The sequence below is a fragment of the Pseudopodoces humilis genome, chromosome 9 (assembly GCF_049639895.1).
Source record: "Pseudopodoces humilis isolate 2021_Gansu_Grassland_sample_001 chromosome 9, ASM4963989v1, whole genome shotgun sequence".
Taxonomy (NCBI): Eukaryota; Metazoa; Chordata; class Aves; order Passeriformes; family Paridae; genus Pseudopodoces; species Pseudopodoces humilis.
The window spans coordinates 4,839,259-5,127,616 of record NC_142208.1 but is presented as its reverse complement, the minus strand read 5'-3'; the positions used below and the strand labels follow the sequence as shown (position 1 = coordinate 5,127,616).

The window sequence follows — 288,358 nt, the reverse complement described above, 5'->3', positions numbered from 1 at the left end:
TAGATGACTCTTACCAGAAGTTTCTAGGGAAAAAAATGACAAAGACAAGACCCTTAAGTGTTTTTTTTTTCTGTTTTCCGTAGTATACGAACGATTTCTGATACAAGGCACTTCTACTGAGTTTATCTGTAATTGGACTGCTTCCTGTAGCAGCAATAATAGTGTATTCAAAATATATTTAATTCTTGATTTATAAAAATAGTGTATGTAATGTACTCTCCTCACCACCTAAGCCACTTGTGTCCCAATCCTTCTGTGCCTGCTGTTCAGTGAAGTTCAGGCCTTTAAAACATAAACTAGCATGTTTTTCTCCATAGCTGAAATTATTCCTTTAAGACAATACTCCTCTAAAGGCAGGTATTTCCTGAGGCAGCCAGAGCAGGGGCCTGGCTGTTGCCAGAGGAAGAGAGGTGCCCTGCCAGCAGCCCCACTTCTGCCTTCTCTGGGCATTTGCATAGGTTGTTATAAGCCAGCTCTTCCCAAAGGCTTTAGTCTAAGTTTTATAGCTTTTGGAGTTTTTCAAATGGTAGGGTATAAAAATGTTGTTTGGATTTGATAAAACATCACTCTTCCCCATATGAAGAGTCTGTGGGCTTCCTCTTGTACTTTGGGCCCCTGTTCATGACAGTTTTTTCTGGTACCTTTCATCCAAAACCTCTTTGGGGCCACCCCAGGTTTATGTCAGGGACTTCCTCAAGCTGCATAGGCTGTTTTGCAGTCCCTGAAGAGCTTTTAAAATAGTTTGTTGTGTCCATTTAAGCCAGAGGTGGGGGTGGAAGAAGTAGTCCTTCCTTAGCAGCTAATACCAAAAGATTATGCATTTTCTAATCAAGACTGTACATGGTTTTGTATAGTAATAATAAATTTTTATGGTTGTAAATACACTGCATTTTATAAAAAAATATAAATTGGGGCTTTTTTGCTTCTTTGCTTTTTTGTTGTTTTTTTTGTCAGCAGTGCTGCTCCTCATCACATTCTCATTATTTTTGTGCCTCCCTTTAATGCTTCTAAGTGGCTCAGTAACTCTGTAGAGGATGAAATTATGACACAATAATTTCTTTTTTATTGTTCCATTATCTTGTCTTTCCAAGTTGAGCATAGAGCTCTCTGTCCTCTCCCTTTTAGCTGCAAATTCCAGAAGTCGACAGTAGGTTTTTGCAGGTTTGATGTAAAGCACATTACTCTTACTGTGAATCTGACATGTACACATGGCTGTAGTGTGTAAGACTTATTTTTGTAGCCCTGCTGTTACTGAAAGCAAGTTTGTATACTATTACTGAAACTAAGCAGCTAAATTGTGTTTAATTTCTACTTCTGTGTCTTTACAGTAATTGCTGCTACAAGAGTTAAGCATTTTGGAATTGCAGGTAATGGCCAATACTTCAGCTCCAATGCCATCTGATTTCCCAAGCACGCTGTTGTTTCTCATCAAGATTGCCTGCTGCTTTCTGGGTTCTGCAGGTAAACTCTGGGCTCAGCAGAAGGCCTGCAGTGACCACATGTGCATGTTTCATCAGGAAATGATAGCACATAGCACACGTTGTAGGATTTTGAAAGAGTACAGGGTCACAGGTTCACTTTATGATGTCAGAATTTCCTCTAAGACTTTTCAACCACAGGGCTGGAAAGCTGCATGTACCTGGGACTGTGCCAGGTCCCTAGGCAACTGTGGGATGCTGTTCTCCAGGTGCTGTGTTTACATATCCCTGCAGGGAACTTCTCTCCTCCATGCCATCCTTTTCACATGTGTGTCACAGGCCCTGAGGTGCGAGGGTGTCTAGAAGCACCTCTGGATTAGGTATTGTATATATCTTCAGTAGTGTTGGAAACTGAAGAATAAAACCTTCTACATATGCAGAAAGGTTCAATTTGCAGCCTTGGAAAGAGCTTGGATTGATGTAGTGATGAAAGTACACAGACATTGGGTAGAGAAATTATAAGCTTATGTTCCTATAGTTACAAGTAAGAATATGCCTAAAGTAAAAAAGAAATTATATTAGGTAAAATGGTTTGAGGTTTAAGCTGTAATGGTGTAAGATGCATAGAGTAAGTTAGAGATCTAGAAACTGTAGAAAGAAAGTGTGTGAGTACATGACCTGTCAGCTTATTGGTTAAAAGACAGACACAGTATGTCAAAATTAAGCAAAGGTGACAGGTTAATAAGTGAAAACAAGCTTCATGTCAACTGCCTATTGGACTAAAATGTTATATATTGCCGTGCAGACAAGAAACTCATGACTTCCTTGAGCTATGGCTGACTTGTTGCTCCTCTAAAATCTCACACCTTGAGACTGATATCTTATCTGGCTACTTGAGCAATAAGTCATTTTGAAGCAAGGTGCTCCCATCCCTTTTATTTCATCTCGACAGAGGAGGAGTGAGGCTGGGTCTTGTCTCTGTACACTAAGACTTTAGCAAAATTTTTATGGAATTCTACTTTTGCCAGCTGTTGACTTACGATTAAGGGCATCTGGGTACACACCCAGTGTTTGTTTGTTGCCACTACATATTGACAAAAAAATGGGATTTATTGAGACATTTTGTCTGTAATTGCTGTGATATAAACAAAGGAATAAATATATTAAATATTTTAATTTAGAAAGGTAGGGAATGATGCCATAGTGCAGAAACAGCTGTGGGTTCTAATGAGGGAAGATGTATGCTGTATATAAAATCAATCTATATGTGTTGTTTATACAGTGACAGCAACAAAATGCATAGCAGCTGCCAGAGAAAATGCTGACAACATGCAAAACAATAAAATTATAAAGCCAGAGCTTCTGATGTTTAGTGATGAAATAAATGTTTGTCATCCCTTTTAGTTTAATGCAACTCTACAAAGAGGAGAAAAAGGTTGTGCATTATGAACATCCATCCGTCTCCATCCATCCATCCATCCATCCATCCATCCATCCATCCATCCATCCATCCCTGCTACTTTGTAGCAGTCCGTGTATTTCTCCTCTTTGATAGAATTCCAGGCAGAAAACTGTCCCCTCCAGCTATGCATTATGTCATTATCTTGTAAGTAAATTAATTCTTTGAGGCCAAGTATTCATACAGTTTAAAAATCAAGCATCAAAGGGATGTAGTTCCAGCCCCCTTTTATTTAGAGGACTGAAGATCAAGACAGTTTCTGCTTCCATCTACACTAGTGAAGTCTTCAGGAAATTTCTTATTTTTATTGTTCCTGACCTTTATGTTGCTAAAGAGTGTTCCTGCTGTATCAAATATTGTAACTCATCTGTAAGCTTTCCTGTTCTTCCTCATTATTTTGTTTCTTAGCTCTTTTCTACTAGCTGTCTGTAATATTTTTGTGTTTGTCACAGTAACAGACGAAGTAATTTCTAAATGTTCTATACCCACGTGAATACCCCGCTGCATCCAAACTATTCCTGCCATCTTGGTGTGCAGTACAGTTCCTGGAGTTCACTTCTCTCTTTTGTTTGTGTCTGAGAAATTCACTGCAGCCTGAAGGCAGTACAGGGTAGCACTTTGTCTAGGATCTGAAAGATGAATAATGGAACCACTGAGCTAAATAATATCTTTACAGAGAGCAAAATTAAGAAGCAAAGCAGGAAATGAGTTTAGCTTTAACGGGATAGATTGATAAAGCAAATCAGCTTTAGACAGACAGATTTCCATTTGGGTCTGGCTGGATCAGCATGAACTGTAGTTATAACAACTGAAATCTTTTAGAAATCTGACCAGGTGGTTGCAGCATTAGGTGAACTATAATACAGCTAGAAAGCTAACCTTACTAGATTACTACTCTTACAAGGCTGTTCCTCCAGCTTTGTTTTCACTAGTGTTTATCCCAAAGATACAGGATTTTAATTTTGCATTTGGCATATTTGGAAAGCATTACAATTGGAATTTCTCTTCCTTTTTTTTCCTAAGACGTAGCAGGATTGTTGTTCCTTGGCTATTGCTGTGTTCCACTTCAGTTTTTGTTCAGTGTGGGGTGCAAGAAGATCTTAGAAACAGGGATTTAGTACCATTCTAAGTGTGGTGCTCTCTGGAATATTAGTGTGTTTACCTGATACTTTGTTTTTATCATGCTTTTATTGCAACAATATGATTCTCAACAAGGTACCATGAAAAGAAGAGAATTTTAAAGCTTCTGAACTAAAACTATCTATCTATGGTAAATGAGATCTAATGCTTAGGGAACTGTCCCACCTGGTAAACTGGTAGTAGCAACTGAAAGCTGAGCCCTTCTCCTTGATCATCCTGCACAAAACTGGACAGTTTCCTGGAAAAATAGTGAAAGTTATTTCAAAGAAGAATGAGTGATATTCATGTGACTAGGGATGCATAAACATTGTAACATGCCAGGCCGGGATGGTATGACTGGCTGTTACCTTAGGACTATCAGCAAAAGGTCCTGAGGTAGTAAATAAATAGAGAGACAGGCATGATTCAGTGAACTGAAAATGAAAGAGACTTTAATAGGCTGCCCTGGGGTGACTTTATGATGCTTGTATCTCCAATTGCCTTGTTTATGTTACATTATTAAGTTCTGCACCTTCAAGACTGGCTCTAAGAATGAAGCGGAGGGGAAGAAGTGCGGTTTGTGTTAAAAAAAGCACTCACTCCTCCACATGCTTCTCCTGGACTGTGTTGTCTGCAGCATGGACAGACAGCGGGACAGAGCTCTCCTTTGCTTTTAGTTAGTTTTTAGCTAGCTGAAGAAAAAAAGTTCCCTGGACTGTTTTTTCCCTTTTTCTTGGATCTGTTCAAACCTGCTCTGGGCTGAAAACCCAGAAAAACCCCAAGAACTCAAGCCTGTGGCCCACTGGAGCCTGGGCCTCGGTACTTTCCAGTGCCAGAGGGACTGATAAGAACCTGAGTGAGCCGAGCTGCACCACATGAAAAAGACTTTTCTGGATTTGCCATCTCATCGAACAGCGAGAAGTTTTATTGTTTAATATTATTAAATTTCTGTTAAATAAACAGGTTTTTCCACCCTTCTCCAAGGAAATTTTTTTTTCCTGAACCAGTTGAGGGAAGAGCTGCTTGAATTTGCTTTCTGGAAAGATCTCATTCGGAGGTTCTCTCCCAGATTTGCCCTAAACCAGGACAAATACAATTATTGGTGCCAAATGTGGGGCACGAGAACGTGGAAAAAATCTGTACTGATTGCATTTTGGTTGTATTTAGTCTGTTTTGGGATAAAGCAGTCAGTAGCCATGTTGTTTGAATTCATAATGTCTCTTGGGGTGGAGGCCTTCATGTGGTTCTGGTCCCTAGACTTTTTTAACACCTTTCTGGTCCCTAGGTTTATTTTCTTTTCTGAAGATAGCTCCAGTATTGTCCCTAACACGTAGCTTTTTCAGTAGAGGGGCACAGATAAGAATAGCTATTGTGCTGGGCTCGGTGATAATGATTTATAGGAAGCTTATCTTTATAAGATAACTCACAAATGGAGTTTGTGACAAGTATGTTTGGCTTATGGTTTCTTCATGCTACCCTGCCTCCCAGTCCCTGTAGCATGTTTTGGGGGTTTATTAGTAATAGCACCCAGTTTGTTAGAGGAGGAGCAGGGGATGAGGCTTTTCAGCCTTTCCTTTCATCTCCTTTGAATCTGTTAATGTCACAGTGACACTTGTGGCTGGGTTCTTTTCCCGGGACTGAGATTGACGAGAGAGAGACTGTTCTCTCATGTTCAGACCTGGTTGTTTATTCTTTCTTTATCTATATTATGTACACAGAGAGTACAAGGAGCTACATACAGTAAGATAGAAAGGTGCAAAATGGCTAATGAAGAATCTCTTCAAGGTCCTTTATATGTCTATTTGTCCAATTAACAAATGCCAAGTAAGTTATTTTTCTTAGTGACCCAATGACCTGACATCTGTATGCTGCACTGTGGATTTCTTTGTCCAATCACTCATTATTACTCAAAAACCTTGAGAAGAAGATGAAGAAGGAAGAAGAAGGAGAAAGGGATAATGCCTTAAGTCCTCCATCTTGTCTCTTATCTCTAGTATAGCTTAAACCCTAGACTCTAACTTTCTCACCCAATGACTTAGGAAAACTCTGTCTAACCTACACACTCACATTCCCAGTTTCTCAACTTTAAAAGCTGTCTCCATGGTGTTATGCTAAACTCAGTGCTCCCTTAGGTGTCAGAGCCAGGCACCACAGATAAGGGCCTATTTTCTGTGCTTCTGACCCCAACATGTTACTTTTTGAGAATGTTCAGTTTCCCCTGAATGTTAAAGAGACCACTTTCCTGGTAGTTAATCTGGTAGGTTTCCTCTATATGATTTGCAGCTCGTGTAGAGTGAGGGCTGAAATGTCCAGAGGAGATGATGAGACCCCTGACCCAAGAGTAGACCCAGGTGTGGAAAATCCTGAGTGGTATGGGGAATAGGAGAGAATGGGCCAGACCCTGAAGGAATTTTCTGATCCCCCAGCCTGGGAATTTTCACTTGAACAAATTCAGAACCCAGACAAAGTGGGGAAATATCTGGAAGAAAATTGCCATGATGATTCTAAAGAGAAAAAGATTATTGCAATAAGCTGGGCCCTGGCATATCCTTATTGCACACTGCTAGATACTGTCAGGCAGCAGATAGAGGCAGAGGGCAGGGAGATAAATCAGCAGCTACCCCAGTCACTTAGGTTGTAGCTATGCCAGCAGCTAAACCAGACAGTGAGCCCAAGCCAGCCCCTAAACCAGACAATGGGCCCAAGCCAGCAGCTAAACCAGGCAGTGAGCCTAAGCCACTGGCAGTCACCACTGGAAAGAAGAGCACAAGCAAGACCAATCAGTCAGTGGCTGACGATGATGATCCAGAGGAAGGACCTTCGCAACCAGTTCATGACACAAAATCAGACGTCAGAGCAATTGACATGAAATCAGAAGTCAAAGCAACTGACACACAATCAGAAGTTACTATTGATTCCTTTTCCTTGAAGGACCTTTGTGGCCTAAGAAAGGATTACACTCGAAGACCTGATGAATCTATAATTAGTTGATTAGTCCATCTTTGGGATGCCACAGGTGGGGCTACAATTCTGGATGATACTAAAGTGAGACATTTGGGATCCCGGTCACATGATCCAGTTATCAACCAAGGAATGATAAGGGGGATAACCCTCACATTCTCTGGGCACGGGTCCTGGGAAGTATGGCATAAAGTTATCTGTGTGCAGCTGATCTCTATATACAGCAAACCCAGTGGAAGACCATAGAACAAGGGATTCAATGCTTGAGAGAAATGGCAGTGGCAGAGATTTTCTTCTCGGATGACCTAAACACTAGGAATCCAGACTTGGTACCATTGATAGTAAAAGATTTTAAAATGATAGAAAATTCAGGGACTTAGAAAGAAAGTTAGGCTTGGCAGGCCCTGGGAAATGTTAGGCCTTGTGCTTGCTAGATCATGTGAAACTGCACTTGTGTAGTCAGTATATGATAAATGATATAATTGTTAGATGTGATTAGATATAATTATTGTTTAAAGAACCATGAGAAACTATGTTAGGGGTTTGAGGGGGATTACAAGAAATTCATGCTTGGATGAAATCAATGTATACAATAGAAAAATGTAAATTTAATAATTGATATGTAAGTTATATAATGCTATAGTATAAAACATGTTCAGGCTGAAGCCAGGTCGGGTCAGATTTGTGTCTGTGTACCCCTGACGCCCAGAACACATTAATAAAAGCACTTACATATAATCATTCCTTAATTATGTGTTCCTGAATGCTAACACCATGCTAACATCTGTGATGTGGCAAAAACCTATTCAGATTGGGCCACAAGAATATGCTTCTGCTTTAGCAATAATGAAGCGGGATGACAGAGATGAGACCATACTAGATATGGCAGAGTAGCTCTGAGTATATGCAGATGCCGTGCATGGTCCCACACATGTAAGAATTGCAACTATGGAAACATTTTTGCATAAATTAAAAGACAAAATAGAGGAGACTCACAAGAAACTCAGGGAAGAGATTAAAGATGGCTTTCTCCAAATCTCCACAATACAGATCAGAAGCTCTGGTGCCAAAGAAGTCCCCCAGATAGGGAGAGAAAGTACACCCCATGAGGTGAGCTGTGGTTCTTCCTGCGTGACTGTGGAGAAGACATGAAGAGATGGGATGCAAAATCTACTGCTGCTCTGGCAAAATGGGTGCTTGAATTAGAAGACAGCAAGATTCAGAGAGGAAGTTCCGCCAAAAAGAAAGCAGCTCCAGTAGCCTGTAGCCGAACTGCCAGGTATGATGATGACAACATGTCCAATCCCCTTGAAGGAACCTCCAAGACATACGCCCAGGGAAAGAAGGATAACCAGGCTTAGAGGGCCCTGCCTCTAGCCAGGCAGAGGCTAGGGAAAACCATGTCTTTTGGACTCTGTGGATTTGTTGGCCTGGCACATCAGAACCACAAAAATATGAGGCCTTTGTTGACACTGGTGCGCAGTGCACGTTAATCCCATCAAGACATCTGGGGTGAGAATCTGTTTCTATTGCTGGCGTGACAGGGGGATCACAGGACTTGACTTTAGTTGAAGCTGATGTGAGTCTGACTGGAAACGTGTGGAAGAAACATCCTGTTGTGACTGGCACAGAGACCCCATGCATTTTGGGCTTAGACTTCCTCTGAAGTGGATATTTCAAACACCCAAAGGGACTCAGGTGGCTGTTTGAGAGAGCAGCTGTAGAGATGGAGGGCATCAAGCAATTGAACACTTTGCCTGGACTATCAGAGAACCCATCCACAGTACAACTTCTGAAGGGGGAAGGGCAGGAAGTACCAATTGCCATGTCAACTTTGCACCACTGACTGTACAGAGCCACTCGAGATGCTGTGATGTAGACAATGTTTCAGAGCCTGAGAGAAGTTTCAGCCTGTCAGGGGCTCATCTGTTCCCAGGGAAAGGTTCCTGGGAACAGCTTTGTCTCCAAGATTTTGTAATTGTAAATAGATACTATTTCTCAAAACAATACTGCACAGATGTCCTTGGTGTGTTTTCACTGGTCCCACCAATGGGACCAAAGAGGGTGTTGTTCTTTCTACCAATCAGGGTAACATGGTTGGAAAAACTATATAAGGTTTTAGAAAACCTTGCAATAAAGGCTTTTTAGCCACATAGAAAACTAGTTGTCGTAGTGTTCTGACCTGGACTCTCGCCCAATACCTCTTGTCCTCTAGTGACACTGGGATTCCCATCCACAAGATGATCCATGAGCTGGAGAGCCAAGGGGTGGTCAGCAAAACTCATTCACTCTTCAACAGTCCCATTTGGCCTGTGCACAAATCTGAAGATTGTGCACATCGGAGAATGGAGATTGATTGTGGACTATCGTTCCTTGAATGAAGTGACTCCACCGCTGAGCGCTGCTGTGCCAAACATGCTGGAGCTCCAGTTTGAGCTGCAGTCCAAGGCAGCAAAGTGGTATGCCACTATTGATATTGCCAATGCATTTTTCTCCATTTATTTGGCAGCAGAATGCAGGCCTCAGTTTGCCTTCACCTGGAGGGGTGTGCAGTACACCTGGAACTGACTGCCCCAGGAGTGGGTGGAACAGTCAACTAGTGTAGATATATTCTCTTAGCCCTTCCTTCTCCCATATTCTCTGAATAACCACAGGACTCCAAGAAATGACCCCTAAAACTCAGGTGCTTGGGTTGTATTAAAACAAAGGGAAGGTTGGTGTCATATTGAGATGTTCTTCTAACTGAAATACTGAAACATTGTTTTAAATCACATGCAGAAAACTGTGCAGATACTAATTTTATGAAATTTCGGTGCAGGATCATTCTTTGAGGGAGGGGAATGGATTGCATGTTTTTCATTTTTAAAAGATGGAGTCTCTTTTTAAATATACAAAGCTTCCTGCAGTATGTTACTAGGGTAGAAAACATGAATGTATATGTACAGCTTTGTGGGAATTCCAAGCACAGCACAGAAATGTCTCAAAATCTTGTGTATACAAGCTCAAATATAGACATGAACACAAGGTTTGACCTGAAACCTTGTAAAAGAGTTCCAGATTTAAAACCATAAGCAAGAACGTGGGTTTGTAGTTTAGATAGAAAAGACATTAAGCTAGGTTGTAGTAAAGTTTTAAGGTTTTAAAGTTAAGATATAGAAGTAGTTATAAAAGTAATAAGAAGCTTAAGGTATAACAAGTGGTCTTGTGTGTCATTATATGATTGGTTAAGAATGTCTGCACTGCAGCAAAGACATATAAAACAAAATAATTATTGGTGTAGAAGTAGAAACGTGGCAGAAATTTATTGGCTAATTAGCCTTTAAAAACCCTTTTAACCTGTGGTCTGGTGACCACTGAGCAAGAACATCTGGTGAATATGCTGAAGATGCTCTCAAGCCTTCATGAGACTGTAGAAGAAGAATTATACACTAGGTCTATAGATGTCTCCCTGTGGTCCTATCATTTGCAAAATCCTGATACAGTTTGACTGAATAATTAATTCTGACAAATGCTAAATGAAGCTATAATCTCAGTCACTTGGAATTAAAGAAATGCTTTTCCTGACATTTTGAAAACTTCAAGAAGCAAATTTTTTTTGTATATTTTAATGAAATTTTCTGAAGGTTTGGATCAATTCCTGTGTGGCAGAGCTGCAGCTGAAGTTTCCACTCCTGTGTTTCCCACTCCTCTGGAAAGAAACATCGTAAGGATGTCACCACAGACACTCTGAAGATAAAGGGTATTTGCCACAGGCTTCAGTTACAGCTGTGCAATTTAGTTTCTGAATCCATGCTTCTCTGGTCCATAACTGCAGAAGGGCTGCAGCTGTGTGAATCATGGCTTCTTACTAAGCTCTAAACTCATGCTGATGTAGTGACTAGAACCATGATGAAAAGGGAATAATTTGCATTTGTTAGAGTTTTGTGAGCATCAGTTTGTGATTCATCTAAATTCCCTTAACTAGATTTTGTAGCCCTTCTGAGACACCAAAGAATCTGTTGCATGTTAGAGTCTTAAAAATCCTGCAAAATTATCCTGTCTGCAAAAGGTTAATACAATGAAGTGGTTGATGTCTCTATTCTCTGAAGGCTTTGAGCTTTTTTGAATGGTTTTCAGTTTGCTTAAGCTTTAGTTACTGGACCTTTTCAATGTTTTACTGAACTGAACCTATGGTGTGAAGAAATTGTCAGCATCTTGCATATGATGTGAGGCAAGTAGCTCTGTGTTTTGGGAACTGGTGGTACATTACAGGATTTCAAAGCTAAAGATACAGTCACAGGATAAACCAAATTCTTCTGTGGTAATTGACCCCCAGGAACAGCTAGCTGTTGCGCACAATCATGTTCACAAACCATCTCTTGAAGAGCATTTATTTAAAAAGCACTGAGATGAAAAACTATCTAAATTTCAGACCATAAAATCTGAGCTTTTTTACTGAAAATATTTGAAAAAAGCTAACAGATGTTCTGTGGCAGGGTTTCTTCTGTTTCCACTCAAGTCTCAGCTCTGTTATGCAGGTTTTTCTTTGTTGTGTGCTGAGTTCCTCCTTTCATTAAAGGAGCTTCAGAAGCCCATATGAATTACAAACTACCCAAGGTAAGTGGAATGCAAACAAGATCAATGTTGCTTTACCACACCACATCTTAGTGCAGTTGGATATAAAGAAAGATCTTACCTTGTCATGTCAGATGATTAAGGAAGCCCTTGACCCTACTAGGGGAATTTCTGGGCAGATGCCCTGGAAGAATCTGCCACGGGCTTCAAGAAAGCCTGACTGCTTAGGATGAGACAAAATGCTTCTCCCATGGTGCTATGCAACACTAAGTAAATTTACCTCATCCCCTATAGGCCAGTGACCTTTGCCTTGCCCCTGTGCCACCCCTGTGCCCTTAGATATTGGCTCCTGACCCTATAATACTTAACCTGAGACACTTCAGGAAGTCTTGATCTTTCTGTCACTGGATGCCTTTGGTGGGGTTGCAGTAAACCTCCGGAATACTATACAGGAGACCCTTTCTGTGTCTTTCTTTACTATCCTACCTGTGGTGTGTGTGTGAGTTTTGGATACAGTGACTGCCAACCTGAGCAGCTTTCTCAAGAGACACTTTGGAGTGGCAGCACTAACAATATCCATTTGCCATGTTGCAAATCATCTGTAGGTGATCTGCCAGTCACGTGAGTGTTATGTTATATACAAATGGACACTTTGTAAATTCTATGTAAACATGAAGAACAGCCTTCCTGACATACAAGAACAAGAGCCAGTAGAACTGTCTCTGTGTGAGAGGAAGGGTGTGCTGAGTTTTTGGTGGTTTTTTTCTCTTGTTGGTTTGTTGTTTGGTTTTTTTTAAATGCGTAAGTATGAAAATTAAAACGGCACAACAAGCATTCAGCTTGGAGAGTTTTTCCAGTGAAACAATAGTAGGAAATGGATGGTATTTTTAGAGTTCCATTGCTTCAGTGACATGTTCTGTTCTTTCCTCCAGGAGCTGTGGTTTTCTAATCAAGCTACACACTCATTGTTGCACAGAAGCTTCTGAACAATATTGCAGCACAATGGGAATGTAATTAACTCATTAAAGCTTTTAAAGAAGGTCAGTAAGTTCTAAGTGACTTACTGTGTATGGCTGTCCAGCGCAACTTACTTACGTCAAGAGTAAAAAAAACTTGGCTTTTTATTTTGCAATTTACTATCCTCTTTTCCACGGTTTATTGTTTTGATTGTGAAGTTACATTGCAAAAAATGAATACTTAACTCCTTCTCAATTATTTTTTTTCTGTAAAGAAGCTTGTACAGAGCTGCTCCTTCCTGAAGTTCTCCCCTTTGCTCTGTCTGAGGGAAATGGCACCTGCCAGTTGCTGTATGACCCGCTGTCCTGGTTTAGAGCAAATTTGGGAAGAAACCTCCAAAGGGGTTCCTCTAGAAAGCAGATTCAAGTGGCCCCTCCCCCAACTGGCTTGGGAAAAGATTTCCTTGGAGAAAAGTGGTAAAAACTATTTATTTAACAAGCAGACTATTCACAAGCATAAAGAATTTAATAATATCAAGCAATAAAACCTCTTGCAGTTCTGAAGAGATGGCAAATTCAGAAAGTCCTTGTCATGGGGTGTAGCTCGGCTCACTCAGTCTCTTATCAGTCCCTCCTGTGCTGGAATGCAGCGAGCTGGGCCCAGGTGTGAGCTCCTGGTGTTTTTCTGGGTTTTCAGTCCAGAGTATGTTTGAACAGTTCCAAGAAAAAGAAAATCCACAGTCCAGAGAACTTCTCTGCTTCAGCTGGCTAAAAACTAACTGAGAAGCAGAGGAGAGCTTTCTCTCACTGTCTGTCCATACTGCAGACACCAGAGTCCAGGAGCAGAATGTGGAGGAGTGAGTGCACTTTCTGAAAACAAACTGCACGCTTCTTTTTCCCCCTCTTCACTCTCAGAATGAGTCTTAAAGGCGGAAAACTTAATATCCAGCATAAACAGAACAGATAATTTGGGATACAAGCATCATAAAGTCACCCCAGGACACCCACCAAGGGCCAGCCTGTTTGAAAGTAGCCCATAAAATATGTTCTCTTTTCTATAGCTCTTGTTTTGGAGCAACAAGAGCTGCAGCCCAAGCCTGCTGTTCTTTCAAAGTGGTTTCGTTCATGCTAGTTCCAGCCTTTCTGGTTCCTGAAGATGACCTTTCATGCCCAGTATTTTTCCTTTTTTTCTCCTCAGCCCCTCTCCCAATACTTTGTGAGGGTAGAATTCTCTTTCAGCATGGAAAGATGAGAACCCCTCCTATCAAAATATACTGCATAAAAAAAGTGCAGAGAAATGAAGGCTGGCAGAGATATGTTTGATTAATTGATTGAGGGAAGACTATGAGGAGGATTTACAGGTGCTTCCTAAGAGGTCTATGTTGGTTTCTTGCCCATTTACTTTCCTTGCAGGTTTTACCTTCTGATTTCAAATTTGAGGATGTTTTCTCTCCATCTAAAACTGCCAATTCCTAAAGCTGCAGTTAACCTTTGTGCTCATTAAGCCAACAGAGAAAAGTAAAACAAGATGGTCTGAGTTAATAGAAAATAGCAGGAGAGGTCTTTTTTTTCTGCTTTATTTCTGCTTTTATATATAAAAATTATATCCATTTAATCTAGAACTTGTTCTCAAGCTTTTTCTCAGAGATGACAGAGAATTTTTTTCCACATTTACCCATCTTGTTGAAGCATCCTTGATTTATCACCTTGGCACTGAAAGGCAGTAGGTTGAAATGCTGCTGCTGTTCTTTGGCAATTGAGGATGTTTGCATTCTGGGGGTATTGATAAAGCTCTGCCTTGGGACTATGTAGAAGATATGATGACTCTTCCTCCCTGACAAGCCCAGTGCTTCTTTTTGCCACAGACTTCCATGATGGTGATAACAATGCTGCATTCAAACAAGACAAAAATTTGGTTTTTTAAGGCATAAATATTTTGTGGATTTAGATGACATTGTGTGACTTGTAATGGAATTTTTTTCTGTAGGAAATGGTCAGCAAAGTTGATGTGAATTAATATGTGTAGGAAAGATGCTCCAAGATTAAAGTGACTGACACCCCCTTCTTCATTTAAGAGATTACAGTGGGATGCATTTCTGTCATGTTCACATCTTTATTTAATTCCTCTTTAGTATGCTGAATGAAGAAAAACCTTACTTTGTTCCTTATTCCGGTTATCACATTTTAAAAAAATATGCAGCAAAATCTGACAGGGCTACAGAACAACCTCAATTAAGAAATACAGCCTGTATATACCTTAAACTATGAATTGTTCTTTAGCTTTTTGCTTTCTAAATATTCTCTTTCAAATGACTGCAAAAATGGAAAAAATAGTCAATAGTCCAAGAATTTCTCACTGAGCTAGATAAAAGATTTAAAAAAATAGGTTAACTTGAAACTGAAGTGGCCTAATTAAAAATGGAGAAAATATGTAAACTGAAATTCATTAATTTGTCTAGCAGTTACATTGAGTTGCTACAGATTTTGTGGTAGTGGAAGCAGGTAAGTGAAGACTCTTTTTAAAGGACCTAAAACTTCAGTTTAAGTTGTATTTGGCTTCTTGCAAAAAAACCCCAAAACAGACCCAAAACCAGATGCCGGCTATGACCATAACTACACCAAAGGGGAAAGTGCCTGCAGGCGAGAGAAAGGGTATAACTGGGTTTCTGTTCTGTTTGCTGTTGCTGCCTTTTGCTGTGGTTTGCCTTGTTATACATATACATACTAGTAAAGTACTATTTATACCTGCAAACTTCACCTTGGTGTGACTGTAAGCCATTGGGACCGTAGTAAAATATGAGGGAGTAAGAGGCCTTATTGTGGTCTGCTTCAGAACATTAGTTGATGCAGAGGAATTCAGACTAGAGAGATTCTGTAGCAACTCATGTTGATTTATTGAGAGTCTGAATGAACCCAGTTTCCAGGCTTTAATTTGGCTTTCCATCTTTATCTTACTTCTAGGAGCTTTATAAACACCAGCAGCAGCAACAGGGATTCAGTCACAAGAGCTTGTACAAATTCCTGCTCTTCCTGTTTGGAGGGGATGTTGTCACTTATTCTCCCCTCTACCCCAGGGTCTGGCCAATACATCTGAGACCTAACTTTGTGTTCATCTTACCTTTGAATGCAGTATTTATACTACACAGTGATTTATTGTATGCTTTGTTTTGGAAAACACTAAATAACTCTGAATTCCAAATGTCAGTATTTCCTCAGTTGTCCATTTTGTAGAAGTTATTCTTTAGCACTATATTTTCATCTCTTGACTCCACTGACATCAGCACTATGTGTTTCCTTGCTTCTCTGTGGAAGTGTTAATATTCATTTTGGCAATTGCCCATGGTTTATTCTGTTGTAGGAAAGTTATTATGAGTGCTACTGACAAGAAAATCTTGCTTTAGCACTGCTTCTGGAAAAAATAAACAGTTGTGAAGAAGCTCACTTCAGTTCTTTTTACAGAAGGGGGAAATGTTACATTTTTTCTAAGTGAATTAGAGTGATGATGGACATAATCACCTAATACTGATTTGTTAATTGCCACTTAACATTGTTCTAAAACTTGAAAGTGTGTGGTTCTCCTTTTGCATACCCACAATCAAGTCAGTGACAGGAAGATGATTTCAGCATTACCAAATTTCCTCCTTCCATCATGGTGAAAATGCTTTTTCTTCAGAATTCCAGAAAGAAGTCATCAGGTATTGAAAAGCATGGCAAGTCTGAGAAATGGAGGTATATTGTAAATCAGTCAGTTATCAGATCTTGTAATAATCTCATGTCCAATAAAAATAGTGCTTTAATTTAGCTTACTGCTTTATAGATTAAAGAATTTAAAGTGCATAGGAGATGGTGTTCGGACAGAACATTCCTGCTCTGGAAAAGAGACGACATAGCAATCCAAATCATAGGAAACTAAATCAAGGGCTCTCTGAGTCCTCTGTGGAAAAGTAATGGGACTGTCATAAAGTTTTGACTGTCTTGATGATGAAATATTCCCAGCACTGCTTCAGGACATAGGTTTGTACAGGTCTTTGCTGTGTATTTGTTCATATATTTTATATATTTGTAAAGGCCTGTCTACACAAACCAGTCTTTGAAATAAGTCGTGATATTAAAGGCTAAAGTCCTTGAAACCTTCCTGCAGAAGAGAGAGTAAAGCAAAACATATCCTTGTGTGTAGGAGAGAAAATGTAAACCTGTGTGTATTAGCCAATAGTAGCTTGCTTTGCCCGTGGACCCTGTAGAATCCTATAAAAGGTGTGTTAATAATAGAAATAAACAGCGTTCACTTTTACTTCTGTGAAGGGTCATGAATAAGCTGGCGGTCTCTCAATATTTGGCACTTCGACCAGGGACCTCCTGCAGGCAGGGGGGCTTTGGAGCCAGTGGAGTGGATCTGGGCGCGGGAAGCCGCGGGGGTGGATCGATACCGGATAAGCAGCCTGAGCGTGGTGAGACACGGTGTGGTTATACGTGGAAATTCAGGTTGCTGGGGGAGACCGAGGTCCGGGGGCGTAGTAGAGGGGTCGCGACCTTCCCCCTCGTTGTTTGCCGCTAGCATGGAAGTGGAATTTGCGGTGGTGAAAAAACTGCTTCTTAGCATTCTCGTTATACGAGGCGGAGCAGCCTGGGAAAAAGACCTGGATATGCTCATTATATGGGCTAATTGTCATGGGCATTTGGCAGTGCCCTCACTGCTCTTTGCAGTGAAGGAATGGACTGATATTCTTTGAAAGTTAAAAAAAGAAAATAAAAAATATATATATAACAAAAAAAGATATAAAAAAAAGGTGTTTAAAACTGCACTTTAGCATCACAGCGGCAGATGCCTTCACCTCCCACTGCTGGGCAAGCACTCCTATGTATACTGCCCTTGGAGAGAGGGAGGGGGAGTCAAAAAGGAGAAAATAATGAGAAAAAAGTTCCACAGCGAACGCTGAAACAACGAACAGAATCTGTTCAGTTACGGCAGGATGTGATACATCCAGAAACTATTTGCTTCACTTTTGGAGTCACTTTTAATACTACAATCTTATTTAAGTTCCATCTTTACTACCCTGGAAGAAAAGAAGCCAAATTTAGATCGGTTTCTACCCAAACCAGGGGGACATGGGGGAGCACTGAGGTGTGCACAGAGAACAAAGGCACCCTCGGGGCAGAGGCAGTGCAAGAAAAGTTCCAAGACCACGCTGATAAGCTGCAATGATCGCTGTTGTTAGCACCTGGCCCTGAGAGACTTTTCGTGTAACATCGACTGATTTTGTAAAATCGTGCCCTTTTTCCTCTATCTGCAAATAGTGAGAGAGAAACTGAGAGAAAAAATGGTATGTGTTAAAGTTAATTTTGTGAGGTTTTTTTTTCTTTCTCTCCGTTTTTCCTCTCTGTGAGAGTATGTAGAGAATGTGAAGAAAGATAACAGCAGCAGAGCTGCAGCAGCAAGGCAGGCAGTCCACCCCCCCGCTCCCTCTCTAAGAAAAAGCACCGGGATAATACCCAGTTTGTTACAAAGTTATGATTTATTGGGTTTTTTCAAAATGTTTTTATATACCCTTTTAGAGTTAATTTTGTGTTTTAAGTAATTATGAGTTTATGCAGTTGAAGATTTTTAGAGTTTTACTAAAGAAATTACTGTGATTCTTTGAAAGTTTAAAAAAAAAAAAAGTGTTTAAGGTCAATATTAACTATTAAGAAGTTGCCTTGCAATAATTAGTTTTAAAACCTAAGGTTAAAAAATGTGGTGTGATTTACAGCTTCTAAGAAAACCTTCTAATTAATGTTATCTACAAAAGAGATTTGTGGTTTAAAAAATAATTAGTTAAGAGAACTTTACTGTACAAGACAAAGTTAAGTTAGAGCATGTATTAGCTATTTGCTTGTTTTTCCAGAATTTTAATAAGGTAATTTCAATGTGAGTCCTTTTGTTACATGAAACACATATAACTGCATATATACCAATTTGGATTTTGGATTTTAGTTTAAGAATTGGACTTAACTTCTGAAAAGTGCTATAAAAGCTAAATGGCAACCTGCCAAATCCTGTGTTGTTGTGGTTTTTCTCTAGAAAAATTGCCCTTTAAAATCCTAACCAATTTAAGCATATACTAGGCAAATTTATGTTATGAATAAGTATTTTTAGTAACATTTGCAGTTATTGTGAGTTATTCTCAAAGCTAGATGACATAGAATTGTGATGTATTTGTTACATTTTTATAATCTTTATAGTGAATCCATGTTATTGTTATATTGTGTTTAAAAGGTATATATCAAATTTTTAGGTGCTTTTTGTAGTAACAGAATAAGATTAAGTTATGTTTTTATTTAATATAGATTAAGTGTTAATAGAATTAAGAATAGTCAAGTTTTATTATGTTTAGGCTTGAATGTTTTTAAGTTAAGTTTTCTAACTTAGATATTCTTTTAAGGTTAAGTTTTGTTATTTCCTGTTGTCATAAATAATTATTGTTAGGTTTAAATATTGTTTCATTTAAATTGTTTTATGTTTTATTGGAGACACTCGTTTAAACTGCAAAGTATAGTTATTTTCCTAGAGAGAGGAAGATAGCTACAACTGAAACAGCTGTGATAGAACACTGATGAACACCTGCTTGTGGATAGAAGTGAATGCAGTCTGTGTCACCCTTGACTTCATCAGGAGTTCTATTGGTTGTTGCAGTCTCTGCAGTTTTGTTTGTAATAGCTTTCTTATTTTTCAGTGTTTCCAGAATTTCAAGAAAATGTACCATTGCTGAGGATCAGCTGCCATGGGGGAGGCTTCAGATTAAACCAACTGCTGAATGGTTTAATTGGTCTGTTACCTAAGGCTTCTGATCATTTGCTTTGTACAAATGCATTTTCAAGAGTTTGCTGTGCTGTAAGCATCTCACAGCTGCTACTATTGAGAACCTTGTTCTAAAAATATGTTAAGAGGCATCTTTCCAGTTTAAAGCCTAGGCCCTGGACAAGTCTTGACTTTACATGGACAGAATGTTTGCCAACAAATCCAGATGTTTTCTGTACCAAAAGAGTATTTGAGTCACTTTTCGACTCAGCAATTTGACCCTATTAATATGACAGCTGGATCAATTTTGAAGTGGACTTGGAGAATCATTTCTGGAGGTGATTATCCAATCCTTCACTGATTTTTTTTGTTTCTGTTTGTTTGCTAACTATGGGATGCTGGTTTTAGTAATTAATAGTAGTTTTATATTACATATGTTATTAATAATGTTTATGATTGAATTGATTTTTAACTGTTATAGGTTCTTATTCATTGTGTATATGGTTTTGTGTTGATGTTGATGTGTATGACAGAAGTACATCTCATTTTTATTTTTAAAAAAAAAAAAACAAGGGAAATTGATGCCCTAAAAGCATTTAATTAGTGTAATTCATTAAATTCAAGGAGAGAAGTGTCTGTGTTTTGTTGGCAGGTTTAGAAAGGTCACCTGTCCATCTGATCAGACTGTGTGCCTCTGAACACATGAGATCCAGTGAACAGAGAAGTCACCACACAGCCTTGGTACTTCAGACATGGATCAGAATTGGACCTGTCAGGACACAGTTGTGTCTGAACACTACATAGACAGTTGCCAACAGAAATTTTATGTTGTTATTATGATGTTGTGTCTCTACCAATTTCTCAGTTATCTTCTGTTTTACGATTTAGAAGGATCTGAAGAACTACTTGAACATCAAAGCCCTCAGTCACTGATCAGCTGCCAGCTGACATCACAGGAGCACTGAACATTCCAAGACTGAATCGAGTTAGAGAAATTCTGTAGAAGATCTAAGAAGTGTAGAGACTCCATCTAACTGTATATAAAGCAACTTGTAGTTGTGTGTTTACCCTTTCAGCAAATTGCTTTCACACTTAGACTACATATATGCCAGAGCTCGTGTGTTAAAGGTAGTTAGATAATAGTTTAAGATAAAGTGTTTAGGTTGTGTAGTAATTGTTATGTTAGTATAAAGTATAAGTATTCCCCCTTCAAGAGGTAGTGTAAGCATCTTTGAAAGTTCATTTAATGATTGAAGTTTTAGCTGTGAGTTTGTAAGTATGGTGTCATTTACATGGAACAAACTGCTTATGGTAATTGTGTTGTGTATAGTCGTGACCAACTGTCTGCTAACTAACATCCAAAAGTGACAGAACATATGGGTCACTCTGGCACATTGAACTGGCCAAAGGTCAATGTGTTTGAGCCTAGCCACCCCTGGAGGTCCTTTCGCACCTGTCTCATGGGAGTCCCTGAGTGGGATCCTCAAGCATTTAAAGGTTTAATTGGTAATGAGACTCAACTGAATCAATTGGCAATGTTGCAAGAGTGCAGTCGCACTGTTGGCTTCACATTAAGGCAACTTGAAGCCTGTTGGCAAGCAAAAATTAGCGAAGTTCTCAGTGTTACCATACAGCCCTCAGAAGAATTAGATTTGTTAAGTTCCACCAATACCTCAGGTGGATGGATAATATTTGAACCCCCAATAAAAGTCATTCCAACAAAGTAATGCAGCACTAGGCTGCAGTCAGCCCTATAGCTGATCTCATTACTACCATTGAAAGTAAAGCCTTTATTCGTGGTGCAATCTCACAGGACAATTACCAAAGAGATTACTTAGTTCCATATTCCTAATCTGTGGAGATAGAGCATGGAATGAGATTCCTGCTAGTCCACATAGAAGACCCTGTTATCTTGGGAAACTTACTTTGTTCCATCAAAGCTTACACCAATTGCTGAATGTAGCTGACAAAATAAAAAACATCAGTCAAAGTGAAGCCTGAATGAATTAAGGCTTAGCAACTCCAAAAAGGCTCACTTGTTAGACTAAGAAAGAATTGAACTTAACATCCACAATGTTAAGTGAGCTTTCAGCCAATATGAGTAGTGTACGTCTTGCAGTACTACAAAATTGAGCTGCAATTGACTTTTTGCTCTTAGCACAAGGACATGGTTGTGAGGAGTTTGAAGGCATGTGCTGCTTGAATCTTACTGATCATTCAGTTTCCATCCATAAGCAACTGCAATAGCTACAGGATGGGTTACATGCCCTGAAAGAAGACAGTTGACCCCACTGGAAGTTGGTTCTCCGGCTGGGGCATCACTGGATGGTTGAGGTCTCTTGTTCTAGAAGGGGGATGGACTTGTATGTTATCTTGTCTTCATAAGAGTATAGAATGAGTCACATCCAAAGCCTGGTTTGTGCAAAAAGAGAAAGGGGGAATTGTTGCTATATTTTATATATTAGTAAAGGCCTGTCTGCACAAACCAGCCTTTGAAATAAGTCGTGATATTAAAGGCTAAAGTCCTTGAAACCTTCCTGCAGAAGAGAGAGTAAAGCAAAACAATATCCTTGTGTGTAGGAGAAAAAATGTAAACCTGTGTGTATTAGCCAACAGTAGCTTGCTTAGCCTGCGGACCCTGTAGAACCCTATAAAAGGTGTGCTAAAGATAGAAATAAACAGTGTTCACATTTACTTCTGTGAAGGCTGGTGAATAGCTGGCGGACTCTCAATATGTATTGACTTGATGGGTTCTGAAGCTTGTTGGGTCAGTGCAGCCTGGATTTGACAGAGCTTGTGACAAATGCATGGCTATCATTAAGTGATCAAACTGTTATTGCTTTAATATATTTAGTGGGTGTGTAGAGGGCAAAACTTTGTTTAAGGTGATAATGGCATGATCTCAAAATAAGAAATATAGAAGGACTGAGGGGCTGTAGAGCTCATGTAAAGTTCCAGGAGATGATGATTCTCAGGTTCACTGTTCTTTGCCTAGTCCTCATCCTCCTTTTAACTGCTAGAGGTGAGCGACAGGGCTACAGCTGCAGAGTGGAGCAGGGTGACCCTAAAATAAACAGCACTCAGGCACACCCATAGTGATTTGTAGTACTGGGAGGAGGAACATCTTACATAATTCCCTTTGATTTCTTTTATCTGAACCTCCAGGTGTGCCCTTCGCCTTGGAACTGCTTTGTGTAGTTCTCCTAGAGAAATCTACTGTGTCAGTGTATGAAATGCTCTGCTTGGGATTGAGTCTGTTTTGACTGTAGTTAAAACCAAAACTCTGATGCTTGTAAGTAATGTTTTATATTTAAGAAGAAAAATGAAAGGAGTAGTTGGTAGAATGTGATTTATTTTTCATGTTTTCTTTTATTTTTTAAGTTGGCAGCATTGCCTCTTCTCATGTTGTCCTGGTTTAGCATATACTCTACATATGAATGTTTCATTTGCCTCATTGGGTTTTTAATAAAAGACAGACCCAGAAGACAGTCTGATACTGTAAATATTCCATGACTGGTGGAACAAATTAGGTAAGAATACCTTATGACCAAACCACATGTGGAACCAAAGTTAAACTACAGGAATTACTTCCCTGGCCTGTGTCTGTGGAGGTGAGGAATTGCATGTCTTTATCCTTGAAGTAGTTTTTTAGACAGAAGAGTGAAATGCGATCTTGCAGGGAAGAGGCTCATGGAGAGGGACGAGTGGGCTTTGGATAAATAAAGCCAGATGAAATGTCATTTGGATGCCTTAAACAACATTCGAGCTGTGCTTATTTCTTTTCAGGGAGACATGCTGCTTTGGAGAAGCACAGTATGGGAATGATGACATTGTCATTCAAATAATTTTTTGTAATTTTTATTAATAAATTGCCTTCATTGTTACCTTTGTTGCTGTGGGGCATGCTGTACCCAATAACAACTATGAATTAGCATCGTCTGAGCTATTATCTAGTTGCATGTATGAAGACAGTGAATTAGAAAAGACTGAATGCGGAGTATGTCCATAAGCAGTGACAGGAAAACCTATTAGATACTTTAATTTGATTTTTAATCATGCTTTTCAGTGTTTAATTTGACTTGCATTGAGATAGAACACATTCCAATTATCTGTAATGGGAAACTAAAATACATTCTTCAGAAGAAATTCTGATAACACACTATCAGGAGAATATGAAATAATACAATGTTTTTCTGAATCCTTATGATGCAGTAGCCTGATCCCCATTGTTCTGATTTCTAATGGTGAGTCACAGATATGCCTAGGACTCTCTCAAATCACCCTTGAAAATCTGTGTGGTACATAGCAGCCTTAAGAATAATGTACTGCTGTGTCTCTTTTTATTTAGTATGTATTTTAATGTATGTAGTATTGTCAGCTAGACAGCTCTGGAGACCATACACATATCAAAGTTACAGATGTCAGGCTATTCAAGTCCTGCATCATACTCATAAGGAAAAGGATCTTTCTTTTCCACAGACTTTTTGAAGTCATTATCTTCTGAGGCTCTCTTGGAGAGCAACACATGTAATCTGATTTTCTTCCAGCATTCTTCATCTTCCTGTTTGGTTAGTGATTCTCACTGTAGAAACCCTCAAAACCAGCTGTGGTGTGTGGCCCTCAATGCTCACCTGCCCCTGGTATCTGGAAGGTGAAGGTACAGCAGGTGCAGAGCAGCTTCATTCCTTTAAAATGAAATCTGAGGTTTTTTAAATGGATGAGAATCAGAGTTCATAGGGGAGATTATGAAATGCAAGGAAGTGAAAACAAACTAAAATCAATACTACTGAGTTTGATGTAGTTAGTGGGGGGATTTGTTGTTGTGGTGGTTTTTTTTCATACCTTCTGCTTAGTACAGAAATTAATTGGATTTTGGCATTTAGAGGCTTGATTTTAAAGATAATTTTAAAATACTGTCTATTGGTACCTCATGTGACTAGACAGTTAACTTGAGGGATGTCTGGCAGCACTCAGAGCTTGCTAATGAAATTGGCTAGGAATATCTCATGTGCCCTGAGAGGCTGTTTAGGATAATCCCTTTCTGGCATGGAGGCCCTTGGAAGGACTTGTGGGACAGAAAGGAGGGAGAGAAATATTTTGTGTTGTGTTTTTGTGACAACTTGCTTCCCAGATTGCCTGACTGGTATAGAAACATCCACAGATTTGCTACCCATGCTGTACTCAAAGGAGTTTCGGGAGTTGCTTAGCAGAAAATAAGCTGTGGCTGTTTCCGAAGCCAGGGGTTTATCAGCTCCCAAGGCCATGGCAGATGGTCTGTAGAGAAAGGAAGGTCTGCAGAGGTAGGTATGGGACAATCCCAGGTGCTCACTTCCATGTGCCGGAAGCAAGTTTTGGAAGTGGCAGTAGCTTTTTGACCCTAAAACTGGCAGCTGTTTTGCTTGTATCTCAAAGAATAAATAATATGCAAGAAGAATGAGAGACTTGGAGAGATAAAAATATACAAGTCAGTCTTGTGACCTTTTAAATTTACAGTAGTGGTGGGAGCTTCTATGTTAAAGGAAAAAAATGGAACAGTCATTTTCTACCTGTATGAGAGAACTTTCAAGTCTGTGGTTAGTCAGCACAGAACAGTAATTTGTGTTTCAGTGAGAAAATGTTAAATATTGCTGAAACACACTACAACAATGTCAGAGTTCTCAATGTGAAAATTTTTAGCAGCTTTCTTGCTATTGCTAGAGACAAAGAGGGGAAGAGTGCCTGGTGCTTCCTTAGCTGAATCAAATTAATGAGTTTATGGATACTTCCTCTTAATCTTTCAGTGATGTGTGAAAGCACACACAAGCACAATCCAAGTTAGTGAACAAGAAAGACAGCTTTTGCAAGATTTTTCAAGTCAAATGACTTGAAGTGCAAAAACTTAAACTTTTAAAATATATTTCACATATGACACAAAAAAGTGTAGTAGAAATTTATTTGTTTTTTCACACATATTTTGAAGTCTCTCTTGCAAGAAAAATCATTGTCCTAATTTTAATGGAGTGAAATAATTTTGAATTTTTATTGCTATGCTGTTCTCAAGTTCAAAAGTATCTCTGCCTATTTATCTTTTTGTGAAAAAAGATATAATTTGAGGGAGAAGGACTGTCTTTCTGGAAGGCAATATTCTGATTCCTATATGTATAAAACGTATAAAATACGTTTTCTTTGGGTTATTTGTATAGGGTGCTATGAAACTACTGAATTATGCTTTTGCAGCCTCAGGATGAAATCACTGCTTTTTCTTGTAAGAAGGTGGCACCATCTCACCAGATGTCATAAGAATGACGCAGATTCTGGATATGATTCCTATCACCCCAAGAGGTCTGAAGTAGCATCCAGCAGTTCTAATTTTGTTTTATTCATCTGAGTCCTGAAAGCAGTGAAAAACAGGAGGGAAGGAGGGCTCCAGGCAGAAGATGTAGAAATAAACTGTGTAGCTTTCAATAACTTATTTTCTAAAAATTTGCAGAGATGTTTTGCTCTGATATTGAATAAAATTGGATTTTTCTGGAGATCTGCTTCATTCCCAATTCATTAATCAGAGAGCAAAACTCAGGACTGTTTACAAATGCTCTTTAAGTTGCAAAATTCAAAATAATGCACCTGGATATGTTCCTGTGTCACCTGCTCTAGGTGACTCTGCCCTGGCAGGGACGTGGGACTGGATGATCTCCTGAGGTCCCTTCCAAACCCAGCTATTCTGTGAGTCTGTGGAAATGCATAGCAGCCCTGTGATCTGCTCCTCTAACCCCTAACTACACTTGAGGCCACATAAGACATTTGTGTCTTTAAAAGTAACCCCAGCTAGGCCACTAATCTGTGTGGCGCTGTTGTGTGTGTCCCTGCTCAGTCACAGCTTTCTACTAACGGGAGGTTACAGCTGCTCCAATGGTAGCTGGAACATTGAGGTCCCAGCTTTTTTAGCCCTTAGCAATGAGCCCAAATTGCTCAGCTAAAACATGAAGAGATCTGCTTTTAACTGAGAGCAAACATGCTGTGTTTTGTTTGTAAAGGTACAAGAAGAATCCTGAAAAGATGAAATTATAAACTACTGAGGAGTCTCCCAGAGAGCTAATTTTGTGCTGAGTCAGAACAAAAATACAGTTGGGTCTTTTATATTATTTTTTTCTTATGGGGGATTTAATGGAGTAATTGGAGCTCAGAGAAAGCTATTTATCTTCTTATCAAGTCTTGTTAACTGGGATATAGTTACCTTTTAGTTTACTTCTGGGCAGGCCAGTAATACCCATGCTCTCATCCACAATAGTAACGTCCAGAGTTTTTTTTCCTTATTTTCTAAGTTAAAGAAGATAAAATGAAATTATACCTGTAGCAAAGTTAAAATAAAAGTTCAACTTGCCTCATTGGGATTTCTGTATTTCCTTGAAGTAAAATGCTGTAGGACCTTGCGTCCACATTTTAATCTCCTATTAGTATCATGATTAGTGAAGTTTTCTTGAATTACCATTTAATACTGAAATAGATTTTAGACCACAGTAACCCTCTGAATATTTTCTAGAAATAGATTAATTTTTGTTTTCTCTGCCAACTTTGTGAAAAACAGGAAAACAATAGGAAAGGTTGCTTATCTTTATTGTGAGGTCACAAAAAATGGTGCAGCTTCCTCTGAATGTACACTATAGAAATAGGTAAAACCCCTACTATTCTGACTCCTCCCTTCTCTGCAGTTGTGGTGCTGCTTGGAGAGTCCAGGGCAGGTCCCTCAGCAATGGTTTTTGTCACCAAACATGGAAGTACAATTGCTTTTCCTACACTTCCCACTGAATACCTTTACTGGGAGGCTACACTGCTATGTGATTGAAATGGCACCACAGTGTAAACGAGAAGGTCTAAACTTAATAAGACATAGGAATGTAGGTAGTCCATCATAAGAATTTTACAGAAAAGATATTTATAATACTGCATTCTTCTTTCATGTACTGTATTTGTAGCCCATTGAGGTGTCTCCTGTTAGAGGAGGAATAGATGAGGGCAGCTTGGCAGATGATCTGTGTATGCAACCACCAGTTTGCTCACAGGCTACCCCTGCTCTTTATGAGAGGCAAGTGACCATGACATCCCTTTGGAACAGGCAAGGTGCTATCTGAGAACACACATAAGAAGTACTTGGGCATTCTCAATAATCTTGTTGTCCTTTTGTGTTGACACTGCAGTTCTGGGAGCAGCCCTGCAGACCCTGACATGATAGGAATAGCTGACTGCATGAAATCCACTCTCTGCAGTTCCTCATTTTCTTGCAGGCACAATTTCTTTTGATTGAGTCCCTTGTTTAAGAGGAAAAATGTACCTTTATCATATAGGTTAGAGAGAAATGAAAAGTTTTGCATTTGGGCTTTGCCAGAAGACATTCAGTCCCAAGTCACAAACTATGCAGAACTGAAGTCTGGTTCCAAGTTTTTAAGGAACATCTAATTTCTGTAAGAAAGGAACTCACAGTCATGGCATTATCCTTTGCTGGTTCAAAATTTTAACCTTCTTTAGTTAACTAAACTAAACTTTAACCTTCTTTAGTTAAACTCTTTTTCACAAAGCTTTTCCTCATAAAGTTACAGCTATGCCTCAACTTTTTAATCTTTCCCGATGTGTAGATTCTTACTTGACCTTAATTATATTTACTTTTTATTTCTGTGTTTATTCCCAAATGCCTGGTCTTTAGTGAGCAAAATGCTCAAAGATTTTCTGCAGGCCACAAGTCTCAAGAGAGCTGCTAATTTTACTGCTATATGCTTGCATTTGCTGCAGACACAGGTGAAATTGGAAGAGGTGTTCCTTGGCCTTGACTAACAGGTAATTTTGACAGCACTGAGTGTATTTTAAGAGGAGCTTAGGATATGATGAGCTGCTAAGAGTCACTTGTACATACTGTCAATTGGCAGCTCACTGTTGTATTATTACAGCTTTGAGTGGCTTTCAGTCTGAAAAATATTGTGAAACATTCATATCCCTGAGCCTCTTCTTCCAGCACTGTATGGAGACAGGAGAACATGTGATTAAACCAAACCAATACATGAAAACCTCCAGTGAGTGGAGGTTTTCCTGCAGTGCCCTCATGGAAGGAAGATGACTAATTGACAATGCTGAGCTGCCACATTCTGAATTTCTAGCTCCTTTGATATTTCTCTTGCATTTGCTGGCATCCAAACCAGGCAGAACTAATTACAGGGCATCAGGGAAGAGTTAATTTACATGAGAACACTTATAAAGGACATCAGTGAACAACTGACAGCAGAGCTTGTAATTTCTGTCATCCCTGTTCATTCTGAATGCTCACTTTGCTTAACATGTTAATAATTCAGTAAGTTGTTAAACGTAGACTTTTAAAACTGGAAAAATGAAAGCCACAAGATCTAAAAGCTAAAGGAAAATAATGTGTTATCTATGGGGATCTAGAGGCAGACAAAAAAGAGCTTAAAGATTTGTTGTCTTTCCTCCATAGAGGTTACTCTCTAGTGCAGTTTGTACACCTGCAGCTGTGGGGCTGCTGCAGTTTTTGCCTCTCCCTCCACTTATGCTGTGGTGGCATTAGCTTTTCACAGTTCAATCTGCATCAGATGTAACAGTATGAAAAGAATTAATTTATTTTCTTGGGAAGAACTTAGGCATAAAAAAACTTTTGTATCGAAGTTTTTACATGCCCTGTGACTTGAAATGGACAATGTTTGGTTTTCTCCAGCATCAGTTTCTTGTTTATTATTTTTATATAAATCAAGGACTTAATCATCCTCAAGCAGAGGAGTGGTTTGTTTTTGCTGAAAAAAGAAAGGCATTCAATGCCACAAGGATTAGTTCCCGTAAGGAAGACTAGAGTCTTTAGGAACAAATTAAGTCAAGCATCCTACAGGCAAGTGAAAAAATAATTATTGAACTGGAAGACAAATTCTTGAACAAGACAGATGACAGAAACCTCAGAAAGTTGTCAGATATGGTTTGAAACTTGTATTTAATTTTGTGACGTGGTAAGAGAGTAGAAGAGTGAGACACTGAATGACAAAAGCCAGAGTAGAAATACCAGCAGTTTTCCACAGGCTCTTCCTTCAGGGGAATAATGTCTGTGTGTGTAATATACGTAAAATGGCTCATGTCCAACATCATGGACACTGAGCTCTTGGTGCTTCTGCAAGGTTGGAAGCATAATAAGGATTTGGATAGTCTGTAATTCAAAACCCAGACAGTTGAGACTGGTAAATCTAGAAAAGAATGACCCTGGCTTGCAATTTCAATAGCAGGCTAAGAGAACTGAGCTTTTTCAATAATCTCTGCTAAACTGGGGGAAAAAAAATCTACTGAATCAGAATTATTTCATCTACTGATGGGTGGCTGCCAAGTGCCTCAATAATTTTGTTCACTGCAAAGTAGCAACAACTTTCAGATATGGCCAACATTGTGGAGACATGAGCAATTTAATTTATTAGAATGTTTTTCCTTGGAGATAATGACATACTAAATTTCCTGACATTCTGGAAGACTTATTTTCAATTAGGATGGTGCTGCAGCAGTTCTGGGGCAGGTGTGTGGACTGGACATCTGTCACTGGGTAACAATGTCTGTGTCTTTTGTAAGGAAATTTTCCAAAGTTTTTTGTCCCCACCATTCTTATTTTTTTTGCCTTTTCTCTCTTAAATTACGTGTGAAAATATTAGAAATGTGAGTTCTTTCTGTGGTCAGTAGCACTGTGGCAGTGTCCACCTTGTGTAATTTTTCTCTCTGCCCCACTAGGTTTGTGCCTGTTGAAATGGTTAATGTGCTGTCTTTGGACACCTCTATTCACTTGAACAGCTGCACACAGCACAGAAGAAAACAGCTCAATCTTCTCCCCCCACTCTTCTTCAACGACCATTTTATCTCCAGCTGTATGAAGAACCTCTCCTTTGCTTTGTGGGTAATTATTTCAATCCCCATGTAATTAGGTTCCTATTCTTGGCCAGTTGATTGCTGGTCCTTATTGTAATGAACAGTAATATTGGCTTATTGCAAGAAAGTTTTGGGCATAGGACAACCCAGAGTTTTAAAATGAAGTGGTAAGATTTCTGCAGCTGGTTGATAAGAGGCTTGACTGGGAAACTTTCTGAGGTTCATAAACAATGAAACACTATGGCAAATCCTTTAGTCTACCAATATATGACTTCATTTGTGAGCAAAGGCAACACTGTACTTGGAAGTTTACAGAAAGCTGTGGGCACAACTTACATCTGAACAAGAAGTTTTCTGCTGACTAAATAGAAGATTTTTAAATCACTTTTGTACGCACTGAATATCTGTGGCCATGGTCACTATATTTTATGTACAAACAATAATCCATTCTTCAGCTGTCCTGGTGGATCATCAGGTCACTGCTGAGTGTTCAAGAGTGGAGGTGCGGGAATGGCAAAATCACTGATACGTGGCAATTTTATAGAAGCAGCCTATTACTCTGGGCAAATGGTTGCTTTTGATCTGTTTGGTGATTGAGCTGGTGCTTTTTCAGGACAGGAAAGTCTCTCTGCTTCAAGTGCATCATGCTTTTCATGCATAATAGCAGCATTTCTCTAGCCTTCAAATGTTTTGGTTTTTAGAAAGGACTTTTTTTTTTTTTCCTCTTCTGGCTATAGAATTAAGATGGTTAAACAGCTTTGTGCTACACATGAGCTGGGCTTTTATTCCAGCATGAAGAGTTAATTTAATAGAGTAGTTCTGAGTCACTTGCTCCCAGCACTGTTTTACTGAAAATGACAGGTTTTACAGAAACCTAAGGAAGCCAGGGATCTCAGAGACACTCAAGGAATCACAGTTATGCAGGAGATGTTTTTTCTTTTGTCAATGGGACACATATAAAAAAGAATTCTATGATTGATCCATTTTCAATTGCTGTTTTTCACCTGTGATATAAATGCCAGCAGAAGAGAACTGTTTATGGCTTGATCAGTACAATTTCAACAGAAATTCAAGAATTTTCTTTTAAGCCCTGTCAGGAGTGTTAGAGTAGATGATTACTATTGCAATGTCTGTCTCATTACATGATAAACTGAAGCTTCTACTACAGTAGACTACATCTGCTTAATTGTCTATTGATAATGAAGGATGCAGCCAAGCATACATGACAAATATGAGAAAAGAGAATATCAGCTGAAACTTTGTCTGACTAAGCATCTCTCCAAGTGCTTTTGGCCCCAGATTGTTTCAGTATTCTGGGAGGTGGGAGATGATGTTTGTCAGAGTGCCTATCCCACCTCTCCTGGGATTAAAGGGAGGTATTAGTGACAGCTTTCTTAATTGCTCTCTCTGTGCCAGGTAGATGGGCAAATGACAGCAGAATGAGCAGTTCGGGCAGCAGTGGGAACTTTGATGCCACACTTCTGTTCAACCTCATCATTAGTTATATTTTTTCCCTACTTAAATTATAGAAAAAGCAGCAGAACTGGCTTGATAAAATTTCCTTCCTTCTTCCACTATCCCTTTTTGTCAAATGATACCTCTGTATGAATAAAACTTTAACAGTGTAATGAAGTTTTAATAAGCACTGTGTACATTATTATCCTGTTGCATTGAGCACTTGCTTGGTAACATGCAGTGTGTCCCATGACCAAAGTGTTCCCAGCCACTGCTGTTAATTAGTGTGGCCAGTGTAGTGACATCTACAAGCATCCTGCTTGTCCATTACAAAGGCATTCCAACAGTATTAATTGGGAGTCACAAACTGTTACAGAGAAGATTCTGCACACAGTTGTTCTCTGATATTAGTACTGTAGTGACTCCATCCATCTGTCTGGTGAACAGCAGCAATTTCAGCAGTTTTATACAAAGAACATCTACATCAGTTTTGCAACCATGTAGTAGTTGAGTACATCCTAGGGATTAGCACCTTGAGCATCAAAGCGATAAATCTACAAGATTTTTTTTCTGAACCATACCTATTTATATAAATATTACAGTTGTTGTGAGTAATTAAATAAAGGTTAAATTTGGTTTTATGTCCCTAATGCACACAAAATAATATAACATAAAATTTATATTTTGCTGTGAGCATATCTGAGTCAGTCTTGTTAGATACTTCATAATATAAAAGAGAAGTCAAACTTCATTAACTGGATTCCATCTGTAGCTTTTTAGTAGTGAATATTTTTACCTATGTGGCTTACTGGAACAGAAGACTTTCTCTTGCTCTGGTATCCTTGCCCAAGTGTTAAGGTCTCCCAGTCTGTAGAGAATCATCCAAATGAAGGAAGGAAGCATGAGACTGTTTAAGGTCACAAAAGCTTGAATCACTACTTGCACATTACAAATTACTTCTCTGTTAATGTGAATTCAATCTGAACTCCTTTTCTCAGTCTCTCTTTCTGGAATGTGTTAGATTATGAAGGCCCTCTTATGAAAATTGCTGGTTATTGTGGGTATTTCACCTACTGACTTGGCACTTCCCAGAGATCTTCCTCAGCTCTTGCTGGACACCGAAAGACTACATCTCCTCTCAGGCAGACTAGTTCTGTGCCTGAGAAATTACCTGGTCCATAGTGCTGGGACCATGTGGCTCAGATTTGCTATTCCCAATGCTTTGGTGTACATCAGGGATCTGAAAAACCACCTGTATTCAAGCCCAGTTATGGTAAAAAGAAAAAAAGTTGATATACAAAATGCAGAACATACATGTTTATGAAGACAAAGACAAGAGTGTGAAAAGAAAAATAGATATTCAAAATTAGTTATATTGGAAAAGACAGAAATGTTCAGCTAATTGCTTGCTAGGTGCTTAGTTAATGCTTTCTCACCTGACCTTTGTTCCCTGTGCAGGACAGTATTTAGGACACTTCCCAGGAAGGGCTCTCTTCAGTTTCAGTGCGTTGCTCCCCTTCAGGTTATCTTTGTGCCCCTCAGTGTTGACAGAACTGGCCCTTGGTGTGTTCAGGGGGTAATTTCAGTGTTTGCTCCAGCACTACTCTCATGTTTATAGTAATGTCCATATTTAAAGGCAGAGCAGGTGCCAGTCTCCTGTGCTCAGTTGGGGTTCTGCATATTTAACTTTTTCTTTCAGCAGCCAGTGCTGTTTTATAGAACAATGAGAATGAGAAAAAGAATTTAATTTCTCAAATCCAGTGTAAGCTAACTTTTCCTACACATCCCTGTCATAATTTCATTGGCACTATATCTGTCTTCCATTCTAATTTAAATCTGCCTCTGAGAAGCCCTGTGTTTTCCTGGATAAACTACACATTTTGGTCTACCTGATCATGACTATTCACGTGCATAGTGGTGATGCCCTTTTTCACTATTTCATACAGAAAAGAACAGGATGTGAATTTCAAATGTCAAGATTATGTAGAGTAAGCAAGGATTTGGTTATGGGACTGTTCATGTGGAGGCTGTAGTGATTCATAGAGAAGAATATGGAATTACAGACTCTGCTCCTTTGAGCATTGGTGAACAGAGATTATGGTTTACACATGTGGAGTTTTGTTGGGTTTTATGTTTACTCAGGAGAAAGCTAGCAATGAAGTTTGGTGCTGTGTGACAAGAGATAGGATAGAATTGAGTCAATGGCTGTGGGATGCGCCTGCAGAACACCATGGTGAAATGAATAAGCCTTAACAGAATATTATTGGTTGATGTTAAACCCTTTGTAAAATGTTCACAAACCCTTTTGTTAAATGTTCATTTTTAGTGTAATAGTACTGTTATTCTCCCTGGTTATCACTCATCCCTTGTTCTCTCCCTTTTCCCATCGGACTGTCATCGAGTTCTGCTGCTTCCCCAACATGGCGACAAAAAGAAGAACATCATAGATATGCAAGTGAAGGAGACCCGGTATTGACTGGGAAAGAAAGTCGCTTCAAATAAAAAGACATTGTCATATCGAACTGCCCAAGAGTCACTCAAAAGACATGGATAGCTTGGGAAAAAAGAAAACTGCCTTCTTCTGAAGTTAGAATGGTTCCACTCCTCACCCTAACTCTCAAGGAACCTGCCAAAAGTGAGACCCGTAGACCTACGAGCCCAAGAGAGGCCTTCTGGTGCTCCCATGGAGATGGAAATCCTGGCTCTGCCTGTGTATAAAGCAGACAAAGCTGCCTGCCTCCTCCTCTGTGTCGCCTTTGGGAGCAGCGGCAGTGTGCGCGCGACCCGCGCCCAACCCCGTTGGTCCCCCCCACCCCAAGCTGACCCAATAAAGGCATTGAAAAGGAGCAAATCTCCTGCCCTGTGTTTTTGTTAATGGCAGCACAGAGAAGCACATGGCGGCACAGAGAAGCTTGTCTGCTTGACCTTGGGGCTGGAGTTGCCATGCAGCAGAGCCCTGCAGAGAGGAGCCTGCTGGAAGGTGACAGACAAGTAAACAGTGTTTGATTACCCCATAAAGGTACCTTAGGAAAGTGATGCTGATGTGCAATTGGGTTGCTTAGTGAGAACTGCTATATAGGGAAATACTGTGTTGTGAAGAAGTGTATAAAACCAGCTTGTTTCTTTGAATATATGATTCAGATTCCCTGGCGGTCTCAGTTTGTGTCTCAGGTGTTACAAATGGTGCCCTGCATCAGGGACTTGAAAGGGAACTAGTGTTGGCACCGGTAGTGACGCTTGGCTGAATTTTACAGGGGGTCTGAAATGAAGCTCAGGAGCTGAAAGGGAGCCCGGGAGCTGAAACAAAGCTTGGGAGCTGAAAGGAAGCTCGTGGCATCAACTGACCTTTCCGCAAGACGGAGAGTGGCAGCTGAGAACTATAAGTAGTAGTGATAGTAAAATATTTAAAAATCATAGAAAATTCAGGGAGTTAGAAAGAAAGTCAGGCTTGGCAAGCCCTGGGAAAAGTAGGCCCTGGGAAATGTTAGGCATCATGGTTGCTAAGATCATGTGAAACTTCACCTGTGTAGTCAATGTAAGATAAATTATATAATTGTTAGATGGGATTAGATATAATTATTGTTTAAAGAATCTTGAGAAACTATGTTAGAAGTTTGGGGGGATCACGAGAAATCCATGCTTGGGAAAAATCAATGCATACAATAGAAGAATGTAAGTTTAATAATTAATATGAAAGTTATATAACGATAGAGTATAAAAACATGTTCAACTCAAAACCAAGTCGGGTCAGATTTGGGTTTGTGTACCCCTGACACCCAGAGCTCTTTAATAAAGCACCTTCATATAATCATTCTGTGATTATGTGTTCCTGAACACTAACAGTAGTATATCCCAGGAACAAAAGAATGTTGCAGAGATGTTGGAACAGATTTTGAATAAGCATGGCAGGAAAGTTGAATCTACAGATTTGGACAGACTTTTGCTCTGGGCAAAAGACTGTGATCCAACTTTAGATTGTACAAATGTTTTTAACCCTTGGACATGGGACACTATAGGCGATGCTTTGTGGGACCATGTTAGGAGAGGTGGCAGAGCGCTGGTGGAGCTTTTGTGTTCATCACGGACTGTGTGCATCTTGTTCATAGTGCATGTGGCACCCGGACACCGGAAAAAGAAGGATGACACTGCATCAGCCATGCCGGCCCCTTCTGAGCTGCCATAGAGCAAAACAGAGAACTCTGTCAGGTCTGCCAGGGCTGTGGGAGAAGATGGCCCCTGGTCCTCCGATCACTTTGATCCTGGAGGGGAGCCAAACAGTATCAGAAGAGCTCGTGCCGCCCCATGCCATGTGGTATCAAGTGAAGCCATGCCGCAGTGAGTGGCTGGAGCTGGGGGAGCCCTTTCTGATAGCATGTTCCCTCTTCATTTGCCCTCCACAAGATTGTAGCAGTGGTGGCGGAGGCGGCAGCAGGGCAGTGTGCAGGGCTGCAGGGCTGTAGTGGTGGTGGCTAGTGCGAGGCTCCGAGCTGCTGGTGGTGAGCACAGGTCAGGGTCGCGCCGTGCTGGCGAGCACAGGGCACAGCCAGGGAATGGCGGCGAGTGGTGAGCCAGCTTCTCAGTGGGGCCGATGGGACACAAGTGGATCTCTGTATGTGGGCAGTGTGGAAGTGACCTGCAGGGGCAGTGCCACGTCCCTGCTCCCCACCTGCGGCAAGATGTGCCCAGGGGAGGCAACGCCGCCGTCTATTGCACTGGCAGAGCCCTGTGAGCCACCCCAGCGCAGCCACCTGACCTCTGCTGCTTCCACTGCTGCCAGGGCTCCATCTCCTGCTGACCCTCATCAGCTAACACTGTGCTGGAGAAAGGACCTGGCTGGACAGGTAACCTGGAGGGACTGCAGCATTTGCACCGTCTTGTGTGGGAGTGGCTGCAAGCTTGGCATGTTGTTCCTGCCGCTGGTCCATGGAACTCTCCTACTTTTGTTAATCAAAATGTTGCCATAATCGTGAATTCTCACTGTTAAGATTGCCTTTTTTAAGATACCACCTTGTGACCTCCTGCATTTATTGACTGCTTTTTGTTCAGAAATTACACAAAACAAGTAACTTTTTTTATATTGCATCTTTTCAGTTCCTGTCTGTAAGAAGAAACATTTTCTTGTAATTTTGTTTCCAAGATTCTGTCTGTTTAATCATTGTCTCTTTTAATGGGAAAGAGATGTGTGTTGTTACCAGTTATTGGGTGTTTTGATCCGTCTCCCTCTTCATGGAGAAGATCAGCTTTTATAAAGTCATGTACCTATCTTTTGAAACCACGTAGGGAGCTGATGTTAATGTAATTGTAATGTTCCAGGCCTGGATTTATAAACTTATATATACCTTCTGTGAAAGAAAATTGGAAAATCTAACTATTCTTGAGTCTCCTACAGGCGTATTTAGTTGTTACATGTGTCATTTAGCAAGTAAAGAGATAGGCTACAAAAAGTCAGTATGTTTGCATTCCATTTCATAATTAAAACTTAACTTTGTATTTTCACTAAGCTGTAGATTTTGACATGACTGTCCATTAGATTTAAGGTTAACTGTGTGATTATAGTATGTTTCTGGATCCAGATAGCATTAATGCGTAGAATTTTTATAAAGCAATTTAGCTGTAAAATAATGATTTTTTTGTCATTTATAAGCATTTCTTTGGTTATATTAATAAAGGTTTGCTTGTAGGTATTCTAGGGAAACCCTCCCAGTCAAGGCTTGGGCCCCGGCCCTGGCTGGTTAGAGAAGTATATCCTCAGACCCAAGTGTTTCTGCACTAAAATCAGGTCACTTTGACTTACTGATTTGGTCTTACAAAAGCTGGACCTGCTTTTGAGGTAAACTTGGAAACTTTGTTTGCAAAAGGTTTTCCAGGTCCTCACTGTGAAATGGAGCTCCCCAGCGATTGCAGACTCTGGGTGATGGTAAATCATTTAAGCAGTTGAAGACATTACCTTGCTTATTTTTGCTTGGTGTGTGTTTGTTGTTTTATTAGATTTATTATTTCATTGTTCATAGTAAGAGAAGTGCATGTTATGTTACACATCTTTCTGAATTTAGTAGGTTGAAATATGTTCATATTACAGTTATTAAAACAAAGAAGAGGGAGTGCAGGGATGGGGTATAACCCTCACAAAAGCTTTTTATGTTCTTAATTTTTTAAATCTCATTCAGAATGACCTAACCCAGTCCAACAACATTTTGGTGAATCACAGTCTCACTTAGAAAAAACATGAGAGCAAAGATATGCTTGTGTTTCCACAAAATCCATTCCACAATGGGTACCTGCATGAGTAGTCTGACCAAAATTTGAAGGGTAACAGTGGTGTTGGGAAATTTAGGGGAAAGGGAGAGGGACTGAAGAAGTAAGGTAAGTATAGGGAAGGTAAGTATAAAAGAAAACGGGAGTTTAGGGAATAACTGGGGTTTACAGTGAGCATGCTAGGATGTTCCTAGCTATTTGGCATTGCTGTCTTTTCTGGCATTCTGTTTGGCCTGGGACCTGGTAACAGGGTGTTGTATCCTCTGTAGGAGATGTGTTTTGTGGTGCTTTTGTCTCCAGATGGCTGCTGTCTCATCCTGTGGTTCTGTGGTAGGCTTGGAGGAAATCTTGTTGTTTTTGTCAGGGGCAGTGTTTGTTTGCCCTAAGTAAGGTTTAATGCATTTTCTTGGAAACCATCTCAGGCCAGAGGAAGCTGACACACAGGCATATCCCCTCCCCCAGGTTATCAATGAGAAAGGCCCTACTATTCGTTTAGTCTTGGGATCTTTGATCAGCACTGGTGACTTCTCATTGAGCTTAGCTCGGGCTGAATTTGAGAAGTGCCGGAGTACAGGTGGGGCTGTGTCGCCCTGAAAACTCAGCTTCTGAGCTTGCTAACATAGTTTTCTAAAGACTTTCCCAGGACAGTAACTGTAAACATAGATATGTGTACATTCTTTCTGTTACACGTCTTGTGATGGGCATCTCTCATGGCCAGTGCAGTGAGAAAGAGTTATCCTGACCATCCAATCCCTGGCCATGGTAAGAAGCCTATAAATCCTGGGAGGAAAAATAAACTCTGCTTCTTCTTGCACCACACCTCAACCTGTGTCCGCGTGATCTATTGATCTTCAGCGGTAACAGGGCTGGCTCTGAAAATGAGCAATTTAGAAAACTAATTACATAGAGAGCTTTACAGAGCCTCTCCACAGGAGACATGGTCTCTGTCCCTCCTCACTGCTGGGCAAGGACTCACTTGATGGTGCCATGAGTCCTTTCCACTACTGACTGGAGTGTGGGATTATGAGGAATGCCTGTGGTGTGTTTTACCCCCCAATGATTGTAAAAGGCATTTAATTTGCGGAGATGCAGGTCCATTGTCAGTTTTTACTTCTTTGGGGATTCCTAGAGTGGCAAATGAAAGGAGGAAGTGCCGGATGGTGTGCATGGCAGCCTCTCCTGTGTGGGCTGAGGCAAACACTGCTCCTGAAAAGATATCAACAGATACATGAATGTATTTTGACCTCCCAAATACTGCGAAGTGGGTTACATCCATTTGACGAATTTGGCAGCTGTTGAAGCCTCTGGGGTTGACCCCAGAGCCTAGGAACAGCAATTGGTAGAATTGGCAGTTTGGGCAGGTGGCCACAATAGCTTTGGCCTGTTCTCGTGAAAGATGGAACATGTGCATGAGGGCTGGGACATTCTGATGAAAAAATGCATGGGACATCTCGGCCTGTTCAAAGATGTCTGGCACATCTGCTGTCCCAGCTGTCATGTCAAGTACGTCTGCTCTCCTGTTTCCCTCTGCGATGGCACCAGAGAGTTTGGTGTGTGACCTCATGTGAATTATATGAAAGGGATGCTTCCTGTGGGAGATGAGATAAATCAGTTAAGAAAGTATCTTGTATAAATTTGGGTTGGACACTTCTTTCAAAAGTGAATGCTCTGCCCTCATAGCTACACATATGCCAAATCAGTAATTACATTTACAGGTTCCTGAAATCTCTCAAAGGCTCTGACAATAGCTGCCAACTCTGCCAGTTGCGGTGACCTTTTGAAGCAATAAAATCACGGAAAAGGACTCTCCAACTTTTTAAAGTCAGAAAGTGGTATGTTTTATTACAGCCAGGCGGCACACCAGAGTCCTCTCCCAAAGATGTGTTCACTCAACTACTGCCTCTCATTCTCTATTTATTTCCCAAAGTATTACATATGCATAGGATTACACAATATGCCTAATACATATTCATTGCTTGACTCCACCCACTCTTGCATCATATGGTAATGAGCTCCACACCCCTCTGATCATGCTCAGTCCTTTTTTGAAATGAGTCTGGGGTCTTTTTAATTGATCATAATGAAATCTTCCTTTTTCTTGGGCTTGAACAGTGTCCTAATGGGGGACAGGATGTGGGCCACGTCCCACTTGCCAAATCGTAGGAGAATTTCACACCCCTTGTGGAAGGATGAGCCAATGATAACACTTTAGAGGGGCTCATCTATTAGGGGAGGAGACAGAGAATGCAAACCTGGGCTCGTCTTGGGGATGAAGTGGGATATTAAAGAAACAGTCTTTAATATCAATGATGGCAAGTTTCCAGTCCTGGGGCAACATGGAGGGTGAGGGCAAGCTGGGCTGCAGGGGACCCATGCCTTCAATTACCTCATTGATCTTTCTGAGTTCATGGAGGAGCCTCCACCTGTCTTTGCCAGGCTTTTTTAAAACAAAGACAGGGGAGGTCCAAGGGCTGTTAGCTTCAACAAGGTGGTCCTTGAAAAGTTGCTCTTCTATGAGGGCTTCTAATTTCTGGGTGGACAGGGGCCACTAATCAACCCACACTGGATGGTCTTGTTTCCAGGTGAGCTGAGGGATGGTGGGTGTAGTGCGCTCCACAGCAGCCCCAACTAAAAATTCCTAATCAGGATTCTTAGGGAGGCTCCCCATTGGGACAATAGGTCCCTGCCCCAAAGGGTATTTCGTGCTGTCTTGGTTTTAGAAGACAGATGTCTGCTAGGGAGGGCAGGGGGTTCTTTTAGAATTAAAATGTAGAGCCCTTCCCTCTGAATTATTATAATTTTGAAATCAAGGGGCTTTCAGGCAGAGATCTGGGGATAGGAATAACAGTTCTTTACTGTATAACAAGGCAAACAAACAACAATAACTACAGTATTAGCAAGAAAACAGAACCAGGGGCCCCATGACAGCTTTCTCGGCTGAGACGGGAAGGGATGGAGGAGAGGCTTTGCTTCACAAACCCCCTTGGGCGGGCAGTCCCGGTGCTCCTGCAGGGCTCTGAGAAGCAGCCGGCTGGAACAGCAGGGATGAGCTGAGATCTCGGGCCGGTGGCTGAGGTGTATCAGCAGCTCTGCGATGGTGGCTGGCACTGCCACACGTCCTGGCAGGACAGGGGGTGTGAGGCCCAGCAACGAAGAGGGGAGAAGGAGAAAAAGCAGCAGCTCCATCTGGGTGATGGCGAAAAATTCCCTTCTTTCCACAGCAACAGCTCTCCGCTGAAGTGTCCTCTGCAGCTGAAGGAGCCAGCAAACGGTCCCTGCTTTCTCCTTTTTCTGTCCCCCCTTCCCCCCTGGGCCTAGCCAAACTCTTTGTGTTTCTCAGTACTCACCAAGCACACAGTCAGGTTTTCTCCGCAACTAATGGGTAAAAATTCCACAGGCGAGCCAGAACTAAAAGAAGGACACCCAACCCCCAATAGATGCCCTCACCTTGAATGGTCAAATGGTTGCCATTTTTCCTTCAGGACCTTCTACAACAATATTTCTCTTGGTTCTATAGGAAACTGCTACACCTTCAGTCCCTGAGATCATGCCTGCCACAGGCTGCGGTTCCCAGTTGTCTAGCCACTCAGAGCGAGTTATGGTGGTAACATCCGCTCCAGGGTCCAGCACGCCAGGTTGGCAGATAGTTTCCCCTCTGCAGAACAGGACACACTGTACAATGGGTTTATTTGAGCCAACAATTTCCACCCACATGGTGGTGGGGTTGAGGGGAAGCTGTTCTGAGTAGTCAGGAGGCAGTAAAAAGGCCTGTGCAATAGGTGTTCCTTGGGATAGTTAATATGGAGGCTCCATGCATGCCAGAGAAATGAAAATTTCATCCCCTGGGTGTACAGTCTGAACCTCAGGAATCACATAAATTTGTTCAGGTGAATTGAGGGGGTCACCAATAATTAAAATGTCCCAAGGACCATCCCCTGGTCCATATTTCCCTGCTGGTATATTTTGAATGCCCTCATCAGTCAAGTGAATGGTCAGTTTGCTTACCAACTGGTGCTGGGTTCCCACCTGAACCGCTCTGTATGCAGGGTCTGCTCCAGATGTGCTGGCAATGGAGGAGCACTCAGAGCTGGGGTCTGTCACCCTGAAAACTCAGCTTCTGAGCTTGCTGACATAGTTTTCTAAAGACTTTCCCAGGACAGTAACTGTAAACATAGATATGTGTACAGTCTTTCTGTTACATGTCTTGTGATGGACACGTCTCATAGCCAGTGCAGTGGGAAAGTGTTATCCTGACCATCCAATCCCTGGCTGTGGTCAGAAACCTATAAATCCTGGGAGGAAAAATAAACTTTCTCTTCCTTTCACCACACCTCGACCTGTGTCCGTGTGATCTATTCATCTTCAGCAGCAACAGGGGTCTGGTCTCTCATCCCCTCTGGGAGGGTAGGCAGAGCAGAGTGGCCTACCTCTGATCCTGTGTCATCATGCGGGGCCAGTCATGGCTCCGAAGGTAGTTTTTTGGGTGCCAGTGGTAAGGCAGGCATGGTTGTGGACATGGATGGTGTTTGCGAATCCATTGGTGCACCTTGCCAGGGACAGCCTTAAAAGAAATGTCCAATCTCCCCACAATTAAAATATTTTTTATTATCTTTTGCTACTGCTGCAAAAGCTCCAGTCACTCCTTCCACTATCCCTTTTGTTTTGCGCTACAGTGTTTTCTGATGACATGTATCTGGTGCATGCTTCCACCATTTAATAGAGGGTTCAGGGTCAAGGGGGAGACCTCTTAAAATTGCCTTACACTGGACATTTGCATTACCTGTAGTCATCATATTTAATATTTCTTTTCATCCTTCTGGGTTTTCAATGTTTTTCTAATGCAGTTTTCAGTCTAGCAACCAATTTGATGAAGCTCTCATCAAACCCCTGCTTTATAATAGTAAAGCTTTGAGCTGGAGTACAATCATTGGGAGTGAAATACAGTGCTGTTTTTTCAGCAGTAGCAACGTCATTCAAAACTGATTCAGGTGAGTTCTTTACTTGATCATTTGGTTTTAAAAGGTTACCTACTCCAGCTAACTGGTCAATAATAAAGGGAGGCTGTTTTGCATCTTTGGCATAATTATCAACTAATGTTTTCAAATATCTCTTCCAATGCCTTTCCCACAGCATATACTCTGCTGGAGAAATGAGGCAATTTACAGTATTTTTAATATCATGGGGAACCAGGGTGTGGGCAGAGAAGGTAGCCTCAACCAAGTTTCTGAAAAAATGTGAACCTCACCTGTGTTCCTTAGCTGCCTTACATAGCTCTTTTAACTTTCCATATGGGAGTGGCTCCCACATATTATGGGGTCCAGCCCTTCTTCCCCGTTTGAAAACAACTGTGAAGGCAGAGATTCTGTTTGCCATCTCCCGGTTCCCTTCTCTGGCGGCTTCCCTTTGGGTCTTAGCCCAGCCGTCCTGAGACTCAGAATTGGAGTCTGAGATGTCGCTGCTGTCCCCCTCCGAGGAGGACAGGGGGAGTGGCCTGGGGCTGCCATGCGGTGCACTGTGTCAGGGGACGTAAACGGCTCCTCTCGGGCCGCTGCCTCTACCTGAGGCCCCACTCAGACTGCCTTCCCCGGTGCCCCCGCCCCCAGCGGCACAGGGCTTAGGAGGAAGCCGGGCGGGACAGGGAGCGGGCTCTGCGGCAGCGAGGGGACGGTTTCCAATGCAGGGGGCTCCAGAAGTGGGGTGGAACTCCCGGCGCGGTTGCACCGACCGACGCAGAAGGGAGGGGAGGCTGTGTGCTGCACGGGGTGCAGGGGGCAGGGCGCAGGCACAGCCAGGAGGCGTGGGAACAGGCGGGGGAGGGACGGGGAAACTTGGACAAGAAGGCGTGGCTGGCCATGTGGGTGGTGCCATTTTGGGGGGGACGGGGGTGGGAGAAAAACCGGAGGAAGAGAAACCTGGGACGAGGGCAATAGGAAAGGGGATGTGGGAATGGTCCAGGACGGTGGACCTCTCGCCGTCCTGGCAGGAGAAAAGAGAATTGAAGGGCATCAGAGTGATGGAAGCAGCTCTGTGCCACATGGCAATGACCACCCTCAGACCGGCTCTCAGGCAGGTTTGATAAATGGAGATGATTTGTGCTAACTAAATTGTAACTATTTGGAAAGTTACTGTTATAAAGCAATGAAGGGAATTAGTGTTTTAAGGCAGATGGACCCCTTTGCAGATGTTACATGTTAAAAATAGGATACAGGATATAGCTTTAAGATTAGTAATAGCTCAAGACAAAATCGACCTTGAGATTCACAAAGTTGAAACGACTTTAAGCATAGGGCCTGAAATTATGCAATGTAAGACTAATTAGTGGAATATAATGCTTACTTACATAACACAACTCTTAGTAGGCATGCACAACCTGTAAGGTTATCCAGAAGACAACGAGGATGAGTGTAAGTCTTCATTGAAAGACCACCAACAGAAGACTGAAGACCCCCTAGCAACAAGTGAGGCATACGTCATGAAGAATAGTGATGTAAAATTTAATAATTGAAAGTAGAAGAAAATTTACAAGAAACATTAATGCATATGTATAAACATATAGTAAGTTTAGTTTGAATTGCTTTGTTTTGTACATGAGGTGGGGTGAGAAGCCCTCTCTGTACCCTGGTAAGTTTTTTGTTATTAAATCGCTGTTAACTCAATAGACCTAGTTGTCTAATTGTAATTTAATTTATAACATGGGGAAGGGGTTTGGGAGCACAGAGAGGGGAAGCAGGGGGGAGAGACTCAAACTAGGGACCCAAAACCTTTCCCAACACATTCCCAGAGCCATTTCCCAAGTGTTCTATTGATTTAACGATAAGGTGAACCAGAGGAAAGAACTTAGAAACAGAAAGGTCCCCTTATGGGGTGGGGGTGGGGGGGTGGGGGGGCAAAACCAAATACAGTTTTTTCCTGAAAGCATCCCAGAAAGAATTCAAACAAACAGAATCCTGTGTAGCATTTGGGAATTGCTTAAAAACCCAGTGAACAAAACATTTTAACACTCCCTTAGAAAACCTGAAATTCCCCTTAACCAAGGCATCTAGAATGTGGAAAATGTCTCTGAGGATGGGTGAATTTAGGATGGCTAAACTTGTTTCCTATTCTCTCTCTTCTCCCACTCCCAGCAGAAAAAAAAAAAAAAAAAAGCCCCAAATCAATACAAATTTACACTTTTTCTTAGGGCATGGGAAGCTTGCCAGACAAAAAAAGCTGCTGGCTGTGGTGGTCACCTCTTCAACCGGTCCTCAGGGGGTCTCCCTTGCTGGTCTTTGGAGGGTCCCTGTCACCTGTCAGAGATTCCTTGCTAAAATGCAAGGGGTTTCTCCTCAAGGAGCTGGCTGTCCCAAATGTGGCTTCTGCCTTGCAGCTGAAAGCTGCAGGGACGCTCTCCAGGGAACCTCCTAGCAGTTCACTGTTCCAGGCACCAGCTGATGCAGCTGGATGTAGCAGTCAGGTGCCGCAACTATCAAGGGATGTGTCCCGAGAAGAGGACATTCTGGAAGTCCAGGAACCCCTAAAGCTTCTCCTGTGATTCCAGCTCTGAGCCCTTAGAAGGGCTTTTGAGAGAGATTCCAGCTCTCCGAGGTGACACAGAAGAAGGAGATAGAGCTTTCACAATAGATCTCGCAGGAGATTTTAATCAGCCCTTTCCTCCAAGAAATCCCATAACTAATAGCTAGGGATACAGAGAAAACAGAAGTTTTTATCCCAGAGGGCCAGGGGCAGGGCAGGGGGGAAGAACTGGTGGGATACCTAGAATCTATGTGGGCTGCAAGCCTGCCAGGAGGTGACTTCTTTTGCTTACCACAACTGTGAGGGCTATTAACCAGGGTTTCTCCCCCAGGTGGAGGGTGGCAAGCTGAACCATAAGGGCTTCCCCTCCAGGGGAGCACAGCCACCCTGCTGGTCGGCTCACCGCCCCCCACAGGTTACCATATTTCTGTTCCTTTCTTAACCTCACCCAAACAAATACCACCTGAGCTTGAGAGCTTCTCTTTTACAAAACAGCTTTAAAGCTCTCTTAGGTAGTTTAATGGCAAGTTTCTTCACAAAATGTGGTCCTTCATGATCACACAAAATCATTTGATATGAACTCAGAACTAAACTATGTCAGACATTGTTGATATCCTTCGGCTTCATTGGCTTTTTTTGATCCTGTGGCCTAGCTACTGAGTTGTTTTATGGTGCTCAGCTTTTCTTAGTATTTCAAAACTGCACCAAGGTTTGCAAGAGCCAACTCATACCATTAAGTCTATTTCATAAAAAGCTTTTGTTGCTTTCTACCCATATTCATCAACCTGGCCTCTAAACCTGTCTGAAATCTTTATGAGCTTTATGGGTCTGGTGTGATTCACAGAGCCTGGTGTGATTCACAGAGCCAGTCTTTATGCAGCTTCCAAAAATACAGAGGCTAGAGCCACAGTAAGCCCCATGTTGTCAACAGCTGCTGGTGACTATCCTGCTGTGGGTTGGGCAGCAGTGCAGGACATGCATCCCTGCTCCTCAGCAGTTTCCACTCAGACAAGGCACAAACACAATTCTCCAGAGAGCTAAGCAGCAGAGCAGCTGAGGTCCAGGGAGAAGGGATTGCCTCACTAGGAAAGGGGAAGAAAACAGCTGTATTACATGAGGACTGTATGAAATGTGGTGTCAAAGCCTTGGGAAGGAGAGCTGAAATTTATTCTTTCAAGAGGAAAATACAACTTTTCTGAAAAGTTGTTATAAAACCTAGTATCTAATGAGAAAGTTTATTTTTAGAAGGTTTCTGCACTGTAATAGTTAGCTTAGGAGAATCTGCGACATGCAGTTTCAGGAATCCTCATCCTGAGATATGTATATCCTGCATAACACTGGTGCATCACAGGGCTGGGGATCTTTATAATCATGTCACAAACATCTACAGATCCAAATTTGGAATTTAAAGTTTAACATTCATAATATTGTGCACAAGATGTTAATAAAAAAATCAAATGAATTTACTTTAATCTGAGAATTATCTAAGCAGTCTTATAAAGAAAATCCTCTTGCTGGGTGTCCTGGTTTAGGGCAAATTTGGGAGAAAACCTCCAATGGGGGCCCCCCCTGGGAAGCAAACCCACGTGGCCCTTTTCTCCCACCCCACAACCGGTTCGGGAAGAGATTTCTCTGAGAGAAGTGGAAAAAACCTGTTTAGTTCACAGGCACAGCACTACCCAGCACAAAAATGAATGATATCAAATTACAAAACTTCTCGTTTTTCAGAAGAGATGACAAACTTCAGAGGGTCTCTTTCCCTGTGGGTGTTCGCTCTGTTATCAGTCCCTCTGGCGCTGGAAAATGCCGCTGCCCAGGTTGGGCTCCCGGTAGTTCACGGGTGCAAGCTCTCGGTGCTCTCCCGAGTCCCCAGTCCAGAGCAGGTTTGATTTGTTTCAGAAAAAGGGAAAGAAAACAGTCCAGGAAGACCTCTCTGCTCCGGCTAGTTGAAAGCCAAGGCGATCTGTGTTTTGTTGTCTGTTTGTGCTGTAGTCAAAACTCCCGATGCGGGGGGAGCAAGTACAGTTTCTGATAACAGACTCGGTGCTTCTTTTTCACTCACTTTTACTCTCAGATGGAATTTTAAAAATACAAAACTTGTGTCTGGGTTAGGTGGACGAATGGGGATACAATTTAACATCATCAACCTAGGACACTGGGGAAGAAGAAGCTATTGGACAATGGGAAATGCCAGGACTCACAACTGCCAGCCTGGACAGATTTTTCTTAGTTTTCTTAGTTTTAGTTTTCTGTGGGAAATCATCTCTAAAAATGGCCCTGAGAAGACATTTTTTTTTTTAAACCCACACCATGTTCTGCTGGGTTTAATACGAACCACTAGAACTGTGAAAAACACAATATGCCTCCTTACAGAAATAAAGAGACCTAGTTTGTGTCCTAGGCATCCTCTTTCGGTCAATGTCAGAACAGGATGGTGAGGCAGGTGAGCTTTTGCTCTGCCTCACTGATTTCTGATTTCCAGTTGAAGACAGTGATTCTGACTGTCACTCCTTTATGGCTTGAGCATATTGTAACTACAAATGAAGAGATGGAGATTAATGCTCAATAATTGTCTTCATCTGAGGAGTAGAAATCCTGAAGTGTATTATTGTTTTGAAGTCTGCAGTTAGGTATTGCACTTGATTTGAAACAAGCTAAATATGTGCAAAACTGCATCTTGCAAACCAGCTTGCAGATTTTTACATGTTTAATAATCTCTTGGGAAAGTTTTTACACACACTATCACACAGTGCTGTGGGTTTTTTTGCTTTGGAGACAGTTTTCTTACATTGCATCTCTCTGGTGAGTTTTTACTGTTGTGTCAATCAATTGTGCACTACTTATTTATTGTCATAATTACTTTCTTTGCTAATTTTCCATTACCCATTTTTTGTTGTTGCTTTCTTTCATAATGCAGTTCTTCAGGTCCCAAGTGAAAATATATGTTTTCTAATTCAAGGGGATTTTTTGAGTTTGATGTTTGTCTTCCTTTTCTGCCTCTCCTACATCTGCTTATCATTTTTTCTTAATTAGAAAATGAATGTGATGAAGAGGTCCTTTGCCAGCTCAGTCTGAAATGCAAACTACAGCTGCAGTTAAGTGTTTATAGCTCCCAGGAGAATTCAGATTACTATAGTGAAGTTTGATAACTGAGGAAGCAATGACCAAAAGCTTCTGAAAACACAGATCTTTTAAAAATAATTATTTTGTTACTACACCAGTGTGTTACTATAGACATACTGATTAGGTGTTTTTTTTGGGAAAGAGAGGCACATACACTAATATAACTATATATTTTTTTTATTTTTTTGTTTTCTTGCAAACTAGACTATGTGGAACTGTGTTTCTGCCACCTTCTCTGCTGTGTTTTCACAGCACCTGTGAAATTTACAGGATTTAACCTATTTAAAAGATGTCTTTGCAAATGAAGTGTGTGTATGGCTCCAGAATCAAAATACAGTCCGCAGAGCATTGAAAGCCAGTCTAGCCTTTTTCTTGAGGTCACATGTTTAATAACACTGGACCTGAGTTTCTGTTCATGGCACTGCCTCCTCTGCTTCTGTTCCAACATCTTTGAAGGTGCATCACACAATCCTTTTCTATTTTGACAATTAATAAAGTGTGGGTGGGAATTACTGTTCTATGAATGAAATGAAGATGCTGCTGCATCATGAAGAAATGGAAATTATATTGCTGTTGAGGGGGAAAGATTGGTGATGGTTGTGAAATATGTGGAGATCTCTTCCTTTCCTGCAGTGTACTGTGTTCAGAAGCTCATTCTGTTAAAGGATATATGAGCTACCCATAAGATCTTGTGAGATCACCAGCCAGTTGGGGGCTGGGATGGCTTCAGGATGGTGGCAGTGTTCTCACTGATAGTACTTAAAAAGTCATTAGAAAAGATAAAAACCTGTTTGTTAACAAAAATAAATGTTATTGAGAAAATTCCCACTGCTAGGCACACATTAATCTTGGCAATTAATTTTTTTTATTTTCTTCTGTGAAGCAGATGTTCTGTAATGTGAAAATGAAAAATCATTCAGAGCACTGAGGCAGCGGTGGTGGAGTGACCCTGGCTGAGTGCCAGGTGCCCACCAAAGCCTCTCTCAGCTGCTCTCCTGAGCTGGGCAAGAGAGAGAAAATAAAGCAAAATGTTTGTGGGTTGGAATAAAGCAGGGAGAGGTGTAGGTTTTCAAGCAAGGCGGGCACCCTGGCTAGAGCCAGCACGGCGGCTATCCTCAGCCGCACGGACCATAACCCACAGCATCAATGTGATGGATGGCGAATATGGCGTTTATTGCAGGGGAATTTGACATTTTATAGCCTAGGGTTACTCCCTTCTGCTTTCGTCACAGTTAGGTGCTATTGGCTAAATGCAGAAGGTTTTACTATCCTAAAGAGAGGGGTGGGTTACTAGCTTTCCGTTACATCCCGAATTCTTCCGCACCGCTATACCCTAAACTGCAACATATTCCCCTCTCTTTATGAATAACTAATTTGCTAAAATATAAGGTATATTAGTCTTAAAAATGGATAATATAAAATTGAGTAAAATATAGGATACATTATACTTAACTAAAAGGCTAAAAGCTTATAAAATAGATACTACAATTTTCATTGGTAAAGATAAAGCACATGCAATGACTAAGTATATTTTTAAAGCATCTGTTGCCTTTCTATAAACAAAATGTTAACTTTTTCTAGTCGGCTCTTAACAAAGGACACAAGCTTATTTAAAATACACGGTCCAAAGATTAGCATGAGTAAAATTATCACAACTGGTCCAGTCAGGGTAGACACCAGGGTGGTCAGCCACGGAGACTGATCAAACCAGGATTGGAACCAGCTTTGCTGGGCTTCTCTCTCTGCCTTCCTTTGAGACAGCCTGTCTCGTAGCTCTGCCATGGTGTCTCTCACTACTCCAGTGTGGTCTGTGTAGAAGCAGCACTCTTCTTTCAGGGCGATGCAGAGGCCTCCTTGCTGCATGAATAGAAGGTCGAGACCTCGCCTGTTCTGCAAAACAACTTCAGAGAGTGAGGAGACTGATTTTTCTAGAAAGGATATGGATTTCTCAGTTCTCTGTAGATCTTCATCTACAGTCATCTGTAGCTGAGAGAGACTCTGACTCTGGGTTACCAGAGCGGAGACACCCGTGGCTGCTCCGGTTGCTCCCAAGCCAAGCAGCATTGCTATTGACAGTCCTGTCAGCAGCTCCCTTTTCTGAAGGCGGCCTGCTCGCTCAAGGTACTGGTTCACTTCTTCTTTGGAGTGGTATAGGACCCTGGGGATGATAACAGCTAATACACAAAAGTCAACAGAGGAGTTAAAGCTTTGGGTATAAATGCAAGCGCTTAGCCCACTGCGGTTGCAAACCCACATGCCAGACAGGGGGGCGATTGCCCACCTCTTGGACCTGTCCACTTGCACGGTGGTCGCACAAACTTTTTTGTCAACAACAGTGGCTTTGCCCATGCAAAACCCTCGCCCAGTCATGTGGCTGATGGTGAGTCTGCGAGAGGGTGACTCACTGTGACACTAGACTGGGGCTTCTGCATTAACCCACAGCGGCCGGTTATTAAGGGCCACAGCCTCATAGTAAGGGGGCTGTGTGTCATAACACAGCCAGCAGGATTCTGTGGCATTAGGGTTGGATTGATTTAGAGGTAAAAAGGTGGCATCTAACATTCGATAGAGCGAATCAAAAGCAGCAGCTTCAGATCTTTGGGGAGAAGCTTCTTGCTTATGCAGCGGGTATAGACTATTAGATCGAGGGTTCTCAGCTTGTACTACAAGGTTGGGGCCAACTGCTTCAGATGTTATAACAGGGAGCCGGATAATTTGTACTACTTCACTGGGATTTTTTCCAGGTTTGTGCAAGAATACCGACCACATTCTTCCGGTGGTCCAGCCCACATCTGCTGGCTGCAGAACCTGCATGATCATTTGATGACAGACTTTAGATTGGTCATCATAAAAGCCCTATACACTTGCCCTATACACTTGCCTAAAAGCACTACACTTGCCCTATAGAGTTTAAACTGGGATGCATACAGCCTGCCGGACCCCAGGTTACTTGCAGAAACTTGTCTGCTTTTGGTGGTGCTGACCTCTTACTCAGGACTATTGTTTCACATCCCCAATAGCCACAAAACCAATACCCTGCTTGGTGGCAGTAATCTTTGCCTGGGTTGGTGGCTGGGCACCAGTATGACTGGTACAGCTCAAAGCGAGGGTGGATGTTATGAGTTACTATACCAGACTACCTCTTTGATCACTTTGTTCGAGGCACGGCGTAAGATCCACCTGAATGGTTGATGGGGGTTATATTCTGCACCAACCTGCTCACTGTTAACAAGTGCTAAAAACAAGATTACACACAAAAGTTGTTGTCGCTTGGGTTTCACAGGCTTAGGAGTTTTGAGCGTCTTCAGGTTGTCTGGTGGTTCATCGCCTCCTTCTGGCAGTGGAGCATATGCATCACGTGGGCGCCCAATGATCAGGTCCTGCAAACAAAACTTCAGAGTTCTTGTCAGTTTCATTTTTAAGGTCTGTTTTTTTTGACTTAAGTGGACACCACTTTACCATCTCTTTTCACTGCAGCATACCCTTGCCCTGAGAGTACTAATCTCCAACCTTGCTCCCACTCCCCTAACTCATTTCTGACTGTGACCTGCGGGTCCTCTTCTAGAGCTCGAGTGGCCCAGTGTTTTTGGGAGGGATTGTTTATTTCATCTCCCCTAGGGAATTGGTTCAGTGCTAACAGTACAGTTGCTAGCAAGTGCGCCTGGTCTGCTTGGGGAATGGAACTGGTAATGCTTTCTGACTTTGCTAACACTTCTAGCTTGGTTTTCAAGGTTTGGTTTGCTCGCTCAATGATGGCTTGTCCTGTGCTATTGTATGGGATGCCTTGCACTAGAGTGATTCCCCATTTGGAGGCAAATTCCTGGCTCGGCTTTGAGATAAAATTTGCACCATTGTCCGTTTTGATTTGCTTGGGGATGCCGAGCCAAGCCATGGCTGTTAGCCAATGCTGGATGGTTGCTTTGGAGTTGGTTTTCAGGTGCTGCATGGCTACAATCATTCCGCTGTATGTATCTACTGTTACTGCAAGCCATGCTCAGGGTTTTAACAGCTGGCACAATGTAAAGTCTGTTTGCCATATCTCTGAGGCTTTAAGGCCTCTGGGGTTGATTCCACAGGACCACAGTGGTGCTTTTTGGCAGTGGGGGCAGGAAGCTACTACATGTTTTGCATCAGCAACTGAGATTTCACATCTCTTTGCTAGTGCTTTGGCTCCGATGTGCAGAGTTTCATGTAGCTGACGAGCTTCTTGTAGGGTCCACAATCCTTTTGCGGCAGCATCTGCTTTGTCGTTGCTGACTTGGAAGAACCCTTTGATTGGATTGTGGCTGTTAACATGGATGACTGATATGGTACCTTTTCGAGAGGAAAGCACTTCTAGGATTAGAGCTGCTGTAGATGTTGATATGCCGGGTCCTGACATAGCCAGGCAAAGCTTGGCTACAAACATTGAATCAGTTACAATGTTAAGATGCTCTGTTTGGAACAGTCCGCATGCCAGTTCTACAGCTGCTACTTCCAGTTGCTGGACTGAGAGTGTACAATCAGTTGCTTTGACGCAGTGCCACTCGTCCTCTGATTGCCACACTGCAGCCGCAGTGGAGGTTGTCGAGGATGCATCTGTGAAGACTGTTGGTCCTGGCTGGGGCCGGTCCATGCCCTTTTGTGGTAGGTCTATGTCGACAACAGCCAGCATCTGAGTCCAAGGGGGCTTTGCAGAATACTGAATCTCTCTGCTGAATCTGACCAGGTTGTCGCCAGGTATTCTGACATCACTGTTGACTGTGTAGAGAGTTGCTTGCGGAAAGGCAAGAATATTCTGGCTGGTTCAATGCCAAGATGTTTCAGAGCAAGTTTTCTGCCTTTCATAATGAGGCTGCTGAGGTATTCAGCTCCTGGGGAAAATGCACTTGTATGTTTTCCCAGGACTATCCACTGTATTGGGTGAGCTTTTCCTGGGGGGCCTTGATCCAGTGCTCCTACCCCCCCTCCCTTTGTGAAGTGCACGTACAGATTGAGTGGTATCTGGGGCTTCCACCTGGCGAGAGAACTTAAAGATACCTGCTGTTCGATAAAGTCAAGAGAGTTCATTGCTTCTGCTGTCAGGGCTTTGTGTTCCCATGGATTCTTCCCTCTCAGGAGATCATACAGGGGGGTCATCTTCTCAGGTGGGATTAGGACGATGTTGCGGAGCCATTGCAGGGATCCCACCAGCTGCTGCACATCATGGAGCGTTTTGATGTCCCGACGGATCTTTATCTGGGGAGGGGATATGTAAGAGTCTGTGATCCCCACCCCCAAAAAGGTTACACATGGCCCCTTTTTTATTTTTGCACTCGCGATTTCAAAGCCATTTGCTTTTAGAGTCTCTGTGATTGTTGACACTAACTGGTCTACCTGACCTCCCGAGGGTGCGGCAATCAGTATGTCGTCCATGTACTGGATGATGGTCACAGTCGAGTTGCTATGACGGATCGGTGCCAGCGCTCAGTCGACTGTGATTTGGCAAATTGTAGGTGAGTTGACCATCCCCTGAGGCAGCACTTTCCACTGAAAGCGTAGGTTGGGGCGCTGGCTGTTTGGAAACACCACCGAGAAAGCAAACCGTTCCCTGTCTTCTTCATGTAGGGGTATAGAAAAGAAACAGTCTTTGATATCAAGAACAGCACAGGGTTGGCCTTCCGGCACCATAGAGTTCATAGGTAGCAATGTTTGAACAGGTCCCATGGGTTGAATTTTCTTATTGACTTCATGTAAATTGTGGAGGAGGCGAAACCCTTCTCTGGATCGCTTAGGGATTACGAAAACAGGAGTATTCCACGGGCTAGTAGATGGCTCTATATGACCTTGTTGTAATTCACGGTTAACTAACTAAAGAAGGGCATCTAATCGAGACTTGGACAGGGGCCACTGCTCAATCCACACTGGGTCAGATGATTTCCAAGAAAGCTTAATTGGTGGCAGCGGGTGCACAGCAGCGACCCTTAGGGTAAATTTGTCACTCTGGCTTTTAGTAAGGCTAGGGCGTCTCTCCCCAGCAATGCTGGGATTCCTGTCATGACATACGGGAAGAATGCAATAGTTTTTTCTGGCCCTTTTTCTGTGTGGAGTGTAATGGCTATTAGCTGTGCGCTTCTCCGAGCTCGTGACAGCCCTCCAACCCCGCCCACCATGGGGGCATCTTCTAGTTTCCAGAGAGGAGACCAATTTGTCTCCGGAATGACTGTGACATCTGCCCCAGTATCAATTAGAAAAGGAACACTGATGGACCCAGAGGGGATACTTTGATCACCTGAGGTGTCATAAAGAGTACAGATCCCCCATACGACTGGCGGGTTGTCACACCTTACTGCCAGGGCCACCCTGGGGTCCTGTCCCCCAAGTGTAATCCCTGCTGTCCCTGAGGCAGATAAGGCAGGGTTGGCTGAGCAACTGGCTGGGTTACAAAAGTGGTTGCCTCTTGGGGGGGTAATGGATTTGGGAGCAGCTCGGTTCTTACAGGATTGGCATAGCTGGGCCGCCTCGCATCCCAAGTGGGAGAGAACTGGATGCGGCCCTGCTGTTCTCTCCCCCTCCCGTTTGCCTGAGCCTTGGATCTGCATTCTCTGGCAAGGTGCCCCTTTTTTCCACAAACCCAGCATGGTCCTTTAAACTGGTTCTGCTGTGAGGTGGGCACTGCCAGGGCCCCCCCCTTTTTACAATTTGCAGCAACATGACCTGCCTGACCGCATTTGAAACACGCCATCACGTTAGCAAGTGCTGTGCAGATTGCAGTTTGAATCGGAACTGCCTGTTCCTCCCTCGCGACATGTTTAATCATCTCTGCGATATTTGCCCCTGCCGGTAGTGATCGGAGAATTTCCTTGGTTGTTGAATTGCATTGCTGTCATAAGCAGTCTGCCATGACTGCGCCTTTTGCCTCTGGGGGCAGGGAAGAGGAGTCAACAGCTGCCTGGAGGCGATCTACAAATTGTGTAAAGCTCTCACTTTCTTTTTGCTTTATGGTAGCCCATGGTGATGGCTTAGCAACAACTCTAGAGGCCGAGCGAATAGCTTCTCTGGCCGCATGAGTGGTTGTCATAACTTCATGGGCGCGCATACCCTGGGCTTGTGCCTGAGGTGTAGTCATGGCTGGGTCTGTGCCCATTAACTGCGGTAAACTGGAACCATGTAATGGGTGGTCTGCTCCATTTATTTGGGCTAGGTATCTGGCACAGTTGTCTTCCCATTCTTGTTTAAAAACAATCATCCCTGCTCCATCAAAAAACATTCTGCAAGTGTGTTTTATATCAAAAGGGAGCAGGTTGTCACCTCCAAAAAGACCATCAATAAGGGAGGTGACCATGGCTGAATTAAGCCCTTTTTCTGAAATTGCTTTAACAATTGTTTTAACTTCTTTAGGATTTATTGGTGAATAAACCCTTTGCCCCCCCTCAGACACCCTGACTGGGAATACTAACGCATCTGGGGCAACCCAGGTAGCATATTCTGCTCTTATCTGTCCCCAGTCTGTGAGAGGGGTGTCCTCTCTCAGTTCTTTTTTAATGTGGGGGGGGATGTTCTTGTTTATCTTTATTGTTTCTTCTTTTGAGGACTCGAGCTCTGACCCTTCATCACTCGTATCTCGATCAGAGTCAGAACTTGACTGGCTGGCTACTTCCTGTTTCCCGTGCCTTTTTGTTGGGCTCTGGCCCCGCCTACCACCCCTGTGGGCGGGCTGTTCCCTCCCTCCTGGTTCTCCACGCCTTTCGTTCCACCCTCCACTCCGCCTTTCATCCCGCCTCTCACTCCACCTTTCCCTCCGCCCCTCACTACAGGCTTTGCTCTGCCCTCTGCCCCCCTCTCCTTCCACTGCCTTTGCATTCCGATCACTCTGTACCCATCCCCCGCTTTCTTTTTCACATTTCTTATCTCTCCCAACCCCCCCAACCGTGCTCATCCTCCAAGGCCAGCTTTTGTTCTTTGCTAAAGACATATTTTTCCCGCTCTATAACTTTTTTCTCAGCGCCATCTTTAAGTCTTTGGGGGGATGTTTCTCTTACTGTCTTTGCTACATTTCTGGCTTCTTCTGTTAAATTTTTCCAAAAATCTCTTGCTTTCTGTTGCCCTTCTGAGGGCAGCTCAGGGTTTGGGGTTTTAGGGGGCATATCGTCCTCCTGTGTCCCCTTCTGCTCAGCTGAGCTGCTCTCATCTGGAGGCTCTAAAGTTTGTGTTGTAGCACTGACTCCTAGTTTTGGGGTGACTAAGAGACAGTCTTTTGCTGCCATCCAGGTTTCTTGCTTTTGTCTAGCTTTTTTCAAGGCCTTAACGACCTTACCCCATGACTTAAAATGTTTCATTGTCGTTCTAATTAGGAACGGCCGGAAAGAACGACATGGACTCTCAAAGGAGTCACAACAGGAGAAATCTTCTAGTTTATTGCTCTAGGCTTGTTATATAGATTAGTTCGTGGAAAGTACAGAAAGGAAACTCTTATTGGTTAGTAAATCACTACATCACCATCATTGGTCAGTGGGGTTCACCACCCCCTGACTTTCTCCTGCAAGGAAAACAAGAGGACAGATGAACAGCACCTGGCAGTTGTTTTCTGTTTCTGAGGATTGTTTTGAAATCCTCCTGTGAATTTCCCAGGCCAGCTTCTCAGGCAGGACTGAGAGGCCATGGGGCCTGCAGCCTGCTCCAAAGCTAGCATCCATAACTCACCCTTTCTGCTTAGGAAAAATTTAAAAATTGTACAGTGTTTGTTATATCCTGCCGAGCTCTTGCAGGATAGAGAACAAACACAGCACAAGAGGTTTCTTTTACTAGAAATTGAAATGGATGTTGATTTAGAATTTTTGCTTATGTTTTGGTACTTAAGAATTGTTTTCTTTGCAAGGACTTGTTGGTTGAGTCTAATATTTCTAATTCAGTGAACTAGTACACACACTATACAAAACATTGTTAGTCTGCTCAACTGATAGTCTAACTTGTCAATAGAAAAGCTCAAAAGAACACTAAAGTGATAAATATACTTTAAGAATACTCATATCTAGATTTAGTGAAACTACTTAATTCTACCATGCAAAATCTATACATTTTCTACAGACCAACAATGCAAGTTACAATGCTTTGATTTTGTTTATCGGATTTTCTGACTCTTTGTAATCGTAAATTTAGGTTGCTGTTGTTAACTGGATTGAAGTTTGTATGTTTGGTAGCAAGTTGGTTTGTTGTTGGCTGCTGTAGGATGTACACTCATCTAGGATGACCTCTGGTTGTCAGAACAGTAGTTCATGAATTCAGGGAGGTCCAGGGAACTCGAAGTTACCATTTTCTCGTGGCTGTTTGTCAGCTCCTGCGAACACAAGACTCAAAAGGTACAAGGTGAGCAAATTTGGGTCCCGCAGGGATTGCAGGACTTTGGTTTGCTCGGGCCACCGGAGGCAACAGACACGGCACCGACTCTGAGGCATCTCCTCGGGCCGGCGTGGAAGGTCCCGGCGGGGGGCTTGTTGCTTTCTTTCCCTCCCCCACTGCTTTTTTGCTGGCGCTTTGGATGTGTGCGAGGGGGCGCGGGTCCGCATGACGCGGCGCCGGCCGGCAAGTGCGGGGGGAGCGAGGCTCGCCCCCCCTCTCCCCCCCGCCGCTTTTCGGCTGGAGCGCAGGTTCGCGCGAAGTGAGCACGGCTGAGCGTGGAGGGAGTGAGATGGGCGCGGGGCTAGCGTGTCCCGCGCATGCGCGGGGCGAGCGAGGCCGCCGGCCCCCCCCGCCGCTTTCTCGCTGGCACTTCGGACACGGCGGGGGGGGGCGATGCCCACCCCGGGCCTGGCCCCAGCCCCAGATCTGGGCTTGGGCTCGGCTTTTTTGGGGTTCCCGCGGCCGGCCGGCGGCCGCCCGGGCCATGGCCGGTGGCGGCGGGCAGGCGCAGGGGGAGCGAGGTTGCTGCTCCCCCTCCCCCCGCCGCTTCTCTGCTGGGGGGAGTTGCGTGCCCCGCCGCGTTGGTACACGGGGGGTTTGTTCGCCCGGGCTTCCCGGTGGCGGCGGTGGCCCGTGGTGTTCCAGACCCGTGCTCAGACCCTTCGGCAGCGCCCCGCGCGCCGGGCGCGGGGGGGCTGAAGAGAGGGCTTCTCGCGGCTGCGCTGGCGGGTCTCGCTGACGGGTGCAGAGCGGTCTCTCCCCCCGCCGCCTCAACGGGTTGCGCCGCGAAGGGTGTGGGCGGAGGCAGCTCTCGTGGTGCCGGTGGCGGTGGTGCCTACGGGGCTGGTGAAGACAGAGCCGTGCGACTTCTACTCTTTTGCTGCTTCTTCGCTGGCAAAGCCCACGCGTCCAGCTTCGCGGGGGGCGCGGCTGAGCTGGAGAAAAGGTTCTCTGCGGCCGCGCTGGCAGGTACTTGTGGTATTGGTGGAGGTTCTGCGGCGTTCGCTGGTGGCTTTTTCTTCCCGGCTTCACTGTTTTTAGGCTGGCACTGTTCCAGTGCCCTAAAGATCACTCCCCAAGTTGCTGCCAAGTCGCACGCACTGGTATTTCCCGCAACTAGCCCAGTCCACAGGTGGTCCCCTACTAACCACCAAATCTCAAGGTCAAACACATCATTCACAGTCATAGCAAACTCCTGCGCTTTCACCCAGTGGAACAAAGTGCGTATATCTCCTTCAGGAACACAGAGTCTCATGCTCAGCAAGGCATTTTGCCATGCAAGGCAGACCAGCTGCTCGTTAACTAAATTACAGTTCTCCATTATGAAAACTTTATCTTGGCGGCTCCGCGAATGCAGTAATGCAGACGCTATCGGCTCTGACCCGGGACTTCGAGCTCTGCTTCACCAAGATGAGCCATTCCAAGCCCGCTCACTGGCAGGCTCCACTATCCTGTTGGTTTTCAAAACCAGCTTCCTCTAGGAAAGCCCGGGAGAATTCCACTTACCCCTCCAGGGGGAAGGGCTGGCTTTTTTCCTGCTCGCTGCTTACCCTCAGGGGATTAGCAGATGTCGTCACGTCGGTTGCTTTCTGACCTCGGGGGTCGGCTGCACATCACGTCGGTTACCAGACCTCGGGGGGGGTCGGTTCCACGTCACGTCAGGGTCACCAGATGTCGTTCTAATTAGGAACGGCCGGAAAGAACGACATGGACTCTCAAAGGAGCCACAACAGGAGAAATCTTCTAGTTTATTGCTCTAGGCTTGTTATATAGATTAGTTCATGGAAAGTACAGAAAGGAAACTCTTATTGGTTAGTAAATCACTACATCACCATCATTGGTCAGTGGGGTTCACCACCCCCTGACTTTCTCCTGCAAGGAAAACAAGAGGACAGACGAACAGCACCTGGCAGTTGTTTTCTGTTTCTGAGGATTGTTTTGAAATCCTCCTGTGAATTTCCCAGGCCAGCTTCTCAGGCAGGACTGAGAGGCCATGGGGCCTGCAGCCTGCTCCAAAGCTAGCATCCATATTTCATATTATCAGAATCTACAGTTTCATTAGCCAGAGCTCTGGTACATTTCTCCCACACCTCAGGGTGAAGAATGTCCACTGGCTGCTCTATAACACCCATTTGTAAAAGCTGTGTAACAGCAAGCATAAAATCCTTAGATTTACAATCTATCCCCCACTGCTTATATAATTCAGATACGACCTTTATCAATGATTCCATCTTCCTTCTGGGCCCAGGATTTCCCTCGCCAAGACTTAGTCCAGCTATCTTGGCCGCTGCTTGCTGGTCCAGGGTATCCTTGCTTTTTGAATTTCTTCACACGTTTCTTCCCACTTTTCCTCCCGGGTTTCTGGCACCATTTGTGGGTTTTCAAGCAAGGCGGGCACCCTGGCTAGAGTCAGCACGGGCGACTATCCTCAGCCGCGCAGTCCACAACCCACAACATCAATGTGATGGATGGCGAATATGGCAATTTATTGCAGAATAATTTAACATTTATAGCCTAGGGTCACTGTGTTACTCCCATCTACATACGTCACATCTAGGTGCTATTGGCTAATTACAGAAGGTTTTACTATCCTAGAGAGAGGGGTGGGTTACTAGCTTTCCGTTACATCCCGAGTTCTTCCGCACTGCAAGACCTTAAACTACAACATATGTAGTCTCCAATAACAAAATACCTACTATCCAGTCCAGCCAGGTCTTGTGAATTATCCTGCAAGTCCACTCCAACGACAGTCCAACAATTAGATCTGAAACAAAAAGCTTTAGAAGTTACAAGTCTGAATCGCTTTTGCGGTTGCCAGATCTTATTAAGCAAACATTTCTCACAATTATATTTCTGCAGTCTCCCACCCCGCTCCCTTTCCTCCCCTTTTCCCATTAAAATAGAGTCTTTCTCCTATTTCAGGTCTGTCATTTTTATGTCTTCACGCCTGGCAGCAGGGCGCTTTAATTTTGGTTTTTTTGTTGAGTTGTTACAGTTTCTAGTGTTTCCCTTGTTGGTGGGTTTGAGGACAATTCCTTGCAAAATGTCCTGGCCTCTTGGACTGGAAACAGATGATGTGCTGCAGCTGTTCTGGTGACATCTGTGGCTTGTTCATTCCTGGTGTCACTGCTGCCACTGTCCTTGGTTGCCTGGTTTCTTGTCGTGTACACTGTACAAGTCTGCTTTCTGGGCACACGCTTCAATCATATCTGCTATGGTGGGTGGAGGATTAATAGGTAGACTCAGAATTACTCTACGACAAGCCTCGTTGGCATTCCTTTGGGCCATTTCTTTAAGCAGTTCCATCTGGGCCACTGGTTCTTTGACTTGTCTTTGTATCTGTAGCCTAAGATGATCTACAAACTGTAAGAAACTCTCAGATGGGAGCTCGTTAATATTAACATAACTGACTTGAATATCAACTGTTGGTAATTGGTTAAAAATGTTTTCAGCTACATCACAAACTTTATCTGCAACAAACTTCGTTAATACTCTCACTTGATCAGCAGGATGAATCCAGTTTCCCTCCACACGTAAATGTTCTAAAGCGATTTCATTGTTCTCTGTATCATGTGCATTTTGATTACTTTAAGTTCAGCTAGGAGTTTTGTTAAAGATTTCTTCCATAAGCTTTCCCAAAGATCATATTCAGAGGGAGTTAGCAGACACCGAAATAGATCTTTAATATCTGCAGGAATTAAATCCTGTGATTTCAATGTAGTTCTTATTATTCCCCTCAAGACTTTTCTATCACGACCAAAATAATTTTTAATTTTACAGATATCATTGATTACTTGGTAATTGAAAGGTAGATGTTGTAATTGCATTGCTCCTCTGTTGCTATTGTATATTACAGGAGCTGCTGTTAGCGTAACTTCATCTTCCCCAGGGCTGGTATTCCCTGGGTTTCTCAGCCAGCTTCCCCCCTCCCCCACACTGGGCTCTGGGGGCCCTATTCTCTCTCTGGGCCCGTGGAGAAACCCAGCTCCTCCCCAGCAGGAGCTGGGCAGGGGCCCTCACCATCCCTCCACGCCGAGCCCCAGGGGCTCCATTCCCTCCTCTGGCCTGTGGAGAGACACAGCCCCACCCCTGCAGGGGCTGGGAGAGGGCCCGCATCCCCCCCAAGCCAGGCCCCGGGGGTCCACCCCCCCCCACGCCAGGCTCTGGGGGTCTGCACCCCCCCTCACCAGGCTCCAGGGGCTCCATTCCCTCACCGGGCCTGTGGAGAGACCCAGCCCCACCCCCACAGGAGCCAGGAGAGGGCCCGCACCCCTCCACACCAGGCCCTGAAGGCTCGCACCATCCCCCCCAGGGGGCAGGGCTGGGACACCCCTCCCCCTGCCCCTCTGCAGGAGCAAGGGGTATAACTCTCTCTCTCCCTGCCCCTCCTCCCTGGGGGACAGGGGGCGGAGGGATAGGGGATAGGGTTACAGCCTCGGGGGGCAGGATCATAGGGTGGGGCCAAGCAGGGCTGGGGGGTGGGGCAGGGTGGAGGAATATCAGGGGGAACAAAGGGATTTTGATAAGGGTTATGGGTGGGAACCGGTGGGTGGAAGGGATTATGGGTAGGAGAAAGGGGGTACACAGGGGAATTCACCATGTGGCCGGGAAACACGCGGCCAGTGCCATCTTGGCTCTCAGCCACGTGGGGATAGGAAGGTACATTTTCTTTAACACTGGGAAAAGAAGGGTGTAGAGAGGGAGTCCTGATGGCTTGTGAAGCAGAACTGGGTGGCTGAGAGAGATACACAGGACTAGAACTTGTATTGTTCGTCCCGGGTATCTCTTCCAGTGTAGGAGCAGAGGTTTAGGGAGAAAAGCTAGGGGAATTAGGTGGCTACTGCAGTGCCCGTCTGTCTTTCATTTTTCTTTCTCTGTTAACCAATTCTTTTCGAATTAAAAGAAAAACCGAGAGGAATTTCAGGGCCAATTTGTCTCCTCCTTCTATTTTTAAGGTTATTAAATTTCCAATTTCATCCCAGGCAGTTACTGAGTCTAATTGCAACAATTCGATCTGTTCACTTTGCTGAGTCAAATATGATACAAACTGTTTTAACTTATTTTTTGAAATTTCTACATTTGTGGTTTTTAAGAAATCCTGTATTTTTTGTGTATGACTCCTTTCTTGTGTGGAGAGCTGTGAACCCATTCTGGAGGTCAAGGCAGCTCTGCACACAATCTGTCTATTTTCCTTACCGCAGAAAGCAAACTGGCACCCCAAGGGTTACAATTAAACTCACACTGGTACAGGCATGTGGGAGAATTCTCTCTCCCTCCTTCTCTACCAGTGGCTGGGGGAACCCCACCACTTTGCACGTGGCCGAGCCCATGAGAATTCCCTCTCTTCCCATCTCTGCCCACGGCTGGGGGAACCCAGCTGCTTTGCACGTGGCTGAGCCTGCACGGCTGCTGCTTGGAAGGGGTTACACAGGAACACAGTCCCCCGGGTTCTGTTTCGCTCGCCCCACCCCCGGCCCGGTGTCGGAGTTAAACCTTACTTTGTTCTGTCATTTCTGGCGGTGGAAGAAATGCCTGTTTCTTCCTGTTGCCCTGGAGTCGATCCCCTGGTGCTGGAGGATTTTCACCTCCCTTTTGGAAACTTTTTTTTGCTGTGTTTCAAACGGCGTCCAAAAGTCTCCAAAGAACGGCTGGCCCTGGCTCAAATAAGTCTCTGAACATGGGCTCGTTCAGCCCGATGGCCGGGCGCCACCCTGTTGCAATCCTCTCCTGGGGGACCCCTCTGTCCTACCCCCTGTGGTGAGAGCCCCGCTTTTCATGGAACACGGGCGGGGGAGAGGTCCTGGAGTGGATACAACATGGACTCAAAGTATTTAGACACAGGAGGCCCAAACTTGTTTGGAATAATCCTAGGTTTATTGTCTGTACTCCATCCGGGGCAATAAAGAGACTGAAATGCCTTGGGTCTTATCTCTTATACTAGGGGGCGGGAGTGATCGGGGGATACAGGGAGATCACAGCCAATGGGAAGGCGGAAGGGAAAGAAGGTTCTCAGGTAGGAACTAACGTTACACAAACCGAAGGTGAGTTTTACCCTTGGGACATACCCAGATTTTTAGATGCAACACAACAATGGTATTAATAGAGATAGTTATATTAAGCTGTATGTTATCTTGTATCTGTAGAAGTATAAAATGAATCCCGTCTAAAGCCTGGCTTGAGCAAAAAGAGAAACGGGGAATTGTAGTAAAACATTTTAACAGAGTAAAAGTATGATATTTTAGTAAAAGCCTGTCTGCACAGGCCAGCCTTTGTTATAAGTGATGATATTAAAGGTAGTGTCTTGAAAGTTTCTTGGAGCAGTGAGAATGAAAAAAAAATGATAGCCTTGTGTATTGGGGAAAGAATGTAAATCATATGTATTAACCAATAGTAGCGTGCTAAGCCCACAGACCCTGTCGGACCCTATAAAAGTGTGCTAAAGATAGAAATAAATGACGTTCACCATACTTTTGTGAAGACTCAGTGAACAGTCTGGGCAGTTTCTGAATAGCCCCCTGTTCGCATGGGGTGAGGGGCGGGTCCCCTCCCTCTTCCCATGGTGGGGAGGGTGGGTCCACCCCCTGTTCACACAGTGGAGGGGGGGCCACACCCTGCTCCCCCAGGGGGAGCGTGTGAATCCCCTCCCAGCTCCCACAGGGGTAGGGCTGGGCCCCTCCCCAGGCCCAGCCCCCAAGGGCATCAGGGTGGGCAGGGGGACCTAGGGGGTGGGGACCCTGGGGATGATGATGAAGAAGATATACTCTCAGCTGCTCCTGTCATATATATTGGTAAAAGGATAAATAGACACTATCAATCCTTCTCTTACCAAAATATAAAAGAAATCTGTAAAGCCCAAAGAGAGTTTGGTAGAAAAAGTTAAATCCTTAAGGGAATGGTGAGAGCTACTTTAACATCTAATGAGTTAGTTCCAGCCAATCTCAGAGACCTCTTCTGGTGTCTTCTAACCCCCTCAGAGTTTGATCTTTGGGAAATCACATGGAAGAGATCCTTAAAATGTCTCCTGGTTGAGCTCAAGGAAAGCACCCAGGATTTAAAAGATGCAATGATAATGAGATAACATTTGAACATCTATGTGGCAAGATATGTGGGCTAAACCTGAGGACCAGGCTTGGGTGCTAACAAAAAATCCATTTTAGATAAGATCTGTGGAGTTCCAGAAAAGGTTTTTAATCAATTGCCAGCAGTTGTAACTCAGGGCAGCTATGTTAATATTAAACAGTTTCCCTCAGAAAGTGTTTTGCAAACTGGCTTTGAGCACAAATAGAGAGGTAAGTGGAAGGACCAGTGGCACAGGCAGAGCTGATTAAGGTGATGGCTCAGAGGCATGCCAACGAGGCCTGCCACAGAGTGATCCTGGGACTGCCCATTGATCCTCCACCTACCATAGCACAGATGAACGAGATGTATATCAAGAAACCAGAGCTTTTTAGTGCACAAGACAGGAGGCTGGGACTGACAAACCCAAGGACTGTAGCAGTGGTAACACTAGGAATGAAAAAAACACAGATGTCATCAGAGCAGCTTCAGCATATCAGCTGCTTCCAATTTAACAGGCCAGGACATTTCGCCAGAGACTGTCCTCAAAGCCAGCACCAAAAGAAATACCAAAAGGAAGCAGTAACCAACCAACAAAAAAACCTGAAACTAGAGTGCAGCCCCACTCAGCACAATGATACAAATGTAGGAGGCCCCAAAGGGGGAAAAGCCTCTCTCTTAATTGATAAGGGGGAGAAAGGGAAGCGGGGTGCGGGACTGCAGAAAAACAATTTTGGGGAGTGCGGGCCTAACAAAGTCTGGCAGCCTCAGAAGCGATCCAGACTTGTAACTGCCAAAGCTTTTCTTTTCAGGTCTACTCATTGGGCAGTCATTGGAGTGGACCTGCCAGACAATTTGCAAGATGTGACAAATATCACATAGTGATAGTGAGTATTTTGTTATTGAGGACACAGTACACACACACCCATGGAGATTGAGGTGGTTCCCATGACAATTAAGGGAGAACTAACACATCTCACTCTCCTGGCATGTTGCCCTCAGCCACCCTTCTATTTGATGAAGGGGCAAATCATAGCTCAGGTGATCCCTGTTCCAGCAGAGGTCCCAATGGATGACAAAGCACCTGGCATCTAGTGGGCAGAAGTGGTTGGCAAAGATAAACCCATTATGGGATGCAACCTAACTTGTGGAACAGATCATCTCCATGTGGAAGGATTGATTGACACAGGGGCAGATGTGACAATCATACCTGAAAGAGTGTGGCCTTCACACTGGGACTTGCAACCCATGGCTGGCAAAATCCAAGGTGTAGGAGGAATGAAATTGGCTGAAGTTTCTAAGAGCATTGTTCAAATTGAGGGGCTGGATGGCAAATTGGCCAGTGTTCATCCATTTGTCACTGACTACAAGTGTCCCCTGTGGGAGAGAGACACCATGGCCCAGTGGGGAGTCAAACTAATTATCCCTGAAACTCCATAGGATTTTTAGAAGCAGACACTGTGGAGTGTTCTACTCAAAAGTTAACGTGGCTGGATGACACTCCAGTCTGGGTAAGTCAGTGGCCACTCAGTAAGGATAAGTTCAAGGCCCTCAAATAGCTCATGGAGGAGCAATGGCCAAAGACCACAGAGAAGAGATAACCAGCCCTTGGAATTCCCCAGTCTTTGCAATAAAGAAGCAAGGGAAGGATAAGTAGCACCTCCTTCAGGATCTGAGGGAGATAAACAAAGTAATTGAGGACATGGGAGCACTCCAATCTGGGATGCCTTCCTTAATAATGCCCCCACAAAATTGGCAATTGGCGGTCCTAGACATCAAAGACTGTTTCTTCCAAATTCCCCATACACCTGACAAATGCGCCTCGGTTTGCTTTCTCAGTTCCTACGATCAGCCAGGAGGCCCCAATGAAATGGTACCACTGGAAGGTTTCACCTCAGGGAATGAAATGCAGTCCCTCCATCTGCCAGTGGTATGTAGCTTTGTTGCTGTCCCCTGCACGCACTGAAAAAAGAGAAGCCATCATCTTACACTACATGGATGGTGTGCTTGTGTGCTGTCCCAATGACACTATACTCCAACACACACTTGACCTAGTGGTTAAAGTTTTAACCTCTGCTGGATTCCAACAAAGTTCAAAGGATGCCGCCTTGGAAGTACCTGGGCTTGGAGATCACCATGCGGACCATTGTTTGCAGAAATTCTGATAGTGATCCCAAAACGGTAGCAGATCTCTGTTCCCTGTGTAGGTCTTTGAACTAGGTCAGTCTCTGGCTGGGTCTCACTGATGAGGACCTACATCCCCTTCTCAATTTATTGAAGGGGGAGAGAAAGTTGCTTTCTCCCAGGGAACTGACCCCAGAGGCAAAAACTGCAATTGAAAAAGCACAAAGGGCTCTGACTGAGAGAAAGGCTCTTCGCTATAAGCCTGAGCTGCCTTTCAAATTCATTGTCCTGGGAAACTACCACACTTACATGGGTTGATATTCCAATGGATCGAAGGGCAGAGAGATTCACTCTTAATCATAGAGTGGGTCTTCCTCTCCCACCAATGATCCAAAACCATCACTAAGCCACGAGAGCTGATGGCTCAGCTGATCCAAAAGGCCAGGGCAAGGCTGTGGGAACTGGCTGGTTGTGACTTTGTGTGTATTCATCTCCTGGTCAAACTTTCTGAGGAGGGAAGGCACTCTCCTGAGAAATTGACCAAGGAGATGTTCGAGCATCTGTTTCAGAGCAATGTTAAATTCCAGTTAGCTCTGGACAGCTACAGTGGACAAATATCAGTCCATGCCCCATCACACAAATTGTTTAATGAGGAATTCCACCTCATTCCTCATGAGAAAAGGAGCCATAGACCACTCAAAGCTCTTACAGTGTTCATGGATGTGTCTGGGGCATCCCACAAGTCGGTGATGACTTGGAGAGATCCTCAGACTCAGCACTGGGAAGCTGATGTTGATTTTATGGAAGGGTTGCCCCAGCTAGCTGAACTGGCTGCAGCCCTGAGAGCCTTTGAAAATTTCTTGAAGCCAATCAGTTTGGTCACTGACTCAGCCTACGTGGTAGGGGTAGCATCCAAGGCAGAGCAGGCAGTTCTCAAGGACATTGAGAACGACCATCTCTTTAGGTTGCTCTCAAAACTAATTTATTTAGTTTCAACTCGAGAGCATCCATTCTATGTGATGCATGTGAGGTCACATACCAATTTGCCAGGTGAAATCACAGAAGGGAACTGTAAAGCAGACTCCCTAGCCAGCCCAGCCAAAAGGGTACGTCTTCCAGATGTCATCCAGCAGGCTAAACTGGGCCACCAGCAATACCATCAGAATATGCCAGGTCGGATGTGTCAGTTCCAACTAACACAGAGTCAGGCTGGAGCCATTGTGGCCGCCTCTCCTAGTTTCCAGTTCCAGGCTGTGCAATCACCAGGTGTAGGGGTTAACCCCCAAGGCCTTGGGAGCTGCGAAGGTTGGCAGAGAGACATCACGCACGTACCCTATTTGGTCACCTCGAGTATGTCCATGTAAACATTGACACATACTCAGGTACAGTTTATGCTCTGCCCATGCTGGGGAAAAGGCTGTACATGCCAAACAGCACCTGGTGCTTGCCTTTTCAGTGCTGGGGATCCCGAGGGAAATTAAAACTGATAATGGCCCAGCGTATAAATCCAAGGAGTTTCTAGAGTTTGTCCAGCAGTGGAGGGTGGAACATAAAACTGGAATCCCCCATTCCCCCACAGGTCAAGCTGTCATTGAGCGTACCCATGAGACGCTCAAACAAGTCTTGGCCAGACAGAGCAGTGCAACAGTGTGGATGTCACGACAACAAAAGCTCTGCAATGCCATGTTTACTATCAATTTCCTGAATTGTTCATTTGAAAACATGAGTCCTCTGGTGGTTCGTCAATTAACAGCAGTGATCAGTTTAAGTTGTCGCAGCATCCACCAGTCTTAATCAAAGACCCAGAAACCTGACAGACCAAGGGCCCCTATGAACTTGTTACCTGGGGGTGTGGCTACATGTGCGTGTCCACCCCCACAGGCCTATGTTGGATACCTCAGAAGTGGGTAAAGCCTTTAGTTCCCAAAAATCTAGCTCCAGCAGAAGGGGATGAGAAACAAGTGGCAGTAGCTTCCAAAAGAAGACGCCGCTGGAAAGAGGGAGAGGAAACCTTCCTGACATCTGGTTACTCTCCAGCAGATACCCACTGACTGTTCATATGCTTTAAAAATGTTTGATTTTTTCCTTTTAGAGAAAACCTCCCACTCAACCCCATGATGAGCCCTATCCCAGTTGTCATCCTGTTTGCACTGAGCAGTCTGACAGCTGCGTGGATTGTCCCTCAGCCACACTAGAACATCTGGGTGACCTTGGCACAGATGCTTCAGCAAGAAAATATATCCCTGTCCACTGCAGCCGCAAAGGACCCTATGTCTACCTGCCTGGTAGGGATTCCACTGCAAGCTTGGGAATTTCCAGCCATCTTTGACACCCCTGTGCCTAACACAAGTCCCAAATCACACAGCATCCTACATGAAAATCGTAAGCAGAGGGCTGTAATTATTAGGAACACTATAGAAGAATGGTTTCCAAAACTATCCAAAGCAGATAAGGAACCCCAAAATTAGAGCTATTGGGTTCCTCCCCGGCACCTTATTGTATTCACTTGTCTCGGTTTAGAAGACAGGTGTCTGCTAGGGAGGGCAGGAGCCTCCCTTGGAATGAAAATGTAGATCCCCTCCATCCGAATTATTATAATTTTGAAATCAAGGGGCTCTCAGGCAGAGATCTGGGGATAGAAATAACAGTTCTTTACTAGTATGTATAACAAAGCAAACGAACAACAATAACTACAGTATTAGCAAGAAAACAGAACCAGGGACCCCGTGACAGCCTTCTTGGCTGAGATGAGAAAGGAGGCTTTGCTTCACAAACTCTCCCAGGTGGTCACTCCCAGTGCTCCTTCAGGACTCAGTGGAACAGCTGGCTGGAACAGCAGGGATGAGCAGAGATCCCGGGCTAGTGGCTGAGGTGTATCAGCAGCTCTTCAGCAGTGGCTGGCACTGGCACATCCTGGCAGGACAGCGGATGTGAGGCCCACCAATGAAGAAGGAAGAAGGAGGAGAAGCAGCAGCTCTGTCTGGGTGACAGCGAATTCCTTTCTCTCCACCGTAACAGCTCCCAGCAAAGCGTCCTTCTCTGAAGCTGAAGAAACCAACAAGCTGCCCTCACCCTCCTTTTTTCTTGGTCCCTTTCTCCCCTGGGCCCAGCTGAACTCTTTGTGTTTCTCCAACACCCACTAAGTACCAGCAATCAGGTTTTCCTTGCAACCAATGGGTAAAAATTCCACAGGTGAGCCAGAACTAAAGGAAGGTCACCTAACCCCCAATATCACTTTACTTACAACTCATTATCTGACACTACAGCCTTTAACACCAAATTACAATTTTGAGAAGAATTCACTGCCAAGAAATGTTGTGATATTCTAAGTCATGTTACAGCAGATGAACCTCTCCGCTCACTTCCAAAAAATCTCCCTAAGGGCTTGGTCTTAATTTGAGGGGACTGGGCATGGGCAGTAATCTCAGCTTTTAGGAGGATCATGTACTATAGGACAGTTGTCCCTGTTAGCACCCAACCAAACCTTAACAGGCAAACGGGTTCGTAAAAACAATTTGACCAACAAAGTTCATAAAAGAAGCATTGACAATTTGGACCCAAATTGTGATTCTGAAACTTTTCATGGGGCAAAATCAGAAAGAATTGCTGCATCCATATTTCTTCCATGGGTTGCAGCTGCCAAAGCTCTAGGTGAGTTAGGACACCTAGAGTGCTGGGTAGTAAAACAGGTAAACTTAACATCCACTGCCCTCAGCTCCCTTGTAGAAGATGAGGAAATTACCAGGCAAACCACGCTCCAGAACTGAGCAGCCATAGACTTCCTCCTGCTGCTGCATGGACACGAATGCCAGGAATTTGGAGGACTTTGTTGCCTAAACCTAACCTCAAAAGCTCCCAATGTCCATGTAGCCCTCCGAGAGATGAAGAGCTTGATTGGACAAGTGAAGCAAGAATCTGAGGACTGGTTCAGTGAATTTTTCAAAGGCTGGGTACTCACGGGGTGGTGGACTTTAATAGTTAAAACAATCTTCTTGTTTTTTGTTGTTTTGTTCCTAATGGTGTTGGCGTTCAGGATTATACATTGCTTGATTTTAAAAGCCCTCAGAAGTTTAATCTCTGCTACCTCAGAAGTCATCCACATGAAACTAATGGATTAAGAGCAATCATACTGGCCTCCCAATCATGAGCGGTGGACAAACTTGTGTTTTGTATCAGAATAAGCCTAACGCCCGTCTTTTAACTTTATATAATTAAAAAAAGGGGGAGATGTCATGTTGCACTAAGATATTACACTAAGTGGTTTTTCTCTGTTGCTGACCCCTGCCCACCCCCCCCGGGTCTGTGGTGTCTTAGTTCCTTCCCCTTGCCCTTCCACTTTGGTTTCACCCCATTGGCTGTAACCTGCTTTCCCCCTCCCCTTTTCCCTCAGTTTAAAAAACCCTGCAATTTCCCCCTCGGTCTCTTTTTTCCCTGGAGTGTCCCGTGAATAAACTGGGACAGTGTCCCGGAAGAGGGAGCCTCCATCTTTTATTTTTGTCCTTGCCAAATCCTCTCCCCCCACGTTGGACTGGAGCTAGTTGGGCTATTTCCTGGGGCTGGGAGCAGAGGGATTATGGCACCCTAGAGAGGTTCATACAACACATACATTCAAAATCCTCACATCATGTCCATGTGATAACAGCAAAAATCTCTACCAGCTGTTTTGCAGTGTGTTGTGTCTAATACTATCTACCTCAGTGAGTATTAGATTTAAGATGGCTGAAGTTATGTTTAATTGCCTGACTGTTCAGCATCCCAACCCATCATGAGAAGAAATCAATCTAAACTCTACACTGAACCAGCCTGGCTCTACTCTACACTTAAATCACTACTAGCCTGACCTAGAGAAGCACTCAGTATTCTGACTTCCAAAGCTGACTAGTGTGAAAAGACCAGCTCCAGCAAGAAGGTAAAACCACAAGCTCCATCATTGTTTGGTCTAATCCCCAACCTTTTGCACGTGTTTAATTTTGTACCACCTCTGGTTATGTTATGCCAGTGGTTAGACTGCTTTCAGCACTCTATTGTGTGGTCTCAGCCCATCCTCCCCCATTTTTTGTTTATCAACCAGTCCTTTCTGCACCTGATGTGTCCTTTCAATAATAGCTTATCCTGTGGAGTTACCTGGAATATCTATGCTATGCTTCAGGAAGACAGAGAGTCTACCATTCCTATGTATTCACTGGAGTCTGAAATTTCTACACATTTGTCCCAGCAAAAATACATTGCATCGCCCTATAAATTTCTTCCACTGTTGGCCAAATTTCTACTGGTACACTGACTAAAGAAGTTGAAAATGGATTTTCTGGAGTGTTAGCGGACAAGCATATGGTATCTAAACCTGCAGCATTAGCTAAAGTCACCCAAACATTGGTTCTAGGCTGGCTAACTGGCAAAACTACACTACCAAGAACAAACAAGGCAAACAAAGCAAAATTCAAACTTAACTTTTGATTGAACTCCATATTTTTCTAAGGTTATCCTTTGTCAAAAGGTTCTCTTCTCAAATTTTAATTTTCAAGCAAATTTTTCAGCTTTTTTTTCCCTAATCTTGTTTAAACATCACTCATTGATGAGGCACAAAGATAATTAGTGCACACTCAATTTTTAAAATTTGAACATCTTCTGATTCTTTTACAAATTCCTTCTTTTTAACACGAATTGCACTATGCTCTGCCAAAAGAGCTCTACCAAATTCTTGGTTTTTTACACTCTTCACATGGATATAAAGTCCAAGGTTCACAGCTTTGCAAATGGAGCAAAAACAATGTCCAGTGTCCTCCAGGGAAATGAAAACATGACTATTGTTTTGAGGTCCAAATAGTTGAGACTCCAAGTGTGTTGCTTAAGCAGGTGAAAGTCCATCAGCTGAAAACACTGATCCTTAACATTACTAAATGTTCTTTCAGTCCTGCAACAGGGAATAACTGAAGAAAATTAGTAGAGACAAGATAACATAAAACTTCTGTTGGTCAACTATGTGTAGTTTTTAGACATAACTGTGTCTTGGCAGTTCTACTTCTTGTCTTGTTATGAGTACTAAGGCTGTATGGTGACTTCTCCAGCAGTAGGAATACAATACCACAATGATGACATAAAGCTCTTGTTGACAAATTGCTTCTGTAAGTTTCCAGACACAGTATGTTCTATCAGTTCTACTTCTGTTCTTGTTCTGGCCACAAAGGCTGTATGGTGATTAGGCTATTTCTCTTCTCACTGGATGTCAAGTATTCAGAGGCAGTCGGTGTCTGGTCAGATGAACAGGCAACCACCTTGAACCTGCCAAGAAAACATAGGTATATCTCCTCTCCAATTTACTGAAATATTCACGGTTAGCTGTGGTACACTTAATAGGAAATTCAAATTTTATAATATTTTCTAAATTTTTGATGTAGATTTTTCATTATTCAAAAATGAATTGTGATCTAAATTTCTAATGTTGCATTAATTGAATGTTCTTAGGGCATCAATTTCTTTTGCCTTTTTTTTTTTTAATGAGATGTACTTCTTTTATCATACATATGAAAAATATCAAAATGAAACCATACACACAATAAACAAAAAACCTACAGCAGTCAGAAATCAGTCAGATAATAAAAATTATCAGTAACACATGCGATATAGATTACTATTAACCACTGTACTAGCATCTCAGAGTCTGCAAACAGCCGACAAAATCAGTGAAGGACTGGACAACCACCTCCAGAAATTATTCTCCAAGCGCCCTCCAAAATTGATCCAGCTGTCATACCAATAGGGTTCAATTGCCAAGTCAAAAGCGACTTGAATGTTGATTTGGTGCAGAAAAGATTGGCTGACAAACATTCCGTCCAGGTAAAGTCAAGGCTTGGCCAGGGAATAGGCTTTAAACTGGAATGATGTCTCTTAGCTCATTTTCAAAACAAAATTCCTAATAATAGCAGCTATGAGATACTTCAAGCACAGCAAACTGTTGAAGTGCATTTGTGGAAAGCAAATGATGAGAAGTCTTAGGCAACAGACCAATCAAACCATCTAGCAGTTGGTTTAATCTGAAGTTTCTCAGGGTAGCTTGCTTTCCGCAATGATACATTTTCCTGGAATTCTGGAAGCACTGGAAAACAATAAAGCTACACTGAATTAGGCAAAAGCAAGCCTTCTTAAACAAGGGAAGGAGTTAAAGAGCAAGAAAAACCCTGTACAGGAACAGCTGTATAGCTTGTTTAAGGAGGTGCATCTCTAGTTAGAAAATGAAAAGATCTCAAAATTACGTGTGTCCCAAAGGCAACCACACAAAGAGATGTTAAAATATATGAGAAGGCAGCTATAAATACAACAATGACACCCTGTAAGTAATGTTCATCACAAAAAAAAATCCATAAATTTCCATTATACAATGGGATATAATATAATATAATATAATATAATATAATATAATATAATATAATATAATATAATATAATATAATATAATATAATATAATATAATATAATATAATATAATATAATATAATATAATATATAATAGATGATATGATATGATATGATATGATATGATATAATATAATATCATATAATATAATATAATAGGAATTATACAATGCACTAAGTCTGAGAAAGATATTTTCAAAACACTCATGTCTCAATGACAACAAATGAAACAAGGTAAAAAAGTTCTAAACTTCCTAGTATTAATAACAGTCATTATTCTTTTGTGTTACCTATAGAAAACAAAACCAGCAGAGATTGCAACTAACAATAGAACCCCCTATGAAATCAAGGGTGCAACAAACTGCATTTCCCTCCATCCACAAGCAGGTGTGCATAAGTGTTTCATCACAGTTGCCTCAGTCATAGTTGTCCTCATCTCTCTAGGAAAATAACTATACTTTGCAGTCTAGATAAGTGTCTTCAACAAAACATGAGACAATTTAAATTGAATAATATTCAAACTTGGTAGAAATTTATTTTGAAGGAAATAATAGAAGGAAATAACAAAACAGAAGGAAATAACAAAACTTAACCTCAAAAGAATACCAAAGTGTTAACACCTAACTTAAGAACACTCAGACCTAAATATAGTGAAACTTAGCTTTACTTAATCTTACCAACACTAAACTTACATGCAATTAAATATAGCAAAATAAAAATTCAACACCCATAAATATTCTAACTAATTTTGATACTATTAACTCTAAAGGCGCTTCACTTAATCAGTCTTTTCTCTGAAGCCAAATTTTGCTTGCAACAACCCATGACCTGAAAAGTGGACAGAACAAACACTTGAATAATTTAATAATGCAATTTATAAATCTGATTTTTGCGATGCTCAGTCAAAACATCTTTTTTTCAATGATGGGTAGATCAGTGCAAAATCTTTGCCTGACATTGTCAGCAATCTTGCTCTGGCTCTGATTATAATGTGAGCTGTTATCTCAGGCATTGTAAAGATTGTTTTCGGTGATCTATAAGGCAAAAAGACCCATTCAAAGAATCTTTTGCAGGGCGTGCTTGTCTCTGTTGAAAGGCCTTCACCACTTCCCCAAGAGCCTCCTGAGCTTCAGGTGTGAGTGTTCCTGGAGTTGTAATGTAGCTTGTCCTGCATTTTGACTTCTGAGCTCACACTGTCCGATCTTCCTTTACCTTATTCTCTGTTGGAGCATTGGTAGGGCTATAAACTGTTCTGCTATGTCAAAATCTCTTCCCTTTAAAGCTTTCTGTCCCACTGCACCCCAGTGAACTGATTTTAAACTTCTTCTGGAAAATTCCTTTGGATTAAAATTTGATGGGTCTCTTCCTGGATCCAGTGACCCTGCATTTTGCAAATCTGTCCCTTCTCCCAGGATAAAATGGTTTTCTCTCTGTTCTTCCTGCCTCCTTGCAACAATAGAAGCAGCCACAGGTGGTGCTGTAGCTGGAGGTCTTGGTGGCTATAAAATTATGTCAGTGGCAATGGCACAGCAGTGATTGCACATGTGCAGTGAAGGGACTACAGGCAAAGCAGGTCTCTGCATAGCAGCGGCAACTGGGCAACAGGGACCCTTCGTACTGTTGAAACTGCGCTCGCTCGGGGGGGTTGCATTCCTGCGCAGAGGCTTGCTTGTGGCAGTGAGAGAACCTCTGCATGGAACCACACAGGGTTGAGTGAGACACAAGTATGATCAGGGGGCGTTATTGGAGCTTTACCTGCAGCGGCTCCACTATGGGGGTGCCTCTGCTCTCTGCACCCTTTCCAACGCTCCCCAGCCTTGCCCTCCTGAGTTGGGGGGTGGGAACTTATCCAGATCTGATTCCTCTTCAAAGGCAGAGACAATATCCTGCCCCTGCATTTCCATGATCAGTTTAAAAGCACCATCAATTTAAAAGCATCAATCTCTCCTCCCTTTCTTCTCTCTGACTCTCCTCTCTCTAAGGGCAGCGCAGCCAGGAATGCTCGCTCAGCAGGGGGAGGGGTGAAGATGACTGCTTCTGTGAGGCAGGTGGAATTACAGAGCTCACAGCCTGTGTAGATTGCCCACGTGAAAAACGAGGTTCACTGTTCTGGTTGGCAGGAAAATTAATTCACAAACACCAGAGGTTTATGTCCAAAAAGGAGACAGAGAAGTCCTTTTACTTTATTCGAATAAAGGGAGAGGCCATGGGGCATTCCCCTGGGGTCTCTCAAATTTTTGGAGGGCGCAGCCTCCTTTTTATCCTAATTCCCGGCCGCTTGTCCCTTCTCTCTTTCCCCATAGGCTGAGGTACTTGAGAGGTACAGGCTTCCCGGAACGCCTGATACCTGCAATACCTTTCCCCCCCACCACGCATAATCCCTTCTTAATTCTTAACTTTTGTGGAATTCATGGTACTCTTTCAGTGCCTCTTTCATCTCTTAGTGGAATCCATCCCATTGTTTCTGTTGTCTCTCACTGATAGCTGCATCTTATCAGCAGACCCACAGCTTGTTTGTAAAGACAAACCCGTCATTCCTCTCACGGTAAATTTCAAAGGGTTTAATAAAAAAATAAAAAGAAAATAGGAGACTGTGATGGATTGGCATTTTAGAAAAAGTGAGGAACACCCATGGAAGTTAGTGAGAGGAATGATGAGCTTGTCTTTACAAACAAGCTGTGGGTCAGTTGATAAGATGTAGCTATCAGTGAGAGACGATGGAAACAATGGGATGGATTCCAGTAGAAGATCAAAGAGGCACTGAAAGAACACTATGAATTCCATAAAAGTTAAGAAGGGATTATGAATTGGGGGGGGGGGGGGTGGGGGGGGGGAAGGTATCGTCGCCGGTATCAGGCGTTCCGGGAAGCCTGTACCTCTCAAGTACCTCAGCCTATGGGGAAAGAGAGAAGGGACAAGCGGCCGGGAATTAGGATAAAAAGGAGGCTGCACCCTCCAAAAATTTGAGAGACCCCAGGGGAATGCCCCATGGCCTCTCCCTTTATTCGAATAAAGTAAAAGGACTCCTCTGTCTCCTTTTTGGAAATAAACCTCTGGTGTTTGTGGATTAATTTTCCTGACATATTTCTGGGGGTTCGGTCCGGGATATTTCCACCGTCCGGGGCGGTGGGCAGCGAGTGGAGCTGAAGGCGCGCCTCACCCAGTTTCGGTGATCAGCTCCCCTTGGTGGCTGCCAGCACCGGGCAATCGATTGGGCTCCCGAGACTGTCCAGGAGACAGACGAGTGGCGGACCAGGGGGGTCCTTGAAGAGTCCACAGGAAAGGACCACTGAAAATCTCACCGGTGAGTAAAATGGGATCTTCGGGGAGGAAGCCTGGGAGGGCACCCAGGGAGGGTAGCACAGACAAGCCTGGGAAGGCAGCCATGGAGGGTAGCACAGGCTAAACAGAGCACCCATGGGGGGTTGCAAGGGTACAGCCGGGAAGGGGTCTCGGCAAAAGGGATGACGATCCCATAATAGCCCCGGAGAGTCCCTTGGGGAGAATTCTAAGATCTTGGGACAGATTATGCATTCACACAGAGGTAACTATAGAGATGATGGTAAAATATTGTTATTATATATGGCCAGAGTATAAGTTGCCAAATGGACTTATATGGCCACCTTAGAAAACAGAATTCACTTGTGTTGAGTTCTGTGAAGGTATCTAGAGGAGAATTGGAAAAAAAGGATTAAAAGGGAATGTGGATTGATATGGTTTAAACAAACAACAAGAGAAATCTATGTGTTAAGAAAAAAGGAGAAGAGGAAAAAGGAGGGGGGGGGGAGGGGGAAGAAGAAAACAGTGAAGATTAAAATGTTTTTCAGCACCTTCCCCCGTCTTGTCCTCCGGTGTTACCAGCTGACCTAAGGCCAGCTGCAAGTCCCTGTATCCTCACCTTCCAGAACTAGAAGGGATCAGGGAAATGCTGTTCCTACAGCTTCACCTGAAAATAACAAGTGGTGTAGAGGGAAGGGAGCAGCATATCATATCAACGCCTGGAACTAGAAGGGATCTCGAGAATCCACGCCCGGGATGGGGGGGCAATAAGGGGAGTCAAGAAAGAGTCTTTGACAGCAGGGGATGGATGGATTGTGTTGGTGTGCTGGAACAGAATTGGTTAATGTGGAGTGTGGAGAGATGTGGTTGAAGCAGGGACCAGGAGTGGAGGTGCAGGACCAGTAGCACTAGCTGGTGGCCTGTGAAGCTGCTGAGACTCAGCACTGGGCAGTGCCTGACCCCACCGGCCCTGGGCAGGGGCAGCAGCAGCTGCCGGCCCTTTGAGACTGCAGGACGCTCTGGCTGCCTGTGGTGCTGCCGGCCGTGCCCGCCCGCCGGGAGCACTGGAGCGGGGAGGAGCTGTTTGGACAATGTGGCAGGACAGGGACTGGCTCTGGTATTCAGTGTGTGGCAAATAGAGTGAGCACAAGGAAGAAAGGCGAAGGTGATGGCCTTTTTCAGGCCAAAGAGGGAAAAACCGCAAGGTCCAAAGGGTCCCCCGGGACAGAGGGGATGGGATTGGCCACAAGGAAGTGGCAGAGGCTTTTTCTCCCCAGCAGGGGAGACCCAAGCCAAACAGCAGTTGGGAAAAGATCAGTGTGCTGTCTTCAGGGCATAGGACAATGAAAACAGCAATGTCTGCAAAAAAGCCAAAACCAGCTGGATTGTCGAGAAAGTCCAGAAGATAAGAGAAATGGATTGTTAAGAGTGTAAAAAGCTCTCATTATATCCACCAACCTAGAGCCGTTGTCAACTTTTAAAGTAGATCTAGATCGAGGAGAAGTGTGTGTCTTAGTAAAAACAAAGACCTCTCGATTCACCTTAATTTTTATCCCGGAGGGGGAAAATTGTCTAAAGAATTTTTTAATTGTTCAAAAGAGTTGTGAGAATTGTAGTTTCTTCTGTAGGCTCAGAAGTTTGAACACATCTTTCTCTGGAAGAATTGTAAAAATTGTAGTAAATTAATTTGAAGATTTAATTAATTTGTCTACATGAAGTTTTGTGCAGAATGGCTCCAGTTTGGAGGAGACCACACCCCTCTGCTTTTTGTATGTTTTGTTGTAAAAAGCCAGAATTGGCAAATTTCAGTTATGAAGCCAATGCTGCAAGTCATACCTTGTGGGGAACATCCCCACCAGTCTGTGGTTTGTTGTAGCCTTAAAGCAAATTCTGTAACTGCAACCTTGTAAAAATAGTGTCCTATGGAAAGCCTGAGTATTTGTCATGCACTTCTTCTGTGGAAGTTATGGGAAAACTTTAAAGGAAAGTATTTTGTTTCTTTCCTTAATAAAAGTTTTAAATGTTAAAAGTTATAAAATGTTATAAATATTAGAGTTTCCTTAATAGAAGTTAATTTGTTAGTCACCTCCCTATGCCTAAGATGGACTTGATGCAAAAATTGAAATAGGGAGTGTTGAATAGGTTAGTTACTAAAAAATAAAGAAATGTAATGTAATTGGCTTGAAGCAGTGGCATTACTTGCTGCTGAACTAAATCATGTTTATACAAAGTCATGCAAAAGAAATTTTGGTTCAGGAGCATGGGGGAACACAGAGACCTGTTGCCTATTTTTCTAAAATGTTAGACCCGGTGGCCAGAAGCTGGCCCCATTGTCTGCAAAACTGTACAGCCACAGCTCTGATAGTGGCTGAGACCCGAAAGCTGACAAGGGGGGGGGGTTATCTGATTGTTAAAGTTTCACACCAGATTAAAGCTTTGTTAACTGAGAGAGCCTCTAAGTAGATGACCAGCTCTCAGTTGTTGCAATATGAGTCTTGTTTATTAGAACAGGAAGATTTAGAATTTAAAAGCAGAGAAGGTTTTAACCCAGCCTCCTGTTTGAATGGCCCTGAGGAGGGGAGCCAAAGCAAATTCCATGATTGTATTCAAGTAATAGATCTACAAACTAAGGCAAGGAATGATTTTCGAGACATCCCATGGCCTGAAGGGGAAAACGTGTTTATTGATAGGTCTTCAAGGGTAATAGAAGGAAGACGCAGAGCTGTATGCGCTTGTGAGTGCCTGCGAGTTATACCGAGACAAAGACAGTAAATATTTTTACTGATTCTAAATATGCATATGGTGTGATACACGCATTTGGGAAACTGTGGGAAGAGAGAGGTTTATTAACCTGCAGAGGAAAAACATTGGCTCATGAGAACTTAATCTCCCGCCTATTGGAGGTGGTGAATTTGCCAAAAAAGATAGCAATAATACACATCAAGGGGCACCAGGCAGGGTGCTCGGAAGAGGCAGTAGGAAATAGACTGGCTGATGAAGAAGCTCGGAAAGCTGCATTGTTGCCAGAAATCTCTAAGTTACTTCCCTTGCTCTCAGTAACTGCCCCCTGGCCAGAGAAGCTGTCTTTTCCACCAGAAGAACTTGAGATAGTTAAAAAGAGTGGGGCAGAAGAAAGAGGGGGTAATTGGTTTACAAGAGATGGTAAGCAGTGGATACCGAAAGTTTTAGCCTCACAACTGCTAAAACAGCTCCAGGAAGGGAGTCATTGGGGCTCCCGAGGGATATCAGAAGCCTTCCTCAACATGTATGCTGCTGTGGGTCTTTTTGTTCTGGCAAAACGAGCTGTTGATGGTTGTTTGATTTGTGCTAAGACAAATAACAAAGTTACAAAGAAACTGGCCGGGGGGGTAGGCCTTGGGCTGTAAGTCCCTTCCAGAGATACCAAGTGGATTTTACTGAGATGCCCCGGGTGAAGAGATTTTTTAGTAATAGTATGTCAGTTATGAGTAGCCAGAAGTGTTCCCAGGTGTTTCCGCAACTACGAGGTCTGTTATTAAAGTCTTTTTTTAAAACAAGATCAGGTCGAGTTGAAAAGATGAATGGAAAAATAAAGAAGCATCTTCTGAAGCTGGTGATAGAAACTGATATGCCATGGGTGCGGCTCTTGACACTAGCTTTAGCAAGAGTAAGGGCCAGACCGACGAAGAGATATACTCAACTATCTCCCTTTGAACTGATGTTTAGTATTCCTTATCCTTGTAATTCTCGGCCTGGGTCAGGAGTAGAGTTAAGTGATGTATATTTAGAACAATTTGTGGCCTGGATACTGTCTCTTGTGAAATTTATTTGACAGGAAACTCAGCTGGCATAGACCCTGCCTTTGGACAAGTGAAAACCAAGAGACTGAGTCCTAGTTAAGGAGTGGAAAGAAGCACCACTGGTGGCTAAGTGGCGTGGACCTTTCCAGGTGTTGCTGACCAAAGAAACAGCCGTCAAGAGAGCTGAACACGAGTCAAAGTCTCTGAGGCCCCAGAGGTTTGGACATCTCAGCTGGAGAAGGATGGGAAGCCATGACTAACACTCCGCAGGAGTGGACTGGAGCAGTAGCTGGTGCGTCGACATCGGGGGAAGCCCTGAGTGCCTACCCACAGACTGCCTGCTGAAATAGTCTGCATCCCTACTCTCAAATCTCCAGACACTGGAAGCCAATCCATGCTGTCATTGCTTTCTTTATGCTAAGCTGTTTCTGTGCTTTCACTTGCCACAGGTGGTGTAGAAGACAACGTGAAATTGAAAATTAGAAATTAGATTATAACACTATTAGAATGTTTCTCTTAATAATTTTACCTTTATATTTTCAGTTAAGTTCGGGTCTAAAGTGGGAAAATAATTTTTTTTCTTTAGGAGAACAAGTAGCAAAGACCTTTAACCTTAGAAACTGTTGGGTCTGCGGAGGGCCAGGGGGATCTGAAAGCTGGCCATGGGTGGCCAGCCCAGTCGAGCCTAAATGGTGGGTTAGCACCCTGAGTGAAGTCCATAATGGAACAAGATTTTGGGACAAAGAAGGAAGTCCATGGCAGCTTCATTCTTCTGAAAGAGGCATTTATTGCTTAAACAGAACAGGAAGCACATATGTGAGAAAGAGCGTTTGTGACTGGACTTTAGGTTTAGATTGTTGGACCCCCAACTGCCCTCCTTATGACTGTTCCAGATATCGAGGCAGATGGAATCAAACGCATGTTAAGCTCACTAATGGTAGCTGGGTAAGGTGTTCCTTCTGTAATTAAAGCAGTGGGGAAGGATAAGTTTTTTGACCCTTTATTTTTAAGCTGCCCCCAGGATAATTCCACAAGTCAGACACATGCTGTCCAAGACTATCAGTGGAAATGGCAACACTGGAATGGAACTTGAACCCTTTTCAGTAAATTCTGGTCCAGATCTAATAAAACAGATCTGGGATGTGATTGCAAGTGGAAACCTCATGTAGGAGCTTGGAAATGTAAATATTGTGATTCTTATGGCGAGGCAACTATTGTTGGTGGACCACTAAGCCCTAGAAGCAAGCTGTATTTTGACCCACCAGTTGAAAATTGGAAAGGTCCCTTCGCTAATGGGACCTGGGCTCTAAAGGGGCATTACTGGATTTGTGGCCAAAATGCTTACCACAGGCTACCCCCAAACTGGTCAAGAATATGTTATGTGTGGTATATTAGACCATTGTTCTTTCTGCTACCACAAGTTCAAGGAAATCAGTTAAGAATCAAAGTATATGATGATCTAATTAGAGAAAAGCAGTCCATTGATACATCTCTGGTTAGAAAGAGCACCCAAAAGTGAGGAAAATATGAATGGCCACCTAAACGAATCATACAACACTATGGACCAGCTACCTGGAACCCAAATGAATTAATATCAGGTGCCAGAGAACCCATTTATAATCTAAATCGGATAATTAGGTTGCAAGCTGTCTTTGAAATAATAATCAACCAGACAGCTACAGCTCTTGACCTTCTTGCTGACCAGTCTACTCAGATGAGAAATGCAATATTTCAACATCGAATGGTATTAGACTATTTATTAGCAGAAGAAGGGAGGGTATGTGGAAAATTTAATGACTCAAACTGCTGTTTGCAAATAGATGACAATGGAAAGGTGATAAAACAAATAACAAAAGGAATAAGAAAGTTAGCCCATGTACCGGTCCAAACATGGAAAGGATGGGAATGGGACATGTTTTCATGGTTACCTGGTAGCCTATGGGTCAAACAAATGCTTTTTTTCCTCTTATGTGTTGTAGCAACTCTAATCTTTTTACCATGCAAGATCCCTTGCTTAATACAACTCATTCAACATGTGATCAAAGGAATGCAGGTAGTAGCCGTGCCTACTGGTCCAGAGATAGCTACAAAAGGGCAGAGAGTGATGCCACTGCAAATGATTGCAAAGCCAAAAAGGACCCAAGAACAAGAAATTAGGTCAATGATAACTAAAGTTTGTAAAGACAATTATTAACAAAAATTAAAAGAGGAGGGATTGAGAGGAATGATGAGCTTGTCTTTACAAACAAGCTGTGGGTCAGTTGATAAGATGTAGCTATCAGTGAGAGACGACGGAAACAATGGGATGGATTCCAGTAGAAGATCGAAGAGGCACTGAAAGAACACTATGAATTCCATAAAAGTTAAGAAGGGATTATGCATTGGGGGTGGGGGGGGAAGGTATCGCTGCCGGTATCAGGCGTTCCGGGAAGCCTGTACCTCTCAAGTACCTCAGCCTATGGGGAAAGAGAGAAGGGACAAGCGGCCGGGAATTAGGATAAAAAGGAGGCTGCACCCTCCAAAAATTTGAGAGACCCCAGGGGAATGCCCCATGGTCTCTCTCTTTATTCGAATAAAGTAAAAGGACTCCTCTGTCTCCTTTTTGGACATAAACCTCTGGTGTTTGTGGATTAATTTTCCTGACATATTTCTGGGGGCTCTGAGAGAGGCTGCTGGAGGCTGCTGGAAGTTTCTTCTCTGCTTGAGACCTGGCCAATAGCTGGCCATTTCTGAGAATTGACAGTTTTTTTGACCATTAAAAAGTGAGATCAACTCTGTGAATAACATCTTTTAACCCTAAGCCCAGGAGCTTCTGGCTCTCTTTGTTTCTGGCTTTGAATGGTAACGGAAGTCTGGCTAGCTCTACTTCCCCCCAGGCCTATCCATCCTGGGGGGAGAGGGCTGAGCAGGACTCTAGCAGCTCCCAGCAGGGGATGGAGACTGAGAGGCTTTCCTCGTCCCAGGTGGGGCCGGGCTCTCCCATGGCCCCGGCCCTGGGTTGTGGTGGGCCACGACTGCTTGCCCCCATGGCCCACACAGACAGCCCCAGGCTGAAAAAGCATACGCTGTTTTGCCAGCATCAATGAGCTGAAATCCAACACCATGAATACCTGCCGCTGCTTGAACCAGATTTTAGCCCTTTCACTACCCAGATGAGACCTGCAGATCTAATCCTTTTTCCAGAGAGAGGAAAGCAAGAGTGAGCAACATGTAAAGAGACAACCATAAACTATCAAAGTCAGTGAAAGAAGGAATCAAGCCTCAGATCAGAAGAGAATGAGAAGATGCTTTAATAAGCTGAAATATTCTTTTGGTAAGGCCATGGAGATAGACAATAATGTTCTGAAAAACTCCTTTAATTCATGAAAGAGTATTTTGGGGGCAATGAAGTATTTCAAAGTGTAGATCTGAGCAAAGGTATCCATTGATGAAGCTGAGTAGATGGTTGAGTAGTTGTGATCCCATGAGATGCTGGAACAGAGAAAGAGAAATGAGAGTTGATGGAGATACTTGGCCCCCAAGGAGTAAAGGAGAAAACCTCTGTTCCCAGAGATGATCACAGAGACAGATGAAGAGAGCCTTTGCCTTTGAATAACTCATCCTTAAAATAACACCCCTTGAGTTCATGGCCCATGGACACAGCTCAGAGTGGTGTGAAAATGGGAGGAGGGCATGATGGCAGAGAATTTTCTTCTGGGCAGCTATCATGGGAATAAAAAGCCATGAGAAAACTGGTTTTTTTTTGTGGAGAACTCTCCATGGAATGACAAAAGAAAACTCCTTTCTCTACAAAGACTGATAAAAAGACTATAGTAACAACTATAGTTGTTACTGCTTTAACCATCAGGTTTTGACTCTATGTTGCCAGTTGGACAAGGGAGTGGTTGGATGGTGGGGAGAAAGGGTTTCTGGAAGTTTTATTCTGGTTTCTTATTCTTGTAGTTCCATTAATAAACTTTCTTTATTCCTTTTAAGTTTTGAGCCTGTTTTGCCCTTCTCCTAATCCATATCTCACAGCAAGAAATGAGTAAGTTTTCTGGTGATTTTTAGCTAGTGCTTTAAAACCACCAAAAAGACAATCAAGCAAAGGGTTAAAACGGCTGGGTGCTTGGCTGTCTACCAAGAGCACACCTGGTGCTTTGGAAACACCCCTTATATACCATTTCTACTGCATAGACTTTATGCATGTTCAAACTTTTCCAGGAACTATTTTGCATGGCCACTCCTTGGATCCTCCTTTTTAGAGCATGCATGTTTCTTGGCTTGTGGTTTTAATTCCCTTTCTATCATCTTTTAATTTGGACTCTGGTTCCTTTTTTTCCACAGGCAGTGAGTGTTGATAGCAATCTGGGCCATATCATCTGTTCACTGGAGGTTATCTTAACTAAGCAGATAGTTCAAACATACTATATTGACTACTACAGCAAAGCCATTTTAACATTATACATATAACATTCATCTTAATACTTTTGAAAAGCCAACATCACAATATGCATTTATAACAGCCATTAAAGTTCTTAATTACCAGAAAGCACAGAAGAAGCAGTGAAAGTAGCCGAACTACAGCATTCCAGAGAAACTTTCTAAAGGCATACTCAAAGTCTGTATCAAGCCAATTCCACTGTATCCAAACAAGAAAGTCTCTTAACTCTTGCTTAGTTACTGTAGCATAATTACTTCTTATTAACTTTTTAAATTCATAATAAACATAACTAAGTGTATTTTCTCCTGGCACCTACATTCCTCTACTGCAAAGCAGCAGAAAATCTTTACATTTTAATAGCTGCATTCTGCATTTGTATGCCCATAGGGAAGGGAAGGGAGACTTGCCACCCTGCTGCTATTGTTAACGCTTTAGCGGATACCACAGGACATTTCGGGGATAACCCTGGTGCTTTTCTCTCTTTGATTTTAACTGCTTTAGCACTGAAAGCAGCAATTTACAAGCTGTGCTAAATCCCTTAGTTTCCTTTAATCCATCACTCACGCCATCCCAGAGGATTACTCCCAGCCTCTCCCACTCAAAGGTATTGAAAACACTCCTGGGGGTGTCAAAAAATCCTCTCTCCTGGGCCCATTTTAACAGTCTTTTTAAGACTTCTGGGTCATAGGCAATTGTTCTCTTATAAAGCGTATGCTAGAGGATGTTTAGCATGGCTTGCTCTTCTTTTGACTGAGCCTTCCCCATTCTCTCCAGCCCCAGCAGCTCACCTGTTCTGGTGTACTGTTGCAGCATACTGTATTATCTGGAGTTTTTTCTCCCAAGAAACCTCCTTTCCCACACTCCGTATGGAGTTGTCCTCTCACCCCTCAGCAACACAGTGCCACTCTGGGCCTCCTGCCTTTTCACTCCACAGGACCCCCCTCCAAGTTCAAAGGTTCTGGGTCTGCTTCATATCAGATCATGTCACCAGGTCACCAACATGCAGTAGTTCAGGACCTTTGACCAGCGAAACAATATGATTTTGCAGAAACCATTTATGGTTTACATTATACACTTATTTATACATTCTAAAACTACTGTTCACGCAAACACGCATCTTTTCATTGGTGCCCCTATCCTGTCCATGCTCTCTGCATGCACCCCTCAGGGCAAGGGATTGGTTACAGTCCAGGTGTACAATTGCCCTCTGTTATCTGGCCCTTGTGGTTTTGTTTTCTTGTTTCTCAGCCTCTTCTTTCTTATTTTTAGAATAGCTTATTTCTCAGCAAACTTGAGAAATTCCAGAGGGTCTGATAAGAAACTTTACAGACAGTTTGGCTGATGCACACTATGGCCCAAGCTGTTCAGATGCATTGCTACAGCATTTGATGTAACAACCTTACTGTCTCACCCTTCCATGAGACTGATTTTGCAATAAAACACCTTTTATAACATCTCTCAGTCAACCCCATCTATTCTGTGTCCCAATAACAGAGTTGTTCACAACACCCCTCTGAATAGAAAAGAGATATTTTTCACTAAGCTGCTGTTCCATCACCCAAAGGAGCTGAACTCAGTTTCTGACCTCCCAGAATTTCACAGGTCACCTTGAGCCAAGGCTTGTCTGAGGGTTTAATGACACATTCCTGTGCAGATGGAGCTGTGAATGGATTGATGGTGAGCGCTGGCTGGGAATTTTTAAGAGCTTGTTTGCATGGCAGGAGCAGGGCTGTAAACCTCGGCTCTCCCAGTGACAGACTCCTGGCCTGGTACAGCTGGGACATTTCTGCTCTTGGCCTTCTTCCCTTCCAGACTTATTAACTACACAGTGGTCAGTCAGGTTACTAATTAGGGGCCAGCTGGTTGGGTAGTTTGGGCTAGTGACAGCAAAGGCACCAGAGCTCACCTGAAAGCTCGTTCCCAGGGAGTGAGGGGAGTTGTGTTTTGCCCCATGCCTCCCTCTTCCCCCTGGCTATTTTCCCCTGTGTTGCATTGGCCCTAGGCCCCCTTTACCCTGCCATGAGCCAGTTCAATGACATACCAGAAATTTATTTGTGTTTTTTTTATCCTCTTTTGCCAGATTACTGTTTTCTATCATGTTAGTTCATCCAGGCAAGGTTTTGCTCTGAGACAGAGCCAACAGAAGGCAGCAGCAAGCAGGCAGGAGGAGAGACTGGGAAGGAGAGGGCATCCTTTTTGGCAGCAAAGCTGATACATTCTCATCATATCCTGTGGAGCCATATTCTGCCAATCATCCAATTAAATGGTTCTACTAGGAAAGATGTGGGTGAAAGGCAGAAGAATAACTCCTGGAGCCAGAGCAAAATGAGACAAAATATTGTCCTGAAAGCACTCCAGCTCTGTGCTATGTAAACTTCATGCTTTGGAGCCCTGGCATCATCTTCTTGTTGCACGAATAATGAATTCCTTGCCATTTGGGTAGTCTGTCCCAGATTTGGCTCACCTCACAGTAGCTAACTTAAAGTCAAGCCTCTATTCCCAAGGTTCTTCTATTGGTTTCCTTTAGGGATGGAAAAAAGGGTTAGGTACACCCAGGCAGTGATTTATGCAGCCTGGCTGAAGAGGGGGTTTGTACCTCTGGAGGTGCTGGAGGAGCCAGGCCATTGCCCTTGCCCAGGGAGAGGCTCCTCTCATTTAATGTGCTCTTGCATCCAACTGGGATCACCATCAGCTGGGCTCTCTTGCCTGGAGAGAAACTGCCAAGTATGCTGCTCATCATCCCTAACCCCGGTGAAGGCTGCAGTACCTCTTCTGCTCCCAGGGAGGAAAAGGGCTCCTGCCCCAGGCACTGAGTTGTTCAGAAACTTGTTCAGGAATTTGTCATCTCTCCTGGCAGGGGTAAACAGTCCTCCCACATGGATGAATCACACCTCACGGGAGTGATGATGGGTAAAGTCTGGTGTTATTCCAGGAAGCGTGGGTGTCCTGGGGCACCTGTGTCACTGTCCTAAGGTGATTTTATGATACTTGTATCCCCAGTCATCTGTTCTGTTTATGCTGAATATTAAGTTCTGCATCTTTAAGACTGGTTCTGAGAGCGAAAGGGTGGGGGGGAAAGAAGCATGCAGTTTGTTTTCAGAAACTGCACTTGCTCCCCCGCATTCCTGCTCCTGGACTGTGTTTGCAGCACAGACAGCAAGAGAGAGCTCTCCTTTGCTTTCAATTTTTTTAAAGCTAGCTGAGGCAGAGAAGTTCCCTAGACTGTGGCTTTTCCTTTTCTTGGAATACTGATTGGCCCTGCTCTGGACTGAAAACCCAGAAAAACACCAGAGCTCACGCCTGTAGCCTACTGGGCCCAGGACGCTGCATTCCAGCACCGAAGGGACTGATATGAGACTGAGTGAGCTGAGCTACACACCACGACAAGGACTTTCTGAATTTGCCATCTCTTCAGAAGTGTGAGAGGTTTTATTGTTTAATATTATTCAGTTTTTTTCTGCTTGTGAATACTTTGCATGTTAAATAAACAGGTTTTTTCCACTTTTCTCCAAGCAAATCTTTTCCCAAACCAGTGGAGGTGGGGGGGAGGGGGGGCGGGGGACGACACTACTTTAATCTGCTTTCTGGAAGCACCCCTTTGGACGTTTCTTCCCAAGTTTGCCCTAAACCAGGGCAGTCACAGATTCCAGCTTTACCTAGGTGTCTCAGAAATCTAAGGGGTTGTGCTGATTTTGCACTGGTTGACATTTACTGGGGAGGGACAAAGCCACCCAGAGGTGATCTTTCTTGGAGAGGCTGCTAGGAGCTTCTTCTGTGCCTGGAGAAAAACAGTAGCTGGCTAGCTCTGAGAATTGACAGCCTACTAAACTATTCAGAAGCTGGGTCCGCCTCTGCGAAATTCACATTTGAAAGACAGGCAAGCCCGGGAAGTCTCTCTCTTGCTTCTGGCTTTGAAAAGGTAACTGGATGCTGGTAGGACTGGCCCCACTCTGCCGCAGGCACTGAGCCTGGCAGGGCCAGGCCGGACCTCAGCATTTCCCAGGCAGGGGATGGGAGGCCGCAGGGTGCCAGCTGAGGCAGGGCCAGGCTGTGGCTGCAAACATCTTGCCAACATTAAGCCCTGCCCCTGCCATCAGCCCACACCAAGCCAGGGTCCACTGGGCCCCAGGAGTGGTTCCAGGCTGGGCCAGGCCCTGCTCTGCCACAGCCTGCATGGTTCCAGTGGCTGCCAGGCAGAAGGCAGAAGGCAGAAGGAGGGGAAGACATCAGCCTGCAGCTGAAATTGAAGGAAGCAGGGGCCAGAGACCAGCCATGCAGCTAGGGCAGCGGCCACCATTTTGGCCAGGCCCCCTGAGATCTTGGCACAGCCCCCAGCCTGGCCAGAAATCCATCACCTTGACTGCTTTGGCCACTGCCTGACAGAAACTATCACGACCATCTGCAGGCCTGGGCAATATAGTGACCTTTTCACTACACAGATGAAACTTGAAAAATTTTGATCCTCTTGCAAGTGAGAGAAAAGGACAGAGTGAAGACACATAGAGGACAACATGAAGACCCAAGGTCAGTGAAGAAGAAGTCAAGTCCCGGATGGAAGGAGAATGAGGAGCTGCCTTAGTATTGGGCTGAAAAGTCTTTTGGTAAGGCCATGAAGATGGACTATGATAGGGACTAGAATATCCTCTTTAATTCATGAGAGAGTACGGGGGGATGGACTGCTCAAACTGTAGATGTGAGCAGAGGCATCCATAATGAAGTAAAGCAGATGCTGAAGTAGCTGTGATCCCATGAGAAGCTTTAACAGAGAGAAGTTGAGAGTGATGAAGACCCTTTCCCCCAGGGAGAAAAGAAGACCCTGTTCCCAGATATGAAGATGATCACAAAGATAGATGAAGAGAACCTTTGTTTTTGAGCCTTAAAATAATACCCCATAAATTGACATGGCCCATTAACTCAGCTGTGGGAAGGCTGTGAAAATGGGAGGAACTTCATGATTGCAGATTTTCCAGGAAGCTGCTATTTGTGGAAATTAAAAAGCCATGAGAGAACTGTTTCTTGTGGAGAAGTCTCCATGGCATGGTGAGAGAAAATTTCTCTTCTTACAAGAACTGGTGAAAGACTACTGTAGAGGTGGTAACATTGAAAATCCCCAATTTTGTCTCTAGGTTGTCAGTTAGGAAAGAAAAGAAGTTGGGCAATGAAAAGTGTTCTGAAGGTTTTATTCTGATTCTTATTATTCTTTTAGTTCTGTTAATAAAGTTTTCTTTATACCTTTTAAGTACTGAGCCTGCTTTGTCCTCCTCCTAATTCATATCTCACAGCAGGAAATGAGTAAATAATTCTAGTAGGCACACTGGTGATTTTAGCCAGCACTAAACCCATTACAAGGGCACAGACCACACACGTGCTGGGAAAGCATCTGTGGCCATCCTGAGGCAGCTTCAGTCTGATGGAATGAATCCTCTTTGTGTGTTTTCATCATGGGGCAGGGAGGATGTTCTCCATACTCTGGGCAGGGATTTTTTTCACAGTGTTGGTCTTGTCTGTTCTGGGGCACTCCTGTCCCACTCATTTCCTGATGTGTCCCCAAAAGGGAGGATGCTGTGGGGTTAGAGATGTCCTGCTGGGAGGAGCAGGGAGCTGGCCATGCCCCAGCACAGAACATTACCTCTCCTTAGGGTCTGGTGGTGTCCTTGGAAAGCACAAGTGGTGAAGCTTGGGGCAGGGCTGAATGGGTAATATTGGTCAGCTGTTGCTAAAGGACACAAAATTATTCACATGACCACTCTCAATGTCAGAACAAAGATCCATCACTTTATTCTCTGACTCCAGTATTTATAAATTCTCAACAATGACCAGGAATTGGATAATTAACTTACCACCTTCCCAAGCACACTGGTCATGTGAAACATCCATCGAAAGACATTTCTTAGAAGGAATATGATAAATAACTTATGTTTACAGGACTTTCATGGGAAAGTAACTACAACTATGAAAGCATTATCAGAAGGCTTTAGTTTTCAGGGCGACAGTCAGCAAAAGATTAAAGTTTGGGTTGTAAGTTTTATTTCCATGCCACTTAAAATTGCAAATGTACTTTTCTGTAACGATTGTTTTAAGATAGCCCCACTGCTCCAGGGATCTCCTAATTATCTGAGTATATTTTATCCAAATGCATCCCCAGGATAGCTGATGCAAGGGCTCACAACAAAACAGGTAATGAGAACGTAAATGGAGATGTGAAATATTCACATGAGAAATCCATATGCAATTGAGTTCTTAACAGTATACAGGTTGTTATTTATTCTCGCATGTGAACAATGACCTGATCTACTACAGGATAAAGTTTGAAATTATAATCTGTTACCAGAATGCTCTAAAAGCTTATGGTTGGTAGCATACACATAACTTACTATGAGGGGAAGGTATTGCCAAATGGAAATGGGAAATAAAAATGGGCAGGGGGGCAGGGCAGGAAAAGTGGATGAAATCAGGAACTTGAAAGCAAAGCAAACCAAGCCTTTGGTTACAAGACAGTACATTTCTGATATACCCCTCAGGGAACCATTCTTTTGGGCCATGATTTGGATACCAGACAAGTTAGTTCTAACTTTTCTTTTGGCAGTGGATATGATGATAAAAGATTTTAGGGTTTGAAGTAGATTTAAAATTTAATAGCGTAGAAGATTCAGAACACAACAAATAGTAAATAATTCTAATTGGTATGAGGCTTGAAAATTATTCAGAAAGCAATTATTTCCCCAAAAACAAGAGTGAACTTGGCAAGGCTTGTTATAGGAAAACAGAAAATTTACCAAGAGGCATTAGTACAGTCGGTGTGAGTAAATAATTCTATTTGCATTTTGCATATATAATATTCTTGACTGAACTATCAGAGCTTGAGATATTTGGGGCTTTCATATGTGTATTTGCATGTGTCATTCTGTTGTAGCAGATAAACAAGCCTGGAGTTCTTTGCATGTACAATAATGTTATTATCAGTTCTGTGGTAAGACCAAATGAAAACACTTTCTTTCTTTCCTCTTGATGCAGCTTGACAGCCAAAACATCCTTGGGTTTAGCAAACCTGAAAATAGTTTTCTGCAATTTTGTACAAAGAAAAGAAGTGATGAAGGTTGAAGGATGAAATGAGCTTTCTGGTGCAAGGGGTTAGCAAAACCCCCAGGTCCAGCTGTGGAGTAGAGGAGAAATGAGGAATTGATTTATTGAGTGTTGGTAACTGATGCTCAAATTTACAGAAACGCAGAATGAATTAGGTTGGAAAATACCTTTAAAATCATCTAGTCCAACTGATGACCTAACACCTCCTCATCAACTAAACCATGGCATTGAGTGCCACATCCAGTCTTTTTTTAAAGATGTCCAAGGATGGCAACTCCACCCCCCTCCCTGGGCAGATGATTCCAGTGTCCAATCACTCTTTCAGTTTCAGACTCTTTTCTCTTGATGTCTAACCTAAACTTCCCTTGGCATAGCTTACAACTGTGTGCTCTTGTTCTGTCAGTTGTTGCCTGGGAGAAGAGACTGGCTCCCACCTGGCTACAAACACCTTTCAAGAAGCTGTACAGAGTGATAAGGTCACCCCTTAGAAGAGTGTCTCCTTTCCAGGCTAAACAACCTCAGCTCCCTCAGTTGTTCTTCACAGGGCTTGTGTTCCAAGCCCCTCACCAGCCTCGTTGCCCTCCTCTGGATACATTTGAGCATCTCAACATCTTTCCCAAATTGAGGGGCCCATAACTGAACAGAGCACTTAAGGTGTGGTCTCACCAGTGCCAAGTACAGGGGAAGAATGACCTCCCTTCTCCTGTGGGCCACATTATTCCCAATCCAGACCAGGTGCCATTGGCTTTTTTGGCCACCTGGGCACACTGCTGGCTCATGTTTAGTTGGTTGTTGACCTGTACCCCAGGTCCCTTTCTGCCTGGCCACTGTCCAGCCACTCTGTCCCCAGCCTGTAGCGCTGGAGGGGGTTGTTGTGGCCAAAGTGCAGGAGCTGGCACTAGGACTTGTTAAACTGTGTGTTGTTTGACTCAGCTCATCTATCCAGCTTGTCCAGGTCCCTTTGCAGAGCCCTCCTACCCTCCAGCAGATTTGACACACACTCCCAGCTTGGTGTCATCTGCAAATTTACTGGTGGAGGACTCAATCCCCTCATCCAGATCATCAGTGAAGATATTAAAGAGGACTGGCCCCAGCACAGACCCCTGAGGGACACCACTGGTGACTGGCTGCCAGCTGGATGCAGCACCATTCACCAGCACTCTCTGGGCCTGGCCATCCAGCCAGTTCTTAACCCAGGAAAGAGTGCTCCTGTCCAAGCTGTGAGCTGCCAGCTTTTCCAGAGAATGCTGTGGGAGACAGTGCCAAAGTGCTGAAGTCTAAATAATCAACATCCACAGCCTTTCCTGCATTCACCAGCTGGGTCACTTGGTCATAAAAGGAGACCAGGTTGGTCAAACATGACCTACCCTTCCTAAACTCATGCTGGCTGGGTCTGATACCCTGGCCATCCTCTAGGTGCTGTGTGATGGCACTCAAGATGATTTGCTCTATAACCTTTCCAGGTACTGAGGTCAGACTGACTGCCCTGTAGTTTCCCAGATCCTCCTTCCAGCACTTCTTGTGGATGGGTGGTCACACTGGCCAGCTTCCAGTCTTCTGGAACCTCACCAGTGAGCCAGGACTGTTGGTAAATGATGGAGAGTGTCTTTGCAAGCTCATCTGCCAGTTCCCACATCACCCTAGGATGGATCCCATCTGCTCCCAATAGATTCATGAGCATCTAAGTGCCTCAGTAGTTCTCTGACTGCTTCCTCCTGGATAACAGGGTGGCTATTCTGCTCCCTGACACTATGTACCAGCCCAGGAGGACTGTTGTCCTGAGGACAACCTATGTTCCTGTTGAAAACTGAGGCAAAGAAGGTATTCAGTACCTCTGCATTTTCCTCATCTTTAATTACTGAATTATCTCCCACATCTAATAGAGGATGGAGGTTGTCCATACCCTTCCTTTTGCCGTTATGTATTTATAAAAATATTTTTTCTTTTCCTTCACAGAAGTTGCCAGTTTGAGTTCTAAATGGGCTTTTGCCTCTCTAATTTTTTTTTCTATATGCCCTAGCAACCCCCTTAACCATTTCCTGAGATACTTGACCCTCCTTCGGAAGGTGACACACCCTCTTTTTTTCCTTAGTTCCTTCAAGAGCTCTTTGCCCATCCAGGCTGGTCATTTTCCTCGCTGACTCATCTTTTGGCACATAGGGACAGTCTGTTCCTGTGCCTTCAAGATCTCTGTTTTGAAGCACGCTCATCCTTCCTGGACTTCTTTTTTCTTAGGGATTGCTTCCCAAGGAACTCTCTGAATAAGTCTCTTGAATAGACCAAAGTCTGCCCTCCAGAAGTCCAGTGTGAAAATGCTCCTTATTTCACCAAATATCGAGAACTCTATATAATTTCATGATCACTATGCCCCAAATGCCCTCCAGCCACCACATCTCCCACCAGCCCACGTGTATTTGCAAACAGCAGGTCAAGTGTAGTCCTTCCCCTGATAGGCTCATTTAACAGCAGTGAGACGAAATTTTCCTGCACACACACTAAGAACTTCCTAGACTGCCTCTTCTCTGCTGTGTTGAGCAGATGTCTGGTAAGTTAAAGTTACCTACAAGAACAAGGGGTGGTGATCTCGAAACATCCTCCAGCTGCTTGTAGAATAAGTTCTCCACCTCCTCTTCCTGGCTGGGTGGTCAATAACAGACTCCCACCAGGATGTCAGCCTTATTAGTCTTCCTCCTTATTCTTACCCATAGGCTTTCAACTTTATTGTCATTAGTTTCAATTTCCAAGGTATCAAGATCCTCCTTAATATAAAGAGCTACCTCTCCACCTCTTCTCCCTCTCTTGTCTTTTCTGAAGAGCTTGTAACCATCCATTGCAGCACTCCAGTTATGCAAGTAATCCCACCATGTTTCCATGGTGGTGACTACATCATAGCTCTCTTGCTGTACTGTGGCTTCTAGCTCCTCTTGTTTGTTACCCATGTTGCCTGCATTAGTGTATATGGATGCTAAACATGAGCAAAAGCAGGGACAACAGCATCTGTGAAAAAGCAGGCTGCATAACTTTCTCAGTCTCACCTGAGAGAGTGGCCTGGGAAATCATAAGGAGGAATTAAAACAATCCTCAGAGACAGAAGACAGCCTTGCAGGTGTCGTTTGTCAGTTTCTTGTTTTCTTGCAAGAGAAGTTCGAGGGGTGGTGTACCCCACTGACCAGTGATGGTGATGTGTTAATTTACTAACCAATAAGAGTTTTACCTTTCTGTACTTTTGCGTATAGGTCTATAAAAGAAGATCTGAGGTAATAAACCTTAGGAGCTCTCCTGTTCAACTCACAAGAGAGTCTGTGTTGTTCTTCTTGCTGTTCCCAATAGAGTGACAAGTGTACATACACTTCATCTGAGCTGCTGATTTTAACCCTGACTCTGGCTTACCACCCTTGGGCTTGTTTCTGGAGAGCCTAGTTGCATCCCCTTCCCTTTCCTAACCTAGTTTAAAGCCCTCTCAATGAGTCCCACGAATTCATGGAATAGAATCCTTTTGCCCTTAACAGAGAGCCCATCTGAGTCCAGCAGGCCAGGTACCATGAAAGTTGCCATGTGATCAAAGAACTCAAAATTCTGCCCATGACATCAGCCTTTAAGCCGCTTGTTGATAATGTGAGCTCTCCTGTTCCTTTCAACATTTGTCTCTGTCACTGAAAGGACTGAGCAGAACACCACCTGTGCTCCTTGACCCAGAGCCCTAAAGTGTCTTTTAATTATCTTGGTGCTCTTTTCAATCTCATCAGTACCAACCTGGAGTATTAGCAGTGGGTAATAATCAGAGGGCTGAATCAGCCCTGTGTGTCTCTCAGTAATATCCCATACCTAGGCCCCAGGAAGGCAACAGATCTCCCTGTGGGATGGGTCTGGTTGACATCTGGGGCCCTCTGTTCTCCTCAGAAGGGAGCCACCTACTATGACTACCCTTCTTTTCTTTTTGATGTTAGAGGCAGTGACATGTCTGATAGATGAAGTGTAATTGCAAGGCTCTCCAGGCAGATTATTTTCTTTGATGTCATTGAGCTGACCCTCTAGATCCAGGACTCATTTCCACTCCCCTTCATCAACCAGGTCTCCTCCATCTGCCTGATGGTAGGAGGCATGGAAGTGCTCTGAAGCCTGATGGGCTTCTCTCAGGGATGGAAGAGTGAAACTCCAGCAGTCTATTTCCCTTTTGCTTTCTCTAATACTCCTTAGTTTTTCTACTTCCTCCTTAAGCTCAGCCACCAGACAAGAGGAGATCGTTCACCTGTTGTCACCACACACAGGCATCTTTTGCACCATACTCTGGTACTACTGTGAGGCTCAAACAATCCTTGCAGGAAGGGATCTGGACAGATGCATCCCTCTTTGGCTTGGTACACTTTTACTAGCTATAGCTTTTAATTGTTAAGAGGCCACTGAGGGGGGAAAAAAGACCAAAAAAAACCCAATAAAAAAAAAGAAAAAAGAAACCACCAACCAAAATCAAGCTAAATAAAATAAAAACACCGGTAGCAGAAGGATGCCTGCAACCCTGCCTGCGCAAACTACTGTACCATGCTCCTGTTTGCCCACTCCAGGTTGCTGCACTCCCATTTATTAATCACACCTCTGATGGACAGACAAAGCCCTGCCCCGTGCCTGAATAGCTAGCGAGAACAAGGGAAGCACATGCTCAGATTCCTGAGAACAAGTGAAGCACCTGCTCCAGCAGAAAGAATCATCTCCATATGCTTGCTAAGTGCTGTGCTGCTGCAGAGTCCTTTAAGGATTCAGCTGAAATTTCCTTGCAGCACAGTGCAGTAATCGTGATCTAAAAAAGCAGCCAGAAATTCCAGTGCTCAGTGTTGGACCATTAATAGCTATGATGGAGATCAGGATCTTTAGGATTCAGTCTGGGTGCAGATACCTCTGACAACACTCTGCCAGCTTATAAAAAGTCCCCACACAAGAAGCCAGGTATTTGGAAGAACATTAACAGATAAAACACCTTTTTTCAGCACCTGTGAGATATTAGCAAGGATGCCAACATCTTTGCTAATCCTCCTGCCCCTATTTTTGGCTCTACAACCTTTTTCTCAGCCCCCCTTACTTTTCCTGGGCTTAGATAGAGATCTATGGAAGAAATCTATTTGTCTGCAGTGCACAGTGAAGGGAATAACGTTTAGCTTAGGTTGTTGTTGTTGTTGGGTTTTTTGGTTTGGTTTTTTTTTTGGTTTGGTTTGGTTTGGTTTGGTTTGGTTTGGTTTGGTTTGGTTTGGTTTGAGCCCATGATGAAAATTCTGGAAATGTAAAGATCAGGTTGGATGATCAAGTTTGCAATCTTAAGCACTGAGAAGAGATCTTGAAAACAGGGAGAAGTAGATGGAGCCAAGGAACAACATCACTTATATTGGTGATGAAGAGAGACACAGGCAACTGACTTGGTGATCACAATATGATTTTACTGTGGGCCACATAAGCTTATATACCATTCTAGGAAAGCTACTAATTTTTTACTTCAATGATTGGTTTAAACATCATACAAACATGCAAACATACATTTTTGCAACATCTCTTCTACTTGATTCAATCTTCTTGCAATCTTCAAAGGTCTGTTCCTGCCAAGGAGTCCTGGCTGTCAGATCTCTTATGCTAATAAAGTCCAAGGTACTTTCTGATTTCCTTATATCTCCCCCCTCTTTTTCTGCCAATAATATTCACTTAATGGCTTTATTAATTAATCTCTGGATACACTGAAGTAGACAAGGTATCAAAATTAATACAATTATTATCAAAATCAACACATGCATACCTATCCTAAAAAATCTTTTAGCCAGGGTGTTAAAACCCAGCCACTAAACAGGTTATCTAGCTAAGATTTAGATTCTATTCTTAATTTAAACACACTATTTTTTAGTTGCTGTATGCTTTTATGGATAGATCCTGAGTTACTAAACAGGTTGGAAATGGATTTTCTGGGGAGGCAGTAGCTAAGCATAGGGTATTGTGTTTTGTTATATTAGCTAGAGTTATCTAAATATTTGTTTGGGGTTGGTTAACAGGCTAAGCTGTGTTAGTAAAAGCAAGCAGTGTTCATAAGTATAAGCATAGTATTCAATTTAATTCCACGCTTTTTTCTTAACTATGTTGTGGCAAAAACTTCTATTTGGATTTTAGTTTCCAAGCATATGTTTTAGCACATTCCCTTTTTGTCTTTCTCCAAGCTAGTTCAGGGGCCGGCCAAATATAATAATAAATGTTTTGTTTGCACTCTACTTTGTAAATATGGTTATTTTCATATTCTTTCAACTCTTCTCTCATAAGAGTAGAGAGGCAAGGGCTCTTCCTTGTGGCCTACTACAATTAAAATTTCAATGGCTTTATACCTTATTTGTAACTTCTCATCATAACATGATCTACATCATGCTTTCCCCAAAAGGGCTCCACGATACCACTGATTTCCACACTTTTTACACTGACATAAAACCCAAAGGTTCACAGTTTCTTTTACAGGTGGAACAAAAGATGTTAGTTATGAACTGTAGTCTCTTCTTCCTCCCCTCACTTCTTTTGGGGGCTCAGTTAGTGTCCTGGCTTCTCTCAGCTGCTGGGAGAGGTTCCTGGAACAGTTTCACATTTTGGGCAGGGAGGCAGGTGGACTTTTGTCTGTAGAGACACAAGTAAAGCTCCTCCTCCACAAAACCACGGGAACTGACAGTACCGAAAAAGGGTTAATTATAGTAATTCAGCTCTCAGGTTCTGTAATTTGCACTAAGTGTTGGCTCTGTAGGCTTTGGCTATTCCCACCCAAGCCTGAGAGCATCTGAGGCAATGGGTAATTACTGGGCCATTGGCTTTTTGAGATGACAGTCACATTTGTAGTAGTATCAATGAGTCCTGTCAGAGTCACTTTGCAATGGCATGTGGGATGCTGAGATTTAACATGCTGTGTCAACAAAATCTGGGGGACCCTGTAGAACTGAACCCACCTCCCCTCTGTTTAGCTGTCAGGGATGAAGATAGGGGTGCTGCCAGGAAAACTATGAGTTGGGCTATATTGCTTCCAGCTGGGACCACACAGGGCAGCTGGGGAGTCCAAGCCATGACTTTTATTTCTCTGACTGAGTCAGAGTCAATAACTCCTGGCAACATAAATAATCCCGTTATCAAGGTAGAAGAACTTGTGTGGTAACCAGGTTTCAAGGGTCTAGAAATTCCTGTAGGGAGACAAAATACTGAGCAATCAGTTAATGTTACTGTGTTATTGGTTGATATGTCCAGTCCAGCACTGCCTGGGGTGGCTGCACCTAGGTCGTAGGTCGGCAATGGTCCGATGTGGGGAGGCTGGGCTGGTTGAAAGCTGACAGCTGCTCCTGGTTGCTGCGTCTGCTGCTATGTCAACTGTGGGATTTGTGTGTGCACGTGTCGCCTGCACTTCGAGTTTCCCTATAACGGCTGGCCATTCTGGTGGAACTTGGAGCAACACAGATTAGCCTTAATTACTGAGTGCCCTAAGGGTTCCCATTGTGGCTTTCCCCTCCTCGGGCTAAGTCGAACAGGGGCCACAAAGATTTCTGCTGCAGAATCAAAATCTCTGTCCTTAAGGGCTTTCTCTTTTATCTGTAACCAATTGTTATGTGTATCTGAGGGGAATATGTCTGGATTCTTTTTGGAGCCGGAGTTGAAAGGGTCCAGTTCCCCTTCACTGCCAGAGTCAGTGTTCACTGCATAAACGTCCGGTTCCAACCAGGGGCTCTGGGATCGCTGGCGGTATAGTGGTGGGGCTGGAGGGGGCCACCCGTCTCTATCCCTGGTGCTTGTTGGGGAGGGCATGTGGATGGGGGATGGGGGGGGAACGGGACCTGGGCACGTTTCTGTCTGGCACGGTTGCCGGGGCTGCCTCAGAGGTAGCCTCGAGAGCAGCCTAACCGTCCCCCTCCCTTTTAATCGTGTCCATGACCACCCTCCAAGCAGGGAGCATCTGCAGCTCTGGCTCATGTCTAGGGAGGGTGGCCAGGCCATAGAGCTCAACGCTGACCTTGTCCCAGAAGCAGAGGGTAAAAGCAGAAAAGGGAGTGGTATCGGGAAACACGAGTGACAGCCATGGTAAAAGTGACTTAAGGTTGTGCATTAGGATGGGGGAGCCATGCTTGCACAGAAGAGTGAGCATGGTTTCATTAGAGTCTCTCTCTTTGGGCACATTCCGTCCCATAGTTTCATCCCCCTGGCTCACCTGTAGTGTCGCAGCTGATCAGGTGATTGTGGGCCCAGATGCAGTTCTTTCACCTCCATGATCAGTTCCAGGGGCACGCCGACTGCCACCAGTTAGGCTGGTCCTTTTCCTCACATGGAGACACCAATTATCGGCAATGAAGAGAGACAGAGACAATTGAGTGGTGATCAGAATCTGAATTTACTGTGGGCTACATAAGCTTATATTCCATTCTAGGAAATCTAGTAATTTTTTTTCTACAACGATTGGGTTAAACACCATACAAATATACATTTTTGCGGCATCTCTTCTACTTGATTCAATCTTCTTTCAGTCTTCAAAGCTCTGTTTGTTCCTGCCAAGGCATCCTGGCTATCAGATCTCATATGCTAGTCAAGTCCAAGATACTTTCTGATTTCACTATACACTCACATTAAGCTGATATTGATTTCACTGAAATGAACACCAAGTTTCATTGATTTGAGAGGTAAATATGACTGAAACATCTTCATTTGTTCCCTAACCTGTTCCCTTGTTTTTCCTTGAAACAGGTTTCCATCTTTTCCCTTGTCCCTTCCTAGAGAATAATATCTTACTTCCGCTGCTCTGAATTTGTGCTGTTTCTGCAAAGCCAGCTTTGTTTTCCACCTTGCTGTTGTAAACATCAGAGACAGGAAAAATGGCTGTGACTTTATAAATCAATAAACCCTATGCCCAAACAGCTATTAACAAACTAAAAAGGTGCTTGGAAATACAAACAACCTGCTATAAAGTAATAAGAAAAGGCTCTGCAGCACAGTCATGTTCTTGGCTCCTCTTACAGAGAAAATATTTTTTTTAAAAGGTGAAATTGCACTTTGAGGAAGTGACAATTTTTGATTTTTTTAGAGAAAAATTGTTACCTAATTTTTAATGCTGTCTAAGATATTTTATTGAACTGATCCTTTATTACTTTAATGTAAATGCCAGTTTACAAGGGTACACAAGCTTTGCAAGTAGTAGAGAATTGAGAATTTGGAAGGAAGGAGAAAAATAGACAATATGGGCCAATAGTGAAACAATTGCTTTCAAATTATAAGAGTGGGTATACTTCTGTGTTAAAGGGATGAAAATTCAAACATTTCAGACCTTGAAGTGCAACTGTGTGATTGCAGCATGTTCATCTGGGCAAGTACAGGCTCTAGGTCAAGAAAGAGGGCTTTTTCTATGGATCTTACATGTAATTTACATAAAAACATTTAGAAATGTACAAAATTCTGAAATAGTTTTCAGGATTTTATAATGCTTAAGGTTCTGCATGCTGCACACAGAAGACTGCCCAAGATGGCAAATGAATGAGGATTGTATGGTAACATAAATGGAAGGAGGAAGAGACAAATGGCTACAAAGCCTGTCCAGTCAAGTTCTTGCCTTTTGAAACACTAAATCATTTTGTTTCCCACTGAAAACAACTTCACACTGGATTTAAGCAATCATGAAATGTGAAGACAGAGAACCCCCACTGACTTTCTCCCTGTGGATCAGAGGTAACTCTGATTCTTGCGCATCTGAAATTGCCAGTTTGGGCAGCTAAGGAGAAAACCCAAGTGGAATTTAGACCTACATTAAGATAACTTAGAGATTTCACAGTGACCTAATTCTGAAATTGCTTATCAGTTAATTTCACCCTGAGAAAAAGACAAATGGCCCAGTGAGAAAGGAGTGGTTCATAGCAAAGCTCCTGTCAGCAGCAGATTACCAACAGAAGAATGAGTTTGGTTTCATTGGCTCTTTCAGATTGAAAGACAAGTTTTGAGTAGAACCACTTGAATGTGAGGTAAAAATCCCTGCCACTGAGAGAAATCAAACAGTGAGTTTGGAAATAGCCCAAGGTGGGCTCGCCCAGTGGGGTGCCGGAGAAGCTCTGTCCATCAGGAAATAGGGAATAGGTGTGTTTTTAATGGCTAAACAGCTGTCTATTCAAGGCTTTTGAAAAACAGCTTTTTGAAAACCTGTGATTGTTTGGGAAGAAAAATGGTGACAAATATAACATCCCACTTTCAAATTTTATGTCAGATTTCCTTCATGGTTTTCCTCATAAGAACTCCCGCAATTACCAAATGCTGTCTTTCAGCACTGTAGTCATCCTTAATGTGAAAGCCCCACAACAATTTTCTTTTAATATTTTCAGAAATGTTTTCTTTGTGTGTGGGGAAAAAAATCTGCTTTGCTGTATTGTTCCAGAGAGCATCCAGTGTGTTCCTGTGTTTACCATGTGCGTTTTTCTGGTATAATTATTGTGATGATGCAGAGCTCTGTGTGTTCTTGTGTCCTGGGTTGATGATGTTAAATTGTATCCCCATTCATCCACCTAATCCAGACACAGGTTTTGTATTTTTAAAATTCCATCTGAGAGTAAAAGTGAGTGGAAAAGAAGCACCGAGTCTGTGATCAGAGACTGTAGCTGCTCCCCCCCGCATCGGGAGTTTTGACTACAGCACAGACAGACAAGACACAGATCGCCTTGGCTTTCCAACTAGCTGGAGCAGAAAGGTCTTCCTGGACTGTTTTCTTTCCCTTTTTCTGAAACAAATCGAACCTGCTCTGGACTGGGGACTCGGGGGAGCACCGGGAGCTTGCACCCGTGGACTACCGGGAGCCCAGCCTGGGCAGCGGCATTTTCCAGCGCCAGAGGGACTGATAACAGAGTGAACACCTACAGGAAAGAGACCCTCTGAAGTTTGTCATCTCTTCTGAAGGGCGAGAGGTTTTGTAATTTGATATTGTTCATTTTTGTGCTGGGTAGTGCTGTGCCTGTGAAATAAACAGGTTTTTTCCACTTCTCTCAGAGAAATCTCTTCCCAAACCAGTTGGGGGGTGGGAGAAAGGGGCCACGTGGGTTTGCTTCCCTGGGGGAGCCCCCATTAGAGGTTTTCTCCCAAATTTGCCCTAAACCAGGACAAATACATTCATTGGAGCCCAGCGCGTGGCACGAGAGAGTGGAAAAACCCTGTACTGATTGTACTGAAGTGGCAATTACTTTGTATTTGGATAAGATAAAGCAGTCCCTAGCCATCCAGCCATGCTGCTTGAATTAATAGTGTCTTTTGGGGTGCAGGCCTTCATGTGTTTCTGGTCGCTAGGCTTTTTTGAGGTTTTAATACCTTTATGGTCCCTTGGTTTATTTTCTTATCCACAACTAGCCCCGGTGTTGTCCCTAACACTTAGCTTTTACAGTAGAGGGGCACGGATTAGAATAGCTATTGGGCTGGGCCTAGTGATTATGATTTCCAAGAAGTTTATTCAGGTGCTGGAGTCTGTTCCAAATTTAAAGGATTCATGGGTATGGTTATGCACCCAGTTTGTTAGAGGAGGAGCAGGGAATGAGGCTTTTCAACATTTCCTTTCCTTCTTCTCCTCTGAATCGGTTGCATCACTATTGGCGAGTGTTCAGTTTCCCCTGAATGTTAAAGAGACCATCTTTCTGGCATTTAATCTGGTAAGTTTCCTCCATACAGTCTTCAGCCTCTCTAGAATGAGGGCTGAGATTTCTAGAGGGACTGATGAGACCCCTGAACCAAGCATGGAAAATCCTGAGTGGGGTGGAGAATGGGAGGATATAGGCCAAATCCTGAAGGAATTTTCTGACCCTGTAGATTGGGACTTTCCACATGAATAAATTCTGAATCCACCTGAGGTGGGGAAATACCTGAAAGAGAAGTGTCAGGATAATTCCAAAGAAAAAAAGATCATTGCAGTAAGCTGGGCCCTGGCATATGCTTATCGCACATTGCTGGATACTGTAGGGCAGCAGACAGGAGAAAAGGGACAGGGAGATAAATCAACAGTTACCCCAATTACTCAGGCTGCAGCCAGCCTCCCAGTTACAAAGCTGGTAGCTAAACCAGACAGCAAGCCTCAACCAATGGCTGTTGCTACTAGCACAAGAAGTGGAAAGTGCACAGACAAAACCGATCGACCAGTGGATGATGATGATGATGCAGGAGAAGGACCCTCAATGCCTCCTGACACAAAACCAAGAGTCAAAGCAACTGGCACAAGATCAGAGGTTAATATTGAGTCCTTTTCCCTGAAAGATCTTCGTGGCCTGAGGAAGGACTACACTCGACGACCTGATGAATCTATAATTAGTTGGTTAGTCCGTCTGTGGGACGCCGCAGGTGAAGCTACAGTTCTAGATGGCACTGAAGCAAGGCATCTGAGATCCCTGTCACATGATCCAGTTATCGACCAGGGGATGATGAGGGGGGCTAACCCTCGCAGTCTCTGGGCACGGGTCCTTGAAAGTGTAGCCCAAAGATATCTGTGTGTAGATGACCTCTACATGCAGCAAATACAGTGGAAAACCATCGAACAAGGGATCCAACACCTGAGAGAAATGGCAGTGGCAAAGATTGTTTTTTCAGATGACATACCAACTAAGAATCCAGACTTGGTGCCATGTACATCCGTGATGTGGCGAAAATTGGTATGACTCGGGCCACAAGAATATGCATCTGCGTTAGCAATGATGAAACGGGATGAAAGGGAGGAGACCGTGCTGGATATGGCGAAGAAGCTTCGAGCATATGCAGATGCCGTGCATGGCCCCACACATGCAAGAATTGCAGCTGTGGAAACACGTCTGCAGAAATTAGAAGATAAGATAGAGGAGAATCACAAGAAACTTAGAGATGAGATTAAAGAGGACCTTCTCCAAATCTCAGCAGTACAGATCAGAGGTCCTGGCACTCAACGCAGGCGTTCCCCCGATCAGGAGAGAAGGTATACGCCACGAGCTGAGCTGTGGTTCTTCCTGCGTGATTGCGGAGAAAACATGAGGAGATGGGATGGGAAATCTACTGCAGCTCTGGCACAACGGGTGCGTGAATTGAAGGAGGAGAAGAGTCACAAAGGAAGTTCCACCAAAAGGGAAGCAGCTCCAGTTGCACGTAGCCAAACTGCCAGGTATGATGATGATGACATGTCCGATCCCCTTGAAGGAACATCCAAGACATATATCAAAGGAAAGAAGGATAACCAGGCTTAGAGGGGCCCTGCCTCTAGCCAGGTAGAGGCTAGGGAAAATCGTGTTTTTTGGACTGTGTGGATTCGTTGGCCTGGCACATCAGAACCACAAAGATATGAGGCCTTGGTTGACACTGGTGCACAGTGCACGCTAATCCCATCAAGACATGTAGGGGCAGAATCTGTTCCTATTGCTGGCGTGACAGGGGGATCACAGGATTTTACCTTGGTGGAAGCAGACGTGAGCCTGACTGGAAATGAATGGAAGAAGCACCCTATTGTGACAGGCCCAGAGGCCCCATGCATTTTGGGCATAGATTACCTCCAAAGTCGGTATTTCAAAGACCCAAAAGGATTCAGGTGGGCATTTGGAATAGCAGCTGTGGAGACAGAGGGCATCCAGCAACTGAACACCTTGCCTGGACTGTCCGAGAATCCATCTACAGTAGGACTTCTGAAGGTGAAAGAACAGCAAGTACCAATTGCCACCTCAATGGTACACCGCCGACAGTATAGAACAACCTGAGATGCTGTGATCCCCATCCACAAGATGATCAGAGAGCTGGAGAGCCAAGGGGTGGTCAGCAAAACCCACTCACCCTTCAACAGCCCCATCTGGCCTGTGCGTAAATCTGAAGGAGAATGGAGATTGACTGTGGACTATCGTGCATTGAATGAAGTGACTCCACCGCTGAGTGCTGCTGTGCCGGACATGCTGGAACTCCAGTACGAGCTGGAGTCCAAGGCAGCGAAGTGGTATGCCACTATTGACATTGCCAATGCATTTTTCTCCATTCCTCTGGCAGCAGAATGCAGGCCTCAGTTTGCCTTCACGTGGAGGGGAGTGCAGTACACCTGGAACCGACTGCCCCAGGGGTGGAAGCACAGCCCCACCATCTGCCATGGACTGATCCAGGCTGCCCTGGAAAAGGGTGAGGCTCCAGAACATCTACAGTACATAGATGACATCATTGTGTGGGGGAACACAGCAGCAGAAGTGTTTGAGAAAGGAGAGAAAATCATCCAGATCCTCCTGGAAGCTGGTTTTGCCATCAAGAAGAGCAAAGTTAAGGGACCAGCTCGTGAGATTCAGTTCCTGGGGGTAAAGTGGCGAGATGGACGGCGTCAGATTCCTACTGATGTCATCAACAAAATCACAGCAATGTCTCCACCAACTAATAAGAAGGAAACACAAGCTTTCTTAGGTGCCATAGGGTTTTGGAGAATGCATATTCCTGAATACAGTCAGATTGTGAGCCCTCTTTACCTGGTCACTCGGAAGAAGAATAATTTCCATTGGGGCCCTGAGCATCAACAAGCCTTTACTCAGATCAAGCAGGAGATCGCCCATGCAGTAGCCCTTGGCCCAGTCAGAACAGGACCAGATGTGAAGAACGTGCTCTACTCTGCAGCCGGGAGCCATGGTCTTTCCTGGAGCCTTTGGCAGAAGGTGTCTGGTGAGACTCGAGGCCGACCATTAGGATTTTGGAGTAGAAGCTACAGAGGGTCCGAAGCCCACTACACCCCAACAGAAAAAGAAATTTTAGCAGCCTATGAAGGAGTCCAAGCTGCCTCAGAGGTGATTGGCACTGAAGCACAACTCCTCCTGGCACCCCGACCACCGGTGCTAGGATGGATGTTCAAGGGAAAGGTTCCTTCCACCCATCATGCAACGAGTGCCACATGGAGCAAGTGGATTGCTCTTATCACACAGCGCACCCGTATTGGTAAACTGAATCGGCCTGGGATTTTGGAAATAATTACAAACTGGCCTGAAGGTGAAAATTTTGGTCTCACAGATGAAGAACAAGAGGAAGTGACAAGGGCTGAAGAAGCTCCACCATATAACCAGCTGCCAGCAGAAGAAACACGCTACGCTCTTTTCACTGATGGTTCCTGTCGCATCGTAGGGATGAACCGGAAGTGGAAAGCAGCCGTATGGAGCCCCACACGACAGGTCGCAGAGGCCACTGAAGGAGAAGGTGGATCAAGTCAACTTGCAGAACTCAAAGCTGTTCAGCTGGCCCTGGACATTGCTGAAAGAGAGAGGTGGCCAAAGCTCTACCTCTACACGGATTCATGGATGGTAGCCAATGCTCTGTGGGGATGGTTGGAGAGGTGGAAAGAGGCTAATTGGCAGCGTAGAGGAAAACCAATTTGGGCTGTTAAGAGTGGAAAGATACTGCTACCAGGGTATGGAACCTACCAGTGAAAGTCCGCCACGTAGATGCCCATGTCCTCAAGAGTAGAGCTAATGAGGAACACCAAAATAATAAGCAGGTAGATCAGGCTGCAAAGATACAAGTGTCAAAAATAGATTTGGATTGGGAACATAAGGGAGAGTTGTTCCTAGCCCAATGGGCTCATGATGCCTCAGGTCATCAGGGTAGAGATGCCACCTATAAGTGGGCACGAGACCGAGGGGTGGATCTAACCATGGACAGTATTTCTCAGGTTATCCATGACTGTGAGACATGTGCTGCGATCAAACAGGCCAAGCGGTTGAAGCCCCTCTGTTACGGTGGGCGGTGGTCCAGACACAAGTATGGGGAGGCCTGGCAGATAGACTACATCACACTGCCCCAAACCCGCCAAGGCAAGCACTATGTGTTCACAATGGTAGAAGCCACCACTGGATGGTTGGAAACCTACCCTGTGCCTCATGCTACAGCCCGGAACACCATCCTGGGACTTGAAAAGCAGGTCCTTTGGAGGCATGGCACCCCTGAGAGGATTGAGTCAGACAATGGGACTCATTTCAAGAACAGCCTTATAAACAGCTGGGCTAGGGAACATGGCATTGAATGGGTGTACCATATCCCTTACCACGCACCCACAGCTGGGAAAGTGGAGAGGTACAATGGACTATTAAAAATCACCTTAAAGGCACTGGGTGGAGGATCTTTTAAAAACTGGGAGCAACATCTAGCAAAGGCCACCTGGTTAGTCAACACCAGAGGTTCCACCAACCGAGCAGGTCCTGCCCAGTCTAAGTCTTTGCATGTAGTAGACGGAGACAAAGTCCCAGTGGTACATGTCAGAGGTCTGCTAGGGAAGACAGTTTGGGTCAATTCTACCTCGAGCACAGACAAACCCATTCGTGGGGTTGTCTTTGCTCAAGGACCAGGTTATACATGGTGGATAATGCAGAGAGATGGAACAACACGATGTGTACCTCAGGGAGACCTGATCATTGGGTAAAAGGTTACTGCCATTGTCTGTACATTAAACCACGCAGACATGAAATAGAAGGAAATGTGTAAGTGTTGAAGGTATGAGCAGGTGAAAGATGGTGTTTTGAGTGAGTAAAATGAGAGAGTGGGGAATCCTGCAGCTCTCCAGGGTGGGGGTCTGGATTCAGTAGCTTGTTGTGGGGCTTGACAGGGGCATGATGGATATATTGCTTGTATTTTTTGGGTGGAACGGAGGGGAAGTTTCTATGTATGTAAATGTGTGCAGAGTTGGAATGTTAGTTTTGGCAATAAGTCGACGATATGGGGATAAGGGGTGGAATGTCCTGGGTTGATGATGTTAAATTGTATCCCCATTCGTCCACCTAATCCAGACACAGGTTTTGTATTTTTACGATTCCATCTGAGAGTAAAAGTGAGTGGAAAAGAAGCACCGAGTCTGTTACCAGAGACTGTACTTGCTCCCCCCCCGCATCGGGAGTTTTGACTACAGCACAGACAGACAACAAGACACAGATCGCCTTGGCTTTCCAACTAGCTGGAGCAGAGAGGTCTTCCTGGACTGTTTTCTTTCCCTTTTTCTGAAACAAATCGAACCTGCTCTGGACTGGGGACTCAGGGGAGCACCGGGAGCTTGCACCCGTGGACTACCGGGAGCCCAGCCTGGGCAGCGGCATTTTCCAGCGCCAGAGGGACTGATAACAGAGCGAACACCCACAGGAAAGAGACCCTCTGAAGTTTGTCATCTCTTCTGAAGGGCGAGAGGTTTTGTAATTTGATATTGTTCATTTTTGTGCTGGGTAGTGCTGTGCCTGTGAACTAAACAGTTTTTTTCCACTTCTCTCAGAGAAATCTCTTCCCAAACCGGTTGGGGGGTAGGAGAAAAGGGCCACGTGGGTTTGCTTCCCTGGGGGGGCCCCCATTGGAGGTTTTCTCCCAAATTTGCCCTAAACCAGGACAAATACATCTTGTGGAAAAGGTTTATCAAAAAATGCTATTCAAGCAAAGGGAGGGAATCCCATTTAAAAATCACTGACATTTTCCAGCCAATTTTTCTGCTTGACTGTCATATTTAATGTTCCCTGGTATAACACTGGTCTTGTAAATGAGAAGCCTGCATTAACAGAAATGACCTACCAAACCAGGGTCTGGGGAAGCATTCAGGCTGTTAGGAAATATGGAAAAAGAGCTACAGTTTTAGAAGAATCATGACATCCTAAGACTATGACATTCCTGAAACAAACAGGCATCCTTGAGCATGGTCACACTATGATGAGCTGGGAATCATTCCCATTACCTGCTCCTCAAAATTCCTTTGCCCAAGATAAGATGGAATGAGTTCTGTGTATCTTGCAGATGAAACCAACATATTTCTTATCAGGTACTTTTACTGTATTTTCTCCTTAGATTTCATAAAAATAGCCCTGAAGGACAAGTTTTAATTCCTCTAAAAATTATCAAGATTCTTGGAGTTTCCCAAGCTTCTAAAAAACACTTGAGGATTTTGTCCCTCTCCTCTCAACATTCACTTAGAATTCTACCTTGTCCTGGCTTAGGGCAAATTTGGGAGAAAACCTCTAATGGGGCTCTCCCCCGGGAAGCAAACCCACGTGGCCCCTTTCTCCCACCCCCCAACCGGTTGGGGAAGAGATTTCTCTGAGAGAAGTGGAAAAAGCCTGTTTATTTCACAGGCACAGCACTACCCAGCACAAGAATGAATGATATCAAATTACAAAACCTCTCGTCGTTCAGAAGAGATGACAAACTTCAGAGGGTCTCTTTCCTGTGGGTGTTCGCTCTGCTATCAATCCCTCTGGCGCTGAAAAATGCCGCTGCCCAGGCTGGGCTCCCGGTAGTCCACGGGTGCAAGCTCCCGGTGCTTCCCCGAGTCCCCAGTTCAGAGCAGGCTCGATTTGTTTCAGAAAAAGGGAAAGACAACAATCTAGGAAGACCTGTCTGCTCTGGTTAGTTGGAAAACCAAGGCAATTTGTGTTTTGTTGTCTGTCTGTGCTGTAGTCAAAACTCCTGGTGTGGGGGGGAGCAAGTACAGTCTCTGGTAACAGACTCGGTGCTTCTTTTCTACTCACTTTTACTCTTAGATGAAATTTTAAGAATACAAAACCTGTGTCTGGGTTAGGTGGACGAATGGGGATACAATTTAACATCATAATTCTTAAAAACGAGATTCACTTAATAAATTATAAAAAGAATTTAATATAAATAAAAGACAATTAGGAGACATAAGAAATAAAGCAAAGGGTTAAAACGGCCGGGTGCCTTGGCGCGCTGCCAAGAGCACACCTGGTATCCCAGGGATCTCCTTTTTATCCCCTCCTTGCTGTGAGGGGTTAATGCATATTCAAGCATGTCCCCTCCCTGGTTCCGCCTTCTTGGATCATGCATTTCACAGTTTTATTTTCTGCTGGTCAGCATATATTTTTTGCTGGTCATCATTATTCTTGCTGGTCAGCATTTTTCTGGAGTTTGGTTTCCTTTCTTTTTGCAAATGGTTAGGGCAGATAACAGTCCGGGGCCATCATCCTTTCCCTGAGGACAGCTGGGCTTCATATCTTCCGCTGATAACAGTTTGGCTTCTATTGTTCTCTTGATAAGAGTTTGGGCCCCACTGTCCTTGCCCTCTGGGGTTTCCTTGCCTTGTACCTAGGAAATTCTTTTAAGCTTAAGACTTGTTAGCAAGAAAAAAGTACATACATAGCTAAAAAGTATTTAACATATAATATTCATCTGCGAAAGCCAATATCACAATACAAATTTATAACAAACCCCTCCTCTTCTTTTTTTTTTATAAATCATTTGGCTTGAGCAATAATTCTTGTTTTCTAGCTTCTAACACTCGTTCATTTATGCACAAATAAATTTAGCTTCTTCCAACAGATTTTTCACATTATTTTGTTTTCTTAATACTATGATTTTTTTTTGTTTTTGTTTTTGCCATTCTAGATGTAGCTAATTTCAGGTCTATAGGCATTTGCTATGCTTTGAACTATATTGGTGATCAGCCAAATTAAACAGGGGATTAAACAAAGAAGAACTATTAAACCAGCTGTAGCACTGCTACAAGGGGAAGAAGCTTAGCTTCTTCTACTACTCTATCCCCAATACATTATCCCATCAATTAGTGGTCATTACTGATTTTCATTTTTGAACTGGCACATGGGCCATTTTTCTGATATCTTTGGCGATATCTAGAATGGCATTTTTATTGTCAATGAAAACAACAATCTTATGTATTAATTTTTTTTCACAGAACACCCCTTCTTTTAGCTAATAAATAGTCTAAAGCCACCTTACTCTGATATATTGCAGCTCTGGCTTTTCATCTCTGACTGGCTATTAGTTCCATAGCCCCAGCTGTTTTATTGGTTATGATTTCTACAACAGCTTGGAGTTTCATAATGCAAAAATTGGGGTTCGATATCCCCAACTTCCATCTTGTGCCCAAGAATGTTTCCAATATGCGTTCAGGGGCCACTTCTCATCTCCCCATTTTTGAGGTGCTCAAAACTATTCTCTTTTATTTCTTTTTAGGACCTCCAAAACTAACACCCCAACTGATTTCTGTCTCGTCAGAGTACAACTCCCCTTCCATTGCGAAGGGAGCTTTGGGTATGCACTTTTCTCACATATCCAAAATAAGCCATCTGGTGCCTTCCAATAGTCATTTTTCTGTTGATTTATATTTTCCCCAAATTTAGATATTTCTGGGATTCCAGAGTAAGGATTTTTCCCTTTACCATTACATCTGAAGAGTCTGATTCGATTATCATACACACAATTCTTTTCTTTTACTTTTCCTTGAGTCCAATACAGAGTTGGCTCCTCTGGGATCCACCATGTAGAAGTTCCATTACTAACCTTTAATAAATTCCTTACCAGTTCGCCATAAACATTCTTCCCCTATCACTGTTGAACTTAGAATCCATCTTTCTGGTCGAGTCCCCCCTCTTATATTGGTCCGGTTCCACTTAAGGAGTTCCACCAGGCCTATGCTACTGCCTTTCCATGGCCATTCCTTCGTCATCAAGGCTCCTCCACAGACCCAGCAGTTCGTTATGTTCTTTACTTATCCTCTCCCCTAAATCCACAAACAGGTTTTTCCCTAGTCTTGAGATATCTATTTCCCCTTTTAATTGCTGTTTGAGCCTTGCATACAGGTCCTGACGTGAGGTTAAGTTAGGTTTAGGTTTCTGTGTTGGTTTTATCTTTTTTCTTATCACTTGCTCTTCTATCAATTCTTGGGTCTTTCCCTTGACCGCCCCCGTGAAGCAAATCCATTTTTCCCCTTTTGGGCAAGTGCTTCCCAATCTAGTACCACTGACTCCTAAGTTTTCTGTGATCCAATATTTTTCTCATTTATGTATACAGGCACTTAACTTGGATGGGTTATAGCAGTGATTATTGATACTGGTGTGGGTAATAAGAAAGAAAACCCAGTGTCATTCCATGTAGAGCTTTTGATAGCATTTGTAACATGGCTTTGCTGGTGTCCCAAAAGGGAAAAGGATAAGTGACAGAAAAAGGAATAATAGGGGTCCAGTATGGCTTACACCCCCACCCATCCTGCCTATGAGGTTGCAGCTCACAGCAGGTGTTTTATATTCTTCTCGGTGGCGAGTTGTAGTGGTCAGTCTGGTCTTGCCCCCTATTTCCTTGTCACTTCCTCTTTTGTAATTTCCAAGCAAATTTCTTTTGACACCTTTTAACAGCAGTTTCCCACCGTTCCTCAGGTACTTCCCACTCAACACGCACTAGTAATTTCCCATCTGTAAAAAAAGTTATCATTTAAGTTATTCTTAATAGATTTGGCACCGAACACTTCCTGCAACGAGAGGCTTAACTTTGTGAACCATAATACCTATTATTCTCTAATTTAAACACTTATATTTAATCCAGATAGCATGTCCCGTATTGGGATGATTTAGACAAGGTATATGATGTGGCACTGATGGAAGTTGTGGTTCTCCCCCCCTCCTTTATACAAATCACAGGCAAAAGCAAAAATATACGAGGATTTCCCGACCAAAACAGCCCCAGTCCTCCTGTTTGGAGTGGGATTTTTCCTCCCCAAGGTGGATATCGAAAGTGTCCCAGAACTTGTCCAGGCTGAAACTACTGATACAGGCTTGGTCTTACTTCTCAGTTAGGCGTGATTCTTAGCTCATTCCTTGGGTCATTTGGATTGTTTCAGTTCATTACCGCCGGCCTCTATCCAAGAGTCCAGTTTGTATCACTCTGTTTGGGTGTTACAGTCCAGTCCTCAGATCTTTTGATCTTATTGGTGTGAATCCAACTTCACTCTTTGGTCCAGATTGCAGCTTCTCTGCCTTAATTATCAGTAGTACCTGAAAACAATTTCTTAATAACACAGGGAGAATGAAAACATCACATCAAAATGTTATAAATGCAAAGGCAGATTTGGGTTAAATAAAAACAATTTATTATAAAACAATTTCTATAAAAAAATAAACAATGAGGAAAAACCACAATAAAACAAACAGCGCAGCGCTGGGTGGACAGGGGTCTATACCCAAAGGTATAGGTGTTCCCAAATCCACGAAGGAGGGTAGACTGTCCGGGGTTTTTATAGGGATTTTTAGCCTTGAGGCCAAATTCCAGGCAGGCACCATTCACCAAGGGTCCTTGATTGTCGTATGAATTGATTTCCTGGCGTTGGAGAATAGAGTCAAATGGACGTCCGGACCGAGTCTCCTCATATGTAAAGAAGTTCTGGGTGGTTCTTGATTTCATTGTGGTTCAGGCCATCTGGATGGGATGGTTGGATCCGGGTTGGAGCTGATGGATATCTCGGCTGGATTTTTCCTTTTGTTTACCTGATGGCTTCCCCCAACGGTAGCCTGCAAGGCGGGGTGTTCAGGTCCGGTGATGAGTATCTCCTCGGAGCCTCTCCTTGTTGGCTTGATGTTTCGTGTCCTGTCTATTCTTTCCCGTTGATGGGCACCGAGCCTGTCCCTGTCAGTTTGATGAGTTTTTGTCCTGTCAGCTTGATGAGCCGTGTCCTGTCTATTCTTTTTCGTTGATGGGCGCCGGCTAGGATCGTTATCCTTTGAGTGGGAATTCGTGGCTAGATCTGGGAAGGGCTTGTGTGTCATACTGTACTTTATATTTTATATCATTATTGTTATATACATTTTATTTAGATTTCTACGAATTTTTACAAGTTCATTTCTCACAGTCCCCCGCCTAATAATCCATTACATTAAAAATTCGTGTTATTTCATCCAATTCTGCAGGGGAGGATTATAATTTTTTTTACTCACATTCATTTTCTTCCCAGTCCGTTAACGAATTCTCACTATATGTTTGTGCCAGGTTATGTTTATTTTCAAAATTCTTTAAGGCTTTCATCGCGTTTTTGTTTTCCTTTTCCTCCTCTAATTTCATTAGTTTAGAGAGAGGAGTAGGTCTCCCTTGTGCTTTCTCAGGATCGATTGGAAGTGTGGCAATCTGCATTCCTTGCACAACAGAGTGAATTAGTCTGATGAAGCAAGGAATTAAGCAGGGAAGGAAAATGATTCCGGCAACTGAACAAGTGATGAAAAATACTAGCTTCTTCCACCAAGCCCCTTGCCCGAATATCTGGTCCCACCAGGAGGCTTGTAGGATTGAATTCCATTTTTTTTTTTTTTTTTTTTTTTTTTTTTTTTTTCTTATAGGAGTTTTAGACTGCCCGTCCTTAAACCTTGCCCCTGAGTGGTAACACTAGACCTTCCCCTTTAATTCACAAAGATTATACTGAGTGCTGTTAGACAAACAACGTTCCGGAGGACAGTAGTTAACTATTCGTCTGGTATCTGTGGCAGTTTGACACTGCTCACACTTCCCCAGGAGACGCTCTCCCGGAGGTACCTCGGGAATCATTCTCTCGGCTAAGCACACGGCTAGACTCAGGACAGTCAGGATTCCCCACCGGTGTATCCCTCTGCCTTGCCCTTCGCCCGTATAGAAATATACGGCGGGGATTACCATCTTCTCGGCAGCAAGGATATTCTTCAGGGGCCCTTGTAGTCCTTATGGCGTACCTTCTCTTGAAAGCAGCCCACCGAGACGACTTAATTGTGTCTGTCCTGCTCGGTACTTTGACTGTCTTTTGGCACTCAATTTTTAAAGTTTTTGCTTTGGAGTCTAGTTTACCTCTAATCCCCTTTTGAAAAAGCAGGTACCACTCAGGAGAGTTAAGTTCTAAAAACCCCGCCCGGGTGACAAGTATTAAGAAACGGCTAGTCAGCTCCTGTTCTTTAGTCAGACAATTGGTACACAGTCTCTTAGGTTTGTACTCTCCTCAACAGTGGGTTACTCAAATTTGTTTACAATAAGCACATTTAAAATGTATAAATGGAAAACAATCACAGTTTGCGTTGATGTAACTTATCTGGTCTGCAGCTCTACGATTTTAGAACAATCATGTACTAATTTTTCTGAATAGAAACTGAGCAGGATTTTTGTGCAGTGGTTTTCAATTCTAAACCGGGTGAGCTGATTAAGATGGCTTCATATTTTAGAAGCCTGGAATCAGTCAGCCACTTCTCTGCTTTTTGCTGCAATATGTTTTTTACATCGTGGGGAGTGTAAACTACCAGGGGAGGAAAAGTTATTTTCCTTGCTTCTCTTATTAACAGAGCCACTGTTACAATTGCTGGTAAACACGTAGGCTAACCCCGACTGATTGGATCTAAGATCTTTGAAGCCTATAGGCTTTCTTTTGTCTGCCCATTCCTGAGTCAGGACTCCCTGTGTTGTTTGTTTACTCACATTCACAAACAACTGGAATTCTTTATTCGTATCTGGTAGAGTTAGTACCGGGGCAGTCATAAGAACAGTTTTTAATTTCTGGAAATTAGACTCATCCTGTTCAGTTTACTTCAGCCTGTCAGTGTTTAATCTTTCATACAAAAACTTCACTTTTTCACTGAAACCCTCAATTCACTGCCTGCAATATCCCAAGAGCCCTAGAATTTGTCTAATTTGCCTTTTTGTTTTTGGTGCAGGCAATGCAAGGATGCCTGCTACCCTCTCCGGGTCTAATTTTTTCCTTGAGATATCCAATGTCTGAGGTATTTTATTTTTTTTATTTCAGGCTCTGTGAATTGCAGCTTGGATTTTGATACTTTCAAACTTTTCTTTCTTAGAAAGTTTAACAAGGCAATCGTGCTTTTCTTCACACTCTCTTCAGTCGGTCCAGCTATTAGCAAGTCATCTACATACTGTGAAAGCTTTGTCCTGTCCTCAAGAGCAAATTGGGTTAACATTTGTTCTAAAGCTTGTCTGAAAAGGTTCGGAGACTCCACAAACTCCTGGGGGAGGACCGTCCACCTTAGCTGTTGCTTACGGTTTGTATCTGGGTCCTCTCACTGAAATGCAAAATAATCTCTACTCCTTTCATCCAGAGGGCAAGTCTAAAAAGCATCTTTCAAATTAATCACACTATACCACACATCTTCTGGTGTGAGTCTATTTAGTAAAGTATAGGGGTTGGCCACCACCGGGAATCTAGTCCGGGTCCTAGCGTTTACTGCTCGTAGGTCCTGGACTAATCGGAAGCTACCATTCGTCTTCCTTACAGCCAGGATGGGGGTGTTGTGTTGGGACATGCAAGGCTCTAAAGTACCCCCGTTTAGGAGGTCATCAATTATTTGTTTCAACTCCCTTCTCCCTTTGAATGCTATACTTCAGGGTTTATTTTCTCCTCATTTTTTTTAGGAGTCAACTTAAATATTTTCACCACCAATTCAGAATTTTAATCACGATATTAATTCTTAAAGCGACAATCATGTCCCTCCCCAACAAATTGTAATCTGCTTCTTCCACTAATAGTAAATTCCCTAAGCAAATTTTATTTTCAGATTCTATTTCCACATTTTTATTACAGGCACTTCAAAGGGGTCTCCCTTTGCACCGATTACAAAAACTTTTTCTCTGCTAGCCACACATCCGTATGGCAATTTCTGCAGGGTACTTCTCTCTGCCCCAGTATCTACAAGAAAACTTACTTTCTGTCGTTGGGGGCCCACTTTTAATTTTATCAAGGGCTTCTTGGATGTTCTGGTCCCCAAATTAAAGAGCCCCTGACACCCCTAGTCTTCCTGAAAAATTTTCTCATCTTTTAATTTTTGTTTACAATTCCGCTGAACGTGTCCTACCTGTTTACAGTAGTAGCATTCAGGGGGCTCTCTCCGTGGGGCCGGGGCTGCCCAGTGAGAACCTCGACTTTTTCCGGGTAGTGTTTTAAACTTACCCTGCATCTGTTCTTGTTTCTGGATCTCTTTTACTGCAGTTACTAAAACCTTAGCCTGCAATTTCTGCTTCTCATCTTCTCTCCTCATGTATACTTTTTGAGCTTCCCTTAGGAGCTCCTGGAGGCTTTTATCTTGCCACTCCTCGATCTTTTCTAATTTTCTCCTAATGTCCTCCCAAGATTTAGCAACGAATTGTGTTTTTTAACAGAACCTCCCCCACAGGAGAGTTCGGGTCAGTCCCAGAATAAATCTGTAAACTTCGCCGTAATCTCTCGATCCATTCAGTGGGTGGTTCCTCTTTTCCTTGACACTCTTTAAAAACTTTGCTAATGTTCTGGCCCCTAGGGACCGCTTCTCTTATACCTTGTATAATCATGCTCCTTAAATCCATCATGTTCCGTCTGCCTTCCTCCGTCTGTGCATTCCAGCTCGGGCTTGCGCTAGGCCATTTCTGGTTACCTGGCATCCCCTGTGGATTGCGTCTGTCCCAGTCTCTGATCCCGGCTTGTTTAATCATTTCCCTTTCCTCCGGATTAAACAGTGATCTCAGGATTGCCATAAGATCGTCAAGGGTATAAATGCTACTCCCTAAAAATTCATCTAACCTCTCAGCCACTCCGAGAGGGTCATCTAACAACCGCCCCATCTCTTTTTTAAATGCTCTTACATCTCCAGAGTTAAGGGGGACATTCACAAAACCGATCACTCCCGGGGCCGTCGGTACTTCCCTAAGAGGGAACAACCGGTGCCCCTCTTCACTCTCTCCCCATTCATTATCTGTCATTCTTGCTCTTAAACGGGTTCTACTTGCGGGAGGGGAATTGGTGATTGTGTGTTGCCTCCCTGTTATTAATTGTGGGAATTCTGCCGCCACCCGGTTGAAGGGAGGAGTCCCCTCCGTTGTATGGGAGGGTCCCGGTAGTGGCGGCTGGACCGGCAGGGACGGATAGGGTGTTCCCCAGCCTTGCGCAGAAAAAACCTCCGAGGAGGTTGCTGCGGTTACGGTGTTTACAGGCGGGGAAAGGGGAAGGGCTGCCGACATTGCTGCTGGCCCCGACTCTCCCGCTTGAGACACACGTATCTCAGTGGGTTGGTCTCGGGGGCCCAAGGGTGCTGTGGGCACTACTTGATCTGCAGAGGAAGGTCCCGCTGGTCCTCGATACGGGGGTGGTAAGTGATCGAGGGGTTCCCAGGACTCAGCTTTCGACTCACGTTTTTCTTTTTGCTTTATTGGAAATAGCCCTACTCTGACATTTACCCAGAGCTTAGCGTATTCCTTCTCCTCAGGATCTGAGGGGACTTTGTTCTCCACATAGGAGAACAACTTGTTACACGTCCATTTTTCAAATGTGCCTAACACTGGCCAATTGAGGTGACTTCTCAACTCCTGTCCTCCCCAAACCTCCATACAATAATGTATTAATTTTTCCTTTGATTTCCCCTTCCTCTGGGGACAATCTTCCCAGTGTTTTAGCATCCACCCCAAGGGACTTTCCAGTGGGATGTCTGGTGATTCCTCCCCCTGATCGGAGGAATCTTTTCCTGTGCTTCTTCCTTGAAGCTTACTCTTTTTCTGCCCCATACTTCGCAAATATATTCTTACCTTTCTTCGACTTCTCCGGGAGTCGATATAGTACTCTGCGTTGTGTACTTAGGAATCAAAATTTGCCGATACTCACCTTTCAGCGAGCTGAGCTGAGGTCTCTTGTAATCGGAACTTTTGATTCTTCCCTGGACCTCTCCCTGGGTCCGTTACTAAGAGGGTTTACCAGCCTCGAGCTCGACAAGACGTCCCTTCCCCTCTTAGTACCTTGCGATCAGTTCCCGAGACACCCTTTGGTCTCAGGTTTTACGAGTGTGTGTCGAGGGAAAAAAAAACTTTCACTCTGTATCGCTTCCTTCGCGGCCGGCCAATTCCCTCGCGGGAGGATGGAAACGCGACCTTGAAGTCCGCACTCGCTTCGTGATCAGATCACGTCTCACACACTCGCCCGATCGCCCGCTCAACCAGCAGTACTTACAGCTATTTTCCTGCGTGGGTGTCCTTGTGTGCACTAGACGTTTTATGAGCAAAGTAAGCCGCGGCTTCCCGAAGGCTCCGTGCCTTCCGAGCTCTCCGATCCGGATTTTTCCTTTTTATTGTGGTTTTTACCTCCGCCTAAATTTGGTTCGGATATCGGAATGAACTACGGGGGTTCTCAACTCACCAGGCCGCCAAAATCAGCGGGGGTACCCGTCCTGGGCAGCGAGATTCCCCGCAGTTTCTCCGATCCGAGTCACGGCACCAATCTGTTATAAATGCAAAGGCAGATTTGGGTTAAATAAAAACAATTTATTATAAAACAATTTCTATAAAAAAATAAACAATGAGGAAAAACCACAATAAAACAAACAGCGCAGCGCTGGGTGGACAGGGGTCTATACCCAAAGGTATAGGTGTTCCCAAATCCACGAAGGAGGGTAGACTGTCCGGGGTTTTTATAGGGATTTTTAGCCTTGAGGCCAAATTCCAGGCAGGCACCATTCACCAAGGGTCCTTGATTGTCGTATGAATTGATTTCCTGGCGTTGGAGAATAGAGTCAAATGGACGTCCGGACCGAGTCTCCTCATATGTAAAGAAGTTCTGGGTGGTTCTTGATTTCATTGTGGTTCAGGCCATCTGGATGGGATGGTTGGATCCGGGTTGGAGCTGATGGATATCTCGGCTGGATTTTTCCTTTTGTTTACCTGATGGCTTCCCCCAACGGTAGCCTGCAAGGCGGGGTGTTCAGGTCCGGTGATGAGTATCTCCTCGGAGCCTCTCCTTGTTGGCTTGATGTTTCGTGTCCTGTCTATTCTTTCCCGTTGATGGGCACCGAGCCTGTCCCTGTCAGTTTGATGAGTTTTTGTCCTGTCAGCTTGATGAGCCGTGTCCTGTCTATTCTTTTTCGTTGATGGGCGCCGGCTAGGATCGTTATCCTTTGAGTGGGAATTCGTGGCTAGATCTGGGAAGGGCTTGTGTGTCATACTGTACTTTATATTTTATATCATTATTGTTATATACATTTTATTTAGATTTCTACGAATTTTTACAAGTTCATTTCTCACAAAAATTTTCCATCAGTATTCTTTAAAATTCTTGGGTTAAGCGAAATTTAGCAGTTAACATAGGAGCCAATCTCTTTCTGAGTGTTCAAATTAGTTAAACAAGAAAGGCTAGGTTAGTTTTGACTTCAAATAAATTACATTCATTACCTTTACCCTTTGGTTAATATTCACTTGTTTAGCTTCACAAACTTCTTTTATCGGTTTCTTAGAACAAACCCCTTCCTTTTAACAAGAGTAAAAGAAAGAAAGGGAAAAAAAAATAAGAAAAAAAAAGAGATCTTATTTCAAGAAATTAAACACTTTGATGAGGTTTTCAGAACCTAACGAGCTAGACTACTTTTGCTTTGGTCTCATCATACACCGGTCTGTTTCTTCGTCCTTTGTTCCGTTCCTTCTTTCCCATTCACAGCAGTTTTTCAGGCTATTTCTCTCTCCCCCTCCTGCTGCCGCAGCTCTGGGCCGAGCAGGCTGTTTCAGCAGCTCGCTCTGCAGGGAGGGGCTGTCACTTGCGTGCTGACCCTGGGGCAAAGCTCGTGTCCCCTCTTTCCCTGCTGTGCTGTCCCTTCACACACAGGACTGGCATGTTCAAACACACTCAGCTCCCACCACAGCCGAGGGGCAGAGCCCGGAGTCCACAGTGCTCTGGTCTGGGGCTCCTCTGCTGGGCCAGCTCGCTCCTCAGCACTAAACCTCACCCAGCACCGCTGCTGGGCCGGCGATCGCTGCCGGCACCTTGCACTCCTCAAGACCCCGGCCCAGACACTGCGGGTCCCGCTCCAGCAGCGCCACTCACGAACCGCGCTCTGCCACCCTTCACATCGGGTGGGAGAGGACCGGGAGCCGCCACACCGGGCCCCGCTGTTCGCCACTCACAGGGACCGGGTCCTGCTACAGCCGCTTTACATAAAAGCAATAAAACAACACCTAAACCTAGCAACTCCTAACCCAGCGCTCCAGATACTCCTAACATCTCCTATTTCGGGCACAATTCTCACCTCTCTTTCTAAAAATCTTTACAACTCTAATGAAAGGCATCGCAAACCTCTCTCTCTCTCTCTGCCACTATAATCTCGCACTCTTTACACCACATCTCTCCAGAATCTCCACTACACAAATTACTTTGCTTTAGAATCAACTACAAAATCCTAACACCTCTTTTTTTGGGGATCCTCCCCAAAACCCCAAAGGCGCTAGACACAGAGACCAGTCAGCTAAGCCAGCTACTTTTACCAACTAAAACAAACCTGCAATTATTATTTCTACTGCCTTGAACAGATCTTCAGTCAAGCTAGAAATGAAGACACAGACATCATTCTTCTCTAAATTTTCTTCTACAAGTACAAAGGAATCCATCTTCACACAGCTGCTTAATGTGAATAATCTCTAGTGTAACTTTTTTTTTTTTTATGACAAGATATGATCAGGTCTTTTATTTTTACAGGAATTTAGATACATTGACAAGTTTCTGACAATACCTTTATGTTTCAACAACACTTGCAGCTTATATACTATGAACAATCTATAGCAAGAACCAGTCTTACAATTGTTTTCAAACTCTTCTTTCACAAAATAAGACTCATCTCTAAAAACACATGTACTTATTAAAATAGACCACGTTTAGAGTCTCCACAGTTCTCTTCTCAATTCGAAACACCAACAATCTTAATTCTAATCTTTTAACTGGGTCCACTTCTGCTTCTGTAATAAGCACAGCTGCAAAACAACACAAGCACTCCTAGAGACATGTGCACTTTCTTGGCAAATTCAAAAGAACAAGAAATCATGGCAGTTCTGAGCCTGATCTTCACTTAAACACACCATCACAATAACTCTTTTTAGAAATCATCAGAGAGATGATCAGCATTTCATATTGTGAAAAGAGAGACAAAATAATTTTCAGCAGCAGTTAAAAAGATTTACAACAATCCACAGGATTTTGCTTTTGGCTGGTACCAGGTTCTGCTGTTAAGAACCATGGGCTGCGCCCATGAGCACGGGACACAAACAACATTAGGGCTAACAGCTCTCACACTTATTGACAACCTGATAAGTTTTCACCTTAAGAAGTGACTACTATGCAAATTACTGTAACTTGCCTTTAAAATTAAAATCAACTACAAAATTTTACGATATTCACTAAAGTAAAGAAATTAGAAGGCATACTAAGAAATGGGTTTGTTTCTCTACAAAATAAATATTGCAGTCACTCAAGAAAAAAAAACAAACAGAGCTTACTTCTTTTTCCACTTTCTCCCAGGATGCATTTCTTGGAATTCTTCTAAGCTTCTCTCTAAAGCTTCTCTGCTCTTCCTGAAATCTCAAATTTTAATTACCGACACAGCTTACTGCTGGAGAAGCTTACAGCACCATCATACATGGAATTCTCTCAGAACCCGGTAAAACAAAGGCTTGCAACTTGCAGCTCCCTTGGTTTGGAGCTGATACCAAACGCCAGTACTGCTCCATATCTCACTCACACATCTGGCTAAGAAAAAGCTCTCTGAGACAGTTTAACACCAGTCCTTACTCTCGGAATCACAGAACTTAATGTGCCTAAGGTCTCATAAGACCCCGGCATAGAAAACCTGGGTCCCAGAGGGACTCACCTGGCTCTCTCACCATTGGGCATGTTCCTGGCCTGTTCCACAGCTTCAGGAGGTTCCAGGAGTCACTGAGAGTTCCTCTGATCCCCCTGTGCCTGGAGCAGGGAACCCGAACCAGCATCTGTGGTTCAATCCAGCCTGCTGGCAGCCACCTAAACACAGCTCTGTGGCTTGAGAGCTCCAAAATAAGTTTAAACAATCCAGGGGCACCAAGACTTAGACAGCCCCCTGCCCTCACTTTACTCAAAAGGGATAGGCTGAATTCATCCCCTCAGGGCACCCTCCATGCCTGATCTTATCAGGGTTCGGCTCGACTCACCGCCGGCCGGAGCTCCAGGAGTTCTCTTGCACTCCTGAGGCTGACCTGCCCCTCCGTCCCAATAGCTCGGCAGGGAGTAGCCCTGGGAGCACGATCTCCCAGGAAAACCTTTCACCGCCGCCACAGTGGGGCAAAAAAAAACTTCTAAAAAAACCAAAAAACAAACAACTTCAAACGCTGAACCACATACCAGCTCACCAAAGCGATCCCTCCCCCGCAAGCAGCTCTTGTTGCCCGGGGGGGGGAAGAAAGGCACGGAGAGAAGATCTCCACTAAAGATAACCTTGGCTTTGCTCTGAGACCAGACCCGCTGAGAGCAGATTTGATACAACACCCCCGCGGCTCCTGGGCTACAAGCCCCAGTTCTGGTTTGTCCCCCCTCCCGGGGCTCCATGACAGGAGCTCGCAGGGAGGAAGCCAATCACTCCATGTGTCCCCATTGTGATCCAGTCCCTGTGGAAACATCGACCCGTGTTCACTCTTACTCCAGCACAGCACAGGATACCTTTCCTCTTTAGCAACACAATTCCAAAAAAAAAACAAACAAACTTTAATGCAACAATCACACCTATTTACGCATTCTCACATCTGTTCATTCAACTCCACCCAGTCACAGCAAGACAATAAGGTGCTCTTTACTTCCCAGTTACTTGTTAATATACGCCTATGGGCACTGTAATATGTCAAATATCTCAAGTTTCTTGGATTATTCCTCAATTTGGCAGTTTTAAGTCCAAATTTCTTGGATTTAATCCTCAACTTGACAAAGTTTTAGAGAATCCACAATTTACTCTGTTTTCCCAGTGGATTGTGCCAGGAAAACCTTGGGCTCCCTTTCCCGAGGGGCTAACCCCTCCCCTGAGACCCAGTCCCAGTAACCCCGGGGGTATCTTGCAACCCCCGCTTCCCGCTCCCCCAAAGATTACTTACAACCCGTCTTCTTCTTTGGGTCTTCGTGCACAAGAATTATGGAGCAAAAATACCGCGGTTTTTAGGGAGCCTTTTCCCCTTTCCTTTGCTTTATTCCTCTCCTTCTTGTCTTCGGGGTTTTGACCTGCAGCCGCTTGGCCCACGCTAGGAGAAACGGAGCGGGGTCTGCTGAACTCAGCAGGGGCGCGCCTGTTTCCCCATTCTGGATCTCCGGTAGTCCTAGAGGTGAGGTGCTTATCCCGGACGAGCCCCCCAAATTCTTAAAAACGAGATTCACTTAATAAATTATAAAAAGAATTTAATATAAATAAAAGACAATTAGGAGACATAAGAAATAAAGCAAAGGGTTAAAACGGCCGGGTGCCTTGGCGCGCTGCCAAGAGCACACCTGGTATCCCAGGGATCCCCTTTTTATCCCCTCCTTGCTGTGAGGGGTTAATGCATATTCAAGCATGTCCCCTCCCTGGTTCCGCCTTCTTGGATCATGCATTTCACAGTTTTATTTTCTGCTGGTCAGCATATATTTTTTGCTGGTCATCATTATTCTTGCTGGTCAGCATTTTTCTGGAGTTTGGTTTCCTTTCTTTTTGCAAATGGTTAGGGCAGATAACAGTCCGGGGCCATCATCCTTTCCCTGAGGACAGCTGGGCTTCATATCTTCCGCTGATAACAGTTTGGCTTCTATTGTTCTCTTGATAAGAGTTTGGGCCCCACTGTCCTTGCCCTCTGGGGTTTCCTTGCCTTGTACCTAGGAAATTCTTTTAAGCTTAAGACTTGTTAGCAAGAAAAAAGTACATACATAGCTAAAAAGTATTTAACATATAATATTCATCTGCGAAAGCCAATATCACAATACAAATTTATAACAATAATCAACCCAGGACACACCTGCTGAAAAAATCCCTATCAATGCACAGGGCAGTGCTAGCAGACAGTGCCAAGCTTCTGCAGCTCCTCTCCAAGGGTATAGGATCAGGCCAGGCCAAGCTGAAAGTCACTGCCAGTGACAAGTTGCAGATATTTTTCTTTCTGCTCACTGAAAAATGTGTGGTGATTGTTTGAGGCCCTAAACGCAGGCAGGGTTTGTCTCCTTGCAGAAAGCTCTGTGTGTGTGAAATTACCTGGAGATGCAGACACTTGAGATGGAGACCACCTGGCACAGGACCTGTGGCCATGTGGCTTAAGGAGCACACAGTCATCACCTTCTTCTCTTCTTCTGACTTTTTCCTTACTGGGTATCTTTTCTGTTCTCAAGATTTCCATTTTCTGTGAAGATAAACAGAAGTTTTCACCCAAGGGGGTCTTCAAGTCAACTGGAGAGAAGGACTACAGGAACAGACTAGAAGCTCAGGTGATCCCAAAAATCATAGGATTATTCTTCATTTGTGATGGCTGCATACATGCAGTGCTCAGAAAATGTAAGGGCTCCCAGGAAATTTATACCATAGCTGTTTATTTTATTGTGCTTGCTCTTCAGCTGTCTAAAGCTGCATTATTTTAACAGAGGCATGGCTCTTCCTACAGCTTCCTGCTTCTTCCTTGCATCAAGTTTCTGGATAGGACAAAAGAAAAAGTGTTATGGAGGGACATGTGATTGAACAAATTGACAGCCCAGGGAAACAGCAATAAGATGGAAGCAGATGTGGATCTCAAGGAAAGACAGAATATTGTGAGTAGATTATTATGGAGACTATGTCAAATTTCTCAGCAAGTCAATAGACATTTGTAAGTTGTTAATTAGTGATTAAATAATTACTTTAAAGCAGTAGGTAAATTGAATTTGTTTCTTTGCAAAGCAGCAAACTTCAGAAGATTAAATACTTTTAAATGAGGCATTAAAGCTACATCACTGATTCTACCCATCACCTTGGGATCTTGAGTATTAGATTCTGCCTTTCTTTCACAAACTGCTGGGTTGTGTCAGATGTAATTTTGGCTCTGTTTTGATGTAGGACACCACAGATGCTTTGAATACATAGTCATAAATAGATCATGGAAGTAATGGAAGGACTCATTTGTAACTTGATATTGCAAGAGAATACCTTGTGATATAGTAACTCTGTTAGTAAGTTAAATCAAATTTGACTCATGAAAATTGCTCTGTAAATCCATAGAGAAAATTAAAATTTACATTTAATTCTCACTTCCTCCTGTTATTATTCACAATCCCATACTATCCTGAGACCAGAAAAAAATCCTCAGGAGAGGAGTTCTTCCCTAATTCTGGTTCTCTAGAACAACAAGAATCTTTCAAAGAAATCCTCTTCCTATGAGAATTTGAATACAATTTGCAACCCTTCAAGGAATAAGGTATTTTGAAAAAGAATTCAGTTAGAACCTGGACAGCCAGGCAGCCTTCTGTTTGGCATCTCTCTTGCGACTGATCTCTGCAAAACTTCAGCAGTACAGATGTAATAAGATTTATTTCAGGAAATGTATCTGTTTGTATGTATTCTGGCTCTTCAGGAGATCCCAACGAATGCTACAAGTTAGGATATTATTGGAGGGCAAGGACCTTTTGGCTGCACAGCATGCTGTAATTTCTATCATGTTTTACTAACATTTACATAAGCAATATCCACAGCCAAAATCAATGTCCACATTTTTAAACAGTGATCCACCTGCATCCCAACTTTATTGTTATATATGAGTAGGTCCTAGGATGATTTTCTTTTCTCTTTTTTATTTTTTTTTCTAGTCATTCAAGCCAGTCATGTTTGTGAACTAGTTTTGCTATTGGTTTTATTGACTGTTCTTCCAGAATTTCTCACTTGGCAAGTTTCTTATTGTTCCTTATGTGCTTATCTATTAAAACTAGTGTGTGAACTTAGACCATGAGGATATAGCCTTGCTTTATGTTTTCTAGAGGTGACAGCAGCCTGTGCATTGGGATTTACTGAGCTCACATGTATGGAATGTCCCTGGGGAGCTCCATCACAATGGCTGTGCATGGGTTGGCTCAGCAGTTTCAGCTTTTCCAGGAGTCCAGAGGAAAAGTTATATTTTTCTGCTTTATAGCACAACACCTGCTGTTACAGACAACAAAAAGAGAAAAGGAAATTGTGTTATTTGTCTGGAAAAGGTGGCTGAGTGACATATTCTGTGTGCCTTTATGCTGACAAAATTTTGTGAGATCTGTCTTGAAATTAAGATGGGTCTGGATACACTCTTGAATTTTAACATATTGTTTGATACTGTGCTATAAAAATATATATATTTGAGCTACCAAGTCATCATCATGCAGTTATCTCTTATTTTGTAGGAGTTTTCAGCTGCAACTCTCAGGAAGAACATACTGTATTTGAAGCTAATGGCTCTTTTTATCACTGTAAGTCACATACAGCTGAACATCAGGTGCTTGGATAAGACCACACAGCTCACAGGTCTTGCTCTTACAAATGGAAGAACTAAAGAGAAATCTCATATATCATTCTTTGAACCTAAGAAAGATAGCAGATTGAAAACTCTGGTACCATGCTTATTATTTTTAATGTTTTAGAACAGTATTTCTCTCTTGCCTATGTCTTCTTCTAAAGGAAATGCTCTCTGAGGTGCTGCAGTGCTAATTCTCATCACACAATCTGACCAAGATGATTTCTGGTGCTTAAACACAGCCCTGTAAATCCAAGTTAAATTAGTTGGAGTAAATGTGAATTCACTAAAGAGAAGGACTAAAAAGTGCAAGCAGATCTTTACTGTGGTGCAAAACTAAATGTATGTAATGCAGTCTCTGTTGCTTTTGGAATATTGAGATCTATGAATGGAATACCGACATGAAACCCTAACAATTAAAATATTCATGTGCAAAGTGTAAAGAATTTGTAACACTGCTACAGTTTGAAAAAAAAAGAGAAGATGTTCTCTTTGGAACAGTGAAATATCTGTTTTACCTGAGGATTATAAGTGGACCAGGCTTACATTTCCTTCTAATATCAGCGAAGGACTGTTTAGCTATAGTTCTTTATTCCACTAATGTTTTCACTGTAGGAATATTTGAGATTTCCTCATTCTTGCATATATAGGAATCTAGTGTCAGTCAAATCTCCACCAATACCAGACACAAAACATTTCAGATACGTTGACATGAATCATTAACATGTTTAGTAATTTTAAAAAGGTCTTTCAAGTATCTTAATCCAACTGTATCATTGATTGCTGCTAGCTCTACCTAGTATATATTTGCATGGAACTCCTTTTATGAAAAAATCAAAAACAAATTTGCAATTTTAGGTGACCTAAAAGTAAGGTTTTCCTAGTTTGAATTTTCTAAATAGAGGGAATTCAGTTGCTTTCTCAGATGGAATTCCTTGCTGTTGTGTTGCCAAAATTGGAGGCACCTGATGACTATCAGACTGTAGAAGTTCATGAAGAACAAGTTTTTTTATCTGTTGAAAGTAAATAGATCTTAAAGTTTTCTTTATTGCTACTTGAAACTTTGGAATCAGAATAGAAAAGGAATCAAAACAGAAATTACATTACTTGCTGGATTCTGTGAGAATCAGTGTTGAATTAGGCTAGTGCTTATATTTGTTTTATTTCTGGCTCTGTTAGGAGGAAAAGGACTTTTCCTTCTCTTGGTATAGGTGATGCCCATTGCCTATTTTCATAATCTAATTCCTTTATTCCTGGGAGTCCATTGGTTCTGTTGTGTGGCTGATGAGGCCAGTGCTCCCAGGAAGATATACACACAGTGCTCCAGGAGCAGATACACACACATACGCACAACATAGAGTGCTCAGGGAGGAGATACACACATACATAGTGTTCCCAGGAAGAGACACACACACATACAGTGCTCCCTGGAAGAGCTGCCTTTTGGGAGGGGCACTGTACCAGGCTCCTCCTTAGAGCTGCCTTTGAGAGGGGAAGCTGAAGTACAGAGGAACTTAAGGACAGCAGGGTGAAGAGAAGCCGATATTCTGTCAATTGACTTAATAAAAACGGCATTAAAATTTACCAGAGGAGAAAGTGAAAAGGTGCCATGTAGCTTAATGGGAACAAGTGTTTCCTCTGTACAATCATTACTTATTGAACAGATCTAGGAAAATGCTCCTTTTGTGTGTGGAACTGTAGTTCCACTCACAAAGTGAAGTGAAGGAACTGTAGGCTTTGAAATGTCAATTTAAGTTTTCAGTTAGTGTGTGTAGATGGGAAATTGATGTTTATGTTTATCCATGTTTATCCATGATGTAGATCTTTAGACACTGTTAAGCTACCAGATAGATTTTAATGAGAAGATTGAGGGCAAACTTCTTGTTAGGGTGTCTACCATGACAAACCTGGATCTCCTGTTAAGCAGCCTGCTCCCTGCTTGGGTATGAAGTTAAGCAGCCCTAGAATTTGAAATCCTTTGTACTTTTCCTGTGCTCAGTTTAAAGCTTTACTTTTTGCTTTCAACTTCTGTTTCCCTCATTTCTTGATGATGGAGTTGTACCACGTCATTAACTGTAAGAAGTATGTCTGGAAATGTTCAAACAATGATGGATTTTGTTATGCTGTCACCACAGCCATGTTGAGGAGGCCATCTTTAATACATTATTGATACTCTAAACCATTATTTATAATAGCATTGTGCACTGGGGGAATGCTGTCAGTGGAATGGAAGCACAGATGAAGAAGAGTTATGGAGCAATAACCCAGCAGGAAGTCGGCCTCTCAGAAACATCTCTGGTTGAACATGTGCACTCTTACTTTGACCCATTAACTGTGGAGGAAGGATTTACTGCTGGAAATGTAGGATCATTTGACAACTTATAATTAATTTTTATTTTGGTCAAAATCACATGGATAGAACATGACATAGTAAATGTTTGCCCTTTGTCAAACTTACATAAATGAATTCCCTGTGGCAGTCTAGCATCAGACATCGTAGGCGTACAGCTTTGTAAGTTGTTCATGCATTATTTCCTCCTTTGACAGCATTTTTTGTTTGAATTTTAGTTTGTTTTTATTTTTTCTCCTACAAACAGAGCAAGAGGAATTCCTGAAAGAACATGATAAAATAAGCAAGTGAATGTCAATGCTGATGTTGCTTTTCTGTCAAATTAGCAAGGCAGAAGGAAGGTGTTAGCATAGGGGTGGGTTATTCAGCTCAGGTTCAGGATGTGTTTTCTTCAGGCTTTATGCCTTTGTTTCTTGGGCTGCCTTGTGATTACACCCGACTCTTTCCAAAACCTCAGGATACCGATGCCCTCCCTCAGAGCTCCCTTCTATGCCAGCTCCTCCTCCAGCCAGGGAGGTGCTAGCTCTGCCCCCTGGCTCCAGCTCACCTTTCTCCACATTGGATTAATGGCTTGGTCAAGGCTGGAGATTTTTTGTCCTGTGGGACAGATCAAAGACTTAGGGCAGAACTCACTCAATTTCCAAAATAAAAAGATAAGTATTTTTTCTGCTGGTTGCTGCAGATGGATGGCTAATTTTACCTTTGAAAGTCTTACCATTCACCTGTAAATCTTCTGTGGTCCCCTGGTCTCTGTTCAGTTTTTAATAGTATTTCTGTTATTTATTATACCATCTATATAAAATGTCTTTTTTTTTTCCCTTGTCCTGCAGGGGAAAAAAACAGCAAGAAAATATTTTATAGGTATTTTATATATAAAATACAGATTTCTAAATCATGCGGCTACCCTTTTTTCTTTTTTCCATGCTTGTCAATGGAATAATAATAAGCATTATATTTGTAACTTACTTCCTTTTATTTCCCATCCTGAAACTCAGTCCCATCAGCTTTGTTATAGATGAGAACTAGTGAAATTAGAGCAACGTTCTTGGTGGCTGAAAAAGAACAGAAAAACCTGTAAATAATAGCTACTCATTAACTGAAGTTGAGCCAATTTCAACAATTTGCTGATGTTCCTAATTAGTTGTGTCCTTTACAAACCTGCCCCAGGAAGCTAAAGGCAAACCATGTAAAAAGAAAACAGCTGAAAAGCTTTGTGAGCATCCAGTCCTCAAAAAGACATCAGCCTTCACTCCCTCAACACTACACATCCTGACCCACTGCTCTCATTTTCTTTGGGCTTCTATATAAAATTATGACATATTAATTATAACTCTTATCCACTGAGACTAATGCAGTGAAGGAAAGCATCCTTACTGAAAAAATGAAGCATTTCTTGCTGATTGTTCTACTGGTTTAAACTTACTGCTCTGTAAAAATGGCAGGAGTATATTCCAGGGTATGCCAAAGCAAATCTGGAAATGGCAATTTTTTTCATAGAATTAACATTCTCTCCTATGATAAGCTCTGGTCCTGAGATACAGAATCCTTACAGGTAAAATAAATGAGAAGGGAAAAAAACATGGAAAGCAAACCATGGATTGTATGGCATTTATTGCAGATCTCAGGGTTTTTCCTAATGTATTGAATTATAGGGAAATTAAGTTTTAGATTGCATTGCTTTCTCATATGTTATATGTGTTCCTTGCATGAAAGATGTTATGCAACTGTATTGTCAACTTTGGCCTTTATTTTTGCTATAAAGTCAAATAATCTTTAATCGTGTACACGTATATGTTTGTCAGCATATATTGGGAGCAGCATATGATTGGTAGTAAGAGATTCTTCATGGAAAATTAACCCAAAATTACCCAAATATTTGTGGGTGCCACTTCTCCTTCCCTTGCCCACAGAGTCCTTAGCACACAGGAGGCTGATCCTGTGATTCCATGGCACATCAGCAGTCCCTGCCCACAAAGTTGACCCAGCTGAAATTATCTCCTTTAATGAGGGTGCCAGGGCTGGAAGTTGAGAAATTATCTAGCAGAAGGTTAAAAAATCAGACAGAGAAATTGAATCTTTCCTAGGAAACTGTGCCCAGTTGCGGGACCACTGCTTTCCTGCATTTGTATGGCCCATTGATCTTCCAGGGGAATGATGTTTTAATTGCTGTGTATTCATTTTCTTTGCCAGTCACTCCTCCAAAGGAAGCTGCTGCTGCTGCTTTGCCTAAAAAAATTGCAGTCTTTGTCAGCAAATGCACTTGGTTTTGCTGTCAGAGTTCCTTACCTACCTGGTCTCTGATGCCCTTTTCTCTGTGCTAGTGGGAGTTGTCTCTGCTGAGTGTCAGCGGTTCAGGGGCTGTCTGTGAACCAGCTTTGAGGGAGCTTGGCTGAGCTGCAGGAAACCAGCTCAAGCATTTGCATGCATGCCATGCATGGTGGTTTCACACTGACTGACATTCGGGGAAAAAAGTAAGAAACCACCCATGGAAGTGATTTCTTTGAGAGAAGCTGCTGGGAGCTTCCTCTGTGCCTAGGACAGGCCAGTAGCTGGCCAGTTCTGAGAACTGACAACATTTTGCACCATTGAAAATTAGATTCATCTCTGTGAGATCCACATTTTAAAAATCACAAACCTGGGAACTCTTTGCTTCTGGCCTTGAAAGATAGTGGAGCTCTGGTGGGGCTGGCACCACTCCCCTGCAGCCTGTGCAGCCTGAGGGGGGCTGGGCCAGACCCCAGTGGATCCTGGGTGAGGGATGGAGGCTGCAGGCGCTGGGCCAGGCCACAGCTGCTGACATCTTGCTGACACTAAGCTTCCCCCCCTCCCTTGGCCTGCACCAATGGCTCCAGGCCAAGCCCCCCCTCCCAGTGGCTGCTGGACGGAGGGAGACCCAGTGCTGGACCCAGTGTAGCCTGAAATCCATCATCATGACTGTTGCAGCCACTGAGTGAAATATTAACCCTTTTACACAGAGGAGACCTGCAGACCTTCTTCCTCTCTCCAGAGAGAGAAAAAGAGTGATGATATGTAGAAAGACAACATGAAAACACCAAGGTCAGTAAAGAAAGAGTCAAGCCTCAGATGGAAGGAAAATGAGGAGATCCTGAATGGGGCTGAAATATTCTTTGGTAGGGCCATGGAGATGTTCTGGACATCATTCAGTATATAATGGACAAATAATATACTGAAATATCTCCTTAATTCATGAGAGAGTATGAGGAGATGATGTAGATCTGAGCAGAGGCATCCACTGATGAAGCCAAGCAGATGTTGGAGTAGCTGTGATCCCATGAGAAGCTTGAACAGAGAGAGAGATAAGAGCTGATGAAGACCCTTTGCCCCAGGGAGAGAAGAAAAAAACCTCTGTTCCCAGAGATGATCACAGAGACAGATGAAGAGAACCTTTGCCTTTGAATCCTTTATCCTTAAAATAATACCCCATGAGTTCATGGCCCATGGACACACCTCTAGGAGGGCTGTGAAAATGGGAGGAGATGCCACAGTGGCAGAATTTGTGCCCAGGCGGCTGCTATTCGTGGAAATGAAAAGCCACAAGAGAATTGTTTCTTGTGGAGAAGTCTCCATGGCATGGCAAGAGAAAATGCCTCTCCCTACAAGAGCTTATGAAAGACTATTGTATAGTTTGGTACTGCTTTAACATCCCAGGTTTTGTCTCCATGTGGTCAGAAAGGAAAAAAGCTGGGTAGGGAGAGGAAAGGTGTTTTGGAAGTTTTATTCTGATGCTTCTTATTCTTGTAGTTCTGTTAATAAAGTTTTTTTTTATACCTTTTGAATTTTAGTCCTGTTTTGCCCTTTCCCTAATCCGTATCTCACAGCAAGAAATGAGTAAGCGCACTGGTGATTTTAGCCAGTGCTAAACTTACCACATAATTTGGTGTGTTGGCTGGGAATCTCAAATTGGTGAATCTAAACAACTACACCATGGTTAATATGTAAATATTAATTTGAATAAGAAGGGAAATGTTTACATGGAGAATGCATCATCTGCCACATGTGACGTGACATTGGTGAAATGTCATGGAAAGGGCAGTATTTTTGATTTCTTTGAAGTGATCCAAATCTTTAAGTGAGGGTCTTCCTTCCAGTTTTACCTTCTTCTCTGTCACCCTTGAGCAAGTCAACATGGAATTTCTGAGAGATGAACCAGAAAGTCACAGCAAAAATCAGGTTGGACTTTTTCTTTTGTTAGGATGATGACTTTCACTGAAATTATCAGCCAAGTTTTAGGGGTTTGAATGGGTGACATTAGCTATAAAACTTATCTTCTCTACAAGTCTTTAATTCTGAAATATTTCTTTTCTTCCACAATTACTCTTTTTTTTTTTTCCCATTATTTTCTATTTTTTTCCATGGCATGAACTGGTACTGGTTACCTTTTCACTTGCAAGCTCTGCTAGTACAGAACTATACATGAAATTGGTACTGTAGCTGCAAGGCAGTGGTGGATTTATGTCTGTGGTCTTGCCTGAGCTGTCTGGGTCAGTAAGAAACAGCCTGAGAGGTGCAGATAAAATTTATTTTCCCTTTCCTTCAGAGCAGTGTTATTCCAGGGACTTCTCTGGACCTTACTGACAGAAGATTTGCCTGAGAGGTGGTGTGGTCTTGAAACATGGTCCTTGGTTCATATCTGGAGCTAGGAATACATAAAATCTGAGTATTCAAATTATTTTTTTCCTTTAAAAAAGTCATTAATTTTGGAAAAGTACTGTTGGTGGTTGGGCAAAACTGCTTCTCCTTCCGCTAGTCTTTTGACATGTGTAAGACAACAAATGGATATAATATTATCTAGGAAGAAGCTGCTCCGGTCACTCATTGTCTATCACAACTTTTGCCTTTTTTCCTTGTATTTTGTTTTTTGTCTTTTCCTATGAAAGATGATTTAGTATAGCCTATATAGCCGTTCCTTAGATTCATAACACTTAAGAGTTATGTGAAAGCATACTGACTATCACCTTTTGTTTGATTGCATTAAAGAGCTGCTTTAAAGCCAATAGTCTTTTGATAGTAAGACAGCAAGTAAAGCATAAAAACCCCATATTCATGTAACTGTCATTCATCATGCAAGAAATAATGGGCTGTGAGGAGCTAATGAAAAATGTTTTGGATATCCTTTGTGTACAAATGAAAAGGTTTGCATGCTAACACAAAAATAAAGCTAATTTCATAAAACATCTCACAGTCTGAATAAATAGTCATAAATCAGCTGCAGTGCTGAGCAAAGGCAATAATTACACTATCCCTTCTCGTCAGATGCTGAGAACTGATTTCTTTATTTGACTTTTAGAATCTTAATATCTGTAATAAATTTGTGGACTCAGAGCAAAATATATATGGAAAGGATTACCAGGTGTCTAGTCAATGAACCTGGAACTTGTGGCCAAATAAAATGTTTTAAAAAGTAGTAACAAAACCAAACCTAAGGAGAACAGGGAAAAAGTTGGGACATAGTGTGTCTGAGGTGACTTTTCAAATAAAGGGAAGAGAGGAGGAAAAGCTACCTCCATCAAGCAAAACACAACCTGCTCTTCTGCCAATTGATGGGGGTGATTTAAAAAGACACCAAGAGAAAGAATGGTCTTATTTTGCTATGAATATTATGGTGACACAAAAGTAAAATGTTACATTGCATAGAACTAAGTGCTTGGCTTTAGCAGCAAGCAAAAGTAAGCAAGGGAATGCACCTAATCATTGCTATATGAGAGAAAGGATAATGATTGAGAAAGATACATACCAATTGCCTAAAAACTCCACCATCATGTGGAGTCCACTGTTGCTGGGAAGCCCCATTCCACAGCAAGGACCTGGAGAACCCTTCCCAGCAACTGGGAAAATCGTGTGCGGTATGTTCACCTGTAGGAATTCACCCTGAAAGCGGGTCCATTTTTATAAGCCCAAATCAGTAAGCTGAAGTGACTTGATTGTATTTTTAGCACAGAAACTCCTGGATTTGATGGAACACTTCCTGACCAGCCAGGACCCAGGCCTTGGCTGGGAGAATTTTCCCCTAAAATACCTGACAAACAAGGCTCTATTCATGTCAGTTGGGAAAGTTTCTAAAAATTATGCATTTCTTGCAGATAACTACACAAGGTTATACAGAGCTATACACAGCTAGTATAAGCATCTTTGTCATCTAATTTTAGCTAAATAATACTGATGGTGTTAATCACACAGTGCCCAGGATTCATCTTGCAAGTCAACTCTGTCTGAGGCCTGCTGCTCAGGCCTTAGCACATCACTTGCACAGTGTGGTGGTCAAAAAAGAGGAGATAAAAATCAGTGATCAAAACAGTTATTCCTTCCCACCCACTGCCTTTGGGTAAAGGGAATTATTTTGCTGTTCTTAATATTAGAAATTTTGTAGGTGTTTTATTTCTTTTGCCTTGCATCTATCTTCATTCTTTTGCAGCTGTACCTGTGGCCCTTCCTTGCTTGTGTGCCATCCATCCTGGGCATGGTGAGCTGCTCATTCCTGCTGCCTGCTACCTAATGGACCTGCTGCAGTGTCCTCTCCTCCTGCTGCTCCTCAGGCTAAGCAGGCCCAATTCTGCCATCTGACTTTCCCACCCCTCTGTGCATGTACTGCACGGGGACATTTCCTTCCCACCAGGAGTAATCCTGGAGCTGTGTGTGTATATGGTATATGCATGGGCTATAGAGTTATATCCAATGTCTTTTATAGCAAGCAATCATAGGGATTCATGCCTTCAGCATTTGTTTTCAACACAGATTTAAGGGACAAGTTACCATTGCAGTGTTTCCCCAAACACATATCCTTCTTCCAGCCCATGTACACAGCCCTGTACATGATGCTGAATGCAGCTGCTGTGGGAAAAGCCATTCCTTGCCATTGGAGTCAGGACAGTGTTCCTGCAGTGCTGGCACGGTATTCCATAATCTCCATTTGACATTGCCTCTGTGATATGCAGGACCATGACTCTGAAATACAATGAAGCTTTGCTATAAAGCCACCCTGCCTCCTGGTCACTGAAGTTCTTCAATGGAGAGGAGTGTCTGAAGGAAAAAGGGATTGTTCAGAAGTGCATGCATGTGTTTTGGTTTCACTAGAGCAATGCAGTGCTACCTTTTACAATTTTAATTTCTGTTCTGAGGATATTAATTGCACATGGAGCTGTGTCCAACACTGAGTTGTTATGTGCTCATAAATATTCTGGAACTGCCAATATTGGTGAGACATTGCTGGAACCTTCTCAAGACTACCCATCTAATAACTGTTTCCTTGGATGGAAGTACTTTCAGAAGACTGCCACGGTCTGTTTAATGGGAAAGATTTAATAACATGGAGCAATTGGTGAGGCAGGCAAATTAACAGTGTACATGGATTTGTATTTGCGTGCTAAGTTTAAAGTCCCTTAACAACAGGCATTTTTTTCCACCTCCATAAAGCCAATTATTACCCACATTTTGTTGCACTGAACTCTCAGTTCCCAGACCACCTTACACTTGCTGAATGCTTCTGTTACTTAAAGATACAAAAATGTCTGATAATTTTGTGCTGGGGAAAAAAAGAGAAATATCTCTTCATATACAAAACTTTTGAGCTTATGGTGTAGTAACATTGTGTAATACGTGAAAATAGTGTCTGACAATTACAAACAAGAACAGTGTTGCTATGTTCTTTACCAGGAGTAAAATTTTCTCTCTCTGGTCCTGTCACAGCAACAAATTTTCCTAAGAAGTGGAGCAAGTTCATCATTGTAGACTCAATTGTTTAAACTTGCTTGGCTGCTAAAATTTTTTGGAAATCAGGAATGAAGGGAGAACAAGTAGACCATTAAGAAAATAAACTTCTTTGAGCTAGTTTGTCATGAGATTTGAGGAGAGGTCATGGAACAGGGGAAGGTAAGCATATAGAGTAAGCATACAGAGTAGTTCTGTGCTACTTATAAAACTGATATTTTCAAAACCCAGTAAATCCAGAAATTGTTTCCATCTACATGTGTATGATATTTTAATTTTGACAACAAATTTGCTTGTAGCTTCTAAGGGTCCTTTACAAAAGTTCTATGTCACTGAGAATGGTCTTGATTTTAAGGGTTTTCTTCCTACTCAGCTATGTGTTGTTTCCACAAGAGTAAATTATTTAGCAGCTTATCTTCAGGGTTGGTAAAAGGGCAGAGAGGCAAGTTCAACCATCAAGAACAGGGATGCTTTGCAGATATATGTAAACAACACTTATGGCATTTCTGTGGCTCAGGGTTTCCTGTCACAGCTGTACTGTAGCAGGAGTGTTGCTCTTGATGGCCAGGAGCTACCTGGGGCATTGACCCACTTCTCATTCCAAGCACAACTGAAGCTTTTCTGGGTGCCCTGGAGCAGAGCACTCTCTGTAGTGCCAGATTTTAGAGGAGTCTTTATCTGTCTTTTGTCAGGGCTGCCCTTTACAGAGCACCTCAAATCACCTCTGTCTGCCTGTTCTGCCTTGTGCTTGGGGCTGCAGCTGCTGAGGGTCTTTGGGGGCTCTCCTTCCATGAACTGGCAGAGTTCAGACACATCCCTGGAGGGCTGCCTCCACCCCTTTAATGATATACTGGGTATAAAGTCATGCTTTTTGCTTTTGAATATCACATTAAATGCTGGGCCTCATGGTGTCTAGTGCAGTGCTGCTCTGGATGTCATAGCATCATGGCTAACTCTGCCTGTGTGCAGTGAGGCCAGACTGGCCTCCAAGCAAACCTCAGGGCATGGCTTGTGCTTTACCTTTCAGGTGTCCCCCTTGGCTTGGCACAGAGCCCACATTTGTCTGCTGAGCACAGCCAAGCTGTGGTGGCACATCCTCAGGCAGGATGGTGAACCCAGTGCCTTCTGCCTAACCTGGGTTTTTTTTTTAATTATTTGGCTCCAGACAGTTCAGCAGCTGATACAATTTCAGACTAAAAGTTGCAACTGGCATCCAGCTCCTCAGCTGTGTCAGGCTGGGACACCCCACTGATATGCATAAACCACTGAGATTAAGGTTTTTACTCCCTTAACATCAGGCTCTCCTCATTTCTGTCATTTTCAGGAACACTTTGCCTGTTACAGCTACAAGTTCTGATATTGTACTTACCTGCTTCTCATTTAAATGCTTCTAGGAGGAAGCAATACCTGAAGCCCACCTTCCCTCTCTATATTATAACTGGATTAAAAACTTAGGCAGAGCATACTCCCTCAGCCTTTTTCCCCAGCAGAAGCAAAGCTCAAACCCTAGTGCATTCTTCCTGATGATTCTACATCTTAGAGCAAAGGCTTTTTATATTTCTCTACAGTTTTCTCTAGAATACTAACTTAATTTTTTGCCTTCTGTAGGCACTTCTGGTTAGAGATTCGAACTCCACAGGTCTTTTAATATTCACCCTATGTAAATATGTTCATCCCTACTGTTAAGAATTATTTCTGCTTGAAATTTTGTTCTTCGCAAGGTTATATCACTCTTTTTGGACACTGTTTCTTGTTTCAGAGGTGTCAGAGATATATATCCTATTTTTGTTTTTGCAGAAAAAAGAAAAAAGTACATCTTTAAAAAAAGATTTGCAGGGATATTTTTTGGAAGAAGTTTGTATGTGTTCAGCCATCTTGTTCAATGCATTTTATCAACTGAGATAAGGAGGTTTTTGCTGTGGTAAATCCAAACTGGATGGGAACTTCTGTGTTCAGAAACAGTAAGTTCAGTGGTAAAGTAACTGTAGGAACTCCTAAAGGATGTTATGGATTTTGGGGTACTGAATGCATAGCCAGAATCTAATCTGGTCTTCTAAATGTGTCATCAGTAGATAAGGGCAAAGTGGAAAAATACTAAGTTGATGAATCATATTTGAAACTGAAATAAAGCTGAAACATCAGCTTTATACACAACCCCCCACCTTCACATATGCAAAAATGCTTTAACTCAGAAGAACACCCAGGTCTTTGCTCCTATTGCCAGAGAAAAGCAGTTTGGGACTGATCTGTGCCCAGGTAAAACCTCCGAGCCAAAGATCTTTCATACTTGAGCATTTCTATTGTTTCTCTAACTCTTAATATACATTTATTCCTTTATCTTTCTACAACACTAATAATGATATTGTATCTCCTATTATACCCTAAGAACAAAAATTATCCTTATCTGGCTGACCTCGGAAGCTTATTTTCTCTTCAATGGTTCCTGAAATCCAAAGCCAGAGGTTTGCTCTCCAAGAGTTTTAATGAGGGATTGTGGAGAGCAAAAAATTGTCAGGTTTTGCAACCACATTTAATCCTTAGTTTACTCCTCTCACTAAGTTTTAGACACATTGGAAAGATATCTATGTCATTTATTTGGATAAATGGGCAGATATTCAGATGCAGTGAATTGGCACAGTTTTATTTCAATGGATGCATTTATCCTGTGTGAATGTTGAGCTCCGATCATTAGCTTAAACCATATATAACTGTTAGAGTAACCTTGGATTTGGTTTCCTTGCGGAAAATTGAATTTGTATTAGGTGAAGTGTTAGTGGCAAAAGTGCTCCGAAGAGTATTAATGAATTATGAATTTGAGTCCGCTTATATAGAGCTTACATAAATTCTTTATGTAAAGTACAACTATCTGCTGATGGAGTAGATAAAGTGCTGTGTGACCCTGAAGACAGTGCAGATGGCACATTACAGGCAGCAACTATTTGAAGTACCAGTTCTGGTCAAAAACAATGCAGGCAGAACATACGTTGAGCTGCGTTCCAGTAAAATTCTGGGTAACAAGCCTAGTGAGAAAGTTTGCAAGTAGCCAGGAGGCATAGCATTTCTCCAGGACGGTGAGATAATTCATTCATCTGAATTGGGAATGTGTCTGGAGAACATTTCTTTGGGGGATTGTACAAGCAAAGGTTCTGCCCATGAATGATGCTTCACATCCTGCCAACACTGGAACAGACTGGGGGAACGAAGGAGCAGTCTCTGGGCCCTGGGATCACTGTGCTGCACTGGGACAGGCTGTTGGAAATATAGGACTCCCCTGGACACAGGAATACATGTATTTTAGCAGACTAGATATAATACCCTCTTTATTGTCTGAATTAACTGTCTAAGAATTAATAGTCTACAGCATGTCACAACATTTCCTCAACTTGGGAAAGTCTGCCCAGAGATATTTGCTGATGTTCTTTCATCCCCTTACAGCAGCAAGATGAAAATAAAACCATTTACTTGAACTGTAGCCCTTAAAAGTTACAATCCAAAGTGATACAGGTTAATGGGCAATAGAAAGACATCAAGAATACCAAGGATTTCAAAACCAGCTTATACAAAGCACAAGAAAATGTAACACTGGTCCAGGATAGGAAAATGATGTGTTGCATTCTGTTTGTTAATTCTGTTTGTGTGATTTGTTCCTGTTATCCCCCTGTTACTATTATATAATGGTTTTGCCCAGTTGTCAAATTTGTAAACCCCTCCCTTTGTTCCTGAACCTTCCCTGTCTATTACCCTCAGCCTGCCCCTAGCCCTTGTCCGTCATTGTTAGTCCTGCCCTTTGTTCCTGCGTTTTCCATGCCCTTCATCCCCTACTCGAGGCCCCATTGGTATTGTGGCTGCCGTCCCACCCATATTTTCATCCCATTGGTCCTGAGTGTTGTAAACCCCTCCTTCGTCTCCTCCCAGGTTGTGTTCTGATTGGTTTTCAGTTTGTACCCTCCCCTCTTTAAATTTGGTTGCACAGAGAAGTTCAGGGCTCAGGTGCTCTCCTTTCTCACCATCCCAGTCCTTTCCCCTGTCACCGCTCCTTTTACCTTCAATAAAACCTGTTCCTGGGAAGACAAAGAGACTCTGAGCCTCCTCCATCCCTTTACTGAAACCCGCGACGCCTGGGATCTACAGGGCCTGAGTGCAGGGGGCTCTGGAGGTTCAGCACTGGGACCATCGTGCCCGTGCTGTTCCCCACTCTTGGGGCTGCCATCGGCCAAGTGGTGTGGAGCTAGCCCAAAGCTTGGAAAGCCGTAGAACGCAGCGTCAAGGATGAATGGATATGCTTGCAGCCCACAAAGATAACTGCATCCTGGGCTGATCCCACATTGTAGGCAGCAGGTTGAGAGGGCATTCTGCCACTCTACTCTACTCTACTCTACTCTACTCTACTCTACTCTACTCTACTCTACGTGAGATGCCACCTGCAGAGCTGCATTGAGCTCTGGGGCCCCAGAACAGGAGAATATGGAGCTGTTGGAGTGAGTACAGAGGAGGCCAAGGAGCTGCTCTGAGGGCTGGAGCCCCTCTGCTCTGGAGACAGGGTGAAAGAGCTGGAGGTGTTCACATGGAGAACAGAAGGCTCTAAGGAGACCTCAGAGTCTCTTCCAGGGCTTAAAGGAGCTCCAGGAGAGCTGGAGAGGGACTTGGGAGAAGGGGTGGAGAGACAGGACACAGGGAATGGCTCCCCACTGCCAGAAGGCAGGGTTAGATGGGATATTGGGAAGGAATGTGAGGATGGTAAGGCCCTGGCACAGGTTGCCCAGAGCAGCTGTGTCTGTCCCTGGATCCCTGGCGGTGTCCAAGGCCAGATTGGACTGGGCTTGGAGAAGCCTGGGATACTGGAAGGTGTCCCCGCCCATGGTAGGGCAGAGGAACTGAGCGAGTTTAAGGTCCTGTCCAACCCAAACCAGTCTATGATTCTGTGATATTGTCCACCTGATTTGGATTTGCCTGCCTCCCCCAGGAAAGCACCTGTCTAAGGGGAGTTACTAATAGGGTTCTCTTTGGGCACCTTTACAAGAGACAAGGTTTGAGAATGTAGCCCAGGCTTCAAGAGCCTGTAGACAAAAGGGAACAGCTGGGTGGCGAATCCATACATATACATCTGTGTATGTCTGCCTGGCTGGAAAGCTGAGGTTTGTGTGCTACTGCTGCCTTGCCACCAGATAGATTAAAGATGAGTGCTCTCTATTATGATTTTAAGTAGGTCAGGTATTTTCATGTGGCTACTGCCAAAGTCAACGTATAACTTCTGTGTTAAAACTCTGTCTCATAATATAGACATTGGCTCCTCTTTTGAATCCTCTAAAAGTCAAAGAATCAAACCACATACATAAGGTGGTTTTTCTAGTGTTTACATTTCATCCTCTTTAAAAGTTCATCTTAATTGCAGGTAGTTTTAGCCTCCAACAGTTTCAAATTTTCCTGCTATTTTTGACTGGAATGCTACCTAATCTGAAATTATTTTCCCATGGAATCTGTCATAATGTGTTTTAAGCTGTTGTAAGCCATATTCAAGTGATCTCTGTGACTGTTCTTGAATAAGTCAACCAGCTAGAGCTTCCTAGAAGTTTCAGTGTTATGATTTCCAAAGTTTTCCATGTTTCCTACAATTTTAATTTTTTATTTATTTATTTTTTTAATAAAACAGACACTGAAAAAGGGGCGCAGGACATCACTAATATCTTTTGCAGAAGTAATACACTTCTTTACCAATCTATTGCTCTGATTATATTTTAAATAAAATCAGTTTGAATGTTATTCTACAAGGTATTTACTGATTCACATCTAGCAAGGTTCCTAAGGACTCCTCAGGGTATGGATTCCTCAGGGTTTTATGGGGTGCAGGATCTTTCTTTTATTAGCATGCAATGAAGTTAATCACTTCCTAAAACTCATTTAAGTGTTGACATTTGTCCTCTCATTTCCCATCATGATTGATTTCTGCTTTGTAAAGCTTCCTTTTTAGAGGGTTATGGTCCAGATTAAGGACAAAACCAAAATAAAGACGGTGAGATCTCTGGAGCTCTAGGTTTTAGTGTGCAGGAGACTGATAGGACGTGTTCTTGCTGGATCAGAAGGTGATGGGATATCTAATACACAGTTAGGAAATACAGGCAAGAAGGGATCATGGACAAAATAAGTACCAAAAAAATAAAGAACAGAAGAACAGCTGCCTCTGCAGTCCTTTCTAGAGAGGACACTGCTGGCATTTCTGCAAGAGGAGATGCAGGAAATGAATTACAAAAGTGTGAGATGGGCAGGAGGAAGGGGCTTAGGTAGCAAAAGAAGGCAACTGCTTGGGTTTTGGGGAGTTCTGTTTGCTGTAGGCCAGGGAGCTGAGTACCACAGGGTTTCTAAGAGGCAAGGACAGGATGCTGGGGGCTGTGCATCAACAATCAAGGCTGGAGAAAATTAAGAAGGTTATGGCAGCACAGGTTCTCAAATTGTTTGAATAATTTCATGCTTGCACTGGAGAAGTTCATATGCAAGCCTTTTGTAGGAGAAAAAGACCAATTTACTCATAGGTAACAGACAGACAAGGACACAATCTGTCTTGGTTTCAGAAGACAGGTGTCTGCTAGGGAGGGCAGGAGCCTCCCTTGGAATGAAAGAATGTAGAACCCCTCCCTCTGAATTATTATAATTTTGAAATCATGGGGCGTTTAGGCAGAGATCTGGGGATAGGAATAACAGTTCTTTACAAGTAGAACCAGGCAAACAAACAACAATAACTACAGCATCAGCAAGAAAACAGAACCAGGGGCCCCGTGACAGCTTTTCTCAGCTGAGACGGGAAGGGATGGAGGAGAGGCTTTGCTTCACAAACCCCCTCGGGTGGGCAGTCCTGGTGCTCCTGCAGGGCTCTGAGGAACAGCCGGCTGGAACAGCAGGGATGAGCTGAGATCTCGGGCCAGTGGCTGAGGTGTATCAGCAGCTCCGCAGTGGTGGCTGGCACTGCCATATGTCCCAGCAGGACTGGGGTGTGAGGCCACCAACCAAGAGGGAAGAAGGAGAAGAAGCAGCAGCTCCGTCTGGGTGATGGCGAAATTCCCTTCTCCCCACTGCAACAGCTCTGCCCCCAGTGTGTTCTTCTCCGAAGCTGAACAAAGTCCGCCAAACTGTCTCCACCCCCCTTTTTTTCTGCCCCCTTCCTCCCCCCTGGGCCCAGCTGAACTCTTTGTCTTTTGTCATGCACCCACCAAGTACCCACAGTTAGGTTGTCCCCTCAACTAATGGGCAAAAATTCTATGGGCAAGCCAGAACTAAAAAAAAAAAGGACACCTAACCCCCAACAACAGTATGTCTATTTTTTTGTTAAAAGATTCTAAGTGTTTTATATTTCATAAGAGTTTTAATTTTTTAGTGAGGGTATTTAGTGTTTGGAGGAAATTAGTATTTGAAATCAAAGGTGAATTAAGAAATTTCAGCTAAAAATTATTTTTTACTTTTTTTTTTTAATACTAAATAATTATTTCATATCATCCTTGGCTTCTTAGAACAAAGATTAAGTAATAGAAAAAGCTTGTAGAAGCATAACTTTTTCTCTCCTTTTTGGGGGGCAGATTTTTTGCTATCAAGAGTCCCTGGAATCATCAGCTTCTCTGCCCTGAGGTGAATTCTTACACAAAGAAGTCATCAGGATTGGGTAGACTCAGTGGTCCAGAAAAGGTAGAAGAGAAAATAGCTTGATTAGATTTTTTTTGGCTTCAGTACACTTATGAAAAATGTTGACTTTGGAAGAAAATAGTATGTTTAGATTCTTTGCATACAAGGATGCCAGTAGCTGTTGCTGGGTATTATCTACAGAGATGACTGGGAGAAAATGTCTGAAAGAAGGAACCTTTGAAGCTTCCTGGAGCTGTGTTTGCCAACTAAAAAGTGTTGCCATGTTGGGTGTCCCATGTGAAATAACTGTCCAGAGAGTATTAATCAGAAAGCGTGTTAGCAATCGTTGGCAGAGCAAGCTTGAGTGTGTCCCAGGCCAAGACATGGAGAGCTCAGCCTTTAAACAGAAAACAGGAGCCACCTTCCCTGTGTGCTGTCACCTGCATATTTCACTGGTATCTGTGATAGAAAGCACAGTGTCCAGGTGTTGTGGCAATCATTTAATCACAGAATGTGGGTTTCTGTGTTCATAAACAGGAAAAGCAGGAAAACCGAAGGCTGGATGAGAGGGTTGGGGGAAGAAGTGACCTTGTGTATGAGTCTCCAAAGCAGAGCCCCAGCAGCCTATGCCTATGCAGGTCACCTCAGCCCAGGGAAGGCAGATGGCTCCTGCCCAGAGCTCAGGTAATTTTGTTCTGTCCCAAACTGCCTGCCCAGTCCCTGAGCAGATCTTCATCATTTCCCCTAATCCAAATTTTTCTTCTTTGATCTCCTTCAGCTCTTGGCACCTGGCTATTGGTGTGCAGTTTTCCTGGGTCTCCTGTATTATCCTGTGTCCCATTTTTAAGGCCACATTTATCATCTTGTTCATTTATGTCTGCTCTGCATCCTTGCCCTGGTTTTCCTGGTCTCAGCAGTATTCCATGCTCCCATTTCTCCGCACTACGTCATTAGGCTGGCACTGTTAATGGTCCTTCTGCACTGGATAACTGCTCCTTATCGCTGTCCATATCAAACTTATGGTTGCACCACATGATTATACAATGCAAGCAAAGCATAAAAAGCCACTTAGTCATTAAAAAATTGTTACAGCTAAAGGAGCTGATATAATGCTCCAGGCAGGCCTGGAAAAACCTGGAGGATGCAAGTTTCTGTTGTCAGGCTTTGCAGTGACCCTGTGGCTGGGGGCTGCTGATGGCATTACTGTATGGATGGGGTAAGAGGCTCCCTTGCCTATGGGCATCTCCATCAGGAACCATTCCCATGACTGCTGATGTTTAAAAAAAATAAGCTCTTTCCCCTTTGGCAAGACCCTTACCTCTGAGTGCTGGGGAATCTTGTATCTCCCAAGGTTTGTACCAAGAGATCTTCCCAGTTTTTGTGCATCATATAAAATAGGGATTCTTTCAGTGTTTTTGGTAAAGAAAGATAAATGTTTTGCCACTGATCTTTTTTATGTTCAAAATGGGAAACATCACTTCATTAAACCTTACAAAACAGGAGAAACTCTTATAAGCTGCCTGCTATGTACTCAGTGAATTTGACAACGAAATATTTCCTCCTTCAGATCTTTCATCCTGTTTTCCCTAGCATATCACTGATACACTTTCCCCTGGTCCTGGGACCATGATGGGCACTTCTCTGGTTGCACAAGTATTTTACAGATCCTAGGGCAGTGCAGAGGTTTGTTGTAGCGTTACCTATGTGTGCGCTTTACAGTGCACATCCACTAAACCACTAAAATAATTTGCTGTCACTTTCTTTTAGAGGGAAGTACTTGTAAATCCTACAGGCCTGTGAGGCCAACTTGGACAGAGGTGTCCACAGGCCCCAGGGTGAGAAGTTTCTTTGTATGGAAGTTCAGAGTCCTGCACAGAGTGAGGAGTTTTGGGTTCCAGACTTGGCCAGTCTTTCAGAAGTTCCTGCCCCAAGGACAGAACATGAATAAATCTAGATAAATACATATATTACATACTGCTAGCCTGAATGAGATCAGAAACAAGATCAACAATGTCCACAGCTACAGAAACCAGAAACCACCTGTAAACATTTTTGTCAGTTCAGAATGAGTCAAAATGTACTTGTAAATTCTTTGTTTTGGGAAATGCATTTCTTTTACTCAGCAGAAAAGAATGTCTTAAATCAATGTGATGCTTTAATTCTATTGTGAGTCTAACTGGAAATTTGATTTCATGATCTCCCTTAAAATGCAAGTTACTTGGAGACAGCTTTAATTACCAATAGCTAGCAGGTAGGAAATTATGAACTTGGATGTATAATGATGTGGACAAAAATCAGGTAATTTTTTTCAGAATGAAAGGCAATGTTACGTCATTAGCTGGTTCTTTTTACCTAACACAGAGAGAAAAAGTTAAGACCTTTGTCTTTCTATGAGCCATAAAGCTACTTGAAAAAAAAATGATGGAAGAAGGTAGTTTTACTGCTTGGGTTTTCCCCCCAGATTTGTATTTTTTATTGTTCTGCTATGGTTGAACTTAAACTGGCTTTTATTGCTCATGGGATTGCCCTCAGAATATCGATTTCTTCGAGCACTGATTTTACATCTGTCCATCTGCATGATTAATTCATGAACGAAATTGAGGCCAACATATGTATCATAAACAGCAATGCTTTTAATTCTAGCCTTCATTTGCCTTTAGTTTCATGCGCTCCTAGCCCTCTATAAGCACTATCTATGTATTTCAGAGAAAATGTTGTAAAACTGTGATGGATGATTTGCAGAAAACAAATATTTGTTAAGTAATAGCTCAACAGAAGATATACATCTTGAAGAGGCAATACTGCAGCCATAATCGATGGCCAGTGCCTGGAAAGAGTCAGGAGGAATATTGCTCCATTTCAAAAATGGATGAGAGGATCATCAGGAAAATCAGATCTCAATAAACAAGAAGTTGGTTAAAAGCCTCATAAACAATGCATGAATGAGAAGATTGTTGTGGAGCAGACAATGAACCAGAGACAGAGCTGAGAAGTAGTTAATGACATAGGCATAATAATCACGTCTTCTAATGACAACAAAATTAGGAAGACAATACTGTCTTCCTGTGGTGTAAGGCACTGTGGCATGGAAATGTTAAGAATTCATGTTGTATTATTTTAACACAATTTTTAGAATGGAGTCTAGTTGTGCAAGGATCTTTGTTACGGTAGAAAAAAAAATAAATTCTAATTTCAAAAGCTGCAACCCGCCCCTGCCCCCACAGCCCCCGCCACCACCCCATGCATTTACCAGAACTGTGGAAAGATAAATCCCCAGTGACTGGCTTTCTCATGACCTCTTTTCCATCCCATATACTGGGTTTCTTACATGTCCCCTTAGTTATATTTTATAAACTTAAAAATAAAGAAAAATATATGTGCTTATGTGGAACCTAGCTAAGAAGGTTTTCATGAGACAGGAACACCAACAACAGCTTTCAATGCTGATGGCTTGGAATGCTGTATGGAAATTCACACATATCCTTCAAAGGAAATGGTAAGTTAACAAGAATAATAATAACAACAACAAAAATAATATTAACAACAATAACTACAATAAAAACAATAACAATAAACTTCTGTTGTTGTTGTTATTATTTCATATATTCTTTTCTGAGAGTGAGAAACAACTTTTCTGGCTCCTATAGGTGTGCTCCTGGTGCAGGTGTGTACAGTAATTTGATTTGGAATGTACTTGGTGACATCTACTTAACTTCATCTATGACCCTACAGCAGCAAACCCACAGCTTTTGTTTAAAGACTAAAGCTTTGGTAAAGCCCATCTACACAGGCATTGCCCTGGGTTAAATCCCCAGGGAACTATAGTGTATCCTATTCAAATGTGTATGTGCCCAACAAACGGTAACAAAATGGGACCTGTTGATGTAAATATCTGAGGCTGCTGTGGGGCTGATCCAGGGCAGGGAACTGCATCCTCTGTGGTTCACTTAGCATGGGCTTTAGGCTCCATTTGCATCGAAAGAGTATCTGGAAACCCAGGAGAGCATGGGTGAGTCTTGGGCTTCATCTGTAGATCAAGACTACAGTTTTTTATTTTCAGCTCTGGAACAGTGAGCAGCTAATGGAGTAAAACTATTTTCCAGGGCTTTTCCAGCTCTCTGTTTTTTTTGGCATTTTCTATTGATGTTATCAAGCAACCTGTTTGAAAACCTGACAGGTTTCTCCTGGAAATTTAGAAGTCAGGATTCATCCCTGCTACTGTACTTCGGGAACAGGGGAGAAATAAATTCAGTGAAGCCAATAGTTTCTACAAAGTATTTTTACTTCAGGTAAGTATTCCTTCTGACAAAACTGAGTTTGTTGGAGGATGGTCTGCCTTGCTCTGCCTTTGGGGTGGCAAGAATTCCTCTTTTCTGCAAAATGAGATCACTGTTTACTATTGACAGCTGATACATACCAGCTGAAGAAGGGGGATTTTTACCAAATTCAAATTTGTCTCGGTCTTGCTCATGAAATTATTAACTAGAAATAAAATTAATGAAGATGATAAAAAATATTTAAGTTAAAATTTTGAGGCGAAATCATATGACCTAATAAAGCCAGAGCCCAGTGATATTCAGGGCCTAGAGACAGACTTTTTGGCAGGAAAAGTGTTCTTCAACTGCCCTCACTTGAAGTTTGATGTATTTTAGAGGGTAAGTAAATGTATCACCCCAGTGTTGGGGAGGATGAAACAGGGAAACCTTATGAATGTGATTGTTTGGCACTAGATTCTGAAAATATGAAGGCTAGAATCAAAGTAGAAATGAAAGCCTGCTTTGAGTACTGAGTACTGGTTAACCAAAGAACAATAGCCTAGCCAGCTAGAGGAGAATCCCTGTTGATAAAACAATGTCCTTCTGATAAAACAAAGTCCAAAGGTCAAGAAGCAAGGAAAGAACTTGTAAAGTTTTGTAGAATCTAAAATGCAACACTGTATGTTAATACAGGGAAGCGCATAGGCTGAATGTAAATTCTTTAGTGGGTGTGTCTCATGGTGATTGGTTACTAAGAATTAGAATATTCACGATAGAAAAAGATATATTGGATTGTAACAAGAACTTCGCTCTCTTAACTCTGACCTCTTAGCTCTCTTACCTTTTCTCTCCTACCTCTGAACCCCTCTCCCTTACCTCTTACCCTTTTACCCCTCTCCCCCACTCTTAACCCTCAGCCCCCTCTCCCTGCTCCTACCCCTCTAGTCTTCCCTGCTCTCTCCCTCTGGTTTTTCCCTCTTTCCCTCTGTTTCTCTTACTCCTTCCCTCCCCTTTCCAACCTCTCCTCTCCTGCTCTGCGGGCTCTCCCTCCTCCCCCTGACCACGTGGACGCCAAGGCTGGTGGCGGACATGGGTCTCCCCTCTTTTTACCCTTATAATAAATTGCTTACACTTAAACAGCTTGACCCTGGAGAAGTCTCTCACCACGAGCAAGCGTTTTTTCACTCCAATACCCCAGTAAAATTTTGGAATCTTGTGTCTAACCTGGAATGATGATGAATACCATCAAGTCCTAGATGTAGCATCATTTCATGTGCTTTGGTGAACTGAGAGCCATAACACAGCTGCTTATTGTATGAATTGGGATGAGGCTCAGAAAGAGCACTTGTGCTGCAATTTACTGTTTTGAAGTGAGGCTCTGGTTGGAGTCACTGTGGCCACATCAGGAAATACATGAGAGGTGGTTCATTTGATCACCACTGTTATGTGACCTTTCCTCTTGATGTACAGTTGCATTTCTCAATCTTGTTTTAACTAAAATGCAGATCAAGTTTTAAAAATGTTGTAAGTATATATAAAATACATATTTAAAAAATGATATATTGATATACATCAGCAAAGTGCTTTCCACTGGCTATTGCTGAGAGCTGAAACCTGAGAGAGGAATGGATGCCTGTTAAGAGGTTGACTGGCTTGTTCTCAGTAGGTTTTTGTGTCCCTTCCCACTTACAGAGGCCACAGAATTTAATGAAAATGTTTTTTTTCTATTACCTAATGGAACCTGGCTAGTTTCCAACAAGCAAGCCTGATGAACTTCTGACAAAATTCTGGCCTGAGTGTAGTCCACCTACTTTCTCTTGCTGCAGGAATTGTGATCTTTTCTTCAGTTTGCAATTGTATTTTTTCACTGAAATCTCCCACATTTGTGCTTGATCTGCCAGAGAAGAAGTAAAAGGTGGAAAGATTTTATTTGTTTATTTAACTGCACCATTTGGATATAACAGCAAATATATGAAAGAAACTGCTCAAATGATGGCACTGAGACCACTTTCATGCAGCTCCACCTCAGAGAATATTATTGCAAAATCTGCTAAATAATAGCCTGAATAAAATAGAACACAATATTAATTTTAGGCTATTTCCAGAGCTTGCTGCTCTCAGGAACCTTTGAATATTTCAGGTAGAGTAAATCTTTTTGCTCTTCATTATACCATCCTCCCAGTCTCTTATAATTTAGAAGAGAAATCTGTGCCTCTGAGTGAATGAGGATCCTGGGATATTGTGCGGCTCACCATGTTGGTCAGTGCTCTTCCCTTCATGGTGTGTGTTTGCTTTTCTCAGCAGTGGTTTCTATAACTACAGAATATTGACAGTTTATATTTCCAGAGCCACCCTCTGAAAGGTGAAAACAAGACTTTCTTACAAATTCTGTTTAGAACAATAAAAAGCAATAGTGTTAGATCTCCTAATGAGAAAGACTTGCCTATTTAAGCTAATTCTGAGGTTTTTCAAATTTAAGTTTCTCTGAAAAAAACACTTTTGGTGCCTGCCTATCTATTATTAAAAAGTCTCTATTGAGAAACTGCCCAGGTATTCACCAGTCTTCACAGAAGTAATTGTGAACGCTGTTTATTTCTATTATTAACACACCTTTTATAGGGTTCTACAGGGTTTGCGGGCAGAGCAAGCTACTATTGGCTAACACACACAGTTTACATTTTTTCTCCTACACACAAGAATATTGTTTTGCTTTACTCTCTCTTCTGCAGGCAAGTTTCAAGGATTTTAGCCCTTAATATCACGACTTATTTTAAAGGCTGGTTTGTGCATACAGGCCTTTACTAATATATAAAATATATCAACAAGTCTCCATTATAATTCATGGTTTAAATTCTCATTATTTTCAAAGTTGTCTGGCTTGCACATTGTCTCTTCTGAAAAAAGCCAATGCTGTTCAATTTTTCCTAGTTAAGCATTTTCCAGGTGTGTTGAACACAGAAACTGGCTGTGTCCTTTATTTCCCTATTGATTGCTGGGATGACACAGTATGTCCTGTTCACCAGAGGTGGCAATGCCCTGCAATGACATATGCATGTGGCTTTTCACCTCTTCTCCTCAGGCCTTTCCCACTGGCTTCCGGGGGACTGGGTTTTGTATTTCATATCCCAGTGGAGGTTTAGTCCTCTGTTAATCAAATGAAATATGTTCAAACATTTGTCCATTTAAAAAATTTAGATTGTTTTTCTCCCTAGAAGGATGACTAAAAGTCACCGAATTTATACTTCCTGTGATGCCAGGAAACTATTCTATTAAAAAAAAAAAAAAAACCAACCCAGAAACAAAACAAAGCAACTCCACCCCTGTTATTTCAGCCTCACATGAAAGGGTTGACATGTTCCTTCTTTAGTTCCTGCTAGAATAGGGAATTGCACCAATACAGTGCTGTGTGCAGACACAGGAGAGGGATTGAGTCCAGAAGGAAAAGGGAGCAGGCTCATTGGACATGAATTTGTCAGAATTAATTCTTGATTGAATCTGCCTTTTTGATTTGAATACTATGAGGATTGGATCTGTTTGTTGCTAGGTTTTTTTAGGGTTTTATGTTTGTTTGGGGTTTTGGGGGATTTTTTGTGTGGAGTTTTTTGGTTAGTTGGTTTGTTTTAGGTATTTTGTTTGCCCCTCCCTTCCCAGTGCCCCATCCTTTTGTCTGGAAGGAGAAAAGCTGCAAGGCACTCAACTCACATGAGAGGAAGAATTCAAGTCAAATACCATCAAGACCATCCCAGTCATCAGGACGTAATTTCCTATTTTGATTCACAGTCATTTTTGCTGTGGACATGTGAGCAGAAGAGTGTTTGAATACTGATTGTTTCTGTATCTAAGTATTTCTAGATTCTGTGACAGTGATCACCTGCCCTGTGGTCACTGCAAACTCTAAAATAGTTAATCCTTAACTCGGGCATCCTTAGACAAATCATATTTTCCAGAGTTTTGACCCAGTTACTTAAGTGGGTTTTGGTGAAACCATCTATTTCCAAGTTGAGATGACCAGGTTGGTCATGGCTTGAAGCAGCCTGGTCTAGTGGAAGGTGTCCCTGCCCATGGCAGAGGGTTGGAACAAGATGATATTTAAGGTCTTTTCCAACACAAACTAATCTTGATTACTGAAACTCAGAAACATACAGGGAGAAAAAAAGTAGTACTTATTAAAAATATAGTATAATTTGTGTGTTTAAAGTACTTGCAACAGAGAAAACATTGAAAATGTCTATGTGCCACAGCAGGGGCTGCTGTGCAGAGGGGCTATGAGAGGTCTGGGCTGAACATGGGTGTTTTCAGCTCTTTTGCAAACTGATGTACAAAGGAGAAAGCTATCCTTTGTACATCAGGTTATGGGGAACATGGAACACCACTAATGTGCTCTGTTTCAGAGCCACCAGGTCACTGTGCAGGGGGATGCAGATTAAAGAATTGAACCTCTCTCTCAAGAGAGAATTACAGTTTAAACAAAATAAGAGTTTTTGTGAAGTCTTCATGAATGGCAATAAATGCTGGAATAGAGGAATGCCACAAATGTACTCTTTCTTAAGGGATTTTTCCATATCTTGATTAATGCAGAAGGAGAAATGCTAAACAGCCACTTCCCTGTTATGTTCAGTGGAGAATATCATGACAGTGAGTATGTCTGGTTGAAGTAGTAAAATCATGGACAGATTCTCTAACTATTTAAAGTTAGGGAGGGTATGTTTATTACATCTGGGCAACATGCCAGAGTCATCTCCCAAAGACATGCACACTGGCCACTGCCCCTCGTTCCCTATTTATTCCCTAAAACAGTACATATGGATAGCATTACACAATGCGCCTAATACATATTTATTGCCTGACTCCACCCACTCTTGTCTTGTATGGTAATGAGCTCCATACCCTTCTGGGCATGCTCAGTTCCTCTTTTGAAATGGGTCTGGGGTCTTTTTAATGAAATCTTGTTTTTCCTTGGACTTGAACTTTTCAGCTGTGTCCTGTTGGTGATTCTCCTGGTTCTCTTGGACATAGTTCAGATGCCTTGCTTCCAGGTATAGACACGGTTCCTACCTTTTCACTGTAGTCCATCCTCCTCATCGCCTTCTACAAATACAACTTAAGACAAGCGGAATGATATATATATATCCTTGGACCACTCATTTCATCTTGGCAGTTGTTGGCTACATTGTGTTTCCTTTGCAAGTAGGAGCTGTATAGGCTTCCCTTTAAGCACACTTAGCACTACATTGCTTCTACCTTAAATTCTTTTTATTTCTTTGAATTTTTTTTATAAACTGCTCATATTCTAGTTAAAATCTTAATTTCCAAATTTTATTAACTCATGGTAACTGAATCATGGGGGGAACAACAGTGGAAGGTGCCCTGGAAGATCCAGGGATAACTTCCAGCTCAGCAATTCCAAATTTGGCAGTCTGAAGGGTCCAGTTCCCCTTATTTTCAGCTGCCTACCCAATTTTGGGTACTGTTGGCAATAATAGAAATATTTCCCTTTGATATATTCTGTGACAGCTTGCAGAAGAGCTGTTCTGGCTGGTCCTGACAATAGCAACTTCTTTTTCTGTGAGGGAAATATTGTCTTGAAGTTAATCTACTCCCTCTGAAGTCATAGTTTCCTGTCTGGTTTGAACACAGCTCCAGACTTCTCCTGGCCAGGGAATCTCTGGCTGCCAAGCTGCTGCTGCTTTAGTCTTCCCTGGTTAAGGAGTACTGCCAGCATGCCCTGTCCAATACCTGGGATGTGACACATTCTAAAAAGTACAGACCTTTTCATTCTGTCATATGCTGCAATGGCCAGTTGCAAAAATAAGATTCATTTCAGTTGCCTCAACATCAATCCTGACTGAGCCCCTTTAATCCCAAAGTGGGTTGTTTTAGCTAATTATTCCTTTTATTTCCCCCTCTCATAAATGTTTCTAGTAGCTGTTTAAACCTTTTGAAGCCTTGTATTTTTAATTCAGTCCTTCTGAAGTTGGTTACAAGCAGCTAGCAATCTGGCCAAGCCCTTTAAAATTAATGAGTTAGAAAAGCATTTACTGTGCTCCAGTGATTTTGCATTACTGTTTAAATAAAGCAAATTAGATCCAAGACTTAATCTCTCATCGCTAGCCTCCCATATGACAGTGTCAACTCAGGATTGCTTTAGTCATTGCAATTTCAATAACAATTGTATTTGGCAAGAAAGGCTCCTTTCTTTGACAGAAGAGTTCAGAGTCTTGGCTTCCCTTTATCAGTTGGTCCATTTGCATATTAAATTTGTACTCTTGGTAATTTCAAGCCCCAAGGAAAGGTGGTTTGGCTGCAAGATCAGCACTCCTGATAGGTGAGATGGTTTGTTGTCACAACAAAACAAATAAGCCTTTAAAGAAAAGTGTGTTGAGTTTTACTTACCTAAAGAATTAGCTGGCATAAGATAAATTATGAGGATCATTCAGAAAGGATTTTCCATGGAGTACACTTCAGATTTCTCCCAAACTTTATGTAGCTACTCTCCTGCTCCTAGTCACTGACTGTGTTTCTGAAATAGAAGACAGACAGGAGTGTTGTGCCTTTGGTTAAATCTTTATGGCATTATGGCTTTGCTGAAGTGGGGGGGTCAAGAAAGTAGGCAGGTTGTATGCTCATCCTGATATTTTTTTAGAAATGCTCTCACCTCTCACCCATATTCTTAGAATTGTTGCAGCTCAGGGAAGGCCTGGAAGACATACAGGCAAAAAGCTATCAGATAATTCACCCTGATGTATCCTTTGCTGTGCCGTTACCAGGTCTCTTCTGACATTTCATGGGGAATTTCAGGTGACGGTCAGAAATCATACATGAGTGTTCATGTATGGGAGCAGAAATTTCTATAAGTCAAGGAGATGAGTGTCTCAGCCACCCCAAGACAATGAGAAACCTTTAGGCAGATCCAATGACAGCTCCTTAGGTCCTTTCTTCTATCATTTAAAGACCGGCAACCATTTAGGAGAAAAGGAAGTCCAGCAGGATAGATAGAAGCTTCATCTTGAACACCTTCTGCAGAACACCCCTCAAAGTCCTGCATGAAATCTGTGGTGAAAGAGCAAAAACCCCATTTGGATGTTTGTGCCCTTCATGGGAAACAGAAGAGATGAAGACAGCTGGGAATATGTGAGGCAGATTCCTGGTTGATTCCCCATGGCCCATTCAATGAAGGCAAAATAAAATCTGTTCAGCATTTCTGCCAGTTCTTAATTCCATATCCCAGAGGGCAAATCTGTTCTTGGGAACACGGGCAAGATAGCCTACCCAAACACCTGAGGATGTGCCTACAGGGGGAATGCCCAGCCTGTCTCCTGGAAGGGAAAAGTCAAACCGCCCAAACCAGCCATGGCAATCAAATTACACAGCACAGGGGATGGTAGGAAGCAGGGGCAGAGGTGGAGGGGAAATAAATGGACTGTCTCTAGCCTTTATTTAACTAAAGATCTCTTTCCTGCTGATAGGAAAATGTATTGGATCAGAATGGTTTCCTGCTGTGTTCTGCTCCTCTTCTACTCCACTTCTGCAAGTTTGTGACAGTTTTGTGTTACATTTTTACAATGCTCTGGCGACTGCTGGCTGTCATGTCAATAATCTGCTTCTAAATAGATGCACTTCTGAAACAAGCAAAACTCTACAGGAAGTGGGTTTTCTTGGACTAAGTAAGCTGTCACTGAAAGACTGAGCAGAAGCAAGAACTGGCAGGAAAGGAAAATGTCTCTCAGGCAGCAGGAAAAGGAATTGTTTGTTTCTTTCTTTTTTTCCTTAGCTGTGTGTCTAGCTTTCCTGTTTCTTCTGCTTCGTGCTCCCCTTTAGCCCTTTTTGTCTGAAGTCCATGGTGCCCAGTGTGGCACATACCTGGCTCTGATGGGAGAGCATAGGATCTGCTGTTGGAGTTTGTTGCCCATCACTCTGTTGTGCTTTTCCTTTCTAAGACAGGCAGATGATTTCTGAGTGGCCAAACAGAGCAATCTGAACTCTGGCTACTCTATCAGACTATAAACTGGGCCTTTTTAAGCACTAATTATTTATTCTCTATCAAATTGTTTGTTTTTATTTTCTTCTTTCAGTGGAAATAAATGTGTGGATCTCCACAAGCAATACAGTGGCACAGCAGAGACATGTTCTCATAATAGCATCTGCCACAGCTTGCTGGGATATTGCCACATGGATTTTCAAAGTACTAGATAAGGTACCTTTTGGTTGTCCCACACAGGTGGGATCAGTCATTTCTCTCAAAGAAGGAGATATTTCACTTCAGTTTCTAACCCACATAATAGAAATTTATGTAACTGAAACCAGGTGTTTGCAAAAATATATGTCAGACTCAGGGTGAAGATAAAAAGAATTTAAAGTATTCTGGGACTGGAGAACTTCACATTCACCTAACAAACAATTTGTTCACAAAAAACCTCTCTCAAGGCAGAATTCACTTACTAATTAGTCACAGATCTCTAGTATAATTATGCCTCTGTATGTGGGTAATGATTTGATCATGTGAAGCATTTTTGCCTTGATATGTCATCTAATGGGTTTGCCCTGCAAGTTGTTGCTCTCAAGGACTGATGAAAAGCAGTACTGTTGGGCACTGAAATTTATAAACCAATTTACATCATGGAAGGAGTAACCATTTTCCATTGATTTAATGGTTGATTATCTGAGATCTTTCGTTCATTATTTCCTGTAAGTGAATTAGTTTATCACTTCTGTCAATTAATTAGACAAAGGAAAAAATGTCATCAAGAGGTCTATTGCTCAAATTAGTGTCAGCTGTGGGTTTAGTGCATGGTTTATTGCCCCATGAGCACATGCAAGGCCAGCGTGAGTCAGAAGCTGAGCCACTGGCAACAGTCAGGAAAGAGGAAATAGGAAATTAGTGTTTTCAGGCTTAGGCAGATCAGGAACACCTGACTGTCTCCAACTTGAGAGAAGTCCTGTTCCTTTAGCACTGTGACCTTAAATACGTCAGCATTGGGAAATGTCTTGGTAGTGACTACACTTGGCTTTAAAGGGGCTTATTTTGGGCTTGGGCACCAGAGTTGATGAGAGGGTTGCCAAGGTGCGCAGGAGCCTTTAGTGATGTGCACTGACATTCACATAGAAAGGAGGAAGCAACACACTGAGTAAAAAAAAACAATTTTGGAAAATGGACTTTCAAATATATTTGGATGACAATTTTCTTACCTTTCTTCCCTGACACCTGAGAGCTCCATAGCAGCAATTTAGGAAACTATTTCCCCAGGACACAGTAGGCTGTGTACATTTCTTTCTCCTCACCAAACTTACAGTTAGGAAGGATGTTTTATTAAGAAAAAAACATAGTGGAGTGTGGATGAGACATTAATCTATTTTAATCTAATCTGCAAGAAACATCTTTTTTTTAACCTTCTTTTCCTTGAGAGGTAAGGAAGCAGAGCATGAGATAGAGATGTGGGAACCTGTCCCTACCTCCTCTCTTCACCCAGCCTCAGATTGTTCTTCCTTTGCCTCCAAAATCCTGCTGGAAGGAGCCCCAAGGGGTAGTGGGAAAAGATGGGCTTGTCTGGGCTCCGCTCCATTTCAGTTGGGCTATAGAACTGTCCAGTAGAGTTAAATTAATTTACTATTTTCCTTTTGGAAAGGAGGGGGAGCTGAGCTGTCTTGGTGACAGTCTGTCTTGTACAGCTGTGATGGAAAGGCTCTAGAGGGATGACAGCACTCCTATGCATCAGGGAAAATAACAATGCTGCTACTCCAGATCCCTATGGACTACCTAATTCCAGGCAGTTTTATAGGACTAATGCTAAAAAAGGAGGCAGACACCAGTCTCTTTTTCCATAGCCTTTACAGTGAGTCTAACCCTGCTCCCAAAAGCTAATGGTGAGATATCTTTAATGTATGGAAATAGCAGGGACAGTCAGTGCAAGACAGCATGGGAGAGTCTGTTGGTAAGGCTTACGTATAAACAGTATCCTGGGCTTTTGGGGGATCTTTTATGGCCCCCTGGTTTTCAACTTCTTTTCCCTGCCTGTCAGTTTGTGTAATGCTTACAGTAAATAGCAGAGTGTTCTTTTTTTTTTTTTTCTTTGAAAATAGGAATATAAGGCAAAGAAAATAGGATACATTCCATTTTCTTAAGTGTTTGCTTTTTAATCAATGGGAGGATAAAATAGAAACCCAGACATGATTCTCAGTAAATAAGTACCATTATGCTGTGAATCGTATGGTTGTAATTAAGCTCTCCCACCATTTACAGAAATGATAGGAAATGGAAAATTTGAAATGTTAACTAAAATATAGGAATATGTAGCAGTGTTTAAGAAAGAAGATGTAAAGCATAAAAGGATAATCCCACTGAATCAAGTGGCTTTTCTGGATGAGTATTCTGAAAAGAATACATAGCTTCTGTATTCAGAAAGATTTTCTTAAGATTGTCATTAGAAGTCTTGTTCAAACTTAGAATTGGGTGCATTTTAAGTCTTTGAATAAACCTCACTGGTAGGGTTCTGGATTATTCTCCTGGATACATAATATATTAGGATATTTCTCATTTAAAAAGAAACCTCAGACTAAGCCTTTTATTGTCCTTCAAGTTTCCTACAATTGCTACTGCTATTCATTGAGAAACCATGGTGTTAAAATCACACCAGTAAAATAATATCATTCTCTCTTTTTATTTTTCATTCTTTGACTCTTTTTTTTTTCCTTCATGTTTACTTTTCTGCCTCCTGGTCTTGGTTCCACAACTATTTCAGGTGGGTTTGTAGAGATTTCAGGTGCACACATGGTATGGAAAGCACCAGCCTTAATCCTTAGCAAAGCATGTCAGACTACTGTGAGCCTGGCAGTCAAAAATGCTCTTTTATCCCAGCAACTGGTGTCCATTAGACTTGCTGAGACAGAGTTATCCAGGTAGTTTAATATCAGTAGCTGGATTTATTTGTTATGAACTTGTCCAACTGTGCTTTTCAGCAGTTTTTGCTGTCCTGGAATCAAAACTCCTTGTTTGCTTCATTCAGTGACAAATGAGAGAGAAGGAAATGTCAATAGTGTGATCCCACCAATTGATTATCTAACTGGAGCTGAAACTGAACTGTGATGGGTGAGCAGACCTTAAAAAGAAGGCAGGATGAGCCTTGCTGGTCTGGAGACACACCTGAATTGGGAGTTAGAGACCGTCAATCTCTTCTCTAAAGCAGGCATGGCAATGGAGAGGGATCCATGATGAGCAGGTAGCAAAAGTACAACAGGTACTAAACTGAGGGAGAGAGTTTGCTTTTTCTTGCCAGTGCAGGTTGATGAAGTGTTCTCATTCCTGGTACAACATTGTTCACAGGCTCAGGGAGAAGATGGCTCAGGAGGCTCTATGTCCTGAGACAGACAAACAGACTACCTTGTTGAAATGTTTTCACCTGCACTGCTCAGGTGCTGCCTGGTCTCTAATGCCTGCTATTCCTGCTGCAGCAGGAGGCTGCCAGAGGGAATGGGCTGGGGACTGGAAAGAAGAGTGTTATGGGCTGCATTGGGTTTGTATGGCCTGGTTTGGTACCAGGGGGGTCACAGGGGTGGCCCACCATGACTGGCAGAGCCAATTTCTGGAGCTCCAAAGGCAGATGTGTGGCTGGACAAGGCTGGGCCAGTTAGAAATGGTGGCACAGCCTCTAAGATAACAGATTGAAGAAAAAAGGAAAAAAGTTGCTTCACAGATGTAATTGCAGCCAGAGAAAAGCAGGGTGAGAACACGGGAGAGGAACAGCTCTGCAGACACCCAGGAGAGTGCAGGAGGAGGAGCAGGAGGTGCTCCAGGCACTCAAGCCAACATTCTGCTGCAGCCTGTGGTGAGACCATGGTGAGGCAGCTGTGCCCCTGCAGCCCCTGGAGATCCATGAGGATGTTGAGATCTATCCACAGGGTTGCAGAGATCCCCCTGCAACCCTTGGGGGAGCCCCTGCTGGAACAGGGAGATGCCTGAGGAGAGTCTGTGACCCCGTGGGAGACCACGGACAGAAGGACATCCACTGGAGCAGCCTGTCCTTGAAGGCAGAGTGACCCACGCTGCAGCAGTTAGAGCAGCGCTGCTGCCTGTGGGATGGACTTATTTTGGAGAAGTTCCTGGAGAACTCTCCTGTAGGAGGGACCCCAGGGTGCAGCAGGGGAACAACTCCTGTCCCTGAGCAGTGGAAAAAGTCAGGGGGGATGAACTGACCAGAATCCCCACTCCAATCTCCCTGCACTACTGTTGAGAGGAGGTAGCGCTGGGAAGGAGGGAGGGGTGGGGAAAAGGTGTTTTTAAGGGTTTATTTTACTTCTTATTATCTTGTTCTGACTTCGTTAGTGATAAACTCACTCCCTATCTCCAGAATCTGTTTTGCCCATGATGGTATTTGCTGAGTGATCTCTCCCAGTCTGTATCTCAACCCATGAACTCTTCATGAAATTTTCTCTTCTCTTTCCAGCTGTGGAGGGTAGTGAGAGGCCTTGGTGGGTGCTGGGTATCCAGTTAGTGTCGACCCATAACAGGAATGAAAAGCAGTTCGTTCCTCTATTAAATGTTCTGAAATTTTATGTTTGCCATCACAAACCTGCAGAAGGGATCCTGGCTACCTGCCAGGTGTTGCGCTGAGAGGCCATGGAAAGATTTGTGCATGTTGCAGGTAAGCAAGCTGTGAGTTGGGTCTTCCCTCCAAGCTCTCCATGCCCAGTGGTGGTGGTGGGGGGGGGTTGTTCCCTGTCAATTAATGCATGAGTTTCACACGATTGTACTCTCTCTAATTTCAGTGGATTTTCTTGTGACATACTCATGTGTCTTGGTTTGAAAAGACAGGTGTTTGCTAAGGAAGGCAGAAACCTCCCATGACATGGAAAAATGTAACCCCCCCATCGCATTACTTGGAACAGTGAGAAAAACAACATGGACTCTCTTGTGAGTTGAACAGGAGAGCGAAGTTTATTACCTCAGATCTTCTTATATAGATTGATACGCAAAAGTACAGAAAAGTAAAACTCTTATTGGTTAGGGAACTAATACATTACCATCATTGGTCAGTGGGGTACACCACCCCTCGACCTTCTCTTGCAAGAAAACAAGAAACTGACAAACGACATCTGCAAGGCTGTCTTCTAGCTCTGAGGATTGTTTTAATTCCTCTTTATGATTTCCCAGGCCACTTTCTCAGGCTAGACTGAGAAAGTTATGCGGCCTGCTTTTTCACAGGCACTGTGCTCCCTGCTTTCGCTCATATTTAGCATCCATACCACCCCCCCCCCCCAAAATTATTATAATCTTGAAATCAAGGGGCTCTCAGGCAAAGATATGGGAATAGAAATAACAGCTCTTTACTAGGAAAATTAAAATATAAAATGCAGTAGTACAAAAAAAAACCAAGCCACTGACAGAGTTAGAATACAGCCTGACACCCTGTTGGTGTCAGGGTGCTGGTAGCAGTCCAATTAAACGGTGGCTGCAGCCCTCCTGGAATGACAGATGTGGTTCTGTTGAAGCAATGATCCTGTAGAAGGGTGTAGTTTTTCACTGAAGGTCCACTGGTAGTGTAGATAGGTCCTGTCTTCCTCTGAGAATCCAGTGGAGAAAGGCTGCCTGTGGTGTTCTGGGTCTCCAGTTATGTCCAGGTAGGAATACTTGGCTCCTCTCCCTGTCTGGAGCATTTCACAATGGGGTGATGTAATTTTATCAGTCACGCAGTGAGACTCAATGGCCTATTAACAGAAGATATCTCCCTGGAGGAAGGATGGGGTCATGGAAGAGACAAAGAACACTGCCACACTTGGTTTTAACAGCTGGCCCATTAACAGGAGATATCCCCCCAAAGTTATAAGGGACAGGTCACGGAAGACATAAAGAATGTTGTCCTACTTGGTTTCAATAGATAATAATAAAATACATACTTTTGGTTAGATCTTGCATTGAAACCCAAGACATCATGTCAAGTCAGATTCAGTACTCATTTGTTTTGCAAAACCAAGCTGAAATAAAGTAAGAAAAATAAGTTTTCTAACACCATTTATAGTTTCTCATTTGCAACTTGGGACTTAATACACCATGAAACCTTTTATCGTATTATTTTCTTAGTAGTACTTTGATGCTTCTGCAGAGAAAAACAAAATGAAGAATTACTGAGAAATGAAAACTGAGAAGCAAAATACAGTTTCCATGTGTCATGGGGTGACTTTACCTTTAAGATAGTTTTGAGAGCTAAGGAAGTTGAAGCTGCTGGTGACTGATGGGAGTCTTTTCTCCTGACCAAATATCAGTCATTTCTAAGAATTGACAGCAGTTTTGACCATTGAAAAGTGAGATCAACTTGTGAACACCACCTTAAGATGTAAAGCCAGAGTTTTCTTGCTCTCTTTGGTTTCTGGCTTCTGACAAGGTAACAAGGCTCTGTCTTGGCCTCCTCCCCCCACCTCCAGGCCAGACAAGGCCGCAGAGGGGGGGGGGGGGGGGGCAGGGGGGAGAAGCAGAGCCGGCCAGCCCAGCTTAGTTTTCAGTTTCTGCTGCTGGACTGAAACCTGACACCATGAACTCATGCAGCTTTTCCAAGACTTTAATTCTTTTACTACCTGGATAAAACGTACAGAATACTCTTTTTTTCCCAGAGAGACAGAGAGAGAGAGAGACAATCAACGTGAAGAAGACAGTGAAGAAAAGAGTTAGGTTTTAGATGGAGAAGAGAGAATAAGGAGATGCTTTATGAGCTGAAATAATTTTCTGTTAAAGCTATGGAGATGGACAATAGTGTTTTGAAAAGACTCCTTTAATTCATGACAGAGTATATTGAGAGGAATGGAGTGTTCAAAGTGTAGATTTTGAGCAAAAGGTAGAGTAATTGTGATACAGTGAGGTGCTGGAACAGAGTGAAGCGAAGATTTGAGGCCTTGAGGGCAATGAGAAAACTGTTTTCCAGAGAAGCTCACAGAGACAGATAAAGAGAACTTGGAATAACTCATCCTTAAAAATGACATCCCTAAACCCATTGACCCATACACACCTCAGAGTGATGTGAAATGGGAGGAGTGAACTCTGATGACAAGATTTCCGGGCAGCTGGCATCAGAGAAATAGAAAACTATAACAGAAATAGTTTTCTCGTGAAAAACTCCATAGATTAGCAGAAGAAGACTTCTGTTTCTCTACAAAGGCTGATGAAAAGACTCTAGCAGGAATTGGGACTGTTTTAAACATCAAAGTTCCAAAGTTTTTTGTCTCTATGTAGTCACGTGTACAAGGGAATGGTTGGGTAGTGAAGGATAAAAGGGTTTTCTGGAAATTTATTCTGGTGTTCTTGTTCCTGTAGTTTTGTTAATAAACTTTCTTTATTCCTTTTAAGTTTTAAGCCTGTTTTGCTCTTGTTCTAATCTCCATATCTCACAGCAAGAAATAAGTAAGTTTTTCTAGTAATTTTTTTTTTTTAGTTACTGCTTTAAAACCACGACATTTATTTGGTGCATTGGCCGGGAAATCAAAATTAGCAAATCTAAACCTCTACACCATGCTCCTTTTGGGATCTTTAGAGAAAAGTCAATTTTTCATTGGTTTGTGACATGTGACTCTATCCATGTCCCAGTGTCAGCTGCAGTACTGCCATTGACTTCAAAATGTGAAGATATTTGGGGACCTTAATATATTATAGAAGTATAAAACATTATTATTAAGCTGGTTACAAGTTGCATTCTGTCAGGAAAACCCACAAATGCCAGAGGTTTATGTCCAACAACATAGGAGGAGGAGTCCTTCAACTTTATCCGAATAAAGGGAGAGAGTCCACTGGGGCACACGCCCATGGGGATTTTCTCTCAAGGTTTTGGAGGATGTAGGCTCCTTTTATCACAGAAACGCAGAATGAACTAGATTGGAAAATACCTTTAAAATCATCTAGTCCAACTGATGACCTAACACTTCCTCATCAAATAAACCATGGCATTGAGTGCCACATCCAGTCTTTTTTTAAGATGTCCAGGGATGGCAACTCCACCCCCCTCCCTGGGCAGATGATTCCAGTGTTCAATCACTCTTTCCGTTTCAGACTCTTTTCTCTTGATATCTAACCTAAACTTCCCTTGGCATAGCTTACAACTGTGTGCTCTTGTTCTGTCAGTTGTTGCCTGGGAGAAGAGACTGACTCCCACCTGGCTACAACCACCTTTTAAGAAGCTGTACGGAGTGATAAGGTCACCCCTTAGAAGAGTGTCTCCTTTCCAGGCTAAACAACCTCAGCTCCCTCAGTTGTTCTTCACAGGGCTTGTGTTCCAAGCCCCTCACCAGCCTTGTTGCCCTCCTCTGGATACATTTGAGCATCTCAACATCTTTCCTAAATTGAGGGGCCCATAACTGAACAGAGCACTTAAGGTGTGGTCTCACCAGTGCCAAGTACAGGGGAAGAATGACCTCCCTTCTCCTGTGGGCCACATTATTCCCAATCCAGACCAGGTGCCATTGGCTTTTTTGGCCACCTGGGCACACTGCTGGCTCATGTTTAGTTGGTTGTTGACCTGTACCCCAGGTCCCTTTCTGCCTGGCCACTGTCCAGCCACTCTGTCCCCAGCCTGTAGCGCTGGAGGGGGTTGTTGTGGCCAAAGTGCAGGAGCTGGCACTAGGACTTGTTAAACTGTGTGTTGTTTGACTCAGCTCATCTATCCAGCCTGTCCAGGTCCCTTTGCAGAGCCCTCCTACCCTCCAGCAGATTTGACACACACTCCCAGCTTGGTGTCATCTGCAAATTTACTGGTGGAGGACTCAATCCCCTCATCCAGATCATCAGTGAAGATATTAAAGAGGACTGGCCCCAGCACAGACCCCTGAGGGACACCACTGGTGGCTGGCTGCCAGCTGGATGCAGCACCATTCACCAGCACTCTCTGGGCCTGGCCATCCAGCCAGATCTTAACCCAGGAAAGAGTGCTCCTGTCCAAGCTGTGAGCTGCCAGCTTTTCCAGAGAATGCTGTGGGAGACAGTGCCAAAGTGCTGAAGTCTAAATAATCAACATCCACAGCCTTTCCTGCATTCACCAGCTGGGTCACTTGGTCATAAAAGGAGACCAGGTTGGTCAAACATGACCTACCCTTCCTAAACTCATGCTGGCTGGGTCTGATACCCTGGCCATCCTCTAGGTGCTGTGTGATGGCACTCAAGATGATTTGCTCTATAACCTTTCCAGGTACTGAGGTCAGACTGACTGCCCTGTAGTTTCCCAGATCCTCCTTCCAGCACTTCTTGTGGATGGGTGGTCACACTGGCCAGCTTCCAGTCTTCTGGAACCTCACCAGTGAGCCAGGACTGTTGGTAAATGATGGAGAGTGTCTTTGCAAGCTCATCTGCCAGTTCCCTCATCACCCTAGGATGGATCCCATCTGCTCCCATAGATTCATGAGCATCTAATTTCCTCAGCACTAAACTCCAGGCTGCATGTTGCCCTCTTTCTTTCCCCACTGGCTGAGGTATTAGGAGGGTACAGCCTTCCCAAACTGCTTACCATACATACCCCTAGAATACATATTCCATTTTTCGTTATTTTCCCTCAAAGTTCAGAAGATCAGGCTTGTGTTGACCCATTTGTCTGTTTCAGGAGCCAAACTGTCTGGGCCTGGTAACAAACCTGCTGCCCAATGTCATTAGAGACTAAGACACTTTCAAAGAGGTTAACACCCATCAAATTGTTTATAAAGACATTAGCACACATCTTCTCTCTCAATTTGAAACATCTTACATTTAGTTTTTAAGATAAGACTTGGCAACAGCAGTGACTGGTAAAATGAATCCGGAGTTCACATGTACTGAGAGTACCAGATTTTCATTTTATGAATAATTCTGACAACAAAAGCAGCATTTTGAATTTGAATTGAAATATACATGTGTTTTTAAGGCACATATTAGCTGTCTATCAAAAGCCTTTTCTCTCTTCCCCTTGTAAGATAATTGAATTCCTTAGAGCATTTTACATTTTGCTGGAAGCCAGGTTGGCATAGCAGTGGTTCAGGAACTTGCCTTGTGTTTTGCTCAGGGATATGCACAGCAGCTTTCTTCAAATTACAAATGAAAATACATTTTTCAGGTTGTTTTTGCAACACACAACTTATTAGCTGGAAATTGAGCTGAGTTGTCTGCTCGACAGCCAGCTGAACATGAGCCAGCAGTGTGCCCAGGTGGCCAAGAAGGCCAACTGCATCGTGGCCTGTATCAGGAATAATGTGGCCAGCCGTAGCAGGGAGGTCATTCAAAAGTGCTTAACAGAAGTTGCCTTGCAATAATTGGTTTTAGAACCTAAGGTTAAAATATGGTGTGATTTACAGCTTCTAGGAAAACCTTCCAATTAATGTTATCTACAGAAGAGATTTGTGGTTTAAAAAATAATCAGTTAAGAGAACTTTACTGTACAAGACAAAGTTAAGTTAAAGTATATATTATCCATTTGCTTGTTTATTCCACAATTTTAATAAGGTAATTTTAATGTGAGTTCTTTTGTTACATAAAACACATGTAACTGCATATACACCAATTTGGATTTTGGGTTTTAGTTTAAAAATTGGACTTGATGTTCTTGAAAAGTGCTACAAAAGCTAAATGGCAACTCGCCAAATCCCATGTTGTTGTGGTTTTTCTCTAGAAAAACTACACTTTAAAATCCTAACCAATTTAAGCATATACTAGGCAAATTCCTGTTATGAATAAGTATTTTTAGCAACATTTGCAGTTATTGTGGGTTATTCTCAAAGCTAGATGACATAGAATTGTGATGTATTTGTTACATTTTTATAATCTCTATAGTGAATCCATGTTACTGTTATATTGTGTTTAAAAGGTATATATCAAAATTTTAGTTGCTTTTTTGTAGTAACAGAATAAGATTAAGTTATGTTTTCATTTAATATAGATTAAGTGTTAATAGAATTAAGGATAGTTGAGTTTTATAATGTTTAGGCTTGAATGTTTTTAAGTTAAGTTTTCTAACTTAGATATTCTTTTAAGGTTAAGTTTGTTATTTCCTTTTGTTATAAATAATTATTGTTAGGTTTAAATATTGTTTAATTTAAATTGTTTTATGTTTTATTGGAGACACTTGTTTAAACTGTGAAGTATAGTTATTTTCCTAGCGAGATGAAGACAGCCACAACTGAAACAACTGTGATAGAAGTGAATGCAGTCTGTGACACCCTTAACTTCACCGGGAGCTCTATTGGTTGTTGCAATCTCTGCAGTTTTGTTTGTTATAGCTTTATTATTTTACAGTGTTTCCAGAATTTTAAGAAGATGTATCATTGTTGAAGATCAGCTGCCATGGGAGAGGCTTCAGATTAAACCAACTGCTGCATGGTTTAATTGGTCTGGTACCTAAGGCTCCTGATCATTTGCTTTGTACAAATGCATTTTAACAGTTTGCTGTGCTGTAAGCATCTCATAGCTGCTACTATTGAGAACCTTGTTCTAAAAATATGTTAAGAGGCATCTTTCCAGTTTAAAGCCAGGCCCTGGCCAAGCCTTGACTTTACCTGGACAGAATGTTTGTCAACAGATCCAGATGTTTTCTGTACCAAAAGAGTATTTGAGTCACTTTTTGACTCAGCAATTTGACCCTATTAATATGACAGCTGGATCAATTTTGAAGTGAGCTTGGAAAATCAATTCCAGAGGTGACTATCCAATCCTTCACTGATTTTTTTTTGTTTCTGTTTGTTTGCTAACTATGGGATGCTGGTGCAGTGTTTTAGTAATTAATAGTAGTTTTATATTACATATGTTATTAATAATGTTTATGATTTAATTGATTTTTAACTTGTATAAGTTCTTATTAATTGTGTATATGGTTTTGTGTTGATGTTGATGTTTATAACAGAAGTACATCTCATTTTATTTTTTTTAAGAAAACAGGGGAAATGGATGCCCTAAAAGCATTTGATTAGTGTAATTCATTAACTTCAAGGAGAGAAGTGTCTGTGTTTTGTTGGCAGGTTCAGAAAGGTCACCTGTCCATCTGACCAGACTGTCTGCCTCTGAACACATGAGATCCAGTGAACAGAGATGTCATCACACAGCCTTGGTACTCTAGACATGGATCAGAATTGGACCTGTCAGGACACAGTTGTGTCTGAACACTACACAGACAGTTTACCAACAGAAATTTTATGTTGTTATTATGATGTTGTGTCTCTACCAATTTCTCAGGTATCCTTTGTTTTAAGATTTAGAAGGATCTGAAGAACAACTTGAACATCAAAGCCCTCAGTCACCGATCAACTGCCAGCTGACATCACGGGAGCAGTGAACGTTCCAGGACTGAATCGTGTTAGAGAAATTCTGTAGAAGATCTAAGAAGTGTAGAGACTCCATTTAACTGTATATGAAGCAAATTGTAGTTGTGTGTTTACGCTTTCAGCAAATTGCTTTCACGCTTAGACTACATATATACCAGAGCACGTGTGTTAAAGGTAGTTAGATAATAGTTTAAGATAGAGTTTAGCCTGTGTAGTAATTGTTATGTTAGTATAAAGTATAAGTATTCCCCCTTCAAGAGGTAGTGTAAGCATCTTTGAAAGTTCATTTAATGATTGAAGTTTTAGCTGTGAGTTTGCAAATATGATGTCATTTACATGGAACAAACTGCTTATGGTAATTGTGATGTGTATAGTCCCAACCAACTGTCTGCTAACTATCATCCAAAAGCGACAGAACATATGGGTCACTCTGGCACAATGAACTGGCCAAAGGTCAATGTGTCTAAGCCTAGCTACCCCTGGCGATCCTTTCGCACCTGTCTCATAGAAGTCCCTGAATGGGATCCTCCAGCATTTAAAGGTTTAATTAGTAATGAGACTCAACTGAATCAATTGGCAATGTTGCAAGAGTGCAGTCACACTGTTGGCTTCACATTAAGACAACTTGAAGCCTGTTGGCAAGCAAAAATTACCGAAGTTCTCAATGTTACAACCCTCAGAAGAATCAGATTTGTTAAGTTCCACCAATACCTCAGGTGCTGGATAATGTTTGAACCCCCGACAAAAAAGTCATTCTAACAAAGTAATGTAACACTGAGCTGCAGTCAGCCCTATAGCTGATCTCGTTACTACCATTGAAAGTGAAGGCTTTATTTGTGGTGCAATCTCACAGGACAATTACCAAAGCCATTACCTAGTTCCATATTCCTAATCTGTGGAGATAGAGCATGGAATTAGATTCCTGCTAGTCCACATAGAAGACCCTGTTATCTTGGGAAACTTGCTTTGTTCCACCCAAGCTTACTTCAATTGCTGAATGTAGAACAAATGAAGAACATCAAACAGTCAAAGCGAAGCCTGAATGAATTAAAGCCTAGCCACTCTAAAAAGGCTCGCTTGTTAGACTAAGGAAGAATTGAACTTAACATCCACAGTGTTAAGTGAGCTTTCAGCCGATGTGAGTAGTGTATGTCATGCAGTCTTATGAAATCGAGCTGCAATTGACTTTTTGCTCTTAGCGCAAGGACATGGTTGTGAGGAGTTTGAAGGCATGTGCTGCTTGGATCTTACTGATCACTCACCTTCCATCCATAAGCAACTACAACAGCTACAGGGTGGGTTACATGCCCTGAAGGAAGATAGTGACCCCATTGGAAGTTGGTTTGCCAGCTGGGGCATCACTGGATGGTTGAGGTCTCTTGTGCTAGAAGGGGGACGGACTTTACTTATAGTGTTGAGATGACAGTGTGTTATCTTATCCAAAGCCTGGTTTGTGCAAAAAGAGAAAGACAGAATTGTTGATATATTTTATATATTAGTAAAGGCCTGTATGCACAAACCAGCCTTTGAAATAAGTCGTGATATTTAGGGCTAAAATCCTTGAAACTTGCCTGCAGAAGAGAGAGTAAAGCAAAACAATATTCTTGTGTGTAGGAGAAAAAATGTAAACTGTGTGTGTTAGCCAATAGTAGCTTGCTCTGCCCGCAAACCCTGTAGAACCCTATAAAAGGTGTGTTAATAATAGAAAGAAACAGCGTTCACAATTACTTCTGTGAAGACTGGTGAATAGCTGGGCGGTTTCTCAATAGTCCTGTCCCAACCAGGGGCTCTGGGATTGCTGGCGGTATAGTGGTGGGGCTGGAGGGGGCCACCCGTCTCTATCCCTAGTGCTTGCTGGGGAGGGCATGTGGATGGGGGATGGGGGGGGAACGGGACCTGGGCATGTTTCGGTCTGGCATGGTTGCCGGGGCTGTCTCAGAGGTAGCCTCAAGAGCAGCCTAACCGTCCCCCTCCCTTTTAATCGTGTCCATGACCACCCTCCAAGCAGGGAGCATCTGCAGCTCTGGCTCATGTCTAGGGAGGGTGGCCAGGCCATAGAGCTCAACACCAACCTTGTCCCAGAAGCAGAGGGTAAAAGCAGAAGAGGGAGTGGTATCGGGAAACACGAGTGACAGCCATGGTAAAAGTGACTTAAGGTTGTGCATTAGGATGGGGGAGCCATGCTTGCACAGAAGAGTGAGCATGGTTTCATTAGAGTCTCCCTCTTTGGGCACATTCCGTCCCATAGTTTCATCCCCCTGGCTCACCTGTAGTGTCGCAGCTGATCAGGTGATTGTGGGCCCAGATGCAGTTCTTTCACCTCCATGATCAGTTCCAGGGGCGCGCTAGCTGCCACCAGTTAGGCTGGTCCTTTTCCTCACATGGAGACACCAATTATCGGCAATGAAGAGACAGAGACAATTGAGTGGTGATCAGAATCTGAATTTACTGTGGGCTACATAAGCTTATATTCCATTCTAGGAAATCTAGTAATTTTTTTTCTACAATGACTGGGTTAAACATACAAATTTACACATTTTTGCAACATCACACTATCAGCTGGTTGTCTCTTGGCTGTGATTTTTGTTACAGTATTTGTCAGGAGCAAAATCAATGACTGCCTGCCATTGCCAGAAATTTAGTTGTTTGTCTCTCTAGCTCTCAGCTTGAACTGTCAGCACTAGCACACACAAAGTCAGCCTCTTCTAGGTGATTAGAGGAGCTGCTACGAGATCAGAGCATCAACAAACAGGACACTGCTGCCCTGATGTCCTCTCAGAAACAGGTACTGGCAACAGAAATACAGAAATCCTGCCCTTCAGAGAGAAGGGAATCCCAACAAAACAGAAATTGCAGAAATTCAAAACTGCCATTTTTTTAAAATTGCCTCTAATGTGTTGGAACTTTTAGCAGCAGTCATATAAGTTACTATTTCCTCATATGTTTTTGCCTTTTTGACAGAAAATATGTTGGTTTGAAGCTGCAGTAATGGAATGTAGTTTCTGGCTGCATTAAAATATGGGCATGGGAGATTAGGTGAGCCTGCTAAATGTGATGTTGGCAAGCCACAGAGCAGAGTTTCTACCAGGGAGAGATTTTACTTTTGTTAAGACATCTGCATGTGGCAATGGGCAATATCAATAACTATTATTATTATTATTATTATTAGTAGTAGTAGTAGTAGTAGTAGTAGTAGTAGTAGTAGTAGTAGTATGTTAACACAGTAAAAAAATAGTAGTTGAATTGTTAATAATATCACAGGGTTAATATATGAAGTAGAGGTTGTTATTTTTAGGCATAAGACTCTCACAAGGATCTATTTAAGTGTGCCAGGACTGCCACTGCCTACAAAGGTTTCCAGTCTAAGGCACAAGATACAGCATCCAAGACAAGGAGCTGAGCCATCAGGTAAAGGGATGCACATGGCCAGGCCCTCAGCTGCAGGCGTGAGGAAGGAGAGAGCTCTGAAGGGTCTCTGAGATCACGAAAAGAGGTGGGGATAAGTCAGAGTAGCAGACAGTGGAATGCTGCAAACTAGGCTGTATTAGGAGTTCTGGGGTGATGGAAATAGAAGGTTCATAGATGTGTTGGCCATTTTGCTGCACAGGGCTCTGAGTCATGGGACATGGCTCAAAGGGGCAATTCCACGTTTGCCAGGATCTGCTACTTGGTTGATCAGTTGAGTTGTAATCCAATCTGCCAAAATTTCTTTGGCCAAAGATGCTGGAGAATCCCAGTCTGCCAGAGAGGCCAAAACTGTCTGCAGATAGGTAGATCTTTGAGAGCTACTGCTGAAATGCTCTGTTTGAAAGCAGAATCAAAGATAAACTTCTGGGGTTAATACTCAAAAATCCATTCTGTTTTGTATCTATAGAAAGATTTTACACAACCCAAATTGTTCTCCAGGGAAGCACATTCAGTGATGATCTAAAGTGTGCACTGGAGGATGATTGTCTTGTACACACATAGAGATAATTCAACCATGAAAATGCAATCATGTTTCTAATAATTAAAAGTTTGTACTTGCTTTTGTGATGGATATCCTGTTCTGGCCTGTGATTAAACTGTTCAGTATTAGGACATAAATATTGACTCGTACCAACAATCATTTATGTAAAATCTCACCTCGGGAAGATGTGCATACCATTCCTCATTACCTTGCGTAATGAGCCAAGCCTATAAATTTCTGGGTGGTGTATGAAAATGACAGTGGGTTTGGAGTGGATTGTTTGTACTATTGCTCATTTTCTGTGACTGGATGATATTTGCAGAAGTGTTGAGACTTGAGACAGTCATCTCAGAAATTTCAAGAAAGACATTTGCTGCCTGTTGTGAGATATTTACTGGTGGGAATTACTTGTGTCAAATCACTGTTACAATGAGAGTAACTACACTTCTGGATGCCCCTTCTAGCCCAAGTTTTCTTGTGATTAAAAAAAAAAAAAATTATTCTGTCTTCAAAAATCCTCACCATGATGGAAGTCAGAATTCTGTCAGATCACAACAATAACAAAACAAATTGGACCACTCAGTACTCTGCAGCATTCCTAAATTTTACAGAACATGCAAAAATCTAATGAATAAGAAATTGTGTAGTAAAGTGTACAAATTCTGCAGTGGGACCTGGCAAAGCCCAGAAGGCTTGAACTGGACAACTCACTGCCCATCGTGTCCAGCCATGATGTTCTGACAGTCTTTAACTGCTTGAAATTGTAGAATACTGTTATAAATGAAATTAGCCGAATTTATCATTAATAAATTTATTGAAAAATTTGCAAAATTGAGTTATGGAAACAACCACAATCACTGTCAGTGTCGAGCCTGGGGTCGACTCTGGGTGAACTCTGAATCAGGTTCTGTTGCACTGATTCCTCCAAGTTCACAAACTATCTTTTGGAGAGATGAGTTTTATAGAGTTTTTTCAGCTCGAGGCTATGCAGTTACTGCTGATGAGTTTTCTGAGGAGGAGATGAAGTTTTGAGTGTTTTTTCAGGAAGCAGGCTTTGAGATGTAGAATCGTGGTGAGTTTTTCTTTTAGTCCGTAGTTTTTTTTTCCTGGGAAACTGACATTGAGATGCATGGTCTTGGAGAATCAGATCAGGTTGGTATTAGGCGTTTATCACCGGGTCGTTAGAGCACTTATCTTGCTTGGGTGGACCCACCTCTTCTCCGTGTTATCTTAATTTCTGGGTCATCTTCTTGCAAATTCCTGGTTTTCCAGCAGCTGCTTTTGCAATCTCAAGCTGCTTGTGTTTTTTTTACATAAAACATGCTTTTATATGTGTACAATGTGATAAATATAGTATTGGATAAAAATTCGTGAAAAAGAATAAAGAATTATATGTTGTATTTATAATACTGTAAGGATACAAAATGTAAAATAATCCAGAGCTTCCTTCCCGAGTCGGGCAGTAACGATCGACTTCGACGCTTATCAGCACGAAATAAAGAGCAGGACACAGGCAATCAAACCGGACAATAAGAGTAGCCCGGTCGAGATATCCATCTCCTCTGCACCCAAACTGGCCACTCCACCCTGGTAGATGCAATCAGAAGACACTCAGAGCCATTCGCATGTGAAAGGACTCTGCCTGTCGACCATTGACTCAGCTCAAGGGATCCAGGAAGTCTATTCACCCACACATCTAGACTCTTTGTTGGACTGTGCCCATCCCGGGGTTTTGCCTCAGGATACAAAATCCCTATAAAAACCCCGGACCGCAGTCCCTTCCTCGTGGATTTGGGAAAATCTGTACCTCTGGGTGGAGACCCCTATCCACCCGGCGCTGCGCTGATTTATTTTATTGTGGTTTTTCTCTCGTTGCTTGTGAATGAAATTGTTTTATAATAAATTGTTTTTTATATTAACCCTATTTTGCCATTGCATTTATAACATACAATAAAATGTGAATTATACCAACATATACTGCAATACTATAGTGCTTAAAATAAATGAAAAATTACCTAAGAAATAATATCACAGGGAATCTTAGAATGAGTTACAGAAGGCAGAATATGGCCCAGTGAAGTGGGATTTGCTGTATGTCACAAGCTCCAGCTGACTCCAACAACAGAGTATTTGACCTTGAAAGAGTTATTAGTTATTACATCATTCAGTACCAGAAGATGCAGAAATGGGTCTTCACCTTTTGCCTCCTTGTTTTTGATTTTTGTCCAGGTAGTGCATTGGATGGTCAGCTTCTGCTGAAGTGCTCAGTGTGTGCAGCAACAGTGAGCCAGGCCGAACCATAGGCAGAATAATTGCACTCCAGAGAACTATAAGTGGAAAGCTACATTTCAGGACATGCACCTTGCATTATTTGCATCCATCTCTCCAAGCCTGATACAGAGCGTGGCACATCTCAGAGTCCTGCTGAAAATTAGAATGCAATTGCCAACTTAAATTGATAATCACCTGTATTATCAAGGAGATGGTGATATACATGGATGTATCAGATGTATCTCATTTCCTCGCAAACAGGCATAACTTCCCACTTTTTTATTCAGCTGTTCTCAGGAAAATACAGCTCTGAACAGGGGTTTAGTTTATGATCATTTCTCCTGAGTGCCTGTTGTTTGCATGCTTCTCTTGGAGAGTACCAAACAGAGGTTTGTTTATATTAAATTCAGAGAAAAATCCTAGGGCTGTTCAGTGTCTCCCGTGTATGGATGGACATAGCACTTTTACATCCTGGGATAGGGTGAGGGGAAGCTGCTACCTGGGTCTTGTTACACTGGATCCCATCTCCCTTTTAACTGAGGATCTCCTCTTGTTTTTTGGAACCTGGCAGTGGGGACAGCTTGAGAACTGCCTGGGTGAGTTGAAGCTGTATTTCCTACAAAAAACAGTGCTGCCCAAGACATGCAGGTTGTCCTCTGTACTTTGCCTGATCCTGTCCATATTGTTAAAAACTTCTGTGACTGTTGTAATGCACCCATTGCCCTGGCTTCTTCCATCTGCTCCCAAGCCCCTGATTCCCTTCTGTACTGACTCAGTGTGTGTGGAGCTGCACCAGCTCACTGGCTGTTGTATTTTAGCCCAGTTCCTTGGCACAGGGTCTTCTGCCTCTGTGCATGCCAATAAATCCCATTTATTAGATGTTTTTACTTTCAATTTAGTCCAATTTTTGCACAGTGCAGACTGTATTATTCCGGGGGGTGGTCTAGCATTTCTCTATTTCAAGTTGTCTAGCTCACCTCTCTGTTTCAAGGCTGGTTTATTGCTGTGCTCAGGGCCTCCTCAAGTAGGGAACCTGTCCCTGCAGCATCCTCTTACTGGGATGATAAACTTTGATAGCAGTTGATAAAGTTACAGGTGGGCAATACTGCAAGAGCCTTCAAAAATTATCTTGTTTAAGAAGCCATAATTAACCTTTCTGATGAAACTCATCTTTCTACTGGCAGCTTAAATACCAGCTTAAATACCACCATAGTCCCATCTCTTAAATCTAAGTAAGGACTGTAATTGACAACTGTAAACTTACAGGGATTTGGCCTTGATGTTTCAGCTGCAGAATTTTTTGATTTGTATTTGTTTTTTTCAGTTAAATTTTAATTCCTACATATTACAGCAAGAATTATTCTAGGATTCACCCCAGTTACTTTTTAGACTTTATTATGTTATGCTTTTTTATTTATTTATTTATTTACTTACTTACTTACTTATTTATTATGCTTTATTATGTTATTGCTTTTTTACTTTTTTAAATTAAAAAACTACAGAATCTTGACTGATTATATTCTATTTGAAAACAAATTATATAGTAGCACCTGGAATTCTTAAATCTTCATACGGAATTTCTAAATCCTCAGAGATGTCACATTTGATTGTTCAAATATGCTCTTGTTGATCTTGTGCAACAGTAGGTTTTCCCACATGGTTTTAAAAAATTTCAGATAAACCATAAGTGAGGAGTGTATTATCAGGGGTGAAAACTCACTATTTTCTATTTATAAATAGTATTAATTCTGTTATTTTTAAGCAATGACAGTAGCTTCCGTCCTTCATGGTGTGATGTTTGCTTACTAATGAAACCAGGAATATTCAGGAAAGCACAGAAGTAATGATGGGACTAAAACTCTAAATATATATGTTCAACTATTGTTTGCTTTAGTTTTTGGAATGAAATCTTTGCAGCATGTCACGGGTTGTTGATAGGCACAAGATCTCTGATGTCATTGGGATCACACTCTTTGGTGACCCAGGCATGGGGTCCTCCTCTTTGTTCCTGTACTTCAAGTGCAGACCTTTTATATTCCTGTTGTAATGCAGTTAGGAAAATTGGTATGACCCAAAGAATGTACCCCTGTGATAAATGAACTTATAAAAATTCGTAGAGATCTAAATAAATATATTTGTAGCGATAATAATATAAAATATAAAGTACAGTGTGGCCCACAAGTCCTTCATAGATCTAGTCGCGAATTCCCACTCGAGAGATAACGATCCTAGCCGGCGCCCATCAACGGAAAAGAATGAACAGGACATGGGCCATCAGGCTGACAAAGGGACGAGCTCGGACGAGATACTCATCACCGGACCTGAACACCCCGCCTTGCAGGCCACTGTTGGAGAAGCAATCAGGCAGACAAAGGGAAAAAAAAAGTCCAGCCGAGATATCCATCAGCTCCAACCCGGATCCAACCATCCCATCCAGATGGCCTGAACCAAAATGAAATCAAGGAACACTCAGAACTTCTTTACATATGAGGAGACTCTGCCCGGATGTCTATTTGACTCTATTCTCCAACGCCAGGAAATCAATTCATCCAACAATCAAGGACCCTTGGTGAATGGTGCCTGCCTGGAATTTGGCCTCAGGACACAAAATCCCTATAAAAACCCCGGACAGTCTACCCTCCTTCGTGGATTTGGGAACACCTATACCTTTGGGTATAGACCCCTGTCCACCCAGCGCTGCGCTGTTTATTTTATTGTGGTTTTTCCTCATTGTTTATTTTTATTATAAAAATTGTTTTATAATAAATTGTTCTTTTATTTAACCCAAATTTGCCGTTGCATTTATAACACCCCCAAAAATGTAGACTTGTAAGTTCTTTCCCTTATCTTTTTCTCCCCAGGTCCCCTTATTGGTTGTGTAAATTCCCACACCCCCTTCCCCTGTCCTGAACAAGGGGTGCCTCTCATACCTCCTCCTCTTTCCCTCCTGCCATCTCACCCCGAAGGATCCCAAGAAATAAAACTGCGACTGCCGTCTCAGAAAAGGGAAAGAGCCTCGTTTTTAGGGCCTCATCTGGCAAGCTAAAACTACCTCCCCAGCCTCCCTGCCCGCTGCAGGGTGGACAGTGGTAGCAGAGAGGCTGGGGACAAAGTTATAATAGCATATTCCTTTCTTCAGGCATGGGGTTGGGGGTGTGTTTTGAGTCTGTTACAGTGATGTGCACTCAAATGTAGCCAGCTATCACCTCACATGGCATTGTAAATCCCACCTTTGGTTCCAACACAATTAATTTTTGGATTTGCTGATGCCTGTGTTCTGAATGAGGTGGTAAAGCAGAAAGACTAGAGCATTCCACAAGAGCACCCTGGTCAGAATTGCCTCTTTTACAGGGAAATCCAAGATAACTATCTCTGTAATTAAATGTGTTCCTGTTTTCTCAATAGCTGTAAACCATCCACTTTGCTGTTGTAATTGCTGAGCAGCATTTACGAATGCTCTGTGTTATCATCAGATGTGCATCTTCAGGAGAGTTATATTAGGAAGGAAAACAAAAAGGAAGTTACTGTTTAACCATGATAAATACAACTATTAAGTATGTGGTTGTCTTTCTTAAAACAGTTTCCTAGAAAATTAAAGCAAACCTCCAGAAATATTAATGTAAAATACACAATGCTCCAAAGAAGATCCAGCAGTAGGAAGAATTACTTTAATAGACTTACTTTCTCGTTTTAATCCTTTCTGTGGTCACTTGCTAGTATCAAAATAGGTCATTTCTATTAATAAATACATAGCTTCATTTTTCTGAGATGTAGACAATTGCATTTCTTTCCAAAATAACCAGGATAGTTTGCCAGTATGACCTTTTCTTTGTGTTCAGTTTTCCAGCACAAACATTATTGCATTGGCTGCTCTTGATTCCCAAGTGAAAACAAAGATGATGATGTTTGTTGGCTGTGGATTGTTATGTTGAAGGTTGCTGTATGCTACAATATATTTAATTGTGTATTACAGCAAAGTGCTTATCTGTTCTTACATAGTCATTTTAGGCAGTAAATATTCCTTCTGGCCTGATAAATACTACTTCTTCTGCATGATTTGTGTTTGCTCTCAAGATCCTGTCTCTGCTTTCAGTGAATGAATAGCAAAGCTTTGTTGATGATTTCTTTTGTAATTTTTTTCCCTGATTATTTCAATTTTGAGTCACAATAGTCTCTGTTAATATATGTGCAGATAATTTTCTCAACAGGCTGATTTCTTTTTGTTCCTTCTCTGATGTCAAATATTGTATTTTCCCATAAATAAGTCTCTTTTCCCTTGATATTTTGTTAATCACTTCAAAGTAGCCTCTTAGGTGTTTTTTTTTTTGTTTTCACTTTGTTTTTAAAAGTTGCAAATATTAATGGTCTAATTCTGCTCCCAGAAAATATACTTTCACATATTTTTCCTTTGACTATTATGGTGGTGTAAACCCTGGGCCTTCAGCATTTGTACTGCTAAAATGTGTGGTTTTTTCATATGGGCCTAAATGCAGGTTGTACTTAAGAATACACTATAGATATATAAGGCATAAAAGCATAAAGGCAGACAGGGGAAAACCTGTGAAGGAGCACAAAACAAACTCATTGTCATGAATAAAATCTCTCAAGAAATCCACCCCGGTTAAAATACTGTGTTTAGTTATGTACAGTTAATGTTCTTATCCCATTTGTAAACCTTGTACCCCTTGTTTACTCTGATGGTTATTAGTAATGTTAATTACTTACCCGTTTCTGAAGTGTTTTAAAAGTTCTTAAGAGACACTCCTTTATCCCTCTCCCTTACTTCCCTGCTACTTTGTAACAGAGCTGCTCCCATGGGGGCTGGGCCACACTAACAAAAGCAACCCATTAGAAAGGTATGCCACAGAACGAGGCAACTCCCATGGACGCTGTGCCACACTAGAACAAAGAAAGTCCCAGGAAGCTGTGCAACCGAGTAATATGCAAACTAAGGCGTGCAAGACACCAAAACAATGAGCTAACAGAGGAATAAAAGGACAAGAAAACATATTCTAGCAAGCTATGATGAAAGATCATCTCCCTGCATCACCTGAGCCTGCTTAGAAACCATCTTCCTGCATCACCATGACCTAAAGAGGACTGGAAAGAATTGACTCCCCCAGATAACGAGACAGCACTATAGGCCTCCTGGCTACTTTCATGAGAACAGAAACCCTAGCTCTGCAGTGTGTGCTGCAAAGCTGAATCGTGCCTTTTTCTTGGAGGTGCTAGTGTGGGAACGGCTGTGGTGCAAACAACTCCTCGGGCCCCCCACCCCAAGAGCTGAATCCTAATAAAGGCATCAAACAGGAGTCTTGTCTCCTGGCCAATTTCTTTCATTCATCACTTTCCTGAAATACAAGGGAAGAGGAAATCTGCCAAGAAAACCAGAGACTAAGTGATTGTGGTACAAAACCAAGCCAAGCTAATAAAAGGCCAGACCACCCTGTCAATGATTTCTGCTTTTTCATTCACTGTAGAGGAGTTTGAGGACAGTTTCTGTTCCAGAACTTTTCTTTAGGATGAGGACTCCTCATGGAAATTAATGTAGAAATAAATAGTAGTTCTTCCCAAGGACAGGCCATCAATAGGAAGAATAAGATGAGTAGAAATAGTGGCTTGTGGTGGGATGTGTGTTGTCCAATGTGTCCCAGGTGACCCAAAAGGAGCAGGGAGGTAGCAGGTTTCACTGGAGATACTGCGTTTTTTGGCACAGGGTAAGTGAGGGCTAACTGAAGGGCTGCATAAAAAAATCCAATGATCACATGAGTGATAAAAGTAACAGGTGAAAAAGCAGCAGGTGAAATGCAGATAAATGCAATGTGAGGTACATGGGGGTGGGGGAAGGAGGAGTAATTTTGAGCTCCTCTTTTAGATGAGCATACAACTCAGGAGCAAGTTTTGGGGTAAGAAAGATTAGCTGAATTCTCCATAGGCTTCAGGAAAAAAAATGGCTCTGGTTAGGTTTAGAAAGAGGAATGAAAATAAACCAGAAAACATCATTATGACATTGCATGATAGTGCTTCTGCATCTTGAATATTGCATGTAGCTCTGGCCCCATCTTCATAAAGCTACAACAGAATGGGAAAAGGCTCATAAAATACAGCCTGAATGATCAAATGTATTGAACAGGCTCCATAAAGGAAATAAATGGGACTCTCTCTCCTGAACCTGAAGAGGTCTAGGAAATTGGGAGGTGAAGACATCTTCCTGGTCAGCATCCAGCAGGAACCAAATGAAACTCAAGGGCTCTGGCCAAAACAGAAAGGCTCTTCTTTTTTAAATGGGTGGTGAAACTCTGGAATACCACAAGATTTTGTAGGTTCCAGAAATTTCCAATTGTAAAAAAACCAAACAAAACCAAAAATATAACTGCTTATATTTATGGAAAAAATTCTTTCTCATGTTAAATACAAATAGACTGTGTGTGGTTCAGTATATCCCTACCAAACCCTCTGGTCTTGTGAGAGGGTGGAAAAGTGCTTCAGGGAAGGGCTAGTAGATTATCCTGGGATTACCCTGTTTTCCCATACTTCCCTAGGCAGTTGCTCTTGGACATTGCAGTGACAGGCTGTTGGGATGGATAGACTTTGCTCTTCCTTATGCTATTTTGTGCCAGGGACAACTTGTTGCCCTCCTGTATTTAATGATGTGTGCTTTGAGGGGTGTGTTTATTAAGTAGTGTTTTGCCATATTATGGAAGCATATGTGACCACATATATATGGCTTGAAGTATCTTAATAGGTTGAAATACATGTGTCTCAAAAGACAGGAGGAGATGGCCTGGATTCAAACCACTAAGCCACCACCCACATGTGCTGTGGGCGCTGCAACTAGCCAAGTACCAAGCAAACTCTCCTGAGAGCAAGGATGATTAGTAAGGTTGCCTCACAAGGAGGTTTCTATTCCTGATTTCCATGAGTGTGCAGAAAAAATGGAGATGGCAAAACTGTTTTTACAAGAAGATGTAGTAAAGGCAAAAGCTGGCAAAAGTCTTGGCTTGAAGGGTGTGTTTGTGTGTGGTTGGTGCATGAGGCATGTGGCAGAGAAGAAAGCACTGGGGGCGAGGTGTTGCTCTTACACCTGAACTCTGATGTTGTGGAACCTTGACAGGTTCCAAACTGTGTTTCATCTTTCTGAGTGCACTCATCTCTTCTTGGCCCCTTCAGAGGAACTGATGCAGTACAGATGGGCAGTAGGTTTTGTCCTTGGAGAGTAATGCACTAGAAATGCAAATTTGAAACACCAGAAGAGATTGTGGCTTACACCTTGGCAATCAGTTGAATACCCACCACTAAATGGGAGCAGCAACTACCCTGTTGTAATTAGGGTGTGTTGTAGTTAAGGCCTGGCAGAGCGGAAGATACCGGGATGTAAGTGAAAGTTAGCAGACCCCCCCTCTCTGTTAGGATAGTAAGGCCTTTGCAATTAGCCAATAGCATCTAATGATGACGTATGCAGAAGGGAGTAACACAATGACCCTAGGCTATAAAATGTCAAATTCCCCTGCAATAAATCGCCATATTCGCCATCCATCACATCGATGCTGTGGGTTGTGGCCCGCGCGGCTGAGGATAGCTGCCGTGCTGACGCTGGCCAGGATGCCTGCCTTGCTTAAAAACCCACATCTGGTGCCGAAGCCCGGGAGGAAAAGTGGGAAGAAACGTGAGAAGAAACTCAGAAAGCAAGGATACCCTGCACCACCGAGCAGTGGCCAAGATAGCTGGACTGATCTTGGTGAGAGAAATCCTGGGCCCAGAAGGAAGATGGAATCATTGATAAAGGTCAGATTGCAATTAAGTTGTAAACCTAATTCGCTTGCTATCACAAGGCTTTGGGTTGTTGAAGTCCTAAATCAGCTTGTAAGATTTATCCACCCTAAGGTGTGGGACAGATGTGCTAAAATCCTTGCCGAACAAATTTAGGGAACGACAAGGAACTGTCTGCTGGTTACTTTGAAATTTAGGGTTAGAGCTTCACAGCTCCCAGACGACAGCAGCTCAGCTGAGCCGGGGGCGGGCAGGAGTCCCCTCAGTCCCCAAATCCTTATCTGCTCTCAGAGAAACAGCGAAGAGCAGAAGATTTTTGGAAAAATTTAACAGAAGAAGCCAGAAATGTAGCAAAGACAGTAAGGGGAGAAACATCCCCCCAAAAACTTAAAGATGGCGCTGAGAAAAAAAGTTATAAAGCGGGAAAAAATGTCTTTAACAAAGAACAAAGACTGGCCCTGAAAGATGGGCACAGGCGGGAAGTTGAGATAGATAAGAATTGTGGAAAAGAAAGTGAGGGATGGGTACAGAATGATTGGAATGCAAAGGGAGGAAGAGGAGAGAACAGGGGGCAAAACAGAGCCTGGAGTGAGGGGCGGAGGGAAAGGCGGGGTAAAAAGCGGAGTGGAGGGTGGAACTAAAGGTGGGGAGAACCAGGAGGGAGGGAACAGACTGCCCACAGGGGTGGCAGGCGGGGCCAAAGCCCAAGAAAAAGGCACGGGAAACAGGAAGTGGCCAGCCAGTAGAGCTCTGACTCTGACTGAGGCACGAGCAACGAATGGTTGGAGCCCGAGTCCTCAGAAGAGGAAACAATACAGATAAACAAGAACATCCCCCCGCTCCCTCTCTAAGAAGAAGCACTGGGATAATACCCCGTTTGCTACAAAGTCATGATTTATTGAGTTTTTAAAATGTGTTTATATACCCTTTTAGAGTTAATTTTGTGTTTTAAGTAATTATGAGTTTATGCAGTTGTAGTTTTTAGAGTTTTTTCTCAGATTTAAAACCAGCCCGGTGCGGACGGGTTTAGTAAGACACACACACGGTAGCACACAGCAGCCAGAAACGCTGTTGCCATGACAACCACCAGTGAAACAAGTAACATCAACTTCGATAAAACCATGGAAAGCAAAGCAACAAAACAAAAGAAAAACAACAAAAAGCTGGACATTTTGAAGAGGGATAAAAAAGAGTGAGTTTTAATTGGACAATTCAAAAATTAGAAGCTTTGTAAATTGTATTGTTTATAAATCAGCAAATTGTTGTAATCAAGACTGAGATTTAAAAATAAGTTTCTATTGAATGAAGTGCCTTCAAAAAATAGGTCAAAAAGTTTATAGGTATTTTATAGTGAAATATATATAGATGTTGTATTTCTAATAATATCTGCTGGATTTGTTTTTATAAAATGGCATGGAAAATAATGATATTTATATATCCCAAGAAGCTTAAAAGATTTTTGTTTTGTTTCAGTATTTTCAATACATGAAGGTTTTAAAATTGTTGTCTTCTCTGTACATCTACTGATAATGTAATATTATATGATATGGAGTGATCATCAAGTATTATTACTGTAGTTACAGTTAATTTTTGCAGGATGCATTTTTTTAAAGTTGAGTTGAAGGATCATATGATTTACCCTACAGAAAAAAGATTTAATAACAGTGTTTCCAGAATTTTAAGAAGATGTACCATTGCTGAGGATCAGCTGCCATGGGGGAGGCTTCAAATTAAACCAACTGCTGAATGATTAAATTAGTCTGGTACCTAAAGTTTTTAATTATTTGCTTTGTACAAATGCATTTTAACAGTTTGCTGTGCTGTAAGCATCTCATAGCTGCTACTATTGAGAGCCTTGTTTTAGAAATGAGTTAAGAGGCATCTTTCCAGTTTAAAGCCTAAGGCCCTGGCCAGGTCTTGACTTTACCTGGACAGAATGTTTGCTAGCAGAGCCAGATGTTTTTTGTACCAAATCAGTATTTGAGTCACTTTTGACTCAGCAATTTGACCCTATTAATATGACAGCTGGATCAATTTTGAAGTGAGCTTGGAGAATCATTTCCGGAGGTGACTATCCAATCCTTCACTGATGATTTTTTGGTTTTGTTTGTTTATTAACTATGGGATGCTGGTGCAGTGTTTTAATAATTAACAGTACTTTTATATTACATATGTTATTAATAATGTTTATGATTTAATTGATTTTCAACTGTTATAGGTTTTTATTAATTGTGTATTAGGTTTTGTGTTAATGTTGAACAGAAATACATCTAATTTTTATTTTTTTAAGAAAACGGGGGAAATTGATACCCTAAAAGCAATTTGATTAACGTAATTCATTAACTTCAAGGAGAGAAGTGTCTGTGTTTTGTTGGCAGGCTCAAAAAGGTCACCTGTCCATCTGACCAGACTGTCTGCCTCTGAACACACGAGATCCAGTGAACAGAGAAGTCACCACACAGCCTTGGTACTCTAGACATGAATCAGAAGTGGACCTGTCAGGACACAGTTGTGTCTGAACACTATATAGACAGTTTACCAACAGAAATTTTATGTAGTTATTATGATGTGGTGTCTCTACCAATTTCTCAGGTATCCTTTGTTTTAAGATTTAGAAGGATCTGAAGAACAACTTGAACATCAAAGCCCTGAGTCACCGATCAGCTGCCAGCTGACATCACGGGAGCAGTGAATATTCCAGGACTGAATCATAACAGGTGAGGTCTCGACCTTCTATTCATGCAGCAAGGAGGCCTCTGCATCGCCCTGAAAGAAGAGTGCTGCTTCTACGCAGACCACACCGGAGTAGTGAGTGACACCATGGCAGAGCTATGAGACAGGCTGTCTCAACGTAAGGAAGAGAGAGAAGCTCAGCAAAGCTGGTTCCAATCCTGGTTCGATCAATCTCTGTGGCTAACCACCCTGGTGTCTACCCTGATTGGACCAGTTGTGATGATTTTACTTGTGTTGATCTTTGGACCATGTATTTTAAATAAGCTTGTGTCCTTTGTTAAGAGTCGACTAGAGAAAGTTAACATCTTGTTTATAGAAAGGCAACAGATGCTTTAAAATATACTTAGTTATTGCATGTGCTTTGTATTTACCAATGAAAATTGTAGTATCTATTTTATAAGCTTTTAGCTTTTTAGTTAAGTTAACGTATCCTATATTTTACTCAATTTTATATTACCCATTTTTAAGACTAATACACCTTATATTTTAGCAAATTAGTTATTCATAGAAAGGGGGGAATATGTTGTAGTTAAGGCCTGGCAGAGCGGAAGATACGGGGATGTAACGGAAAGTTAGCAGACCCCCCCTCTCTGTTAGGATAGTAAGGCCTTTGCATTTAGCCAATAGCACCTAACGATGACGTATGCAGAAGGGAGTAACACAATGACCCTAGGTTATAAAATGTTAAATTCCCCTGCAATAAATCGCCATATTCACCATCCATCACATCAATGGTGTGGGTTGTGGCCCGCGCGGCTGAGGATAGCCGCCGTGCTGACGCTGGCCAGGATGCCTGCCCTACTTAAAAACCCACAAGGGTGGTATGGAGCTCGAGGCTTTGGCCCAGTCCCACTGGTGTAAATGAAACCTGGTGGGATACGTCCTGTGATTGGAGTGCCCTTTTGGATGGTTACATGCTCTTCAGGAGGGAGAAGCAGGGCAGGAGAGATGGAGATGTGACAGTGTATAGAAAAGAAGGGCTGGAATGTCTGGAGTTCACAGTTGAGAACCTCTGATTAAGAATCAAAGGACAAATAATGTGGATATAGGATAACCTCATTTTTGTACAATTATTGAGAAACCGCCCAGCTATTCACCAGTCTTCACAGAAGTAATTGTGAACGCTGTTTATTTCTATTATTAACATACCTTTCATAGGGTTCTACAGAGTTTGCGGGCAGAACAAGCTATTATTGGCTAACACACACAGTTTACATTTTTTCTCCTACACACAAGAATATTGTTTTGCTTTACTCTCTCTTCTGCAGGCAAGTTTCATGGATTTTAGCCCTAAATATCACGACTTATTTCAAAGGCTGGTTTGTGCATACAGGCCTTTACTAATACATAAAATATATCAACAATTCCCCCTTTCTCTTTTTGCACAAACCAGGCTTTGGATAAGATAGCATACAACTTAGACTGTCATCTCAATTAACACTATAAGTAAATTCCGTCCCCCTTCTAGCACAAGAGACCTCAACCATCCGGTGATGCCCCAGCTGGCAAACCAACTTCCAATGGGGTCACTATCTTATTTCAGGGCATGTAACCCATCCTGTAGCTGTTGTAGTTGCTTATGGATGGAAGCTGAATGATCAGTAAGATTCAGACAGCACATGCCTTCAGACTCCTCACAACCATGTCCTTGTGCTAAGAGCAAAAAGTCAATTGCACCTCGATTTTGTAATACTGCATGACATACCCTACTCACATCAGCTGAAAGCTCACTTAACACTGTGGATATTAAATTTACTTCTTTCTTAGTCTAGCAAGCGAACCTTTTTAGAGTTGCTAGGCCTTAATTCATTCAGGCTTCGCTTTGACTGTTTGATGTTCTTCATTTTGCTAGCTATATTCAACAATTGGTGTAGACTTGGGTGGAACAAAGGTAAGTTTCTCAAGATAACAGGGTCTTCTGTGGATTAGCAGGAATCTAATTCCATGCTCTATCTCCACAGATTAGGAATATGGAACTAGGTAATGGCTTTGGTAATTGTCCTGTGAGATTGCACCACAAATAAAGCCTTCACTTTCAATGGTAGTAACGAGATCAGCTATAGGGCTGACTGCAGCTCAGTGCTACATTACTTTGTTAGAATGACTTTTTTGTTGGGGGTTCAAACATTATCCATGCACCTGAGGTATTGGTGGAACTTAACAAATCTAATTCTTCTGAGGGTTGTAACATTGAGAACTTCGGTAATTTTTGCTTGCCAACAGGCTTCAAGTTGTCTTAATGTGAAGCCAACAGTGTGACTGCACTCTTGCAACATTGCCAATTGATTCAGTTGAGTCTCATTACTAATTAAACCTTTAAATGCTGGAGGATCCCATTCAGGGACTCCTATGAGACAGGTGCGAAAGGATCGCCAGGGGTAGCTAGGCTTAGACACATTGACCTTTGGCCAGTTCATTGTGCCAGAGTGACCCATATGTTCTGTCGCTTTTGGATGTTAGTTAGCAGACAGTTGGTTGGGACTATACACATCACAATTACCATAAGCAGTTTGTTCCATGTAAATGACACCATACTTACAAACTCACAGCTAAAACTTCAATAGTTAAATGAACTTTCAAAGATGCTTACACTACCTCTTGAAGGGGGAATACTTATACTTTATACTAACATAACAATTACTACACAGGCTAAACACTTTATCTTAAACTATTATCTAACTACCTTTAACACACGTGCTCTGGTATATATGTAGTCTAAGCGTGAAAGCAATTTGCTGAAAGCGTAAACACACAACTACAATTTGCTTTATATACAGTTAAATGGAGTCTCTACACTTCTTAGATCTTCTACAGAATTTCTCTAACATGATTCAGTCCTGGAATGTTCACTGCTCCCGTGATGTCAGCTGGCAGTTGATCGGTGACTGAGGGCTTTGATGTTCAAGTTGTTCTTCAGATCCTTCTAAATCTTAAAACAAAGGATACCTGAGAAATTGGTAGAGACACAACATCATAATAACTACATAAAATTTCTGTTGGTAAACTGTCTGTATAATGTTCAGACACAACTGTGTCCTGACAGGTCCACTTCTGATCCATGTCTAGAGTACCAAGGCTGTGTGATGACATCTCTGTTCACTGGATCTCGTGTGTTCAGAGGCAGACAGTCTGGTCAGATGGACAGGTGACCTTTTTGAGCCTGCCAACAAAACACAGAAACTTCTCTCCTTGAAGTTAATGAATTACACTAATCAAATGCTTTTAGGGCATCCATTTCCCCTGTTTTCTTAAAAAAAAATAAAAATTAGATGTACTTCTGTTATAAATATCAACATCAACACAAAACCATATACACAATTAATAAGAACTTATACCAGTTAAAAATCAATTAAATCATAAACATTATTAATAACATATGTAATATAAAACTACTATTAATTACTAAAACCAGCATCCCATAGTTAGCAAACAAACGGAAACAAAAAAAATCAGTGAAGGATTGGATAATCACCTCCAGAAATGATTCTCCAAGTCTACTTCAAAATTGATCCAGCTGTCATATTAATAGGGTCAAATTGCTGAGTCAAAAAGTGACTCAAATACTGATTTGGTACAGAAAACATCTGGATCTGTTGACAAACATTCTGTCCAGGTAAAGTCAAGGCTTGGCCAGGGCCTGGCTTTAAACTGGAAAGATGCCTCTTAACATATTTTTAGAACAAGGTTCTCAATAGTAGCAGCTATGAGATGCTTACAGCACAGCAAACTGTTAAAATGCATTTGTACAAATCAAATGATCAGGAGCCTTAGGTACCAGACCAATTAAACCATGCAGCAGTTGGTTTAATCTGAAGCCTCTCCCATGGCAGCTGATCTTCAACAATGATACAACTTCTTAAAATTCTGGAAACACTGAAAAATAATAAAGCTATAACAAACAAAACTGCAGAGATTGCAACAACCAATAGAACTCCCAATGAAGTCAAAGGTGTCACAGACTGCATTCACTTCTATCCACAAGCAGGTGTTCACCAGTGTTCCATCACTGCTGTTTCAGTTGTGGCTGTCTTCATCTCTCTAGGAAAGTAACTATACTTCTCATTTTAAACAAGTGTCTCCAATAAAACATAAAACAATTTAAATTAAACAATATTTAAACCTAACAATAATTATTTATGACAACAGGAAATAACAAACTTAACCTTAAAAGAATATCTAAGTTAGAAAACTTAACTTAAAAACATTCAAACCTAAGCATAATAAAACTCGACTATCCTTAATTCTATTAACACTTAATCTATATTAAATAAAAAGATAACTTAATCTTATTCTGTTACTACAAAAAAGCAACTAAAATTTTGATATATACCTTTTAAACACAATATAACAATAACATGGATTCACTATGGAGATTATAAAAATGTAACAAATACATCACAATTCTATGTCATCTAGCTTTGAGAATAACCCACAATAACTGCAAATGTTACTAAAAATACTTATTCATAACAGGAATTTGCCTAGTATATGCTTAAATTGGTTAGGATTTTAAAGTGTAGTTTTTCTAGAGAAAAACCACAACAACATGGGATTTCGCGAGTTGCCATTTAGCTTTTGTAGCACTTTTCAAGAACATCAAGTCCAATTTTTAAACTAAAACCCAAAATCCAAATTGGTGTATATGCAGTTATATGTGTTTTATGTAACAAAAGAACTCACATTAAAATTACCTTATTAAAATTGTGGAAAAAACAAGCAAATGGATAATATATACTTTAGCTTAACTTTGTCTTGTACAGTAAAGTTCTCTTAACTAATCATTTTTTAAACCACAAATCTCTTCTGTAGATAACATTAATTGGAAGGTTTTCCTAGAAGCTGAAAATCACATCATGTTTTAACCTTGGGTTCTAAAACCAATTATTGCAAGGTAACTTCTGTTAAACACTTTTATATTTAATTTTTTTTTTTTAATTGTTCAAAGAATCACAATCACTTCTCTAGTAAAATCCTAAAAACTGCAATTGCATAAACTCATAATTACTTAAAACACAAACTTAACTCTACAACGGTATATAAAAACATTTTGAAAACCCAATAAATCATGACTTTTTTACAAACTGGGTATAATCCCAGTGCTTTGTCTTGGAGAGGGAGCGGGGGAGGGTGAACTGCCCGCCCTGGTGCTGCTGCAGCTCTGCTCTTATCTTTCTTCACATTCTCTACATACTCTCGCAGAGAGGGAAAACAGAGAGAAAGAAAAAAAAAACCTCACAAAGTTAACACTAACAAATGCAGTTTTTTCTCTCAATGTCTCTTGTTGTTCGCCGATAGAGGAAAAAAGAGCACAATTTTACAAAAGCAGGTGATGTTACACGAAAAGTCTCTCCCGGCCAGGTGCTAACAGCGGCGATCATTGAAGCTTATCAGCGTGGCCTTGGAACTTTTCTTGCACTGCTTCTACCCCCAGGGTGCCTTTGTTCTCTGTGCCCACCTCAGTGCTCCCCCATGTCCCCCTGGTTCGGGTGGAAACCAATCTAAATTTGGCTTCTTCCAGGGTGGTAAAGATGGAACTTAAATAAGATTGTAATGTTAAAAGCAACTCCAAAAATGAAGCAAATATTTCTGGATGTATCACATCCTGCCATAACTGAACAGATTCTGTTTGTTGTTTCAGCGTTCGCTGTGGAATTTCTTATTATTTTCTTCTCTTTTGACTCTCCCTCCCTCTCTCCATGGGCAGCATAGATAGGAGAGCTTGCCCAGCAGTGGGAGATAAAGGCATCTGCTGCTGTGATGCAGGTAGAATTACGGGGCTCACAGCCTCAGCATATCTCGCTTTTCTGGTTTTTTTTTTTAAGGTATTAATTACAATCTGCCAAGTTTGACCGAGAGACACAGTGTCCTTGCTCTTTTCCGTAATTGCCGTTTCCCATATCAGAGCCGATATATCAGTCCGTTCTTGCACCGCAAAAGCAGTGTGAGCACTGCAAATGCCCATGACAATTAGCCCATATAATGAGCATATCCAGGTCCTTTTCCTGGGCTGCTTCGCCTCGTTTAACGAGGATGCAGAGAAGCAGTTTATCTGCCGCTGCAAATTCCACATCCATGCTAATGGCCCGCGGCAAGGCGGAAGGTTGCGACCCTTCTACTACGCCCTCGCCTCTCGGTCCCCCCCAGCAGCCTGAATTTCCACGTCCTACCGCTCCGCGTCTCACCGTGCTCAGGCTGCCTATCTGGTACCGATCCAAGGCAGCATCTATCTGCTGTCACATCTGCTCCACCAACCTCGGTCCAAGGCTCCATCCCACCGTGTGTTGGCGTTCAGGCAAGGCTGGTACCCTGGCTGGAGCCAGCACGGCAGCTATTCCCAACTGCTCGGTCCATATCCGACTGCATCAATGTAATGGATGGCGAAAATGGCGTTTATTGCAGGAGAATTTGACCTTTTATAACCTAGGGTCATTGTGTTACTCCCATCTGCTCATGTCACACTTAAGTGCTATTGGCTAATTACAGAAGGTTTTACTATCCTAACAGAGAGGGGTTTTTGCTAACTTTCCGTTACATCCTGAAATCTTCCGCATCGCCAGGCCTTAAACTACAACATATTCCCCCCTCTTTATGAATAATTAATTTGCTAAAATATAAAAATATTAAAATGGATAATATAAAATTGAGTAAAATATAAAATACTTAACTAAAGACTAAAAGCTTATAAAATAGATACTACAGTTTTCATTAGTAAATATGAGGCACAAGCAGTGATTAAGTATATTTTTACAGCATCTGTTGCCTTTCTATAAACAAAATGTTAACTTTTTCTATCGGCTTTTAACAAAGGACACAAGCTTATTTAAAATACACGGTCCAAAGATTAGCATGAGTAAAATTATCACAACTGGTCCAATCATGGTAGACACCAGGGTGGTTAGCCATGGTGATTGATCGAACCAGGACTGGAACCAGCTTTGCTGAGCTTCTCTCTCTGCTTTTCGTTGAGACAGCCTGTCTCGTAGCTCTGCCATGGTGTCTCTCACTACTCCGGTGTGGTCTGCGTAGAAGCAGCATTCTTCGTTCAGGGTGATGCAGAGGCCTCCCTGCTGCATGAATAGAAGGTCAAGACCTCACTTGTTCTGCAAAACAACTTTAGAGAGTGAGGAGACTGATTTTTCTAGAAAGGATATGATTTCTCAATTCCCTGTAGATCTTCATCTACAGTCATGTTTAGCTAAAACAGTCTCTGTTGTTGTGTCACGATGGCAGAGACACCTGTGGCAGCACCAGTTGCTTTCAGGTTAAGCAGCATCGCTATGGTTACACCTGTCACCAGTTCTCTTTTCTGAAGTCGGGTGAGTCTCTCCACTTGCAGGCTCAACTCTTCATCCAGGTGGTATAGGACTCTGGGGATGATAACAGCTAATACACAAAAGTCAACAGAGGAGTTTAAACTTTGGGTATAAATACAAGGGCTAGACTATTAGATCATGGGTTCTCAGCTTGTACCACAAGGTTGGGGCTCACTGCTTCAGGTGTTATGACTATAAACAGCACAATTACTATAAGCAGCTTACCATGTAAATGACACTATGCTTATAAACTTACAGCTAAAATTTTAACGTTAAATGAACCTTCAAAGATGCTTATACTGTTTCTTAAAAGAAAAATACTTATACTTTATACTAACATAATAATTATTACAAAGGCTAAACACTTCACCTTAAACTATTATCTAACTACTTTTAACACACATGTTCTGGTATATATATAGTCTAAGCATAAAAGCAATTTGCTAAAAGGATAAACACACAATTACAATTTGCTTTGTATATAGTTAGATGGAGACTCTACACTTCCCAAATCTTCTACAAAATTTTTCCAACACGATTCAGTCCTGGAACGTTCACTGCTCCCGTGATGTCAGCTGGCAGCTAATCGGTGACTGAGGGCTTTGATGTTCATGTTGGTCTTCACATCTTTCTAAATCTTAAAACAAAGGATAACTGAAAAATTGATAGAGACACCACATCATAATAACAACATAAGATTTCTGTTGGCAACTGTCTGTGTAGTGTTCAGAGACAACTGTGTCCTGACAGGTCCACTTCTGATCCATGTCTGGAGTACCAAGGCTGTGTGATGACATCTCTGTTCACTGGATCTCATGTGTTCAGAGGCAGACAGTCTGGTCAGATGGACAGGTGACCTTTCTGAACCTGCCAACGAAACACAGGCACTTCTCTCCTTGAAGTTAATGAATTACACTAATCAAATGCTTTTAGGGTATCAATTTCCCCCCTTTTCTTAAAAAAAATAAAAATGAGATGTATTTCTGTTCAACATTAACACAAACTTTATACACAATTAATAAAAACCTATAACAGTTAAAAATCAATTAATATAAAAGTACTGTTAATTATTAAAACACTGCACCAGCATCTCATAGTTAATAAACAAACAAAACCAAAAATTATCAGTGAAGGATTGGACAATCAGTCCGGAAATGATTCTCCAAGCCCACTTTAAAATTGATCCAGCTGTCGTATTAATAGGGTCAAATTGTTAAGTTAAAAAGCGACTCAAATACTGATTTGGTACAGAAAACATCTGGATCTGTTGACAAACATTCTGTCCAGGTAAAGTTAAGACTTGGCCAGGGCCTTAGACTTTAAACTGGAAAGATGCCTCTTAACCTATTTTTAAAACAAGGTTTTCAATAGCAACAGCTATGAGATGCTTACAGCACAGCAAACTGTTAAAATGCATTTGTACAAAGCAAATAATTAAAAACCTTATGTATCAGACTAATTAAATCATTTAGCAGTTGGTTTAATTTGAGGCTTCTCTCATGGCTACTGATCGTCAGCAATGGTACATCTTCTTAAAATTCTGGAAATAGTGAAAAATAATAAAGCTATGACAAAACTGCAAAAATTGCAAAAACCAATAGAGCTCTCGATGAAATCAAGGGTGTTACAGACAGCATCCACTTCCATCCACAAGCAGGTGTTCATCAGTGGTTTATCACAGTTGCTTCAGTTGTGGCTGTCTTCATATCTCTAGGAAAATAACTATACTTTGCAATTTAGACAAGTGTTTCTAATAAAACATAAAACAATGTAAATTAAACAATATTTAAACTTAACAATAATTATTTATAACAAAAGGAAATAACAAAACTTAACTTTAAAAGAATATCCAAGTTATATAGCTTAACTAAAAAACATTTAAGTCAACAGTAACATGGATTCTATATAAAAATTATAAAAATGTAACAAATACATCACAATTCTATGTTATCTAGCTTTGAAAATAACTCACAATAACTGCAAATGTTACTAAAAACACTTATTCACAACAAGAATTTGCCTAATATATGTTCAAATTAGTTAAGATTCTAAAGTGCAGCCACTCTAAAAAAGCCACAACAACACAGTATTGGGCAAGTTGTCATTTAGCTTTTGTAGCACTTTTCAGGAACATCAAGTCCAATTTTAAACTAAAATTCAAAATTCAAATTGATATATATGCAGTTATATGTGTTTTATATAACAAAAAGATTCACATTAAAATTTCTTTATTAAAATTGTCAACTCAGCAAATGGGTAATATATGATTACTAAAACAAAACAAAAATCTTTTAAGTTTCTTGGGATACAGAAATACAACTTTTAAACTTTTTAATCTATTTTCAAAGGCACTTCATTCAATTGAAACTTATTTTTAAATCTCAATTTTAATTACAACAATTTGCTAATTTATAAGCAATACAATTTACAAAGCTTATAATTTTTAAATTGTCTAATTAAAACTCTCTCTTTTTTATTTCTCTCTAAAATGTCCAGCTTTTTGTTGTTTTTCTCTTGCTTTGTTGCTTTGGTTTCTGAGGTTTCACTGAAGTTGCTGTTACTTGTTTCACCGGTGGTTGCTATGGAGACAGCGTTTCTGGCTGCTGTGTACTGCCGTGTGTGTTCGTAAACTCATAATTACTTAAAACACAAAATTAACTCCAAAAGGGTATATAAACACCTTTTAAAAACTCAATAAATCATGACTTTGTAACAAACTGGTTATTATCCCAGCGCTTCTTCCCAGAGAGGGAGTGGGGGGGGGGGGGGGGGGGGGGGGGGGGGGGGGGGGGCGCTGCTGGTGACCCGCTCGTGTCTTGGTCAGAGTCAGAACTCAACTGGCTGGTTATTTCCTGTTTGCTGTGCCTTTTTCTTGGGCCCCAGCCCCGCTACCACCCCTGTGGGCAGGCTGTTCCCTCCCCCCTGGTTCCACTCCGCTTTCACCCCACCTCTCACTCCACCTTTCCCTCCGCTTTTTGCTCCCCCCTTCTTCTCTTTGCATTCCAATCTCTGTGCCTCTGTGCTCATCCTCCTACACCTTATCTCTTTCACTTCAGCTTCTCTTTCACATTCCTTTTCTCTCCCATCCCCCCGACCATGTTCCTCTTTCAATGCCAGCCTTTGTCCTTTGTTTTTACTTAAGATACTTTCTCGTTGTATGTCTTTTTGTTCAGCACCATTTTTAGACACCAGGGAAGATGTTTCTATCTGGGCTTTTCCCACAGCACTCCTGGCTTTTTCTGTTAACTTTTTCCAAAAGTCTCTTGCTTTCTGTTGTTTCTCCCAGAGCACACAAGAATTTTGGGACCGAGGGGACTCTCGACCCCCCTTCGGCTCTGCCGAGCTTCTCCCGTTTGGGGGCTGTAAAGCTCTGACACTAAATTTCAGGGTAGCCAGCATACAGTTCCTTGTCATTTCCCAAATTTGTTCAGCAAGGATTTTAGCACATCTGTCCCACACCTTAGGGTGGATAAACTTTACAAACTCATTTACGATTTCAACAACCTAAAGTCTTGCAATAACAAGCAAATTAGGTTTACAACTTAATTACAATCTAACCTTTTTGATGATTCCATCATCCTTCTGGGCCCAGGCTTTTCCCGTCAAGAATAGACTCACTGTCTTGACTACTGCTCCTTGACTCAGGGTATCCTTGCTTTCTTCTTGTCCCACTTTTCTTCCTCCCGGGTTTCAGCACCATACGTTGGGGTTCAAGCAAGGCTGGTACCCTGGCTGGAGCCAGCACAGCAGCTATTCCCAGCTGCTTGGTCCATATCCGACTGCATCAATGTGATGGATGGCGAAAATGGCGTTTATTGCAGGAGAATTTGACCTTTTATAACCTAGGTTATAAAAGGTCAAATATGTCCCGTCTGCTCACGTCACACTTAAGTGCTATTGGCTAATTACAGAAGGTTTTATTATCCTAACAGAGAGGGGTTTTTGCTAACTTTCCATTACATCCCAAAATCTTCCGCATCGCCAGGCCTTAAACTACAACAACCGTGCGTGGATCCACTGAAGCCCCCCTGCCCGCAGGGTGTCCCTGTTCGGGCGCCAAATATTGAGAAACCGCCCAGCTATTCACCAAGTCTTCACAGAAGTAATTGTGAGCGCTGTTTATTTCTATTATTAACACACCTTTCATAGGGTTCTACAGGGTTTGCGGGCAGAGCAAGCTATTATTGGCTAACACACACAGTTTACATTTTTTCTCCTACACACAAGAATATTGTTTTGCTTTACTCTCTCTTCTGCAGGCAAGTTTCAAGGATTTTAGCCCTTAATATCACGACTTATTTCAAAGGCTGGTTTGTGCATACAGGCCTTTATTAATATATAAAATATATCAACATACAATGTTTATTCTTTGGACACACCAGTAGTTTATGATTCATAGATGCAGATTACATCCAGACAACAGCTGCTGCTGACTACAGCTGCTGCTGACTGCAGCACTGTTCTTTCTCAGGTGATTCAGTTTGCTGAAGTTGAAACAGTATTATACAGTTCATGCTTAATTGAATGGCAGTGGGAAAAATTAATGCTTTTTCTGGAGTATATTGTGTAACTAACACTTAGAGAGCCTGATAGTCTTGATTTCACTCCTTTTGCTGGAAGACTTTAGGAAGCTCTTCATCAGCTGACCTTTTAGCAGGCCTAAACCTGGCTGAGCAAACATGAAAGCCTCAACCACCTTCTAGTGCAAATAACAGTCCCTGGAGCTGCATAAATGTACACCAGCACTTGATCTGTTTGCAATTTGGCTGCTGGTGAAGTTCACTGACACTGCAGCTCAGCTCAGCTGTGAGGAAAAGCCCTGACAGGATGTAAGTTGTAACCCTCAGTAATTTTGTTTTCACCTCTTCTTTGGCTTCTTTTCATCAGCTCACTTAAAAGTTCAGGGTTAATTCAAATGGCAACATCTCCCTTCATAAGAGAATCTGAGGTCAGGACAGCTACTCCTGCTCACCTATCATCTCACCTATCAAGGCTTTTCCTACTGGCAGCAGACCGTAGCCACTGGGAGATGGGTTGTCTTCTTGGAGCACCCCACAGAACAGAAATTAAGATGCCATAACCTACCCATTAGATGATGTTTGAAAATTCCTCGAAAGATCTGTTTGGATGCAGAGATTATTACACTGCTAATTTGAGAATGAGATTGCAAATAGAACCAGTGTTCAATTCCAGAAGATAGCTGGATTTTATTCTTGAAGTGTTACATGCTGTTATCAAAGGCTGGAAATATTTAGAATTATAGAATGGTTTGGGTTGTGAGGGACTTTTAAAGGTTGTCTAGTCCATCCCCATCCTGCAATGAGCAGGGACATTTTCAATTAACCTATATCCAGCTTCCTCTAGTGGTCCTGAGAGCCAGAGTTTTCAGGTGAGAACTTTTGTGATGGGAAACTGATTTAGTGCCTCTCCTTGACTCAGTGACTCCATCATAGACACCAGATCAATTCTAAAATGAGAAGGTAACCTTTTAAGGAAAAGTCAATCAATTACCAGGGAATAACAGCTTGGAAGATACTGTTTGTAAAACAATTTGGCATTTATATATAATCTGGATTGCAGAAGGAAGAACTTTTTGGCCAGGATTTGATTTCAGCAAAGTCCTTCTTAGGCAGAGAGCTTACCCACTAAACAAATTTTGGTTTAAAATACAAGGCCTCTACCTTTCCCAGCAAGTCATTAGAATATCTGTCTGATTTCTCCTGTGTTCTTCAGAAAATGAGCCTGTACATCTTGATCTGCAGGGCCTCCTTGGGAGCAGCAATGCCTGGTAAAAGATGTTTGTTATGCTGGGTGCACTGTTGTGTATCTTGCATGCAGAGAGAACCTTCAGCACCTGGTGGCCATTGATGCACTGTCCAAAGACAGACATAAATAAACTTAAAGGTTTACCCTTTCTTTCTCCTTAGTGTCGAGGAAGGAAGAAAAACTGAGTCACATACAAAGGATGTGTGATATCAAAGTTTTCTAGGGCATTAAAAATATCCCGGTGTCTCAACTATGGCAGTTCCAGCCATCTTTCCTTGGGTTTTGCGCACTGAAGACCAGGAATGCAATCCTGTATTAAATCAGCTTGCATTTACTTAGCCTTCTGTGTGCTCACTTATTTCATATCAAGGACAAAGCTATAGAGTTTTATTCTCCATATTGTAAGTAATTACATTTCAGAATTTCTCCAAGCAGTAGTTCACCTAGAGAAAAACTAAGAAATTTATAGATACAGATATATACACACATTTCACCCCCTCTCTTCTCGACACACCCTGTGTCTTCTACACATTTAGATTTGTGGCTGTATTTCACCAATGTGCTATTGTTATGCTTATCAAAGCCATGGTTTGGGATAAAAATAGCTTAGAAGCAAGCCTGTGCAAGCCCTCATCTCTTACAATGCTGGGAGAAGGGTTGACTGGAGTCATGACAGTTATCACTGGCATCACAAGACAGCAGCTTTCACAGCACTGGCAACATCAGGTTTGCTATGAAGTTAACCCTTGGTGGCAGTTATTTTAAGGTCTTTTATAGCTGGTGTATGAGAAAAGCTGGAGTATTCCTGGAGAGAATCATGGAAATAATAGGGGTAATAGGAATAATAATAGGGAGAGAGCTGATTATTAATTCCATTAAACATGGTCTAGTTTTGTTTCTTCTTTAAGATTTTCAGAAAAAAAATCCCAAAGCTCTTGTATGGGGTATATCTTCACTGCAATGACTTATAATGACTTGGAGAAACAATCAAATTATTGAAATCTTATTTTATAAAAAAGATTTTTCAAGTATCTGTTATGATCCAGTTATACAAATTTTTAGAGACGTCTCTGCCTGAATTAAGGTGCAAATGAGATCGTACGCCAAAGTCAATAGTATGGATTTTATTTAATAGTAAATGAGAGAGAAAGAGAGAGGGAGAAAGAGAGGGAGTAGGAAAAGAGCTGGGGGGCAGAAAGATAAGTGACAGAGACTTCAATGTTAAGTAAAAAGTATCACCAGTCTGTGGATCCCAATGGTGTCCTGTTGATGCTCTCCATCAGGTCTCCTTGGTGGTGAGGGTTCCCCCAAAACACAGAGTTCAATGGATTAATACATGTTTGGGCCAGGTGGGAATTCCCAGGTGCCTCCCCTGGCACTGGGGAATTTGACAGTCTCTTGCAACAGACTCTGAATATGTTGCATCATTTTGCATCATGAACAGTGCTCTGCTGCAAGGCCTCAGCAATGAGTCTCGGGGCACTTCAAACTCTGATGGTTTATAACACCCCTTCAGCTGCCCCTCTTGTAAATATCCTTCATGTATGCCTTTCTTGGGGCTGCGGGTGTTTACACTAAGCCAGTTTTCATGAGGGAGGATCAGTGTTCACTGCCTCTGACCAGAGGTTGTGCTGCATCCTCAAAACTCTCCTTCCATCATGGTTGGGGGGGAGTCTGTGCAAACCTGGCCTCAGCAGATGAACCTGTGGGCTATGACCTTCCCCCAGCCCATAGAACCCAGCCAGAGCTGATTTTCAGGACAGTTGCTGGGTTTGGCTTTCTTGGGGATACATTCTTCTCCCTCAGCCTTGTTTCCTTCTCCCTAGACCTAACTGACCGACAGTGTCACCTTTATCTTATCTCAAGTTCCCTTAGGTGGCATAAGTCACAGTCGAAAGTTCCAGTCAGGCACATTTGCGGGGGGTGGGCTTTGGTGATCACAGCCTCTTTATGCAGTTTTGCCATAATGGGCAAAAAGTCCTTTGTAACAGTGCTTAAGCCATTAACCAAAACATTTCAGTCTCTCACAGAAAATCAAATCATTTTTTGAAGGATGTGTGTTTCCAAGTGTTACCTGTCATCACTATCGGCTTCTCAGTAAAGCACTGTGAGAGGCAGAGCTACACAGGCTGTCAGCAGCCTTTCAGTGTGTTTGCAGGGACTCTACTGCTCATCCTTATCCACACAGACTCAGGACACCTGCACTGCTCTCTGTGGGGTTTGGTTCTGATGTGTGCAGAAAGCAGTTTTTTGTGTCTGCAGACTCCTACACAAAATAAGTGGTAATGCGTGTACTTTCTTTTTGCTTGTCCATCTTTTCTTTCCTGAAGAATTGCTGTTTCAAGGCTCAAAAAATCCAAACAAAATAACATATCACCTTACCTGTAGCTCCAGGATTCTTCTGTAGAAAGCCAAAACCACAGTTTTAAGTAGTGGTTCAGTCCCTGCCTAAGTCCAGAAGGGCACCTGCAGTTACATCTGTTCACTCTTTTGGTTTGAGCAGAGCTCTCACACCTTTATTGTATGCTCAAGCACACATAAAATCAGCCTACTCTGGCCTTCTCCTGGGAAGTCCTTTGGTTGTCGCAGTGTTTGTTTAACATGCTATGGGTCGAGGGGTTTCATCACTGGAGGAATGTCTACAGGCATTGTAATTCTGTCACAAACTGGACAGTGGAGAGTTTTGTGATCCCACTCCCACCTGGGGATCCCTACTGCTAATACCACACCAGTGCCATGGTTTCTATTCCATCTGTGCAGAATTTCCTCTCATTTAAAATATTTATCTTGTGTCCAAGAATTTAGTTCTTGGTTGCTGCCACTATGTGCATAAATATATTAATGTCAGGAAGGAATTTTATATCTGTGCAGGTATCAAGGTATCCCATAAACTTGACATGTACAGCTTGATACACGACTTGCATGTCATCGAATTCTACCTAAAACCCGTTGAGAAAGAATAACCTTCTTATTCAAAAAGAAGGGCTGATGACAAACTTCATGTTCTGTAGACTTTGGCCAGTGCTTTCCCTCCAGAGTCATCTCAGGAGTCATCTCCTCCTGAGCAGCACCTCCAATGGAGAGGTCAGTCTGGGCACTCACGTCTGAACTGCCATGCTCATTCCTTAATTTAACTTATTCACATTATTTTCCTCTAGCCTGCCCCCTTCTTGGATGAGCTAGCACCCTGAATACACAAGAGACTATTTTCCTTGAATGAAGACTTCCTTTTCAGCTAAAAAAGAGGCTATTCCAATTAATCCTTTTGTGAAAAAATTAAGGATATTACAGTCTCAGTGTGGGAAAGCCTGAGTTCTACCTGCAGACCTCACACTGGCTGGGAGAGATCTTAATTCTCTTTCTGCTTTCTCCACATTTGATGGCTTCAAAAGTTGGGCTCCTTGGGAGACATTATCCTGATCTTTCTTTTCTCATTTTACGATGCAAAAATGAGGTGGCACCCTGGTCTCATATTACTGGGGTGGTGAGTGTAAGTTTCAATAAGTTTTTACAACTAAAAAGATTTTAAAAATTTAACATATTTATTGCACTACATTTTGTAGTAAGAAATGGAGCTGTTAAGCAGACTGAGAGGAATTTTTATCATACCAAGGAATGTAATTTTCAGTGTGTCTTCTCCCATTCCTTCCTCTCTGTGTCAAACCAGCTCTTTAATTACTTGTAAACCTACAGCATCGAGCATCAAGTGAAGGATGTGAAACCCTCTCAGGGTGTAGCAGTGGCTGCAGGGTTCATGTTCTCATCTCTGGTTCAGTTATTCAACATTTCAGCATGTTCCTACTTCAAAGTGAGGTATTTGTATGTGTGAGATACCCCCAGGAGTGATGGTGCTCAGGAATGAAGAGAGGCATGTAAATTCTTTTTCCTTCTAATTATTGCATGGCAAGTCACTGCTAATGACACTGAAAGGCACAACATTTATGTCTCACACTCTGAAGCTGCAGTGAAAGCCCACACAAGTTACTGGGGGAAAGCAAAACAGTGGAGGGAGAATGCTGTGCCCTGATATACAAGTGCTGTGTGATACATTGGATGGCTGTAAGCAGAAAGGGGGTTATACTGTCATCTTACCTGGCAATGCAGCAGCAGTTTGAAGTCCTTTGGCACCTTTAACAAAAAGATAAAATTTATATGATACTTGAAAGAGAAGAAGATTGTCTGACTTACAGACTGGAGTTCTCCCTTCCTTTCAAGTGATTTCTTACCTGCAATATAGACACCTCTTTAGAAGGTGGAAAAAGAGATGGAGAACAAGTGAAAACAAAGTTAAAAATAGTCCAAATTATCACATAGGTTCTCAATGGCAGTGACTCCCCAGCTGAGAAAGATGACCCACAACATGATTTGATTCTTCCTTGTGCTGCTAGGGGCCAGGCCCTGAGATCAGAAGCCAAGGCCTTTGGTCTGCATGTAGAGAATAAGAAAAGATTGATGCAGCAAGCCAAACCCACTATACCTGCATGGGTTTTTACTGTCTTTTGAAAGATGTTTAAAACATTGCTAGAATGTTCACACCTCCCTGCTCTCTTAAGCCAGAGGTCTGTAGTCTGTTGTGTTCTTTTCAACACAGGCAAAGCAGTATGGAAAAACAGGGAAGTCATGTAGTGATGATTCTTTAAGATCCTGGATTACCTCCTGAAAATGTGTGCTTCAGGCACTTCTGAACCAAATAATGTGTCTCTTTACTCAATGGACCTCAAGGGGCTTTTCTTCCTTTAATTTGCAGAATATATTTTGAAGCCCTGTCAGTTTTTGACATCAACAGCATCCTGTGGTGAAGAGTTTTGCAGCTTCACTGTGCACAGTATAGAGTAATTTTCCCCATGTTTTAAGCCTGTTATCCTTCACACAAAATCCATTCCATGCCTTTGATCAGACTTCTTGTTTTCCCCTTGCTCTTTCCAAATCCTTGTTATATTTTTGCAGATAGGTACTTCAGAATTAAGAGCACTCATGGTGCAGGTGCACTGCATATTGATGTGAGGAATTGTGATGTTTTCCCTGTTCTGTTCTGCCCCTTTCCTAATAACTCGGAGTATTCAATTCCCTTTTCTGACCTTTACAGATCATCATGACCAAGTTCTCATGGAGCAGCATGTATGGCATATTCTAATCCCAGTGTGTCAGTTGGCTCAGAACCTTCCATTGCGTACATTGATTTAAGATTGCATTTATGCATGATAAAACATTTCTCTATGGTGAATTTCTTCTGCTCCTTCTTCCCACACTCACTCAGTGTTGCAAAATCGTGGTGCTGGCGTTCCCAGCTGCACCCATTGCTGACATTCCGATGTTCTCAGCAGGCTGTATCACTCCCTGCCCTACTCATGCTGTGTGGCACAGCACGTGGTGATGTCCCACCCTGTGCTGCCCAATGCTCACCTTCCTGACAGCTCCTTATCTAGGGGAAAACCTTCAGTCCCATGCAGTGCTAATTCTGTGAACTTTGAGGTAAAATATGGGAGTTGTGATTAATTTTTGTTGAGGGAAAGTATTTTTGTTTCTTTGCTTACCACAGTACCTTTAAACATTACATTAAAGACACCTTAATCATTCCCTTTCCTTTCCCTGCTTCCAGACAGTGCTTTTGCCTTCTAGGAAGAAATCAACACCCTGTAACTTATTGCCACTCATAGTATGTGGACAAACCAGTAGTGTGCAGGCACAATGCCCCCTCCTGGCAGCATGGGAGGGGCCTGCCTTGCACAGGCATTTTGCAATAGTTGCTCATAACCCTGGTCTGCTTTCCCAGTGTCTATCTTGTCATTACAGTCAGAAAGTACTTGTTGTCTTGATAGCAGTCATTAGATTGCAAAATTAAACAGGACATGAGCTTTCATCAGCTTTTCAAGTGGCAAGTTCCCAAAGCGGACTGCATACTGAAAAACTGGGCAGCAGTGAAGATGTGATAACAGTTCTATTGTTGTCCCAGTGTTTGTATTTTGTATTCATCAAAGGCCAGTTCCAATCTGCGAATTATATTGAAAAGTTCATCTCTGGAATGGCGCCTGCAGATCACTTAGTGAGGGCTGCATACAAAACTTCAACCCATTCAATGAACAGTACCTTCTCCCACCTCCAGTGGCAATTGTGAACCGGGCTGGAATTCATGCTCTGTGTGCCTTGGAAGGACTCTGTATTTAAGAAGGAAATGTACAACAGGACTGATGACCAGGTTCTCTCTGTGGCAGGTGTTCTGAAGGGTGACACCATATTCTCCTGATCTGTGGTGGAGAACTTAGCAGGTGCTTTCAGACTACAGAGTTTACATCTCACTGAAACGTGGGAGCTGCTGCTGTTCATTGCTCTCCATTATAGATGAAATGAAGGCAGTGATGGAAAAGTCACATTGCAGTTTATCACAGGAATGGTGAGGCTGCCCCAGCAAAATGGGCATTTTCAACAGCCCTCCATGGAGCAGAGTGTGGGGATGTAGCAGAGACAGAGGTGTGACATGGAAACAGTTTCAGAAATCACATCAATTGACCATATGAGGTTTCACAGCAAATCCAAGAGCCAGGGAGTGCGAACAAACCTTCTGAAAGGACAGGTTTGTCTGAGCAGGGAGCTGGAAGTTCGTTTTCAGATAAACATCAGGTGGTATGGAATGGCTGGAAAGGTGTCTTGTAGACATTAGTAAAGAATGCAGCAGCCAGGAACAAGTGGAAAGTGAGCTTGAAGTCACCTATTAATCTGGAAAAAGCAGGTGATTTTGAGCTGGTGTGTGCTGCTCAGACAGCAGATATGCAAAGGCTGCTACAGGACAAGAACTGATGAAGGCTGCAACAGATGGGGCTGTTTTCACACTGCTGCAAATATCTTAGGAAGTAAAGGTATATCATGAAAACCCATCTCCTACTGAGCAAGCAGCATCCTTGAAGCAAGCACTCACAGGATTTTGTAGCCAATGTAGTGTCTAACTTTAATGGCAGAATGTTATTTCAGTGTTAAATATGATATTTTTCTTTGTCTTTGCTGGCACAGTGTCTCTGATCAATGAAAAATGAAAGACAGCTAAAAAGAGAAATAAATATCTTTGTTACCACCTGCAAATGTTTTTCCTGCTTTTTATTAGCAGTATCTCTCTACAACAAAATATGAACTTTTTTATATTTTATGGGGTTATTTTTAGGATTGATGCTATATATTTTACATCGCACATCAACTTTTCCGTGGGTAATGCTAGTCAGAAACTTTACAGAGAATAAGGTCTTTATCCTGTCATTTTATACTGTCACACTTCTCAGGGAAACAGGATTTTAATGTAAGAGCTTAGGAGAGATACAATCAATATTCTTGCAGAATATTTGACATACTATGTAGTAATTTAAGATACAGAACTTTTATGCATCTATTTACAAAAAAATAAAGACTTGACAAAACAAAGGAATCTTTAAATACTGGGGGAAGTAAATTGTGTAAATACTTGAAGACTTGCAAAACATGGATTTATTGATGAGACTAGAAAATTGAATCCATGAACACTAATCAGTAAGTTAGTTTAGCTTTTGTACTGTTAAAAAAAAATACAGCAAAACTCAAAGATCTGACAGACTGTTGAAAGATAGGTAATATGTTAATTTTCAATCACAATTATAAAACCAAAACCAATGCAAAAAATGAGCCTCAAAGCAAAACAAACAACAAACACAGGAAGAAACTTAGGCCTGATAGTTACTCTCTTACAAATTAAAATAGATTTTATGGTACAAGAACGACGTCATGAATATTTCAAGGCAAATCCGGCATAAATTGAGCATTATTTATAAAGAATAAATAAATACATGCTCTTAATAACAGAGTTGCCAAAAAGCTTTTGAAGAATGAGCGTATGAACTTGTTTTATGCTGAATTAAAATTGATTTATTAGCTGTTGAAGAAATTCTACTTTTTAAAATTTAAACAACTATAAACCTCTAGTAATAAAGCTTGCTACCTTTTTAAGGACATGAGCTTGCTGCCTTTTAAAAAAAATTTGAAATACTACATGTGACCTAGGTTAATTTAAATGCAATAACTCATGTGAAGCTGTTGTTCCTTTATCTGTATTTTGGATAAAGGGGGAAAAGCATTAATAAAGGCCCAGGTGCGTCTGGGCACTTATTGAATAACTTAGAATTCTACAAGTCCCATTGTGACCAGGCTAACCTGTCTGTTTTCTTGTGCTATGGATAAAATACTTGTATTTCATAATGTAGGAGAATTAATTTGAAAAAAAAAAATACAACCAACTAATTTTTTAAGAACAAGAACCCTAAGTATCACAAAAAAGAGCTCCTTGAATTCACTGTTTTTGCTCTTGACTGGCATTTTTTTCCTGTGAAAAGTAATTATGACTTGGTTTGTAGGCTTTAATGTAATACACAGTTCATTGCCATGGAACTGAAGATTTTCCTCATGTAACCCTGTACTATTTTAGCCTCAGAATTACCAGTCATGGTCATTTTAATTTAAATAGCCTTAGAAAAGTACTTTGGTCTGCTGTCATAATACTCCTGAAATGCAGAATAATCATTATGACATTATGCAGTGGGCTCTGTGATAAGACATTGGAGCATTATCTGAGTTTCATCAGGACTTGAGGGAAATATTGTTAGGTATGGCAGAAAATTGTGGAAACCAATAAGGGTTAAAGAGGTACTGTAGAGAAAAGGTTTTTACTTGCATTCAGAAATCATGCACTTATAAATAACAAACACTCAATTTTAAATTCACTGCTGTGAGACCAAATGACACTGCAAAGCTTTTCTAAGAGGGTTTTCTTCCATGCATTTTTTTGAGACTACTTATATTTCTGTAGTATATCGATCTCTCCTTGGTGAGCTCCTGGTGAGCTATTAAAGATCTCATTTCTCTTTCTTCTTTTTCCTACCCACTGCCTGCTCCAAACTGAACTCGGTCATCAGTTTTCTTCACTGTGGTGGTCAGTAATTTTTCTTGGTATCCCTTGCCCTTCATCAGTTGGAAATTGTGCCATCTATGCCTTCTCATAAAGGAATCTGATGTGCTGTTTCAGCACCAACAAACAGAAACCCTCAAGCCATGGCTGACAGACAGATCCTCCTTTTTATCCTAGTGAGCAGAATTATTTCTCCAGATAGGTGTGGCCAGTGGAATAAAAATATTACCCACAAAGTCTTCCTTCAGGGCTGGGACAGGTGGAATAACCTCTTGAGAGACTTTTAAGTGAGGCTGCAGAGGAAGGGAAATCCTGCACCTGACTAAAGCCTTCCCTTGCCAGGCAATTTTCGGTTTGCACTGATCCCACGTTGCGTCCTGTGTCACTGCAGTCATTTAGTTCAGGAAACACTTTGCTTCCAATGATCTTCCATATTTGGGTGTTCTGTGGTAGTTCTTAAACTGCAGAATAAGCAAGGAGCACCTTTTTCCTGCAAGTTAGTGCAATGAACTAACTAAATTTTTATGTTAATTTGGAGATGTTTGTAAAAGGCAGTTAATCAATATGGCTTGAAATGAGTAACAGAATTGACAGTGACAACTGCTGCTGTGTGGAATGCCTGATTTTCTTTTAATTACATATTTATTTCCTGTGTTCCATAAAGCACAGTTTACAGACTTGCTTCCTTGGCTTAATTCCCTATGGGAGAAGAAAAATCAATAGAAACTAAAGCCCAGTTTTGCAAATAACTGTATTTGGGTTCAGAGTACTTACTCAAATTCCTAATAATTTGGAAGAGCAGATCTTCATGTAGAAAGAGAATAGATAGTTTATTTTTATCTCAGCAAAAGCACACTAGGCATCATTGCCTAGGAATACCACAGCCATGATTAAGTATTAATTATACTTCTGCAAGTAACTGCAGGGGGTAAGAGGCTTGAAGTATTGGCTTTTCAGAAAAAATAATGTTTTATATACGATATATTTATTAGGAAAAGGATTCTTCTAGAACAAACCTTTCAGAGAAAGACTGCTCCAAGAAAAGGTTTCTTTACTTTGGTAATCATAAAGAAAACCACAATTTTTTGTTTATACTTTCAGTTTTCCTTTTATATTGTGGTATGCTGTTTTAGAAAATGGCAGTTTTAGGATTCAGAAATCAGGTTGAATCTTCAATTGTGATATATCACCATAGGTGAACTCTGGTCACTGTATTGTGAAACCTCATTTTATTTTGAATATTCACTGTGTGAGAACACCTGCAGCATGCCAGGATCTGGTAAAGCTGTAGGAACTTGGGTGAAATTGGGCAGGCTGTGGTGCATCCTGAGATTTTCTTTGGTTGTGACTGCTCCTGAGCTGATTGGGATCATTCTGCTTGGCTTGTAACACTCCAGAGCCATGTGGGCCTGCTGGAAATCAGTGGTGACATTTAAAATTCCTTGGAAACATTATTCATCTCTCAAAGCCCAGATCTAAGGAGGTTCAATAACGCTTAAACAGTACATAATGGCTCACTGGTTCATATCTGCATTACAAAAGGAAGTCTGAATAGTTTGTGGTGCTCTGATGTGCTTTTTTTGACACTGTGACTGCTCTCGGTGCTTCTTTTGGTAGTACTGGAATCATCCTGTAAATGGTGAGAAAGTCAGTGGTGAAATAAATGGAATGACAAACCTGCATTCCATTTTCTGGAAGCTGATTTTGAAGGACTTCCTTGTTGTCCCTGTGGTCACAACCTTTACATAACAGGTAGGTAAGTGGTGTTAGAGAGAAGACAGGTGTGTTTAGTCTCACAGACAACATCACAGGAGATTAAACCGCTACAAATTCAGGCCAAATGTAATTAATTACTATGATGCAAAGTATTTGAAGAGAAGGTAACAAAGGAAGACATTTTTACAGGTTTAGGTAGGTTTGCAGTTGAAAATCTTCACTTTAATATTTTGCTTGCCTTGCCAATGAGCTACATGAATGGAACCAGTTCTTGTTTTGCAGGTATTCATAGGGGCAGGGTGTGTGTGGTGCTCCAAGAGCTTCCTGTGTTAGTATGACCTATGTGTAACATCTCACAGCTCAGAACGTTGCAGCTCCTGGTGACCTGGCTGTGACCAAGGTTCCATCTGAAATGCAGAACAGATTATGTTAACAGCTTTGATATCACTGTGTTCTAAGGAGGGGGATTAATTCACATGGTACGTCCATTGACCATAGAAGCTGCTGTGAGTATTATTAATTTAACTTTGAGGAATTTTCATGTGAAAATTTTCACTTTTTGCAAGGTAAAAGATGTCACTATTTTCCTGAAAGTATCAAATAGTATGTTTCCTGTTGGCATTTGTGGGGATTTTAATGAGCTGAAACCGTGCAGTGTTCTTCCATTAACTTTGATTATACTTCTGTATAATTTATTTTGAACAATAACTAGAAAGTCAGTTTTCATTCAGAAAACAATTGGAGCTCACTGTGTCTTTACCTCCTATACACTTGCATAATTTTAATGAAGATAGGATTGAACTTCATTAGGGATCAGATGAATGCACTTGGGAACAGAATCTGTCTTTCCTACTGTCTTGGTTTTAGAAAACAGGAGGGCAGGAGTCTCCCTTGGAATGAAAGAATGTAGATCCCCTCCGTCCGAATTATTGTAATTCTGAAATCAGGGGGCTTTCAGGCAGAGATCTGGGGATAGGAATAACAGTTCTTTACTAGTATGTATAACGACGCAAACAAACAACAATAACTACAGCATTAACAAGAAAACAGAACCAGGGGCCCCGTGACAGCTTTCTTGGCTGAGACGGGAAGGGATGGAGGAGAGGCTTTGTTTCACAAACCCCCTCGGGCGGGCAGTCCTGGTGCTCCTGCAGGGCTCTGAGGAACAGCCGGCTGGAACAGCAGGAATGAGCTGAGATCTCGGGCTGGTGGCTGAGGTGTATCAGCAGCTCTGTGGGGGTGGCTGGCACTGCCACACGTCCCAGCAGGACAGGGGGTGCGAGGCCACCAACAAGGAGGGAAGAAGGAGAAGAAGCAGCAGCTCCGTCTGGGTGATGGCGAAATTCCCTTCTCTCCACCACAACAGCTCTGCGCTCAAAGTGTCCTTCTCTGAAGCTGAAGAAAAGCCAACCAAAACTGTCCCCACCCTCCTTTTTTCCTGCCCCCTTCCCCCCCTGGGCCCAGCTAAACTTTTTGTCTTTTTTCAAGTACCCACCAAGTACCCACAGTTAGGTTGTCCCCGTAACTAATGGGTAAAAATTCCACAGGCAAGCCAGAACTAAAAAAAAAAAAAAACACCTAACCCCCAACACCTGCCCCAAAATGGCAGGAAGAATGATGGTGATGAAACTAGACAAAAACAATGGAAAATGAATATTTTTATTATTATAAGACTTTATGTAAGAATGAGCAATCAGATGTTAATAGAAATAAAAACCTTTGGAGGCATCTCTATGCTATGTGATAATATTTTGTCACATATTACATTTTCTTTTATGCCTGCTAGACTGCATTAGTTTCTGTGCTGCTGCAGAAGTGGAAGGATAGTTATAATGGTAAATAATATAAGAAGGGATGGTGTTTTCTAAGGGTCCTGATGCTCAGTGCAGCACATCTGGTCCATTGAGGTCATTCACAGATATATTTAATAAGAACCTATAGAATGTGCACAAATTTTAGAAAGCGTTTTCATTCACTGTTCTATTGCAGTTACTGTTACTCCTGTTCTGTTTCTTAGGGAAACCTTGGATTCTTTGAGTTCCACTTGAGTTTCTCTGGTCTTGCTAATGCTGTGCAGCCTAATGTTTGTCACAGTCAATTGGCATTCACACACCCAAAATCTCTCTAAAATACTTTTTTTTTTTTTTTTTTTTTTTGTCTCGTTAGGAAAGACTCTAAGACATAAGGAATGAACTTCTCATCAGAGGCAGTATAAGTCTCTGAACATATCTAGATGCTTTCTATGTGGAAAGCAAGAGAGTAGTGAAATAGTGTGTTTGGTACATGCACTTTGGGGACATAGCTGTGTTTTGACAAGTGATTTGTGGTTTTGGGAAAGGGAAGAGACAAGGCAGGTTGAAAAACTATATGTGTGTCATTCCTGAGAGGAAGAGTAGTGCTCCTATACTGTGAAAATTCAGTATAGATCTTTTATAGATCTAGATATTTTAGTGCTATTATAATGAGAAGAATGTGCTTTTATGCAGAGGTCTAAAAATTTTTAAAAAACCCTTTACAGCGTCTCAGTTCTGAAGGATTGTCTTAGATTTGAGACTGTTATGTTGGTCACAAATTCATTTCAGGTCTAATCTTATCTCTTGGGGTCTGAGTTCGTTTTTTAAATTAATTGTACATCATACCTTAACCCATTGGTTAAAACTCAGAACAAAATATGTCACCCACCAGGCTCAGACCTGGTATGGGAAACAGAATTCCAACTGTGATAAATGAACTTATAAAAATTCGTAGAGATCTAAATAAATATATTTGTAGCGATAATAATATAAAATATAAAGTACAGTGTGGCCCACAAGTCCTTCCCAGATCTAGTCGCGAATTCCCACTCGAGAGATAACGATCCTAGCCGGCGCCCATCAACGGAAAAGAATGAACAGGACATGGGCCATCAGGCTGACAGGGAAGGGCTCGGACGAGATACTCATCACCGGACCTGAACACCCCGCCTTGCAGGCCACTGTTGGAGAAGCAATCAGGCAGACAAAGGGACAAAAAAGTCCAGCCGAGATATCCATCAGCTCCAACCCGGATCCAACCATCCCATCCAGATGGCCTGAACCAAAATGAAATCAAGGAACACTCAGAACTTCTTTACATATGAGGAGACTCTGCCCGGATGTCTATTTGACTCTATTCTCCAACGCCAGGAAATCAATTCATCCAACAATCAAGGACCCTTGGTGAATGGTGCCTGCCTGGAATTTGGCCTCAGGACACAAAATCCCTATAAAAACCCCGGACAGTCTACCCTCCTTTGTGGATTTGGGAACACCTATACCTTTGGGTATAGACCCCTGTCCACCCAGCGCTGCGCTGTTTATTTTATTGTGGTTTTTCCTCATTGTTTATTTTTTATAAAAATTGTTTTATAATAAATTGTTCTTTTATTTAACCCAAATTTGCCGTTGCATTTATAACAGATTGGTGCCGTGACTCGGATCGGAGAAACTGCGGGGAATCTCACTGCCCAGGACGGGTACCCCCGCTGATTTTGGCGGCCTGGTGAGTTGAGAGCCCCCGTAGCTTGTTCCGACGTCCGAACCAAATTTAGGCTGAGATAAAAACCACAATAAAAAGGAAAAGGATCCGGATCGGAGAGCTCGGGAAGGCACGGAGCCTTCGGGAAGCCGCGGCTTGTTTTGCTCGTAAAACGTCTATTGTGCACAAAGACACCCACGCAGGAAAATAGCTGTAAGTACTGCTGGTTGAGTGGGCGATCGGGCGAGTGTGCGAGACGTGATCTGATCACGGGGCGAGTGTGGACTTCAAGGCCGCGTTTCCATCCTCCCGCGAGGGAATTGGCTGGCCGCGAAGGAAGTGATACAGAGTGAAAGCTTTTTTTCTCTCGACATACACTTGTAAAAACCTGAGGCCAAAGGGTGTCTCGGGGACTGATCGCAAGGAACTAAAAGGGGAAGGATACGTCCTGTCGAGCTCGGGAACTGGTAAACCCTTTTAGTTAACGGACCCAGGTAGAGGTCCAGAAGAGGATCAAAAGTACCGATTACAAGAGACCTCAGCTCAGCTCGCTGAAGGGTGAGTATCGGCAAATTTTGATTCCTAGAGTAAGTACACAACGCAGAAACGGATACCGACTCACGGAGAAGTCGAAGAAAGGTAAGAAAATATATTTGCGAAGTATGGGGCAGAAAAAGAGTAAGCTTCAAAGAAGAAGCACAGGGAAAAATTCCTCCGATCAGGGGAGGAATCACCAGACATCCCGCTGGAAAGTCCCTTGGGGTAGATGCTAAAACACTGGGAAGATTGTCCCCAGAGGAAGGGGAAATCAAAGGCAAAATTGATACATTATTGTATGGAGGTTTGGGGAGGACAGGAGTTGAGAAGTCATCTCACTTGGCCAGTGTTAGGCACATTTGAAAAATGGACGTGTAATAAGTTATTCTCCTATGTGGAGAACAAGGTCCCCTCAGATCCTGAGGAGAAGGAATATGCTAAGCTCTGGGTAAACGTCAGAGTAGGGCTATTCCCAATAAAACAAAAAGAAAAACGTGAGTCAAGAGCTGAGTCCTGGGAACCCCTCGATCACTTACCACCCCCATATCGTGGACCGGCGGGACCTTCCTCTGCAGATCAAGTGGTGCCTTCAGCACCCTTGGGCCCCCGAGACCAACCCACTGAGATACGTGTGTCTCAAGCGGGAGAGTCGGGGCCAGCAGCGATGCCGGCAGCCCTTCCCCTTTCCCCGCCTGTAAACACCGTAGCCACAGCAACCTCCTCGGAGGTTTCTCCTGCACAAGGCTGGGGATCACCCTATCCGTCCTTGCCGGTCCAGCCGCCACAACCGGGACCCTCCCATACAATGGAGGGGATCCCTCCCTTCAGCCGGGTGGCGGCAGAATTCCCACAATTGATAACGGGGAGGCAACCCACAATCACCAACTCCCCTCCCGCAAGTAGAACCCGTTTGAGAGCGAGAATGATGGATAATGAATGGGGAGAGAGTGAAGAGGGGCACCGGTTGTTCCCTCTTAGGGAAGTACCGACGGCCCCGGGAGTGATCAGTTTTGTGAATGTACCCCTTAACTCTGGAGATGTAAGGGCATTTAAAAAAGAGATGGGGCGGTTGTTGGATGACCGTTTTGGTGTGGCTGAGAGGTTAGATGAATTTTTAGGGAGTAGTATCTATACCTTTGACGATCTTATGGCAATCCTGAGATCATTGTTTAATCAGGAGGAAAGAGAGATGATTAAACAAGCTGGTATCAGAGACTGGGACAGACGCAATCCACAGGGGACGCCAGGTAACCAGAAATGGCCTAGTGTAAGCCCGAGCTGGAATGCACAGACGGAGGAAGGCAGACGGAACATGATGGATTTAAGGAGCATAATTGTACAAGGTATAAGAGAAGCGGTCCCTAGGGGCCAGAATATTAGCAAAGTTTTTAGAGAGTGTCAAGGAAAAGAGGAACCACCCACTGAATAGATCGAGAGATTACGGCGAAGTTTACAGATTTACTCTGGAACTGACCCGAACTCTCCTGTGGGGGAGGTTCTGTTAAAAACACAATTCGTTGCTAAATCTTGGGAAGACATTAGGAGAAAATTAGAAAAGATCGAGGGGTGGCAAGATAAAAGCCTCCAGGAGCTCCTAAGGGAAGCTCAAAAAGTATACATGAGGAGAGAAGATGAGAAGCAGAAATTGCAAGCTAAGGTTTTAGTAACTGCAGTGAAAGAGGTCCAGAAACAAGAGCAGATGCAGGGTAAGTTTAAAACACTACCTGGAAAAGGTCGAGGTTCTCACCGGGCATCCCCGGCCCCACGGAGAGAACCCCCCGAATGCTACTACTGTAAACAGGTAGGACACGTTCAGCGGAATTGTAAACAAAGAATAAAAGATGAGAAAATTTTTCAGGAAGATTAGGGGTGTCAGGGGCTCTTTAATTTGGGGACCGGAACATCCAAGGAGCCCTTGATAAAATTAAAAGTGAGACCCCAACGACAAGAGGTAAGTTTTCTTGTGGATACTGGGGCAGAGAGAAGTACCCTGCAGAAATTGCCATACGGATGTGTGGCTAGCAGAGAAAAAGTTTTTGTAATCGGTGCAAAGGGAGACCCCTTTGAAGTGCCTGTAATAAAAGATGTGGAAATAGAATCTGAAAATAAAATTTGCTTAGGGAATTTACTATTAGTGGAAGAAGCAGATTACAATTTGTTGGGAAGGGACATGATTGTCGCTTTAAGAATTAATATCATGATTAAAAATCCTGAATTAGTGGTGAAAATATTTAAGTTGACTCCTAAAGATGAGGAGAAAATAAACCCTGAAGTATGGCATTCAAAAGGAGAGGTAGGAAAGCTAGATATCAAACCTATCAAAATAGAAATTGAGAACTCTGAGGACCCTATAAGGGTTAAACAATATCCCATCCCGATGGAGGGGAGAAGGGGGTTGAAACAAATAATTGATGACCTCCTAAAAGGGGGTACTTTAGAACCTTGCATGTCTCAACACAACACCCCCATCCTGGCTGTAAAGAAGACGGATGGCAGCTTCTGATTGGTCCAGGACCTACGAGCGGTAAACGCTAAGACCCGGACTAGATTCCCGGTGGTGGCCAACCCCTATACTTTACTAAATAGACTCTCACCAGAAGATGTGTGGTATAGTGTGATTGATTTGAAAGATGCTTTTTGGACTTGCCCTCTGGATGAAAGGAGTAGAGATTATTTTGCATTTCAGTGGGAGGACCCAGATACAAACCGTAAGCAACAGCTAAGGTGGACGGTCCTCCCCCAGGGGTTCGTGGAGTCTCTGAACCTTTTCGGACAAGCTTTAGAACAAATGTTAACCCAATTTGCTCTTGAGGACAGGACAAAGCTTTTGCAGTATGTAGATGACTTGCTAATAGCTGGACCGACTGAAGAGAGCGTGAGGAAAAGCACGATTGCCTTGTTAAACTTTCTAGGAAAGAAAGGTTTGAAAGTCTCAAAATCCAAGCTGCAATTCACAGAGCCTGAAATAAAATACCTCGGACATTGGATATCTCAAGGGAAAAAATTGGACCCGGAGAGGGTAGCAGGCATCCTTGCATTGCCTGCCCCAAAAACAAAAAGGCAAATTAGACAAATTCTAGGGCTCTTGGGATATTGCAGGCAGTGGATTGAGGGTTTCAGTGAAAAAGTGAAGTTTTTGTATGAAAGATTAAACACTGACAGGCTGAAGTGGACTGAACAGGATGAGTCTAATTTCCAGAAATTAAAAACTGTTCTTATGACTACCCCGGTACTAACTCTACCAGATACGAATAAAGAATTCCAGTTGTTTGTGGATGTGAGTAGACAAACAGCACAGGGAGTCCTGACTCAGGAATGGGCAGACAAAAGGAAGCCTATAGGCTTCAAAGATCTTAGATCCAATCAGTCGGGGTTGGCCTACGTGTTTACAAGCAATTGTAGCAGTGGCTCTGTTAGTGGGAGAAGCGAAGAAAATAACTTTTCCTCCCCTGGTAGTTTACACTCCCCACGACGTGAGAAACATATTGCAGCAAAAAGCAGAGAAGTGGCTGACTGATTCCAGGCTTCTAAAATATGAAGCCATCTTAATCAGCTCACCTGGTTTGAAATTGAAAACCACTTCTGCACAAAATCCTGCTCAGTTTCTATTCAGAAAAATTAGTACATTATTGTTCTGAGATCATAGAGCTGCAGACCAGATAAGTTACATCAACGCAAACTGTGATTGTTTTCCATTTATACATTTTAAATGTGCTTATTGTAAACAAATTTGAGTAACCCACTGTTGGGGAGAGTACAAGTCTAAGGGATTGTGTACCGATTGTCTGACTAAAGAACAGGAGCTGACTAGCCGTTTCTTAATACTTGTCACCCGGGCGGGGTTTTTAGAACTTGACTCTCCTGAGTGGTACCTGCTTTTTCAAAAGGGGATTAGAGGTAAACTAGACTCCAAGGCAGAAACTTTAGAAATTGAGTGCCGAAAGACAGTCAAGGTACCGTGCAGGACAGACAAGATTAAGTCGTCTCGGTGGGCTGCTTTCAAGAGAAAGTACGCCATTAGGACTACAAGGGCCCCTGAAGAATATCCTTGCTGCCGAGAAGATGGTAATCCCCGCCGTATATTTCTATACGGGCGAAGGGCAAGGCAGAGGGATACACCGGTGGGGAATCCTGACTGTCCTGAGTCTAGCCGTGTGCTTGGCCGAAAGAATGATTCCCAAGGTACCTCCGGGGGAGCGTCTCCTGGGGAAGTGTGAGCAGTGTCGGACTGCCACAGATACCAGACGAATAATTGACTGTCCTCTGGAACGACAAAAGGGGTTTTGTTTGTCTAACGGCACTCAGTATAATCTTTGTGAATTAAAGGGGGAGGTCTGGTGTTACCACTCAGGGGCAAGTTTTAAGGACGGGCAGTCTAAGACTCCTATGAGAAGAAAAACCAAAGCTACCCACTTCAAGTATAAGAGAGAAGTGGGAATGCTTCCTCCAATTCCAATCTGCAGCCAATGTAACAAAACTGTCTGAATAGGAGGAAAAAGACAATCCACCTTTTTAGCATATTATAAAATCAACCCTTTGTGTTACAATAAAGCAAACTTAAAAATGTGTACCATAGGGGGGAAAGTGTATTGGGAAGGTAAAAATTTAAAACATGAAGAAAAAGCCTCTTTTAATAATGAACCGATAATTCTTGATTTGTTAAAAAGTGATGATGACCGAGTATGTTTGCAATTCGACCAAGTGTTCTGCTTCTCCAGAGATGAGGAAAGGATGGACCCTGAAAACAAAATAAACATAACCTGTCACAAGAATATTGTGAAAATTCGTTAACAGACTGGGAAGAAAATGAATGTGAGTGAAAATTATAGTCCTTCCCCCGTAGAATTAGATAAAATAACACGAATTTTTAATGTGATGGATTATTAGGCGGGGGACTGTGATAAATGAACTTATAAAAATTCATAGAGATCTAAATAAATATATTTGTAGCGATAATAATATAAAATATAAAGTACAGTGTGGCCCACAAGTCCTTCCCAGATCTAGTCGCGAATTCCCACTCAAGAGATAACGATCCTAGCCGGCGCCCATCAACGGAAAAGAATGAACAGGACATGGGCCATCAGGCTGACAGGGAAGGGCTCGGACGAGATACTCATCACCGGACCTGAACACCCCGCCTTGCAGGCCACTGTTGGAGAAGCAATCAGGCAGACAAAGGGACAAAAAAGTCCAGCCGAGATATCCATCAGCTCCAACCCGGATCCAACCATCCCATCCAGATGGCCTGAACCAAAATGAAATCAAGGAACACTCAGAACTTCTTTACATATGAGGAGACTCTGCCCGGATGTCTATTTGACTCTATTCTCCAACGCCAGGAAATCAATTCATCCAACAATCAAGGACCCTTGGTGAATGGTGCCTGCCTGGAATTTGGCCTCAGGACACAAAATCCCTATAAAAACCCCGGACAGTCTACCCTCCTTTGTGGATTTGGGAACACCTATACCTTTGGGTATAGACCCCTGTCCACCCAGCGCTGCGCTGTTTATTTTATTGTGGTTTTTCCTCATTGTTTATTTTTTATAAAAATTGTTTTATAATAAATTGTTCTTTTATTTAACCCAAATTTGCCTTTGCATTTATAACACAACTGTACTTTGCTTAGTGGGCAGCTGCAGGTTGCCTCTGGATTCACTTCAGGTTGTTAGTGTTCAGGAACACATAATCACGAATGTTTATATGAAGGTGCTTTATTAAAGAGCTCTGGGTGTCAGGGGTACACAAACCCAAATCTGACCCGACTTGGTTTTGAGCTGAACATATTTCATACTCTATCGTTATATAACGTATATATTAATTATTAAACTTACATTGTTCTATTGTATGCATTGATTTTACCCAAGCATGGATTTCTCATGATCCCACTCAAACTCCTAACATTGTTCCTCATGTTCTTTAAACAATAATTATATCTAATCACATCTAACAATTGTATCATTTATCATATACTGATTACACAGGTGCAGTTTCACATGATCTTAGCAAGCATGAGGCCTAACATTTCCCAGGGCTTACTTTTAACACTTTTCCCAGGGCTTGCCAAGCCTAACTTTCTTTCTAACCCCCCGAATTTTCTATGATTTTAAAATTTTTTACTATCAAGGTGAGCTCCTGCAAAGGCCAGGGGCACTTCCTGGGGTGGTCTGGTGCAGTGGCACAGAATTTTTTTCAGTCCATTCACTCAAAAAAGAAAAAAAAATCAATTGTAGCAATAAAGAACTTGCATGTGGGGCCCTAGAGAATGGTACTGTAAGATGGTGTACCGCACCTTATCCTTAATTTCAAGGAGTGGTTGTGAATTTTGGACCATGCCCCCTGAGTTCTTGTTAAAATATATAAAAATTTCATGCTGATATTCTTTCTAAGGAAATATGGGTGCTTTTCCAGAATATGCTATCCTATTGCAAGCAACATTATTTCATTACTTAATTATTTACTTAATGAATCAACATACATTAACATACATACAGTAACAACTCCAAACAAAATCTGGATTTATCCAGTGGTAGGAATATGGTTTGCTCTTGTCTATATTCCTTCTACCTGCTTCTAAGGTATATCAGATATATTCAACTTCTTGGAACAGCTCTTTTAAGCCAGATGGGTTGTTAGATTCAGTTTCCTTTGGCTACAGCAGATGATTCTTGCCTGCTTGATATCTCCTTTTAATTTAGATTTCTTGGTTTTTTTTGTAAAATGGGATGACAGAATATAGGCCAGTGGAAGATTTAGTTTTTGAAACTGTCTCAAGCTGTTCCCTCTCTCACTGTGCCTACCAAAGAACCCAGACCAGTATGGGATGGAAGGGACCTTAAAGGTCATTTCATTCTAACCCCTGTGCCATGGCAGAGACACCTTCAACCAGACCAGGCTGCTCCAAGCCCTATCCAACCTGGCCTTGAATACTCCTTACAGAGACCCCGTCAAAGGGAGATATGTCCTAAAGAGGCTGGGAGAGGGGGCATGGCTAGGACAGCTGACCTGAACTGGCTGGAGGGATATTCTGTACCACAGAAAATCCTTCCCAATATAGAAAATGTGGGGAGCAGGCCAAGGGGGACCAGTGACAGGGTGAGAGAACCAGCCAGGATGCTCTGCAGAGAGGGTTGGTCCTTTTAGAGATGAGAAATTGCCCTGTGGCAAATGAGAAATACCTATGGCAGCACTCAGGGCATTTCAGATCCCAAACAGAACCATCCCACAATGTTCCATCTCATCCACTCCCTGCCAAGGAAAGGTTCCCCTGCTTGGGGTAGCTCCTTCTTTCCCTGCCCTCTGGCAGCCAAACCAAGTGGGAAGCTTAGCACGTGCCCAGCACCGTACTCCCTGCTCCTGGTGACTCTGTCGTGCCTGTCCTGCTGCTTGATGCTCTGAGGACTCTGACCAGTATTGTTTCCCCCACAGATGCCCAGCACCCAGAACAATGTCCCCATAGCCATCCTCTTTGTCACCTACGCCAGCCCAGTGGGACCTACATGGGGCCCCCTCCCACTGTGAATATGAACCCTGGCAGAGAGAGGAGATGCAAAACAAGCCTTTAATGACTAAATGGGAATGAGGAGTGTAGGAGAGGGCTGGGGGTCTGGATGTAGGTCACTGGCTCAGATTGTCTTCTGGCCTTGGTGCTGCATCACTGCCGTCGTCTTTTTCTTGCTGGCTGGGCCATGGTCCTGCGGGAAGGTCTCTTAGCTCGTGGGGGTGCTGGCTGGCGCATAGCTCTTGGCCTGGCTGCTGCCAGCTGTCCTGTTTTTGGGGGCACAGGGATAGTGATGATGCCTGTTGGCTGCATCTGCAGTGCCTCCTCCTCCATCTGCACTGTGTGAGATGACTGAGGCTGGGAGGCAGTGGGTGGGCTGGCAGAGGGGATCAGGTTGGGGATGGCAGGGATGGTATCCTGGCTATTCCTTTGCTGCACCTCCACCACCGGCTTCTTGGGATGGTCATCTTCCAGCAGGAATTCACAGAATTCAATGAACTCATCAAAGTCCTCAGCTGTCAGGCTGGGGACATTGGCGGCCAAGATGGTGTCCTCATTGTCCCCTTGCTGTGCCAACTCCACTTGATTGTCAAGGCAGCCACTGTCCTCCAGGTACTCAGAGAGTTCTTCCAGGAGAGCATCCAAGGTGGAGCTGTTGGGGCTGTCAAGGGCAGTGTCCTCACTCACTGCAGTGTCAGGCCAGGCAAATAGATATGTGTCTGTGCTGTCCCCTGCCTGCTCAGGAATGGCCTCTGTGGTGGCAGCTGATCGGTCTCCAGGGAGATCTGTGGTCATCACTTCTGAAAATGGAACCCCAAGAGATTGAAGCTTTCCTCAGCTTGTCTGCTGGTGCGTGGGCTTTTGCCAGCCCTCAGAATTTACCTTCGGGCTCCATCGTAGTTGTGCCAGCTGGTAGAGCCAGGGCAGGTTGATTGTGGATGTGGAATACATTAGAGCCTATGGGGTAAAGGGCCTCTTCTTGGACCACAGCTCTTGGCTGGTAGGGCAGCAGTGTCCCCATCACCACCTGCTGTACCCAGCCATAGGCAGTGGGACAGAGAGCAGCCCCAAGGGGCAGCTGCACCAGCTGGGGAAGATGCACCACAGAGGGAAGATGCACCACCTGCCCCAGGGTCCCTGGGACCCCCTGCCTGGTGGTGACTGGGACCAGCTGGTGGGAGCCTGTGTGGAGCTGGACAGGCCCAGAGGACAGTGGCAGCCTGGGGACAGAAGGCAGCTCCCAGGCAGCTCCCAGGGCAGAGAAGCTCACGCCAGGCACCTTCACCACTGTCACCTGGAGAGGGAACCTCTCTGTTGGGGGAAGCAGAGAGTGGTGATGGGGTGAGATAGTGGTAGGCACAGCCAGCTGTGGGTACCTGGAGGGCAAAAGCCCCAGGAGGAGTGCTGCTGTACCTGCCATGATGCTTGGGCAGCCTGGGGGTTGCCTGGGACAAACACCACTTGGGGGTTCTGTCGCCAAGGCAACTGCTGGGGCAAACAGTGTTCTGGGGGTTCCATTGCCATGGTTATTGTTCCCACCAATACCTGCTGCAGCCAGTATGGTGATGGAATGAGATTACTCCCTCATTAGTGCCCACAGCCTCCAGCCTGATGGTGACAGGAGGAGATGTGAGTGTGCCCTGGGATGGTGAAGAGCCCCCTCTTCCCTGACAGGCCTGTCCCCATGGCCAGAACCAAAGCTGCTGTCAGCTCCAGAACAGCCTCCCGGGAATGCCCTGTTGTTCCCAAAGGGAACCATTTCCCATGGAACAGCCCAGGCTTTCCCAGGCCTCCTCTGGGCCTGGTACAGGGAAAGCTACTCCTTCCCCATTCACCTGCTAGGGATCCATTGGCTGTTCTGGCAGTTGCCAAGTTCCAATTCTGCATCCAAGGCAGTTGGAGAGCCTCTTCCCTGGCCCAGCTGGGGCCCCACAGCCTGGTCACCCCAAACACCAATGAGGCACATCAGGCCTCACTCCTGCTCCACAGCTACTGCTTGGGAATGTGGGAATGGGTCCAGGTCCACTGAGAGCAGTCAGGAGCTTCCAAATCAATCCCTCCTTCCCCTCCTGGGGTTCATATGCAGCTGGGCAGGGGTTGACACAAGGCTGGGCTTGCTCTTAAAATGATCCTAAAGAGGATTTTCCTGTGGGATCAGCTATCAGTATGGAATTGGTGGAGGGTACTGAGAGGAATGTTACCCAGATCCAAACTCATTTCTGTCCAGTTTTCAGAGCTGCTAAACACAATTTTTCCTGAAGTAAAACATAGGCTTTGGTGGTCAATTGCTCTGAAGACAACCACAGAACTGGTAACAGCTCTAATTATGTCCTAGGTTGCTGCTGTCAGAAATTAGGCTTAAAGTAGTGTGGAAAGGCATTTCAACATCTTCTTTCTGCAAACTTTTGATAAAAATGCTGTGGTATATTATGATAAAGTAAGTTCTGTTTTATTTGTGTCTTAACTTCTTACCTTTAATGAAATTAATTTTTAAATGGATCTCAAGGTTTAAATCACTCAAAGTGTAATTCTTCACGGCCAGAATATAGTAGGTTTTGGTCTGATCTGCCACTTTAAAAAATGGAGGATGAGCTGTAAAATACCTTGGGAGGTATAGATAATTTTGATTTTGCTGTTCTGGATGGTGCATTGGATAAATCCTGCAGTGGTTTGGTGCAGAAACCCAAGGTCAGATTTCTGCTCTACCTCTAAACTCACAAGATGGTTTGATGTTTTATTTCATGACAATAAAAGAGTTTTGTCTATTTGTTGGGGTGTGTTCTAGTGGGGTTTTAAAATTTATTTTTAGTTAAATTCTTTATTACTCCTAAATCTTGCACCTTTATAAAGTGACTGCAGTACACTGGTCTAGCTGCATGTGCCAGCTGTCAGGGCAGAGGCCATGCAGTGGCTGGAGTGCCTGGTGTGAGGATTGCTGGCCTCGTGGGAGCTCTGGGATTTGTGTGATTGGTATGGGCCATGGTGGGGAGCTACTCTCAAGTCCTGCCTTTGGGTGCTGCAATGGCTACTAAGTACTTCCTGTGTCTGAGGGCTTCCTGCCCCTGGTGTCTGGAGAGAACTGCCAGTATTCTTGGTGTGCATGGCAGGGCAAGGGCTGAAGTTGCTGCAGCCCAGCAGCATCTGAGAGCAGCAGATCTCACCACAAGCTGCTGCAGTCTGGACAGCACCAGAACTGAATTCTTTGAAAATTATGGTGACCACATCTTCTTAATAGTTAATAGCCATCTGTGCTTAATGGCTAATAAGTGTCAAAACTTAGCTACTGAACACTTGCCAAGTATACAGAAAAAACAAAGAGAACATTTTGGAGTAGGTTCTGTGCAGCCGTGGGTCTGCAGGTTTCTTAAGTTTTATTTTCTTGGCTTTTGATTGTGTTGTTTTTTTTCTTACTGCCAAAGTTCTGTAAAAAGGGTCTGGAGCACAAACCTTATGACTAACAGCTGAGGGAGCTAGGGGAGCTCAGCCTGGAGAAAAGGAGAGGCTCAGGGAGGACCTTCTGGCTCTGAACAAATCTCTGACAGGAGAGAGCAGCTGGAGGGGTCAGGCTCTGCTCCCAAGAAACCAGGACAGGACAAGGGGAAATGGCCTCAAGCTGTGCCAGGGGAGGCTCAGGTTGAAGATTAGGGATTTTTTTCTTGTGATGAGGGTTGTAAATCATTTGCATGGGCTGCCCGTGGCAGTGATGGAGTCATCATACCTGAAAGTGTGCCAAAAAATGTGTGGATGTGGCACTTAGAGACATGGTGAGATAGTGAAAATGATGGTGCTGGTTGATGGTTTGCCTTGATGACCTGAAAGGTCTTTTCCAGCCTTAAGGATTCTGTGATAATTCTAAAAAATATTCAGTGCTATCACAGTACCAAAGCAATGTTTGGATAGTTTATTCTTGGAAACACTTCTTTTGATTTGTGGAGGTGAGGAGTGGCAAGTGCTCAAACATCTTTGAAACCTAAATCTGGCAGTTTGAATATCATTAGAAATTACTCTGATTTTCCAATATTTCATAATAAATTCACTGGATTTCATAACTGACAATAGTATAAAAGTCCATTATGAAAACAACCTTGTAGGAATCCTTATATATTGTTTGACTGAGTTGCACATCAAAATTCATAACTGTGTCAAAAACATAACTGTAAACCACAGAACTTACTCTGACATCAGGTAATGAGCAAAAATACATCCAAATGCCATAAACTTTTTCTGGGAATGAAAAAAAAGGCTGCCTGCTGAATTTTGCAAAGATCATCTTTGATGATGATGAACTCACAGTGATATTTTGTATGTGTATGAAATATTGGGCTTTAGGATATTGTTTCCTATTATTTCCTATTTCACAACAATGATATAAAAGCTGTGTTTGAAGAGCTTCAAGTTTTGGAGGAAAAGTAATGTTAAATTGTAAAACCAGTTGATAAGGAAATTGTGAAAATTTTTAACATCAGACCCTACAAGATTATATTTATATTGAGTTTATAACTTAGGATTTAGGAATGTGAGTATGGTATAATTTTTCTTTCCTACCTAGATCTCTGCTTTATCTTTCAATTCCCATGTTGGAATTGTTTAGGAGCCTCTAAAAAATTGCACAGCATCCTGCTAAAAACTGAGGTTCTGGGTCAACTTCAGGAAAAGATTTGGATGTGAAGCTGCAAAATAGATTGAATAAATGAAAATCTCTTCAAAAGAACAAAATGAATACTCAGTCAAACAGGCAGCAGGAAGTGGTGTTTAGCAGCACATCTTCAAGTCTGGCAAATTAAATATTTTATCCTTTTTTTCTTCTTGCCTCTAAGGAGGCTTTATTCTTCCTCTTTGTTTCCCTTCTCAGATTCTTCTCTTCCTAAAACTTAGCTTTTTCATGTCAGTGTTAAAGGCTCTTTGTAACAGCTCTGATTGCACATTGTGTGCCAGATCATCTCTGTAACATAAGGCAAACAATTCTAAATAGCACAGAACACTGGTGTGTAGCACCTTGTCTAACATGAGTGGCCTTTGCTGTGTTGTGGGGATTTAAAGTTTTGTACACTTGTAACAGTTAGCAGAGCAAGGCCCTATGTAAAAACATTCACAAACAGAAAAGGGATTAAAGTTATTTGGCAGAGATAATATTGTGCATTGTTTGCAGATAGCTTCTTACAAGGAAAGAAGTAAGTGACTTAAAGTTACAGCCTTCAGGCTTGCCTGCTTCTTCTGAAAAGATAAATGTGGGAAATGAAAAAATAGAAACTTCCACAGATACTGAAGGGTGTGACTTGGAGCCTTGGAAAGAACTTGTGTTAATGTGATGGTGAAGATACACAGACATTGAGTGGAGAAATTGTAGGCTTATGTTCCTATAGCTGCAAGTAAGAATATGCCTTAAGTATGAAATTGTATTGAGTAAGATGGTGAAGGGTTTTGAACTGTAATAGTGTGATTTTATAGAATGAGCTAGGAATATAAAGGTTATAATAAGAAGCATGTGTGTATGTGACCTAGTAGTCTACTGGATAAAAGGCAGATGCAATGTGGCAGAACTTAGCAAAGGTGATAGGTGATTAAATAAAAACAAACTCTGTGTCAACTGTCCATTGGACCAAAATGTTATATACTGTTGTGTAACAAGGAGATCATGATTACCTTTGAGCTATGGCTGACTTGTTGCTCCTCAAAATCACATGCCTCAAGACTGATGTGTTATCTGATAGATTTGAGCAATAATTGTCTTAATAGCTCCAGTAATCCCATCCCCTGTTATTCACCTCAACAATAAATACTGTTGTGGTTCACTCAGCTGCAGATAGTTTTTTACTTGGTTAATAAACTGAAGTGTATCCAAAACTCTGATTGAAAGAACAAGCAAGCCAACCCCTCTCCCCAGCCGCTCCCAAACCCAAACCCAAATAAATGAAGAGATTCATGAACAGTTGCCAAGAAACCATTTATAATTTTTTATTTATATTTATATTGTGATTTCTGCAAATATTTTGATTATGGAGGTGCCTGGATACTAGTTTTCTAAATGTAAATATTATGCCTTCATTAGGCACATTAAACATTTTGCTCCAAACACTCAGATTAAGCATTTCAATGTGCTTTTCTAATTGCATTAAAAAGAAAAAGATCAAGCTGTAAATGCCTGAGTCAGTTCTGTGCATACCCACACATGTAGCTCTCATTAGTGTCAGAATTAAGTGTAGAGGAAAAGAGAATTAGACCTGGGATACACCTTATTAAAATGTGTGTAGGTGTTTAAACTTAAATCTGTACTGGTTAGTGGAGAAATGCCCGAAGAATAGTGTCTGGTGCAGATCCAAGGCACAATAATAATTTCCCAAACTCGCCATGTGTGGGATTCATCCTACTTCCCTTCAGACATGTTCATGGGAGGCTGAACAAGTAGCTTTCATTCTCCATTTTCCCTTTGGGATGTCTCTGCCCAGGAACTGGAGCAGCAGGACACTGGCACAGGTGGTATCACCTTGGCAGCTTTGGGCTGGTGAATTCACTTTCTAGTCAGGGGCATTACTCCTTGCCCAGACTGAGACTAGGTTTGCCTGAATATTGTTCAGTGTCTCCCTGTTAAATCTGTGCTCAGGTGCTGACTGTGCATTGTAGTAGGGGAAAGACAGCACCCACTTACATTCAGAAGCTACAATGAAGGCCCTCAGAGGCAAAGATGTGCTTCATCTCCCACTTCAGTGAAATTTGAGAACCCAGAATTGTTGCTGGGCCTGTGCTGGTGGTGTAATCTTGTGAATGTAGTGGGTCATAGATCATGTGTCTTCTGTATTATCTCTTCAAGTGGGGCTTTTGAATCCTCACTAAATTCTTTAAAAACAAGTAATAAAACTTTTTAGACAGGATTAGTTTTGCAAATTAAAAATCAGGGGTTTTGTCTGTCAGAGTAAGACTTGCTGCAGATACTGAGCTGAGTGAGCCAGCTAAAGAACAGGAAGAAGCCTCTAACAGGACTGAGATCTGCACCAAGAACTTTGGTTATTGGAAAAAAATAATTACACCTTACCAAAGTAGTTGGAATTTGTCACACAAGAAAATAACCAATTCAGAAAGAAGCTAAAGAAATGTAGATTTTTACAAGGAATCCAGATTTTCTCCTTTTCACAAGGAGTCCAGGATGCTGTCTGTCTTCCTCAGACTTGTTGTAACTGAAGTAGAAGCTCACAGATGACACCCAAAGCTCTTCAGCAAACATGGAATATATATCCCAGTATCTTGACAAAGTCGTGCAGAGTGCAAAGGGTGAGCAAAATGCCTGACTCAGCTCGATATTAGAACTTGCAAAAAGTGCAGGAAAAGAGTTGTGCTGTTCCAGAAATGGCTGGAAGGAACAGGCCATCAGCTGGATATTTGGGGGTATTTTTTGTTGCTATTTATTATCTAGGCTGCTCCTGCCATTTACAAGGCTTCTAAAGCACTGGTAGTATCTGCACAGGAAGAAAAGAGTGTGGTGAGAAGAGAAATATGTGGAGCTTCCAGCTGGTAAACTCAGCTTTGGGGCAGGAAGGGACCTTTCAGCAGAACAGAAGGCAATGGCTGAAAATCTGAGTTCCCTGAGAGAGGCTTCTTAACTGAAGACTAGGACATTAAGAGTAGCAGTTGGATGTGTTAAGTTTAACTGTTTCATGAACTAAGCAGGAGAACCAGCCAAATGGATTTATTGCCTTGATTTAGTGGAATAGAAAAGAAAGGATCTTTTTGCTTTCAAAAAAAGAAGGGGAAATAAAGATAGAAAAAACAACACTTCTTCCTGCCTGCCAGGGAAGAAATCTAGAAGAATGTTGAGGACAACAATTTCTGGGTCAAGGATTTGGCAAATACTCTTAGGAAAATGAAACAAGCCTTTATTTATGTTCAGTATCTGAATAGCCAGGCTGGAGTGTTAGCAATATCTGTTAGGCTTTGTCCAGCACTTGTGTGTATCTCCAAATCACACCAGTCATCTTACAGCGGAAATCTAGAAATGCTAGTATATAAGGAGGCTGAACACAGAGTTGGGGAAAAGAGTAGGAACAAAGAAATTGATGGATGAATCCAGTTTGTCAAGGGAAGAATTACTATTATGGAGCAAAAGAGTGAATGAAACAAAAGCTGGAAAACTAACAAAAGAGCTGCGATATAAGATATTGCAGGTGCTTTCACGTTAATAAGCTTATTCAGTAGTTAAGAAGGTGACCAAAAGTTGTTTACTTGGTAAATGGAGTAGCATTTGTCTAGTGCAGGTTTGAGTCCTGCTCTGTGAACCTCTGGAAATGTAAAATACCATGACAGAGTTTTCTAAGAAACCAGGAATCTTCATTCAAGAAACATCAGTCCTGAAGGCAAAAGAATGAAAACCTGCTCAAAGCACAGGTTGACAGATGCTGGGATAGATCCAGGCAAAGTTTTACCTACACTTCCTATATCACAGAAGTATATCAGTATCTGCCCCTGCCAGTGGCAGGCTTAGCAAGAACCTTTGTTCTAACCTGGCTCTGCATCCACCCCAGCAGAATATCAGGATAGCCTGGAATGATGTAATTACCAACACTTGTGTCTTGGTGCAGAATGTTCCAGAGGAACAGAGGTTTAATCCAGCTTTGCCACCTGGTTCAGCTGATGTGTGGAATCCATGTGGTTTGTACGCTGTGTAATGAGTTAGGAGTGATGGCTGTGGCTCATTCCAAAGAAGCTGACAGAAATAGTATGTGGAAATCCATCTCCTTTGGAATGGCACTAGAATGATATCTCATTCTAATTGTGCAAACATTGACACCTTGCCTTAAGTATTTAAGACTGTCAATGTCAGGTCTGTGGTGTGGGAGCTGAGGACTGCTCTGCTCTGCCCAGAGCTTGGGCCAGGCTGGAGAGATGAGGTGGTGCTGATAATTAGTTTCAGTGAAAAGGGTTCTGAATTCTCCACTAGATTATGAAATGGAAGTGTAATTATTAGTCCTTTCCTGTATTGGAAAACCAAATTAGAGCAATTTTCAATATACAGGATTATTACAGGTCGTTATAGGCAGGATCTTTTGTTAAAGAAAATGTTAGAAAAGAGATATTAACATCATGTAAGGACTGTGACCTCCTCCCCTCCATTCTTCGGCTTGTTTGGAGGTGCACTTTAATCAGATTCAAAAGACAGAGAATAAAGGAAGATTAAAATACACTGTCATAGAACAATGCAAAGTTCACAGTTTTATTAAGTGGAGCTAGTACAAAATCTGGATATTTCCAGTTTCATATTAAAAAATATTTTGAAATCTTAGGTGGATATAAACAGCATCTAACTTTTCGTTTTGGACTTTGCTGAGGTACCATAAACTGCTGCTGTCTCCTCCATTCTTTGCTTTTCACATCACTATGCAAATGATGGAATTAGCAACCTATTAACTTGCTGCCTTTCAAATGTAATTAATTATTCTGTTTTGGTACTCTAGTGTTTCATGCTGGTGCTTTAAATAGTAGTGGACACATTTTGTGTTGTTTCCCTGTATGTCATTAACATTTAATCTAACTGCAAGTACATGTAGAACTGACATTTATTTGCCATGGCCAGTTTAAACTGTCTCTAGCCCCACTGTTTCGTTTATTAACAAGTGACTAAAATAATCTTTTAAAAAATACATAAACCAGTAAAGATTACTCTTAGCAAAGTCTCCCATGAGCTTTGACTAGGAAATTGTTATGTATAAAGCAACCCATCAAATCATATTTGTTTTTGCTTTAGTTTAAAGTGCAGTTGAGTGATGCAGTGGATATTAAATCCATTGATGTATGCTTTACATTTTATCATAACCAAAGTGGTCCATGCAAGACTAGGTTTATTTGAATTAAAGCCTAAGAATTATAGTATTAATTTAAATGCAATACTGTCTATTAGGGAAAAAAACTCAGAGACACCCTAATGTTTTCTCATTCTTTCTATGTAGTTAATTTAATGCCTAATAAAATTATATGTTTTTCTAATTTTTACAAATAGCAATTTATGATTTAGGCCCTATGTTTGCTCTCTGTGCTGAAGCAAGACTGGAAATGGATCCCTGGAAGTAGAAGATGAGGTTTTCTATAATTTTAAAATGCTTTAAAACACCAGTTTATTTGTTTATTTTCTTAGTAACCTGCTGAGTCAGCTGTCTTTAAATTAACTTAGTAAAATAAGTGACTGTGATTTGCTGAAGGCTGATGTTTGGGAACGCGGGACTCGATGCTTGTGAGTGCTGTCAAGCAGAACTTGTGACCCCAGCTGGTTTATGCAGCCTGGGTTCCGCTGGGCTCATGGGGACTGAGGATCTTTGGGGCTCAGCAAGGACAAAGAAGGAGCAGGACTTGCCAGTGTCATGGCTGGCAGATATCTGTGGTGGGTCAAACCTCTGCCGTGCTCCAAGGGACTGAATTCCAAGCACAAGTACTGCCAGGGTAAGGCTTTGGTCCCAGGACTGTCCCAAGCATTTATGCCGAAGAACCAAGTTTTTGGTGGCTCCATAGCCAGACCAGCTTGCACACACATGGCTCCTTGTATAAACAACTCAAATTCCAAGGAATGTCTCATTCTGTCCTGGAAATATGTGTTTTTCAGAACACTGTGCAGGAGATACTGCATTGCAGCTTTGAACATGGTCACAGGAGAGGAGGGTAAATACAGACAAAGGTAATTCTATTTTTTTAACCTTGTGGGCTGATCAGCAATTCTGTTTCCTTTTCAGTTATTTAGCAGTTACCTGTGAAATCAGAATGGCTGGAGAAACTGCTGTGGAATCAAGGTTTGTGCATCAATTTTGTAAACTATTTTAAGCAGAGTAACCTGCTGCATATTTCAGCATTCCCACATGCTGGTTTTAAATTCTTTTGCCTCTGTTTTAACAGTAACAACTTTTCTGAGAATGGAATTAAGCAGTTTTTGGCAAAAATGTAGTAAGGGATTCTCTTCACCCGTCCTCCCAGTTTGTTTTCTGAGAAATTTCCCTGTTAATCATGGCACAAGAGAATAGGATTTACCCTTAATAAAAATCAGATTAATTTCCCAGTTATGTTGGTATCTTCATCACAGATTTAATTTATTCTTTTTCCTTCAAAAACAAAAGAACCATGCTTTTCTTTCAAAATAAACTGACAAAATAGCTTTGTATAAATAGAAAGGGCATTTAAAGCTGTTAATTTAAGCTTACACAGCAAAAGAGAGATGAATCCATCTAATCTTTTGGCAATTAAAAATGAATGTTACATTAATTAGAAAAATGTCTCGAATTAATTATTCTGAATTAGAAATAGTAATCTGTACTAAAGTATTCCTTTAAAAATGTATGTATGTGGGAACTGAACCAGCTGGAATAGATCATACCTTGGACTGGGTTCCTGACATGGAGGGAATAAACCTGAGACCACGGGAGGTGGGATACTGAAAGGATAAAATTAGGATGCTACTGGGATCATTCCGTAATAGATCACGTCCCTGGTCTGTGTTTGTGGTTGGACCCCCTGCCCTCAGGTACCCCTATTTATTGCTAGATTACCCACACTTCTGGGTCTTTGAATGCAGCCCCTTGGACCATGCAGTCCCAGTACTTCATCGTACCCATCCTGATTCATTCCACACGCTGGACGATCGAACTGGACAAGAGGTCTCAGAACCCCATTGAGACATATGTATTTTTTATTACTTAATATTATTGTATTTTTAATAGACTGCATTCTAAAAAAATAAAAAAAAAAAATCCAAGTACATAATTTCTGGGAGAATTGAAACATTGCTCTTTATTCCCATTTCTCTGTTACAGAATATCTGAGGAATTGTGAGGTGGATTGTGCATTATTTGCCCTGGTTTCAGACACTGAATTTTGGTTATTTCTCCATCCCTGGATTTTGGTCCATTCTGAAGGTTGTATCCAACAGGAGGTAGCAGCTGTTAGGTTAATTCACAAATGCTAGCAGGATGTGCGCAACCAAGAAATCTGGGAAAGGGAGGTAATTTCCCTATATCTAATAGTGTCAGGATTTTGGTATCTGCTAAGTTCAACTCAATGTGGAAATAACACATTAGCTTGACTAAATCTCCTGACTAAGACCTTTACTAAAAAATTATATGATAAAAATAACATGAGTAAATTGGGAATTTCTGCACATATTTCAGGAAGGGAGAAATACAGCCATTTAATATATTGTGACCTTTAAGAAATACAAAATACAGCTTGCGTCAGCACTGCTGTTCTTCTGAACCTTAGATTCAGCCCTTTTTTTTAATTTATGGATGAGGGCCCTGGGGACACCCCAGAGTTCCCCTTTTGAGTGTCTCTGGGTGCCCAGAACAGGGTTTAGGGCCAGCTGAAGAGGGAAGGCTGTGCCCAGGTGCTGCTTGGGAATAGGCCTCAGTATTGTCACTGTCATAATTTATAACTGTGGATGGATCTCTCCAGTGTCCAATTCGTTGTTAGCCTAGTTGTACATCTGCCTTCCCCCCTGTTGGGGGTTAGGTGTCCTTCTTTAAGTTCTTTTAGTTACCTGTGGAATTTTTACCCATTAGTTGTGGAGAAAACCTAACTGTGGGTACTTGGTGGATGCTTGAAGAACACAAAGAGTTCGGCTATGCCCAGGATGGGAAGGGGGCAGGAAAAGGGGAGGGCGGAGACATTTTGGCAACTTCTTCAGCTTCAGAGAAGGACACTTTGGGTGTGGAGCTGTTGCTGTGGAGAGAAGGGAATTTCGCCATCACCCAGACGGGGCTGCTGCTTCTCCTTCTTCCCTCCTTGTTGGTGGCCTCGCACCCTCTGTCCTGCCGGGACGTGTGGCAGTGCCAGGCACCGCCGCGGAGCTGCTGATACACCTCAGCCACTGGCCCGGGATCTCAGCTCATCCCTGCTGTTCCAGCCAGCTGTTCCTCAGAGCCCTGCAGGAGCACCAGGACTGCCCGCCCAAGGGGGTTTGTGAAACAAAGCCTCTCCTCCATCCCTTCCCGTCTCAGCCAAGAAAGCTGTCACGGGGTCCCTGTTTCTGTTTTCTTGCTAATGCTGTAGTTATTGTTGTTTGTTTGCGTTGTTATACTGGTAAAGAACTGTTATTCCTATCCCCACATCTCTGCCTGAGAGCCCCTTGATTTCAGAATTATCATAATTCGGAGGGAGAGGTTCTACATTCTCATTTCAGGGGAGGCTCTTGCCCTCCCTAGCAGACATATGTCTTCCAAAACCAAGACACCCCCACCATGTTGTGACAGAGATTTTATTATTTTAATTGTGTGGTATGAAAAAGTATCTAATTTTATTTTTGGTCCTGGTGGTTACAGTGGGTGTCTTAGAGCTCTTGTATCTTGAGAAATAGCAAATAATGATTTCCTGTTCCTCTTTTGTCCGCTACCATAATTTTATTGGTCTTTACAGTATTCCTCATTGTCTTCCTTCATGCTACAGGTTCAAAATTTATGTAGCTGCTCTAAGACCTACAGTTGTGCCATTCCTGTCCATGTGGGCTGTCTCTACCTTATTTCCTTTATAACCCTTTCTCAGTCTGCTCTGAACATGGCAGCAATGCTAACCTCATACCTCTCCCTGCAGTGCCAAAAAGGATATGTTTCTCCAAGGTCTCCTCAGTGGAACGGGGTCATTTTTGCTCAGACAAACAGCAAGCTTGCTACAAAAGGAGCTTTCCAATTTACCAAAAAACTTGTAGGCCAATGTTACCAAATGGCTCCAGCTGGCAGAAAATAGTCTTTCCTGGACTAAACTATCCAGTTGTAAGTGATTTTTTTTTCTTTTGTGATCCAAATAGATTGAGAGGAGGGACTACTAAACTCAGACAGAGATACCTAATGTTGAGGAAAAATAGGTTTATGTGAATTATTTTGGGGGAGGGCCTCTCATTTGCTAATGTTGAGGGCCAGAATTGAAAATCTGCTCATTAAATATAAGTGGGGCCAAATTTTCTGCTTTGAGGAGAATGTTGCAACCAGCAGCATGTCTTCTCTGATCCTTGGGAACAGAAAGAAGAGGGAGCTGACTCCCAATTCTCAGTGATATTTGATAAAACTTTTTCCTAGGACAGTTTATTGAGGTTGATCTAGTCCATTAAAGTTTCATTCTATTCTTGTCCATCTTTTTAAAACCCAATCCCTATACTAACATTCACAATTCAAAGATCAAAATTTTCAGGAGGTAATCCTATTTGACTTCTGATAATCCCATGTTGAGGCACAGGATGCAGTAAGGCTTATAAGAAAGTGGCATGGAACACTACATTTACTTTCTGGGATTATGTGCAATATACTCTTAGAGTATGGGCATTACAGTGGGAAGCCTTTAATGTTGAACAGCCCTTGTAAGAACAGTTTGCAGATCTGAAATTAGATTTTCTGGAAAATAACCACATAAAAGCTTATTTCAATATCACCGTTCTCTCAAAAATGGAGTGAAAAAAGGAAATTTCTCCCCCTTCTGTATTTCAAGTCAAATGATAAGTCACAAAGAACTTAATTAGCAGCAGTACATGTGAGACAGGGACCATAGGCTCAATTTCCATAATTTCCAGACAGCATTATCTATATGGACAGAGGCAACATCATACTCTTTAGGGGAGCTGGAGCATAAAACAAGGCAAGAAATTTTCTCCTTTTATTCCTACTCCAAGGTCTATTGATCTTCCTCTAATCTCTATAACATAATTTAATTTAAAAATATATATGTTTTACTCACTTCCTATGCTACCTAAGAAACAAGTGAGTTAAATAGCATATTTTTTTAATTAAAAGTTTAATTTGGTGGACTGGCTTGATGCTGTGTTGAGTCCCAGCAACAGTTCAGGGCAGTTGTGTCATTCATGGGCAGGTGTGTGCCCATGCAAAGAGCCGAATAAATTCCTTGGGATTGGCAGATGTGTGGGTCAGACTTCTGAACTCTCAGTTCATACAGAAACTTCTTTGTGTTAAACCATTGAGCCTTAAATGCTGCACAGAACTTGCAGTGAGATGGAAAAGACTCCTCAGGCCACAATGTGAACTCAATGAGACTTTTAAAAGTCTCCCTATTTAGATGAAAAATATTTTGAGATTTCAGTAATCTGATATTGCTGTAAATTTGCCAAGAGCTGCTGTAATCTCTTATTCTAATGACACATAATCAATTTTCTGTGTAATGCAGAAAAGCAGAATTATTGAGGTGTAAATGTTCATTATTTATAAACAGCTCAGTGAGTCACAAACATGTTCTCTTGCTTATTTAACATACTTTTTCACCTTACTGACTGCTGATCCCTCATCCAGTCTCTCCTGGCTAGTGATTAGGGAAAGAAGAAAGAATCAGGAGTCACAACATCCCATTTCTTTAGTGTTTTCTAACTTACGTGGTCTCAGTCAGCATTTCTGTCCTGATGGGCATTTGTCCCCTGTCATCTTCCTCTGAATTTAGTTGTGTCTGTCATATATCGTAATAACATTTAATTAAAGCCTGATGGGCATTTACTTGCTGAACTTCTTATACTTTCCAACAAATGACCTTTTTCCTGTCTTCTTTCTCTACTCTGTTGAGTTGTGATTTTCAAAATAATTCCTGTGGGTATTTAATTTAGATACTGACCATATCTGTGCTTGCATCCTGACAGGGGAGACTTCATAGGAACATTCTAAACACTCATATTTTCTTAAGTCATGGACTCTGATAATTTGTGGCCCAGTGACTTTCTGAACCAGAGGCAACAGTCTGATACCTATTGTTAAAAACAAGATTCACTTAATAAATTATAAAAAGTTTAATGTAAACAAAAAGACAATTAGGAGACAAAGGAAATAAAGCAAAGGGTTAAAACGGCCGGGTGCCCTGGCGGGTTGCCAGGAACACACATGGTATCTTGGGAACACTCTTTTTATCCCCTCCTGCTGTGAGGGTTTGATGCATATTCAAACTTTTTCAAGAAGTATTTAGCATGTCTCCACCCTGGTTCCGCCTATTTAGAACATGATCTGTTTGATTTCTATTTTTGCTGTTCAGCACTATTTTTGCTGGTCATCATCATTCTTGCTGATGAGCATTATTTTGAGTTTGGTTTCCTTTCTTCTGCAAATGGTCAGTGTTGATAACAGTCTGGGCCCCTCATCCTTCCTTTGAGAGCAGCTGGGCTTCATATCTTTCCCCCCTGTCAACGTCCTGGTACCGGCTTTTTGATAACAGTTTGCTCTCCATTTCCTGCTGCTGATAATAGCCTGCTTTCCACTGTCCTTCTGTTGGAAACAGCTTGGTCCTCCCATTGTCTTGCCTGTTGGAGTTTCCTTGCTGGTACTTAGGAGATTCCTTTAAGCTTAAAACTTGTTAGCAAGAAAAAAAGTACATACATAGCTAAAAAGTATTTAACATATAATATTCATCTTAATACTTGCTAAAGCCAATATCACAATATAGATTTATAACACTATGAATCCTTGGATGGATTTTTTTTGCATGACTGTAACCTTTGTAAAAGGTTCATGGTCCTGAGGTAAGGACCCAGTCACCTGGTGTGCAATGAACATGTATTTCCTTTTGTTTCTTCTGAACTGTAGCTTAACTGGGTACCTACCTCTTCCTTCTTACATTGGAAGAGGCTGTGATCAGTAATTCCCTCATATTCTCCATGGTAATTACAGTTTCTCAAATGTAATTACAGACAACTGTAGAGTTGGACTTTTCAGTTTGAATATTGTTGGATTTACCTAATTTCCAGAAGTTTATTTTTTAGAGACCTGTTCTCTAAAACTTGCAATTTGTAAAAGCCGGGAATTACATATGCTTTAAAGGAAAGCAGCTATGTATCTCAAAGTAGGAAACATGGATGATTTGTGATGTTTCAGAAATAAGCACCCAGTTATTTAGTACAAATCTGTAAAACAGCTTAATGAGTGAAGAAAAATGCCGTTATGCAATTTGTAAGTCATATGTGTCCATTCCTTTTATGTTAGTGTTACTGAATGAATTTCTGACAATGTTAGTCTTTATAATGATTATCCTTTTTTTCGAAACATCAGATAAAATGGAAAAAATCTCTTTTTGATTGCAATTTTGGCCTCTCAAGTTGCTGATATGTATGAATTATTTTTTATTTAGTAAAGAGTCCTTTGAAATGTGAGCTATTTGGCATATTCTCACTTCAAAATTTGCATTCACTTCCCTAGTTATTGCACTCAGGATGATGTTTATGCTTTCTGATTTCAAATGTAGTTTCTAGTTAACTTCATTGTTCCAATTACTAGCTCTTTGTCACATATTCAAATCTAAAAGTTGTCAGGGAAGAGAAAAGGGATGACTGGAAGCTGACTAATGATTCATGCTGGTTCCAAAATCTCTATTTTGTCCATTTTTTCATTACTTATTCGGTAAAAATGACTAGGCAAGATAAAAGTATAATCTTTTTTCATGAGTATTAATTTATCTGATAGGGTTTTGCAGCTCATCTCCTTAAAATATTTTACTTATGGCCTATTTATCACTTTTTTTTGTTTGTTTCTGCTGTATTTTCAGGTTTGTATTCACTTTCTAATAAAACTTTCTCTGTGTTCCCCAGAAAAACATAGGGAAAAAGTGGACTTTATGGCTTTTCAAAATGGTAAAATCTTCGCAATCTGAAATGTGAGCCATCAGCTGAACAATATTTTGCTCTTATAAAATGGGGAAAAAAAGACTATTACTCTGCATTTTTTTCGTATTTCTGTTCTCTTAAGTGTGGGCATTCATTATAACTGGCCAGCCACAGCTTTTTTTTTTTTTTTTTTTTTTTTTCCTGTTTTTTTTTAAGTGGAACATGTTTTGGTTTCTATGTTCTTCCTTCATAAAACCCCTACCCTACTCTTTGGTGTACCCCTGATTTCAGAAGCAGTATTTGGGAACGGCAGAGTGCAAAGCTGACACAGAAATGGGGAGCTTATTGGAGTTTTCTAGAAAAAGCATCCCTTGAAGTGTTACCCCTCTCTCACCGGCTGCATATGCAGAGCCTGTCACTTGATATCAACACAGTGCTCCTTGGAATAAACAAGTGTATGCTTACTGGGGTGGGTTAATACTGGCTTTGGCACCTTCTCTGTTGAGTTCTTAACTGGTCACGATGTTTCTGCAGCATCTTGTAATTGATAGCACAATTTATAGAGTACATTATACCAATTATAAGAAATTATATTTTTCTTTGATCAAATAAAGTTCACTGCATATAATTCAGAAGCTGCAAAAATTCCATTCCACTGCTAAACCACTAAAGCTTGGTGTAGAATGATCTTTAGTAATTTATTTTTAGATATTTTTTTCCCTTCAGCTGGTCAATTGATGGAAAAATGATGGCATAAAAGAGAGTTATAATTATTGTGTAATAAAATGGCTTTAAATTGTGGGATTTAAAAAGTGGCGGTTGTACTAACAATCAGAAAATAGCAAGGGCTGAGGGCAGTGAGGAGAACCAGGATAAGAATGAAGAAGACTCCTGACAGAGAGTGGATAACCAGGCTGGCACTTTGCTCTGGAGAGGTGCTGGGAAGAGCTGTCAATGCTGTCATACTGAGTGTCCCCCAGGAGCAGAACAGGCTTAGTGTCCTTGAGTCCTGCTCTTGTCGATGGGAGCAGGATCTCTTGCTGTTCTGCACTCTCTGCTCAGGGACCAGGGTGGTTTGGCCACCTGTGCATTCACAAAAGTGAAAATGAGCTGTGCTGGTGTTAAGTGCCTCCCATTCTTCAGGGGGCCTCTGACTGGATTTTGGGAAGGGCTCTGTGCATTGGGGATGGCCCTGGGTGTCAGTTTTTATTCCTGCCAAGAAAGATACTCACATTTTCCATTTTTCTGTTTGGGTTTCTTCTCGTCTGTCTGTTTAATTAGGCCTCCACATTTCTCTTTGCTCTGCTAAAAGCCAGATTAGTGTGCAGCAGCATTGTTCTGCTGGGTATTTGTTCCAAAGTCTTACTGGAGATTCCTAAATAAAACCCAATTAATGTTGGAACTGGTGAGATTCCAAGTTGAGACCTCTCCCTTATGACAATTCTTTTGCTCACATTCAATCCACATTAAAATCACACTAAACTGGCATAAAATGTCTAAGCAGTGCACAGCATCTTGCCACCTCTTACATCTGCTTTGGTTGCCCCACCAACTTTTTGTAATAAATGATGCATTAAAATGAGTTTATTTGCCTTCTGCTCTTAATCTCTAGTTTTATAGCACTTTGTTCCTTAATATTCCCATTTCTCCTTTAAGAAAAACTCCAGACTTATCTTCCCTCACTCATCTGGTACTCAAAATTCTTTCAGAATCTTGAGACCTATAGTAAAAATTTCTGATTTTGGAAATGATTTCTACTTGCTAAAAAGGAACATTGAATAATAAAGTCAGCAAATCAATATGGAGAGTAAACAAATTACGAGATGTTGTAAATTGACTTAAGCCCTGATTCTGCAGTAATTTACATGTGTACTGTCTAATTTTGTTAGGCCAATTTTTACAAAATCCTGATGGTAAGATAATCTACTTGGCTGAAAAGTTACTGGGAACAGATTTCTCTCTGTTAATGTTTCTCAAAAAAAGAAGTTTTTAATCTAAAAGAAAAAGCATTGCCACTGTGTCTGTGCTCCCCATTTGCTCAGGACAGTTGAATGTTCAATAAAATAGCTAAAATATCATATTTGAGTGTAATCCTTTGCCATGAGCTATTTCTCACAATGAAATTTAGTGACTTCAGATCCTGAAATAAGGCCAGAGTTGAGGTAATTAAATTAAAATATATACTTCATTATGAAACTAGCCTATTTCCTGTTCTTTTGAAAGTGTTTTTTTTTTTTGTCACTGAGGTGCTCTGGCCTTCTACCTCACTTGAGGATGTTTTTAGTGCAGTATAGAAAATAATAGGCAATAGAGACTTATTAGGACTTTTGCTGTAAGATGGGAGTTTTAGTAATGTTATAAATGCAATGGCAAATTAGGGTTAATATAAAAAGCGATTTATTATAAAACAATTTCAATCACAAACAACGAGAGAAAAAAACCACAATAAATCAGCGCAGCGCTGGGTGGACAGGGAGACGTCTATACCCGGAGGTACAGATTTACCCAAATCCACGAAGGAGGGTAGACTGTCCGGGGTTTTTATAGGGATTATGTGTCCTGAGGCCAAAACTCTGAGCAGTTACTGTTCAACAAAGAGTTTAGATGGCTGGTTGAATGAATTTCCTGGAACCGTGGAACTGAATCAATAGACGACTGGGCAGAGTCCTCTCGTATGTAAAAGGTTCTGAGTGCTTCTTGATTGTATCTTCGGTTGGGCTCTCAGGGTGAAGTATCCAAGTCCGGTGTGGAGTCGACGGATATCTCAGCTGGGCTTCCACTTATTGTCCGGCCTGATTGCATCTTCAGTTGGGGTTTGCAGGAAGGGGTGCCCAGGTGTGGTGTGGAGTCGATGGCCATCTCGGCCTGGCTCCTTTCTTTGTTTAGCTTAATTGTTCGTGTCCTGCTCTTTCTTTCAGGCTGATGAACGTCACCTAGGGTCGTTACTGCCTGAATGGGTAGTTACTGCTGGGTTTGGGGAAATTCTTCGGCCACACTATATTTTATATAATTTTTTACATTGTTACAAATCTAGTTATATACTTATTTATTCTTTCACGAATTTTTATCCAAGGTTACATTTATCACAGTCCCCCGCCTAATAATTTATCACATTTAAAATTCGTGTTATTTCATTCATTTCTAGTGAGGGAGAACTGTGTAGTTTTAACCATATTTGTCTTATTCCCAGTCTCTAAGTGAATTCTCACAGTATTCTTGAGAAGGTTTGTTTTTATTTTCAAATTTCTTTAAGGCTTCAACTGCCTTCTGGTTCTCTCTTTTCTCCTCTAACTTCATTAGTTTAGAGAAAAGAGTGGGTTTCCCTGGTGCTTTTTCTGGGTCAATTGGAAGAGTGGCGATTTGCATTCCTTGCACAACAGAATGAATCAACCTGATGAAGCAAGGAATCAAACATGGGAGAAAGATGATTCCAGCAATTGAACAAGATATAAAGAACACTAACTTTTTCCACCAAGCCCCCTGTCCAAATATCTGGTCCCACCAGGAGGCTTGCAGAATTGAGTTCCATTTTTGAACTGGCACATGTGCTACCTTTTTTATTTCGGCAGCTAGTCCTTTTATTGTCTCTCCATAATCATCTATTTCCATGCAACACTCGGATTCATTGTATTTACCGCATACTCCTCCTTCCTCGGCTAACAAATAATCGAGAGCTAGTCTGTTTTGGTACACAAAGGCTCTCATTTGTGAATGTTGCTTCGCTAGGAGTTCTAGGGCCTCCGAGGTGTGGTTGGAAACCACTTCTACTACCGCTTGTAACCTGATAAGTCTGTTGAGAAGGTAAATGGGAGTCCTGTAACCCCAACTGCCATCGTTTGCCCAAGTGGCAGGCCCATAATACTTAATGATCCTTTCGTCAGGCCATTCTTCTTCTTTCCATTTCTGACTGCCTCCTGCCATGGGTAGTTCCCGTTTTAATTCCCTTTTTTGTCTATTTAATGTTTCAAAGAGGGGAGCTCCCAGCAATTTACTTTCTGTTCTGGGTAGAGTAAAGAAAAAGGGTCTAATTATTCCGAGAGTGCAAGACCCCTTCCATTTCTTAGGTAGCTCACTATATGCTTTTCTGCCACATAACCAGTAAATGCCATCGGGAGCTTCCCAGCCTTTGTTTGTTCTTGCCGGATCATCCCAATATTCTTTCAGGCCTTCTAGTGCTTGGAAGGGATTGGCCCCGGAGCTTTTGTACCAACATAGTTCAATTATTTCAACCCATTCGCAGTGATTACCCTGGGTGCGACTCCAATAGCCCGCGGGTGGTTCAGGTTGCCAAGTTTTTGATTTACTGTCAGAATTCACTGTGAGTGTGCTTACACACGGGGTATAGCCTACTAAATCAGTGAATTCTTTTCCTTCTCTGCTAATGCAGACGGTACCAATTATCCTTTGGTCTATAACCCATCCCTCTGGTCTTCGTTTTGTTTTTGACATTTTAGAGCCTTCCCATTTTAGAAGTTGCTCTGGGGTGAGTCCCTCTCCCTTCCAAGGCCACCTTTCAGCCGACTTTAAACCACCACAGATCCAACAGTTAGATAGGCCTAATTCTGTGGCTATTTCCTGCATTAGGTCTATGAAAAGATTCTGGTTGGGGGCTGGCAATCCCCAATTGCTGTATTGTCTCTCTAATTGCTCATAGTGCTCACTAAGAGAGTTAAGCCCCTCTTGTTCTAGTCTCTTTTTCCAAATTTCTAGTTCTCGCCTCTTTAATTCTAGGGTTAGTTGTTTTATTTTGTTTTCAGGGTCCATCCCTTCCTCATCTCTGGAGAAGCAGAACACTTGGTCGAATTGCAAACATACTCGGTCATCATCACTTTTTAACAAATCAAGAATTATCGGTTCATTACTAAAGGAGGCTTTCTCTTCATGTTTTAAATTTTTACCTTCCCAATACACTTTCCCCCCTATGGTACACATTTTTAAGTTTGCTTTATTGTAACATAAAGGGTTGACTTTATAATATGCTAAAAAGGTGGATTGTCTTTTTCCTCCTATCCAGACAGTTTTGTTACATTGGCTGCAGATTGGAATTGGAGGGAGCATTCCCACTTCTCTCCTATACCTGAAGTGGGTAGCTTTGGTTTTTCTTCTCATAGGAGTTTTAGACTGCCCGTCCTTAAAACTTGCCCTTGTGTGATAACACCAGACCTCCCCCTTTAGTTCACAGAGATTATACCGAGTGCCGTTGGATAAACAAAACCCCTTTTGTTGTTCTGGAGGACAGTCAATTATTCATCCGGCATCTGTGGCAGTCTGACACTGCTCACACTTCCCTAGGGGACGCTCCCCCAGAGGTACCTCGGGACTCATTCCCTTGGTCAAGCACATGGCTAGACTCAGGACAGTCAGGATTCCCCACCGGTGTATCCCTCTGCCTTGCCCTTAGCCCATATAAAAATATACGGCGGGGATTACCATCTTCTCGGCAGCAAGGATATTCTTCAGGGGCCCTTGTAGTCCTTATGGCGTACCTTCTTTTGAAAGCAGCCCACCGAGACGACTTAATCGTGTCTGTCCTGCACGGTACCTTTACTGTCTTTCGGCACTCGATTTCCAAAGCTTCTGCCTTGGAGTCTAGCTTCCCCCTTATCCCTTTTTGAAAAAGTAGGAACCACTCAGGAGAGTCGAGTTCTAACAACCCCGCCCTGGTGGCAAGTATTAAGAGACGGCTAGTCAAATCCTGTTCTTTTTCTAGACACTTTGTACACAATCCCTTAGGCTTGTACCCTCCCCAACAGTGAGTTACTCAAATCTGGTTACAATAAGCGCACTTAAAATGTATAAATGAAAACAATCACACTCAGGGTTGATACAACTTATCTGGTCGTCACTGGTCATTTGTGGTGACGCTGAAGCCTAATTTTCAGTTCTCCCGGAGGGGTGGTGACTTTCCACTCGGAGGTGTCGTATTCCTTTACTTTTTTTACTCGAGATGAGTGTGTCCAACCTCTTTCTGTGGTCCGGACAGCTGTGTCTGTGGTCAGGAGAACCAGGAAAGGTCCTTCCCAATGGGGGGTGAGGGGAAGCTCCTTCCAAGCTTTGACGAGGACTTTATCCCCAGGCTGTATCTGGTGTATTGCGAATCCCAGAGTGGCGCTTTGGGGGATCAGTCCTCGTTTTCGCAATTCCTGTAAATTTTTGTTGATAGCAATGAGATATGGTTGTATTTGCACATCCTCCACTTGAGGGTGTCCTACTGGCATTCCATGTTTGTATGGCATCCCATACAACATTTCAAAAGGGGACAGACCCGTTTCAGAATGGGGCATCGTTCTAATATTTAGCAAAGCAAGGGGGAGACACTTAATCCATGACATTTTTGTCTCTATCATGAGTTTAGACAATTGGGATTTAAGTGTTTGGTTCATTCTTTCCACCTGCCCTGAACTCTGAGGATGCCAGGGAGTGTGGTATTGCCACCTAATACCCAGTGCCTCTGAAATTTGTTTTATAATTTTTGAAGTGAAATGAGTTCCTTGATCCGAATCAATACAATCCACTATCCCATACCTAGGGATGATTTCTTCTAATAGAATTTTTGATACTGTTTGGGCTGTAGCCCTTGCCCTGGGAAAGGCTTCTACCCAGTGCGTTAGTTTGTCAACTAGTACTAATAAGAATTTATATCTACCGATTTTTGGTAATTCGGTGAAGTCCACCTGGATCCTCTCAAATGGTCTGTATGAGAGAGGACGCCCTCCCCAAACAGTTTGTTTGGAGTTGGATCTATTCACTTTTTGGCAAACCACACACCCCTGTACCTCTTGCTTGGCAATTTCAAAAATCCCCTTGCACCCGAAAAATTTCAGGAACTGATCGGCCAGTGCCCGAGTTCCCCAATGGGTCTGTTTGTGTAGTCTTTGTAATACTCTCCTTGCCGCTCCCTTCGGGATTAGTTCCCTCCCATCAGGTAACCACCATTTTCCCTGTTTCACGACTCCCCCTATTTTCTTGAATTCTTCAATCTCTTTCTCTGAAGGGAGTATGGGGATTTCAGGCGATTCCTCCGGAGTCACCTCGGGAATACTTACGGTGAGCAGAGCTGCTCGTTTTGCCTCTTTATCGGCTAGGTTGTTACCTCGGGTTTGAAACTGCAACCCCGTCTGGTGTCCTTTTACATGGACAACTGATATTTCTTTCGGTTCTCGGACAGCCTCTAGAATCTGTCGGATTATTTCCCCATGAATTAGGTCTTTTCCTTTAGTATTTATCAGACCTCTTTCTTCCCAAATTTTCCCAAAAGTATGTACCACACCGAAAGTATACCGTGAATCTGTGTATATGGTCCCTCTCCTTCCTTTCAACCTCTGGAGGGCTCTTAGGAGAGCATAGAGCTCGCAAGCTTGTGCAGACCAGCTTGCTTTCAAAGGACCAGATTCTACAACCTCTCCGGATGCACCATTTATTATCGCATATCCTGATTTTCTTTTTCCCTCAATAATTTTCGAAGATCCATCTACAAACCACTTCTCTCCCCCTTCTAACTCCTGATCCTCTAAGTCCGGTCTTATTCTGGTCTGCAGCTCCATGATCTCAGAACAATCATGCACTAATTTCTCTAGAGGTTCACCGAATAGAAACTGAGCAGGATTTTGTGCAGAAGTGGTTTTCAATTCTAAACCGGGTGAGCTGATTAAGATGGCTTCATATTTTAGAAGCCTGGAATCAGTCAGCCACTTCTCTGCTTTTTGCTGCAATATGTTTCTCACATCGTGGGGGGTGTAAACTACCAGGGGAGCCCCAAAAGTTATTTTCTTCGCTTCTCCCACTAACAGAGCCACTGCTACAATTGCTTGTAAACACGTAGGCCAACCCCAACTAACAGGATCTAAGATTTTTGAAAGAAACCCTATAGGCTTCCTTTTGCCTGCCCATTCCTGAGTCAGGACTCCCTGTGCTGTTTGTCCACTCACATCTACAAACAACTGGAATTCTTTATTCGTATCTGGTAGAGTTAGTACCGGGGCAGTCATAAGAACAGTTTTCAATTTCTGGAAATTAGACTCATCCTGTTCAGTCCACTTCAGCCTGTCAGTGTTTAATCTTTCATACAAAAACTTCACTTTTTCACTGAAACCCTCAATCCACTGCCTGCAATATCCCAAGAGCCCTAGAATTTGTCTAATTTGCCTTTTTGTTTTTGGTGCAGGCAATGCAAGGATGCCTGCTACCCTCTCTGGGTCCAATTTTTTTTTCCCTTGAGATATCCAATGTCCGAGGTATTTTATTTCCGGCTCTGTGAATTGCAGCTTGGATTTTGAGACTTTCAAACCCTTCTTTCCTAGAAAGTTTAACAAGGCAATCGTGCTTTTCCTCACGCTCTCTTCAGTCGGTCCAGCTATTAGCAAGTCATCTACATACTGCAAAAGATTTGTCCTGTCCTCAAGAGCAAATTGGGTTAACATTTGTTCTAAAGCTTGTCCGAAAAGGTTCGGAGACTCCACGAACCCCTGGGGGAGGACTGTCCACCTTAGCTGTTGCTTATGGTTTGTATCTGGGTCCTCCCTCTGAAATGCAAAATAATCTCTACTCCTTTCATCCAGAGGGCAAGTCCAAAAAGCATCTTTCAAATCAATCACACTATACCACACATCTTCTGGTGAGAGTCTATTTAGTAAAGTATAGGGGTTGGCCACCACCGGGAATCTAGTCCGGGTCTTAGCGTTTACCGCTCGTAGGTCCTGGACCAATCGGAAGCTGCCATCCGTCTTCTTTACAGCCAGGATGGGGGTGTTGTGTTGAGACATGCAAGGTTCTAAAGTACCCCTTTTTAGGAGGTCATCAATTATTTGTTTCAACCCCCTTCTCCCCTCCATCGGGATGGGATATTGTTTAACCCTTATAGGGTCCTCAGAGTTCTCAATTTCTATTTTGATAGGTTTGATATCTAGCTTTCCTACCTCTCCTTTTGAATGCCATACTTCAGGGTTTATTTTCTCCTCATCTTTAGGAGTCAACTTAAATATTTTCACCACCAATTCAGAATTTTTAATCATGATATTAATTCTTAAAGCGACAATCATGTCCCTTCCCAACAAATTGTAATCTGCTTCTTCCACTAATAGTAAATTCCCTAAGCAAATTTTATTTTCAGATTCTATTTCCACATCTTTTATTACAGGCACTTCAAAGGGGTCTCCCTTTGCACCGATTACAAAAACTTTTTCTCTGCTAGCCAGACATCCGTATGGCAATTTCTGCAGGGTACTTCTCTCTGCCCCAGTATCCACAAGAAAACTTACCTCCTGTCGTTGGGGTCCCACTTTTAATTTTATCAAGGGCTCCTTGGATGTTCCGGTCCCCAAATTAAAGAGCCTCTGACACCCCTAATCTTCCTGAAAAATTTTCTCGTCTTTTATTCTTTGTTTACAATTCCGCTGAACGTGTCCTACCTTTTTACAGTAGTAGCATTCAGGGGGTTCTCTCCGTGGGGCCGGGGCTGCCCGGTGAGAACCTCGACCTTTTCCTGGCAGTGTTTTAAACTTACCCTGCATCTGCTCTTGTTTCTGGACCTCTTTCACTGCAGTTACTAAAACCTTAGCTTGCAATTTCTGCTTCTCATCTTCTCTCCTCATGTATACTTTTTGAGCTTCCCTTAGGAGCTCCTGGAGGCTTTTATCTTGCCACCCCTCGATCTTTTCTAATTTTCTCCTAATGTCCTCCCAAGATTTAGCAACGAATTGTGTTTTTAACAGAACCTCCCCCACAGGAGAGTTCGGGTCAGTCCCAGAGTAAATCTGTAAGCTTCGCCGTAATCTCTCGATCCATTCAGTGGGTGGTTCCTCTTTCCCTTGACACTCTCCAAAAACTTTGCTAATATTCTGGCCCCTAGGGACCGCTTCTCTTATACCTTGTACAATTATGCTCCTTAAATCCATCATGTTCCGTCTGCCTTCCTCCGTCTGTGCATTCCAGCTCGGGCTTACGCTAGGCCATTTCTGGTTACCTGGCGTCCCCTGTGGATTGCGTCTGTCCCAGTCTCTGATACCGGCTTGTTTAATCATCTCTCTTTCCTCCTGATTAAACAATGATCTCAGGATTGCCATAAGATCGTCAAAGGTATAAATGCTACTCCCTAAAAATTCGTCTAACCTCTCAGCCACACCAAAAGGATCATCCAACAACCGCCCCATCTCTTTCTTAAATGCCCTTACATCTCCAGAGTTAAGGGGTACATTCACAAAACCGATCACTCCCGGGGCCGTCGGTACTTCCCTAAGAGGGCACAACCAGTGCCCCTCTTCACTCTCTCCCCATTCATTATCCATCATTCTCGCTCTCAAACGGGTTCTACTTGCGGGAGGGGAGTTGGTGATTGTGGGTTGCCTCCCCGTTATCAATTGTGGGAACTCTGCCGCCACCCGGTTGACTGGAGGGATCCCCTCTGTTATATGGGAGGGTCCCGGTTGTGGCGGCTGGACCGGCAGGGACGGATAGGGTGATCCCCAGCCTTGTGCAGGAGAAACCTCCGAAGAGGCTACTTGTGGCTACGGTGTTTGCAGGCGGGGAAAGGGGAAGGGCTGCCGGCATCGCTGCCGGCCCCGAGTCTCCCGCTTGAGACACACGTATCTCAGTGGGTTGGTCTCGGGGGCCCAAGGGTGCTGAAGGCACCACTTGATCTGCAGAGGAAGGTCCCACCGGTCCATGATATGGGGGTGGTAAATGGTCGAGGGGTTCCCAGGACTCAGCTCTTGACTCACGTTTTTCTTTTTGTTTCATTGGGAATAGCCCTACTCTGACGTTTACCCAGAGCTTAGCATATTCCCTCTCCTCATGATCTGAGGGGACCTTGTTCTCCACATAGGAGAATAACTTATTACACATCCATTTTTCAAATGTGCCTAACACTGGCCAAGTGAGATGACTTCTCAACTCCTGTCCTCCCCAAACCTCCATACAATAATGTATCAATTTTGCCTTTGATTTCCCCTTCCTCTGGGGACAATCTTCCCAGTGTTTTAGCATCCACCCCAAGGGACTTTCCAGCGGGATGTCTGGTGATTCCTCCCCCTGATCAGAGGAATTTTTCCCTGTGCTTCTTCTTTGAAGCTTACTCTTTTTCTGCCCCATACTTCGCAAATATATTTTCTTACCTTTCTTCGACTTCTCCGTGAGTCGGTATCAGTTTCTGCGTTGTGTACTTACTCTAGGAATCAAAGTTTTGCCGATACTCACCCTTCAGCGAGCTGAGCTGAGATTTCTTGTAATCGGTACTTTTGATCCTCTTCCGGACCTCTACCTGGGTCCGTTAACTAAAAGGGTTTACCAGTTCCTGAGCTCGACAGGACGTATCCTTCCCCTTTTAGTTCCTTGCGATCAGTCCCCGAGACACCCTTTGGCCTCAGGTTTTACGAGTGTGTGTTGAGAGAAAAAAAACTTTCACTCTGGATCGCTTCCTTCGCGGCCGGCCAATTCCCTCGCGGGAGGATGGAAACGCGGCCTTGAAGTCCACACTCGCCTCGTGATCAGATCACGTCTCACACACTCGCCTGATCGCCCACTCAACCAGCAGTACTTACAGCCATTTTCCTGCATGGGTGTCTTTGTGCACAATAGACGTTTTACAAGCAAAACAAGATGTGGCTTCCCGAAGGCTCCATGCTTTCTCGAGCTCTCCGATCCGGATCCTTTTCCTTTTTATTGTGGTTTTTATCTCACCCTAAATTTGGTTCGGACGTCGGAACGAGCTACGGGGGTTCTCAACTCACCAGGCCGCCAAAATCAGCGGGGGTACCCGTCCTGGGCAGTGAGATTCCCCGCAGTTTCTCCGATCCGAGTCACGGCACCAATCTGTTATAAATGCAAAGGCAAATTAGGGTTAATATAAAAAGCGATTTATTATAAAACAATTTTAATCACTAACAACGAGAGAAAAAAACCACAATAAATCAGCGCAGCGCTGGGTGGACAGGGAAATGTCTATACCCGGAGGTACAGATTTACTCAAATCCACGAAGGAGGGTAGACTGTCCGGGGTTTTTATAGGGATTTTGTGTCCTGAGGCCAAAACTCTGAGCAGTTACTATTCAACAAAGAGTTTAGATGGCTGGTTGAATGAATTTCCTGGAATCGTGGAACTGAATCAATAGACGACTGGGCAGAGTCCTCTCGTATGTAAAAGGTTCTGAGTGCTTCTTGATTGTATCTTCAGTTGGGCTCTCAGGGTGAAGTATCCAAGTCCGGTGTGGAGTCGACGGATATCTCGGCTGGGCTTCCACTTATTGTCCGGCCTGATTGCATCTTCAGTCGGGGTTTGCAGGAAGGGGTGCCCAGGTGTGGTGTGGAGTCGATGGCCATCTCGGCCTGGCTCCTTTCTTTGTTTAGCTTAATTGTTCGTGTCCTGCTCTTTCTTTCAGGCTGATGAACGTCGCCTAGGGTCGTTACCGCCTGAATGGGTAGTTACTGCTGGGTTTGGGGAAATTCTTCGGCCACACTATATTTTATATAATTTTTTACATTGTTACAAATCTAGTTATATACTTATTTATTCTTTCACGAATTTTTATCCAAGGTTACATTTATCACAGTAATTTTAAGATTTACTTTTAAATCTCTGATTTGTATTTAATTAATATCTCTTTATTTTGCTTGGACCATATTGTCATGGGGTAGCTTTATCTTTAAGACAGCTTGGAGAGTTAGGGAAGTTGAAGCTGTTGGTGGCTGATAGGAGTTTTTCCTCCTGACCAATTATCAGTCATTTCCAAGAATTGACAGCAGTTCTGACCATTAAAAAGTGAATTCAACTTGTAAACACCCTCTTAAGAAGTACAGTCAGAGCTCTCTTGCTCTCTTTGGTTTCCGGCTTCTGACAAGGTAAAAAGGCTCTGTCTTGGCCTCCTCCCCCCTCCAGGCCGACAAGGCCGCAGGGAGGCGGGGGGGGGGGGGGGGTGGGGAGGGAGGAGAAGCAGAGCCGGCCAGCTGAGCTTGGTTTCCAGTTTCTGCTGCTGGACTGAAACCTGACACCATGAACTCTTGCAGCTTTCTAAAGCTTTTAATTCTTTTACTACCTAGATAAATGTACAGATTACTCTTCTTTCCCAGAAGGACAGAGAAAGAAAGACAATCAACATGCAGAAGACATCATAGAACCACCAAAAACAGTGAGGAAAAGAGTTAAGGTTAAATAAGAAAGAGGGAATAAGAAGATGCTTACAGATGAAATATCTTTCTGTTAAAGCTATGGAGATGGACAATAGTAGTTTAAAAGACTCCTTTAATTCATGACTAGAGTATGGGAGGAAAAAAAGTTGGGACTTTTGAAAAAGAGAGAGTGGTTGTGATACTGTGGGTTGCTGGAAATCAGTAAAGTGAAGATTTTGAAGCCTTGGCGGGGGCAAGGGAAAAGCTGTTTTTTCCAGGAAGGCTCACAGAGACAGATGAAGAATAATTCTGCCTTTGAATAACTCATCCTTAAAAATGATATCCCTAGACTCATTGACCCATGCACACCTCGGAGTAATGTGGAATGGGAGGAGTGAACTCTAAAAAACTCCATAGATTGGCAGGAGACTTCTGTTTCTCTACAAAGACTGATGAAAAGACTCTAGCAAGAATTGAGACTGTTTTTAACCACCAAGGTTCTAAAGTTTTTTTGTCTCTATGTTGTTATATGTACAAAGAAATGGTCAGGTAGTGGGAAGTAAAAGGGTTTTCTGAAAGTTTATTCTGGTGTTCTTATTCTTGTAGTTTGTTAATAAACTGTCTTTATTCCTTTTAAGTTTTAAGCCTGTTTTGCTCTTATTCTAATCCATATCTCACAGCAAGAAATAAGTAATTTTTTTAGTTACTGGTTTAAAACCACAACACATATGTAGTCTGAAAAGCATAAGCTTTAGAAGGGAGGGGGAGGGAAAAACACTGCTGTTTCTTTAAAGCAAGCAAAGAAGCCCATTCAACTGAAAATCAATACGTATTTTTTTTATTACAGAATCTATTACGTGATGTGTGTGCTGCAAAGGGGTAGCAATTGGAGTTAATATACTTTAAAATTTGCTGCTAAGTTCTCCATGCAGAAAACAGCTGTTATTCAGCAGCAAAACAGTGTTTTGCTGTATGAGAAAGAGAATTAAGTAGCTGTAATAGTAAAAGAAAATAATATTGAAAAAACAAAAACATTGCCAAAGCTAAAAATTTCATTTACAGGAATACCTTTCCAACTTTAGGCCTACATTTAAGTATCTAGATTATCCTAAGAAAAGGTTCTATTATCAAATTTTGGCTTCTCCATTTCTTCACAAGCTCCTCCTTTCATGGTGATGACTGTTAGGCCACTGTATCTGAAAGTCTGAGTTCAGCACTGGGAAAATACTCACAGAACCACTCAAGGAAATAGCTATCAGGCTGCTTTGGGGTTGGCTTAAGCAGAATGTTACAGCCTCTGAATAAGCTTGTAAAAATGGACCTTTTTTTTCCTTGATACATTCACACTTCTCTTGCTTCCTTGTTTGATTTTTTTAAAGAATATTTACATGCTACCAGTGCTTGCAAAATCAAAAAAATGGGGGCTGAATTCTGCTAGAGGATGTAAAAACATGTAATAAAAAATCTTTCTACAGAATGCTCATGTTTTTATAATTTACACTGAGAAACATTTCTTCTGTGTACCATCCTCCAAAATAAAAATACAGCTTCAACAAAATGTCAGAGAGCAAACAAAAGCAAGTCCAGAGTTACTGGTCCCATCTGTTCTAATAATGACAGACATCCTTGAATGGTTCTTGGGCAAAGTGGATTCCCTGGTGAGAGGCCTGACAGTCCTGTACTGAAGGAGAGCAGTGTGTACACAACATTCCTGATTAAACCAGGCATTCAATAATAATTGATAATAATAATTATTAATAAATTAACACTATTTATTAATACTAAAATAATAATAATTATTAATAATTAATAATAAATGATGGCATTTCCAACTGTAACTTGGACTGGAATAAGACCTCTTTGGTTGGGGTTTTTAATCTTCAAAGTCCTGTTGTTTTTCTCCGAAGATGTCTCTGGTTTAGTAGTTACTGCTAAAGAAAAATAAAGGGAACTGTGGTATATGTAAATTATTTGTCATAGCAAATTAATCAGAAATTACAGAAACTATTTTAATTGAGTTTTTTTTTGATTGGTTCAAATCCAAACTGAGGTAAGAAATGTAATCCCTTTGAGAACAAGATGTGATTTCTTTGGGAATACTCAGTTAAAGCCAGCTGCTGTTATTTTTTTTTTTATTTTATTTTATTTTTAATTTTTATTTTTATTTTTTTTTTATTGCTAAAATAGTCTATTCTGATATGTCAGTGGTGAAGTGAAGAGGCCTTTATCTGCTATTAAACTGTGATCCCAAGACTGAAAGTACATTGATGCAAGATGAGAAGGGATAGAACATCAGGATAAAAGGGTGACATCAAGGGCAGTTGGGATTCATAACATCAGCTTCAGCCTGTGGTGATATATCATCACATACTCATGCATGGTTTGTGTGCGACACATGGCCAAGTCCCAAGGGTTTTGTTTGAATGCCAGTTTAGGTAATCTTGGTTTAGTGTTGCTGTGTTTCTTCTGCAGCTCCTGACATTTTCCAAACATAGAATTGCATATCCTGTGTCTATTCTGATCAGTGACTGAGTTACTGATCTCTTGTTCAGGGACATTTTTTAGGATTTCCTGCAATTATTCAGCTTTGCAACTCCTTTTCTGTAACAGCACCTGTAGGTGTTGGGTTTGGGAGTTTTTGCTAGTTAGCTAGATAGTTTGTTTAGTTGGTTGATATTTTTGGTTTTTTGTTTTGTTTTATTTTGTTTTGTTTTCTGCTGTTGTTCAACCAAACACTGTGAAATGACCTTTCTCTTTCTTAGAGTGCTAAAAACCCTGACAGATCTTAGTGTTGGGTCTTTAACAATGTTTTTTAACATGTTGCTGAAGCTGTGCTATGTAAACTGCCCTGGGCTGTGGAGGAAATAAATATTTAAAAGATACACCCAATGATGGTTATGTTTTTTTATTTGTTTGAGCAGACATGACAGGATATTTTGTTGATTTTGGGAGTCTCCTTGTATGTTGCTAACTGTTTCAGGACTTCAGGCTACTGCTATACAAGTCCACAGTAAAGAAAGTGTTATTTTAACCATGCATGTGGAGGTAGCAGTAATTGCCAAGGCCCTGTTGCACTCCTCATGGATCAGTAATCATATTGAGATGAACACGTTTACTGTCAGCTTAGGTTGTCTCCTGAAGAAATTATTAATACTGGATGTGTATATGAGCTAAATGCAAAAGGCAATGACTTCATTGAAAACTAAGGCTGAAATTTTCAGGGAATAGAGTTCCTCTCTTTTTACACTAAAAGGGTATGTTTGGTATCATGCCCTTTTAAAGAAAATGATGATTGTAGACAAGAAACTACAGGAAAAAGATATTAAAATAAATAAAACAGAAATAAATAGCATAGGCATAACAAAAGGAAGTGAAGTGTCCATCGTTCAAGCATTATAAATATTTTTAAGATTAAAGAAATATTCCTATTCAAGAGAATGTGGTAAAACGGAAGGCCAAAAATTGGACTATGGTATTATTTTCATCATTTTCTTGTATAGGGTTTTAGATGCATCCTCCAAAAGTAGCATGGATAATTTTTTCTGTCTAGATACAGAGATTACATATCTCATGTTTGTAGGGGGAGTTATTTCCAAGGGGAAGGTATTCCAAAGGGGATTGGCCCAAAGATGAAAGAGGGCAGGTTTAGATTAGATATACAGAAGAAATTGTTCCCTGTGAGGGTAGGGCCCTGGCACAGGGTGCCCAGAGAAGCTGTGGCTGCCCCTGGATCCCTGGAAGTGTCCAAGGCCAGGTTGGACACTGGGGTTTGGAGCAGCCTGGGATAGCAGAAAGTGTCCCTGTCCATGGCAGGTGGTGGCACTGGATGGGTTTTAAGGTCCCTTCCAACCCAAACTATTTAAGAATTCTTTGACAGTGCAGAAAATGTGGCTGCCAGAAGTGACTTTTAACTGGATCCATATCTCTGTGCATTACCAGGTGGGATTGCAGATGGTGTAGCATTTCTGTTTTTAAACAGGTTTTAGAAAGATTTGGGTCTTTTGGGCTCTGGAGAGTTAATTACTAAATTATCAAAAACATTTTTTGACAAACTTAAACAGGCCAGATCCATGTTTCTGTTTGGCACTGATTACACAGCAACTGTGATATGGTTTCTGTATAGGATTTTCTGACTGGATAATCATTTTGCTAAAGTCAATCAAATCCAGAGTCCTACCATAAAACCTACAAGAACAGAAGAGCTGATGAAGTTATCACAGTACTTGTAGTGTCTATAGAAATGACCAAAGGCAGGAGTAATAATTTCTGTCACAGTCTTGTCATATTCTTCTGAGACTGTTTCTGGTGAGGGGCATTATGCTAAAGGGAGCAGAATATACCTTGGAATTGTCGCACAAATTACAAAGGATGGATTCTCTGTCAGAGCTGTGGAATTAAATTTGCTGTGCAGGAGCCAGAGGGCTGTGAGGTGTCAGAGAAGAGGACTGGCAGGCACAAAAGGTGACCATGGCCTGCTTGGAGCACTTTCCCTTATTGCCTGAGAGCAGCTGGGGTTTGTATGATGTTAATGATCCAATAAACTATAATAAGCATCAGGAAAGTATAAGAATATTTAAATTCTGTCTCAAATAACATAATTTTAGCATGAACCAGTAGGGATTCAGTAGCTGGCTGTCCTGACAAAATGGAAAAGGAACTTCCCTATTCATTGGCATGTTAAGAATATCCTGAAATAATGAAAACTGCTTCTCCATTAGAAACTCTCCCTCATGTTTTATGTAGTTGTACTCCAAAACACTCTGAATATTTGCTTCCAGAGCAGTATGAGGGGTCCAGCAGCACAAGCTGTGCGAATCCCCCATGTCCTGCTGTGGGGTGTTGGTGAGGAGGAGGAGAAGAGCTGTCTTACGCTGCATTTTGCCAGGTGTCACTAAGAGCCTAAACAAGAGTTCTATCTTATTAATGAGGGCAGTTTTCTTGCATTCATGTTGTAGTTAAGGCCTGGCAATCTGAAGATATCGGGATGTAATGGAAAGCTAGTAACCCACCCCTCTCTGTTAAGATAGCAAGGCCCCTTGTAATTAGCCAATAGCACCTAAGTGTGATGTAAGCAGATGGGAGTAACACAGTGACCCCAGACTATAAAATGTTAAATTCTTCTGCAATAAATCGCCATATTCGTCATCCATCACATTGATGCTGTGAGATGTGGTCCGTGCGGCTGGGGATAGCCGCCCGTGCTGGAGCTGGCCAGGGCGCCTACCTTGCTTGAAACCCAACACATTCATAAATACAAAGATGAAAGGTCAGATATGGAACAAATCCCTACTGATCCAGAAAAAGTAACCTTTATTTTATTATTATGTTCACACTTTCTCAAATTAGCTGTCTCAATACCATGAATTTTTGAATCTCATTGTAAATTATTTCTCATGGAGAACCTGAGTGAAAATCTCGATTACAAAGCCACAACTTTCTCCAGGATGGAGCAAACCAATCTAAACCATCCATGAAAAACTAATATTTTGGTGAAGGACACACACTATTTTCCTGGCTGAGTGTGATAATTCCTTTATAAGTCATTTTGAGGACCAGGCTTAAAATGACCCCAATATTTGTAACCAGAGACATCTTTTTTTCCCTCAAAGTAATGTAATACTTGCCTGCATTGTAGTGTTAGTAATATTACAAGTAACAAACACAGCTGGATTTTTATGAACATTATAGGATTCAAAATTAGAAAAAAACACTTTCATTTGTAACCCAAACAATTTCTCAATGTTTAAGAGAGAAATATGGAATCAGAAATATGGAAACCAGACTAATGTCTCAAAAGTCACTCTTCAAAGAAGAAATGCACTATAAATATGGAAAAAAACCCTGGTCTTACTCTAATTATCACATAAATTGAAATATTTCCTATCTTGCCTACCCAACTGAGAGGCCAGCAGCAGTTAATAAGCTATATGTAGATGTAAATTAGTAATACATTTTAAATTAAATTTTATTTCTTTCATTTTGAATAAGCAATGTCATTTTATGGAATAATCACATTTTGTAGTTAGCAAGTTGGGGACATGTCAGATTGAACATGCTGTAAAGTAATATTGAAACTAAGTATTCTCATTAAATAGGAGCAGTGGGGAGGTGGCTCAGGGTCTGAGGCATTCTCTAATGTAATATATAAGTTAACTCTTAAAAAAATAAGTGGGAGCACACGTTCAGTTCTTCACACATTTCAATGTTTTATGAAAATGTAATGTAGGACCACCTACTTCAGATATATAAGAAAGCCTCCTAACAACTGCAGCTGCAATTACGTTGAAATACACAGTTCTTTTTCAGTATTTTAGACTGATAAACAAAATAAATGTTCCACTGGACTAGAACTGCTTGAATGAAAAATAAAATTTTTCTCAAGTGTATTCTGCATTTAGTCCATTATTTATGGACTCACAGAATGATACAATGGAATATGTTATGGGATGTCCTCAGGACACAGGGAGATTTGACTGTTGCTGTCAGAATGTGCTCCAAGTTGTCCATTTTGCTCCAGCTGGATTCTCTTGAAGCAATAACAGAAATCTGAGCTTGGAACCATTGGTTCCAGCAGCTGTTTCAGGGAATGAGTAGTGCAGTGGTGCCCTCCTTTGTCTGTCCTGTCCAGAGCTCTTCTCCAGTTTAATACAGAGGATGTGAGGTTGCAGAAGACTTTCTTTGTTGCCAGACTTTCTTTGATCTTGAGGGTTCTGTGCTGTATATATTCCAAATAAATGCTCCAGTGCTCCTTATATAGGAAATGAAAAAATTCTGATGGTTCTTCAGGTATTTCTTTTTGAAAAGCACACAGCTCCAGTTGGGAAACTGCAACAGGATGTCAAGGTGAGGCAGGCTGATGTGTGAGACCCATCCATTCATCCATCCATCCATCCATCCATCCATGCAATCCAAGGATATCTATGATATTAGAGATTGAGTGATTACAAAAGACTAAAGTAAGAATTCTTGCTCGGTGTTTACTTGGCCTCTCTATAGAAAAAACACAGAACAATCAGGTAGCAGATTAATTGCAGAACTTATTGCAGGTTTTTATATTTGTCTTGTTTTATGATTAGACTAGTGTTTAGACAAAGTGGTGCAGCTACAGTTTGGTTTGATATGGATTTTCTTGCCCTGAAATCATGACTGCCTTTAGTAAGAGGGACATTTCCTTGAGCAAGGATCACTTTAGGATCTAAGGGCATTTGAGCCCAGTTTCTGTGGATTAAGTTGCTGTTACTTGTTATGCTCCTGCGTGTGGGAGGGCTGTTTATGTGCAAGCACTGCAAGCACTCGGTGTCCTGTTTTCAAACTTTAACTTTCAAGATTAATTGAAAAAGTTCTTGGAGTCTCTAATTAATCTTGTTCATTTTTTCTCTTTTTTTTTCTTTGTAGGGTGAGAGAGTAGGCCAGCAGTATAACTGGAGATTGAGGACAGGGATGGGCTGGCTTTTTTTGAAGCAAAGACTGCACAGGATTGCTGTCATTGATGCAAAGGCATAAAGTCTAAGATCTTTGTCACAGTGTAGCTGTTTACTAGGCCTGACTTGTACCCCTACTGAAGCAAAACCTTCAAGTCTTCCTTCTTTTTGCTGTGGCAGCTGAGTTCCAGTGGTGTGTTGGAGGAACCCAGACTCCTTTTTTATCAAGTCTAATCAGTGACATTCAATTTGTTGGGCTTTTTTCCCTTGTTGGCAGACTTGCCAGAATCAATTTCAACGTGTTAAGTCATAGGGCTAGTGTTAGCATTGGAGACACAGAGCTGTGATACACCATATACTGTAATATATAAAAGAATCTAGAAAATGCAAGTACAAGTGTGAATTCTTATTTCTTGTTTTAAATACCTAATTAACCTGTAGTCCTCTCTTTTTTGTTCTTTTTTTCTGCACTTCTTCAGCAATTAAGTTGTAGAGTATCTGTAAGTATTTTATTGATGATAAATGTATAGCTTCTGATTTAACTTCTAAAATTATTATTGTCAACTGTCAGGATAGAACACTCATACCACAGCTATGGAAATTTTTTTTTATTTTTGCTTTCTGATTTTTTGAGCCTTACAATTATCTTCATGAATTTAAGTGTGTTCTAGAGTGAATATTCTTTACACAAAGCTTCCTTATGTCTTTTCCCTTAAAATGATTGAAATGCTGTCAGTTTTTTGAGGGACAGGCCACTCCGTGATGGCAGCAGTGCTTGCCTAAACTTGGCTCAGCTTTTTTACCACTATGTTTTCCAGTTGAATTGCTCAACTCATTTTGAACAGATAAATTGTACATTTTAAAGTAAAATCGTGGCATGGAACTTAGTGATTTACAATGGGGAGTACTTGGTCCCACATGGGAGAATCTGTAAAACTAAGCTGCCACATTTCACAAAATTATTTTCAACCTTGTGTATTGCACAGAATTATTCTCCTCAAGAATTTGCATTTTTAAATCTTTGTTTCAATCATAAATACTACCTGAAAGTATTATAAAACCTTCTAGGTGGTTTGAAGCTACTTGGGTTTAGTAATTCCCAGAGTACTTTCAGGATCTGTATCAGGAGAGATAATTTTCAAGAATTAATATATGTTGTATTGAGCTTCTGTGATAAAAAAAACAAAACAAAAAAACAACCCCACTCAGAAGCCGCATTTTAGCCCAAAGGTAACCTTGGTTTAAGAAAATATCCTCCTTTGGGCTGTGGAGAAGCAGAACATGCAGTAAATTGCTGTGGTACTCATCTTCTTGCAAGAAATAAATATTACAAAGTCTTACAGCAGCATCAGACTGAAATACAGTTAGAGCAGGGGGGTGCATATTCACAATTCAGTTAAACCAAAAAAAAAGCTGAATCATTCTAACAAAACATTTTATGAGTTGCTTTTATCTGAACATGAACGTATGGATGAACTGGTAATCTGATGTTCCCTTGTAGCTGGTGATCAGAAAGAGCTCCTTCAGGGACCTGATGCGCCACCCATGCTCTGCTGCCAGGCACAGGCTACAGCAACAGTGCCACAAAATGCTGTTCTTTTCATTAGCCATGCTGAACTGTTTATTGTCTGCCACAGTTTTTGTTTATCCTTAGTGAATAGGCAATAGGCCTTTAGTTTGTCCAGCTGGGTGATTAGTTCTTTCTTAATAAGCAAATATTTCTTTTTACCAAAAATATCTATTTGGTACCTTACAGCATCATTTTTAGCAGAGCCATGAAGACTGGATCTATCAGATGTGATATTTTTATACAATTATTTTAATAGCTCAAGAAAAACAGAAGTTCATGCTTCTGTTTGTGCATTTTCAAGTCTCTCATATTAAAAACGAGATTCACTTAATAAATTATAAAAATAATTTAATATAAACAAAAAGACAAATAGGAGACAAAAGAAATAAAGCAAAGGGTTAAAACGGCCGGGTGCCCTGGCGGGTTGCCAGGAACACACCCCATATCTCAGGAACACTCTTTTTATCCCCTCCTGCTGTGAGGGTTTAATGCACATTCAAACTTTTTCAATAAGTATTTAGCATGTCCCCTCCCTGGTTCCACCTATTTAGAACATGCTTTGTTTGATTTCTATTTCTGCTATTCAGCACTATTTTTGCTGGTCATCATTATTTTTGCTGACCACCATTATTTTGAGTCTGGTTTCCTTTCTTCTGCAAATGGTCAGTATTGATAACAGTCCGGGCCCCTTATCCTTCCTTTGAGGGCAGCTGGGCTTCATATCTTCTGCTGATAACAGTTTGGGCTCTATTGTTCTCCTGATAAGCAGCTTGGGCCCCACTGTCTTTGCCCTCTAGGGTTTCCTTGCTTTGTACCTAGGAAATTCTTTTAAGCTTAAAACTTGTTAGCAAGAAAAAAAGTACATACATAGCTAAAAAGTATTTAACATATAATATTCATCTTAATACCTGCGAAAGCAAATATCACAATACAAATTTATAACACTCATTAATTAAAAATACTAATTACTTTTTCTATTACATTAATGGATTGTACAGTAATTGAGTCAAAGGGCATTTCATTTAACACAATCATGACTATGTGAATCAAGACCAGAGAGGTTAAAGACTAGCTTCATATGGTTTCTAGGGCTTCTAATGCATTAAAATTTTCTACTGGTTTAGCTTTTTTTTTTTATGTTAAGGGGCTAAATATTAAAAGCAATATGTTTAACATTGTGAATTTTCTTAGTTCTGTCATTTCAGACCTTGCCAAGTTCTTACTCAGCTTGGAGAAATCATTTGTGAGAATCAGTCACTCCTTTGGATGAGTGGAAACCAATATCCACAGCTGCCACTATGAAATTGGAGTCTTGGTCCTTGGTTTTTCCTGGTTGCAGCTGGGCTGGCTGAGCGTGGGGGAGGTCCACTGCTATTAATTATTTTATTCAGGGGGACACAGCCTCATTTCTTCCCCAAAAGCCCTGCAGAAGTGTGTTCCTGGTGAGGAAAATAATAAAGGCTAATACTTCATAGCCTGTAATATAGTACAGGGGAGTAGATGACATATCATCTTTCTCCAGGGGAAAGAGGACAGCATTTGAATGGTCTCCTTCCTTTTAAATGTGGCAAGGTTTTGAGAGGAGAAGGACTACCAGGCCAGGAATACAGATAGGACTGTGTCCATCCTGGCATGTGGGAGGTTCCACAGGATTAGATCTATTATGAGGAGGTTATTTTGGTCTACCACTGCTCTGGGCTCTTGAACTGAATTGGCATCAGCAGCAGATGAAACACACCTGGTTTAAGTTCCTACAAAACATGTCCATTCATGTGTTCTGAGACCTTTCCCACAGGTGATCTCAGGGTGGTGAGGGAGGACTGAGGGGATTATCCTCAAACCACAATCCTGTATGTACACACAAGTATAATGTGCATATATATGGACAGACACATATATGTATGTTTATAAATATGCATGTATAAACGTGTGTATGTGTCTGTATATATGTATATGTGTGTGCGTATATATATCTCTCCAGACAAGGCAGAACTTTTTAAACTCTCAGTTGCTAGCAGAAATTTTATGGCAGAAAGATTGTTTCTGAACTGCTTCCAGTACTTTTAAAGTTTTCTCCATTTAAGTAGTTGTGCTTTTAGCTGAGCTGGATAGAAGCAAGTTAAGTGGCCTAGTGGGAAAAGCAATGTAGAACTGCAGCCCAGAACAGCAAGCAAAGGAAAACCTGTGTCTTAAAAACGAGATTCACTTAATAAATTATAAAAATAATTTAATATAAATAAAAGACAATTAGGAGACATAAGAAATAAAGCAAAGAGTTAAAACAGCCGGGTGCCTTGGCGCGCTGCCAAGAGCACACCTGGTATCCCATGGATACCCCTTTTATCCCATCCTTGCTGTGAGGGGTTAATGCATATTCAAGCATGTCCCCTCCCTGGTTCCGCCTTCTTAGATCATGCTTTTGCACATTCTCAGTTTCTGCTGGTCATCATAATTTTTTTGCTGGTCATCATTATTCTTGCTGGTCAGCATTCTTTTGGAGTCTGGTTTCCTTTTTTCTGCAGATGGTCAGTTGTTGATAAGGGTCTGGGCCCCTCATCCTTCTTCTGAGGGCAGCTGAGCTTATCTTTCCCCCCTGCCCACGTCCTGGTACCGGTTTGTTTTTTTTTTTAACAGTTTGCTCTCCCTTTCCTGCTGCTGATAACAGCCTGTTTTCCACAGCTTGATCCTCCCATTGTCTTGCCTTGTCCGGATGAAACATATCTTTATTATTCAGGATTCCTATCTAAGCCTATAACTTACTAAGAGAGAAAAGAATATAATGAAAGCATATAATATATATTTATCAGAATAATTGTGAAAAGCCAATATTTACAACATGAATTCACAACAACCCCTCCTTTTATTTTTTTTATAAATCATTTGGCTTGAGCAATAATTCTTGTTTCCTAGCTTCTAGCACTCGTTCATTTTTCTCACAAATCAATTTAGCTTCTTCTAGCGGATCTTTCACATTATTTTGTTTTCTTAATATCATGATTTTTTGTGCCGTTCCAGATGTAGCCAATTTTGGGTCTGTAGGCATTGCTACTATTTGCATGCCCTGCACCACTTTGGTGATTAGTTGGATGAAACAGGGGATTAGACAAGGAAGGAATATTAAACCAGCTGTAGCGCATAGGAGGAAGAAACCTAGCTTCTTCCACCATTCTGTCCCCAACAGGTTATTCCACCAATTGGTGGTCATCATTGACTCCCATTTTTGGACTGGCACATGGGCTATTTTTCTGATGTTCTTGGCGATATCTAGAACGGCATTTCCATTGTCATCAATTTGCAAACAACAATCTGATGTATTAAATTTCCCGCAAACACCCCCCTCTTCAGCCAATAGATAGTCCAAAGCCAGTCTATTCTGATATATTGCAGCTCTGGCTTGGCGTTGCTGACTGACTATTAATTCCATAGCCCCAGCTGTTTCATTGGTTATGATTTCTACTACAGCTTGGAGTCTTATAATGCGATTTAGCATGTAAATTGGGGTTCGATATCCCCAACTTCCATCTTGTGCCCAAGTAGCTGGCCCATATGTTTCTAGTATGCGTTCAGGGGGGCATTCCTCATCTCCCCATTTTTGAGGTCCTCCAAACAATTCCCTTTTATTTCTTTTTAGGTCCTCATAAACCGGCACTCCCAATTGATCTCCATCTGGTCCTGGCAAAAGGAAGAATCCTGGTTGAATGATTCCCAGAGTACAACTCCCTTTCCATTGTGAAGGGAGCTTTGGGTATGCCCTTTTCCCACATATCCAAAATAAGCCATCTGGTGCCTTCCAATAGTCATTTTTCTGTTGATTTATATTTTCCCAAAATTTAGATATTTCTGGGATTCCAGAGTAAGGATTTTTCCCTTTACCATTACATCTGAAGAGTCTGGTTCGATTATCATACACACAATTCTTTTCTTTTACTTTTCCTTGAGTCCAATACAAAGTTGGTTCCTCTGGGATCCACCATGTAGAAGTTCCATTGCTAACCTTATACCTTTTACAGGGAGTTTTCCCTATTTCTTTAATAAATTCCTTACCAGTTCGCCATAAACATTCTTCCCCTATCACTGTTGAACTTAGAATCCATCCTTCTGGTCGAGTCCCCCCTCTTATATTGGTCCGGTTCCACTTAAGGAGTTCCACCGGGCCTATGCTACTACCTTTCCATGGCCATTCCTCCGTCATCAAGGCTCCTCCACAGACCCAGCAGTTCGTTATGTTAAGTTCTTTACTTATCCTCTCCCCTAAATCCACAAACAGGTTTTTCCCTAGTCTTGAGATATCTATTTCCCCTTTTAATTGCTGTTTGAGCCTTGCATACAGGTCCTGACGTGAGGTTAAGTTAGATTTAGGTTTCTGTGTTGGTTTTATCTTTTTTCTTATCACTTGCTCTTTTATCAATTCTTGGGTCTTTCCCTTGACCGCCCCCGTGAAGCAAATCCATTTTTCACCTTTTGGGCAAATGCTTCCCAATCTAGTACCACTGACTCCTAAGTTTTCTGTGATCCAATATTTTTCCCATTTATGTATACAGGCACTTAACTTGGAGGGGTTATAGCAGTGACTATTGATATTGGTGTGGGTAATAAGAAAGAAAACCCGGTGTCATTCCATGTAGAGCTTTTGATAGCATTTGTAACATGGCTTTGCTGGTGTCCCAAAAGGGAAAAGGATAAGTGACAGAAGAAGGAATAATAGGGGTCCAGTATGACTTACACCCCCACCAATCCTGCCTATGAGGTTGCAGCTCACAGCAGGTGTTTTATATTCTTCTCGGTGGCGAGTTGTAGTGGTCAGTCTGGTCTTGCCCCCTATTTCCTTGTCACTTCCTCTTTTGTAATTTCCAAGCAAATTTCTTTTGACACCTTTTAGCAGCAGTTTCCCACCGTTCCTCAGGTACTTCCCACTCAACATGCACTAGTAATTTCCCATCTGTAAAAAAAAGTTATCATTTAAGTTATTCTTAATAGATTTGGCACCGAACACTTCCTGCAACGAGAGGCTTAACTTTGTGAACCATAATACCTATTATTCTCTAATTTAAACACTTATATTTAATCCAGATAGCATGTCCCATATTGGGATGATTTAGACAAGGTATATGATGTGGCACTGATGGAAGTTGTGGTTCTCCCCCCCTCCTTTATACAAATCACAGGCAAAAGCAAAAATATACGAGGATTTCCCGACCAAAACAGCCCCAGTCCTCCTGTTTGGAGTGGGATTTTTCCTCCCCAAGGTGGATATTGAAAGTGTCCCAGAACTTGTCCAGGCAGGACTTGAAACTACTGATACAGGCTTGGTCTTACTTCTCAGTTAGGCGTGATTCTTAGCTCATTCCTTGGGTCATTTGGATTGTTTCAGTTCATTACCGCCGGCCTCTATCCAAGAGTCCAGTTTGTATCACTCTGTTTGGGTGTTACAGTCCACTCCTCAGATCTTTTGATCTTATTGGTGTGAATCAAACTTCACTCTTTGGTCCAGATTGCAGCTTCTCTGCCTTAATTATCTGTAGTACCTGAAAACAATTTCTTAATAACACAGGGAGAATGAAAACATCACATCAAAATTTTCCATCAGTATTCTTTAAAATTCTTGGGTTAAGCGAAATTTAACAGTTAACATAGGAGCCAATCTCTTTCTGCGTGTTCAAATTAGTTAAACAAGAAAGGCTAGGTTAGTTTTGACTTCAAATAAATTACATTCATTACCTTTACCCTTTGGTTAATATTTACTTGTTTAGCTTCACAAACTTCTTTTATCGGTTTCTTAGAACAAACCCCTTCCTTTTAACAACAAGAGTAAAAGAAAGAAAGGAAAAAAAATAAGAGAAAAAGAGATCTTATTTCAAGAAATTAAACACTTTGATGAGGTTTTCAGAACCTAACGAGCTAGACTACTTTTGCTTTGGTCTCATCATACACCGGTCTGTTTCTTCGTCCTTTGTTCCGTTCCTTCTTTCCCGTTCACAGCAGTTTTTCAGGCTATTTCTCTCTCCCCCTCCTGCTGCCGCAGCTCTGGGCCGAGCAGGCTGTTTCAGCAGCTCGCTCTGCAGGGAGGGGCTGTCACTTGCGTGCTGACCCTGGGGCAAAGCTCGTGTCCCCTCTTTCCCTGCTGTGCCGTCCCTTCACACACAGGACTGGCATGTTCAAACACACTCAGCTCCCACCACAGCCGAGGGGCAGAGCCCGGAGTCCACAGTGCTCTGGTCTGGGGCTCCTCTGCTGGGCCAGCTCGCTCCTCAGCAGCAAACCTCACCCAGCACCGCTGCCGGGCCGGCGAGCACTCCCGGCACCCCGCACCCCTCGAGACCCCGGCACAGACACGGCGGGTCCCGCTCCAGCAGCGCCCCTCACGAACCGCGCTCTGCACCCTTCACATCGGGTGGGAGAGGACCGGGAGCCGCCACACCGGGCCCCGCTGTTCGCCACTCACAGGGACCGGGTCCTGCTGCAGCCGCTTTACATAAAAGCAATAAAACAACACTTAAACCTAGCAACTCCTAACCCAGCGCTCCAGATGCTCCTAACATCTCCTATTTCGGGCACAATTCTCACCTCTCTTTCTAAAAATCTTTACAACTCTAATGAAAGGCATCGCAAACCTCTCTCTCTCTCTGCCACTATCATCTCGCACTCTTTACACCACATCCCTCCAGAATCTCCACTACACAAATTACTTTGCTTTAGAATCAACTACAAAATCCTAACACCTCCTTTTTGGGGATCCTCCCCAAAACCCCAAAGGCGCTAGACACAGAGACCAGTCAGCTAGCCAGCTACTTTTACCAACTAAAACAAACCTGCAATTACTATTTCTACTGCCTTGAACAGATCTTCAGTCAAGCTAGAAATGAAGACACAGACATCATTCTTCTCTAAATTTTCTTCTACAAGTACAAAGGGGTCTATCCTCACACAGCTGCTTAATGTGAATAATCTCTAGTGTAACCTTTTTATGACAAGATATGATCAGGTCTTTTATTTTTACAGGAATTTAGATACATTGACAAGTTTCTGACAATACCTTTATGTTTCAACAGTACTTGCAGCTTATATATTATGAACAATCTATAGCAAGAACCAGTCTTACAATTGTTTTCAAACTCTTCTTTCACAAAATAAGACTCATCTCTAAAAACACATGTACTTATTAAAATAGCCTAAGTTTAGAGTCTCCACAATTCTCTTCTCAATTCGAAACACTAACAATCTTAATTCTAATCTTTTAACTGGGTCCACTTCTGCTTCTGTAATAAGCACAGCTGCAAAACAACACAAGCACTCCTAGAGACGTGCACTTTCTTGGCAAATTCAAAAGAACAAGAAATCATGGCAGTTCTGAGCCTGATCTTCACTTAAACACACCATCACAATAACTCTTTTTAGAAATCATCAGAGAGATGATCAGCATTTCATATTGTGAAAAGAGAGATAAAATAATTTTCAGCAGCAGTAAAAAGATTTACAACAATCCATAGGATTTTGCTTTTAGGCTGGTACCAGGTTCTGCTGTTAAGAACCATGGGCTGCGCCCATGAGCACGGGACACAAACAACATTAGGGCTAACAGCTCTCACACTTATTGACAACCTGATAAGTTTTCACCTTGAGAAGTGACTACTATGCAAATTACTGTAACTTGCCTTTAAAATTAAAATCAACTACAAAATTTTACGATATTCACTAAAGTAAAGAAATTAGAAGGCATACTAAGAAATGGGTTTGTTTCTCTACAAAATAAATATTGCAGTCACTCAAGAAAAAAAAAAAAAAAACCAAAAAAACCAACAGAGCTTACTTCTTTTTCCACTTTCTCCCAGGATGCATTTCTTGGAATTTTTCTAAGCTTCTCTCCAAAGCTTCTCTGCTCTTCCTGAAATCTCAAATTTTAATTACCGACACAGCTTACTGCTGCAGAAGCCTACAGCACCATCATACACGGAATTCTCTCAGAACCCGGTAAAACAAAGGCTTGCAACTTGCAGCTCCCTTGGTTTGGAGCTGATACCATACGCCAGGACTGCTCCATATCTCACTCACACATCTGGCTAAGAAAAAGCTCGCTGAGACAGTTTGACACCAGTCCTTACTCTCGGAATCACAGAACTTAATGTGCCTGAGGTCTCATAAGACCCCGGCATAGAAAACCTGGGTCCCAGAGGGACTCGCCTGGCTCTCTCACCATTGGGCATGTTCCCGGCCTGTTTCACGGCTTCAGGAGGTTCCAGGAGTCACTGAGAGCTCCTCCGATCCCCCTGTGCCTGGAGCAGGGAACCCGAACCAGCATCTGTGGTTCAATCCAGCCTGCCGGCAGCCACCTAAACACAGCTCTGCGGCTTGAGAGCTCCAAAATAAGTTTAAACAATCCAGGGGCACCAAGACTTAGACGGCCCCCTGCCCTCACTTTACTCAAAAGGGATAGGCTGAATTCATCCCCTCAGGGCACCCTCCGTGCCCTGATCTTATCAGGGTTTGGCCCGACTCACCGCCGGCCAGAGCTCCAGGAGTTCCCTTGCACTCCTGAGGCTGACCCGCCACTCAGTCTCAATAGCTCGGCAGGGAGTAGCCCTGGGAGCACCATCTCCCAGGAAAACCTTTCACCGCCGCCACAGTGGGGCAAAAATACTTCTAAAAAAAACCAAAAAAACCAAACAACTTCAAACGCTGAACCACATACCAGCTCACCAAAGCGATCCCTCCCCCGCAAGCAGCTCTTGTTGCCCGGGGGGGGGAGGAAAGGCGCGGAGGGAAGATCTCCACTAAAGATAACCTTGGCTTTACTCTGAGACCAGACCCGCTGAGAACAGATTTGATACAGCACCCCCGTGGCTCCTGGGCTACAAGCCCCAGTTCTGGTTTGCCCCCCCCCGGGGCTCCATGACAGGAGCTCGCAGGGAGGAAGCCAATCACTCCATGTGTCCCCACCGTGATCTAGTTCCTGTGGAAACATTGACCCGTGTTCACTCTTACTCCAGCACAGCACAGGATACCTTTCCTCTTTAGCAACACAATTCCAAAAAAAAAAAAAAAACCAAACAAACTTTAACGCAACAATCACACCTATTTACGCATTCTCACATCTGTTCATTCAACTCCACCCAGTCACAGCAAGACAATAAGGTGCTCTTTACTTCCCAGTTACTTGTTAATATACGCCCATGGGCACTGTAATATGTCAAATATCTCAAGTTTCTTGGATTATTCCTCAATTTGGCAGTTTTAAGTCCAAATTTCTTGGATTTAATCCTCAACTTGACAAAGTTTTAGAGAATCCACATTTTACTCTGTTTTCCCAGTGGATTGTGCCAGGAAAACCTTGGGCTCCCTTTCCCGAGGGGCTAACCCCTCCCCTGAGACCCAGTCCCAGTAACCCCGGGGGTATCTTGCAACCCCCGCTTCCCGCTCCCCCAAAGATTACTTACAATCCGTCTTCTTCTTTGGGTCTTCGTGCACAAGAATTATGGAGCAAAAATACCGCGGTTTTTAGGGAGCCTTTTCCCCTTTCCTTTGCTTTATTCCTCTCCTTCTTGTCCTCGGGGTTTTGACCTGCAGCCGCTTGGCCCACGCTAGGAGAAACGGAGCGGGGTCTGCTGAACTCAGCAGGGGTGCGCCTGTTTCCCCGTTCTGGATCTCCGGTGGTCCTAGAGGTGAGGTGCTTATCCCAGAAAGAGCCCCCAAAATTCTTAAAAACGAGATTCACTTAATAAATTATAAAAAGAATTTAATATAAATAAAAGACAATTAGGAGACATAAGAAATAAAGCAAAGGGTTAAAACGGCCGGGTGCCTTGGCGCGCTGCCAAGAGCACACCTGGTATCCCATGGATACCCCTTTTATCCCATCCTTGCTGTGAGGGGTTAATGCATATTCAAGCATGTCCCCTCCCTGGTTCCGCCTTCTTAGATCATGCTTTTGCACATTCTCAGTTTCTGCTGGTCATCATAATTTTTTTGCTGGTCATCATTATTCTTGCTGGTCAGCATTCTTTTGGAGTCTGGTTTCCTTTTTTCTGCAGATGGTCAGTTGTTGATAAGGGTCTGGGCCCCTCATCCTTCTTCTGAGGGCAGCTGAGCTTATCTTTCCCCCCTGCCCACGTCCTGGTACCGGTTTGTTTTTTTTTTTAACAGTTTGCTCTCCCTTTCCTGCTGCTGATAACAGCCTGTTTTCCACAGCTTGATCCTCCCATTGTCTTGCCTTGTCCGGATGAAACATATCTTTATTATTCAGGATTCCTATCTAAGCCTATAACTTACTAAGAGAGAAAAGAATATAATGAAAGCATATAATATATATTTATCAGAATAATTGTGAAAAGCCAATATTTACAACATGAATTCACAACATGTGTCAAGTGAGGTCATAGGAGTGACAGCTTTATTTCTGCCTAGGTTTAGTATACAACAGACCTCAGAAACTGGACAAAAGAGAGATAAGGACAGACAAGTGTATCAATTGTAGATTCTGAAAACAGTTCAAGGGTCTGTTCCATGCTTAATTAGAGCTTAAACTCTCCCTTGAACTGAAGCCTAGCAAAGACATGAGTGTCTAATGACTGCTGATTTCTTAAGAGTTGCCCTTTGCTGTTATCTCTTAAGTGTTTTTGTGGATATGGAGTGTGGAAGCTGAAAAGCAATGCTGCTTCCCTTTTTCCTGCCTTTCTGTGGAGCCAAGTACTGTAACACATGAATGACAGCAACATGCATTCTTCTGGAGAAGAACTGAAAAGGACCTTATTGTCTTCTGGCCCACAGCTAATTATTGAGACCAGTCAGGGCTAATTAGCCCTAACTGAGGTATTCTTACTACTAAATTACAACTTGGCATAAGAAGAATACTTTGGTATTGTTGCACTAAGCAGCAGAACAGTTGCAGTAAGAGCCTTTGCCCCTGTGAGTTTGGGTGTATGACCTTCCCAGGGGTCACAACACCTGCATGGTGCTCTAGTGCCTTGTTTACGAAGTGTGTTTCACTCCACATGGTACAAATGGAGATTAATTAGAAGAGAAATGTAGGAGATGTCAATCGGTCTAGAAGATGAAGTAGAGTCAACCTGTGTATTAATTTGCCTTCCTAAAAATTAATTGACATGCTTGGTGTTAACTCTTCCTGTTGAGGGTTAGGTGTCCTTTTTGTTTGTTTTGTCCTTCAGGCCTGCCCGGGGAATTTTTACCCATTATGTGCTGGGACAACCTAACTACTGGTACTTAAGAGTGCTCACAACGGACAAAGAGTAGCCGGGCCTGGGGCGGGGGCGGGGGGGGGGGGGGGGGGGGGGAAGGGGGCAGGAAAGGAGGGTAGGGACAGTTTTTTAGCTGGCTTTCTTCGGCTTCGGGGAAGGACGTTCGTGTGCTGGGTCGCGGAGCTGCTGCGGTGGAGAGAAGGGAATTTCGCCATCACCCAGACGGAGCTGCTGCTTCTTCTCCTTCTCCCCTCTTGGTTGGTGGCCCCTCACCCCCTGCCCTGCTGGGACGTGTGGCAGCCACCGCCGCAGAGCTGCTGATCCACCTCATCCACCGGCCCAGGATCTCAGCTCATCCCTGCTGTTCCAGCCGACTGTTCCTCGGAGCCCTGCAGGAGCACCCACCGGGACTGACTGCCCGAGGGGGTTTGTGAAAACAAAACCTCTCCTCCATCCCTCTCAGCCGAGAAGGCTGTCCCGGGGTCCCTGGTTCTGTGTTCTTATTACTGCTGTAGTTATTGTTTGTTTGCCTGGTTATACTAGTGTGATAAATGTAACCTTGGATAAAAATTCGTGAAAGAATAAATAAGGATATAACTAGATTTGTAACAATGTAAAAAGTATATAAAATATAGTGTAGCCGAAGAATTTCCCCAAACCCAGCAGTAACTACCCATTCAGGCGGTAACGACCCTAGGCGACGTTCATCAGCCTGAAAGAAAAAGCAGGACACGAACGGTTAAGCTAAACAAAGAAAGGAGCCAGGCCGAGATGGCTATCGACTCCACACCGCACCTGGGCACCCCTCCCTGCAAACCCCAACTGAAGATGCAAACAGGCCGGGCAATAAGTGGAAGCCCAGCCGAGATATCCGTCGACTCCACACCGGACTTGGATACTTCACTCTGAGAGCCCAAACCAAAAATGAAATCAAAGAACACTCAGAACTTCTTTACATATGAGGAGACTCTGCCCGGACGTCTATTTGACTCTATTCTCCAATGCCAGGAAATCAATTCATCCAACAATCAAGGACCCTTGGTGAATAGTGCCTACCTGGAATTTAGCCTCAGGACACAAAATCCCTATAAAAACCCCAGACAGTCTACCCTCCTTTGTGGATTTGGGAACACCTATACCTTTGGGTATAGACCCCTGTCCACCCAGCGCTGCGCTGTTTATTTTATTGTGGTTTTTCCTCATTGTTTATTTTTTTATAAAAATTGTTTTATAATAAATTGGTTTTTTATTTAACCCAAATTTGCCTTTGCATTTATAACACTAGTAAAGAGGTGTTATTCCTATCCCCAGATCTCTGCCTGAAAGCCCCTTGATTTCAAATTTATAATAATTCGGAGGGAGGGGGTCTATATTCTTTCATCCCAAGGGAGGCTCCTGTTCTCCCTAGCAGACACCTGTCTTCTAGAACCAAGACACTTCCCTGGACTGGCACGCTGCTTTAGGATTCCATAAAGTGAAAGCTTGTTTGTGGCAAAGAGTGACAGTCTTTAGTGACTGACAGGTGGGACTGGAGATGCAGAAATCACAGCCTTTCTTGGTCACATTCTCCTGCCTGGCTTTACTTTCTGTTGGAATCCATTCCATCCCAGTCAATAGTAATGGATCTCACTTAACCACAGCAGTGTTAAAAGATGGCTCCCTGACCTAACTGCCCACTTGGGTCCTCCTTATAGTCGACAGGGAGAGATCAATGCATACACAGTGGTGAATTGTACTTGAATACAGAATTGTTTTGGATTGTGGAGGACCCTGCAACCAACTTAGAGCAGACTGAGGCAACAGAGTTAGAAAGTTAGGGAATAATTGATTAAGGATAGCTAAATTGGAAATGTATATTGTCTTTAAAAAACTGTTGTGAATTCATGTTGTAAATATTGGCTTTTCACAATTATTCTGATAAATATATATTATATGCTTTCACTATATTCTTTTCTCTCTTAGTAAGTTATAAGCTTAGATAGGAATTCTGAATAATAAAGATATGTTTCATCTGGACAAGGCAAGACAATGGGAGGATCAAGCTGTGGAAAACAGGCTGTTATCAGCAGCAGGAAAGGGAGAGCAAACTGTTATCAAAAAATCGGTACCAGGACGTGGGAAGGGGGGAAAGATAAGCTCAGCTGCCCTCAGAAGAAGGATGAGGGGCCCAGACTCTTATCAACAACTGACCATCTGCAGAGAAAAAGGAAACCAGACTCCAAAAGAATGCTGACCAGCAAGAATAATGATGACCAGCAAAAAAATTATGATGACCAGCAGAAACTGAGACTGTGCAAAAGCATGATCTAAGAAGGCGGAACCAGGGAGGGGACATGCTTGAATATGCATTAACCCCTCACAGCAAGGATGGGATAAAAGGGGTATCCATAGGATACCAGGTGTGCTCTTGGCAGCGCGCCAAGGCACCCGGCCGTTTTAACCCTTTGCTTTATTTCTTATGTCTCCTAATTGTCTTTTATTTATATTAAATTCTTTTTATAAATTATTAAGTGAATCTCATTTTTAAGAAAACATATTCTGCTTGGTAGAAAACGTATATTGTCTCTGTAAATTCTGCTATGCTTTCAAAAGCAAGATGAGCACCTGCTGTGCTAGCAGAACAATATGAAAGAATGCAGGACTCTTGCAATAAGGAAAGAATTATAACCCAAACACAGGATGAGAGGAGACAAGAATGCAAGGAGACTGAGATAAAAGGATTGATCAGAACCTGAAACTGGCCAGCAGTAGTCTTGAGGCTTGGACTACGAGGAGGCAGGGAGCATGCGTGAAGAGGAAAGGTGAAAAGTTCAGATGCAAAGAATAGCTTAGAAGCCTTCATCAAAAGACCATTGATGATCCCCAAATTGGGAGGCACAAGTGCAGACAGGACCTGAAGCTAATTACCACACAAAGTGAGGCTAGGGGGAGCTAGGGAATGAATAGGCATTAGGCATATTGTGTAGTCCTAGACTGTAGAGAATAAAAGGGAATCCATCTTTTCTCTCTATACATATGCCTTTGGGAATGATCCTGCATATGCCCGATGCTGAAAATATATATGAACTTTACAACTTTAACAAGTTGTGGAGTCTTTTCCGTGCATCAAGACAACTTTTAAATCATTGCATTTAGGAGACATGAATGTTTCCCATGGTCCTTCTTCTGCTTTCAAAGTGGTTTAGAGTAGGTACCTTCTCACTCTTCTCTGTTTTGGCAAGTTAATATATCTGGGAAGATGAGGTTCTTCTTATCACAGAACTTTACTGAGAATAAACTAAAAACAATACAAATTGTTCAGTTAGGCTTGTTTTGATTAATAAAACAAATAGTAAATCAGAAAACATGGGAAACAGCAAGCTTTGCTGTTGTCCTGGTTATTGCTGAAGTGCTATAATGTATGTGAGAGCACAAGGAAGTGAGAAAACACAGCTGGTGAAGGCTAACAAATACATGAACTCATAACAGACTCTGCCAGGTTCCTTTTGTACACAGCATGCCCAAGAGAGTCATGGCACCTCAGAATGTCTATCCAAACTTTTTTTTTTTTCCACTCAGTTCAGTACCATTTTCAGCACCAAACTTAACACCTGTCCAGGCTAAGTTCCCTTGAGCTTACATTTGAATCTGTAATTAAATTTAACTCCCATGCCCCGTTCTGGGTGCAATGTGGATTAAAGTTTCTGTAGAGTTTAGCACTAGAACAGCAGTTCTGCTGGGATATCTGCAGAGGATTCAAAAGCTGTTTTTCAGCTTAGTGGTTAATGGTTGCTCACTTTGGGATCATTTCTCACAAATTCACCCTCATTAAATAAAGCCTTGTTCTTGCTGCTGGTTTTCCAACTTTTCCTCAAGTCAGACATTCCATTATAAAGAACAAATGCTACCCAACAGTCAGTTCTGAAAATAATGGCTAAATTTGACAGGAGTGACCATGATGAAACTTTTCCTTAACCTGCTTAGTGATAGTTGTATTCCACAGAGCACTGAATTTAAGCGATTTTTCATTGATTTTTAAAAAAACTTGGTCCTGTTTCTTACTCTTGTCTATTTATATGCAGTACTAGCCAAGCCCAGAAGAGAATCATTCAAGTTTTTAATGATATTTTTGACAAAATGAGGGAATTTAATTAGATTAACATCCTAATGATACTTCTGTGATGGAACATGTCAAAATACAGACGTACAGAATTTTGCTGGCCCTGCCTGGAAGGGAAGGATCAGCTCTATCAAAGCACATATTAAACTGTAGTGCACAGAGAAAAGGCTGTGCTGAAATACTTTTACATGGATAGATAAGACATAAATACTCCAGTTTTTAATTTTTTTCCTGCAAATCCATAGATGTATTTTATGACAGTAAAGATTGCAATAGGAATGGTGGGGAGGAAAAGAAGTATTTTTCATTATTAGCAATGAGGAAGAAGGGTAAAATAGATTGATTTGATCTTGGAATTGCTGTCCTGTCTGGGGTGTGTTGGAAATTCAAAGGGCTTTTTAAATGGAACTGGAAATCTCAATTTTGCAGTGAAGAAAATGAAAGCATGAGGGCAATTGGACAAAAAGGCATCACTCAAAAAAACCTCTGAGAATACAGGGAGTTTGAAAACTCAAGCAGATTTCTTCATTTTTCTAAATGAGATAGGAAATAAAGTAGATAGATTACTGGCTTACAGGCTGATAATAAAACAGCCAAAGCAGATGGTACGAATTATAAAAAAAAAGAGAAGGTTTATGCATCGCTCATTAACCACAGTTTGTAATTTGTTTGCAGATTTTTATGAGAAACTCTGCAACAAATAAAAGTCCAAGCTAAAAAATTAGGCAGAATTTAAGGAGGCTAAAATCAGCCCAATTAAGACAAATATATAATATACTGTTTACTCAGAAACTTAATTTTTTATGGTAAATGTAAATGTTTATCAGTTTCTTGCAAGTCTCAAAGGTAATAAAAATATTTTATACATAAAATAAAACCTAGTGGTTCTTTTAGAAAGTTTTCATGACTAAACTAAATGTGTAAACTTAAGGGAAAATAATTTTATTTTACAGAATTTCAAATCAGATTTATTTCCTTTGTTGCTATTCATTCTTACATCAGTGTAATTCCCTAACACTCACAAACACTTGAACATGTGTCCTCAAGGGTCTGTCTGGGACTGTTTGTGACATGGAGAGGAAAGGATGCTGGAACAGCTCCTTTTTGTATCTCTGGGGTTCTTCTGGACTGGGAAAAATGGTGGTTTATGTTTTTGTTGATAGGGGTTGGTGCTTTGCTTCAGGGATTGCTTCTGCAGAAATTCTGCAGTTGTCCTGCCTGAAGGAGCTGACAGGAAAGATGGAGTATTAGAGGTTAGGATTTTTCTTTCTTTTTTTCCTCAGGGAATTTTTTCTCATTTGTTGCCTTAAAAATGGTAATGACAATACTTGTGGCTAAGAGGAGGAGAAGGGGGAAAGGTGCAGCTGACTGCAGTCTCCTTACTTGGGAGCCTTCTCTTGGGAAGTGCAGAGATACTGCAAGATTTTTGCTGGGGGGTGAAGGAATGGGCTCAGTTCCTCACTTGCTCTGGCCGGGTTGCTGTGGGAAGAAGCTCTGCCTGTCTGGGATACAGGCTCTAGGGGGCTGGGGGTTACAGGGCAGAGCGCTGCTTCGCCAGGGCAAGGCCTGGCCTGCCCCTTCCCCCACACACATTCACCCCAAAATGTCTCAAGACATCAACCTTTCTGGTCTCTCATAGCTTCACAGCCTGGTCTTGACCTCATCCTGGAACCTGTGTCACATGGAATCTGGGTCATCATCGTGAGAGGAGACCTTCAAGACAATCCAGTCCAATCATACCCCCAGCACATCATCACCCCTAAACCATGTCCCTGAACCCACATCCAGATGCCTCTTGAACACTTCCAGAGATGGTGACTCCACCACTTCCCTAAGCAACTTATTCCAATCCCTGACTATTCTTTCAGGGAAAAAATGTTTCTAATATCTACCCTGAATTCCTCCTGGTGCAAATTAAAGCCATTTCCTCTCGTCCTTTTACCTGAGACAGAAGCCATCAACCCCAATGCAATGGATAAAAGAAACACCAGATGTGACACTGCTGATTTTTGAACCTAATACTGACTATATATTTTTTGTCACATAAAATTCACTGTGTGTGAGCTCAGTTTGGGTATGACTAAACATTTATTTTGCTGACCACTTCACAAAAACCTTTGCTCCTTAAATTGCCCCATAATATTGTACTTGATATGTCTGCTGAGGAGTAGGAGTCTTCCTGCTCTATTCAAGTGGTTAAGAAAGGTTTGGATCTCAATTGAAAGGCAGAATTCTACTTTCATTCTTGTCTGACTAATATTGCACTTAGAGCTACCTCCATGCAAATGTATAAAGATATTAAAGTCTTTATGGTGGTGCCAGAAAAATGAAGGGCTTGTGATAAGCTATCCAGTTTAGTCTTAATTTAGAAGAAAACATTGGGACAGGATGTGCAACATATGTACGTTATGTGGAGAAGGGTTAATTTATGTATCTGTAAGAAACAAGAAGGTGATGGGGGTACTTATGGCTTGTATTTCCAGTGCCTCTAATTGGTCTCAGAGTCCAAACAAAGTAGTTATGAAAAATAATTTGAATCGAGTACTTGATTGAAATGTGGGGGGAAAAAAGACATTTTGATTAAATAGGAATGTGTAGGAATTTGTGTCCATATTGGTTGGTTTGAAGCTCTCAAACTCATAAGCAATGTCAAAAAAGTATTGTAAAAATTATGTGACTATCATACAGAACTCTGTGAATAATTAAAATCTTCAACCCCCAAAAAACCAGGAACTTTTTTAGATTGAATTAAAAAAACAAATTATTCACTACTTTTTTTTGTCTTTTGGTGGAGACAAAGTTGTAATCATCTTGTTGTTTTCCTGTTGAGAACATCCCCATAATAACACAGTTTTTGGACAGGAGTGTATAAAATCCCAGTTTTCTGTGGTAAGAAATATCACAGGAGTTTGGAAATAGGGCAGTGCAGGGGAAGGTATCTTTCACCTGATAAACCTTTTTATATTTACCATCAAAAGTATAGATTATTTGGTGCCATAAGTATATACTGTTGGCATTTGTAGCTGCTTTCATTGCTTCTTGAAAGCAGATCGGTGTAAAAAATCTGCAGTATTTTGCATGAGAGGCTTTCTGATAAAAAAATCAAATATTGATATAATCTTTGATAAAATCAGTGAGGACTGATAATTCCCTCTAATGCTCTCTTATTTTTTCAGGGGAGAAAATATAATTTGCTCTTAATGAAACTTGTCAACAGTCTGCAAAATTGTTGTTTAATCAAGATGACACAAAATCGCATTCACAATTACCTTGATTAGACGAGCTACCATTGTTCTCCAGTAATTTATTTTTTCCTCAAAACCACTTTCAAATATTGAGTAACTACAGGATTTGTGTCATATAGCTCAAGTTCAGTGGCATGTACAAAAGTCAGATCACTGACCGTTGTTCTGCAAAAATTAAAATAAAACTATTCTTTGGAAATTATCCTTTTTGGGCTGTTCTAATGGTTTCTTCTTTGTTATTCATTACACCTATGAATATCTCCCCATTTCTAATTGCCAGGAGGTTTAGGTTCTGTGAAGAGTCATTCTCTCTCACTTTTTATTATTTTTTTCCTGAAGATATATTAAGCCTCCAGCTCTCGAAGTTGGCTTAAATTTATACTTTGGTTCCTGTAACAGTGTTTGATAATTCATTGTCCACGGATGTTGTCTGCATTGATTGCTTAATTTTCCAGCTAATGTGCCGCGGTGGTGGAAAGCCCGGAGCACCGCGACTTCTCCAGAGGCAGCCTTGAGAAAGGCTGGCCCGAAGCGCATGTGAGCAGCTTCGAGCAGTCAAGTGATTCCAGCTCAGCTCAGTAATAGTAGAGTGATTTCAGCTCAGCTCGGCTCGGCTCAGTGTTGGCAGCGGGCAGGCAACACAGGAAGCACGAGATAGCTGGTCCAGCGTTCCACCAAGGCACTAGCCTTTATTTAGGCAGAGCTCCAGTGAAGGGTGCCAGTAACAGCAAATCTCCCAAACAGGGGAAAACCCGGGATATTTATGGGGAAGGAGAGGGGCGGGGGGAAGCCCGAGATACCTGTATCGGGGTGGAACAGCAGGGGAGAACAACAATGAAGCACAACAGTTTAACATATCTAACTCAAAGGCCCCTGGGAGCGACACATTGTGTCTCTCTCTTAGAGAGAAGTATCTTGTCTCCAGGGGAGAGCCAGGATCTCGGGCTCAGCGGGCTCCTCCGCACCCACAACTCCCCCTTCTTTACTTATTAAAAAGGCATCCCCTAGAAAGTTAGCTGATAGCTTCTTAAAACATGAAAACATACTTAGGAAGATAATAACAATCAAGAAAACCCAAAAAAATGTTCTTGAGGACAGAGGCAACCCATCTCTCGAGTCCCCAGCTCACAAAAAGGTCTTCAAGCCACTGGGGCTCCTTTTCAGCCTGGAGTTTTTGGACTGCATGTTGGAGTCTCTGGATGCGGGCGTGGATGCCTTCACTGGGACTGGAGAGATTAAAGCAGCACAAACCGTCTGATTCCTCGCAGCCATGTCCATGGGCCAGGAGTAGAAAGTCTATGGCAGCTCAGTTTTGTAGCGTGGCATGCTTAACAGTCTCTTCATCTGTCAGGAGGTCACTCAGGACAGAGGAGGTCCGGTTGGCCTGCTTACCAAGCCAACACTCCAGGTGAGAAGGCTCACCAAGGGCTTTAGCAGCAGCCGTCCATGGCAAAAATGCTGACATCACCACCCTCTTTGTGTAGGACCGATCTTTAATTTGGCTATTGCAATTTTCATCTAATTGGGCGAGATCTTTCTTTTGGCGGGCCAATTCATTCTTTTTCAGCCAATCATGTATTAGAGTTGAATTTGGAGTGAGGATGGTAAGCTGTCCAAGCATGCAAGGACCTCCCTGGAGTCGGGAAGGGATTCCTGCCCACACTCTATCCCCACAGATCAAGAACACTCCCCGGGGCAGCACTCTGGGATAGTGAGAGGAGGTGGATTGTGTGCTGCTGGTGTAATTGCACCATTTGGACTGATTGTAAATTTTACTGTTGGGAGTCACATTTTTCCTTGATTTAATTGCCTTTTGGTATTTTGAGGCAGGCCATGCATTGGCTACTGGGTGATAATTAAAATTTATGCAATAGGTAGCTTTGGAGGATCCCAAAAGCTCCAATTCCTGGGGTTCCTCTGGTGCATGGGGCAAGATCTTTGTCCACTCATCCCAAGTGTCTACTGGGTTGGGCTCTTTCCCTGTGAAAGGATATTCGTGGGGCTTTAAAGGAATCCCTATCAGGCAGGATGACAGAGGGTTGGTGGCGCTGCCCATGGATAAGCACATGTGTTCTTGTTGGAGCGTCTTTGCGAGGGTGATCCACACGTTCTCCTGGGGCTGTGCTACTAGCCAGGCATTCACAGCTGATGTTTTCAGGAGCATCCAGATAATCAGGAACATCAGGAACTCAAGGATGGTTTTGCTCTCAATTTTCTACAACGGGACATAAAAGATTAGCTCTGATTTTTGGAGGGGGGGGGAGCTATTTTCTTTCTACCTTTCCTCTCCTCTATCCCCCCTCTTTAAAAAAAAAAAAACCAAAAAAAACCCCAAACAATTATAAGCAGGGTTATTCTGTGTGTTGGGGACACATGACCCGACACCAGTAGCACAGAGGTGCACTTTGGTGTAGGCTGGCAATTTGGGCTAGGCAACGAGGGCAAGAAGGGGAAGGGGGAGGGAGTTAAGAAGACTTGTGTACTGTCACGGTGTCAGGCGTGACGTTGGCAGTCATCTCGTTGAGGCCCTGGTAGCAGGACGGTTTGGCCTCTGTCTGGTTGATGGTCTGGTGGCAGGTCAGTTCGGTGGACTCCGATGACGTCTCCTCTTCCAGGCTGCAGTGGGCTGCTGTTTTTCTGGACCTGTGTGGGTCTCAGGAGACTTTGAAAGTTCTGAATCTGGTGCAGGGTTTGTAGGTCCTAAATAAGGTTTCACATTTTTCCCTGGGAGCCACTTAGGTCCTGATGGTATGGATACACACGCATACCCTCTCCCCCAGGTAATCAGTGGGAAAGGTCCCGATGTCAGTTGTGATTCAGGATCCTTGATCAGCACTGGTGGCTTCTCTGTGAGTTTGGCATGAGTTGAGTTAGAGAAGTGCCGTATTACAGAGGGGTCAGGCTCTGTAGGCGAGCAATTTAGAAAGTTCATGACATATAGAGCCTTACAGAGCCTCTCAATGGGGGGAATGATTTCTGTTCCTCCCCGCTGGTGATCAAGGACTCTTTTCAGGTTTTGGTGGGTTCTCTCTACTATTGATTGCCCTGTGGGGGAATGAGGAATGCCTGTGGTGTGTTTCACCCCCCACTCATTGAAAAAGTCTCTTAATTTGTGAGAGGTGTAAGCAGGTCCATTGTCTGTTTTAATTTGTTCTGGGACTCCCAGGGTTGCAAAAGCAAGGAGAAAATGTTGGATGGTGTACTTGGCATTTTCTCCTGCATGGGCTGAGGCAAACACTGCACTAGAAAAGGTGTCTACGGAGACATGTACATATTTGACTCTCTTGAAGGATGGGACGTGAGTGACATCGGTTTGCCATATCTGGCAGCAGTTCAGTCCTCGGGGGTTAACCCCGGAGTTAACGACAGGTATTTGGAACGATTGGCAATTAAGACAGGTGGCAACTATTGCTCTAGCTTGGTCTCTGGGTAGTCTGAACATTCTCATCAGTGCGGGCACGTTTTGGTGGAAGAACTGGTGGGACAATTTCGCTTGTGCGACAATGTCAGGGACATTGGCTGCCCCAGCAGGCATAGCTAAGGCGTCTGCCCTCCTGTTTCCTTCGGCAATGGCACCTGGGAGGTCTGTGTGCGCCCTCACATGCATGACATAGTAAGGTTGCTTTCTGAGAGAGATAAGATATACTAATTCAGAAAGCAATTTATATAAATTTGGGTTAGAGACCTCTTTTAGAAATGCATGTTCTGCTCTCATAGCTATTCCAGCCACATAAGCCAAATCAGTCACCAGATTGAAAGGTTATTGGAATTTCTCAAAAGCTCTGACAATGGCTGCTAACTCAGCAATCTGTGGTGATCCCTCGACCATTTGGACATCAGACTCCCATTTCTATGTCCTGGGGTCCTTCCAAGTCATGACTGACTTGTGGGATTTCCCTGAGCCATCTGTGAAAACCGTCAGGGCCTGGAGCGGTGTTTTGCTCTGTAATGATTTGGGGACCAAATTAAATGTGGTTTTGAAAAGTCTGTGGCCAGGTGGGTGTATAGAAGTTTGGCCTGAATAGCTATCGAGAGCAAACTGAAGGCTCTCATTGGTTTGGAGCAAAGGCTCCAAACTTCCAGTTGCCAAGGGGAGGAAGACGCAGGTGAACTCACAGGCTGCAAGAGTGCGGAGACGGACTCTAGCTCTCTTAATGAGTTCAGCCACAATTTCCTGCAGGGTGGTAATAGTTTTAGTGGGCTGATTATGTGTAAAGATCCACTCGATGATAAGGAGAGGATCCTTCAGTGCAGTGTCCCATTGAAAAATGAGCACGTGTAAGTGCGGGGCCTTACCCAGGATCACCAGTTAGAAGGGCAGGCTGGGCTCATAGTGGTGGGCTTGCCGCGAAGACAAGGCCTCCTGGACCTTGGTGATGGATTTCCGGGCCTCCAGCGTGAGGGAGCGTGGTGAGTCGAGGGCCTCACTGCCACAGAGCAGGTTGAAGAGGGGTGCAAGAACTTCTGTCGTTACCCCAAGCAGAGGGCGTATCCAGTTGATGGACCCGCAGAGCTGATGTAGGTCCCGCAGGGTCTTTGGGTCGTCTTTGATGGTCAGCTGCTGGGGCACGATGGTCCGCTCACAGATCTGGAGTCCCAGGTAGGTCCAAGGGCAGGTGTGCTGGATCTTGTCCTCACGGATCTCAAATCCAGCGTCCCCAATTGTCTGGATAGTTTTTTGTAAAGTCCGGTGCAGATAGTCATCGTCAGCAGCACAAACCAGGATGTCATCCATGTAGTGGAGGATGACGGCATCTGGGAACAGGGTCCTCACAGGTGACAGGATGTGGGCCACGTACCATTGGCAGATGGTCGGAGAATTTTTCATCCCCTGAGGAAGGACCAGCCAATGGTACCTTTTTAAAGGTGCTTGTCTGTTTGGAGAGGGAACCGAGAATGCAAATCTGGGAGCGTCCCGAGGATGGAGTGGTATGTTGAAAAAACAGTCCTTAATGTCAATGACAGCCAGCTTCTAATCCCAGGGGAGCATTGAAGGGGAGGGCATGCCAGGCTGGAGGGGTCCCATATCCTCAATGACTTCATTGATCTTCCGGAGGTCCTGAAGGAGTCTGCACCTGTCCTTGCCTGGTTTGCGTAGGACAAAGACAGGGGAGTTCCAAGGGCTGTTGGACTCAGTGATGTGGCCCTTGGCAAGCTGCTCTTCTACAAGGGCTTCCAGTACGCGCAGTTTGGTCTCAGATAGGGGCCACTGATCAACCCACACTGGATGGTGCTGTTTCCAGGTGAGTTGGGGGATGGTAGGCGTCGCGCGCTTCTCAGTGACCCCAACTAAAAATCCCTGCTGGGAATCCGCAGAGAAGCCCCCCATTGGGACAGGAGATCCCGTTCCCAGAGGGTGATTGGTGCTCTCACCACAAATGGCCTGATGGTTGCCATTTTTCCCTCAGGTCCTTCGATAACAATATTCCGTTTGCTCCTCATGGAAGATGTCATCCCTCCAATTCCTGAAATCATGCCTGCTACAGGTTGTAATTCCCAATTGTCTGGCCACTTGGAGCGGGTGATGATGGTAACATCTGCTCCAGTGTCTATCATTCCTGGGCACTGAATCCTTTCCCCATAACAAAACAGGCTACAGTCCACAATAGGTTTGCAGGAGCCCACAACCTGTGTCCACATAGTGCTGGGGTTGAGGGGAACATGATCTGGGCAGTCACTAGGAAATAAAAAGGCCTGTGCCACAGGAGTCTCTTCCTTTAAATAATAAGGAGGGTCTATGCAGGTCAGAGAGATGGAAATTTCATCTCCAGGGTATGTAGTCTGAACCTCAGGAACAGTATGAATTTGTTCTGGAGAGTTGGTAGGATCCCCAAGTATTAAGATGTTAGAGGGACCGCCTGGTGGTCCACGTTTCCCTGTGGGGACTTTGTAAATACAGTCACCCTTCATATGTAAAGAGAGTCTAGTTACCAGTTGACGCCGGGTTCCCATCTGAAGCGCTCCACCTGCTGGGCTTGATATTGGGGTCCCCGTGGAGGCGGGATGGTGGGTTTGGCAGGAGGGGTGGAGCGGTGCGGCATTTGATTTGATGTCGAAGCACGGGGCCATTCTGCGCTCTGCTTGAAGTTTCCCGAATGCCAATTCTGTCTGGGGAACCGTTGGTGGGCTGGCGGTTGTATAGAATGTCTCTCTGGACAGTCTTTGAAAAAATGTCCAGGCTCACCACAATTAAAACAACAATTTCTATTGGGGTCTGCAGCATAAGCTCCAGATACCGCCTCTGCCACTCCTTTAGCCACTGCAAGTGCCACAGTATTCTCACTTGAGGCAGAGGAGTGCTTGGTGCAAGCTTCAACCATCTGATCTATGGTTGGTTCTGGGTCCAGAGGGAGGGCTTGCAAAACTGCTTTGCACTCTGGATTAGCATTGGCCATTGCTATTTTTACTAATAATTCCTTTTGCGCCCGTGGGCTCTCTATCTGCTTTTCAATGGCCACTTTTAACTTACCAATATACTTAATAAAAGACTCAGTTGCCCCTTGCTTAATATTGGTGAAGCACTGCGTTGGCACTTTATCATCAGGGGTGGTAAAAAGAGATATCTTAGCAGCATTAGCTATATCCTGTAAGGCTGCTTCAGGCAGATCCTGGGCCTGATCTCGGGGCTTTTGGAAATCTCCTTCTCCTGCTAATTGCTCTAAAGTAAAATTGGTTCTGTTAGCATCTCTTGCATAAACATCTGCCAATTGCTTTAAATGTTTCTTCCACTGCCTCTCCCACAACATGTATTCTGCTGGAGAGAGAAGGCAGTTCATAATATTTTTGATGTCATGAGGGATCATGATGTGGGCAGAGAAGGAGGCTTCCAGCATGTGTTTAAAAAAATGTGAACCCCTGCCATGTTCCTCAGCAGCTTTGCAAAGTTCCTGCAGTTCCCTATAGTGAAGGGACTCCCATGCAGCAACCTGTGCCCCTGCCCCGTCTCTCCTCATTATTACAGGAAAGGCAAGTATTTTTCGGGACAGAGCTGAGTTCCCTGACCGTGTGGCTTCCCTCTGCACCTCAGCCCAGGGATCTTCATACTCAGAGTCTGAATAAGAAGATTCACTGCTCTCATTTCCTAGTGGAGATGGGGCGCGCTTGGTAGCA

At 42.4% G+C, this 288,358-nt stretch overlaps 2 protein-coding genes across 2 annotated transcripts; one reads left to right on the top strand and one right to left on the bottom strand.

Moving 5' to 3' along the window:
- The first annotated feature begins 104,206 nt into the window (after positions 1 to 104,206).
- On the top strand, positions 104,207 to 223,110 carry LOC148183746 (uncharacterized). Its single transcript, XM_088059703.1, is given in 2 exon segments — positions 104,207 to 106,006; positions 223,018 to 223,110. Coding segments are annotated over 2 exon segments (1,893 nt in total).
- Positions 223,111 to 223,243: 133 nt separating this feature from the next.
- Positions 223,244 to 224,510, bottom strand: LOC148183745 (uncharacterized). Its single transcript, XM_088059702.1, has 2 exons — positions 223,973 to 224,510; positions 223,244 to 223,890 (listed from the first exon to the last, which is right to left on the bottom strand). The coding sequence occupies exons 1-2, from the start codon at positions 224,508 to 224,510 to the stop codon at positions 223,244 to 223,246; spliced, it is 1,185 nt and encodes a 394-aa protein (XP_087915828.1).
- Between the last annotated feature and the right edge of the window lie 63,848 nt (positions 224,511 to 288,358).

Bases quoted from the DNA above. Each gene is read 5' to 3' on its own strand.
- LOC148183745 (XM_088059702.1), bottom strand. From the start codon at position 224,510: ATGGCAGGTACAGCAGCACTCCTCCTGGGGCTTTTGCCCTCCAGGTAC. The intron at 223,891-223,972 runs GTAAATTCTGAG...TTCCATTTTCAG, and splicing joins AACTACGATGGAGCCCGAAG to AAGTGATGACCACAGATCTC.